This window comes from Rhinatrema bivittatum, chromosome 7, assembly GCF_901001135.1.
Source record: "Rhinatrema bivittatum chromosome 7, aRhiBiv1.1, whole genome shotgun sequence".
Classification (NCBI taxonomy): Eukaryota; Metazoa; Chordata; class Amphibia; order Gymnophiona; family Rhinatrematidae; genus Rhinatrema; species Rhinatrema bivittatum.
In genome coordinates this window covers 65,240,671-65,472,776 of record NC_042621.1, presented here as the reverse complement: position 1 = coordinate 65,472,776, position 232,106 = coordinate 65,240,671, and the positions used below count along the sequence as shown (strand labels likewise).

General features: G+C 42.5%; 2 protein-coding genes across 4 annotated transcripts; one reads left to right on the top strand and one right to left on the bottom strand.

The window, feature by feature from the left end:
- Window positions 1-7,480: 7,480 nt before the first annotated feature.
- Window positions 7,481-30,509, bottom strand: ORC6 (origin recognition complex subunit 6). 3 transcript variants are annotated; one of them, XM_029608459.1, is made up of 7 exons: window positions 30,381-30,509; window positions 24,823-24,952; window positions 21,975-22,138; window positions 20,664-20,753; window positions 20,108-20,220; window positions 17,000-17,065; window positions 7,481-8,086 (listed from the first exon to the last, which is right to left on the bottom strand). In XM_029608459.1, the coding sequence occupies exons 2-7, from the start codon at window positions 24,868-24,870 to the stop codon at window positions 7,965-7,967; spliced, it is 603 nt and encodes a 200-aa protein (XP_029464319.1). In that variant the 5' UTR covers window positions 24,871-24,952; window positions 30,381-30,509; the 3' UTR covers window positions 7,481-7,964. The 3 variants fall into 3 exon arrangements, with proteins under 3 accessions (XP_029464319.1, XP_029464317.1, XP_029464318.1); XM_029608457.1 differs by lacking the exon at window positions 30,381-30,509 and adding an exon at window positions 29,737-29,977; XM_029608458.1 differs by lacking the exon at window positions 30,381-30,509 and adding an exon at window positions 29,737-29,970 and having other exon boundaries at window positions 7,482-8,086; window positions 17,000-17,062.
- Window positions 30,510-30,598: 89 nt separating this feature from the next.
- Window positions 30,599-227,259, top strand: VPS35 (VPS35 retromer complex component). Its single transcript, XM_029608455.1, has 17 exons — window positions 30,599-30,735; window positions 42,436-42,534; window positions 57,366-57,462; window positions 75,678-75,801; window positions 103,885-104,067; window positions 107,733-107,946; window positions 119,054-119,137; window positions 126,128-126,237; window positions 134,153-134,249; window positions 136,232-136,380; window positions 148,367-148,574; window positions 167,945-168,100; window positions 186,450-186,572; window positions 197,245-197,424; window positions 214,531-214,770; window positions 219,574-219,717; window positions 226,423-227,259. Exons 1-17 carry the CDS (start codon window positions 30,733-30,735, stop codon window positions 226,600-226,602), a joined length of 2,391 nt encoding a protein of 796 aa, XP_029464315.1. The 5' UTR covers window positions 30,599-30,732; the 3' UTR covers window positions 226,603-227,259.
- Window positions 227,260-232,106: the final 4,847 nt, after the last annotated feature.

Sequence of the window (232,106 nt, the reverse complement as noted above, 5' to 3'; positions counted from 1 at the left end):
CGGAACGGGCTCCTGCTACTGAATCTTGTTGTCTTCAGCCGGCGCCATTTTCCAAATGGCGCCGAAAATGGCGGCGGCCATAGACGAACACGATTGGACGGCAGGAGGTCCTTCCGGACCCCCGCTGGACTTTTGGCAAGTCTTGTGGGGGTCAGGAGGCCCCCCCCAAGCTGACCAAAAGTTCCTGGAGGTCCAGCGGGGGTCAGGGAGCGATTTCCCGCCGCGAATCGTTTTCGTACGGAAAATGGCGCCGGCAGGAGATCGACTGCAGGAGGTCGTTCAGCGAGGCGCCGGAACCCTCGCTGAACGACCTCCTGCAGTCGATCTGCCGGCGCCATTTTCCGTACGAAAACGATTCGCGGCGGGAAATCGCTCCCTGACCCCCGCTGGACCTCCAGGAACTTTTGGCCAGCTTGGGGGGGGCCTCCTGACCCCCACAAGACTTGCCAAAAGTCCAGCGGGGGTCCGGAAGGACCTCCTGCCGTCCAATCGTGTTAGTCTATGGCCGCCGCCATTTTTCGGCGCCATTTTGGAAAATGGCGCCGGCTGAAGACAACAAGATTCAGTAGCAGGAGCCCGTTCCGGACCGCTGCCGTTCCGGACCGCCACTGGACCCGAAGGTTATTTAAGTCATTTGGGGGGGGGGTCGGGAGGGGGGGGGATTTAATTTAAAGGGTCGGGGGTGGGTTTTAGGGGGTTTTAATGTGCCGGTTTTGCGATTTTACATTTTTTCGATTTTTCACGATTTTTCACGATATTTTACCCCCCCAAACGGCAACAATACGATTCCCTCCCCCTCCCAGCCGAAATCGATCGTTAAGACGATCGAGGACACGATTCACATCTCTAAACTGCACTAACCACATCCTCTGGCAACAAATTCCAGAGTTTAATTGTGCGTTGAGTGAAAAAGAACTTTCTCCGATTAGTTTTAAATGTGCCACATGCTAACTTCATGGAGTGTCCCCTAGTCTTTCTATTATCCTAAAGAGTAAATAACCTATTCACATCTACCCGTTCTAGACCTCTCATGCTTTTAACCACCTCTATCATATCCCCCCTCAGCAGTCTCTTCTCCAAGCTGAAAAGTCCTAACCTCTTTAGTCTTTCCTCATAGGGGAGCTGTTCCTTTCCCTTTATCATTTTGGTCATCCTTCTCTGTACCTTCTCCATCGCAATTATATCTTTTTTGAGATGTGGCGACCAGAATTGTACACAGTATTCAAGGTGCGATCTCACCATGGAGCGATACAGAGGCATTATGACATTTTCCATTTTATTCACCATTCCCTTTCTAATAATTCCTAACATTCTGTTTGCTTTTTTGACTGCCGCAGCACACTGAACCGATGATTTCAATGTGTTATCCACTATGATGCCTAGATCTCTTTCTTGGATGGTAGCTCCTAATATGGAACCTAACATTTTGTAACTATAGCATGGGTTATTTTTCCCTATATATATCATCTTGCACTTGTCCACATTAAATTTCATCTGCTATTTGGCTGCCCAATTTTCTAGTCTCACATGGTCTTCCTGCAATTTATCACAGGCTGCTTGTGATTTAATGACTCTGAACAATTTTGTATCAATTTGGTCACTAGGCATCACCATTATGCAATGACCACATTGCCCAGAAAGTGGAAGATATGAGCTGGGTCTCGAGCCCCAGTCCACTGTCTATTAGTGCACAGCCATGCAACTATGCCAAGGGGCCAGTTCTTTATGCTTCCAAGACAGTGTACCAAGAACAGCACCTGTAAGCTAGACTGGGACCAGGCTAAGAAATAGCTTGTCTCATTTGTAAAGCTCTAAAAAGCAAACCTATCCCAATCTACTTTATAAATGTCTAACCTTCATCACGCCTGTCCTCCCCAACACTAATTTAAAAGACTTATAATTGGATCTTCAGTGTAGACCCAGCTTCCTGCAATCAATGCATGATTTTTTCTGAAAGGATGGGCTTCACCTTAACCAGAGTGGAACCAAGCTGCTGGCACTAACTTTCAAAAAGGAGATAGAGCAGCTTTTAAACTAGAACAAGGGGGAAAGCAGACAGTCAACTCAGCAGTGCATGGTTCAGAGAAATGTATCCTTGAAGGATACTAATGAAACAGGAGACTTAGGGCATCCCAACAGAGAGGTTCCAATAAAAGCAAATATAGTCCATATGCCTATATATATATATATATATATATATATATATATATATATAAAAAAAAAACCACCAAGCTAATGATTGCCAAATTATCCCTAACAACTGAAAAGCAGGTTGTTAATACAAACAAAAAAACAGACTTTGAAATGTCTGTATGCCAATGCCAGAAGTCTAAAAAGTAAGATGGGAGAGTTAGAGTGTATAGCAGCAAATGATGAGATTGACATAATTGGCATCACAGAGACTTGGTGGAAGGAGGATAACCAATGGGACAGTGCTATATCAGGGTACAAATTATATCGCAATGATAGGGAGGATCAACTTGGTGGGGGTGTGGCACTTTATGTCCTGGAAGGTATAGAGTCCAACAGTATAAAGATCATACAAGAGAGTAAATGCTCAATAGAATCTAAATGGGTAGAAATCCCATGTGTGTACGGTAAGAGTATAGTGATAGGAGTATAATACTGTCCACCTGGACAAAATGGTCAGACAGATGATGAAATGCTAAGAGAAATCAGGGAAGCTAGCCAATTTAGCAGTGCAATAATAATGGGAGATTTCAATTACCCCAATATTGACTGGGTAAGTGTAACATCAGGACTTGCTAGAGACAAAGTTCCTGGATGTAATAAATGACTGCTTCATGAAGCAATTGGTTCAGGAACCAACAACAGAGGAAGCTATTTTAGATTTAATTCTTAGTGGAATGCAGGATTTGGTGAGAGAGGTAACGGTGGTGGGGCCACTTGGCAACAGTGATCATAACATGATCAAATTTAAACTAATAACTGGAAGGGGGACAATAAGTAAATCTACAGCTCTAAACTTTCAAAAGGGAAACTTTGATAAAATGAGGAAAATAGAAAAAAACTGAAAGGTATAGCTGCAAAGGTTAAGTATTCAACAGGCTTGGACATTGTTTAAAAATACAATCCTAGAGGCACAGTCCATATGTATTCCACACATTAAGAAAGGTGGAAAGAAGGCAAAACAATTACCGGCATGGTTAAAAGGTGAGGGGAAAGAGCTATTTAGCCAAAAAAACATCCTTAAAAAATTGGGAGGATCCATCTGAAGAAAACAGGATAAAACATAACTTGACAATACTTAAGTGTAAAACATTGATAAGACAGACTAAGAGAGAATTTGAAATGAAGTTGGCCAGAGGCAAAAATTCATCATAAAAACTTTTAAAAATATATCTGAAGTAAGAAACCTATTTGTCAGAGGGGTTAAAGGGGCGCTTAGGAAAGATAAGGCCATTGCAGAAAGACTAAATTAATTCTTTGCTTCTGTGTTTACTAAGGAAGATGTTGGGGAGATACCAGTTCCGGAGATGGTTTTCAGAGGTGATGAGTCAGATGAACTGAACGAAATCACTGTGAACCTGGAAGATATAGTAGGCCAGATTGACAAACTAAAAAGAGTAGGAAATCACCTGGAGCGGATGGTATGCATCCTAGGGTACTGAAGGAACTCAAAAATGAAATTTATGATCTATTAGTTAAAATTTGTAACCTATCAATAAATCAGCCATTGTACCTGAAGACTGGCCAATGTAACCCCAATATTTAAAAAGGGCTCCAGGGGCGATCCAGGTAACTATAGGCCAGTGAGCTTGACTTCAGTGCCGGGAAAAATAGTGGAAACTATTCTAAAGATCAAAATCATAGAGCATATAGAAAGACATGGTTTAATGGAACACAGTCAACATGCATTTACCCAAGGGAAATCTTGCCTAACAAATCTTTATTTTTTTGAAGGGGTTAATAAACGTGGATAAAGGTGAACCAGTAGATGTGGTGTATTTGGACAAAGTCCCTCATGAGAGGCTTCTAGAAAACTAAAAAGTCATGGGATACGAGGTGATGTCTTTTTGTGGATTACAAACTGGTTAAAAGACAGGAAACAGATTAAATGGTCAATTTTCTCAGTGGAAAAGAGTAAACAATGCAATGCCTCAGGGATCTGTACTTGGACCGGTGCTTTTCAATATAGTTATATAAATGATCTGGAAAAGAATACGACAAGTGAGTTTATCAAATTTGCAGATGATACAAAATTATTCAGTGTAGTTAAATCACAAGCAGACTGTGATACATTGCAGGAGGACCTTGCAAAACTGGAAGATTGGGCATCCAAATGGCAGATGAAATTTAATGTGGACAAGTGCAAGGTGTTGCATATAGGGAAAAATAACCCTTGCTGTAGTTACACGATGTTAGGAGCAACCACCCAGGAAAAAGATCTAGGCATCATAGTGGATAATACTTTAAAATATTCGGCTCAGTGTGCTGCAGCAGTCAAAAAAGCAAACAGAATGTTAGGAATTATTAGGAAGGGAATGGTTAATAGAACAGAAAATATCATAATGCCTCTGTATTGCTCCATGGTGAGACCACACCTTGAATACTGTGTACAATTCTGGTCACCGCATCTCACAAAAGATATAATTGCGATGGAGAAGGTACAGAGAAGGGCAACCAAAATGATAAAGGGGATGGTACAACTCCCCGATGAGGAAAGGCTGAAGAGGTTAGGGCTGTTCAGCTTGGAGAAGAGATGGCTGAGGGGGGATATGAGAGGTCTTTAAGATCATGAGAGGTCTAGAACGGGTAGATGTGAATCGATTATTTACACTTTCGAATAATAGAAGAACTAGGGGGCATTCCATGAAGTTAGCAAGTAGCACATTTAAGACTTATCGGAGAAAGTTCTTTTTTACTCAACACACAATTAAACTCTGGAATTTGTTGCCTGAGGATGTGGTTAGTACAGTTAGTGTAGCTGGGTTCAATAAAGGATTGGATAAGTTCTTGGAGGAGAAGTCCATTAACTGCTATTTATTTTATTTATAAAATTTTATATACCATCGTTAGGAGAAATTCCATCATAACAGTTTAGAGTGTCATAAAGTAAACATAAAACTATACCATAAAAGTCAGGAAGGTTTAGTGTCATAAAAATAAACATAAAACAATACCATAAAAATCAAGTTTACTTAGGGAATAGCCACTGCTATTAATTGCATCAGTAGCATGGGATCTTCTTAGTGTTTGGGAACTTGCCAGGTTCTTGTGGCCTGGTTTGGCCTCTGTTGGAAACAGGATGCTGGGCTTGATGGATCCCTTGGTCTGACCCAGCATGGCAATTTCTTATGTTCTTAAATCAGCATCTGTCTGATAATCAGCTCCTGCTGCAGGCAGCCTGAGGAAAGCACCTTTTGTCTGGAAGCCACAGTGCTGTCATTGCTTTGGAAGTCGGGGGGTTATTTTCTAGTCACAGCTGTGGCAGACAAACAGAACCAGCTCCAGGACCACTAAGCCAGCAGTGCAGTCAGACAGCTGGAAAGCAGGAGCAGCGGAGCAAGAATGCCATTTGCACAGTATCCCTGTGACCAGCTTGCGCCTTCTCACAAGGCCTCCGTTTTCTGTGCCCACTGTCTTGGAAGATTCGAGGTTTGTATTTTTAGCATGCATGTGCCTGTCAAATCTCTTTCATGCATCATGATACAGACATTTTTGGCAAGAGGGAAAAAAAAAAAAAGTTAGGCACAGCTTTACTCAAATTCCAGCATTTTCCACAAGCATTCGTACCTTATAATATAAACAGCACTGGGGCAGTATTCAAATAGTCAGCCGGGTTCTAGAAACAACAGGATTTGCACTGGTTGACCTGACCTGCATGGGCTCAAGTGCTCTTGAACATAATATTTCTACAGGCTGTGCCATTAAAAGGAGAGACATCACAATCTGCTAAGATTCCCCATCACTTCCTGGAAAAGCTAGAAAATCTAGCACCAAATCTGAGGTTGTCCGTACAGCTAGTAACACCTGAAGCCCAGACAGGATGGAAGGTGGACGTAAAAAAAGGTTTCTAGGAACAGGCACCAACTGGCAAAACTTATTTTTATGGTGGGAATAATTACCTGTATGGGCACTGTAAGACCCTTCTCCCACTGCCAGGAAGGGGGGGTAGGTCTTACAATTCCACCTGCTACCTACAAGGCTCATTCAGTTCTGAAGTGAAAAAGAATCTCTTGCTGTTTTTGAGCTTGAGCCTTTGTTAGTAATGGGTTGTACTTGAGTAATGACATTGCTGATCCGTTGCGTTAGCTGCACCTCTAGGCCAGCGGGGCACCTCGATGGTACGCTGCCATCTCATTTGGATGACGGAGTTTATGTCAGCACAGGTTAGTAGGCCCTGGTTAAGCAAGAAGCCTGGTGAGAGTTTCTATAGGTGCCACCCATGGCGCAGCAGGATTCTGCAAATAGCCAAGGCTTCTGTGGTAAAGCGCCTCTCAGCATGCAGGGAGCACCCTATTAGATTAGGCTCGTCTCTGCCTTACAGCTGGTTCATGCCCAATTGCACAAAATACATCTAGTTGCCGGTGCAAAGCAGGTCGAGTTTGTGTGCGGGATTTGGAAAGGCCATTTGCCAGGGATTGCCCCATCTAAGTTCTGAAGACACGGTTTTTAACAGCCAGCACAAAGACCATACGTACCACTCTTGTGCCTCCAGCACCTCTTTAAATGCACACAAGTGCCTCATCTCAAAACAAGACCAATCTGAACTGTACACTTCCAGCTAGCACCAAAGCTTGCTTCCTTCAAAAAGTATTCCCACTACCGAGCCTTGGATTCCTCAATAGGCAGCCATTATGCCTGTGGCCCAGGCTGGCAAACAGTTAGGGGCAGCAGAGAACGGCCCTCTGCCACCCTGGAACAGATCCTGACAGGAGCTGTGAGGAGGGGGCGGGCAGCACAATCTAAAACCCACCCCTGCCACCACCACCAACCCAGAAAAGGAAGCTCTCATCAGGGATTCACTCAGATTAGAAGAATAAACTGACGCTAATTTGTGCAATTGTGTGTGGTGGGAAGAGAATTGAGTTTCACGTCATATTTCTTTTCCAGGCGCACTTCAGATTCTCTCTCTCTCTCTTTTTTTTTTTTTTAAATTCTGCACACCTGAAATTCTTTTGGAGGCTATGCCTGCTCGGATCCCAATTAAATGCCACATACACAGTGCAAACTAAGATCCCACAGTGAGAAACAGTGGCCATTTAAAAAAGCTCAGAAACACAATAAAAAAAAAGCTTTAGTTAATTATAAATAGGTCTGAGCCCAGAACAGATAATTTAACAGAGTGATAACGAAAAACAGACCAAATGAATTGAATTAGTTTCAGCCTTGAATTTTTCTAACCAAGAAAAGACATCCACATACCAAACCGAAAATACTTTAAATATCTGTGCAGCACATACCATTATTTAAAAAAATAAATAAAAATAAAATGTTGGCAGAACCCCAAGGTACACAAAAAAAAACCCAACAACTGGTTTTGGCTCTGCAGGGTTTAATAAGTAACTGCATTATTAGTACAAACAGTTTTGCTTTTGCGGCTCTCTTGCCAGTTTTATTTGACTTATGGGGTTCCTGATCAAGATCCCGTCCGGCTCAGTGCTGCCGTGCACAGCTCTCCTTGTCCCCACCCAGCCCATCTCCCCCCTTCCCTAACATTACGGATGAAACCTGCTTGTCAGCATAAAAAGGGACTCCGCACTCTTCTGTATGACAGGCCTAATGTTTTGCTGCTAGATCAGTTAACTTTTTAAATAAAAAAATGACCCAGCGAGGATTTAACTATAGGAATTTAAAAAATATGTATCAAAAATTAAAACTCAGATAAGGGATAAGCACTTGTTATCAATCCTAACACGTGGTGAAACCCTGCCAGGACAGATTGTTTTACAAAAAAAAAAAAGTGTTCATAAAAAGGGTGACGTCAGCACTAATCAGGACTAATCGGCGTTTGGTTTTGCGGCCTTCTCCAGGATCCTCCTTTTCCATTCTTGGTAGTCTTGTCTGACTGGCATTTCGGTCTGGGGTCTCTCCCGCTTGCAGTGCTTCACCCCTTCACCTCCTACAGAGAAGGCAGAAAAAGACACGACGGCCTTGTGAGCACAATGGGAAAACCCCCCCAGCCTTTTCTAGCCTTTCCAACTCTCCCTCAGCAGGGGCAGAGCCTTCCTTCGTACAACAAACATGAGCTATGCACCCCAAAGAGAGAGTTTGCCTGCCCTGTGAGACTGAGGTACCGATGGGCTAGGCCACGGCCATTCCTCCTTCCAGCAGCTTGCTTTCACCGTGGACATGATTTGCATTTTAGTTATACACATACAAAAAAAAACCCCAAAAATGAAAAACTGAGAATGGGGATAGCCACACCACTAACCCAAGTGTGGATCAACCTTCCTGAAAAGCAAAAATGGTGCTCGTTTCTAAGCCCGGCGTTTGTAAACTGAGCTGTTAGGCAAGAAACAGCTGAACAGTGTCAGGAAAAAGCAGCCACTGAAGAGAGCCAAATCCTAAATTTCTGTAGTTGCAGGGAAGCAAGGTCAAAAGTCAAAAAGCATTTAGGGCAGAGACGGCTACATTTTTTTGGCTCAAAGGCACTAATGGCCCCTATCTGACTGAGGGGCTAGGGAGGGTGTAACTCCCCCCTCCCCCCCCAGAGTTTGGGAGGGGAGAGGAGTAACAGCGCCACACGGAGTTCCTAATGCAAGGAATCTGCTGGGTCCATGGCAGGGACATCACTTTTGGCCCCAAGGAGGACACTTCCAGGTGAAAGGGACAGGTTCTCACTGCAGCGGACCAGGAGCCGTATTGCCACTGCAGACCCAGCAGAAGCCTCCTCAGGCTGGATGTGGCACGCAGGCCCTAATGTGCCCACCTCCAATGCAGAGCCTGTGGTACCGCTACTCTGAGATTTTACAGACCAAAACGCACGACTCCATTTTTTCATCTTTAAATTTTAGCTGCTGGACTCGACCATTCCTCAAGCTTCGCTAGATCCCTCCTTGTGTTTTGCAACACCTTCTTGAGCGCCTACTATTTATTTATTCTTTTTAATATCCTGCAATTTTCCCTTGTTCCTCAAAGTGATTGCAATATAATCATCATTTGCATAGTGGATAGGACACCAAACACCAAATGTTATTAAGCAGATACACAGAGCAATCTTTTCCATTAAGGAAAAAAAAATAGTTATGAGCAAAGCCAGATGGGGCCTTGTGGTTATTTTCTACCTATGCAATTTAAAGCTGATTGCCCAGAATCAAAAGAAGGAGAAAGGGCAGGTGCCTGAGGGATGAACACCGAGATTAGGTCTCGCTGCAGGACCTAAAACAAAACTCAAGATGTTTTGACATAGTAAACTTTTTTTATATTATAAATCTCCACACTATTGCTCTCTTACATATTGCCCAGTAAAGAAAAGGGACGATCTTAAATGGAAATTAAGAATATGAATGAGCAGAATTATCATAGCTCAAAATCTGTCACTGGGCATTAACCCTACATTCTGGGCGACAGAGGGTGGTGGTAAATAGAGTTTTCTCCGAAGAGGGAGTTGATACTAGCGGTGCGTGCCTCAGGGATTGGTCCTCGGACCGGTTCTTTTCAACATTTTTGTCAGCAACATATCAAAAGGGTTTGTTGGGGAAAGGTTGGTCTTTTTGCCGATGATACCAAAATCTGGAGCAGGGTGGACGGCCAGGAAGGAGTGGAAAACAGGAGGGATCTAGCGAAGCTCGAGAAATGGTCTAAGGTCTGGCAGCTAAAACTGAATGCTTAAAAAAAAAAAAAAATGCAGAGTAACGCATAGACTGGTAAGTTTTAAAATGAGTGTGCACGTGCGCCCATAAACGCGTGTATTAGGCATGCGCGATATAACATTGAGCTCAAGTATGCACATAACATTTAAAAATAGTGTCGCCGCGCATGTGTGGCCTTTACGGGCGTGCACTTGACCAATGGGGGGGGAGGAGAGCGCGAGAGACTCTTTTGAAGAGACAACCTGACATTCTATATATCTCCCACTATAGGAGGGACACCCATACCCCTTGTGCCCCTAGGCAGACTGATATTTATTTAGCATTTTTATATACCAATTTTCCAGCAACAGAATTACTAATCAAGTCGGTTTACATTTTAACAATAACCTTGACAAAAAGTTGTCGTCTTACAGTAAACAGGATGATAGAACTTGGATACAAATAACTGGGGATAACAATATAAAGTAAAAAGTAATGGGGCCTAATGTAGGAAAGATGTTAGGTTAATGCATGGGTTTTAAGATTGGACTGCATAGAGATAAATAGCAAGAGCGTTCTCTTGGAGGGGTTACCAGTGGAAAGGGATCATTGGTTGGAGTACTAATAGAATGTTAAAGTTAGGAGAAAGCTTGGTTGAACAACCAGGTCTTGAGTCTTTTTTTAAATGTGATAGGGCATCGTACTAGTCTGAGGTCTGATGGAAGAGAGTTCCAAAGTTTGGGTCCGGCTGTGGAGAAAGCTCTTTTACTTAATGCTGACTTATATAATGCCGATATAACATGTTCCCTCCCAAAACCCCCTGTTGAAAATGATCATCTTACAGTGGGAGATACAGAATATCAGATTGTCTCTTTACAAAAAAAGGGGCTCTCCCCCCTCTCCAGATTTGTGCTTTATCAAGACCAGTAGTAAAGGCACTCAGGTAACACGGCACACACCGCCTTGCAAAATTCAGTCTTAGCTCCACCCCTTGAACACCCGTGGCCCACCCCCTTTTCTGCTTCCTTATTCTTAAGGAGTGTACAGGTATGTACACACGTACTTCCTGGCTTCTTAAAAATTCATGCTGCTTGCGCGTAGGGGGCCATTTTTGCGCAAGCAACGCTTTTAAAATCTACCTCTTAGGATGAAAAACCCCAAAGGATAGGTACAATATTGGAGATGAAATTCTTCCAAGCACAAAGGAAGAGCGGGATCTGGGCCGATGATCTTAAGGTGTCCGAAAGGTGGTTAAAGAGACAGTAAAAGCCTGAAAGACTTTTGGCTGCATAGTGAGAGGAATGGTCAGCAGAAAAATGGAGTGGATATTACCCCATGCATAGGTCCCAGATAAGACCTCAATGGGAATACTGCGAACAGTTCTGGAGACTGTGTCTTCAAAAGGATATAAACAGGATGGAGTCGGTCCAGAGGGAGGCTACTAAAACGGTTAGTGGTCTTCGTTCTAAAGCATATGGGGATAGATTTTGTATTTGATATATATTCCACCTTTCAGACACTTAGACAAAGATCTAAACATGGACAGCCTAGAGGAAAGGCAAGATAAGGGAGATATGATACAGACATTCAAATATCTTAAATGTTTCCATGCACAGGAGTTGAGCCTTTTTCAATGGAAAGGAGGCTCTAGAATGAGGGGTCATGAGATGAGGTTGAAAGGGGATAGACACAGGAGTAATTTTAGGAAATATTTCTTTACTGAGAGGGTAGTGGATCTGTGGAACAGCCTCCCAGTGAAAGTGGAGACAAAAACAGTATCTGAATTCAAGAAAACATGGCACAAAACAGGAAAATTGGGTTCTTACCTATTAATTTCATTCCTGTAGTACCATGGATCAGTTGGTTTATTCATCCTTGCCAGCAGATGGAGACAGAGAAAGGAAAACTGACACTGCTTCAAGTACCCTGATGCCATCTGCAATTCCTCAGTATTGAACTGTACCCAAGCTAAAGGCAATAAACCATGCACATAACCCAAAAAACTTCCAACAAGAACTGGCGAACAGTAAACAATTAAACTTGGCAAGACTTCTGCTACTGAAAGTATAACACAGCTGAGCAGACGACTCTCCCCATTCTAGATTGGGCGGGCTCTGGACTGACCTGTGGTACTACAGGAATGGAAATTAGTAGGTAAGAACCCAATTTTCCTTTCCCTGTACGTACCAGGATCAGGCCAGACTCCTTGGATGTACCAAAGCTCTCTAATGAGGGTGGGACCTGGAGAGTCCTGCTCGCAAGACACTCTCGCCAAAGGATTGAGACTCTGCATCCCGCACATCCAGCCGATAGTGCCTAGCGAAGGTATGTAGCGACTTCCAAGTTGCCGCTCCACAGATTTCTTGTGCAGAAACCAACTGAGCCTCCACCCAAGAGGTTGCTTGAAACAGTATCAAATAAGCCTGATACTTCACTTTCAATGCATATACAGCAAAGTTCTCTGCTTCAACGGCAGGGGAGAAGAAAAGAGGGTTCGCACTCACAAAGCGGGGAGTAGCTGGCTTGTTACGGCGGTTACTACCCCAAACCAAATGTGCCTGATACTTCACTTTCGATGCACATCCAGCATGGCTCTCTGCTTCAATGGCATGGGAGAAGACTTATACATCACACACATCCAGCATAGCTCCCTGCTTCAACGGCAGGGGAGAAGAAAAACAACCAATAAGGGCTAATAACATAGTCTGGGTAAAACAAATAAGCATGGGTGCAGCTTGCTTATTGCGGCGGCTACTACCCCTAACAAATCAAGCTAGATATTTCACTTGGATGCAGCTCCATCACTGCTCTCTACATTAAAGGTGGGGGTGGAAGGGAAATAGAACCAAGAGCTAAGAGAAACAGATAAGTATGAGAGAAAATATGTGTGAAGCTTGCTGGGCAGACTAGATGGGCCATTTGGTCTTCTTCTGCCGTCATTTCTATGTTTCTATGTTTCTATGAGTAGAATGGGCCCCTCAAACCTTCCGGAAATGGCTCACCCCTAAAGATGTAAGCCGAGCCAATAGCCTCCTTAAACCACCTTGCAATGGTGGTTTTGGAGGCTTGAGAACTCGTCTTCGAACCACTCCACAACATGAAAAGATGATGAGACTTTCTAAAATCGTTTGTGACTTTAAGAAAACACAGCAATGCCCTATGAACATCCAGCAGCCTAAGATCTTGTGCATCAATCTCAGAATCACTCAAGTCTGAAAAGACTGACAATTCCATTGCCTGATTAACGTGGAAGATGGATACTCCCTTCGGGAGAAAGGAAGGCACCGTCCGCAAAGATACTCCTGCATCCGATATGCGAAGGAATGGATCTTGGCACGACAAAGCCTGCAACTCCGAAATTCTCCTCGCAGAGCAAATGGCTACCAAGAAAACGACCTTCAGAGTCAAATCCTTAAGGGTCGCTCTGCGGATAAGTTCGAATGGAGCTTCACACAAACCTCGAAGAACAAGATTAAGATTCCAAGGAGGGCAAACTCTCCGCACGGGAGGTTGCAAATTCTTGACTCCCTGAATAAATCTGGCCATGTTGGGATGAGCAGACACCTTCCCTCTCAGGCAGGCCAAAGCCACCACCTGAACTCTAAGAGATGAAAGCGAGTCCCTTGACCAACCCCTCTTGAAGGAAGGACAAGATGTGAGACAGTGAAGAATGCACGGCCTGAACTCCCCTAGCCACACACCATGACTCAAAGACTTTCCATACGCGGACATAGGACAAACAGGTGGACTTCCGTCTCACCTGAAAAAGGGTAGTGATCACGGTTTCTGGGTATCCCCTGGACCTAAAACGCCTCCTTAAAAGAGATCTGCCTAATCAGAAAATATGGGGCCCCTCTGGGAATTTGCAACCTGGACAAGCGTCAAATCTGATCTTGTAATTTGTGCGCTCTCCTCCGTCAGGAAGAACTTGCCCTGACTCATGTCACCCCTAAATATTCCAGGTTTTGGGATGGGATCAAGTGGCTCTTGGTTAAATTTACCACCCAGACTAAAGATTGCAGAGTCCGAATAACTGTGTGAATGGCAGAGCAACAACTGTCCTCCAACTTGGCCCGTATGAGCCAATCGTCGCAATAAGGATGGACAAGGATTCCCTGATGCCTCAAAGTTGCCGCCACGACTACCATGTCTTTGTTGAAGGTACAGGGGCCGTGGCCAGTCCAAAGAGAAGTGCCTGAAACTGAAAATGTTGCTCCAAGACCATGAACCTCAGGTATCTATGATCTTTCCGAATCGGAATGTGTAGATACGCTTCCATCAGGTCCAGAGACACCAGGAACTCCTGAGCGCATACAGCTGCTATCACCGATTGCAAAGTTTCCATGCAAAACTGGGGAACCTTCAATGCTGTATTCACTCTCTTCAAGGCCAGAATGGGGCGAACGTTGTCTTGAAGAAAGAGGGAACGTAAGTTAATGGAATAGCGGCTCGTCCAGATTTCGTCTTGAGGCACGGGGACCACGGCCCCCAAGTGCTGCAACCTGTCTAGAGTCTCGCTCATCGTTTTAGCAATGAACTGCAGGGTGGAAACCAGAAACAGGTCGCGCACGGGACGAGCAAATTCTCAACGCATAACCATCTCTTATCACACTAAGGAACAACTGATCCTGGGTGACCATGGTCCACTCCCCATAAAAGTGAGTCAAACGACCCCCTATAAAAGGAACGACGGAGTGGTCAGACCTCGCCTCATTGTGCAGATTTGGTCCCAGAGGATCCTCTGCTGCTGGGGGCTCAATGTACTCTGCGAAAGGACTGCCCCCAGGTGTGACCACGATATGAAAAAGGGTCGCTGCGCCGCTGAAGCCTCCCCCCCCTCCCCCCTCGGTTGAGAGAACTCCTATTGTCCCAAAAACGCACGTGGGAAAGAAAGTTGAGCCTGCCTCTCGGTTGGTCCTCAGGCAATGTATGCACTTTACTATCACCTAAACTGTTTCACAAGTTGTTCCAGATCCTCTCCCAAATAAGAGGCGGCCTTTGAAAGGTAGAGAAGCCAGCTGGGACTTGGATGAAATGTCCGCCGACCAGTTACGGGGCCACAAAAGACGCTGTGCGGCTACTGCAGTCCTCATGATGTGGGAAGACGTCCGCACCAAATCATATAAGGCTTATGCTACATAAGCTATAGAAGCTTCTAACCTCTCAGCCGACCTTGGGTATGTGCAGTCGACATCCAAGTCCCTCTGGCACCCGTTGCAAGCAAACTGCACAAAGCTGGAACAAATGGCAGCCTGGAGGCTCAAAGTGGAAACCTCAAAAATCCGTTTGAGATGGACCTCCAGCTTGCGGTCCTGGACATCTTTCAGCGCCGCTGCTGCCGCAACCGGAATGGTCAGCTTTTTTGTTACAGCCGACACCGCCACGTCCACCTTGGAAAGCACAAAGAGTTCAAAGGTCTGCTCTGACGGGATATAAAGCTTCGCCATTGCCCTGCCCACTCGCAATCCAGCATCCGGAGCCCCCCCCAATCTTCTGTATGGACACAGGATACGAAAAACCTGGAGGAGGACTCCTTATGCCTTCCAGGACCGGATCCGCCCCATCCTTGAGGGAGCAGATGCGAATGCGATTTTTTTTCTGTTTCATTGGAGGAGGGAGTTCGGAGGGTCTCCCCCCCCCCCCAAAAAAAATAGAAGCTGCACAGAGCCTGTGGCGATTCATGCGCACGGGAGCCGCTCCACACGCACGGCAGACCGCCCCTTTAACCATCGGGCTGCAGGAGAAGAAAAACCGCTGGACAGAAAAAAGAAAAACAGACACCCTGGGAGAAGAAACAAAAACCACCATGTTGGGGGGGGGGGGGGGGGGAAGTGGACCTCCCTGCTATGCTGCTTCTGCCTCGGTTTTGTTTTTGTTTTTTTTTTTTTAAAGCAGCCTCACCAAAATTTCCTCCTCCTAAACCTGAAGAGAGCTATCCAGCAAGTTACAAAAAGGAGGCGGAGAGTGAATAAATGGAGCCCAAGAAAAGCAGTCACTTAAGTAACCTTGTGGAAGAGGGGGAAGGATCTGGACCACCAGATGTACACCCCACGCTGCCCTGGGCCGGGCGTACAAAAGGGTCACCGACCCCCAGCCCGTCCGACTCAACCAAGCAGGGTAAGGATCCCTTTCTAGGAACCCCATCCCCCCTGCGAGTAAGGCTCAAAAGCTAGAAAAAGAAAAGTCACCGAGGAAAAAAAAACCAAAAAAAAAACCGAACAGGTTTATGCATCAGCCACCATCTGCTGGAGACACAGAAATACTGAGGAACTGCAGGTGGCATCAGGGTACTTGAAACAGTGTCAGTTTTACTTTATCTCCCTCTGGTGGAATGGATGAATAAACCCAGGGGTCTGGACTGATCCGGATACGTACAGGAAGGAAGTGATGAGAATTATAATGCTAACTTAATTGGACAAATGCACAGACTGGATGTGCTACACAGTCTCTCTCTGCCATCATGTTTGTATATTTCTAGATTCAACTGCAGGAGGAACGGTCTGGGAGTAATAATGCAAAAATGAAAAAACAAAAACAGGAAACCAAGAGTTATCCATGAGTATGCTGACACTCCTGCTCAAGGTCACAAGGAGCGAGCAAGGGACAAGCCACTTTGAGCCCAACATATAGAAGACCTAGGTACCTAGACAAGGGGTGGCTGACCCCAGTCCTCCAGAGTCACAAACAGGGTTTTCAGGATATCCACAATGAATATGCATAAGAAATCTCCATCGTATGCAAATCTCTCTTATGCATATTCACGCTGGATATCCTGAAAATCAGGCCTGTTTGTAGCTCTTCAGGACCAGAGAGTTTGCCACCCCTGACCTGGACTCTTGAATGTAAAATATTGTCCGGGGCTCAGTTGCTAAATGTAGGCACCTCAAATGGGGCCACGGTCCGGGGAACAAAATTTAGGCACCCAACTTTGATTTCTGGTTCTTGATATCTCAACATAGGCAAGTGAATACCTCACCTCAGGTTCAGGCCATTTCTATTCTGCCTCCTCAAATCCGGTGCTGAGCCCTATTTGAATAAGAGACCTTTTCTCCTGTTGCCTCATGTACCTGATTAGATGAAAAGCTCTTTGCGGATGGGACATATAATCACACCTGAATACTTACTGTATGTAGCACAGCATTGCACTATACAAGCGATAAGTCGCAGTATTAAAGAGTAACAGTACAGTGGGACACAGATGCAACAAGCTATATTCAAAAGTAGCCAACAGAAAATCTTACCTTCCTCTTGTTCAAGGCAGTCCAGCAAGGTTTTTGGCCTTCTCTCTGGCTGAGGCAAACTTTCTGCTTTGAGAGAGAGAAAAAAAAAATCATTTTATTTTTCTATAGACTTTACGCCAGGCTGTCAGTATTCCACAATATAGTGCAGTGAAGCTGGCTGGCCTAAGTGAGCTCACCAGAAAGTATTACACAATGGGGGTAGATTTTAAAAGGAGCGTGCCCGCTGTTCCGCCTGGCCTCCGTCCTGCCCAGATCATGCCCCCGGGCCCACCTCTGTTTCCGGGCCCGGCACTGGTGCACATGGCCAGGCCCTTCTAAAAACACTCAGGGCGCGTGCAAGGCCTGGCCATGCGCGTGGGCCTTTTAACATCTGGCCTAATAAGGATAAAACGCAATGCTTATCCAGGTTATCAGCATGCAGAGCTGCAACTCTTTCCTCGATGGAAACTTTCAACCACTTATTCTGAAGGATTACAGACTTCCAAAGACTGCAAATTCAGCTCCTTTGGAGGTGGGGGGAGGGAAGTGGTACTTCTTGATGTGAGAGATTGTTGGAACACTGAAGACGGCACCACTGTGCAGACAGGTAACAGCAGCAGCGGCCCATCTCAGGTCCTCCAGCCACGCACAGGACTGGCTTTCACAATATCCACAATGAGTATGCATGCAAATCTCTCTCATGCATATTCATCATGGATATCCTGAAAGCCAGCCCCCGTTTGTGGCTCGAGAGCCGGAATTGGCCACCTTCGTGCGGTGGGAAGAGGCAGGAGGTACAGATGAAGATCATCCTTTGAGGATAAATGCAACTGCGTTTGTAAAACATAGGAGCTTGAGACTGGAGAGAAAGCCCCAAAGCCTTCTCTGCTGAGAGGGTCAGAAAAGGAGTGAGGAGAGAACGAAGGGGAAGCCGTCTTTCCTCCCTTCTGAGCATAATCTGTGTGCCTAAGCTCATTTTTCTCATAAAATCCTTAATTTTATGGACATTTTCCTTTACGTAGTTTATTCTAACAAATTTCCATGCCTCTTGCACCCAAACTTGGAACTGATTGAGGTCTTTCCGAGATCCCTGCTTCATATGAGAGCCCGAGAGAAAAGTGTGAAGTTCTCCATAGACCCAGAGGAGAACAAGAACATGACACAGGCCTGCACAATTCCTGCCCTAGGGTCCTCAGGATAATTTGGCTGTGCAAATGAACCTATTTCCTCAACCAAGAAAAGGTATCTCATGAATATTCATGGCGGATGGCCTGAAAACCCGGAAGTCTGCACCCCCTGCTTCACACCCTTCCCTTGCTCCTTATCATCTGTGCAGTGATGCAAGTTTCCAGTCCATGAGTAGGGACCATTTGAGCCCAGTTCAGTGTCCGTGAGAACACAGGAGCTTTATATGTGGAATTGTATATTGGACTTAACAATAAATGGATTATTTGCTGGAAGACGGAGCAAACAATGGCTGAAGAAAAAGGAGAGCTGCTAAGGATGAATAAGCCTTGGTAAAGATCTCAGCCATATAAATAACATCCATTGGAAAGTAAAACGTCTGTGTGTTCTTGGTTATGTACACAATTCGGGGCCCAACATCAGAGCAGCTCTTTGGGTAAGGCTTATAAGAAGCGGGGAGTAGCCCTAAGGCACTTCAGAGATCAGAGACCATCTTCTCAAGCCACTGCATCCCAGACTGGCCCAGAGCTCTTCCACTGCTGATCAACACTTCCTACCTGGCTGGCAGACCAAATGGTGGACTGCAAGTCCTATGTGCAACATAGCCTGGCACATCCCTTACTCTCCAAACGATCCTGAGAGTATATAATTGTACATGGTCTACTCTTCCAACAATTGTAGTACAATAGTAAGTCACAAATATAACAGCCTTTTATAACTGTCTGTGGGTACATTTATAAATTGTACCCACAGACAAATTATAAATGGCACCGTCAGTCATTTTTATTGTAATGAAAATCACGAACAGAGAAATCAGAGTTGACACTTCTTTTCATAGCACTGCCAGCCACATTGTACATTTCTCTTGCAAGAAATATGGCTTTTACGATTCATTTCCCCCTTCTCCCCTCCAAGATTGAACAAGTCACCCAAATACCCTGTGTGTTCACACTGAGCTAATAAAATATTTGGAGCAGGGCCCTTCTAAAACATGGAAATTAATGTGTTGCATATGAGGAGCTACCGCCCAGGAAAAAGATCTGAGTGTCATAGTGGTTAATACATTGAAATCGCCAGCTCAGTGTGCCGTGGCAGTCAAAAAGGCAAACAGAATGTTAAGAATTATTAGAAAGGGAATGGTGAATAAAACGGAAAATGTCATAATGCCTCTGTATCGTTCCATGGTGAGACCGCACCTTGAATACTGTGTACAATTCTGGTAACCGCATCTCAAAAAATATATAGTTGCGATGGAGAAGGTACAAAGAAGGGCAACCAAAATGATAAAGGGGATGGAACAGCTCCCCTATGAGGAAAGATTAAAGAGGTTAGGGCTGTTCAGCTTGGAGAAGGGGGGGGGGGGGGGGGAGGAATATAATAGAGGTTTACAAAATCATGAAAGGACTTCAACTTGTAAGTATGAAACAATTATTTATTCTTTCGGATAATAGAAGGACTAGGGGGCACTCCATGAAGTTAACAAGTAGCACATTTAAAACAAATCGGAGAAAATTCTTTCACTCAATGCAAAATTAAGCTCTGGAATTCACTGCCAGAGGATGTGGTTGAGGCAGTTAGTGTAGCTAGGTTTAAAAAAGGTTTGGATAAGTTCCCGGAGAAGAAGAAGTCCATAAACTGCTAATAATCAACAGGGAATAGCCACTGCTTGTTGCCGGCATTAGTAGCATGGGATCTATTTAATGTTTGGGTATTTGCGACTTAGATTGGCCACTGTTGGAAACAGGATGCTGAGCTTGATGGACCCTTGGTCTGACCCAGTATGGCAGATCTTATGTTCACAGCAGTACAAGACTATGAACAGTATTTGCAATAGCTTTACCTGCATGCTGTTTTCACAATCTCAGTTCAGTCTGCCAGGGCGCTGGGATGTGTTGGAATACAGAAATAGGGGGGGGGGGGGGGGGGGGAAAGCCACCCACTTACCGCAGATCTTCTGGCCTAACTTTTCCAGCTGAATACAGAGCCGATCAAAGATGGCTCGCTTCCCACCAGACACGGCCACCAGCTTATTCTTCTCCACTTTCACTTTTAGGCATCTAAAACAAAAAATGTGAAAAAGAGATCTTCCTGACAGACCCAAACCAATAAACAGAAGAGAGTCAGCTGCTGTATTTGATTGGAGTAACCACAAGCATTTCCTGACAAGAGTGCACAAGCTGCTCACTCTTCCTCAGCCCTGTATAGGTTTGGAGCCGGATGCTGCCTGAACAGACAAATTTAATAAGAGGGTGGTTCATACAAAGGATGACATTATAAGAAAACTGGAATACTCTGCCAAGTCTGCTGTTAAATGTGGTTACTGATAATCCAGTACAGTCTAGGGTAACTCTCCCCAAATGTAGCACCGAGTTAAATACCCAGCAGATAAGCTCTTTCCCCCATTTTTTAACCTGGCAGAGGTCTAGAGAACTAGATGGCACCACCCACTAACCCCTTCCTGTTTTAAACAGCGTCCCAAGCAAACAAACCCACTTCTCACCGGCACGCCGTGTACAGAGCTGCTGCGGTGAACAAGGGCTTGGATAAATCGAGGCCCGCTCGCTGTGCTTCGGGGAGGCTGGATTCATAGCTTCAAAGAGAAAGCAGGAGAGAGAGTTTGTACCAAACAAAGGAAACATGGCCTGAAGCCTAAAAGACCAAAATCTGCACTCTCTTTGGTGGACAAGGTCACATCTTTACAAGGGAATGAATGCCTTGATCGGAGAGAGAGGACACGAACAGGAAACCAGAAGATCCAAGTCTTGCCTTGAACAGACAGTCAACTGTGACCTTGGGTAAATCACTTAGGACCAGATTTATTAATCTTATCCGTCCCGTCCCCCCGTCCCCCCCCCCGGCTCCCCCAGGACACAGATAATTTCAAAGCAAACTTGTGTGCACAAGTACCCCAACCAAATCTTATCCTGCACACAACTACCTGCTAAAATGTAGGCAGAACATGTACAAACCACTTTTCCCATGCACAATTATGCGCTTAAAAGTAGAAACCCTTCCTCAGCTCTGCCCCCGGGAATGCTTCTGCTGACTCCAGCAGATCCGCCCGGACGTTCACCTGCGGATCAGGCATGTCCTTTTGCTGGGGGTTTTTTTTTTGCAGATAACACACTGCTTTACCCGAGGAAATGCCTCTGAAAATTACCCTCAGGACTGGGGAAAAGAGCTTTAGTAAAATCAGGCCCTTAAACTCTCATCCCTCAGATATCTAATCCCGCAGGTGTCAAATTTCCAAAGCTTTTCACGCAGACTTCTGAAACATTTCCGCCCCTCACCCCCCCCCAGTACAGGTAAATGTGTATTTTTACCCACTGAGGAGGGGGTTGAGGGGAGGAAGATAATGCACCGCGCTGTCATTTTTACCGCCCGGCAGCACTCCCTGTATCCAGGGTGCATGCACTGCTAAATGTTCAAAATGGGAGACTCTGCAGGGAGCGTCCCTTTTAAAAAGAAAAAAAAAGAGGAACGTGTGGACCTGCTGGCAGCCTGAGGAGTCTGAAAACTGCCCCCTGTCCTCCTCTCTCCCCACCAAAAGGCTCCGATTTAGTAAAAAAAACCCCAAACAAACCATCTGTATAAAACCAAGGTTCTTGAGTACATAATCCCAGACCGAGTATTTATACTAAAAGGAAACAGACAAGGGGCTTACCACCCACACATTTAATACACAAGCTCACCAATCATCAGCCTGGGCGTCTCACTATTAAACCAGGATGTTTACAACCCTTGAACAAAACCTGCATGAATAGTTACAGCCTTAAAAGCTCTGCCACACTGTAGGTGCTGCACTTCCTACCTCTGTAGGATTTTTGAAGCCGTGTTCACTGCCTCCGTGCAGCAGAACTGGACAGCAAGATCGCGGATCCCGAGGTGAGAGTCTATACCCAGCAAGCATTCAAAAGACTTCAGGCAGCTCAGGTAAGTCTTCTTGTTCAGGCCCGACAGCTTGATCAAGTAATCCTTCAGAGAAAAACATTAACAGATCCGTTTTCCTTTTACGAGAAAAAGCAGCCAAGCAAGGGGGAACTAAAAAATGCCAGCAAAGAACTCACTTTCTAGTGCAGCGTTAAAAGGAGAGCTCTGCCTTATTGTGCGTTATAAAAGCAGAAGAGTTCATCTTACTGCTTCAGCAATAGTCCTATCACCATCTTGTCCCCAGTGGGTGGCACAGTGCTGAGCATCTTCTGAGCGGAGGCTCTTGATCACAGCCAAACAATGAAAAAGGGACTACACCCCTCAGCTTTAAAAAACAAACAAAAAAAACCAAAACCACCCACAAAAAAACCCCCAAAACAAAAAACAAATCAAAACAAGCAAACAAAACAAAAACCAAAAAAAAAAAAAACAACTTAGGTGCCAAGGAAAAATTTTTTTTTTTTGCTCGTCTGTTGCTAATTTTGATCTTTCTTATTTTACTTTTCTTTAGGTTTTTTTTTTTTAAACATAACCTTGCTTCTTTTTCTCTTTCCTGATTTTTAGGCAGCCCAGGTGACTGTTCACTGGGACTTTAGCCAAAATGCAGCACCCCACAAACCGCAGCAGCATATAAACCGATGTGAATGCAGACAAAATCTGGACTATGTCTATAGACTATGACATAGGCCAGCACTGTAATAACCTGAAATTTGATTGGGGTAGAGATAGAAGAAGACAGTGGTAAGGACAAGGTTGAGACACTGAGCAAAAGACATGGTGGTAGGGCTAGGGGAGGGGGGAGTGCTGGTGTTGGGAATTTATTTGCTCATTTACCCAAAATGTAAGACAACTGGACAGGCCATTTATTTTTGTATTGCTTTGGATTTTGATTACTTTCCTCCAAATCTAAAGTTCAGGATGGATTACAAATCAGGTACAGTAAATAAGTATTTCCCTGCCCCAGAGAGCTACAGGCTAGATATGCACATGAGGCAACGGATGATGAAGGGATTTGCGCAAGGTCCAAGGAGCATCAGTGGGACAAGCGGGATTTGAATCCTGGCTCTTAACTTGCTACTCTAACCATTTGGCCTCTTCTCCACTCCAAATGGACCTTATCTGCCATCGTCTATGTTACTGTGAGGACTGGCCCGATATACTGCAAGTGCAGGAGAAGCTTGCAAACTGTAGCAATTAAAAGTGCTTTTTTTGAAAGAAAAAATAAATTGACAAGAATCTGAGGAGAAAAAAAAAAAAAAAAAAAGAGTGAGAGACTTGACTCCACACATCCGTGCAGAGCGTGGGGAAAAAAAAAAAAGAGAAAAACTGAGGGGACTCACCCGAGGCGTGCAGGGAGAGTAGCGCAGCCACACGGGGGGGGGGAGGAGAAGAGCTCTGCGAGCTTAGGGAGACAGCTCTGCCCTGTGTCAGCCGTATGATGTCACCCAGACTGCGATAGCTAAATAAGCCCTGCATATCGACGGAAAAATCTAGTGGAGCAAAGATAATCACTAATATTGCTAGTGTAATTGCACTACATAAGGCCTATATGTTCAGAGAATACATATGCCATTTTTCTTTAGTTTGTTCAATCTCATGACTTGTTTCTTGTTAACAGATTTACTCATGAGGCTAAGGGTGCAGATATCATGGAAAACAAGACTTCAGCAACCTAACCACACCTAAATGTTGCAGACAGTGGAGGCCTCAGCAGATGACAACATATGAGTGGTAGCCCAGAGAAGAAACTGGGACATAGGTCAGAAGAATTAAGATAAAAAGACCAACTTTAGGCAGAACTTTTAGCTCAGAAGAAACACTTGTTGGATATTAGAGTGACTGATGAACTGCTCCTGATTTCTCAGCGCCGTTTCCAATTTTCCAAGACATGTAAAACTCACACTAGAAACTTTGAAGGGAAGTATCTTTGTATATATATTCTTAGTACAAAGATCTAATCTTGTGTGCTTTTATTGCTTATTTTCAGACTTAAAAGTAAAACGTCTATGCTTATAAGTGTTGTGTATTCTCTGATGTTATAACCTACCACTTTTACATTCCTAGATCAGCTTCTTTTTTCATCCAAATAAATCATGTTTTTTCCAGGTTGTCAAGAAGTACAGTCATTTTTGATATTACAGCTCTACCTATTTTTTCAGATAGCCCACCCCTCACTCCTTTTGCTATATTCACTGTATCTATGCATCAGCACGATGCCTGTGTGTGACTGTGATAAGCGCCAGGATTTTAACATATTCTCAGTGGTAAATGCAGGAAAATTAGGAGGGGCAACTCAAAAAAACAAAATAACCCCCTCTAAAACTCTTTCCATTTATTTATTCTTTGAATGTAAAGAAAAATAAAGAATGAAAAAGGCAACCCTCAAAGATTTTATTGTTTGAACTGTTAACTGAATCTTATTTATTTGTTGAGTTCCCTGCTATCAAGGTATTTGGCCTTTGCATTTGGATTTTAGATTTGCTTTACATCCGCGCAGGAGATCTGGATGGGCAGACTGGTATCTCTTTGCCATTATGTTCTATGCTTGCTTCGCCTTTCCAAACCCCAGCTCAGCTGCAGTAGGTTGTTTCCCCAACCATATATGTAAAACACAAGTTGGATTTTGAAAATAAAGGATTGAAAAAACAAACAAACACAAAACAAAAACCAACCCCCCCCCCCCACACACACAAAACAGTTTTCTCTGTATAAATCACTACCAATCTTACTTTATCTATCGGACGTTTCAGGGAGGTAGAAGCCAGGTCAAGGCACATCACGGCAGTGCTGGTTGCAGTGATATGTGCCGACAATCCCGTGCACTTCAGCTGGGACAGGCGGAGGTACTCCTCGGCTTTTCTGTAATAAAAAATAATTGAACGCTCTTGGTCACAAGCACTGGTTTTCTTCAAATCAGTTTTAACAGAAAAACTGCATTTTTGTCAGATTAGGGCTCCTGGACATACACACACACACACACACACACATATATCTCCTTGTCAGCCGATGCGAGGATTCTTATTTACAGGGATATACAAAAGCACAGGTTCAGTTCACTTTCCACTTAACTGTAGCGCTAAACCAGTCAAGTGATTTAATATTCACTGCATTTGAGTCCAGATTTAATCATATCGGTTTACTTCACCAGTATGCCAGTCCAGGTTCAGAGGACATCCCAAGCCACTGGAGTTTCCCTTTCGTTAGCCATCAAGATGACATAACACTGGTTGTTTCCCCAGCAACCCCACCCTCCCACTCTAAACTTAAATAAATAAATAAATAAAAGTAACCCCTAATTGGGCAGATCTTGGTTCAAAACCTGTGAAAACACCTTTCTGACCCAACAATTCAGGACTACAGAAGCAATCTATTACATTTCATTATTCAAGGGGAACGTGATACAAGGCTCTAACAAGTGTTTTAATATATTATAAATAATCTGGAAAAGGGGGATATAAATCAAAATTGGGTATCTAAAAAGGCAAATTTGAACAATGTTATTTCTTGGAGATTTCAACCTCCATGTAGATATCAACTCTCCCTCGGTTTTTTTGTGAACACTCTCTTGATATCATGTCTCATTTAGGCTGGCAGCAGATAATTCACAGTCCTACTCAAATTAGTTCATACATTAGATCTGGTTTTGGTCTGATCATAGTTTGATTACATTTGGTTATCCTAGTAAAAATAACTAAAATGTCATCCTGTGAGCCCATCAGCTGGAGGGGCCACTGATTCTGTCCCGTTCTCTGATAATCTAAAAAGGGATTGAAGCTAGCCAATTCAGTTAAGTACTGAATCTGCCATGCTTGGGACCATATCATTTGTAAAGTGGCTGATGTCATGGCCCCTGTGAAAAAAACCGTGTTCCTTATCATCCACACAAGCTAAAATGGATGTCCTCTGTGCTCTGAGACTCTAGGTGGATGTTGTGTAAATTGGAAAGAGCCTGGCATCAACCGCAAACTCATAGCTTTATCTAGTTATAGAGAACACCTGGTTCAATATAAAAAAAATCAAGTAATCGAAGTTAAGAAACTATATTTAGCTAAACATCTACAAGCTGTGGGCCACAATCCCAAAGGCATTTAGAATAGTTCAGCATATGACAAAATTCCCAGGTGCCTAGAGTTCAAATCATTCTGACTCCCTAGACAGCCCTACTTGCAACTCCTTGAAGGGTTTTTTTTGTTTTTTTTTTCACATCTAAAGTCGCTAGACTTTCGGCCATGTTTGTTAGTTAATGTTCTTCCTTGGTACATTCCGATGCTATTTGGACCTCTTTTGAATGTCTCTTCAACTGAAATCAATAGAACCTCAATGAGCATGTCTTAGTATTCCTTGAATCCCTGTAATGTCATGTTCCTTAAAAATCTAATTGCCCTCTCATTAGCTAAAATGGTCAGTCTTTTGCTGTCTGAAGGGCTGGTACCTCTATCTTTAAAAAGTGCAGTAGCTAGACCTCTTAAAGAAACCTCCGCTAGAATCAGCATGATCTCTCTATTTATAGATCAAGTTCCTCTCTTTCATACTCAGCTAAAAACCTCTTAGGCATGGATGCCAGCTGTAATGATTGGGGGTGCTACATTCAATACAAAATTAGCCATTTATAGACAGAGTAAAGGCATTTGCTCAGACACCCACATACTTAAGTTCTTCCATGAGAAGAACTTAAACCTCACTATGTAAACATATTTTTTACTTTAAAGAAGAGTAAAGAATTAGAGATTTCATTTACTTTTCTAGTTTACAAGTCATCATTACCACATATTTATTTTATTTATTTATTTAAGGTTTTTTTATACCGGCATTCATGAACTCGTTCACATCATGTCGGTTTACAGAAAACAGGGGTGCGAAGAATACAACCAAAAAACATAATAAAACGTGATGAAAAGAAGCAGTTACAATTAACAAGGGCTAATGAACTGGGATTGTAAGAAATAAAGAGAGATAGAGGGGGTTAATTATATACAAATGTACAATATAAATATGGAGTCCAATATATACAGCTTCTGAGCAGAGAAATTGTTGATGGTGCATGTTAGGTGGAGTTCGGGAAGGCTTGCCTGAAAAGCCATGTCTTTAGCCTTTTCCTAAAGGTTAGGAGGCATGGTTCATTTCTGAGATCTGGAGGGATGGAGTTCCATAACGGTGGTCCTGCTGTGGAAAGGGCTCGGTCTCTTAAGGTGCTGTGCTTAGTGGTTTTCGTGGATGGAACAATGAGGCATCGTCTGTAGGCTTCCCTGGTCGGTCTTGTGTAAACGGGGCGGAATTTGTAGGTCGATTATGGTATGTTGGTGAATGATTTTGTATATCAAGGTGATGGATTTATAAATGACTCTGAAATGGATTGGTAACCAGTGGAGGTCTTGTAGAACTGGGGAGATGTGGTCTCTTCTCCTAGTGTTAGTCAGTAGACGGGCTGCTGCATTTTGAACCATTTGGAGTGGTTTTGTGTATGAGGAGGGGAGGCCAAGTAGAGTAGAGCTGCAGTAGTCCAGTTTAGAGAAAATGAGGGCTTGGAGGATGGTTCTGAAGTCTTTGGCATGGAATAGTGGTCTTATCCTTTTTAAGACTTGCAGTTTAAAGAAGCAATCTTTGGTGGTTTTATTGATGTGGGCTTTGAAGTTCAGTTTATTGTCGATTAGCACACCTAGATCTCTCACATGAGTGGTTTGTAGGTTGGTTGGGAGACAGGCTGTGAGATTGTTGTCAGGAGTTATGAGTAGAACTTCAGTTTTGGCAGAGTTTAGTACCAGGTTTAGGCTGTTGAGGAGGCTTTTGATTTCTTGGTGACAGGATTCCCAGTATTCGAGGGTTTTTGAGTATGATTCTTTGATGGGTATCAGGATCTGAATGTCGTCTGCATAGAGAAAGTGTATTAAATTGAGGTTGGTAAGGAGTCGGCAGAGTGGTAGGAGGTAGATATTAAAGAGTGTGGGGGATAAAGAGGAACCTTGTGGGACTCCGATGGTCGAGTCTTGGCGTGATGATTCTTTATTATGGATTTTTACCTTGTAGCCTCTGTTGGTTAGAAACGATTTGAACCAGGAGAGCGCTAAACCAGAGATACCTATCGCAGCTAGCTGGTTGATGAGGATAGCGTGATTTACGGTATCGAAAGCTGCTGAAAGGTCCAGAAGGATCAATAGAAAGGATTGTCCTTTGTCTGTACCTAAGATGAGGAGGTCTGTAAGGGAGGTAAGTAGGGATTCAGTGCCCCGATTTTTGCGGAATCCATGTTGTGAGGCGGATAGAATTTTGTTGTCTTCAATGAAGTCCGATAGTTGGGTGTTCACAAGCCTTTCCATAATCTTAGCTATGATAGGAAGATTAGCTATTGGACGGTAGTTGTTGGGGTCTTTTAGGTCCAGGTTGGGTTTTTTTAAAAGTGGTTTGAGTGAGGCTTGTTTGAGGTCTTCTGGGAAGGAACCTTGGGAAAGCGAGCAGTTGATGATGTCCGCTAATGTTTTGGAGATGGTGTCTGGTATTGAGAGGAGAAGTTTTGTGGGTATATGGTCTGCCGGGTGCGAAGATGGTTTCATTCTTCTAAGCATGGTTTGGATTTCGGAGGAAGAAGTAAGTTCAAACATTTCTAGATGAATGACATATGACATATGACAAGCTGCATGGCCTTTACTTCTACTTAAAACATTTGCATCAGATACTTCTTTTTTAATTTTATTTGGAAGAAAGGTAAAATGTAATAAACAATGAACCAATAGTACAAATGAAAAAAAAACCCAACAGATTTAAGATTTTGGCACCCATAGGAGTGCCACAGTGGCTCCCTTGTGAAGCTGTGCAACTACATGGGCCTATACAGCAAGCAGAAGCAAGATCCTCTTTGGCTTGGATATTTGACCTTCAAATTGCACCCTTGGCAGTTTCCTAGGAGATTGGCAAAGCAACACCTAGAATTTTGCCATACTAATGACATTTCCTGAATCCGATTAGTCAGACTAGACTAGCTAATTCCCACACAGTCCCTGGACCTATTTACTGTCACAGTCACAATACACTATCAAAATTTGGTAGAAAAATTCTTACAGTACTCAAACGGAGGAACTAGGGATGCAGCAGGAGCACACCCCAGTTTGATGCAGAGCTAACAAGTTCAGTGCTGATATCTTTCAGCACCCCCAGAGTTAATATTTACCAAAGACCGTCATGAATTGTACATCATTAAGAAAAGCCAAAGCTCGCAGTTTGCTACTGGTACAAGAAGACCTCATCAGTAAATTGAGAAATAATGATTGTAACAGCAGATTAAGACCATAGGGCCCATCGAGATTGCCCAGCCTCATTTCTTTCTCATCCCTTCTCCTCCCTCAGAGATCCTCCAGGCTTTCTCCACCACTTTTTCTATAAAGTAGTATTTCCTTAGAGCAGTACCATGTACCACACCCCAGCCAGAGCACAGGCCTTTATGCAAGAAACATTTCCCCAGCCAGTGACACAGACGGTGGGGAGCGAAACCGAGAGAGAGACAGTTGTTGGGAGACTAACCTAGATTAGGAGTTTAATAAAGACACAAGCGGCTCAGTTTCCCAGAGGAAACAAGTTTCAAGTTATCCCTGCACTATCAGACCTCAATCGCTCGCCGCGGGACGAGTTGGGGGCTCGGTATTCCGTCCTACCTGAGCACCGAAGGAGACGTAATACCCAACCTCGGCGCCAAACGATGCACACTCGCTAGCTCCATTTCACACACGCCCTCTCCTCCGTCTCACAATTCAGATTTAACTCGACCTCGCCTTGCCTCTTCCTTCTCAGTTTCGCGGGGAATACTCTTCCCGAGCAGAGATTGGCTGTCTTTCTCCTTCGCCCCGCCTCCTTGGACAGCGCCAGTTTCACTGGGGAGGTCACGGCGGGCCTGAATGACGTAACCGAAGCGCCAGATCAGGCACTTGCATTTTACTTCTACTCAGTCCAGCTAAAGGTTCTTACTGGAGTTCGGTCAAAGCTATTATTCGTCTACTTTTTCCACCCCCCCCCCCCTGTCTTAAGAGTTGCAGAAGGCGTCCCTGTCCCATCTCGGTCATCGGAATCTCAAGTTGCCAGAGATTCCAGTTCTCGAGTGTTGAGCTTTTCCAGAACGTCTGTAGTTTTTACCCTGAGAGATCAGGTGCTGCAGACCCCTGTGCACAGAAATAGTGTGAGATTGGTAAAGCAACACGTAGAATTTTGCCATGCTAATGACATTTCCTGATTCCGATTAGTCAGACTAGACTAGCTAATTCCCACACAGTCCCTGGAGCCAGTGCAAGGCTCTGCAACGTACCTCTAAGGCGCATCAAAAAGGGTCTGAAATAACCTAAGATAGCAATACGGCATAGTTTCTGTAAAAAAAACAAAAACCTGAACGGTGCAACTGGCAAGAAACAAAAGAAAAGCGTGTTTTAGCTCTCCTAAAAAAAAAAAAAGAGGGGGGGGGGGGGAGAGGGGCAGCAAATGATTGGCGGACAGCAGCATCAATCGCTCCTGATGGTGTCCAATTAGCGCCCGTCTCTGGGGTTCCCGGTGTGGGCCAATGAAGGGAGCCGCTGGCGCGAAGGGGCGGGGCCACCAGGCTGGCAGTCACATGATTGCGGGAGGCTCCTGGGCGGCTGGTGCTGGTGGCGGGCGCGGTGACCATGGTGAGTGCCGTTAACGTCTCCTGTGGAAGCTGCGTGCGACCCGCCCTGCAGTTCTCGCTCGCCCGGAGTCGGGTGGCACCGGCGCTGCCCGCTGAAGCGGGGGTAGCCCGGCGCCGATACTGGGCGGCGTTTGGCTGGCAGGGCGGCGCTAGGCCCCGGCCTGCCGCTGCAGCAGCAGCGCTCCAGGGGGGCGGGCAGGGGCCGCTGTCAACTTTCTCCCTAACCCTAGGGAGGCGTAGGAAGTTTCTGTACTCCCCCCCCCCCCCGGGTGCCCGTTATGCAGAGGCCGGGGGGGGGGGGTCCTTCAGCCTGTAACCTTGTCCGGTGGCTTCTTAGCAGGCTCCTGGGACTTAACCTTGGTTCGCCAAACAAGTTTTGCAAAGAGAGAGAGAGAGAAAAGACCCTGATTGGGAGTGAGAGAAGAGGTAGTCGTGGCATTGGCTTCATTTGTTTCTCTTCTCAGCTATTGGTCATTTACCAAAGTGGCAAGTGGACATTTAGTATTTCAGATGCAGCCTGGGATGAATGTTGGATGCTGAGTAAGTTCCATGTCGCAATTTCTCCAATCTCTCTAGAAATGGGAGTTTCTCGCCGAAAATCTTTAAAGAGGAAGTAACTGTCAACAGTTTCTTTCCCCTTCTCCCTTCTACCCATCACCTTAGTTCTCTTAGCTTCCTATATACGTTTCAGGTATTTTAGGATCTTCCGCATGTGTATCAGTGGTCCTCTCCATAGTCTGCTTTGGCTGAAATTTGGTAGACCAGATTATTAAGGTGATGCAGACATTCTGGGCAAATTTTAACCGCACACTTATGTGCCAGGAGACTGAGACCATCTGTGATTTGTCGAGAGCAGGGATCACTGTCACGTCTGTGATCTTTTGGTGCACTTAAGGTTTCCCTTACAATGTAATTGTTTTGGAAAATAATACTAAAAAAGAATCAAATTCTTTTTAATTCCAGTATAAAAATGCAATAAAATATATTAGAATATAAAAGGCGATTATAAGAATAAGATCCAAGGAAGAAGCAAATATGTTGGGAAAACAGGCTAGTAATCATATGTACTAAGTATTTTCCAATACACATGAAAGTGAAAAAATCCTATAGTACATCAGCCCTTATTGAGCATTGCTTCTTTATTTTTTTCTGTTCCTGTATATTTCTCAGCCTTATCTCCTAAGCAGAGACTAAATGAAAAAGATTTTTTGGTGGCAGCGGTGCACTTGTATCTCTTCTGCTGCTGAAGAAGCCTGTGGGCAGGGAGCTTTTGCTGGAGAGATCCTGTTAGCTCAGTGATGGGGAACTCCAGCCCTCGAGAGCCACAAACAGGCCAGGTTTTCAGGATATCCACAATGAATATGCATAAGAGATTTACATACAATGGAGCAGTGTAAGCAAATCTCTCTCATGTATATTCATTGTGGATATCCTGAAAACCTGGCCTGTTTGTGGCACATGAGGGCTGGAGTTCTTATCACCGAATTACCTATTGTCAGCTGACCAGTGTATACACTGTCACTGAAATCTATACATATATTTAAACTTTACACACTGGGTATATGCCAATGCATGTTGACATGTGGTGAGATGTGTGTTAGCTACATCTGATTATTCCGTAATATATATTTTATCACTTGGGGCCTGGTTTGTTAAGGTTTTTTTTCCCCTCAACACAGTATAAATCCATGTTAATATACAATATCCATGTTTCTCCCCTCATATTTATCCCCACTCCTACATAGCCCAGGCATTACAGCTACAATCATTCAGGCCGATACAGTAAGAAATGCGGGAGAGCGGGGGCTCTATGTTGAGCGCCTGCTCCCCTGACGTACACCCAGACACCTCTCCTGGGTGCACGATTCTATGGTTAAATTAGGTGGTGTGCTAATGAGGCGCTAGGGACAATAGCGCATCCTAGTGCCGCCTTATTAGCGGTGGAGGTGGCTGTCAGCGGGTCTGATAACTGACACACAATTTACCGGCTTCTGTTTTCGAACCTGCTGACAGCCACATGTTAGGAAAACGGACGCTGGTAAAATTGAGCGTCTGTTTTGCTAACCGCTGACCGGCAGGCAGATTTTTTTACTTTTTTTTTCTTTTTTAAGTTTTGGTTCCTCTGACTTAATATCGCTAGGATATTAAGTTGGAAGGTGTATAGAAAAGCAGTATTTTCTGCTTTTCTGTACACTTTTCGGGTTGCTCAGAATTTAACACCTGCCCTTGGGCCAGTGTTAATTTCTGAGAGTAAAATGTGCGGCTTGGCTGCACGTCTTACTTTCAGTATCCCGGGCACCTAACTCATAGGCTCATTGACATGCATTTGCATGTGATGAGTGCTGTTAGTTTTCAGGGGGTTGGTCGTGCATTTTCGACGCAATATTACCCCTTACGGTATAAGGGATAATTTTTTATTTATTTTATTTAAGGATTTATATACCAGGGTTCCTGTATAATATACATATTACCCCGGTTTAAAATGAACAGTAACTATCGCTTCAAGTTAGCGGTTTACAATGAACATGGTTAATCCAAAATAACAGGAAAAAATATATAATAATGTTAACAATTAAGAAGTAATAATAAATAGATAAAATAAATAATAAATAAATGAAAAAAAAAAAAACTAACAGTAATAGATGCGCATCGAAAATGTGCGGCCAAACACGTGCTAAAGGGTGCCCTTGGCCTGCCTGTATCTTTCTCTGAAACCTGTTATCCATGCATCTTAAGCCTTGACTGTAGGTTGCACAATTAATGGGATCTCCTTTGGCAATTGTGAATATTACCTTGACAGCATGCTTAGCCCCATCCAGCTTGAATGACAAAAAACAGACTCTGCAGTCCAATCTGGCTCTTCCTCATGGCAGTGTGCAGCATTGTAGTTTAAGTTCAGTGAATATTATGTATGCTTTTTAAATTGTTGGCATTCTTGTGGCTTGACTACATTTCACTCAGTCTTGAACACATTGATTACTTTAGGTATTTACTTTTAGGTATTTCATGGCTTAAATTGCTAGTCTAGCTATGAAATTGTATGGCTTAAGTTTCCTTTTTCTTAAAATGGAAAAAAAAAAAAGACCAAATGCACTTACGCTTAATGTAAGGAAATGAGGTGCTGCTTTTTATAGCTAGGAAACAGCCTTCTTGTCAGCAGTGTCAGAAATGATTTTCGATACATTTATGTAATGTTATTTGTGAGATGGCAAAAAATAAATCCATTGCTGTTGTAAGCTGTGACTCTTGACAGCTTTGTTGTTTTAAGAGGAATTATAGAGAAATCAAGTGGCTTAAAAGATTGGAAAGGGCCACTCTCCTTCCTTTTAAAGAACACACTTCTTTTTTTTTTTTTTTTAATATTGCTGTTTGTCATGTGAACTTTTTTAAAATTTTGCACTTTAGGTGTCCTTTTTCTCTAAAGGTACTGTGGAAAGAAAAACCTAATGAAGTATTGTGAAGTCCCAAACTTTCACAGTCAGACCATGAATGAAATTCCAAAAGAGAAAAACAGAAAGATGCAAAGTAATGTGACTGCTAAGGATCATAAGACCTAGTCCTTGAGTTGTATGGATGGGCAGATAAGATGGGCTGAATGGTCTTTCTGCTGCCCTGTTTCTGTGGTGCCACACTCCAGTCAGGGTTTCAGGATACCCATACTGAATAGGCATGAGATGCGTTTGCATGCACTGTCTCTACATTCATGCAAATACATTTTATGCATATTCATTGTGGATATCCGGAAAACCCGTGTGATTTCTGGCACTTGACTGGCATTGCTTACCCCTGCCGTAGTTTCTAATGGATCTCTTTCCCCATCAGTTCATTTTAACTAAAGATCATCTGTGCTTGCCCATTACTTTCGGCTATTTACACTTTTGGATAATAGAAGGACTAGGGGGCACTCCATGAAGTTAGCAAGTAGAATATTTAAGACTAATCCGAGAAACTTCTTTTTCACTCAACGCACAATTAAGCTTTGGAATTTGTTGCCAGAGGATGTGGTTAGTGCAGTTAGTGTAGCTGGGTTCAAAAAAGGTTTGGATAAGTTCTTGGAGGAGAAGTTCTTTAACGGCTATTAATCAAATTGACTTAGGGAATAGCCACTGCTATTAATTGCATCAGTAGCATGGGATGATCTTGGTGTTTGGGTACTTGCCAGGTTCTTGTGGCCTGGTTTGGCCTCTGTTGGAAACAGGATCCTGGGCTTGATGGACCCTTGGTCTGACCCAGCATGGCAATTTCTCATGTTCTTTAATTCTGTTACTGTTATTGTATTCACCACCTCCACAGAGAGGCTGATGCATGTATCCTAACCACCCTTTTTGTGAACATCTTTTTCTAATTTGACCCCCTTCCCCATTTTGAGCTTCACATTATGACCTCTTATCCTTCAGCTTCCTTTGTGCTAAAAAGGGTTTTGCTTCTTGAGCATGATTTATACTGTTTGAAGTATATGAATCTCTGTCATATTCTCTGTTGTCTACATATTAGATCCTTAAGTCTCGTTTCATGTTTTGATGGAAACCTTGTATCATTTTGTAGTCCCTCTTTGGGCTCCTACATTTGGCCTTCTGAACTGGGCACAGTATTCAGTGTCTCAACAATGTCTTGTACAGAGCCATTATCTCCCTTTTTCTACTGGTCATACCTCTGCCTATGCATCTTAACATTTATTTTGGCTCTGGCCACTGCCTTTTTGCATTTTGCAACCTTGAGATCATCAGTTGCAATCACCCCAAGATGTTTCTCCTAATTGATGCACATTATTATCTCATTCCCCAATGTATACTGTTCCCTTAAATTTCTACATTCCCAGTGCTTGACTTTGTTATTTTTGCATTGATTCTTAGCTGCTAGGCACATGATAATGGAGGACAGAAACATGGTCTAGTGCAGGGGTGGGTGCAGATGGGCCAAATCCGACCTATCTGTTTAAAATGTACATTATTTATGGCCTGCGCGTAATCGGGCCCTGAGTGGTGTGCTGGTGGGGTTCCCACCCCCACCAGGATCCATCTGCCTCATGGCACATGGAGTTAAGTGCTGGCAGGGTTCTCACCCATGTGAGGGAATGTGTCTGTCTTGCCGCACGTGGACTTATGCGCTGGTGGGGTTCCCATCCTCGCCAGCAGGAAGAGGACCCATCTGTCTCGTGGTGCATGGAATTATGTGCTGGCATGGTTTCCACCCCTGTCAGCAGAAAGAGGACCCATCCTGCATCACAGCACATTTAGTAGTATGCTGGCAGAGTTCCCAACCTCCACCAGCAAGAAGATTGGCATTGCAGCATGGCTAGCTGGGGAGGTTCCCACCCCTCACCAGCAAGAACAGGCCCTGTGGCCCCGTGGTGTGACTTGCTGGCAGGGTTTCCCTCCCTGCCAACAAGAAGAGGCCCTGCAGCATGGTGGGCCTGAAGCTGATCTACTGGTGGGTTTCCTGCATCCAGCCAGCAGGAAGAAAAAGAGAACCCCAGTAGAAAGGTGAGTCACATGGTAGGCTGGGAAGGGGGTGAGGGTGGGGAGTGCCTGAGAGGGGAGAGAAGGGAAGGGACTAATTGGGGGGGAGGGAGAGGATGTGTGACTGAGAAGAAGGGAGCATGACTGAGTGGGAAGGGAAGAGGGTGAGTGGGAAGGTGAGTGATTGAGAGGTGAGAGAAGAGGTGAATGACTGAAAGGTGAGTGAAGGAAGGGAGAGGAAGGAATTGGAAGAGGGGAATGAGAAGAGAGGGTAGAAGTCATACCAGTTATACTGTTCCATATGTTATACGGTTCCATGTAAAGCTCCGCTCTTTGTTGAGCAGTTCTTCGTTGTATGTAAACCGGAGTGATTTGTAGTCCCTACAAGAACTTCGGTATATAAAAATTAAAAATAAATAAATAAATAAGTCTTAATGTATGAGTGTATATGTATGAGAGAGGAGAAAGTGTGTATATTCCCCTCCACTAATCCAATCTCTGGGTAACTGGAAATAAAGGTGAAAGGTATGGAGCGAGGGAAATGTGTGATATGACTGCTGTTTTGAAATATTTAATTGATTTTGGGAAATGTTTAATTTTTTTTTATCCTTATTCTTAATTATATGCTCTCTTCATCTGTTTTGAAATATTCTTTTATTAGTATGGTTTACTCACTGTTACTGATTTATATTTCTTTTTTTTTTTGTTCTCATACATAATGTGATTTCTGTTTTTGCATTATTTCACTGCATATGAGTCTGGTTTTTAGTGGTTTCCATTTCGGTTTTTTTGTCTGCACCTTTCTGTTTATACTTTTATGGCCGTGACTGAGGTGAGGTAATCTGCTAGCCGGGACCTTTTGGGTTTAAGGTCTTGCTGATTTTGGTAGAGGCTAGGATCCATGATTGAAGGGGCTCCTAAGGTGTAAACAATGATTGTGCGTAAGCTTGCGTTGGGGTTGTTTGTGTCGAGGAACTCCAAGGGGGGATCCTGCCCGGACCTCATTGTAATATGGCCTCAACAGAAAAATGTTTGCCCACCCCTGGTCTAGTGGTTAGAGCAATGGGCAGAGAACCATGGAAGCCAGGGTTTTAATCTCACTTCCCTCACTGACACACTCCTTGTGACTCTGGGCAAGTTGCTTTCTCTCCCATTGTCTCAAGTACCCACTTAGATTGTAAGCTCTTTGGGGATGGGATTTATTGTATCTGAAGACTTAATCATCATTGTACAGTGCTGCCTACTTCTAGTAGTTCTATAGAAATAAGTAGTATTAGGTTTAGATCACTCTGTACCCAACAGGCCTATCCACTTTGTTGAATGTTTTAGAATCACCTGCAAAAAAAAACACACCTTTTCTGTAATATCACTTATGAAAGTATTGAGTAAAACTAGCCCAGGTCTGATAACCTGAAACACTCCATCATTAGCCTCGCGTTCCTTGAAGTGAGCTTCATTTACCAATACCTTCTGTTTGGCACTCGGCCAATGTCTAACCTGTCAACCACCTTGGAGCCACTTTTAGGCTGCTCACTTTAAATATGTCTCCTTTCTGGCACAGTAGCTTTACTGAAATCTAAGTATACCAATTCAGTGCTTGCCCCAAACTAGTTTGTATCATCCAATGAAAGAAAATGATCAGAATTGTTTTGGCATATTCTTCCCCTGCTGAAACTATATGAACTTGTATCTTGCTAAACTTTCTTTAGATACAAATTCTCAATGTCTTTGTAAATTTTCAGTCAGATCAGCAGGAACTTGTTTTAAATAAAAGTTTTCAGCAGGTAAAAATGAAAACTTGATGTCCATGTTTATGTTTTTTAATTATTTGTTCTATTGATTTTCATTTATTACACAAAAGCAATAATAACATAAGATAAGCGGTCCTGATATTTCATATTCATTTCTTACAGAAATATGTTCACTCTATCACATTCATTATCATTACTGCATTTATTTTGTATAATCAATAGTAAATAGGTACTTACAATAATAAAGAAATAGAAGAGGCGTGAAGCCTAAGGGTCTCCCCTTAGGCTTCCATGCACCAATGTAATTAAAAAAAACAGAAAAAGCTTAACATAGCACTAACTGCACTGTTTATATTATTTAACTAGAAGCTGGGACGAAGTGACGATTTTTCTTTGTTCAATAAAGCTTTTCAGATGTTCGGCATAAAGAAAACAAAGATATCCTGTTGTTTTTTAATTATGCATTTGCAGGGAAACCGCAACACAAACGAGAAACCCAAAGAAATAACATCCTGTCAAAAAGCTAAAAACCCTTTTCTCCGTAATTACGTAGATAAAGCGAGATCTGGGAAAATCTTAACTAATTTGTCATGAAAAGAGAGAGGATACTTATAAAAATATTTTATCATGACCTTATTTAGGTCCAGACATTTTACAAAAGAAACTAATAAAGTGCCCCAATCTATTACTTCATTATCAGAATTTTCTAAAACATTTGTAAGATTCCCCTGAAAAGGTAACTCGGACGTATTTAGATTTAAACTTCTCTTAGGCAGAAAATAACAGAAACTGATATTAGGCAAATCAATTTCAGAAAAACCCAATATTTCCTTTAGAAAGTTTTGAAGAGTTTCCATTGGTACTTCCCCAGCAACTCTAGGGAAGTTAAGGAAACTAAATTTAAATGTTTAGCGTTATTCCCAAAAGTCTCAATACGCCTTGACAATAATTCTGTCTTACCACGGCTGCATGAAATTCCAGATTTCTTCTTTTCCCCGTTTCTTCAAGGATTTTAATTCTCTTCTCAATTTTTAATGGATTTCTGTATTGCTAGGATATCCTGTTGGTTTCTCCCACTAATACAGTCCAGGCCTTTTATATTTGCAGCCATTACCGCCATTAAGTCCCACACTACCTTAGACATGTTAAAAACATGGACACACACCTAGAACTCCTGTGGGCCGTAATGGCTACAAATATAAAAGGCCTGGAGGAAAAGATGGACTGTATTAGTGGGAGAAACCAACAGGATATTCTAGCAATACAGAAATCCATTAAAAATTCCGAGGAGAGAATTTAAAACCCTTGAAGAAACGGGGGAAAAAAGAAATCTGGAATTTCATGCAGCCGTGGTAAGACAGAGAACTATTGTCAAGGCGTATTGAGACTTCTGAGAATAATGCTAAATGTTTACATTTACGTTTCCTTAACTTCCCTAGAATGCATGGAAATAAAGGTTAACAAATAAAACCATAAATTTATATAAACGAATATCAAAACTTTCAAAAAAAGATCTAAAGACTTTTTTTTTTCTTTTTCATAAAGTCTACGTTAATGATTATTTATTTCAACAATCTAATTTTAACCAAGACTACCAACCATACGCATGCAAAGGAGATAATGAAAAATCGTCTGGCAATGACCATCATAATAGCAATATGAACTTATAATTAACAACACTAGAAGACCATCCCGAAGATGTTTAAATACCAATACTGTTAACATGATCCTTTTCCCTTCTTTTCCTTATGCTCCCTTTTTCACCACCAACCTCTCCCCGATCCCTTCTTCTTTTCCACTATTAATTTATGCATCAATTTTTTAATGGTTTATTCTGTTTGATTTTTGTAAACCGTTATGATGGCTGCACCGAATGACTGTATATAAAACTGAACAAATAAATAAATATAAGATGATGCCCTTCTTAGTTTAGTCCAATAAAAAATTATCACTCTTATTGAACTTTTATTCTCTTTAGCATGTCTGGTAATGCTGAAGTGGGCATGCCTTGATTCTTTCTTGTAAAGAAATGTTTCTGGCATACACAACTGTACCTGGACTAAAATTCTGAAATGGGAGTAGAGGTTAATTCTATTTTTTTATCAGTCCATATTGCTTCATTTCACATTAATTGGTTTGGTCTTTCTGTTAGATTCTTTAGTGATGTTGCAGTCAGTGTCTGTGTAGCATTGTAGTTCCCTGCCATGAAGTGGCTGTTACTTCAGACCAGTGTCTTAAGAAGTTTTGCTGGAGAAACAGGAGGATACGGTTTACTGTAGAGGATAGAGTTTCTGGGCCTACTGGTCAGGCTGTAGCTCAGGCAATATGAGCTTGGTCGGGGCTAGTTCTTATTTCAGGCATAGCCAGAACTAACTTTTTTTGGGTGGATCCAAGGTTAACATGGGTGGCCTGTAGGCATATAGGTTATTTCAAACACTTATCAACATTAAAAAAAATTCCTTATTAATCTGTATTAACATATTTTATATTTATTCCAGTTTATAAATACATGAGTACCATGTAATAGCAAAGAACACATAAACATCGGATACAATCAATCATGTCACAAAACAAATATCAATATATTCTTTCATGACTCCACTTTCCAGAAAAGCAGAGATCATCAAAACTATAATAAAATAGCAATAATCATAAGAATGGGTGCAGAGCAGAACTACTACAGTTCACATTGCAACCCAGCATGAAAAAAAATATTAAAATTCTGGTGCCAGCTCAGCAAAAAGACTCCCTCCACTGCTAGACATTTTGTGAAGTAACACAAACCCCTACCAAAAAAAAAAAAAAAGCCTAGAACCTTACCATAGCATACAGTCACAGCACCGATTATCGGGACTCAAACAGCAGCAGTCTTATGACACAACAGCAATACAAAAACTACACTAGGCCCTAGAGCATTAATACACCACCTACTAGGGTAACCAAACAAGCCGGACTGCTACAAATCCCTACAGAGAAACTACACGCCAGCAGCAATACTGCACCTCAGTCACAACACACCCAGGCAGAACACAGACCGACCCTCACCTAATACAGAAATAAGGGACTGCAAATTAGAAACAGAAGCATGCGAACAAAACCGAGATATAAAGCCTGAGAACCCAAGCTCTGAACAGGGGGTCCGGAAAACGATCTCCTGCCGCAAATCGTTTTCCGTACGGAAAATGGCGCCGGCAGGAGATCGACTGCAGGAGGTCGTTCAGCGGTGGTCCGGAACCCCCGCTGAATGACCTCCTGCAGTTGATCTCCTGCCGGCGCCATTTTCCGTACGGAAAACGATTTGCGGCAGGAGATCGTTTTCCGGACCCCCGCTGGACCCCCAGGGACTTTTGGTCAGCTTGGGGGGGCCTCCTGACCCCCACAAGACTTGCCAAAAGTCCAGCGGGGGTCCGGAATGACCTCCTGCAGTCGAATCGTGTTGGTCTATGGCCGCCGCCATTTTGCGCCGCCATTTTGAAAAATGGCGCCGCTGAAGACAACACTATTCAATTGCAGGAGGCCGTTCCGGACTGCTGCCGTTCCGGACCGCCGCTGGACCCCCAGGTAATTTAAGGCATTTGGGGGGGGGGTTCGGGAGGGTGGGGGATTTAATTTAAAGGGTCGGGGGTGGGTTTTAGGGGGTTTTAGTGTGCCGGCTCACGATTTTCACGATTTTCACGATTCTTTAAACACCCAAACGGCAACAATACGATTCCCTCCCCCTCTCAGCCGAAATCGATCGTTAAGACGATCGAGGACACGATTCACATCTCTAGTATGAATTAGGCACTACTGCTTCTTATGCAGTTTTTTTTTTATAGAGAATTCTATAAAAGACAAACTAAAACCCTTATTTCTAAGAGTGGTAAGCTCAACTGTTAGCAAAGTACAGCAGCCCAATTTCTTCCAACGTCAGCGCGGGGAGAATTCCTTTTCTGCTTCCACAAAGGCTCCGGTTGGCTCCAGTGAAGGGTTGTGCCACTACTGTCTACTGCTAGTAATCTATTTGAAGGACAGAGGGAGGGCCAGCACGGTGCATAACTGAAAGCTGCGGTATATTGGCACATTAAAAGTTAAATAACAAACATAAGCACCACTGGTTGGCTTGACCGTGGAGGTTTTTTGTCCTTTTTCCCTAGCCGGAGTGACATGGAAGTTGTTGATTATAAAAGTGGGGAGAGAAAATGCACTGGCCCTTAGTATGTGGGGAAACCTCAGGCCAAGCTTGCAGGATATAAGGCCCAGATCAAATCACAGAGATCTTCATAATAAAGTTCCTTTTCTATGTTTAGTTGACTTTTATAATTCAACTGAGTCTGTGACATGATGACAATAGAAGATCAAGTTTATTCCTGCCCACAACAATGTTACAACCTATAATAGCCACATTCAATAAGGCTCCTCATTAACTGAGCAGCACTGCTGATGACAATATATCCTCCATGATTCATGGACAACAAGACTAATAGATGCTTTTGTTATTGTCTTTTTCAGCCTACAACACAGCAGTCTCCTCAGGATGAGCAAGAAAAGCTCTTGGATGAAGCCATTCAAGCAGTGAAGGTCCAGTCCTTTCAGATGAAGCGATGCTTGGTAAGAAGCCATAATTTTAATGGAGGAGAAATGGATTTGGAAGCCAATTGAAATGCTGTGTGTTACTTGATCAACAATTTTAGGACCGTGACATGCAAAAACTTACACATGGTTGAGAATTGAGTGCTTTTATCACAGCACCATATAACTGAAAAAATCAGCCACTGATGAAATGTAAAGTTGGGAGTGGGAAATCGCAGGTCCATTTTGTAAAACGTTGAACAGATTTTAGACTTTCTTCTGCCTCCATGTTTCTCTTAATATTTTCTCTTCCTTCTCGTCGCTTTTATATTGTTTATTTATTCAAGAGATTGACAGAAGACATCTCGTGGAAAAAGTAAACTACAAACCAAACTTGTCGAGTTACAAATATCTCTTGATCTTTCAAACATTATACCCCGACCTATAACCTATCGCACCATCCGGTTTAGCATGCACACCAGCCAGAGTTCAGCATCCTCCCATAATTCCCAACAGTTAAGTATTCAGTGCCACAAAGGAGAGAGTAGAAGGTTTAATATCCACAGCGCCACAACTGCAGAATACCCTGCTTGATAGCCAGTTTCCCCCTTTTTAAATACAAAAATTATAGAAAGTTCATCAGTTGTTCCTACAAAGATATAATAGGCAGAAATGTATGCACCCAAATCATCAAAACAGCTTTCTTTACCAATACTTTACTGTTTTCTACCTTTTGGCATCTTATGTGAAAGCTGGCTCTGGTCTGTCTCCAGGAAGGAGGGAGGTGTGTGCAAGCTGTACAGATAACTGGAACCTTCTTGAGTGCCAAGGTCAACTTTGAGGGGAAGCAGAAATCTGATTCTAACACTAAAAGAAGAAATGGAAAAGCGACTGGAAGAAGAATAAGACAGTTAAGCGTTGCAGAAAAAAATAAAGACAAGAACAGCACTATGTAGTGGGATGCTGAACAGAACTGAAAGATAAACCCCTTCTTGCCAAGAAAATTGCAGAAAAGCTGCCAAGTTACCTAAAGAATAGTTGCTGTTGCTTCTCCTCTTTTGCTCCTGCATGGCTGCTTCTGGGCTCAGGTTCTAGTTCTGCTCTGGCACTGTCCCCTGTTCTGTGCGTATCTTGCAGTTAACTGTTATATTTTAGTTGTTTAAAAGAGATAGGGATGTGAATATTGTTTTAAAAAGTATCTGTTTAAACAATTGAAATTAGAACTGTTAGCTGTGTAATATGCACAGAGCAGGGTACAGTGCCAGAGCCAGAATGGGATCCTGAGCAGCAACTATGAAGCAGCATAAGGGGGAAGGGGGAGAAGCAACAGCAACTATTGGTGATTGGCTGACTGGCCTGACAGATCTGAGTTGGCCTTGATGATGTGGTAGCAGTCTTGTCTTTTCCCCTGCATTCTGCTGCTGGGGCCACAACCAGAAAGTTTTGGAGGCATCCCAGGGTCCTTCTTGCCTGTCCCTGCAGTAGATAGCGCCAGAATCCATCACATACTTCCTTCTAGAGATCCATGGCCAGGTTCCTATCGTTGTAAGGGAGCTACTATGTTAAATGGCAAGGCCCAAGACTAAACAGTAAAGTTATACTTAGAGAAAATATTAAATAGTTAATTAATGAGGACAAACAGGATGGTAGTCCTCACACATGGGTGACATCATCAGATGGAGCCCCGATGTGGAAACATGTCAAAAGTTTCTAGAACTTTGATTAGGCACACTGAGCATGCCCTATACCATGCGTCCATGTGGGTATAGGGCATCTAAGTGGGGAGCTCACTTAGATGGGCTTGGTACCCAGGGTCTGTGGTCTGCTCGGGAATTTTCTTGTCAAATCAACTTCCTGGAGCTTCAGGCGATCAGGCACATGTTATGGGCTTTCAGAGTTTGGCTGTCCAACATAGTTGTCCTGATCCAAACCAACAACCTCGTGGTCTGGGTGAGCTCACTTTTATCTGTTTTTGGCCTATTGGAAAACTTTTCTTCTCATCGCGTAGCATCCTAGACAGGATTTTTGCCGTTTCTGGTAAGCTGCTTTTTCATGGTCCGTTACCCCTGCAGAAGCGGTGTCTCTGTGCCCGCCAATCATCGAGGGCCGCCGCCATCATTTCGTGTCTATGGCCCCTTTTCTTTCATTCTGTCATGGCCACGTCTGTTTTTTGTCTATACTAGCAGTGCCCAAGAACCTTACCCATCACGGATCTGCATGAGATGAGTGTCCTCTGCCTCTGGGCATTGCATGATGTCCGGGGTTGTTGCTTGTGTGCCTAAATGATCCTGAAAGGATGTCTGCTTCAACTCTACAGGATGGATCAGCTCTTCGGGTCACGGAAGTCCAAGGCTTTGGTGGCAGCCTGAGCAGCTGCTTCAAGAGCAGCAGGACATCTTTGTCGCTGGTACATAAGGGCCTGGAGTGCAGAAAACATGAGGTCCGTGTGACCTACGATGTTTTCAAAATGGTATTGAGAGTATCTGCAGTGGGAATCGGTGCCTGCAGAATGGTATGGCTGCGGGTTGCGGATATCCAACCAGAGATACAGGAATAACTCTGACGTGCCATGTACTGGAGAGAATCTCTTCGGAGATTGTCCTGATCCAAACCACCAACCAGTTAGCCATGTCATATGTCAACAAGCAGGGAAGAACGGGATAGTACCTCCTGTGTCAGGAAACAGTGTAGAGCTGGTTATGGGCCCTGTCCCACAGGATGGTGCTCAGGCCATGTACCTGGCCAGGATAGAGAAGTGGTAATGGACAGGCTGTGTCGAGCCTTCAGACCCCATGAATGGTCCCTGGATGTTCTGCCTCTGGGGGAGCCCGGATGTAGATCTGTTTGCGTTCCCCAGCAACAGGAAGGTGTCTCAGGTCTGCTCCCTGTACAGGTCAGACAGCAAACCAGCTTCTGATGCCCTTGCCTGTCATTAGGGCCAAGGGTCTTCTGCATGCGTGTCCTCCGATTTCCTTACTGATGAAGTCTCTCTTGAAGTTTCACGAGAACAGAGGGACTTTGATCCTCATAGTTCCTCATTGGCCGAGACAGGTCTGGTTTCAACTCCTACTGGAGTTGTCCATCTGGAGACCAATTCATTCTGGGGATTTTCCCAGATCTCATCATGCAAGACCAAGGCAGGCTACGGCATCCCAATCTCCAGGCCCTGTTGCTCACAGCCTGGATGTTGAGAGGTTAATCCTGCAGCCACTTGATCTTTCAGAGGATGTGTCTTGGGTCCTGGTGGCGTCTAGAAAGCCTTCCATTGGAAAGTCCTATGGACTGAAGTGGCAAAGTTTTTCCGTGTGGCTTGACCAGAAGGCCCTAGATCTGTTCTCCTGCTCCATACAAAAACTGCTTGATTACCTTCTAACCTATCGGAGGCTGGCTTAAAAATCAACTCTGTTAGAGTTCATCTTAGTGCATTTGGCACATATCACCACGGTGTAGATGGTACACCCATCTTTGTACAGCCTATAGTTGTACGTTTCATGCGGGGCCTGCTTTAGTTGAAGCCTCCCCTAATGCCTCTCACTGTGTCTTTGGATTTCAATGTGGTGTTAGCTCAGCTGATGAAAGCTCCTTTTGAGCCGCTGTGCACCGTGATCTGAAGTACCTGACATGATAGGGCATATTTTGGTGGCACGTAGGGTCAGCGAGCTCCAGGCCTTATCTATCTTATACTAAGTTCTATCATAACAGGGTGGTCTTGCATACACACCTGCCTAAGGTGGTGCCTGATTTCCATCTTAACGAGCCAGTCATCCTGTCAATATTCTTTACCAGGCCCCATTCTTACCAAGGCGACCGAGCACTGCACAGTTTGGATTGCAAGTGAGCCTTAAGCTTCTTCTATCTGAGCAGACAGAAGCCCGTAGACAGTCCATCCAACTTGTTTCTTTTGATAAGAGTAGGTTGGTTGTTGCCGTTGCCAAAGACAGCCAATTGGCTAGCAGATTGCATCTCCTTCTGTTATGCCCAGGTTGGACTGCATCTTGGGGGTCATGTCAGGGCCATGGCAGCATCAGTGGCCCACTTGCGAGCAGCTCCCATGGAGGAGATCTGCAAGGCTGCGACGTGAAGTTCTCTTCACATGTTCATATCTCATTACTGTCTGGATAAGGATGGCTGATGCGACAGTAGGTTCGGCCAGTCTGTCCTTTGGAATCTGTTTGTAGAACCCAAATCTCCTGCCTAGGGCTCGTTGTTTTGAGTTCAGGCTGCCTTCCCCCTCTTGTACCAACAGCACTGGTATTGTGCCCATTGGCACCTGTTTTGGGTGTCTGTTGGGCCTGTTTTGTGTTGGAGCAGCCGTAGCTAGGGATTCACCCATGTGTAAGGACTACTTGTTCTTGGAGAAAGCAGAGTTGTTTGCCTGTAACAGGTGTTCTCAGAGGACAGCAGGATGTTAGTTCTTATGAAACCCCACTCGCCACTCCATGGAGTTGGGTTTCTTTTATGTTTTATTTTTAAATGTAATTCTGTGTTACAAATCTGGAGAGGGATCCCGCGTGGACGCTTGGTATGGGGCATGCATGCTTTGACATAGGTTTTCTGCATTGGGGCTCCATCTGATGATGCCACCCATGTGTGAGGACTAACATCCTGCTGTCCTTGGAGAACACCTGTTAGAGGTAAGTAACTGTGCTGTACATCTCTAATTCAAGAAATATGGTTAACTTACCTTGTGTGTAATAATTTTCATGTATCAATTCCATAAAAAATGCATTGGTACATTGAAATGGCTATTGTGCTATATTAATAAGGAACTATTAGGGTTTATCAAAAGCTTTAATGCATAGAATAATATGAAATTAACAAGTGGGTTGACTAGACGAGCCTCCCTCGTAAGCCAGGGTATGTTGAGTATGATCTTGATCTCATATTTAATGCCAGTGCCTTTCTTAATACTCCCAGTGAACCAAAGAGAGCTTCCTTCTGGATTTCATAGGGTGTTATATGCACAGGCATCATGTCTAGATATGCCTGTGTGGGTGATTGGCTCAGATTTTGTAGGTCAGTGTTTGAGTTTTCAGAATGTGAAAATTAACTTGTCTGTCTTGTTTGGGATATCTTATATACAGTGTATAGGACATTAGTAACTGAAAGTAACATGAGGTTCAATTATGGATTTTTACACAAAGGAATCTTTTTTTTTTTTTTTTTTTTTTTCTTTTTCCATTGTGGTTATTAGTTAAACACATTCTGATTGAGGCTTGTTGAAAAATATGTAGTGAAGCTGTCTTTCCTGATACAAGAGATTTTTGTGTGCCGAAGGTCAGTTACTTGCAAGCATTGCTGGTGGGATGTATTCACTCTTACTTCAGTCTTAGAAAATATTGAAAAATATCTGTTAATTTATTATGCAACCATTTGGGGTAGTTTATGTGTTTGTTTAGAACGTATTTGGGATATTTTGTACCAGTCGGGGCTCTGAAATCCCTTGATGGGTTTGTAAATACAAGAAAAGCTTAAATAGTTTTCTATTTTACATAATTATAGGATACCATAGCAATCTTTTGTACAATTTGTGATACAGTCTAGAATGCTGTGCTGGAGTTACCATGAATATATTTCTATGCTTTTTGTGTGTTTGTTCTTGAGCTAAGTTTTGTTTTATATAAAATTTAAATTAGTTAATAAGAGCATTTTCTTTTAATTTTTTTTGGTTGAAATTCTTGTTTCAAATATAAATAAATAAAAATAAAATTCACTACATTTAATATAATGCCCAGGGAGAAAAGGAGAGCCTTCAACTTGCCAGCATATCAACAGATAGCAGGTACCATAACATTCACTAACATAAGGATTGTATGCACATAATTCCTTTGATATGTTGGATGCCATTGAAACAAATACAATTTCCATTTCTGTTCATTTCAGTTGAGAAAAAAATGACTAAGAAAGCATATTGAGATTCGTTTCTGCCTTTCTAAAATCCAATGAGCTTAATTTCCTCATGGAGAACATTAAAAATTGCTTTGCTAATCAAGGTAAATCAAGCCTTGGCGCAGGTGATCCTGCTCTGATACTATCAGAATGTATTTTGAATTCATAGTTTTTTTTTCTCATAGTAACCTGGTAGATATTTCAGAAAAAGATCAGGTGGCACTTCCAGACTGCCCAGGTATTCCTGCCCACATGGCTAAGGTATTTGCGTGGATCTCACTATAACATATGATCTCTCTGTGGGTATCATAAATCTAACAATTAAAGTCCCTCTTTTTTTCCTACTTGTTCTTCTTGTGTAGTTTCAAGGAAACCAGATAGATCCCTTAATGGAGAGACCGTCTGTGGTCTCTCCATTAAGGGAGAGTATTCACTTTCATACTGCCAAGTCTTTGATCGTTAAGGAAATACATTTTCATAATATTCGGTATTTCTCCAATAGGCCAAGACAGTCCATCCTGTTGATACTTTTTAAATTGCTCTTTATGGGGAAATCAACTTGCATTTCGGAAAATTAAGTACTCGTAAATTATTATAGCGTACACTATTTTCCAAATTCTCCATCCGCTTTTCAGTTCTTGAATTAAATTAGCTTGAACAGACTTAATCTGCTGAATTTGCGAATCCATTTCTTGAATCTTGTTTGAGTAGTTTAATACCACCGGGTTTACAGCATTTAACTATGTTTGCGACTCTTTAATCACAGTGGTTAAAGACATAATCGCATTTTCAAGTAAAGCTAAAGCACTCCACACTGTTTCCGGAGTCACTACCGAAGGCTTTACAAGTAATTTTAAAGGCAAACCTTCTTGTTGTTCCGTGGGTTCCTTGGGGTGTTCTGTCTGACTCCCTCCTTGTACAGACCACGCTGGAAAACTTCCACCTGCGCTACTTAATCCTCCGATGTTGGCCTCACACAGGGCGGTTAAAACAGCTCCGCCCTGGGGCTGCCCCATCAGCCAAACGGCTGGGGCCCCCTCTATGGCCACTTCCCCCAACAAACGACATTCGTCCGTGGTTCAAGGCCGGGCCCACCGGGCTGGAATGGGCAGGAGGTGAGGGAGTTGCCGGCGCTCTGGGGCTAAGAGATATTTCGCCGAGCAGTGTTTGAGCCTGCTCCCCCTCTAGCGCTGCAGCCGACAATCCCGGAGCATTTCCCGCAGCGGCGAAGAACTCCTTTATTCTCGTTTTGTTGTAAGGTAGGTGTCTGGGGGGGGGGGGGGGGGGTGTTCAAGGTGCCTTCCCTCACCTTACCTTTTCTTTTTGTATGCGGCACATTTTCAACAAAAAGCAGAAAAGTATTAACGAGTCAGGAGAACCATCCGACCGCGTCTTTTCTCACGGCACCATTTTGTCAATCCTACTTTACTTTTGCATGTAAAATATACACATGTGTATTTTTAAAATAGGAAAACTACGTGCATTGAATGCACCGATATGTGGTTCCAATGCATTGCATTTATTTGTGCGTAAGCCTATATATGTGCCTATGTTGCAAGGCAGCGATACACGTTTTTATGAAACGTATATATCATAGGCACAAGTTATAAAATACTTGAGTATATCTGCTCATGGCCATATAAACATGTATATGCCACTGTGTGCATTTATTTGAAAGATATCCTTGACTTCATAGGGCCCTGTGGAGCTTGCTGTGGATTGCACTGTCCTTTCGGCTGAGGAGAAGGGTCCTGGGAAAGAGGACTGTGTATTTTCAGCGGAACTCAAATATAAAGATTTGTAACCTATCATTAAAATCATCCATTGTATCTGAAGACTGGAGGGTGGCTAATATAACCCCAATATTTAAAAAGGGCTCCAGGGGTGATCCGGGAAACTATAGACCAGTGAGCCTGACTTCAGTGCTGGGAAAAAGTTTGGAAACTATTCTAAAGATCAAAATCACAGAGCATATAGAGAGTCATGATTTAATGGATCACAGTCAGCATGGCTTTACCCAAGGGAAGTCTTACCTCACAAATCTGCTTTTTTTTTTTTAAAGAATTTAATAAAAGTGGATAAAGGTGAACCAGCAGATGTAGTGTATTTGTCAAATACCTTCTGAAAATCCCAAGTCCCTCATGAGAGGCTTCTAAGAAAAATAAAAAGTCATTGGATAGGAGGCGATTTCCTTTCATCGATTGCAAACTGGCTAAAAGACAGGAAACAGAGAGTAGGATTAAATGAACAATTTTCTCAGTGGAAAAGGGTAAACACTAGAGTGCCTCAGGGATCTGTACTTGGACTGGTGCTTTTCATTATATTCATAAATGAATACGATGAGTGAGGTGATCAAATTTGCAGATGACACAAAATTATTCAGAGTAATTAAATCACATGCGGATTGTGATAAATTGCAGGAGGACCTTGCAAGACTGGAAGATTGGATGTCCAAATGGTAGATAAAATTTAATGTGGACAGGTGCAAGGTGATACATATAAGGAAAAATAACCCATGCTGTAGTTACACTTTGTTAAGTTCCCTATTAGGAGCTACCACCCAAGAAAAAGATCTAGGCATCATAGTGGATAATACATTGAAATCGTCAGTTCAGTGTGCTGTGGTAATCAAAAAAGCTAACAATGTTAGGAATTATTAGGAAGGGAATGGTGAATAAAATGGAAAATGTCATAATACCTCTGTATTGCTCCATGGTGACCTCACCTTGAGTACTTTGTACAATTCTGGTTGCCACATCTCAAAGATATAGTTGCATTGGAGAAGGACGACCAAAATGATAAAGGGGATGGAAAAGCTTCTCTATGAGGAAAGGCTGAGGTGGGGGGATATTATAGAGGTCTATAAAATCATGAGAGGTCTAGAATGAGTAAATGTGAATTGGTTATTTACTCTTTTGGATAATAGAAGGACCAGGGGGCACTGCATGAAGTTAGCAAGTAGCACATTTAAAACAAATCTGAGAAGATTATTCAACTTAATGCATAATTAAACTCTGAAATTTGTTGTCAGGGGATGTGTTTAGGGCAGTTAGTGTAGCTGGGTTTCAAAAAGATTTGGATAATTTCCTGAAAAGAAGTCCATTGACTGCTATTGATCAAGCTGACTTAGAGAATAATTACTGCTATTACTGACATTAATAGCATGGGATCTACTTAATGTTTGGGTACTTGTCAAGAACTTGTGACTTGGTTTGGCCACTGTTGGAAACAGGATGCTGAGCTTGATGGACCATCTGTCTGATCCAGTATGGCAACTTCTTATGTTCTGTTTTTATATTGGTTTCAAGATCTAAAGAAATTTATAGCATCTGTAAAAGAAGAAATTCTGGAAATGGTGATTGACTAACAGTATTAATATCTAGTAAGAGAGTAGAAGAAGCTGACATAACATTGAGGAGCAGGCCGATTCAGTGATGCAGCTTAAAAAAAAGTCTGCTTTTGCCATATATAAAAAAGACTCTTGAGATCATGGATAATTTGGAAGATCTTGAGAACCACTCAGGGTGAGGCAGTTTGAGATTTCGTGAGATCCCTGAGTCTCTATCACCAAGAAAATAAGCAAAGTGTTTTTGGTATCCAGAGGTAATCCTAACGGAGATGCTGATGTGTTAATAGATCACACTGATCAGACATTGGGCACTATTAAGAAGAATGTGCCCAGAGATAATGTATACTATCACAATTTTCCAGTTAAATAATTAGTCATGGCCATTGCATGACCTTTGGGTTTGTTAAGCTGGGAGGACTGTATCATTGAAGTGTAGAGTGACCTTTCTCCAACTACATTAGAGATGAAGGGAGCTTGAGGAAATAACTGATTTTCTTTAAAAAAAAAAAAATATATATATATATATATATACATACATACATACATACATAACACACACACTATTGTTGGATGTTCTTGTTTGGTCTAACTTTTAATATGGGTGGTGTTATTTCAAGAGGAGGCGATGTGACAATAGAGATACAGGCCCGCTGCTCCTAAAGCTTTTCCCTAATCCGGCTCAAACACTACCTCAGCGGGACTCTACTAGATGTCACTGAGTGGCTAAAGAAGGGAAAAGACTATGATGAAACTCTGAAGAATCTTTGCTGTCTAAGTAGACTGAATCCTGAGGGGACTGTTAAGTTGTCCCTTGGATTTTGCTGTATTGAGGGGTTAAGAATGGCTTGTTCTTTATTTTTTTGTCTTCTAATTTTGCACTCTTGGGATATTCGGGGGGAAGGGTTGTATAAACTGAAGGAACTCATGGAGGGTATGTTTTACCTTTGCTCATCTGTTGGGGTTTTGATGGGCTTGTCTTTCTGGTGTGATTATGTGGTGAGTTGGTGGGTGGCGTCATTCCTCAGAGGGAATGGGATCAGTCCTGGAGATGCTGGTTTTGTTCGGGGAGGCGAGTTGTTTCTTGGCTTAGGAAGATAATTATGATGACTTGGGATTGCGTCTTTGGTTTTTTTTTTTTTTGTTCGATCTGCATTGAGGAGCTTTTTGCTGGAGCTTTAATATTTTTTCAACCTATGGCTACGAATGGCTTCCTTTATGGTGACTCTTTGAATGTTAAAGGCCTTAATACCCCAGTGAAAAGGCAACTCCTGTTGAAAGAGGTTGAGAAGCTTAGAGCTTTGTTTTTTTAGACCAAGAAACACTGAAAGAGGAAGGATGAAAAATGTAATGACGAATAAAGCTTTTCCTTATCTTTTTACCATGACAGTCTCTGCTCATGTTGATTGATGATTCATCTGGGCTAGGCCTGACTTCACAATCTTATAGAAGGAAACTTAAAAACGTGATTTCTGCTTTAGGATTGGTTTACATTTGGAGGGTGCTTCATGTGTCTTTTCATGATTATACATTTTATTCTAAGCTTCATAAGTCATACTTAAAAATTGACCTTTTTTTAAATTGATAAATCTGTTTTAGGGGGTTTGTTTTATCTGACAGTGGGAATATTACCTGGACAGATCATATTCTTGAATCAGTTGTTATTTACTAAATGGCAGTGGGACATAATTTTGGAGTTCGACAGTCTTTTGAATGATGAGGAAATCTGCCAGAGTTTGGGACAATGACTGACATACAGGATTATTTCCAGTTTAACAATACTGAAGATAAAAGCCCTCAGATGTTATGGGACGGTCTCAAAGCATTTCTCCGGGGTAAACTAATAGCACGGTCTGTGAGGAAAGGAAACGGAGCGGAAACTTGTATTAGTTTACAGAAATCCAGCCACTTGCTGGACAAAAAGAGAGCAGACTTTTCATTCTGGATGGAGGCTGAAAGAAGTAAGCTTTGTACGTTGTAATTAGACGATACTCATTTTAAGCTTAAGCTCACTAGACTACCTTATTTTCAGACTGGTGGTAAAGTTGAGTCAATTTTTTGCTTTGAAGTTGAAAGCTTAACAAACACAGAATTATGTTGTATGTATTGACAAGTCCGGTGCCCCTTTGTTTGGAAACAAAAACCAAAGAGAGTTTGTTTCACCCCGTTTTATCTGGAGCTCTGAGGGACTGGTACTTCTGTTGCTGATGAGAATATGGATAAATATCTGGAAGGAGTTCCTCTCCCAGTTATTTCTCAGGAGGCACAGAATAGATTTGTATAAAAAAAAAATTCTGAATTTTAAGGGCTACAAACAATTTATGGTTAAAGCAGAATAAATCCCTTACTAGATGGGTTGTCAAGTTTTTTTTTTTTTTTTAATTTAACTTATAAGTTAAAAAAAAAATACATCCAGCCATATTCTTGAAATAAGAAAAGTAGGTCATAACATTCTAATAACAAAACAGAAAAAGAAACAAAAGGTTGTGGGGGAATAAAGGGATTCCGTACATTTGTTATAATCACATCTGAAACAAGGTAGGAGAAATCAATGTAGAAATTTTGGAGCTGATATAATTAATATATAGCAAGAAGAAAAAACTGGAAGCAATAAGTGAATTCATCGAGACATTTAAACATTCAGGTAACTGACGGAGGAAATACTAGTGATTAACTTAGCTCCAATTGGGTCTGCTATATCAGTGCTATATCCAGAAATATATTGAACTGACTTGGTTCGTAAAATATGTGTGTGTTACAATCATGTTTGACAATAAACATTTGCAGAGAAAATAAAGCAAAAGTTATCACTCCCTCCCAAGGAGGTAGCTCAATGCTGGAGCATCAAAAACTCTTTGCATCTCTTCTAAATCAAGAAATATTCAGATCTTGCACCCAAGAAAAGCAGCATCTTTATAAAAAAATAACTTCAAAGTCTAGTTGTAGACTTATTTGTTTTAGTGCAAAAGTGGCTATCAGAGTAGCTTGGTCTTCCACATTCTCCGATGAGTTTTCTAATATTCATTCATTTAATTTTTATTCTGCTTTTCAACATTTCAAAGCAGATTACGTTCAGTGGTCCTAAAAAATACAGACTACCAATTGAGAGATGTTTGTCAGCCTATTTGGGGATAAATTTGTGTGGTTCTTAGTGTTCAACTTTCTTATGGGAGAGGGCTTCATATTTCCCTGTATGAATTTGGCAGATATCACTGTTCCTAAAGACATTATTGTATGGATCTTGTAGGCCAATTTCTTTGTTAAATTTTAGATATTTAATTTTGACCACAGTTTTGGCTACCAGGTTAGGGTAATTAGCTGTTGAATTAATTTGTGAAGTCAGTCGGACTTCAGGGAAGATAAGCTGCTGTTAATATTGGAAGACTTTTAAATCTTTTATGGATTTCTTGAACTGAGACTAGGTTTGCTATCCTTCTGACCATTGATGCTGTAAAAGCTTTTGATAGTCCATTGTAGTTTTATGTTTAAAGCTCTTGGTAAGGTGGTTTTGGGACCCAATTTTATCAAATGGGTGCAAAAGATGGACCTTGCACCTGAGGCATGTATTAAAAATATTTGGAAAATTTTCATTCTAGGTAGGGATACTCTCCAGTGTTGTCCTCTGTCTCCCTTTTTGTTTGGGTTGGCAATGGACCCCTTTGCAAAGAGGATTAGGTGTAACCATGATAATAGGGGAATATGCTCTGGTCAGCTGGAATATACAATTTCCTTCTTTGCTGATGACATTTGTTTTCTATTGCGAACCCTAGAATATCTTTGACTATTTTGATAAATGAAAATGGTCAGGTGTCTGGATTTAAAGTGAATTTTGCAATTAATTAAGGAAATTAGCCTATACCAACTCAGCAATGGATCCTTGCCAAATTTGGGGATTACAGTAATGAAATCTTTGGATCCATTGGTAAATCATCCCATAGATACTAAATCTTCGGAATAGGAAACCATTTCAATAAAAATATTTACCAGAAAGTTAATTTTGAGTAAGTCTCAAATTCTAAATATTAATCTTCCAGGGTCTGTAATTTGATAACTTAAAGGAGAAGTTTCCTTTTGAATGGATTAAGTATCACCTCAAATATTTAGGGGTGCGTGATTTAAGTAAATAGCATTATTAGCCTTTATCTTGGTTGGAAAGGATAAAGACGACTGAAGATGTCTATCTTACCAAAATGTGTTATTTTTTGTTTTAGATATTATCAGTAGAAGTGCTGATGATTATGTATCAACTTTATCAGAGGAAGTGTTTCTTTTATATGGAATTGTAGACCACCTGGAGTGGCGCAGTCAGTATTAGCAGTCTAAATTGTTGGGGTATTTAGCTCCTCCTAATATTAAATGCTGCTGTTATGGCTGCTCAACTTGGGTCCATTTTTGAGTGGTTCAGCAGCTTGAGGGTTGAGCAGTGGGTGCAATTGGTGCAGTTTTGCATTTGGGCTGCTGGTTCCTCTGGAATTTTGTTTTGGCTTGCTGAAGCAGCTGTGTCCCTAAAGACTTTGGTTAACCCTCTTATTGCAGGTTTTAGTTTGGGATGCTTGTAGGATGGGGCTGTTGGGGGAACAACCAATAGTTTTTTTTTTTTTTCTTCTCACCTTTCAGGTCTAAGGATTTTCTGCCTGGTATAGTGATGCAGGCTTTTAGAGTGGGAGGACAATGAGCTTTGTTTTCTGGGGAATGTTTTTGAAAATTGGGGAGGGGGGGGGGGTTCTTGATTTGAGACACTGAAAGAGAAATGGCTTCATGAAAAAGATTTTTTTTTTTTTTCAATTAACACACTTCAACGAGAAGAAAGAGATTAGGCAAGATTTAATGAGTATTCTCCATTTGAAAGCCTTTTGTTTTAAGACCTATAAAAGTGGAGTGCTTATTTCCAAAGAGTATCCCTTGCTGATTCCTCAGCTTTCTAAGAAACATAAGAATTTTTAGCATGAGAGAAGGTTCTGGGTGGGGACAAAGGACAATCAGTGGGTGCTTTAGCAAAACAAGGTGGCTAAATTGTGAATATCTGCAAACTTACTGAAGAATGGTTACTTACTGTTGCTTGCTGGGAAACTTATTTTAGTTGGAAAGTTTATTATATAGGTAAACGTCAGCTGTGAAGAAGCGTGCTACTAAATGGTTTTATGCTGTTTGGAAACCCTTTGACCCTTGATGCAATATTGGGGGCTCATAATCCATAGATCATATGTCCGATTGGAGGTTTCCCATTCATATATTGATGCATGAGAGATGGATTGTGGAGGGAAGTGTTGGGTTTGGAAAAAAGAACTGACTTCTGCAATAGTGTATTCTTGTTATTTTGGTCTATGTACTTTGGAGTGTATCTTAAGGTTTTGCTTTATTTATTTGCATTGTTTGTTTAATAAACAAAATTGTTGATAAAGAAAACTATAAGTTTTAAAATAGTAAATCTTGTGTCCAAAATATTAGAGAGAAGTAATCACAGCCAGCCAGACTAATATGAGGTAAATGGAAACAAAAAGAAGAAAAAGTTGCTATTTTAACGTTAATAACATGTACTTTAGACTGGAGTTAGCCTTTACTGGCCATAATTTGAGAATGAGAAAATGCTTATATTTGCATCTACTTATCAATATATTTATTTATTCCCATATAGGACAAAAACAAACTGATGGATGCTCTAAAACATGCTTCCAACATGCTTGGCGAACTCCGGACATCTATGTTGTCTCCAAAGAGCTACTATGAACTTTGTATCCTTTGGAAAACAGAACTATTGCTGCTCTATACAGACTGGATTTATGAATTAATTTCTTACATTCTATGTGTATGAGCAGAATGCTTGATGAATTGGGCTTTCATATAGGTGATTATGATTGGCATGCTGGCATTTTTTTTTTTAATATCTGTCTTCATTCGTCTTTTGCACCATCAAGATCAGGTTTTTTGTAATGCCATTCTTTTCATCTAATCTATATTTGTTCATCTAAAGGTGAGCAAATCCTTTTTCTAACAATAAGCAGGGTTGAATGAGCCATAATGTGAATGATGTCATCCAGCGGACATTTCTCTCATAGCTAGTAGAGCTTTTGCTCTATTGAGCATGTGCGGGAATTCTTGCTCTGGCATTACCTCATGAGATCCTTCGTTTTGTTTTTTTCATCTGATCACTAGCATAGCTATGTAACTGTGTCTTTCACTTTTTTTTTTTTAATTCTTTTAACTTTTATCTTTAAAGTTGCTTCGCTGCCTCAGCAGCCCCCAAATAGCACTTTTTGGTGCTACTTTACTTTAAAAAAAAAAAAAAAAAAGTCTGAGAGAGATCACTGTAAGTGGGTTTAAAGACTGTATTTGTGGCAGGAAAATGTCCATTACAGATGGACATGACCTCTGCTTCCGTTGCTGGGTCCAAAATACAACAAAGTCAATTGTTATAATTGTGGACATATCCCCGTGAACACAGGGTCAGGGACCATAAAATGGAGAAACTGCATAAGACTGAGAAGCCAGAATCAGCCCTCTTCCTGAACTGCAGCCTCATCTGCCTCACTGGGAATAGAACTGAACAGTAGCTCTTCTAAAATATCTGCCCCTTTGATGGAACAGGCTGAATTCTCTGGGTTGAGTAAACATAGCTGCCATGTGTCGGAAGAAAAGGAGGCAGCACTCTGTGGAACTTCCAGAATAACGCATGCCGAAGAAGTACAGAGGCTCAAGTGCACGGTGGTACTCTTTGGTGCTGCCAACATATATGGTGGAGCCCGATCAACACTATTCATGCAAGTTTTTTATGCTTATTAAACCATTGGAAGCATCTATGCATCATACCACAAAATTTCCTATGCAGCTGTATGCTGGTCAAGGAGTAGAAGGGGACACGATCCATCTCCCTCCACCAATTACTAGACTACTCTCGTCAACAAAATTACTTTTAAGAGTTTTCATTTAGAAACACTATATCCTGTTTGATGTCTGGTGCCTCATATTTCCAATTTGCCTCTAGTTCAAGTTCTTCAATGCTAATTAGGCATCCTGTTATCATTCTTCAATCCATAAACCTAATAATCTTCTTTGTAATCTGAATCTTCACACAAAGTCCAGAAGATGTACAAGATTCCATTCTAGTATCAGAAGATATTCATGAGAACATAAGATTTGCCATACTGGATCAGACTAAAGGTCAAATCAAATCCAGTGTACTGTTTTTAATAGTGGCCAATCCAGGTCACAGGTACCTGACAGGATCACAAAAGGTTGATAGATTCTATGTTGCTTATCCGAGGGATAGGCAGTGGATTTCCCCAAATCTACCTTAATGGTTTATGGGCTTTTCTTAACAGGAACTTGTCCAGACCTTTATAAACCCTAACTACACTATAACACCATTCACTAAATTTTCTGGCATTTAATTCCAGTTTAATTATGCACTGAGTAAATAGATATTTTCTCCTATTTGTCTTAAATGTACCACCAAAGATTGTTGAGTTCCCAAGATTGTGGAGTTTAAATACCTGTTTTATTTCTTCCAGTTTCCCATGCTTTCTCACCACTTAGCCTTCAAATAGGATCCATCTCACTTGTCGCCAGCTCATCGAACAGTGGGTAATAGTACTATTTCAACCCTATCTCCATGGCCAGGGTTTCTGCTTCTGCTATTTCCTCATCCCCAAGAAATCTGGTGGACTGAAACAACTGATTCATGTTTATCCATTCCACTCCACTCATTATTTTACAGACTTCTATCATATATCTCCCCTTAGCAGTCTCTTCTTCAAACTGAAGAGCCCTAACCTTTGCTTTTTCTCATAGGGGAATCGCTCCATCCCCTTTATCATTTTGGTTACCTGTATCTTTTCTAATTCTGCTACAGTATATCTCTTTTGAGATGCAGTGACCAGAACTGCACATAATACTCAAGGTGTGGTCTCACCATGGAGCGATTCAAAAGCATTATGACACCCTTTGTTTTATTGTCCATTCCTCCCCTAATTCCTAGCATTCTATTTACTTTCTTGGTCACCACCACACACTGAGCAGAGGATTTCAATATATCCACGAAGACACCATTAACCTCTCCAATGAAAAGATTGAGCACTCCAGAGGGTATATCAGCCACTTAACCAAGTAGCAGAGTTGGTGAGAGCTTTCATTACCTCATTAGTTAAGGATAAGGAGGGTACTATGCAACCTTCCAGGATGTCATTTTTACTTCCACAAGTGGGAGTTCCATTATACAAGGTGTTTCTAGCCCATGACATTCACATGCAGTGGGGACTAGCCACTCAGAGGATGTCCAAAAGTCTGCTCCAAGGTGACAGAGCACCCCTCTTCGGTTACCAGCTTCATCATTGGGAGTCCTGGTTCAGTGTGCCCTTACTCCTAAGCTCCAAAGGAGGGATCAAAGGGAATTCCCTCTAATTCCCCAGCCCCCAGAACCTTTTGAACACTCGTATTCCCCGGAAGACAAGTCGTTCACTCAATAGTCTACTATCCATGGTGGGGACTGGGTTGCTCTGGACTTTCCACATGTTATAGCTAATTCATCCCTGCTTATCAATGGAAAAAGCGTTAGTTTGCAATGAATGTGTTTTCCATAGGTAGCAGGATGATTTAGCCATACTAAATACCTGCGCACTTCCCTGGAGAGTCGACTGTTTAGCTAGACTTGGCTCTAAAATCAACTGGAGGAGCTCACAAGGCAATGCCTGAGTGGGAATTCTTGGAAAGCAAAAAGTGCAGTGTTTTCTGGTTATCCAAGTTCTTGTATGTATTGGAGACTTAAAATTTCCTTTTGAAGTCAGAGACAGACAAACTCACTTCTGACTCTCTTCCCCCCCCCCCCCCAATAAAAACTGGATTTTGCACTTTTTCATTTCCCCTGATTGTATGTTAGATTGTACAACTGAGACCATCATTCATAAACATAACTTAAGAAATGCCATGCTGGATCAGACCAAGATCCATTGAGCCCATCATCCTGTCTTCTGGCAGTGGCCTGTCCAGGTCACAAGTACCCAGCAGGTCCCCAATAATTGATCTTTCTCATATCTCACGCCCAGGGTTAAGCGCTGGCTTTCCTAAGTCTAACTGGCTAATAAATGTTTATAGACTTTTCCTTCAGGAACTTGGCCAATTCTGTTTTCTGAATCCCACTGTTAGATGCCTTGAACATGTGGTCTGGGAACAGATTCAATAGCTTGATTGTGTGTTGAGTGAAAAACTATTTGCTATGATTTGTGTTAAATCTGCTGGCTGCTAGTTTCATGGAATGTCTCCTAATGGTAGTGTTATTTGAAAGGGTAATGAACTGTTCTCTATTTACCATTTCCACCCCTTTCATGGTTTTATAAATCTAAATCATATCCCCTCTCATCTCTTTTACAAGCTAAAGAGCCTTAATCTGTTTAGCTTAGGGAGCATTTCTATCCCCTTTATAATTTTTGTTGTCGTTCTCTGTACCTTTTCTATCTCCGCCATGTCTTAATGCACCATGGATGAGCATTTTGGTAGCAAGCTGAGAAAGGGACAGACTACAGATATTACAGAGGAAGAAACCATGTGCTTTAGCAGTGTTTTGGATGTATGTAAAGGAGGAGAGAGGCATCAAAGATGACCCCAAGGTTGCTGGCCAAAGAAACCAGGAGGATGAGAGTACCAGACACGGGGAGAGAGAGAGAAGGTTTGGGGAGGAACATAAGTCATTCCGTCTTGGCTATGTTAAGTTGGTTAAAGTGGTGATGATGGGACATGCAGGCAGTGGCGTTTGACAAGCAGGCTGAAATTGGAACTGGATTCGTGGTGAAATTTCGGGTGCAGAGAAGTAAATCTGAGGGGAGTCATGATGTTGAACGTTCTTGACAGTCAAAAGCCCTAAACTACATGCATCTATATCATCAGGCCAAAGTTTGATATTTGTCTTTTTAGAAGAAAATTTTACCAAAACGCTATGCTTTCTGCCCATATAACATTTACCAGGTCTACCTCGCTATTATACCATTTGGATTGAAACAGAAATAGTTGCTCAGCTTGTCCTGCAGGATTGAAAAAAGAGAGAGAGATTTTTGCTTCCTTATGGCTGAAAGAGAGAAGTATGACATGCATGTGCTGCATTTGTGATGACACAGAGACTCTTATCATGGCCACAGAATTCCTCTGAATGTCTGATATCGGTGAGGTGCAGATCAGGCTTTGTGACACATTGTGTACAGGAGAAAGGGAAGGAGACCTCGGACGTGATTAACCATCGTCGTGCTGCTTGGCAGAGAGACTGCCTCCTCTGATCTGCTTTGTTCATCCGCAAACTTTCACGAGAATTTTCACTGAAAACACTTTCTGTACCTGCCAGGGGATGTTATCTAGGACAGTGCAGAGGGATGGCTACCTGGTGGCTCAGAGAGAACCAGAGCTTCTAGGTGAAAGTGGAAGGGGGAGTTGTCTGAAAGGGGAAGGTAACTGCCTGGAAGAGGAAATATAATGTGGGCCTGCAGTGCTGCTGCTCTTTGTTGGTGATCCGTTTGTGTGAATCCAATGAATTGCTCTCCTCGGAGAGTGAACATTTTACATGGAAATAGTTTCACTTACAGATGAATGTTCAAAGGAGTTACTGCATATAAATGTAATATACAATTGTAGTAATTTTAAAAGGCCTTTTACCCACATTAAGCGTGCTTGGTGCTGGTAAAACCTATGGACAATTTAATGACACTATTGTAGCAATTTTCCAAAGCCCACTCACATGGGGAAAGTGTAATTTATTTATTTATTTATTTATTTATTTATTTATTTAGAGCTTTTTTTATACCGGCATTCATGATACATATCATGTCGGTTTACAAAAAACAAGGGTCGTAACCTAACTAACTATTAACATGGGATAGAGAAGACAAAAGTTACAATGAACAGGGGTGCCGGAACTGGGAAGAGGAAGATATAGCAGATAGTAACTAGGTAACTGGATCAATTATTTACAAATTGTTGAGTGATCGTTCGAAACAGCTGGGGGGGCTCTGAGGTTTATGGAAAGGCCTGTTTAAATAATCAAGTCTTGAGCCTTTTTCTGAAAGTCAACAGGCAAGGTTCTTGTCTGAGCTCTGGCGGGATGGTGTTCCACATATTTAAACCCAGTTTTAAGTGCGTACATGCTTTTTGAAAATCAGGCCCTTGCTGTATTGCAAATTATGGTCAGCTAGATACAACCGCATATCTAACTCCAAAAGTTAGATAGTTGGAGCCATTTTCCATGTTCCAGTTAGAAAATGCTGAATTAGAGAAATTCTTGGCACAGGTAGAAGAAATGTAGGCATTGCCTGTTATTGAAAATAAGCCCAGTCTTGAGTATTATATGTCCAAAAAATGCAAGTATAGTATGCCCATAAAATTGATAGCTCTCATATATTTATATATGTTATGGAAGGTTTTACACTATAGTCCAAAATAAGAAGACATTTTTTCCTGCATGGTTATAAGATGGCTCCAGCTGATCAAGAATACATCTAACAAGCCGTCATGAGATGCTCTTATCTGCTGGTGTGGAAAAACATTAGGTTTCGTACCATCACACACGCAATCTGGCTTGCTGCTAGGCTCAGCTAGAGGGTGTGCAGAGCCTTGATCTTTTTAGTTCTTGATGCACTCTGGCCCCAGAAACACAAAGTAAAAGATATCTATTTAACCATCCGATTCTGCACCTTGCTAATATGATACAGCTGCAGGGAGCATTTCAAAATGATTTGTTGAAGAGTTGCTTTTAACTTTTGGTTTGGTGAATGGTACTGACAGGTACATCAAAAGGTGGTTAATGGTACAAAATAAAACTCATTGCATACGTTAGCAAAGGGAGAGAACTTCAGGGCATAATTGCTGAAAACTGAACTTGATGTTGCCCTTAAACGAGACTTGATTTTTGCCTTGTTTTTTTGCTTTAAATTGAAAAACAAAACTCTAAGTGAGGGGGGAATGTGTCACCTTGACACATGTAGACTCGAAATCTCATAGATATTCACTCAGCTGCCTTATGTTAATTATGAGTGCATAGAACATCTCCATCCTCTGTCACTGCCATTTTAATGCAATTGTGTCGAAGGCATAATGGTCAAATAATTTCCTAATAACGCAGAATATTCTATTTGTGTACAGTAGGCTTTGAAAATGTAAATTTATGCCATTAAAAGCTGCCTTCAATTTTCAGCTTTATTTATATTCCTGCTATAAAAATTAGTAGGTGCTGCTGCTCTGTCATTCTTACTGTTTTGATGTCCGTCCATCTGTAGCCACATCTGCAGCACTGTTGATTTAATTCTCAGATTCTGGCTATTCTAATGAGTTCAAGCTCGAGTTGAAAGCTTTTGTTAGAGTACAGATATATAAATGCACTTGTAAAATTTAATTGCAAGTGATTATTTTTTTTCCTCAAAGATTTTTTTTTTTAAACGTTGGAAGGTTGGGAACAGAGCTAACGTTCGTACATCTTTTGAAATCACTTGTAATCATTCAGCATGGTATCCTTGCAAAAGCAGAAAAAATATTACAATTATATGTGCATTTGTAGTAAATTTTACTGAGCGAAAATGATAGACATTTGATTTTGGAAAGCCGCCAGGATATTTATTTTAAGGGAATAGAAACTTGTTTTTATTCTTAAAGAATGAAACGACAGGAAGAGGGTGGGGGGTTTTCTCTGAAATCTCCTTTTTCTGAGAACGGTTGAACCAGGGCTAGGATTTATTTTGGGAGTAAGTGAAGTTTGTCACATTATCCAAATGGAATTGATCAAAAGTGGAGACTGCGCAGCACGAAAAGCAGAATTGGTAAGCATTGGCAAATTTGTTGCGTTTAATCCGGGAAACTGCTCCTTTGGGTTTCCTGCTCAGTACTAACCAGGGCTGGGGACTTGCAGAATGAGTTTTCATTTGCAGCTACCTGGGGATTTTCCCCCCTGTTATATATCTCCCACCCTCCCTCCCCCTCTCCCCCCACAACATACTTATTCTAGTCATTGCAGCGATGGGTTTGGGGGCTGTGCATCAGGACTCCTGGAACCCTGCAATTTTGGGTCACTGTGTGTCCAACCCTTCTCACCCCAGTGATTGTGAACGCTGCCTCTAGAGCAGAGGTTCTCAAACTGTGGCTCATGTGTCACAATCAGTGGATGGGGGTCACAAGAGAAGGGTTGTCCCTCCCCACATGGACCGTTTGAAATTACTTGTGATCATTCATCATGGTATCCTTGCAAAGGCAAACAAAATATTACAATTATATGTGCATTTGTCATAAGTAAATTTACTGAGAGAAAATGATAGACTTTTGATTTGGGAAATTAAATTTCATCTGACCTGCAACCAGTAGCAATGGTCAGTGCCTTGCCTGCAAGGAAGCAATGGTTCACAGGCCCTGCATTCACTGCTGTTGCTGCCATCACCCCTGTTTCCACTGCTAAAGTCTCATTTTCGGCAGTGGAGGGCAAGACCTACTATTTTGTTTTGGTTTATGTGGGGCTTGTGTGAATTCTCAAGTGTTAAAATGGGGATTAAACTAGATAAGTTTAGGAAATATTGCTGTAGAGCATCCCTAGCTGACCCAAGGCATGGAAGACTTGACTCTGGGATTGATCTGCAGACCTACTGAGCCACTAGGCTGGTCAGGAAAGATCAAGTTCTAACTGGTTTTGCCTTCAGATTGAGTCCCTAAACCAATTAATTCCAGCCTTGCATATTTAAAAGGCCTGCTTGCTGTTCTCTTCAGTAGAATGCGGTAATACTCATATTTCTACCTTCACACTTTTTGTAAGTGCATTAGTATTTTAGTATTTATTATAAAGCAAGTAGCACTGAGCTAATTGGATCAATTAAGTAATGCAGGTTTTGAGAACATAAGAACATAAGAAATTGCCATGCTGGGACAGACCAAGGGTCCATCAAGCCCAGCATCCTGTTTCCAACAGAGGCCAAAAACCAGGCCACAAGAACCTGGCAATTACCCAAACACTATGAAGAACCCATGCTACTGATGCAATTAATAGAAGTGGCTATTCCCTAAGTATAATTGATTAATAGCCATTAATGGACTTCTCCTCCAAGAACTTATCCAAACCTTTTTTGAACCCAGCTACACTAACTGCACTAACTACCTTCTCTGGCAACAAATTCCAGAGCTTTATTGTGCGTTGAGTGAAAAAGAATTTTCTCCGATTTAGTCTTAAATGTGTTACTTGCTAACTTCATGGAATGCCCCCTAGTCCTTCTATTATTCGAAAGTGTAAATAACCGAGTCACATCTACTCGTTCAAGACCTCTCTTGATCTTAAAGACCTCTATCATATCCCCCCTCAGCCGTCTCTTCTCCAAGCTGAACAGCCCTAACTTCTTCAGCCTTTCCTCATAGGGGAGCTGTTCCATCCCCTTTATCATTTTGGTTGCTCTTCTCTGTACCTTCTCCATCACAACTATATCTTTTTAGAGATGTGGCGAGCAGAATTGTACACAGTATTCAAGGTGCGGTCTCACCATGGAGCGATACAGAGGCATTATGACATTTTCCGTTCTATTAACCATTCCCTTCCTAATAATTCCTAACATTCTATTTGCTTTTTTGACTGCTGCAGCACACTGAGCCGACGATTTTAAAGTATTATCCACTATGATGCCTAGATCTTTTTCCTGGGTGGTAGCTCCTAATATGGAACCTAACATTGTGTAACTACAGCAAGGGTTATTTTTCCCTATGTGCAACACCTTGCACTTGTCCACATTAAATTTCATCTGCCATTTGGATGCCCAATCTTCCAGTCTTGCAAGATCCTCCTGTAATGTATCACAGTCTGCCTGTGATTTAACTACTCTGAATAATTTTGTACCATCCGCAAATTTGATAACCTCACTCGTCATATTCCTTTCCAGATCATTTATATATATATTGAAAAGCACCGGTCCCAATACAGATCCCTGAGGTACTCCACTGTTTACCCTTTTCCACTGAGAATATTGACCATTTAATTCTACTCTGTTTCCTGTCTTTTAACCAGTTTGTAATCCATGAAAGGACATCGCCTCCTATCCCATGACTTTTTAGTTTTCGTAGAAGCCTCTCATGAGGGACTTTGTCAAACGCCTTCTGAAAATCCAAATACACTACATCTACCGGTTCACCTTTATCCACATGTTTATTAACCCCTTCAAAAAAATGAAGCAGATTTGTTAGGCAAGACTTCCCTTGGGTAAATCCATGTTGACTATGTCCCATTAAATCATGTCTTTCTATATGCTCTACAATTTTGATCTTGAGAATAGTTTCCACTATTTTTCCCGGCACTGAAGTCAGGCTCACTGGTCTATAATTACCCGGATCGCCCCTGGAGCCTTTTTTATATATTGGGGTTACATTGGCCACCCTCCAGTCTTCAGGTACAATGGATGATTTTAATGATAGGTTACAAATTTTAACTAATAGATCAGAAATTTCATTTTTGAGTTCCTTCAGAACCCTAGGATGCATACCATCCAGTTCACTGTACACAAATTAAGGGTGTTGAAGTGTACCAGACTAACGAGGGCACAGAGGCTGTTATATTTTTGTAAATTGGGTTGTGAACCAAAGGGCTTCTGTGTACTAACCAGTGTTAAAACCTATCCCACAGACACCCCCAACCTCCCTGATCTCCAAATGGGCTTTCAGGCCCTCTCGCCCCCCTAAATCCTACGTGGGTCTTCTGGACCCATACTCTCTTCCCCCTTCTCCTCCTTGGTGCACTCTCATCTTTCCCAGCAGGAGGGGGATTGACTTCTTTCCTACTGGTTCTGGTGCTAAATTGAAGATGATGCCCTGAACCCCACCCACCTATCACAGGCCCAAAAGACTGGAAACCAAGACCTCAGCTTCTACACTGGTTGTGATTTGTCTGCTGGCTGTCTCTGACGTTGAATGATTGCTCAGGACCTTGGAAAATGCAAGCAATACCATGAGATTTCTCGTGTTTTCTAAAGTACAGTCCAGTTTAAAAAATAAAAAATTGCCAGTGCAGTGTTTACTCCGTCCTCTGTTCATCTACATATTGTTCTTCCATCTGCCCGCATTCTTAATTTCTTTTGATTTCCAGGATAAATACAGAAGAGTAATTGGCTTAGTAGATAACTTGATTGCAAACAAGTGCAGGCATTTTCTCTGTACTCTTTTTAATTGCAAACTGGATTTTTGGTCACACTGTGTATCATCTTGTACTGCTGTTTGCTGCCCTTTTCATTCTCACCAGGGGTCTCAGTTTCCATCTAGGCTAGTTCAACAAATTTTGCATCATTCATGTTAATTGTCTACAGGCTGGAAATATCTTTTGGTCTAATATATATTTCGAAGTATGTCTTTGAGGGGGAAATTATATAAAATATATATGTTAATAGGCACCAGGAAGTGAAGGGAATTTACATGTGTGTAGTTCCTATAGTAGCATCTGAGTAAATTAAATTTTATTTTCAGTCTGATATTTGTTTATTTCTTGACTGAGTGCAACTTATTACATTTGTAAAATAGAGCGATGTACGTATCAAATTAAAATAACTAACAAAATAAAACTAGCTAAAATATAACAAAAACAACTTATACAAATAGAAAAATTGACATAAAACGCAAAAGTTAACATTAAAAAAAACAAAAGGCAGAATGGTCAATAAGACATGACTTTAAAATAAGATAATCATGTTAAATGCAGTTAGTGTAAAACTAGAAAGAAGCAGAATTCAAATGAGGAAGAGCTTGCAAAAACGATTGGGCTTTAAGGACCTTTCTAAATTTCAAGTAATCTTTCTCGAGACGAAAGCTAAGTGATAATTCCAAAAACAAGGGGATAAATAAGAAAAACAATTTCTCTATTTTGATTTTGGTCTCTTTGATTTGCAATATTGTTATAGAAGTCTTGTTTAAAAAAACAAAACAAACCAAAACCCAAAACAAACTGGCTTGAGACCTACATTTAGTTGCTGTAGCTGGATTTCTGTACATGTATATTTATAAAAGCTGAGAAAAGAAAGTCATGAATATCTTTTACAGATTATATGCAGGAATGTTTAAGTAATTTTGTAAGGAAAAAATGCCTTATGAAAAATCCCACTTTGATCCCCGAGTCAGGTCTTCTGCACCCTGGGTTGGCTGGGGCAGGGGATGCTCTGGAAGTAGCATTCAATCCTTGGAAGGGGGGAGTGGGGGAAGGAGACTTTGTCATTGAGGGCAATTATTGATGGCTAGAATTTGAACCCATAATACAGGGTTCTGGAAGGAGCCCTGGTGCATGGCTCTCTGCTCAGGTCCAGACTAGGAACCGTGAGAAGAGGGCCTATTAAAATAGGGTGAAATCCCCAGGTGGTTGCAAATTACGGTTTCTCACAGGACAAGCAGGATGGTAGTCCTCACATATGGGTGATATCATCAGGATGGAGCCCAATTATGGAACACTTTTTTGTCAAAGTTTCTAGAACTTTGACTGGCACCTACTGGGCATGCCCAGCAGAGCACCAACCCTGCAGCCAGAGGACTTGTCCTTTATCAACTTTTTAAAAGAAATGTCTGAAACAGTTCCATTCCAGCTTCAGACCGAAGAGGACTCTAGGCATCAGATGTTAGAACTTCTCCAATTTCTCGATGCTCCTAAGGAAATCATGTCTATCCCTATTCATGACATCCTCTTGGACCTTTTAAAGAGAAATTTGGGAGTACCCTGGCTCTGTGGCACCTGTCAACTGTAAGGCAGATGCCACCTATCTAGTTCAGCCAGCCCCTGGCTTCCAGAGAGCTCAACTAGATCATCATTCAGTAGTTGTGGAGTCAGCCCAGAAAAAGGCACGACGCTCCAAACCCCGCTCTTCCATTCCCCCAGGAAAGGAACAGAAATTTCTGGATGCGTTTGGAAGACGAGTATCTCATGGGTCAATGCTCATCTCTCACATTGCTTCCTATCAATTATACATGGCCCAGTACAATAGGGCCCTGTTTACGAAGATTCGGGAATTTGCTGAAGCCTTACCTCTGCAATTCCAGGACCAACTTCATGCCCTAGCACAAAAGGGTCTAGATGCTACCAAACATGAAGTACGTTCGGCATATGATATCTTCGACACCGCCTCCAGAGTTTCGGCGGCAGGAATTAGTGCGAGAAGATGGGCCTGGCTTAAGTCTTCAGACCTCAGACCAGAAGTACAGGACAGGTTAGCTGACTTGCCCTGTGCTGGGGATAATCTTTTCGGAGAAAAGATTCAAGAAGCAGTGGCGCAGCTCAAGGACCACCAAGAGACTCTGCATCAGCTCTCCTTACTGCCTTCTGATCTCTCTTCCTCTTCTTTTAGAAGAGATTCCAAGAGACCATTCTACTGGCAAAGGAGATTCTATCCCCCGGCGTCCAGGGCTCGAGCTTTTAAGCCTTACCAAAAAGGCCAATCCAAGCAACCTCTATTACAAAAGTCACAGCCAGCCCCCCAGCCAGGTCCAGCGTCTAGCTTTTGACTCCTTCCTAGAGAGCAGTACCCAGCCTCCTCTTCCGGCTATTCCTGTCAGAGGCCGGTTGTGCCACTTCTCCAAACCATGGCACACAGGTCACCACAGATCAGTGGGTAATTGCTGTAATAACCCAAGGTTCCCACCTCAACTTTCTCTCTGTTCCACCGGATTCCCCACCTGGGCTGGCGTGGGGAACATCCAACCACTCACCGCTCCTGGAGCAGGAGGTCTCCCTCCTCCTCCAGTCCTGAGCAATAGAACCAGTGCCCCTCTCCCAACAGGGGCAGGATTTCTATTCCCAGTATTTCCTGATACCAAAAAAGTCAGGTGGTGTTCGCCCAATACTGGACCTTCGCACCTTAAACAAATACCTACAAAGAGAAAAGTTCAAGATGGTTCTCTTCTTCCCCTTCTCCAAAGGGAAGACTGGCTCTGCTCTCTAGACCTCCAGGATGCCTACACACACATTTCCATTACTCTGTCACATCGCAGATTCCTGCGATTCCGAGTAGGCCTGCAACACTTCCAATATCGAGTGTTACCATTTGACCTAGCATCTGCCTCACGAGTCTTCACCAAGTGCCTCGTAGTGGTAGCTGCCTTTCTCAGGAGTCAGTGTCCACATCTACCCCTATCTCAACTATTGGTTGATCAGGGCTCCCCCTCAGCAAACTGTGTTGACATCCCTACGTCTCACTTTGCATACCCTGATCTCCCTAGGGTTTCTCATAAACTATCCAAAATCCAGGCTAGTTCCCTCTCAAACCCTATCGTTCATAGGGGCCAACTTGGAAACTCTAAAGGCGAAAGCCTTCCTACCTCAGGATCGAGCTTTCACTCTCGCTTCGCTGATCCATCGACTGCAGTCTCGACAACACTCAACTGCACATCACTTTCTGATCTTATTGGGTCATATGGCCTCCTCAATGCATGTCACTCCCATGGCCCGCCTGGCCATGAGAGTGATGCAGTGGAATCTAAAATTGCAGTGGATTCAGTCTTCTCAGCCAATGTCCACCATTGTGCACATCACCAACCAGCTCCACTTATTGCTGGCCTGGTGGATAAACCAATCCAATCTGCTTCAAGGCCTTCCATTTCAGGCTCCAGACCCTCAAATAATCTTGACAACAGATACCTCCAACCTCGGTTGGGGTGCACATGTTGCAATCTTGCAAACTCAGGGCATTTGGTCTCCAGAGGAAGCCAAATTAATTTCCTGGAGCTTCGTGCAATTAGATATGCTTTCAGGGCTTTTCAGGATCACCTTTCCAACCAGGTCATCCTGATTGAAACAGACAACCAGGTGGCCATGTGGTACATCAACAAGCAAGGGGGAACGGGCTCCTACCTCCTGTGTCAGGAAGCTGCACAGATATGGGCGGAAGCCCTTTCCACTCGATGTACCTTAGGGCCACTTACTTGCTGGGAGTGGACAATGTGTTGGCAGACAAGTTTGAGTTGCACTTTTCAACCGCATGACTTGTCCCTCAACCCCACTGTAGCGGACTCAATATTCCAACGTTGGGGTTACCCCCACATAGACCTCTTTGTGTCAGTTCACAACTGCAAAGTAGGGAACTTCTGCTCTCTCACTTGCAACCAGCACCTTCAGCCAAGAGATGCTTTCTCCCTCTCGTGGGCCAGCGGTCTCCCTTATGCATACCCTCCACTTCCACTCATTTCAAAGACTCTCGTGAAGTTGCAAAGGGACAAGGGACTAATGATTCTCATAGCCCCTCATTGGCCACGCCAGGTCTGGTTTCCAATTCTCCATGACCTATCAGTACACCGGCACATTCCTTTGGGGAAGGACCCGCTTCTGATCACTCAGAACAACGGCTGCTTTAGTCACCCCAACCTCCAGGCCCTCTTCCTGACTGCCTGGATGTTGAAAGGTTAATACTTCAACCTCTTAACCTTTCAGAGCCGGTTTCCCGTGTCCTAGTAGCTTCACGAAAGCCTTCCACAAGGCAGTCTTATCGTTACAAATGGAACAGGTTTGCAGTATGGTATACTTCCATGTCCATCGATGCCTTCACTTGTTCCACACCGAAGTTTTTGGACTATCTCTGGCACCTGTCAGTCAGGTCTCCAGACTTCTTCTATCAGGGTACATGTCAGTGTGGTAGCCGCCTTCCATAAAGGTGTCGGATGTACCTATTTCAGTACAACCCCTTGTAACATGCTTTTTGAAGGGCTTGCTCCACCTTAAACCTCCACTGCACCCTCCGGCCCCTTCTTGGCACCTCAACTTGCTTTTGGGGTGGCTCATGAAACCGCCGTTTGAGCCTCTCCAATCCTGTGATTTCCGCCATCTCACTTGGAAAGTGATTTTTCTTTTTGCGATCACATCTGCTTGCAGAGTTAGTAAGTTACAGGCCTTAGTCACCTACCCGCCTTACACTAAATATCTGCATGATAGGGTAGTACTCTGCACTCACCCTAAGTTTTTGCCTAAGGTATTGGAGTTTCATATCAATCAATCCATTATACTACCCACCTTCTTTTCCAGACCCCACTCAAACCCAGAAGAATGGGCTCTGCATACCCTTGACTGTAAATGTGCTCTACCATTTTATCTAGACCGCACAACTGCCCACAGGAAATGCACTCAATTGTTTGTTTCCTTCGATCCCATCAAATTGGGCAAACCTGTGGGCAAGTAGACTCTCTCCTCTTGTTAGCGGACTGTATTTCCTTTTGTTACCAACAGGCAGGTATTCTGCTTCAAGACCGTGTTAAAGCACACTCTGTCAGGGCCATGGCAACATCAGTAGCGCACCTGTGCTCGGTGCCGCTTGCTGACATCTGTAAGGCTGCTACCTGGAGTTCTCTCCACACCTTCGCAGCCCATTATTGTTTAGACAAGGCTGGCAGACAAGATTCCATCTTCGGCCAGTCTGTGCTGTGCAGCTTATTTGCGAACTGAGGTACCAACATCATTCCGCCAACCCGGTAGGGATCAGGATGCCCTCTACCAAATTCCACCCCAGTTCTTGTGCCTGTTGCACGTTTTTGGGTACATTTGGTGTATTGCTCGGGCATCTTCAGCTCAGTACTCACCCATATGTGAGGACTACCATCCTGCTTGTCCTGTGAGAAAGCAGAGTTGCTTACCTTTAGCAGGTGTTCTCACAGGACAGCAGGATGTTAGTCCTCACGAAACCCGCCCGCCATCCTGCCGAGTTGGGTTCTTTTACGTTTTCTTATTTTATTTTTTGCATGTACTTTTTACTATAAGACGAGACTGAAGGGGGACCTCTGCTGGCCGCAGGGTTAGTGCCATGCTGGGCAAGCCCAGTAGGTGCCAGTCAAAGTTCTAGAAACTTTGACAAAAATGTTCTGTGATTGGGCTCCATCCTGATGATGTCACCCATATGTGAGGGATAACATACTGCTGTCCTGTGAGAACACCTGTTACAGGTAAGCAATTATGCTTTATGGTGCCAGAATCCTAGCATTGGTTCTAATTGAGCTGGAAGAAAATTATTAAAGTCTCATTTCTGTCATGAAAGGTGTTCTTTCCTTGTTCTAATTGAGGAGAGGTATCAATGGTGAGCAGATCATGGCTTAGTATGGCAAACAGAATAGGTGTTCTCAACCTTCCCCCCCCCTGCTAAATCCACAAATGATTTCATTCTAAAGCTCAGGAAACTACAAACTCCTTATCATAACTCATTCATGAAAATATTTACTTCACATCTTTACTTATTTCTGGACGTAGCAATAAAACTATTAAAAACACATTTTTTAATAGTTTTATTGCTACACTTTGCATAGAGATACCAATTGTCATACGCTCTGCAGGTGCAATATAGCTAATGAAATACCCCCGGTGGAATTGTGCGCACAGAATTTTAGAATTCTGCATAATTTATCTTGGTCAAAATAACACAGTAGAAATCATAATGTCTGAATAATGTAAAATATAATACAAAAATGTTTCAGAGTTTTTAAAATATTTTGAGCAGATTCCCCCTAGAAGTACAATGTAAGTGTCCCTTCTACCCACTTGGCCTACTCCTCTGGGCAGACTCCTTTTAACTCTACCCAGTCAGACTCCAACTCCTTGGCTCTCCACTGTTACTCCCCTCCCCCTCCAGGCTCAACCCTTTCTACTCTTCCCCAATCCTCCATTCCTAGAGTTTGGTCTCTAGTTTGTATGAGACCCTCATACAGGTTCTCACTCTTTCTCGCACACACTCCCCCTCACATAAGTGCTCAGTTTTGTGCATACACCCTCCCTCTCCCAGGCTATCTCTCTCTTGTACACCTCCCTCCTCAGACAAGATGGGCTCTGCACGTGACTCATGGGGCCTTCAAGATCTTTTGGTTGCAGACGAGATGAGCTCTGCTCACAGCCTGCTGGGTCCCCCTTGATCTTTGGCCATGAGCGGGATGAGCTCCGTCCAAATTCTGCACAGGAGGGGAGTTCTGCCTCTCTCTATCACCCTCCTCATACAGGCGCTCTCTTGTGCATACAGCCTCCCTCTCACAAGCTGTCTGTTTCTCATATATATCCCCTCCTCACACAAGATGGGCTCTACACACTGCTCACCGGGTCTTCAAGATCTTTGGTTGCAGGCAAGATGAGCTCTGCGTGCAGCCCACCAGGCCTACCTTAATCTTTGGCTGCGAGTGGGATGAGCTCCGCTCGCGGCCCACTGGGCCTTTCCAAATTCTGCACCAAATGTAGTAATTCTGCAATGCACAGTTGCACAGAATTCCCCCAGAAGTAAATGAAAGAATGGTTATAAATCAGTGAAGACTAACTCTTCCCATACTGCCCATATGCAAAATCTGTGATCTTTAGATTTTTCTGCCCTTCTATCAGAGTTTCTCTTTATTTCACCCTCATGCAAGTTCTAGAAGTTAGTATTTTTTCTTTTTTATACAGGGCTGCTCTTTTATTTTTGTCTTGATTAGGAGCTATAAAATATTGAATTGCTGATCTTTTGGAGTCCTTGCAAATAAACAATGGAAACCTAGGACTGCAGGATTACATAGTTAGATGAACAAAGCAACCAAAGATGATGATGATTTATTAGGATTTATTTCCTGCCTTTTTGAACAATTGTTCACTCAAGGCAGTCTCCATAATAGACATTTTTTTCTGTGTTCTGATGTGTATGCACTGGTTGTTGCAATGTACTTTGCTGTTGTCTTTCACCCGGATGATAAGAGTAAGGGAAAAAGGTTAATTCTGCTCTTCTGATAATTATCTGATAATTAAAGTTCTCCCACTGACTATTTAGTCCCTTTTCTAGGCACATTAACATGTTGACATGCCATTTTGAACAGAACATAACGTCAAGTCAAAGGCAGCAAGCTAATAGCTCTTTGAGGTGTGCTTAAAATATCTTTTCAGAGAGATATGCTAAGAAATCCATTGTTCCACAAACTTTCAAAATGATATGGAAGAATTCTGGAGTCTTAAAATCAATATTTGAGTTGGCATTCTTTTTTGTGATCCTTAATCTCAGTTAAAAAGACATGGCTATTTCTGATGAGCTGCACTATCTGGAAGTGTACCTGACTGATGAGTTTGCCAAGGGAAGGAAAGTGGCTGATCTTTATGAACTTGTACAATATGCTGGAAATATTATTCCAAGGCTGTAAGTAATGAAGACATGAAAAGTGGAATTGTCACATGCTGCTGAATAGTGTTTGGCTGATGAGATGAGTATGACATGTCCATATCTTATGACTGAAATATATATGCTAATGATTCAAGTGTGCTTATCTCATTAAATCGCAAAACAGCATTTCAGATAACTTTGAAATGTAGTCATAGTAGCATATGAGATTTAAGTTCTAGTGGTGTGTGAGTTTAAAGCAACAGTATTTGTGTGATCATTTAAAAGAAATATATGGTTTCCTTGTTTTGTTTTTTTTCTCTTTTTGTGCCTAAAGAAAAGTGTTTGAAGGTTTTGAAAGCTGTTGTAGCATGACCATTCATGATATTGTAGATATAAGTAAATCAAGATAGTGCTGCTGTTCTGATCATCGTCACAAGTACAGGTGCTGACAGGCATAACTAGATAAAGAGCAACATTTTAAAACAGAGGTTATGGCCTTAATGAAAAACTATGTAAAACTCCCAGGATGCTAAATATAGGAAAATTAGGTTCTTACCTTTGCTAATTTTCGTTCCAGTAGTACCATGGATCAGTCCAGACAGCTGGGTTATGCCTCCCCTCCAGCAGATGGAGTCAGAGAGAAAACTGAAAGCACCCCCTATATACACTGGTGTGCCACCTGCGATCCTTCAGTATATGTGATATCAAAGCAGAAGTAATGAATTAAGCACTTTCAACACTGCCCCCAAGAATCCCTCTTTTTTTTTTTTTTTTTTTTTAAACAAGTGACCAGATCAAGTAGAAACATCCTTGAAAACAGATAAAACCAGACACAACAAATAGAACACCAAGAGTGTACAGCAACACACGATACACTGGTATAACTATCAAGGGAACCTTAAACGTGTGGTAACCGACATAAGACCACTGAAATGGAAAAATTCAGAGAAGACGAGCGGACTCCCAGAACCCTGTGGGCGGGCGTCTGGACTGATCCATGGTACTACTGGAACGAAAATTAGCAAAGGTAAGAACCTAATTTTCCTTTCCCAGTACGTACCAGGATCAGTCCAGACAGCTGGGATGTACCCGAGCCGCCTTAACTGGGGTGGGACCCTGAGAGTCCCGCTCGAATCACACTGCTCCCAAAGGACTCTGTAAGAGGGCCACGGACATCAAGCGATAATGCCTGGAAAAAGTATGCCAGGATTTCCACGTGGCCGCCCTACAAATCTCTTGACAAGAGACCAAGTGATTCTCCGCCCATGAAGTTGCCTGAGAACGCAGAGAATGAGCCTTTAGTCCAGCGGGAACCGGCTTACCGCAGGCAACATACGTAGACGCAATAGCACCCTTTAACCAGCGTGCAATCGTAGCCTTGGAAGCTGGAAGCCCCTTCCTGGGACCGTTCCACAACACGAAAAGGTGATCCGACTTTCGAAAATCATTCGTAACCTCCAAATAGCGCAAGAGAATCCGGCGAACATCGAGACGTCTCAGATCCCTACCTTGAGGAGACTGGAGTTCCTCGTCCGAAAAGGAAGGCAATTCCACCGTCTGGTTGACATGAAACGTGGAGACCACCTTAGTCAAGAAAGAAGGAACAGTTCGTAGAGAAACTCCCGACGCCGAGATGCGCAAAAACGGTTCCCTACAAGAGAGAGCCTGAAGCTCCGAAACCCGGCGAGCCGAGGAAATGGCCACAAGAAAAATCGTCTTGAGAGTCAGATCCTTTAAGGAAGCCGCCTTGATAGGTTCAAACGGAGCCGCACACAAACCACGGAGTACCAAGTTCAAGTTCCACGACGGACAGGGAAGCCTGACGGGAGGACGCAAGTTTCTAACCCCTCGCAAAAAACGTGCCACATCTGGATGACTCGCAAGGGAAGAACCTTCGACCTTACCCCTCAAGCAGCCCAAAGCCGCCACCTGAACTCGAAGCGAATTATACGCCAACCCCTTCTTCAGGCCATCCTGTAAGAACATAAGGATATCCGCCACGGACGAACTTCTGGCCGAGACACCCGCCGTGTCACACCAATCATGGAAAACCTTCCAAACCCTCGCATAGGCGAGCGTAGTGGAAGACCGACGTGCCCGTAGGAGAGTAGAAACCACCGCATCCGAATACCCTCTCTTCGTCAACTGCTTCCTTTCATAAGCCAAGCCGCCAGACAAAAATGATCCGCCAGATCGAAAAATACTGGACCCTGACGAAGAAGATTGGGAAGATGCCCGAGACGCAGTGGTCCGTCGACTGCCAAGTTGACCAGATCCGCGAACCATGGACGCCGCGGCCATTCCGGAGCCACGAGAATCACCGGACCGCGATGGGACTCTATGCGTCTTAGCACTTTCCCTACCAGAGGCCACGGAGGAAACACATAAAGAAGAATGTGACAAGGCCAAGGAAGGACCAGCGCGTCCACCCCTTCTGACGCGTGCTCTCTCCTTCGACTGAAGAAGCGCACCGCCTTTGCATTTCGACGAGTCGCCATGAGGTCCAAGCGCGGAGTCCCCCAACGCCGCGTGATGAGAGCCATCGCCTCCGAGATCTCCCATTCTCCTGGATCTAGGTGCTGCCGGCTGAGGTAATCCGCCTGAACGTTGTCCACGCCGGCAATGTGGGTGGCCGCGAGACGCTCTATGTGCCTTTCCGCCCAGGACATTAACAGCGCCGCCTCTGTCGCTACTGCTTGGCTTTTCGTGCCTCCTTGTCGATTTATGTACGCCACTGTGGTCGCATTGTCCGACAGAACTCTTACTGCTCGCCCGCGTACCAGTGGAAGGAGGCAACGCAAGGCCAGGCGGACCGCTCTGGTCTCCAATCGGTTGATGGACCAAGTCGCTTGGAGTGCTGACCAAGTGCCCTGGACTGCACGGGACTGGCAGACCGCTCCCCAGCCCGACAGGCTGGCATCCGTTGTCACCACCAACCAAGACGGGGGTTCGAGGTCCACCCCCTGTAGGAGATTGCCTGGAGTCAACCACCAAGAGAGACTGGAGCGAGCCGGCTCCAGCAAAGGCAATACTATCCCGTACTCCTCTGAGCGGGGATCCCACCGAGATAGAAGTGCTCTTTGTAACGGACGCATATGCGCAAAAGCCCATTGTACCATTTCCATAGTAGACACCATATGACCAATGACTTGTAAATAATCCCAGACCGTGGGAATCTCGAGCTCCAACAGGCGCCGTACCTGAGTCATGAGATTGAGCATGCGTTGCTGCGGAAGAAAAACCTTGCCCACCAAGGTATCGAACCGAGCTCCCAGGAACTCCAGCTGTTGGGTCGGTTCGAGTCTGCTCTTCGCGAAGTTGACTACCCAGCCCAACTCCTGCAGCTGGTGAACCACTAAGGAGGCCGCATGCGACTTTGCTCGAATGAGCCAATCGTCGAGATAGGGATGCACAAGGACGCCTTGTCGGCGAAGGGAAGCCGCCACCACCACGAGAACTTTGGTGAACACCCTCGGCGCTGTGGCCAACCCGAAGGGGAGGGCGCAAAACTGGTAGTGGTCCCCCATCACCATGAACCTCAAGTACCTTTGATGCCGTTCTCTTATTCCGATGTGTAGATAGGCCTCTGTCAGGTCCAAAGAAGCCAAGAATTCTCCCTTGTGGACAGCCGCAATAACAGACCGGAGGGTCTCCATCCGGAAGCGGGGCACACGTAACGCCTTGTTTACTCCTTTGAGATCCAGAATGGGTCGGAAGGTGCCCTCCTTCTTGGGAACCAGGAAGTAGATGGAATACTGACCTGTCCGGAGCTGGTCCCGCGGAACCGGAACCACCGCCCCCAGAGCCTGTAGATGAGTGACCGTTTGGGCTATAGCTACTTGTTTTTCTACCGGGCCGCACGGCGATATCATAAAGAGATCCCAGGGGGGACGTACAAAATCCAACTCGTAGCCGTACCGAACCACGTCGAGGACCCATTGATCCGAAATAATCTTGACCCACTCCTCCCAGAACCGGGACAGCCGACCTCCGATAACGGGAACGGAGGAGTGGGCCTGCGCACCTTCATTGCGCGGGCTTGATGGCAGCAAAACCTTGGGACGAGCCCCCACGTTGAGGCCTCCTGCCGCGAAAGGAAGGGGACCAAGACTGGGTTCTCGTTGCCTGCTGCCGCTGGGGAAAGGAACCACCTCTTCCCCCACGGAAACGCCTTTGCCCCCGGAGGCGAGCCCTGGCATTTCCAAACGAGCGAGGTTGCCGGGGTTTATCCTCCGGCAATTTGTAAACCTTGTTGTCTCCCAGGTCCTTAATGAGCTGATCTAGTTCCTCGCCAAACAGCAACTTGCCCTTAAAGGGGAAGGAACCCAACCTCGCCTTGGAGGTGGAATCCGCCGACCAACGACGGAGCCACAGCAACCTCCTGGCTGAGACCGCCGAAGACATAATGCGAGCCGAGGTGCGTAGCAAATCATATAAGGCATCCGCCGTATACGCGACCGCAGCTTCCACACAATTGGCCTGCTCAGCTTCGCCCGGAGGGAGCTTCTGCGTGGTCAGCAGCTGTTGGACCCAACGCAGGTTGGCCCTCTGCACGAGGCTGCTGCATACCGCCGCCCGGACACCCAGTGCCGCCACGTCAAAGATGCGCTTCAGTAGGACCTCCAGCTTGCGATCCTGGAGATCTTTCAATGCAATACCCCCCCGTCACGGGGATAGTCGTATGCTTGACCACGGCCGTGACAGCCGAGTCTACCGCGGGTGTCTTCAAAAGCTCCAGGGAATCCTTCGGTAAGGGATATAGCTTTTCCATGGCCCGATTCACTCGCAGGGAAGCCTCTGGTAGCTCCCATTCCTTCGAGACGATCTGCAAGACCTTGTGGTGAAAGGGAAAGGTCTGCGGGGGGGCTCTTATCCCTGCCATTGCGATATCCCCTGTAGACGTGTCCGCCTCCTGAGGCGGAGTCGTTAACTCTAGCTCCTGCAACACGTGGAGAATAAGGGAGCTTAATTCCTCTTTTCCAAACAAGCGTAGTACCTGGGGGTCATCCCCCTCTACGGCCCCCGGATCGTCGGTCGTCAGCAAGTCCGGAGCCCCCGGGGATTCCGGAGCGGCTCCTGTGTCTCCCAGGTCTTCAGCCCCACCCCCCCTCGGGCGGGGACCCTTTACCCCGGAGGCCCCCACGCCCGGTGGGCTCCCCCGGGGTACGGGAGTGGGCTTGGGAACCTTTGGGGGAGCGGGAGCCTCCGCCTCCCAACCGGATTCTGCCTGCAAAAAGGCTTTGTGCATTAAAAGCACCAAGTCCGAAGAAAATGGCACTGACCGTTTTAAAGTTTTCTTCTGGCCATCCGATGAAGGGGGGCCGTGAGGAGACCCCAAATTGGGCTGGGAGCGCGGGCTCTGTGCCTCAGGAGAGGGAGGAGGGGAGATTTCCTCCTCCGATGCTGAACATGCAGCCTGCCGCGTGTTCAAGATGGCCGCCGCACTCCTCCCCGGTGGAGGAGGGGCCGGAGGACGGCTGCCGGAGACGCTGCTGTGCCGCGCCGTAGAGGGGATAGGAGATCGGCTGCGGGCAGCGCTCGGCCCCCCCGAGGGTCCCTCGTCCCCGGGAACACATCGGGGGCAGAGACCCCCGCGGGAGAGTCGCGCCCCCGCCTCTCCACAGGTCAAGCAGACCGAAGATCACGGCATCAGCACCTCGAGCGGAGCAGCTAAGAAGAAATGGCGCCAAAAACCCTCGGGGATGAGAGCCCCACAGCAAACACGCGCCGGGTGAGCTAGCCACCCCCTCCGGGGTCCGAGCAGGCACGGGCAGGCCGGGGTCAGTAGAAATGAGCGCACTGCCTGTCACCAACAGGACTTAAATGGCTCTGGAACTAAAACTTTAAACTTTAAACTTTTTTTTTTTTTTTTTTAAACCCCCTTCAGGACTAAAGCCTGGAATTGGGGGGGGGAGGGTGACCGGCCCACCGGTAAGCTCTCCCCCAGCCTGCGGACACTCTAATCCGGGAATATCAGGAGGGTACTACCCTCCGAGCCTGCCTCACACTAATCTCTAGCTGCGCAGCGCAAGACACTCACACAGACATTCACGCAGGCAGACAGAGGAGAGAAAGGAAGCATCAACTGATCTTGTCCCCTGTCCTACCTCACACTTTTTTTTTTTTTTTTTTTTTTCAATTTGCCCAGTACCGAGAAAACCGACCGGAGCAGGACCGCAGGTTATGCCTCTCAATCTGCTGGAGTCAGAGAATATACTGAAGGATCGCAGGTGGCACACCAGTGTATATAGGGGGTGCTTTCAGTTTTCTCTCTGACTCCATCTGCTGGAGGGGAGGCATAACCCAGCTGTCTGGACTGATCCTGGTACGTACTGGGAACTAAGATTTAACTTTTTTGGGTAAAAAAAATGATAGGTGTGGAGAAGTAGCCTAGTGGTTAGAGCAGTGGGCTATGAACCAGGGAGAAAGGGTTCAAATCCCATTGCCATTACTTGTGAACTTGGACAAGTCACTTCATCCTCTGTTTTTTCTACAAGCTTAGATTGTAAGCCCTCTGTGGTTAGGGAAATACCTACAGTAATCTGCTTTGAAGTGCCAAAATCAGATAAATAGGACTCTGTGCTGCCCTTTGAGGGTCAGAATAATCACTGCATAAGCCTTGACTGCACCAGTCTTTGTAACATTCCACAAACTATTTCCTGGTGGTATCTGGGAAACTATTTCCTGATGGTATCTCGGAATGTTGCAAATCCAGGGGTTACAGTTCCCATAAAATCATTCAGATCACACACTAACCAGTTACAGACACAGAGCTAATAAACTAAAGTTTATTTAAAAGGATGTACAGTGAACAGAAAAAGATTACACTGCATAAAACAGACAAGGGAAAATAAAATGGAAATTTATAGTCCGTACTCACTGGTAAACTTTAACTTATCTGTAGAGTTAACACTGTGCCTTCCTTAGTTACTGTTTTGGTTGTTCTGTTAGGCTGAATTGAGACACAAATACAGATCATCTTATGTTTTCTGTCAGAAAACAGAGCTCTACAACATTCTGGTGTAAGCATTTCTTATTCTGTCAGTTCCAAATAGTCTTGTCAGTTGATAAATGTACACTAAAATGTCTCTGTGTGACCTGTCAGCAGCTTCATTCATCCTTGGGGATTAACCCATCAATTCCAGTTATTAGTGGTTGTAGGATGCTGCACTGTTATGCTTGGGGGGGGGGAAGGAGTTCTTAAAGGGAAAGCAGTTTCACAGGGCAGAGAATGACATTAACAACTCCAACCCTTGTTTTGCTACAATTTATTTTCATTTTGAGTTAATTTTGTAGTTTCTCCTCTGTAGGAAGAAACTCTCTATACAGTTAGTAGAAGTTTTGCTAGAAAATGTAAACCTGCCTTCCTCTTTCTATGATTGCTAGCATTCATAAACTACAAACCTTTTTCCCTTTTCAGCCACTTCTTTAGAGAACCACAGTGGCCTCTCTTCCTTCTTCCTTTATTTTCCTAACAAAAAGATTTGTTGCCTTTATAATATCTTTTTAGTTTTGCCTACTGCTTTTCTACAATAACCTTTCCAGTTAATGAATCCTTGAGGTTCTCACCTATCTTAAAGTTTTGAAAAATCTAAGACCCTTGTTTTTGAATGAATCTCCATTGCCTGTGCTCTAATTCTGAACTACACCAGATTTACTAAGTCAATCTCTTTTCTGATTCCCTCTAGATCTTGGGCTATTTCCCATAGCATGAGCATCAGTGTTCAGAGCCTTCCAGATGTTGCCCTTTTTCTATTTATAAGTGTCGAGATAATTTTCAAAGCCTTTTATGTACAAAAAACATGGGTTTATTCTCTTAAATAGCTGGTTATAAAATTGTACAGGGATTATGCCCATAAGTATGTGAGTAGCTTAATTTTGCACTATGGCGAGGTGAGCTTTCATCACTGGAAACAATCCAAAAAAATACAATCAGTGGCCATCCAGAGCTGTAGATGGTGCTGTGCAGGAAGAGAGGGTATAGTTGAGGTAAAAAGAAGGAAAAACACAGAAGACTTCTGGGTATTGTAGTTCCAGAAGAGTGGGGTAGAAATTCAGCACTGGGGAAGTGTAATGATTATGTACAAGTGGATCTGATTAACTAGCAATTTTGAGAGAGACAAAATCCCTGGGAAAAGATAGCATAAGATAGATCCCAAGCAGTGGCGTAGCTAGACAATTTGGCGCCCGGGGCAAGAGACTTCTTCGGTGCCCCCTCCCTCCATTAAGATTCCAGTCTTAGTCATTTAAAAATATACATTTTCTAAAGACTTAAAAAAAATAGCAAAACCATTTCAGATTGGAACTATTCTAGTCTTCATGCTTAAATTATGCTAAAAAAAAAACAAAACCTGGCATCAGTATCTTAAATTTGTGATTTTACTGAGATGAACATTTTAAATAGTTTAATTTTTTTTGCTTTAGTCTTTGTCTCTACCCACTGTGCTAAATTTTATTTTCTAGAAGAGGGATGCTTAACATTCAGTAATTTAATCTTTCATCCAACTTTTCAAAAGTTGCACTACCAGCACAAATTTTTTTTTTTAAACTGGCAGATTCCTCTCTCACATACATACCGTATATACACATACAGAAGCACCATTCCTTTCTCATACACACAAACCGCTCCTTTCTCACATACACACAGAAGCACCCTTCCGATCCAAGGTTGAACAGCTGGTCTCCAGCGGTGGTTAGCAGACCGGTGTTCACTTGTTCGGCCCCCGCCGGCCTCGATTTTAATGTCTTCAGCCCTCTTGGTCTCCGGCGGGGCCGAAGACATTAAAATCGAGGCCGGCGGGGGCCGAAGAAAAGAAGATGGGCGCCGCCCAGTCGGCCCCCACTTGAGACTGGCTGGGAGGCGCCCATCTTTTTTGCTTCGGCCTCCGCCGCCGGCCTCTATTTTAATTTATTCGGCCCCCGCCGGCCTTTGGGGGCCGGCTGTCTCCGCAGAGGTCGAAGAAATTAAAATCAAAGCCGGCGGAGGCTGAAGAAAAGAAAATGGGCGCCTCCCAGCCAGCCCCCGCTTGAGGCTGGCTGGGAGGCGCCCATCTTCTTTTCTTCGGCTGCCGCCGGCCTCGATTTTAATTTCTCCAGCAGGGGCTGGCTGGGAGGTTCCAATCTTCATTTCTTCGGCCCGCGCGCCGCTGGCTCACCTGGCTGATCTTCTTTTCTTCGGCCCCCGCCGGCCTCGATTTGTATTTCTTCGGCCCCTGCCGGCTTGGCGAAGGCGTTGAGGCTGGGCTGAAGAAGAGCCACGCGGTCGAGACCACATGACCAGGTAGACCAGTCCACCGGGGGATGCCCGATCACCCGATAGATCAATCCGCCCCTGACCATTACTATAAATCTCTCATAACAAAAAAAAAAAAAGACGATCTGCCAGTATTCAACAACACTTACATCTGGGCTTAAAATACTAATTTCTTTTTTTATTTAAATAGCTTTTTGGCGCCCCCTTAGACCCGGCGCCCGGGGCGGCCGCCCACCCCTCGCTACGCCACTGATCCCAAGGAAGCCAGACAGAATGCTATCAGGCAGTACCAAAGAGATTGTACAGCAGGAGAACCTAGGGCTGATTGGACAGGACTGTAGTGGGGACAGTCACTACTATTGGGAGGCCAGGTGGGAACCGTAGCTTGAGTCTGGGCACAGCATGTCAGAGTATAACCTGGGATGTAAAATCCAAGTGTGTTATGGGGAACAAGAGGTCTGATAACAGCAATTTCTTAAGCATATATTTTGCTGCAATCTGTACAAGCTGACCTGAAATTGCCCTGTGCTGTTACAGGCTGGGAAATAAAACCTGCTATTTCAAGGCCTCTGAAAGCAGTTGTGAGTGACAATCCCAGGCAGGGCATAAATGAGTACTTTGCACATATGCATACTTTTAACATTTGTTTATTTACATATATTTGAATATAATGCAAGTATATGCTGCTGAAACAGAAATATGCATCTTCACTGTCATAACTAAAGGTAAAATTAAAACAAACAAATGCAAACAATTAGTCTGTATAATGTTAGTCCTTTATTTGGGGGAAGGGTGTCAGAGCTGGGATTTATGCATGTACTTTTGATTTTGAAAAGGCCGCATGTAATTTAATTCTCATAAATTATGCCCTGCAAAGAGCAAATATAACTTTTTATGCAGGTTAGTTTGTGTGTGTGTTTTAGGGATAATTTTCAAAATATGTGCATAAGTTACAGATTGTTATAAAATTATTCTCCCTATGTTTTACTTACCTTTGGTCTTTGTCCACCTATCCTGGATGATCCTAGTTTAAAGCCCCCTCCTCAGTAGGTTTGCCAGTCTGTTTTGGAAGATGCTGCACCTCTTCAACAGGTGGACTCTGCTCTATTCCTTGGAGTATCATCCCATAGTCCAGGAAACTGAACACTCTTGTCAACACCATCTATTCAGCCATTCATCTGCAAAATGCGATCACCTCAGCCTTGACTTTTATTCCTGACTGGTAGGACAAAGGAGAATACCACCTGTGCATCTAGCTTCATTCACCCTCTCTCCCAGAGCCATGGGGTCATGTTATGTTACATTACCGCTTTCCTCAAGTATGCTCAAAGGAGATACAAAAAAGCAGGTGTCGAAACCAAAATGGGAACAGAGCAGCTCTGATGGAGATAGAAGCCTCATACACAAGGGGTGCTCCTGTCTTCCTCACAGACGTACAGATGGTTTCAGGAAATGTTTCTGTCCCAGCAGTAGACACAAAAGTTTGTTTATCCCTCCCTGTTTCACTCCACTGATTTTTTTATTTTTTTTTCAAATTTGGAAGAGGTAGTTTTCACAAGCTTTAAGCACATTTTGTGTGTAAAAGGGAATCTGAATGAACCAGTTTCTCTTAATTGACAACTGATGTATCTATAAATACCTGTGCTTAGTTCCTGGTGATTATGAGGGTAGACCAACCATAGGTAAGTTGTTTTGTTTTTTTTTTTGTCAAAGTCCCTCATGAGAGGCTTCTAAAAAAACTAAAAAGTCATGGGATAGGAGGCGATGTCTTTTCGTGGATTACAAACTGGTTAAATGACAAGAAACAGAGTAAGAATTAGCTTCAATGAAGGAAAGGCTCATCCTCTTTACAATATTTATGAATTAATTCCTCATTACCATAGAAAAACCAAAAGTCAAGGATAAAGAGATTTACAGTGGGCTCAGGCAGGATAAGACCTGTGACCCATAAGCACCTGTTCTTGACAGCTGTGCAACCCACAAGCCTACCCTTCCATTCACACAGGGTATTAAGGAACTCAATAAACAAGATTACAGAAGGCTCTGGTAGAATTGAACCTCTGATGCAGAGACACACACTGTATCAAGTGCAACAAGTACAAAAAGCCTTCTCTGTATTAAATACTGAAGAAGTTCTTGAGAAAAAGATTAAAGTGTTATCTGAAAAGAAAGAAGAAACCCAATGCATACAGGAATTCCAGATCAGTAACCAAAGGAAAAAGCTCATTGTGCTGGATGAATCTGTCATCAAAGGCACTAATCTTTTCCCTTACACAAAACTCAAGTAAAGTCACAAAAGGAGTCCAGGAACAGCAGTAACATGAACAAGAAAAGCTGGAAAGCTATGTGTACAAATGCTCATAGTTTGGGCAATAAAATCCCAGATCTGCAAGCCCTAATGGTGGAGGCGGACTTGGACATTGTTGCTGTCACGGAGACGTGGTTCACAGAATCTCACGATTGGGATACGGCAATACCAGACTATAACTTGATAAGGAAGGACAGAGGATAGGAAAGGGGGAGGAGTGGCTCTTTATATCAGAAACAATATCCAAGCATCTGAGCTGCAAGGAAGATGGGGCAATGAAGAAGCACTATGGGCCAACACTAAAAAAAGATGGGACATCCATTTTTATTGGAGTGGTTTACAGGCCTCCAAACCAAAAAGAAGAGCTTGACAGAGATCTGGTTGAAGACATCCAAAAGATGGGAAAGAAGGGAGAAGTGATTGTTGGAGGCTTTAATTTGCCGGATGTAGACTGGAGAATCCCATCTGCAGAATCTAACAATAGTAGAGAAATAATGGATGCTCTGCAAGGAGCTTTGTTCAAACAAATGGTAATGGAACCCACAAGAGAGGGAGCTATACTCAATTTAGTGCTCACTAATGGAGATAATGTGTCTGTAGTCCAGGTGGGCACCCACCTCAGCACCAGTGATCATCAAACGGTATGGTTTAATATCACAAAAAGGATACAGAAAAGAAGAACACGGACCCAAGTTTTGCAGTTCAAAAACATGGACTTGATGAAATGGGGAAGTACCTGGAGGAAGAACTAGTAGGCTGGGAGAATGAGAGAGATGTGGAACAACAGTGGACCAAACTAAAAGGAGCAATTACCAAGGCAACTAATCTATATGTTAGAAAAGTAAAGAAAAGCAAAAGAAAAATGAAACCTATCTGGTTCTCCAAGGAGGTGGCTGTCAAAATAAAGGCTAAAAGAACAGCATTCAAGAAATATAAAGGATCCCAAAGGGAGAGCACAAATATCTAGTAGAACTGAGGGAGACAAAGAAAGTAATCAAAGCGGCAAAACGTCAAGCGGAAGAAAGGATTGCCAAAGAGGTGACAAAACATTTTTCAGATACATCAGTGAAAGGAGAAAAGTTCAAAGTAGTATAGTGAAATTGAAAGGTGAAAAGGATCAATGGGGTAGATTTTCAAACCGCGCGAATTGGCGTACTTTTGCTGGCGCATCAGGTGCAAGCAAAAGTACGCGGGATTTTAGTAGATACGCGCGTAGCCGCGCAAATCCTGGATTGGCGTGCGCAAGGCTATCGATTCTGTATAGCCGGCGGGCGCCGAGCCGCGCAGCCTAACCCCGTTCCCTCCCCTCACCTTCCCCTCCCTTCCCCTACCTAACCCACCCGCCCGGCCCTTTTGACAGGGCGGATGGGTGGGTTAGGTAGGGGATTTATGCCTCCTGGAGGGAGACGTAAATCCCCGTGCGCCAGCGGGCCGCTAGCGCGCCGGGACGCGACCTGGGGGCGGGTACGGAGGGCGCGGCCACGCCCCTGGGCCCGCCCCCAAAACGCTGCCGACACGCCCCCCAAAATGCCGCGCTGACCGGGCCCGCCCCCGACACGCCCCCCTCGCCAAACCCCGGGACTTACGCGAGTCCCGGGGTCTGCGCGCGCCGGTAGACCTATTGAACATAGGCGCACCGGCGCGCAGGGCCCTGCTCGCCTAAATCCGGGCGGATTTAGGCGGATTTAGGCGAGCAGGGCTCTGAAAATCTGCCCCAATGTGTGGAGAGAGACGAAGAAATGGCAGAAATATTAAACGAATACTTCAGTTCTGTGTTCACTAAAGAAGACCCTGGAGAAGGCCCGTCGCTAGTTAACAAGAAACTAGAGAGGAATGGAGTAGATGTAACTCCATTTACAGTAGAGAATGTATGGGAAGAGCTGAGGAAACTGAAAGTGGACAAAGCCATGGGGCCTGATGTGGTTCATACCAGGATACTGAGGGAGCTCAGAGATGTGCTGGCGGGTCCACTGTATTCTGTTCAATAGATCCCTAGAAACGGGAGTGGTGCCGAGTGATTGGAGAAGAGCGGTGGTGATCCCGCTTCACAAGAGTGGAAACAGAGAAGAGGCCGGTAACTACAGACCGGTTAGCCTCACCTCGGTGGTGGAAAAAGTAATGGAGTCTGTTAAAAGAAGGAATAGTGAACTATCTACAGTCGGAAGAATTGCTGGACCAGAGGCAGCATGGATTCACCAGGGGAAGATCCTGTCAGACAAATCTGATAGAATTTTTTGACTGGGTAACCAAGGAATTGGATCAAGGAAGAAAACTCGATGTCATCTACTTGGACTTCAGCAAAGCTATTGATATGGTTCCGCACAGGAGACTGGTGAATAAAATAAGAAGCTTAGGAGTGAGTACCAAGGTGGTGGCCTGGATTGCAAACTGGTTGACGGACAGAAGACAATGTGTGATGGTAAATGGAACTTAGTCTGAAGAGAGCGGTGTTGAGCGGAGTGCCGCAAGTGTCTGTGTTGGGACCAGTCCTGTTCAATATTTTTGTGAGCGACATTGCGAAAGGGATAAAAGGTAAGGTTTGAGTTTTTGCGGATGACACTAAGATCTGCAACAGAGTGGACACGCCGGAAGGAGTGGACAGAATGAGACGGGATTTAAGGAACCTGGAAGAGTGGTCGAAGATATGGCAGCTGAGATTCAATGCCAAGAAGTGCAGAGTCATGCATATGGGGTGTGGAAATCGAAAGAACTGTATTCAATGGGGGGAGAAGGGCTGATGTGCACGGGGCAGGAGGGAGACCTTGGGGTGATAGTGTCTAATGATCTGAAGTCGGCGAAACAATGTGACAAGGCAATAGCTAAAGCCAGAAGAATGCTGGGCTGCATAGAGAGAGGAATATCGAGTAAGAAAAGGGAAGTGATTATCCCCTTGTACAGATCCTTGGTGAAGCCTCACCTGGAGTACTGTGTTCAGTTCTGGAGACCGTATCTCGGAAGGGACAGAGACAGGTTGGAGGCAGTCCAGAGAAGGGCGACCAAAAAGGTGGAGGGTCTTCATCAAATGACTTATGAGGAGAGATTGAAGAATCTAAATATGTACACCCTGGAGGAAAGGAGGAGCAGGGGTGATATGAATCAGACTTTCAGATACTTGAAAGGTTTTAATGATCCAAAGACAATGACAAACCTTTTCCGTTGCAAAAAAATCAGCAGAACCAGGGGTCACGATTTGAAGCTCCAGGGAGGAAGACTCAGAACCAATGTCAGGAAGTATTTCTTCACGGAGAGGGTGGTGGATACCTGGAACGCCCTTCTGGAGGAAGTAGTGAAGACCAAAACTCTGAAGGATTTCAAAGGGGCGTGGGATAAATACTATGGATCCATAAAGTCTAGAGGATGTGAATGAAGAGAAGAGGCATGGGGGTGGCTTGCAGGAATGACGGCTACTACCTTGAGATGAATATCCTTATTCAATAAACATACACATGATTAATGTGACTCCAACATTGTTCTGTGCTTAAACGGCAAGAGGAAATGTGGAAAAAAGGATTTGCATCCACTTAAAAGCAGGGGAGTAGCTTGCTTGTTACGTCGGTTACTACCCCCAAACCAAAAATGCCTGATACTTCACTTTCAATGCATATTCAGCATAGCTCTCTGCTTCAACGGCAGGGGGAATGAAGAAAATGTTTTATATTCAGACATCCACCAACAAGGACTGAATTACATTGTCTGGGTAAAACAAATAAATAAGCATGGCTGTAGCTTGCTTGTTACCGCGGTTACTACCCTAAATCAAGCCTGATACTTCACTTAGAATACATATACACATTCGAACCGATACGATGTGCGAAAGGATATCGGTATATAAGAGACCTTAAACAAATAAATAAATAAATATCCAGCACAGCTCACTGCTTCAATGGCAGGGGGAATGAAGAAAAGAGGATTTATATTCAAACAACCAACAAGGACTGAATTGCACAGGCTGGGTAAACAAGTGTGGGAGTAACTTGCTTATTACGGCGGTTACTACCACAAACCAATTAGCTGGATACTTCACTTAGATGCAGCTCCAGCACTGCTATCTACGATGGCAGGGGTGGAAGGGAAATAGAACTAAACAAATTATTTAAAGGGACAAGAGTAACAAAAGTATGAAAAAAAAAAAAAGTGTAAAACCTGGCTGGGCAGACTGGATGGACCGTTTGGTCTTCTTCTGCCGTCATTTCTATATATTTGTTTCTATTTTCTCAGTGGAAAAGGGTAAACAGTGGAGTGCCTCAGGGATCTGTACTTGGACCGGTGCTTTTCAATATATTTATAAATGATCTGGAAAGGAATACGACGAGTGAGGTTATCAAATTTTCAGATACAAAATTATTCAGAGTAGTTAAATCACAAGCGGATTGTGATACATTACAGGAGGACCTTGCAGGACTGGAAGATTGGGCATCCAAATGGCAGATGAAATTTAATGTGGACAAGTGCAAGGTGTTGCATATAGGGAATAATAACCCTTGCTGTAGTTACACGATGTTAGGTTCCATATTAGGAGCTACCATCCAGGAAAAAGATCTAGGCATCATAGTGGATAATACTTTAAAATCATCGGCTCACTATGCTGCAGCAGTCAAAAAAGCAAACAATGTTAGGAATTATTAGGAAGGTAATGGTTAATAAAACGGAAAATGTCATAATGCCTCTATATTGCTCCATAGTGAGACCGCACCTTGAATTCTGTGTACAATTCTGGTCGCCGCATCTCAAAATAGACATAGTTGTGATGGAGAAGGTACAGAGAAGGGCAACCAAAATGATAAATGGGATGGAACAGCTCCCCTTTGAGGAAAGGCTGAAGAGGTTAGGGCTGTTCAGCTTGGAGAAGAGATGGCTGAGGGGGGGGGGGGGGCGGGTATGATAGAGGTCTTTAAGATCATGAGAGGTCTTGAACGAGTAGATGTGAATCGGTTATTTACACTTTCGAATAATAGAAGGACTAGGGGGCATTTAATGAAGTTAGCAACTAGCACATTTAAGACTAATTGGAGAAAATTATTTTTCACTCAGTGCACAATAAAGCTCTGGAATTTATTGCCAGAGGATGTGGTTAGTGCAGTTAGTGTAGCTGGGTTCAAAAAAGGTTTGGATAAGTTCTTGGAGAAGTCCATTAACTGCTATTAATCAAGTTGACTTAGGGAATAGCCACTGCTATTAATTGCATCAGTAGCATGGGATCTTCCTAGTGTTTGGGTAATTGCCAGGTTCTTGTGGCCTGATTTGGCCTCTGTTGGAAACAGGATGCTGGGCTTGATGGACCCTTGGTCTGACCCAGCATGGCAATTTCTTATGTTCTTATGTTATTACTTATTCTTCTGGATTTCCCTTTATCATGCTATTTTTCTGCAAGTAAAATTTAGTTTGATTTCTGTTCTGGCTTTCGTAGCTGTAAATGACTTCATAGAAAAATATATTGGATCAGGCTTTAGTCTACCTGCTTGCTAGGCAGTTTCTTGTTAGTTTTTGGGGTGCAATATTGCTTTTCTTTTAGTGGGCTTATTAACTTCCTTTGACATGGTTATTGCCACTTGTAGCTGTGAACTATAATGGATCCATTTGTATGCTATAGGGGAAAAGCAATACCTCAGAATCTGTGACTGTTGGGTAAGTTGATGGCTCCTGAATTCTAATTTCCTTTATTTTCCATAGATAAGCAGGCTGAATTAGCCATGCTTTAAGGGACATCCTACCGGGCGGACCGAGGCAGAATCCTCTTAAAGAATACAGAGCTGTGTATCTGTGCGCCTGCGTGGAAGTTCCTGCGCGATTCCCTTTCCCCATTCGGTTTCCATTTTTCCATGGTAACTCATGGTTGTGTTCCTCTCACATGTGCCTAAAAATTTCTCCTCTTCTGCCCCCTACACTTCTTAGTGTACCAAAAAAAAAAGGCACTTTTAAGTACTAATATACCTCTAAGAGCGCCAGGTTTTAAATTCTGCCAATGTGGCAAAATTGTGTCTGTTGCTGATGGACATAATTACTGCTACATTTGCCTAGGCCCTGATCACAATCAGACATCCTACCAGGATTGCGGCACGATGTCTCCACAGACCCAAAGGCAAAGGGCGGAAAAAATGAAAAGATTAAGTAGCGACCTATCTGGGTCATATACCCCGACCCATGGATCGATGCAGTTGCTAGCAGCAGAAAAAAAGAAAAAACCTACACCAACGAGAAGATCCTCTTCATTGGAGCCTCAGTCAAAAAGTAAGTGTTCAGAGGAACTTGCAAAAGAGTTGAGAGGCTCGGGTGATAAAAGCCCAAAAGTCCTAGATATCTCCAAAAAACCCTCGAAAACAGAGTTAGAGAAAATAACTCAGGGGAAAGACCGAGAAAAAGTACGTGACTCAGACCGGTGCAAGAAACACTCCTGACGTGTGAAGCATATAATCGGTCAAAGTAGCCGAGAAGTAAGATGCATCTTCCCACTCGACTCAAGAAGCGTTGAATCGACCAATGCAAGAATCATAGACGCGTTTGCATATAGCGCATCAGTCAATTCACAAGATAAGGAAAAGTCACTCGACCCAGGGACATCATCGATCAAAGAAAGATGAGATGCATCAACCGATGCATCACCAAGGAAAAGATACTCTTTGATGCAATTGAATTGCCAGAATCCTACAGACTTTCCAACAGGAGGTAAGCAGACACAGTGGAGACTAGAACCGCAAACAGTATTCACTCAAGAAGGGTTAGAAGGCGGTTCTGACATAGATATAGTCAGATTTACCGACAATTCTTCTTCCTCATCGAGGGGTATGGTATACTCAGGCCTGTCAAAGGTATCAAAATGTAAAAAAGAACTGCAGCTGCAAGAACCTCTTGCAAAAAGGCCAAATCACATCAAGTGCCCAATGTCCAAATAGAATCACAAAGAGAACTAGACTCCGCCATCCTGCAGGCGGCCATTCCAAAGAAGGTTCTATCCAATACTGGCCAAACATCCTGTTCCAAAAGAATGTCTACAGTTTCACAGGCAATGACTCAAATATCTGGTATCTTAATTTCTTCGCATCACTGCCAGAATCCTCTAACAGACAGGATTCTTCAAGCGAACCTGAGGATAATATATCAATAAGATCTTTTACCATCTTCTCCTCCAGGAGATGAGCAGATGGAAGGATCCGTGGATCTTGACAGCAACCTAGCAGGTTTGGAACATGAAATAAATGTTTCAGCTTCCCCATCAACATCTTCGGGTTCAACTGGAATCACTTCAGATCCACCAGAAGGACTAGCTGAACCGTCTTCACCTCCCGAAGATTTAATATACTCAAAATTTATAGAGAAGGTGGGCTCCTTTCTCAAGATTGATATAAAAAAGATACCAGATCCAAGGTCAGAGGTTCATGGAATATTAAAAATATTCGACGTACCCTCAGAACCCTCTGCACTACCTCCTCACTCAGTGTTTGAGGACATACTAGACAAATACTGGACTTCTCCATTTTTCTACCCCTACCATCTCCAGCAAAACGGACCTAAAATTTTAATTATGTAAATCGGATCCTTATGGATCATTGCAACTACCACATGCTTCAGTCATTGTGGAATTAGTGATGAAGAAAGCAAAGAAAACGAGACTGTACTCAAATACACCCCCAGGTAAAGACACTAAATATTTGGATGACTTTGGCAAAAAAGATATTCCAAGACCAGATTGACAAACTAAAGAGTAGCAAATCACCTGGACTGGATGATATGCATCCTAGGGTACTGAAGGAACTAAAAAATGAATATTCTGATCTATTAGTTAAAATTTGTAACCTATCATTAAAATAATCCATTATACCTGAAGACTGGAGGGTGGCCAATGTAACCCCAATATTGAAAAAGGGCTCCAGAGGCAATCCAGGAAACTATAGACCAGTAAGCCTGACTTCAGTGTCGGGAAAAATAGTGGAAACTATTCTAAAGATCAAAATCATGGAGCATATAAGAAAGACATGGTTTAATGGAACACAGTCAACATGGATTTACCCAAGGGTAGTCTTGCCTAATAAATCTTTATTTTTTTTGAAGGGGTTAATAAAGGATAAAGGTGAACCGGTAGATGTAGTGTATTTGGATTTTCAGAAGGCCTTTGACAAAGTCCCTCATGAGAGGCTTCTATGAAAACTTAAAAAGTAATGGGATAGGCAAAGTACTTTCGTGGATTACAAACTTGTTAAAAGACAGGAAACAGAGAGTAGGATTAAATGGTTAATTTTCTCAGTGGAAAAGGGTAAACAGTGGAGTGCCTCAGGGATCTGTACTTGGACTGGTGCTTTTCAATATATTTATAAATGATCTGGAAAGGAATAAGACGAGTGAGGTTATCAAATATGCGGATGATACAAAATTATTCAGAGTAGTTAAATCACAAGCGGATTGTGATACATTACAGGAGGACCTTGCAAGGCTGGAAGATTGGGCATCCAAATGGCAGATAATTTAATGTGGACAAGTGTGGACTGTGTTGCATATAGGGAAAAATGCTGTATTTACACAATGTTAGGTTCCATATTAGGAGCTACTACCAGGAAAAAGATCTAGGCATCTTAGTGGATAATACTTTGAAATCATTGGCTCAGTGTGCTGCAGCAGTCAAAAAAGCAAACAGAATGTTAGGAATTATTAAGAAGGGAATGGTTAATAAAACGGAAAATGTCATAATGCCTCTGTATCGCTCCATGGTGAGACCGCACCTTGAATACTGTGTACAGTTCTGGTCACCGCATCTCAAAAAAGATATAGTTGCAATGGAAAAGGTATAGAGAAGGGCAACCAAAATGATAAAGGGATGGAACAGCTCCCCTTTGAGGAAAGGCTGAAGATGTTGGGGCTGTTCAGCTTGGAGAAGAGGCGACTGAGGGGGGATATGATAGAGGTCTTTAAGATCATGATAGGTCTTGAAAGAGTAGATGTGAATCTGTTATTTACACTTTTGGATAATAGAAGAACTAGGGGGCACTCCATGAAGTTAGCAAGTAGCACATTTAAGACTAATCGGAGAAAATTCTTTTTCACTCAATGCACAATTAAACTCTGGAATTTGTTGCCAGAGGATGTGGTTAGTGTAGCTGGGTTTAAAAAATGTTTGGATAAGTTCTTGGAGGAGAAGTCCATTCACTGCTATTAATCAAGTTGAGTTAGGGAATGGTCTCTGCTATTACTGGCATCAGTAGCATGGGATGATCTTGGTGTTTGTGGCCTGGTTTGGCCTCTGTTGGAAACAGGATATTGGGTTTGATGGACCCTTGGTCTGACCCAGCATGGTAATTTCTTATGTTCTAAGGCGCTATGCTAAATTCAAGAATACAACAGCACCAATTCTACATTACCCAATACCTATTTGATTGTCTACAGGGATGGAAGCTGGGAAGTCCCACCACGGCTTATACTCAAAAACAAGTCCAATTTAAATCAGATATAGAAGAAGGTTTACGCATCAATTTATGAGGCCTTTGACACCTCTGCAAGAATGTCAGCAGCATCTATAGCTGCACGCAGAATTGCATGGCATAGGGCAAGTGCCATAAGAGATGCCTTACATGAGAAACTAGCTGACCTCCCTTGTAAAGGAGACAACCTGTTTGGCGACAAGATGAGACAGTCTCACTATTAAAAGAACAAAGTGTAGCAGTCTCAGACTCACATTACCAACCGATCATTACCCATTCAAACGTTATTAGTCTCATAAACGATCTGTCTACTAATGTCGCCAATAAAAACAGTTCATGCCTTACTGCACAACGGTTTACCAATCTCAGTGACGACAATCAAGAAATTGCCAAGAACACCACAACAACAAAAACAGGCTCAAGGTCCGAGCCAGAAGCCTCAACAGAAGTTTTGAGCAAAGCAGGGCCACAGCGAACACCAGCAGTAGGTGGACGAATATCCTCATTCTTCCGGGAATGGTCCAATATAACATCGTACCATTGGGTCCTCAGTATTGTGAAGAATGGATATCGCTGAACTTCCATATCCCCCCACACCTACCCCACCTAATTTATCCACAAAAAGATAACAAAAACCTGGATCTACTCCGAAAGGAAGTTCAATTGCTTCTTGCCCAGAACACCATTTACAGCTGCCTCGCTGGCAACACAACCATGGCTTTTACTCCCAATATTTCCTCATCCCCAAAATGGCAGGGGGTCTCAGACCTATATTAGACCTATGGGCTTTGAACAAATTAATCCAGAAAGAAAAGTTCAAGATGACATCTCTCAAGACCAGTCTTTCTTTTCTGCAACCCAATGTGCTCCTTGGACTTCAAAGATGCATATGCTCACATTCCAAGGCACCCAACCTTGCACAAGTACCTTTGCTTTCAGGTAAACAAGTTACATTACCAGTACAAGGTACTTCCATTTGGCCTATCAGCACCCAGGGTATTCACAAAATGTCTAGCAGTGGCTGTGGCCCATCTTGGCAAAAAAAGGCATAAACATTTTTCCCTACTTGGATGACTGGCTCCTAGTCTCCTGACAACCGAAAATACTTTTCACACCTGCAGCAGACCATAATGTGCTTGAACAAACTAGGATTCATAATAAACTACGAAAAATCACAAGTTCCTACCCAAATCCTCCAATTCCTTGGAGCATTAATAAACACCAAGCTTTGCAAAGCCTTCTTACCAAGGGAATGAGCCCAGACCTTTCAAGAACTAGCCTCCACATTTAAGACTTGTGCAAGTACCTCAGCTCGTCAGATCCTGAAAATGTTGGGTCACACACACGTACGTCTTCACATGTGCTAACTGCAATGGGGACTAAAAGCTTAGTGGTCCCAACACAACCAACCGATGTCCCATCAAGTTACCCTGACTCCCTCAATGACCTCAGATTATAGATTAGTGGCTCTCAGCCCGAGTTCTACCAATGGGAGCTCCTTTTCAAGTGAGGTACATGTGCACCCCAGCCGTGTATGGATGCATCCATACACGGCTGGGGTGCACATGTACCTCACTTGAAAACTCAAGGGATTTGGTCACTGCAGGAAAAACATTTGCAGATAAACCTGGTTGAGTTGAGAGCTATAAGGAACGCAATCCACACCTTCTACCATATCCTCACTGGGAAGAGAGTAATGGTCTACATGGACACCAAGTAGCCATGTTTTACATAAAGGAGGAGGGTCAGGTTCGTGGACCTTTTGCAAGGAAGCAGTACTGACTCTAGAATGGGCAGTGAAACATTCCATCCAACTACAAGCATCGTATCTTCCAGGAATAAGAAACACAGAGGCCGACACACTCAGCAGGATTTTTCACCTCCATGAGTGGGAATTGAACCAAATAGTAGCGAACGACCTACATAGACCTTTTCGCAATAGAAGCCAATACGAAATTACTTCGTTTCTGCTCCATCTACCCCAGCATTCGCAGGATAGCGCAGAATGCCTTTCTACTACTGTGGACGGAGAACCTGTTATACGCTTACCCTCCGATAGCTATGTTAGGTAGGATAGTTCAGAAGTGCATAGCAGACAAATCAGATCTCATTCTCATTGCACCAGTGTGGCCCAGGCAACCATGGTATGCCTACCTAGTCTATTTGACAGATCAAACACAGATACAATTAGGAAACAGAGAAGATCTTATATCACAGAAAGGGGACATGCTGCTCCACCCCCTACACTCCTCTCTACATCTGACAGCATGGAAATTGAAAGGAAGGCTCTAAATCATCTCTCTCTTTCAGCAGACATCAAACATGTTCTTATTTCTGCTAGAAAACAATCTACACGAAAAAATTATGCACAAAGATGAAGCAGATACTTCAACTGGTGTAATACTATGCAGGTAGATCCGCTTCATAGCTCCCCTCAACAAGTTATTCATTATCTCCACCTTCTCTTTTCCACTGGACTAGTGGTATCATCCATTTGCATGCACTTAAGTGCTATAGCAGCATACCACCTATCCTTGGAATGAGAAATCCATAGCTACGTATCCATTAGTATCTTGCTTCTTGCATGGAGCAATAAGACTCCGCCCTCCCATCTCAAAACGAGTGGTTAGAAAAACGTATGCACCTACCCTTTGAACCGCTACACTCCGTTTCTATCCTTGAAGGTATTATTTCTAGTAGCTGCCACGTTGGCAAGAAGAGTCAGTGAGTTACAAGCCCTAGTTTACTACCCTCTATATCTACAGTTTTACCATGATGAGGTCAAATTAGGGAGAAATGCTGGGTTGGCTCTTAAAGCAGTCTCAGCTTTCCATTTAAACCCGACAGTCACCTTGCCCATATTTTTTTTTCCCAAAGCCTCATGCTTTGCAGAGAAAAAAACCCTTCACACCTTGGACTGTAAAAGGGCTTTAGCCTATTAAATTCAAAGGACTCAGTCTCCAAAATGTAGTTCATAACTATTTGCTTTTTTTTTAGCCTAAATGCGCCAGGGTTGCCAGTCTCTAAGGGGATGTTAGCATCTTAGTTATTCCAATGTATTACTTCTGTTACTTGAAGAATGCAGATAAACTTCCAGATGGTGTAAAAGCACATCAAATCCGAGCTACAGCAATTTCCATAGCACACTTAAAAAAAAAAAAAGTGCCAATTTTAGATATCTGTAGAGCAGCCACTTGGCCTTCTTTGCATACCTTCACATCACACTACTATCTTAAACAACAAACTCAATCAGAAGCAGTATTACTCTTCGTAACCAAAACTTAAGCTGTCCACAAACATCAATAATTCCTTAGCACATAACTGTTCCAATCGGAAGAAATAGCATGCTCTAGAATTCACAGCTGGGGACTCTCTTAAAGCATGGGTAATTCAGCCTGCTTATCTATGGAAAAAAGCAAATTTGCTTACTGTAAACGGTGTTTTCCATAGATAGCAGGATGAATTAGCCATAAATCCTCCCCCCACCCTCCTCCCTGGACAGCTAATACTCCAACTCTGTCTCTATCCTAGTCTTTCTTCCTTTGATGCACGCTTATGCTATCTTTAACTGAAGGGGGAAGGGAATCACGTGGGAGTTTTTGCACAGGCACACAGAGACACAGCTCTGTATTAGAGAGGATTCCGCGTCGGTCTGCCCAGGAGGACGTCCTATAAAGCTTGGCTAATTCATCCTGCTATCTACGGAAAACTCCTTTTACGGTAAGCAAACTTGCTTTTTTCCACCCAGAGGTTTCTTCTACAGAGGTCTTGCTTGTCCCTGTTCAGGGTGAGGATTCGTGCTTGGGAGGGGGCAACACAAAAATCCACAAACTTTGAGAACCAGTGCAACAGAAACTGATATGGAGCTGGCCAGCACAAGGGGATGACTAATTGGCCATTGCTTTTTCTTGCTTAACAAAGATCAGAGAAACTCAATTGAGGTAATCCTGTATTAAATTGGCTAAGGTGCAAAGCATTTTGTGTGGCCACTGGTTTCCTTGGACTAAGGTTGTGATAGGTTACATAGCTGAAATTTTTTGGCTTCACTTGTGGAAGCTTTTACATCTATGTTCTAAATTCCTATGTTTTATGCGAAACAGAAAAGCCAAAAATTAAAGTTAAATAGATAGTAAAGAGATTCTCGTACACATCTAGGAGAAGCTTACATTGTGATCTGATCTTTGTCTTATTAAAATAACCAGTTTGTATCTGTATATTAATGAATGAAAAATTTAAAATCAGCTTTGTTCTCACACTACCAGTCGAAACAGAAATGATAAAACTTAATGATTTGGAGTGGGGGAGGAAGATTACTAGTGTTTTTTCTGATTTTCCATTGGTAAGCAGGCTGAATTAGCCATGCTCAATGAGCGAAGTCATCAGCATATGTTGCGGAGTTCTCTCTCAAATTAATTAAATCTTTTGTGTACTGAGCATGCACAGGCCTTCCCACGCAACTGACTGTTCCAGAACTCTCTTCACTCTTTTTTTTTCCCATCTGTGTTTCACATGGATGCAGGAGATTGTCTGACTACTTGAACTCTCAATTCCTCCCCCCCCAAGAAAAAGTAATTTTCAGTGCTACCATGGCTTTGCATCCTACTGCAGGCTTCAAATATTGCACATGCAGATACACAATGTCCATCGCGGATGGCCACAACTATTGTTATCTTTGCCTAGACCCAGACCATGACCAAACTGTCTGACGGTGGTCGCATGTCCCCAAGGGCTCAATGCCAGAAGGCCAAGAAAATAGCCTGTTTCGAGCAGACTCTATTCAACCAACAGGTAACTTCTCATCTAGCAGTGCCCAAAGCACAAATGGTGACACAAGACATACTTCACCACCGCACCAGGTGTGCAGCCAGGCTCCCACTCAAAGAAGTGCCTACCACTGGGGCCACCACTGCATCGTGTTTTTCATCATAGTGTCCTTCATCCAGCACCAGAGTGCATAAAAAGAAATGGGGACCGAAGCAAAAGCTGCATGGTGCATCACCAGTGCAGGGCGCACAATCGGCTCATGCTGCATCATTGGCACTGTCAGTTTATGGCACATCAAAACCTCCAACACACAATGCAGACAAGGGTGCAACTGCGACCAGGGTGCATAACACAGTTACAGAGCTAGCACATGGTGCGAAAACAATGCACCGGGCACCATACAAGAAATCAATGTTGCATAAATTGACAGTCATGTGAACCAACAGGTCAAAAATCCTAACAATGAATCCGGGAAGAATCCAAAACTCACCATCCGATCTAGTTCTTCACATTCGGATGGACAACGTCAACTTACATCTCACATGATATATATTAAGGGAAGCTATTCCACTGCCCATATTCACTCTGGCTACTTATTCATCATTATGCCAGGTTATCACTTACCTATCACTGTTCCCTGGCCAGTATTGGCATCTGCCAATACTGGCCAGGGTGGTATCAGAGATTCCACCTGCAACTCCAGATCCAATTAGCTCCCTGCAGCCGAGTGTAAATCTGGACCAACTTTTAGTCCCGGAAGAAGATGCTTCTCCTGTATCACTGGGACAAAGGTCACATCAAGCAGTGGTGCAAACTACAGAAATTGAGAGTGTTCGTCTTGTACCTATTCCCAGAGTTTCCATCTCCATCCTTTCTGCTGGTGTATTCATTGCTTCCACTGACATAAAAGAAAAAATGCCTGGAGTGCTGCCACTTCCTCCTCTGTCATCGACTTCAGGAGGCCCTATTTTGCACTTTTAGGAGGACTTGCCACCTCTTCCAAGCCCAATGCGGGATCATTCATCAGTGGCTCCCTGTTGCCCTTTCTGTCTTTGGATGATTCTCCAAGGGAGTCCTCCAGCAGTTCCACGGGGCTACCATCGGATCTCCCAGAGGAACCAACAGAACACGTGATCCGCACTGAACATTATGGGTATTGCGGAATATAAGATCTAATAATAAACAAACATACTTTATCCCCTGAGGATCTAACATGTTCCAAGTTTGTAGAAAAGTTGGGCTCTGCTGTTAAGTTGGATGTAAGTAAAGAGCCAGATACTTGTGAAGGTCATGGGACTCCTTAATATTCTTGTCACTCCTGCGGAACCTTCAATTCTTCCATCCCATGAGGTGATTGACAGCACTCTTCAAGAAATGGGAAATACCCTTCTCTGGGTTCATGACGGCAGGAAAGATGGGCTTTAAGTTTAACTTGAAAAAGTCTCCAGGATGTGGAATGGTGCAACTACCTCATAGCTTGGTAGTAGTCTGGTCTGCAATGAAGAAGGCAAAAAAGACATGACTGCACTTTAAGCTCTTAAATGATTTTGATAAGATCATCTTCCAAGGAACCAAGAGCAGAGCAAAATCAATTCTATATGGTGCAATACTTATTGCGTGCAAAGCCTGAAACCATATCTCTGCTTGGAGATGGGTGACTAAGTCACATCTCGGCTGCTTCAAGACCTAGTTGAAGGTCTTTGGGATCTCCTTCGCTCAGTTCACGAAGTGTTCAAAACAATAGCAAGAACCTCTGTGGCATCGATCAGTGCAAGAAGATGGCTTGGTTGAGTGACATCAAGGAAGATGTGCATGAGAAACTTGCAGATCTTATTCGTAGACAAATTGAGAGAAATGGTGGCTCAAATCAAAGAGCAAAACATAGCGATTCAATCCCTGTTGACAAAAAGTGAACCAGGAAATACCAAGCACCATTTCTACACTGTTTAACCACTCAAACTACCCCCATAAGCACATTCACTTCTATCAAACTTATTGTAAACCTTATTACCAGCAAAGCAGACGGAAAACTCAACAAAGGTCTGCCATTTGTATTCTTGTGTTGCTATAACTTTTTTATAATGGACATCTTTATGTAGTGCTCAGTTCTGCTAAATTCATGAGCTTCTTAAGTGGTGAACTATCTGAAGATATGCATCTTGAAGCAATTTTTCTTAGGTTACAGAAAAAGAGATTTGAACCAGCCAGGGGATGCTCTCCTCTGTCTCGTGAAAGTTTGTCTTGTATGTGATTTTTGTTTTTCACATGGACTTTCACAGAGTTTGTGGCCATAGCTTTGTTTTGTGTGCCATTTTTCTTGTTAAAAATGTACATATTGAAGCTTCTTGAGACTAACATCTCTGCATGTGTATTTTTTTCCTTTTTAGTTACTTGCTGATAACAGTTGGCGTAGTTTATGTCAAGTCATTTTCCCAGTCCAGGAAAGATATTTTGAAGGATTTGGTAGAAATGTGTCGTGGTGTCCAGCATCCCTTAAGAGGTCTCTTTCTCCGAAACTATCTTCTTCAGTGCACACGAAATATTTTGCCAGATGAAGGAGAGCAGACAGAGTAAGAAAACCATGTTATTTAAGAAATACTGTGTTTTATAATATAAAGAGTGATTGTGATTTCTGTGTTGGGTTTTATAATTGACATTTTAGAACCTAAATAAAGGATAACAAACAAAATATGAAGTGATACCTTTATTAGACGTACTTAATACATTTCTTGACTGGTTTTGAGTAGCTGATGCTCTCTTTTTTTAAGGTCTGAATAGAATTAGTAATGCCATTGCCAGAAAATGTGACTCAAAAGTATTCTAATGATAGTGTAAAGAGGAAGGTGTTTTTTGGGGGAGGGTTGATGGGCAATCCGAATTATTCAAGTGGGATTAATGGGGCAAGCACACTACTTGATCCATTTTAAGGACGTGGTTTCCAAAGGGTTTTTCTGTAGGCTTAGTGGAGATAACAGCTCTGGTCTCCATGCTAATGAATTATAATTGAGGCCTTATATTGCAAAAGCTGAAAGCTTGCTCGATCTGTGATATTCTTTTTCCTTCAGATGAATCTAAAATCACTTCTAGTTGTGTTGCGTAAATTAGTGGGCTCTCCAAGATTTTTCAGACCTGTGGGTTTAAGATGCAGAGCAGTATGACAGTTCAGATGCTGTGCAGCAGAAAGCAACAGAATTCCAAGTCAGCCTTATTTTAAAATCTTTAAAGGAACTTGCAAGCTGGATTTACTGATTCTGATATTTCAAGCCATGGTTAAGGAAATAAAAAATGATTTATGGGAGAAGAGGAAAATGGTGATGGAGATAGAATGATTGACAACACTGCAGCTTCCAGCATATAATGTTCTTGATGCAATCCTGATCTTTTTAACTTAAATCCCAAAACATATTGAGAATTGTTTGTAGCCTGTATTATTTTATGAAAGCAAACCTCTGTAATGTTGGAAGTATTCTGCTTTATTTTTATTTCTTTATCAGGCTGATATAGAAGAAATGGGGCTTGACTAGCTTTTCAGTTTTGCTCCCTAGCTGTACTCCTGTCAGTACGTCATAAATGCTATATGTGTATGTATTTATATCTACATTGTTGCTGTTTTTGGAAATTTTAGTCCAAAGGTCTGAAAGCAATACAAGTGCAGCTTACACTTAACAGCGCTTTCACTGTTGAAAAATGGGACATATTCACGTTGTGGTACTTCTTACCAGAGTTCCTCTTTCTTACCAGGGAGACATTTTAGGACTGGCTCGGTTGGGGGCCCTTAGCACGTGTTAAACACAGGCAAGTTTGGTATGCACAGCTCAGTTAGGTCAGCAGGGCCTTCTACTGACTGCACAATTGAAAGTGACGTAGGGAACTTGTAGAAACATAGCACTAAAAAAAATTGCTTAGGTCTCTTTCAAAACTAAAGAAAACTGGATAAAGTAATCTAAGATGTTGGGAAAATGTGTTGCAGTTCCCAGCATTTTTCAGTCTCAACTCTTTGATACCCTATTTGGGTGTTTGAAGCAATACTCGGGGACTGTAGCTAAGGAACAGTAAGAGGGGCTGCCATGGCCGCCTGTTTGGCATTTTCTTGGATCCTAGATTATTAAGCTTTTTAGTCCTTTTTTAACTTTATATCCAAGGTTTTACAACTCATCTGGTTATACTTTTTTTTTGTAGTGCTGGACTGCAGGCCACTTCATCCTGATTTTAGCTTTTTCATGAGTAGGAGGCATGACTGCTTTCATTTACTTTACCTGAAGCTCCAGTGCTGTTCTAACTTGTGCCCTTTGCTATAAAAGTTCCACAGTCACCCCAAATTGTGTTTCTATCTTGTAAATGAACTCCATTAACAACCTATATCCATATTCACTCATTTCTGTTCCTCCTGATGTCATCACAGGCTGACCTGAAAAAAGCAATCCACGGTGGGGTTTTCATTATTAGTGGGAAAGTCTTTCATCCCTGGCAAAAACCGTTGCAAAATGCTGAAATGTGACAAGTTCACACATAGGGCCTGATTTTAAGATGTACGTGCAACTCGGCGCGCACAAATATACGGTCGACTTTATAACATGTGCGCGCAAGTTATAAAATCCGGGGTTGGCGCGCACAAGGGGGTGCACACTTGTGCACCTTGCCTGCATCGAGCACTAGGGGAGCCCCGATGGCTTTCCCTGTTCTCTCCACCCCCCCCCCCCCCCCCCCGACCTTTGTTAAATAAGTTGCACCTGCCTTTGGGCTTGCGCGCGACCCCCGGCACAGCCGCTGTGCCGGAGGACTCGGCCCCACCCCGCCCACTCCCTGCCCCTTTTTTCAAGCCCCGGGGCATATGTGCGTCCCGGGTCTTGCGCGCGTCGCCGGGCCTATGCAAAATAGGAAGAAGCAGCAATGTGAGTGCTGCGATCATGAGACCCGCCCCACCATGACATCATTACCATCGGACTGTTAAGCCCGCCTCAACACCAGGCGTCACGTGCCGGGCGTCGCGCACCGAAGGGGTGCGACAAAGGGGCATATCCTTTTGTGCACCCCTTAGTGCAGTCCATAATAGGGTTATTTAAAAATGTAATGATCAAATGTCTCTCATTGCTATCATTCATTTTAAAATGTTTGTAACCTTCCTATGTTGTAAACCATTGTGATGGCTTTATGTTGAAGCCGAATAACAGTATATAAAACCTGATAAATAAATAAATAATACTTTAAAAATCCGCCCCATAATTTCTGTACGTCCTTCCTCCTCCTCCTCAGTTTGTGTAACTCAGCAGGTATCAGACAATGGCATTAAATGCACTTGTAGCAGTAATTGCTCCACTCAATGGTGATTTTCCTCTGGGTCGTGCTGACTTGGAACATTTTTGAATTTGCTTCCTTTTCCCCATTGGGAAAAAATGGAAGGTGGAGGCTGCCACTGGCCCCAACCCACTACTGTTTAAAAAAAAATACCTCTGGCTCTACTTAAGTGGCAACAGGATATTTCAGAAGTCCTTGCAATCCCAACAATCCCAAATCTAGAGGTATTTTCAGTAGGTAAAAGCACAATAGCCATTTTGCTCTAGATTGAAGAGATGTGATGCAAACATTCAAATATGTAGCATGTTTCAATAAGTCACCAGAAGGTGGAATTTTTCATAGCACGAAAAGCTCTAAGACTAAGGGTCATTTATGAAGCTGAATGGGAGAGAGGCTCAAAAGATTGTGGGAAAATAATTTTTCCACTGGGAGGGTGGATTCTTACAAACGGGGTTGCCCCTTAGAAAATATTCTGAAAAGGATCAAATAAGAGCTGGATTGTGTTCTGGGGCAGCTTTGAATTGTGTTTTTAAATTTAAGTTTTTTGTTAGGGCACATAATTTTACCATATGATTATACTAGCTTAGTTGCTTGACACCCTAGCGATAGGCATAGCTGAGTGATAAGGTTAAACTCCTTGCTGGTTTTATGTTTTATTTACCATATGTTCTTTTTATTGAATGTTAGTTGAATTGTATTTTATGTATTTGAATTGTTTTTTTGATTTCTATTTATGAATTTTTATTTATTGTAAGCCACTTTGGGTAACAATTTTAGGCTAATAAGGCGGGGAATAAATGCAAAGTTAGCTTGGTGATGAGCTGTGGTGCTAACTTTATGTGCTACTAGATCTGATAATTAGTAAAAAAAAAAAAAAAAAAAAAGTATATACAGAATTGAAGGAACTTGAATGATGACTTTCTTAAAAATCTGATTGCAGTGAAGAAGTAACAGGTGATATCAGTGATTCCATGGACTTTGTGCTGCTAAACTTTGCTGAAATGAACAAACTATGGGTGAGAATGCAACACCAAGGCCACAGCAGAGACAAGGAAAAGAGAGAGCGGGAGAGACAAGAGCTAAGAATCTTAGTTGGAACCAATTTAGTGCGCCTTAGTCAGCTGGAAGGTGTCAACGTGGATAGATATAAACAGGTAATCTGATAATGGAGAAACCTTTCTTTTAGTTAAATGAGATGAGTGGCATGGGATTTTGTACATAAATCCGATTTGCATTTAATGTTATGAAAATTTAAAGCAAGGGTGTCACTTTGTCAGGGTTCATTAAACATGTATTTGAGAATTACTGATAAATATTTTCATCTCTGGTATAACAGCAAATATATGCAAATTACCCCATCTTGCTGAGCAAATTTTGTTGTAGTACTGCTCAATCTTTTACTTTGTTTTATGTAACTCTGCTGCTGCAACACGATCGGAAATAAGTAGCAGCCATTGCAGTGTGGCACAGCATGGCCTTGAGCTGTCGACATTTCCTTTGAGCAATGAAAAAAAATGATCTCCTAAATATCTCCTTTCAGGTTTGACTAAGTAGACTGAAGCAAGGACTTGTCTAAGGATGGTGGAATTGTCAGTGTTTCCAGATCTGACAGTACCCCTTTAAGAATGGACGTTTAATAGATAATCAAAAAACTAATATATCCATCAGATATGACAACTGAATTGTGAATCTATTGTACATGAGAGAGATTTTAACACTTGGGGTCATTTTCAAAAAGATTAACATGTCTAAAAATGGGTTTTGCACGTGTAAGTGCGCTTTATGCATGTAAGTGGGATTTTGACAATTGCTACAGTATATGCCATTAAATTGTCAGTAGGTTTTACACACAAGTGTACTTCAAGCAGGTAAATGGGCTTTTGAAAATTGCTATGTTAGTATGTTGCATTTATGCGTGTAACCCTTTTGAAAACTACCTCCTTATTGGGTAACAGGTTTGTGCCATTCCAGCTGTGTTCTTAATTGGATACTTTTTTATAGCTATGTAATAAAGTGTTAATTTGTTTTTTCTTCGCATCAAGAAATATTTTAACGAGCATTTCAGTTTAAATATTAGTCCATAAAACAGTAGATAACATTATCCCTCAGCAGTTTTACCAAATGGTGTATTCATATATATTGTCCTTGTATGCAATTTGTTTTGACACTTTCCAACAATATAAAATAACTACGAAACATGCAAGTGAGAAAAATAATGCAAAATGATCTATAAATGCAACAAAAGAGATGTGATGCCATCAAATGCATTTTCTCTCTCCTGTTTGGATATTGTATCATCTTTCATAGAAAAATATTAAAAGAATTGCAATCTCTTTAAGTAAACTGAATAGGTAGCTTAATAATTATCGAGGAAAGGTTTTCCAGTTTTTCAAAAAATTGTTTCTTCTTCTTAATATCCCTTTAGAACAGTTTCTGTTGAATTTTTTTTCTGGTGTCTAAATCTTAAGTCTAAGAAAGGTGAAAATGAGGTGTTAAAATCAGCTCCCATAATAATTTATCCCAAACTATATTGTACCAAAATAGAGAGAACCTCAGAACTTTTCCTGATTGTTATTCGAAACATATACATTGGCCAAGGTTAAAGTGTGTAAAAAAAAAAAAAAAGGCCCCTTAGTTATGCAGCAGAGAATCCTGAAGGTTAAATGAAATCTGAAATACTTCCCATCTCAATCACGTCTTTCTATCCTGAACTGAAGCCAGGATTATTTAGGGAAACTGCTTGTGCTTTAAAAGGCTTTTACCCTATTATAAAATGTTTCTTGAGCAAACAGAGAACTCTGAGGGGATTTTAGCCCCTTAACATTGAGTGCTATAAGTCTAACCGTGATCCTTGTATAAAGAGCTCTATCCAACTAAAATGTAATGCCCCTTTGCAGGTAGACCCTTTAAAAGAAAGACGTTCCGCTCTCACCTCATTAGTGACCTATTCTCTGTCCCACATACACCAAATATTAACTAAATATAAAAATTCAGCTGTTAAAACTGCACAGCTTTTTTGTAACTGCAATGTTAAACCCATTTAAAAAAAAAAAAATACTAAAGATTTAGCCCACTTTCCCCCTATGGTAAGAGCATGGATTATACCCTTTTAACAAACATACCACACCTCAACTCCATGTTGTGCCTAACTGCCCCCCCCCCCCCTCTCCCGGGGCATTAAATTCAGTTAGTATTCAAAGTTTCCTCGGAATAAATCATTCTAAGTAACTTGAACCAAAGTAAATAATTAAGAGTGAATCACAAACTCAGTATCCACCCTTCCAGGTATTACTGTGTCCCGTCTTCATTCACTATAGCACAGTCAGAATTGGGTCATTGCTGTTGCTGCAGCCTCTTCCTTCTTGAAGGAGCTCTTTGGCACCTGGATTATTTATTTCATCATTTTTATAAACCGCTTGTGCAGACCCTTCAGACTGTCCAAAGCATTGTATGCACTGGAACTTTCTATGTTTAGTTTCCATGCCTCCTGGGATGGATATTTCACATTTTACCAGACTCATCCAGGCTTTTTGAATATTTTTAGTGCAAACTACTAATTGCTGAAAAATAAATGAAAAAGGGTAACCCTATCTGAAGCAAATATTTTCCTTGGTTAATATAGTGAGCATGTCCTTTCTTTCTCCTCTTTTGCCAAGTATAAGCAAGGGAATGTCAATCAAAATATTTATTTTTGCCTCTTCAAATGAAGAATTTTTGAGCTCTTATTTTTCCTAAGGTATTGGCTCTTTCAGTAAAATTTTGAATGTAAACAATTATATCCCTAGGGTGTTCCAATCTTTTTCTCTGGGACCCTAGTGGCTCTGTGAAACGATCATGCTTTATTACAGTAGTTGAGCTAGACCTCTATGTAAAATCTGCAACATCTTTCTTCAGGACTCTCTGAAGCTGGAAGATTGGGCATCCAAATGGCAGATAAAATTTAATGTGGACAAGTACAAGGTGTTGCATATAGGGAAAATAACCCTTGCTGTAGTTACACGATGTTAGGTTCCACATTAGGAGCCACCACCCAGGAAAAAGAGCTAGGCATCATAGTGGATAATACTTTAAAATCGTCGGCTCAGTGTGCTGCAGCAGTCAAAAAAGCAAATAGAATGTTAAGAATTATTAGGAAGGGAATGGTTAATAGAACGGAAAATGTCATAATTCCTCTGTATCGCTCCATGGTGAGTGCACCTTGAATACTGTGTACAATTCTGGTTGCCGCATCTCAAAAAAGATATAGTTGCGATGGAGAAGGTACAGAGAAGGGCAACCAAAATAAGGGGAATGGAACAGCTCCCCTATGAGGAAAGGCTGACGAGGTTGGGGCTGTTCAGCTTGGAGAAGAGACGGCTGAGGGGGGATATGATAGAGGTCTTTAAGATCATGAGAGGTCTTGAACGAGTAGATGTGACTTGGTTATTTACACTTTCGAATAATAGAAGAACTAGGAGGCATTCCATGAAGTTAGCAAGCAGCACATTTAAGACTAATCGGAGAAAATTCTTTTTCACTCAACGCACAATAAAGGTCTGGAATTTGTTGCCAGAGGATGTGGAATCCTTATAACAAAAAAAAAAAAAAAAGCTTCAGAACCCAGTCCCTATCTGCTTCCAGAACAAATTTTATAAGCAGTGTGAAAAACATAGCTCTTTCTTCCTGCCAAGATATCATACATCCATGATATATATATAAAATATGAAGGTGGTACCTCTTGTTTAATAGTTTTAAGTATGTATGTGAGAATAAAAGATTTGCACTATCTGTGAATATTGCATGGGTAAACTGTCTGTTTATGTAATGCGAGGAATCCTTTTGTTTTTGATGTGGTACAGATTTGTTCTTACTAAAATAAATAATGGAAAGAAGAGAAGCCAAGATGGCCACCGCTTGAGAAAGTTGCGTGAGAACACTGTCATTCCTTGATATTCCTTTTTACCATTTTCCTCAATCTCCATGCCACATACTAAGAGGAAGGCTAAGGTAAGGGAGACTCTTCTTAATTCTCCCTTACTGGGCTTACACCAGCCTCGGATCGAAGGATTCTTCATGCCTACACCGGTCTCCTTGCTGGGTGTGAGCGCCTTTGTGGGTGGAGCTGTGGAGCAGGAGCGGATGCCAATCCTGCTGGCCGAGGAGATCTCTTTGAGCCCCGGAGTGCCGAATACACAATCTCCTCCCCATTGGGGGCTGACGGAACCTCTGGTGACTCTGCCTACTCCAGCGATGTCAGCAATAGAGGGGATAGTCGAGGAGGAAGTCTGAGGCCCTATATTATCCCTCACTAGAGTGTACTCTATTTCTGCTGGAGAGAAGAGCCCCCTTTGTGTGGGACTGTCTTGTTCTGCTGACCCTTCAGCAGGAGCTCGACTCCGGCCCCTCTTGAGATATTAGAGCAGGTTTCTGCACTGAATCTAGAGGATGCTGTTCAGGAAACCTTGGTTGTGAAACCTTTGCTATCAAAGCCTTCAGTTATAACTCTGGAAGCCCTATGGAACGCTCTGGTCTCTTGAGACTTCTATTTCCTCATTGACAAAAATGTCCTTAGACACTATTCATTGGATTTTGGCTATGGAAAAAAAAAGTTCAATTTCAGAGTGGGAAAATGGAAATTTTGGAATCTCGTATTGCTTCAGTAGAAAAAATTCAAAGTGGCTTGGTTCAATCTGATTTGATTTATGCTAAAAAAAATAAATAAAATAAATTTGAAAAAATAGAAAATTCCCTGGTTTGAATCAGTTCTAAATTTTTCCTTTATCAAATTGATATCACCTATAGAATTGTTCAAGAATTATCTATCATCCATTCTTAAGATACCAACAGCTGCAATGCCCTTCATTACAAGGGCTTACTTCTTGCCATGAGTTTGAGGTTACTGATGGGAATCAGTCTCAAGATGTTAGCCTTGATTTTGTCAAATATCCTTGAATCATCGCAAGAGCTAGAGATTACTTTGTTCGTGTCTCTTGTCTTTTTGGTTGATAGGAACACTGTGTTTAGTTACTATCTTCGCAGTAGATTATTAACTTTTTATGGTCAGAAACTGTGGATATATCCTGACATAACCTGATCGACTCAAGATTATAGAAAAGGTTTTTAACCATGAGATCTGAGGTGTTATCTAAGCGTGCCCAGTTTACCTTACAGTATCCTTGTAAATGTTTGATCAGATATTATAATGTTAATTAAATTTTCTTTGAACCTTCACAGCTTTGGGTTTTTCTGGACTTTCATAGTTAGAAGATACTCTTGCATGTATCGGCTTATTGGTATATAGTGTTTGCTTCCTCTTATACTTTTTATTTTCGTTTATAGTTCGCCCCTTTCTCCTTCTTGATTCCCCCGATTTCATTTAATAACCAGAGGTTTATATGGAAGTATCTTTCTTTTTTTTTTCTTTTGTTTACTAGTAATGTATTTAATATACACCTCTGTTTCTGTAACAAGATTCTTGTGTTAAATGTAAATTGCAGAAAAATAAAATAAAAAAAATAATTGAAAGATCTGTGGGGTCAAAACTGGAAAAAATATTTCTTTTTTAACAAGAGAAGGAAGGGAATATGCTCTAGACAACAGTAGGTCAAAAAAGTTCCAAGATCTTTAAAATTTCAGTAAAATACTGCTTGAGCAAGACCAAAGAAGTGGCTACTCTAGGAAAATTAAGAAATTGCAGTGTTCACTTCTAAGTATATTTTCCAAACGTTCAGTTTTATTATGGATCACAAGTTTGTTTTTAAGCAACATAACCATGGCAGATGAACTCGCCTCCTCCCTCCTAGCCTATTTATTGTCCACCCCGACTTCCGCCTCCTGTTTTTCTGCTGGACTTGTGCAAGAAATCAAGGAATTTATATCACACTTTATTTAAGAAAGAAGATCTTTATTGGATATAGTCGCAGCATAGGTCAGTTGCTTACAGCAAATCATTAATATAATTATAAACATATATACCATCTAACTTCTGATACTCATGGGGTGACCATGCCCACACCTGCTGAATTTCAATTTGTAAACATTCAATAAGGTTGGCCATATCAGTCAACCCCTTTTATACATTGTGCTGTCGGGGACACAGGGCTGACAAAGCCTCGCCCTTCAGGTTATCTTGCAATTTGATCCTTGATTATTGAGCAAAACATCCTCAATGACATCCAGGTCTATAAAAGAGCAGATGTTGCTTATGAAGATGCATTATAAATTTCTGGGTGGTGATCAGGCCAGTGTTATCTTGTCAAAGCCAAAGACTTGATAATCAACTCATCTCATTTCGAACCATGTGGCATAAGGGTATGAAACCAGCTTTAAAACACAATACTTGCTGTACACCCTTAAACATGGTCAACCCTGCCATAGACCATGGCAATGAAACCTAGTTTGCCTTGAGCTCCCCCACCAACTGAGATTGGCCATATCCCCTCTCAACATGCTGTGTATAGCTGTAATCGCATCTGGGCCCAAGTTCAGAACTTGGTACAGCACTATATAGTTGTAAAAAATGTACTGCATATTGCTGCATACATATCAAGGCCCATATCTGACACTTGGTAATGTATATTGTACCTAGCTACAAACCTATCAAGACCCTGTTCATTAAGCACCACCACTACCTCTTTGATGTCATGTAAGTTGCTCCTGAATGTGGCATAGCAGGGTGTGGTCAACTGTGACAAATGCTGCTGTTAGATTGATTAGTACCAGGATATATGATTCATTGTTGTCAAACCCCTGTAGTACAGGGTTGGCTAAGGAGAATAGTTTCTGTTGCGATTTTTTTTTTTTCCTCCTTGAATCCGAATTGGTTCAGGTATAGTAAATTGTCTTAGGTGATTCTCTAATTGTGTTAACACTGCTTCTTCTAGGACTTTAGCAATGAAAGGCAGTTGGATATTGGTCGGTAATTGTCCCAATCATCTCTTCTGCTGATTTTATTTTTTAGTATTGGTTTAATTATAGTTTATTTTGCCTTACTGGGTACCAATCCTTCAGTTAGTGAGTGATTTAATATGGTTGTGAATATCGGAGTTATTACGCTGTTTACTGTTTTCAGGGCACTTGCAGGGATAGGGTCTAATGGGAGGGTGGCAGGCTTCAATTTAGTTATTTAGTTTTGATACTGGGTCAAATGAGTTTCATTTCACGCGACCGGATTTTTCTTCAGGCTCTGTTGATGAGCTGATGGAGAATTATGTTTTTAGATTGTTAATTTTGTTTAGCAGTGATTTGGCATATTCATTGCATGAATTCTTTGAAAACTCATAGTTATTAGAGATGGAGGAGGATGGGTCCTTAATTAGGTTTTTAACTGTTTCGAAGAGTAATTAGAAATTAAATATGACACCATGAATTTTTGTGTAGTAGTGGGTTTTTTTTTTTTTTTGATCATGTTATTTTGTTAATAGGGATTTGTATTTTTCTAGTGAAACTGTAGATTGGCATTTCTGCCATTGCTTTTCAGATTTCTCAGTTTGTTTAGTATGTCTTAGCTCTTCATCGTACCAAGGTTTCTTTTGTTTATTTATTTTTATTTATTTATTTAAAAACTTTTTTATACCGGCATTCGTAGGACACATCATGTCGGTTTACAAATAACTGAGAAAGGAAAGGAAATTACAATGAACAGTTTAGTTGTGTTGCCTTCATTTTGGAATGTATTTTTCTGGATTGGGCATAGGGTATCCACTATTTCATTGATTTTATCCCAGGAGTTGAAGGATAAGAAGGCATTATCGAGATTGAATTAATTTATTTTATTTTTAATTTTTTCTTTGAGTATTTTCGGTTCTATCTTTTTTTCTGTATGTGAAGGATTGATTATTATGTGCGTGCATTTGTTGTGTTGTGAGGAGAGTTACTTCTGCTTGTATTAGCTGGTGATCAGACCTAGTTAATATTTGTGAGAAGAATTGATTACACATTTATTGTGATTGGTGAAAATTAAGTCAAGAATGTGTCCTACTTTGGGTTTGGTTATAAATTGAATCCAGCCCATGGCTTCCATACACAAAATACTTAAACATACACAGAAAATAATACAGACAACACATACCTGTATTTACACTGGGTATGCATATTTAACCGGAAAACCAGTTAACCCAGGGATGGAAGGCTATTTTGAACAAGTGAGTTTTAACATCTTTTTAAAATCTTTTGAACATTTATGCACTGCTGGCAAAGCGTTACACATTGGACCTGCTATTGAAAAGGCTTTTTCCCTAGTTATCACAGGGTGGGCATGATGTTTAGCTGGTATGTCAAGTAATGGTTGTGATGATGAGCGTAATGTTCTTGATGGCATGTATAATAGCTTGAGAGTGGAGCAGATTTATGGTGAAATGATATTTAATAGGTTATGGATAATAACAGCAAGTTTATATTGGGTACGTTGTTGAGCCTTGCAGATCAGAAGGCAATATATGGTAATTCCCAAATAATAAGACACTTTCGCCCACTTCAAAAGGAAGTCTATGCCCCATAAATTTTGAACTGTAGGGTGTGTTGCTAGAACTTTCAATTTATCTAGCTTAAGGCCAGAAACACAATGAAAGATATAAAATTGCTGCTATAGCTGTTGCAAGAATTCTAAGGTTTTTTTGTAGGTGAATTAAAACAAAATCCACAAAAGTAGCTGTCTTAAATATTTGAGTGCCCAGAATAGTTCCTCATATGCTCTCATCATGTTATATCCTTTTATTAAAAACACTTCCGGAGAAAGGAGAAATAAGGGAGAAAGTGGACATATTTGCTGCGTACCCCAATACAATTCAAATCCAGAGGAGTAAAACCCATTAGGTATTGCCTTAGGATTTAAATATAGAAGGTGTATCACACTAAGGAAGTGGCTGGACATCCCAGCTCTCTAATACTGAAAATAAAATACTTCCATGCCACTCTGTCAAATGCTTTTTTTGCGTCAAAGCTAACCAAAAGCAGAGAATATTTTAGTGCTTATAGTATTTTCATGTAGAAAGAACTTTCTGCAAATTTATTTATTTATTTATTTTAATTTTTTTCTATACCGGCATTCGTGATAATATCACATCAAGCCGGTTTACAATAAACAATGGGTGATAACCGGAACAGAGAACGAAATAATATGAACTATAAATAATATAGATGCAGTTACAATAAACAAGGAGACGTACAACTAGGAGCAAGAAGATGACAAGATAGAAACTTTAACAAAGTGTATAAACCTGTAGAATGGAGGAATTTCCAAAAATGGATGTTTGAGATTTACAATGAATTGTTCAGTACAAGTATGTAGTTTAACAATAAAGGCGAAATCATAAGTAATGAAATACTGGCTGCCTCCTTCGCACAAAGCTTGCTTGTACATTAAATATCAATTTAGGAATCACTCTCACCAGCCTTTTCGTTGGTTTCACTAGACGTTTTATATCAAAATTAAGTAGAGAGAGTGGTTAATAAGATTCTGGCTTAACCATATCTGATGATGCCTATTATGACGGTCACTAAAAATTAAGTTTGATTAATAGTGGAATAGGAGCAGTGCATTTATTTAACATCCTTTCACTTCGTTTGTCATATAAGGAAGCAATTGATATTGTCTGGTTAACTGTATCTTTACCAGGCTTTGGTATAATCCTAATTAAAGCTGTATTTGTTGAAACCAGAAGGGCTTACTGTTCAATACTATAATTTTAAACCATCATATTATCTTGCTTTTGAACGTTTGTATTTTGACTGTAGGATATGACACTGGCTGGTGTTGGTAAGCTGCTAAGTTATTTGTTTTAACTTTGTGATTATATTTTCATTTTGTAGATTATAGTGTTAATTGTTTTTAATGGTTTTATTCATAATCTGTGAACTTTTGTATTCTATGTTAATTTATTATACGTTGTTTGTGGCTGGGGAAGTGGTTTGGAAGTATGTTTAAATTGCTGTAGGGATAGAAGAGCAAAAGGATGCCATGGCCATGGATCATCATCGTTTTATTACAATGCTGTTCCAGCAAGTGAACTCAAAGCAATTGCAGAACAGGGCTCAGATGCCAATTTATCAACTTTCATAGAGCTGAAGTGGAAAAAGAGTGAAAGAAGAACCAAAAACCAGAAACAAATAACACCGCATGTAACCCAGTTCTATTATGGGGACCAGAGATCTGTGTTCAAGGGCCCAAGTACAACCATGTTTTCGGTTTTTTTCCCAGGAGGTCAGGTGTCAGCCTGATGTCCAGTGGCAAGGAGTTCCAGAGGGAAGGAACAGAGTCGGAGAGCGTTTTCTTCCTCATGTTCATTAGCCTTGTTTCCTTAGTGGCAGTAATGTCAGGTGGGGGTTGAGCAGTGCGAAAACAGAAAGACGGCTGTTTTTTAGGTAGCGGGAGCCAGGCTCTTGATTGCCTTATAGGCCATCTTGGGGGCTGGGTCCTCCCACCCCTCATGTATACCATTCTTAGTAAGTGGAAAACTACCTTTTTAGTTTCGACAAGTTTTCATAACTTTTTAATCCTACAAAAGCAAGACAACCCAACAATTAAACAAAAGGAAAAAAGCCCCTAATGAGAGAGAGAAAATAACAATAAAACAATATTTACAAATGTCCATATTTTGTATTAATGTCTCATCATCAATTATATAGCCAACTGCCCCCCTCTTCAAAATAAAAAACATAGATGAAAAATGTTTACCCCTCAGTCCCACCCCATCTCTAAATACAGGCATAGTTTGCCATGAGCTTGTCCTATATCGAGGCAAATTGGTGAGAAGAATTTAGAAATGAGCTACTTACTTTCTCCTGCCTGAACCACTAGCTAGAAAACACATTAACAATTCAATTAACTCATCAGCCAGAAACGCACGACACCTATCAAGAAATGTGCTGTTATTTTGAAATCCAGGTAAAAAATGTAATTGAAGTGCCTGATTGGCAAATGGACAGTTTAAATATGCAAGAAAATATGTATACTGCCATACAGAGTTAGCAGGATACCTAGCTCCGTTGTATATATTAGGATTCGATGAAATGTTGACATTTAGAACTTATTATCTGAGTGCATTATGTACATTTTACTGCTGACTTGACTGCAAGTCATTGGATTTGTTCTGATTTGACAGTTCTCTTCCTCACTTATTTTTGAGAGATTTTATATAGCAAATAGTAACCATAGTATCTCTGAATGGGGGTGGGGGGAAGCAACCGTCTTCAGGTAGGTATTAAGCATTTACTTCAGCAAATTGTGTGTGCATCATCTGGTTTGTAAAATGAAATGAAACTTTCCTTTCCTCACTGTTTCAGATTGTGTTGCCTGGTATTTTGGAGCAAGTCGTAAACTGCAGGGATGCTTTGGCTCAGGAGTATCTCATGGAGTGTATTATACAGGTAAGACACAGAGGGGCAGAAGAAAAAACAGATTTAATTCTCTTGTGAAAAACATTTCATATCTCTGTTACAAATTGATACAAATGCTTTAAAGTAAGTGTATTTTAGTGTTAATCCTGTAGGATTAACTAAGGTTGTATTAAATTAGAATTGAACTGTGAAAACCCGTAAAGATTTAGACCGTGTAGGAAGAACTTATCAAAGAAAATGCCATACTGGGTCAGACCAAGGGTCCATCAAGCCCAGCATCCTGTTTCCAACAGTGGCCAATCCAGGCCATAAGAACCTGGCAAGTACCCAAAAACTAAGTCTATTCCATGTTACATGGAATGTAACATATATAATAACTAAGATCTTCTGGAGAGCTGCATAATTCAGAAGTAAAAGGAAAATTGTTAGCCGTTTTCATAATAATGGAATCATTCTTTTTTTCCTATTGTTCCTCCCCTATTCCACATTTTGAAAAACATAAAACCACTTTAATGAACAAAAAATTATGCAACGAGGACTTCCGGGATGACGTCATCGGGACTGGGAGCTTGACTCTGCAGCTCTGCGCCCCCTCCCCCCATCTCTCCCGATTAATCGGCATTAATCCTCCCTCTTTTCCAGGCGATATCAGGACACTTTTGCAGCTCCTGAAAGCCCGTGGTGTGGGCGACCGGAACGCCGCGTTTTGGGCCGTTTTCCGGGCTCAGGAGCGGTAATGTGCACCAGAGAAGTGCAAGGCCTATTAAATCGCGCTGCACCCGGGCATCCAAGATGGCGACCGGGTCTGAGAACGCGGGCCAGCTCGCTTCGGTCTCGGTGGAGGTGCTGCAACAAATTTCAAAGAGTGTTTCCTCGGCCCTTGATGACAGGCTTCTTAAACTGCAGACAGCAATGGATGATGTCAAAACATCCATGGAGGGACAGGCAAATAGGCTAGATCATGTGGAGCTCCGCATGTCTGATCAAGAGGACCAGCTAGCTACTACTAGCAGGCAAGTGCTAGAATTAAGGTATCAACAGGTTTTACTAGTAGATAGGCTAGAAGATCAAGAAAATCGTAATCGGAGGAACAACATTAAAATTGTGGGCTTGCCGGAATCCGTGACTGAGAAGGAGCTGTATGATTTTGTGGAGAGCTGGCTGCCTGGCAATTTGGGGTTAACCCTGCCAGCCAAATAAATTTGCTGTGAACGTGCTCACCATGTGGGCCCCCAGCGCGAGGCTAATAGCTGACCCAGACCGGTCATGGTCAGGATCCTGAACTGGTCCCATAAAATGCAGATTATGAGGGCGTACAGGCAGCCGCCGGGTTTGGAGTACCAGGGAGGGAAGATTCTGCTATTTAATGATTTTTCTGCAGTGGTTGCAGCCCAACGCAAGGCCATGTCACCAGCGTGCACAGAGCTTCACAAACGCGGCATCTCATGTGCACTTCTTTTTCCAGCTAAATTGAGAGTACACCATAATAATAAAACATTCTTTTCTACTAAAGAAGAAGCATCTGGCTTTGTCTTCTTTGGAGCCTGCAAAAAGCACATGATGGGTCTCCTTGCTTGTCTGAGTTTTGTAGCAGTCAGCCTTGGGTAGCTGCAGTTCTATGAAGTATTTCAACAACTGGCTGTGTTGAATGGGACTACTCAGGAAATGTTTCGCTGTAGATGTATTACTTTTGATACAGAGATTTGGTTTTATATGATTAAAAGTGTTTTGGCGTGTGTGTTAAGTTATTACCTGTAAACTTGCCTTTGCGTTGCTTCACAGCCACTTAGATCAATTCCAGGTTATTTTTTGATAATGAGCAGGCTGTTATTTGCAATTTAAGGAAGAGTGACACACATGTACTTGTTTGTCTTAACAGAAGGGAGGGGGGGTCAGGGGGGAATATCTGCACTGCAACCTACCTAGGGTGGGGGTTTGGTTCCTCTGTGCCTCCCAAAAGCTGTCCACCAGGAAGTCCTATAGCTTGAAGTGGAAAAGGTTTTCTGTTTGGTGCGAGGGCCATGATTTGGACCCTTTCTCCCCAACAGTTGGTCTACCTGTGGCATCTGTCAGAGTCTGGGCTTCAGACTAGCTCAGAGTGCACCTCTGCGTCATCTGCTCGTACCATAGAGATGTCACTGGCACACTCATTTTGGTCCAACCTTTAGTTGGCCTCTTCATGTGGGGCCTCCTTCAGCTGATGCCCCCTCTTCAGCCTCCGGTTGCACCTTGGGGCCTTAATGTAGTCCTAGTGCGGCTTATTTGTCCTCCATTTGAGCCGCTGCACTCCTGTGACCTGAGGTTCATCACCTGGAAAGTCATATTCCTGGTGGCGATTACTTTGGCTCATAGGGTCAGTGAGCTTCAGGCTCTTGTTACATACACACTATACACTAGGTTCTTTCACGATCGTGTGGTTTTGTGTACGCATCCAAAGTTTCTGCCCAAGGTTGTTACTGATTTTCATATCAATCAGTCCATCGTTTTACCCACTTTCTCTTCGAGGTCTCATTCCCACCCGGAGGAAAGGGGTTTTCATACCTTGGACTGTAAAAGGGCCTTTGTTTTCTACCTCAATTGCACTGCTGGCCACAGGCAGCCCACCCAGTTCTTTGTGTCCTTTGATTCCACCCGACTGGGAGTGGCGGTGGGTAAACAGACCTTGTCGAACTGGCTGGCGGATTGCATTGCCTTCTGCTATGCACGGGCAGGCCTTCCGCTCTCCAGCAGAGTAAAGACCCACTATGTGCGGGCTATGGCAAGGTCTGTGGCACATTTGCATGCAATCCCCATGGTCGAGATCTGCCGGGCCGCACCCTGGAGTTCTCTTCACATGTTTGCGGCTCATTATTGCTTGGATAAAGATGGACGTCAGGATAGTGCATTTGGTCAATCTGCCCTGCGCAACCTGTTCCAGGCTTGAAACCAACTCTTTGTGCCTTTGTGGTAACCAGACAGTCCCCTGCTGTTCCACAGCACCGCAGTTGTGTTGTGCCCGTTGGCACCTTGTTTGGTTGCTATTGGTCTCTCCTATTCGCAGGGACAGTCTGTAGCTTGGTATTCGCCCACATATGAAGACTACCATCCTGCTTTTCCTAGGAGAAAAGGCAGTTGCTTATCTGTAACAGGTGTTCTCCTAGGACAGCAGGATGTTAGTCCTCAGGAATCCCCACGGAGTTGGGTTCTCCTTTTGGTTTGTTATTTTATTTTTCGCTCGTATTTTTCATCTATATTACGAGACTGAAGGGGACCTCTCGTAGATGCGCGGATAGCAGCATGCTGAACATGCTCAGGGTGCTGGTCAAAGCTTCTAGAAATTTTGACCGTGCTGGGCTCCATCCTGCTATCCTAGGAGAACACCTGTTACAGGGAAGCAACTGCGCTTTCTATCGATAAGCAGGCTGAATTAGCCATTTCATGTGGGTGTCATTATCTGGTGGCACTGAATGGACTTGTCTCTCTAAGCTAGTAGAGCCTTAAGCTCTTCTGAGCATGTGTGGGAGTTCCTCTTGAGCCTCTTCAGTAAATTGCTTTGTCTGAGCTGAAGCATGGACTTGATCTTTCATCTCTTCACTATTTGTAGGGATTTTACCCTTTAATTTTTCTTGCTTTGCTGCTTTAGCAGCTCCCATCAGCAATTTTAAGTGCAACTCAAAAAAAAAATCAACCAACTTGACAAGAACCACTGGTAAGGAGGATTCTAGAAGTCATGTCTGGCAAAAAGGCTGGAACTCTCTCTGGCTTCAAGAGCTGTGTCTATAGACATATAACGCCCTTGACAGATGGCCACCAGCTCTGCTACCATTGCCTGGGACTTGACCATAACTAGCCCATACTGCCCCCACGCTGGTTGCATGTCACAGTGCACCCAGTGTTCCAGAACTGCTAAAATTGAAGGCCTCCATTGGTCTGACATGATCTTCTCCCAGCGGTGGGCGAAGCCTAATAGCCTGCTGCCAACCAAGGTATCTGTGTCCAGGGTACAGTCAACTGACCTTCGCTCCCTCGCTGCCAGTCAAAAACCCGTGGCCGGGGCTGGCTGGGACACCGACAGACATCGTGGGAAGGCCTGAGACACAGGACGCAGACATCATGTGGGTCCATAATGGACATAGTCCACAGACATTTGGGGCATGTCCTAAAACCGGTCGCCATTGAAAAAAGTGGACCCGTTTATCGAAGAAAAAAAGTTTTCTTATCGTAACCTGTGTTTTCTGTAGATACAAGATGCCTGCCCCCCCTTCCTGGAGAGTTGATTATCTGGCTAGTTAGCTCTGTAACTGACTGAAGAGATTCTTGAGACAACAACTGTGCTCAAACTCCCGCACAAGCTCAGTAGAGCTCCAAACTGTACTACTTTGGAGAGACAAGTCTGGTGTCTCTCCCCCCCCCCCCCCCCAACATAAGTGCTGGTGCCAGGCCAGCGGCTCTGCCTGCCCAACATCATTGCCGGCATTTCTAAAGAGCGGCTGCAATGTTGCTGGATCAAAGAGCGGGCAGCGGGGGAACATGCCGCGAGCGCTCCCTTCGCCCCATCAGCACAGGAAGCAGCTTTTTTTTTTTTTTTTTAATTTATATTTATTAATGCTTTTAAACAAACTTAAACAGCAATGTCCGCTTGTCATAGATTAGGTATTAGTGAAATATTACAGGTAATAACATAGTTGTATAATTTATATAATACGGCAATAATTCTTGCAAGAAAAAAAGAAAAAAGAAAAAGAAAGAAAAAGAAGAAAATATTATACATTATACATTCCGTATCATATTGTCCTTATACAACCAAATTAAAGAGGCAAAACCCCCGTTATAAAGAAATTGGGGATCCAAGACAGAAATAAAATGAGCAAATTTAGTAGAAAACATAAGCAAGAAAACTCAGTAGGTTACATAGTGCTTTCTAAATCCCTTGATAAGGTTTCCGTGATAGGTAATTTTGCATCAATAAATTTTCGTAATTCAAGCGGTTCTAAAAACACAAACCTATCATTTTGATACTTGATTACACATTTACATGGATAGTATAGCATAATCTGTGCCCCGAGGTTTTTTGCCTCTTGGCTCAGTTGAAGAAATTTCTTCCTACATGATTGTGTAGACTTCGTTATGTCGGGATATGTCCATATTTTTTGACCAAGAAATAGCTTACTCCTATTTCTAAGGGACAGTTTCAAAATCTTGTCCCTGTCTATAGCATTTACAAACTTTACACACAGAGTCCCATGATGTTCGATTTGTTCAGTCATGCTTTGTTCTAAAAAAGCTGTAATATTTAATTCCTGTTGTTGCTGTGCACTACTTTTGTCTTGAACTTCACTTTCTGATTTCCCTTGAACAACAAGGAAAATCTTTGCAATTGCTGGTATCTCCTCAGAGGTTAGCATCAACACTTCCGTCAAATATTTTTTATATAATTCATAAGATGATATTAACTTCACGCTTGGGAAGTTAAAAACTCTCAAATTATTATATCTGGCTTGATTTTTCCAGTACTTCAATTCTTCGTGCGTGGAAGCAGCTCTTATATTTTCAGACTTAGACTACTGCAACTCACTTTTACTAGGCCTCCCATCAAGTGTAATAAAAACACTACAGTTACTTCAAAATCCATCTGCAAGACTCTTACTGGGGACAAGGAAATTTGAGCACAGACTCCTTCGCTGATTGCTCCTCACTGGCTTCCTGTACAATCCAGAGTTCATTATAAAGTGCTGTCCCTAATTTTCAATATCAACAATATTGATCCATGCTTGCTAGGAGTGACACTTTGACCCTACACACTAAAGAGAGACCTAAGATCACAAAACAAAGGACTTCTAATGGTACCCTCCACTCAGAATACACACGTAGCGTAAATAAGAAACCAAATGTTTTCAATAGTAGGCCCCAAGCTGTGGAACTCATTTATGGAGCCATTATGCCAGATCACGCTTAAGAACATAAGAACATGCCATACTGGGTAAGAGCAAGGGTCCATCAAGCCCAGCATCCTATTTCCAACAGAGGCCAAACCAGGCCACAAGAACCTGGCAATTACCCAAACACTAAGAAGACCCCATGCTGCTGATGCAGTTAATAGCAGTGGCTATTCCCTAAGTAAACTTGATTAATAATCAACTTTAGATTTTTTATTTTTTAAAACCGCATCAGCAAGCCTGTCGGCGTACTTTACTGTAAGTTACAGCCGCCCGGACCTTTCAATCATTTGCAGTTGTGAGGGAACATCAAAGTGTTTCAAAAGCCAATTTTGTTCAGCCAAAAAAGGCAAATTGTCTGTATACAAGAACAGTATTAAGATGTAGTGGACCTGACAACGGCCGGTGTTTTGCAAGCACAAGTTGCTTCTTCAGGAGTCACTACGGAAGATCATTTTGGTGTATTTGATATGCAGGATTGATTCTAGCTCCTTGTGCTGTTTGTGTTTGTCAGAATGAAAGAAACCAGGATTCAAATCTCACTTTTCCTGTTAACGCTCCTTATGATCTTGAGCACATAATTTTACCTCCTGTTGACTCAGGTAGCCACTTAGACTGTAAGGTCTTTGGGACAAGGACTTACTGTATCTGAATTACCAATAATGCTGTGAACCGCCTTCAGCATTATTTGGAAAGGCAGGCCAAAAAATATTAAATTGAGTAGTTACAGTAGTGTGTTTACAGTAATATAGCTTGAGCATTTGGAGATTGTGATAACTTTTTAAAGGACCTAAATAAAAGGCACTAGAGTATATTAGCTTCCACGATTTCAAAGGTCCCTTTTTTTTAGCTAGAACAGATCTGAAGAAGGGATCTTTGAAATTGTGGAAGCTCATGTAGTCCACGTTTCATTTAAGTCCTTGATTAGGTTATCACGGCTTTCGAATGTTTGCTAGGTTCCATATAGCTGCTAGAATTGTACCAGTTTAATAATTGCAAAGGCAAACTGTTAAATACTATATCCAGACTCTTATTGTGAAATACAGATTAATGCTATTGAATTCTGCATCCTTGAGTGTAATGCGATCACAATTGTGTTTCTAAGGTATTCCCAGATGAGTTTCACCTTCAGACGCTAAACCCTTTCCTGCGGGCTTGTGCAGAGTTACACCAAAATGTGAATGTGAAAAATATAATCATTGCTTTAATTGATAGGTGAGTGGTGGTGAGATATTTACTTATATCTCTTTTCTAAGCCTTTATGGTATATGAGGAAGAAGGGACTGGCACATACAATTTTTTTTTTTATATGACGTACTTTGTAACTAGTCATTTTTGGATGTGTGGAATAGCTAAAGGGGAGGGCACAGTGCTTCATACAGACATCTGGAAACCATTCATTTTTTACGTCTGTGTGTAATGTTTCTTATTGCAGCAATGATCCTTGATGCTGGCAGTCTTCCTCTCACAATGATCATCTGAGAGGCCCAAATGGGTAATCTGATCCAAAATGGCCAATTTTTGTTTTAGTTCAGATAACCTAAAATAAATGAGCATTCCCTATGAAAACCCCCTGAAATTTTTTGGATCCATCCATTTCAGGAAATAATGCCCACTATGAGCAAAGTGTACGTTATTTTCCATGGAGGAAAAAAACTCAGAGCCCTCACCACTAACTCAGGCTGCGGCCTTCCTAGTTGGGCTGACCCGAGTCTAGCTGGGGCCTCCCCAGGCTTCTCTGACACCCCCTCCACCCCCCCCCCCCAAAACCAGAAATCTGCCCTGCTGGAATTATTTTTAAGGTGGTGCCAGCTGATCCTGAGACCGGCACCAAGTGTGATGTCAAAATGGTGCCAGTCTCAAGGCTGGCCAGCGCCATTTTCTTGTACAGGCATACAAGAAAATGGCACCAACTGGTGCCTTTAAAAAAAAAAAAGAATTCCAGCAGGGCAGGAGTAAGTGGATATCATTTCTGCTCATATAAAGAGTACTGGGTGGCTTGGAAGGTCCCTGGCCCCAGATGATTTCTGGGAAAGGGATTGTGGGGGATCAGATGAGCCCAGAGAGGCCCTGGCTGAGCTTGGCTCTGCTCAGCCCAACCGTGTAGGTCCAGGTTGATTTCTGGGGAGTTGGGAGGGAATATCAAAGAGACTTGGGGAGAACCCAGGAATAGTGATAGATGCCCTGGAGAGGCCCTTTTAGATTAATTTTTGGTTTGGGATTTTTTTTTTTTTTAATTTAGTGTTTTTGTTTTAGCAACTGAACCAAAATAAACATCTTAAATTAAACAAAAGCACCTCAAAGTGAACTGAAATGAAAAGAATGTTGGCTGCACAGACCTTTTGACCAATCTATTAGTTAAATTTGATTCTCTGAGGACAAGAAGGATGGTTGTCCTCACACAGTGAGGATGGAGTCCCGATGTGGAAAATTTATGTCAAAGTTTCTAGAACTTGTCCGGTTTTTGCCGATGCCCTCAGTGCCCGAGGACCATGTCTATCACTGATCCTCCTGAGGTATGTATCCTCATCCTGGGGGCATCGCCTGATGTTCAAAGTTGCTGCTTATGCACCCAGATGACCCCGAAGTGACGCCTGCTTTGACTTGACAAGATGGATCAGCTGTTTGGCTTGAGGAAGTCTGAGCCATGGACCTTGGAGCCGCACCAATGGACACCGTGCCGTTTACATTGGGACCATCGGTTCTGTCAATGCCGTTGGTGGATAGGGGCGCACTGGATACCAACCATTGTTGATCTCCTCCATGCTGAGGATATCGGGTTCTTCATCTTCGGCCTCGGCACTGGGGAAAGACCGGGCTGAGTATCGAGGGAAGCCTAAGAAGTATTGGCACCCGTCTATGCATGGTGTTTGGAATGGGGATGCACTGGCTTTTGCGGTATTGCCCCCGAAGTGACCCTGTGGCGAGGAGAGCCCATTCTCTATCAGTGTCGGGGGTCTGCGATGGTCCCCACTGGTCCTGGTGCCAGTCGCCGATTTGCCTCGCAGGTCCGAAGAAGATCTGGTCATCCCTCTTTCCTCCTTCCTCCCAGTCAATGTTGGCATCGGCAACGTTTGAGGAAGAGCTAGATTGTTGGTCCAGCTGGCGGTAGATCGGGCATTGCAGTGCATCGGGCCTGTGGCACCTACCTCTGCTGGAGAAGCTCAACATTCTGATTGGTGCATTATCGATCCAGCTGGCGTCTGTTCCTGGGACAGCACCAGTATCAAGGTCTCCCCCTACCGATACGTGGTCATTGCCATTCCTCCAAGGAGGAAACTCCACCTAGGCTGGCAGAGATGCAGAGGTCTGTAGCCCCCATCCAGTTCTACTGGTACCTGCACCTCTGGACGAAGGCCGAGATCCTAGGGCCCCATCCCTATGACCCCTGAGGGGAAGATCCAACTGAGTCCTCCTCCGAAAACTCTGATGGTCTCCCATCAGACCCTTCTCCCCCAGATGAGCGAAGGAAGTCCCTGCCTGTGGACTTGACCTTTGCAGGGTTTATGAGGGTGATGGCAGAGACTAGCCCAGTTCAACTTTTGAATGATGAGGATACCGGGCACAAAATGCTTGAGATCCTCCAGTTCATATTGCTTCCTAAGGAGATCATGGCAGTCCCGGTACACAGGATCTTTAAGGAGGTGCTACTGAGGATGTGGGAATACCCCGTTACAGTGCCTTCTGTTAAGGAGTCAGACGGGGGTCCAACTCATCCTGAGACTGACGGATTCGATAAATGTCAGTCGAATCCGCCCTCAAAGGCTAAGCACTCTCTGACTCACTCCTTGGCATCCTTGGGGAAAGGATCCAGAGCGATGGATGCTCTTGGGAGAAAGGTGTTCCAGGGTGCCATGCTTATTGCCTACATTGCTGCCTACAGCTCTACATGAGCCTGTACTGTTGGGACATCTGAAAGCAGGTGCAGGAGGTGGCTGAGCACTGCCTCAACAGCAGCAAGACACCCTCATGACGCTAGTGCATAAGGGTCTGGAGTGCGGGAAGCATGAGGTCTGTGAGACCTACGATGTTTTCGAGATGGCATCAAGAATCTCTGCAGCAGCAGTTGGCGCCCACAGAATGGCATGGCTGCAGGCCTCTGATCTCCGACCAGAGGTACAGAATGACTTGCTAAATGCAGTGGAGAGAATATCTTTGGAGATAGAATGAGGGATGCTGTGGCCCAACTCTGGGATTACCATGAAACCCTCCAACAATTATCCACCAGTACTGTGGACCTGTCTCCTCATCCAGGAGACAGTCAAGACTGGGGCCAAGGAAATCTTTCTTTTGCCAGAGGAAGTACTGTTCTTCATCTCCTCACTTCCGTCAACGCTATCAGGGCCCCTGCGACCATCCCAGGCAACAGAGAAGCCCCAGCAGGCTCCTCAGTCAACTCTGGGGACAGGGTTTTGACTTGGCCGCAGGGAGCGTAAGTTAGTCACCTGCACCGGGGCCATGGTTCCTCTGGTCGGGAATAGGCTGCAGTTCTTTGTGAACCAGTGGCCCTGTGTAACCTTGGACCAGTGGGTTTTGTCAATTGTCCGCCAAGGGTACTAATTAAATCTATTGGGTGTCCCGCCAAATTGCCCTCTATGCCCATATTGGGGGCCAGAAGCACATCAGGAGATACTACAAGCAGAGCTCTCCTCCCTCTTAGCAGCCAGAGCGGTCGAGACCGTACCACCAGGGCAAAGAGGATGGTGTTTCAACTCCTGGTACTTCCTGATTCCAAAGAGAACAGGACGACTCCATCCCATCCTCGACTTGAGGGTCTTGTACAAGATTTTAAAAAAGAGAAAAGGTTACTTATATAATGAAAAAATTTCGGGAGGCCGGTTGCCATGTTTTGTATGTTGTTATTGATGTTTTTTATGCCACCCAATAAACTGCTTTGAAAAAAAAAAAATAAAGAGAAAAGTTCAAGATGGTTTACTTAGACACCTTGATCCCCTTTTGCATAAAAGGGACTGTCTATGCTCCCTCGACCTAAAGGACGCATGCACTCATATTGAGATCTTTCCCAGTCCAAGGAAGTATCTCCGATTTCTCATGGGAACACAGCACTTCCAGTACTGGCTATTGCTGTTTGGACTCGCAAAATGCCTGGCCATGATGATTACAGACCGCTGCAGACTTGGAAGTGCATGTCTTGCTGTGTCTGGATAATTGGCTGGTCAAGAGCATGTCTCGGGCAGGGGCTGTTGGGTCCATGCACTTAACCGTTTGGTTGCTGGTGTCATTAGGGTTCGTTCTCAACTACCCAAAGTCTCATCTCAGCCAGTCACCTCAGTTGGACTTCATAGGAGCCCTACTAGACATGGCTCAGGTCAAAGCCTTTTTGCCTTTCCAGAAGACTGTTGCTGTGGCATCCATTGCTGCAGAGATTCTAGAGAGCCAACAGGTGTCAGCCTGGCACATGTTGACACTGTTGGGCCAAATGGCCACAACCGTACATGTTACTGCCTTGGCATGTTTTACACATGCTCAGAGCCCAGTGGACCCTGAGGTCATAGTGGTGTTATGTCACTTAGAGCCTCCAGGATTGCATCTGAGTCACCCTGTCTTTCTGGGACTCATTGTCCTGCTGGCAGGCACTTTCCAGGCTGGAACAGGGGATCTAGTTTCGGAGTCTCCCCACTCAAATTATCCTAACCACGGATGCATCTATTCTGGGGTTGGGAGCTCATGTAGATGGACTCAGTACCCAGGGTCTTTGGTCTGCTTAGGAACGTTCTTGTCAAATCGACTTTCTGGAGCTTTGGGTGATCAGGTACGTGCTATGGGCTTTCAGAGAGAAGCTGTCCACCAAAATTGTTCTGATTCTGACCGACAACTAGGTTGCCATGAGATATGTCTCAAGCAGGGAGGCACGGGATCGTACCTCCTGTGTTAGGAAGCTTTTCACATCTGGTCATGGGATGGTCCTCAGGGCATGTACCTAGCTGGGATGGAAAACATGGAGCAGATAGGCTGAATCTATTCTTCAGACCCCACAAGTAGTCTCTGGCCCAGAGGATAGCAAATAGAATATTCTGCCTCCAAGGGAGCCTGGATATAGATCTGTTCACGTCCCCCTGCAAGAGAAAGGTGCCTCAGTTCTGCTCCCTACACAAGACAGATGGCAAACCAACCTTGGACGCCCTTTCCCATCATTGGCGCAAGGGTCTTCTGTATGTGTATTCTCCAATTTCCTTAGTGGTGAAGATTTTCTGGAAGATTCACGAGGATAAAGAGACTATGATTCTCATAGTCCCTCATTGGCTGAGACAGGTCTGGTTTCCACTCCTTGGGGAGTTGTCCATCTGGAGATGAATAGTCTGGGGACTTCCCCAGATCTCATCACGCAAGACCAAGGCAGCCTGCAGCATCCCAATCTCCAGGACCTGTCACTCACAGCCTGGATGTTGAAAGATTAATCCTGCAGCCATTTGATCTTTCAGTGGATGTGTCTTGGGTCCTGGTGGCTTCTAGAAAGCCTTCAACTAGAAAGTCCCATGGACTGAAGTGGAGGGGGTTTTCCATGTGGTGTGAGCAGAAGGCCCTAGATCCTTTCTCCTGCCCCACACAAAAACTGCTCAGTTACTCTCTACACCTATCTGAGGCTGGCTTAAAAACCAACTTCGTTAGTTCATCTTAATGCAATTGGTGCATATCACCACGTTGCAGATGGTACGCCTATCTCTGTACAGCCTATAGTACGTTTCATGTGGGACCTGCTTCAATTGAAGCCTCTTCTAAGGCGTCCCGCTGTGCCTTGAGACCTCAATGTGATGTTAGCTCAACTGATGAAAGTTCCTTTTGAGCTGCTGTGCATCTGTGACCTGAAGTGCCTGACCTGGAAGGTCATATTTTTGGTGGCAGTCACTTAGCATGCAGGGTCAGTGAGCTCCAAGCCTTAGAGACTTATCCACCTTATACTATCACGATAGGGTGCATATGCAAGACCACCCTAAGTTCTTGCTAAGGTGGTGATGGATTTCCATATTAACCAGTCAATTATTCTGCCAATATTTTTTCTCGAGCCCCATTTGCACCAAGGTGAACGAGCACTGCACAGTTTGGACTGTAAGTGAGCCTTAGCCTTCTATCTGGAGCGGACAGAAGCCCATAGACAGTCCACCCAAATATTTGTTTTGAGAAGAATAGGTTGTGCGTTAACTGTTGCCAAACAGACACTATCCAATTGGCTAGCAGATTGCATCTCCTTTTGTTATTCGCAGGTGGTCAAACATCTTGGGGGTCATGTCAAGGCTTATTCTGTCAGAGCCATGGCACAGTGTTAGTGGCCCACTTGCAAGCAGTTCCTGTGGAGGAGATCTGCAAGGCTGCAATGTGGAGTTCTCTCCACACATTCACACCACATTACTGTCTGGATAGAGATGGCCGACGTGACAATAGGTTTGGCCAGTTTCCTTTGGAACTTGTTTGACGTGTAGAACCCAACTCCCAACCTAGGGCTCATTGTTTGGGTTCAGGCTGTCTCTCCCCTCTGTTACCAACAGCATCGGTAAGTGTTGTGCTCGTTGGCAGCTGGCTAGGTGTCTGGTCCCCTTTGTGTGTTGGGGAGTAGCCTATAGCTAGGTAAGCAGAGTTGCTTACCTGAAGCAGGTGTTCTCAGAGGTCAGCAGGATGTTAGTCCTCACGAAACTCGCCTTCCATCCCGCGGAGTTGGGTTTCTCTTATTTTTTATTTTAATCATAATTCTGTTACGAGACTGAAGAGGGACCCTGCGTTGACGTGTGCTATAGGGCATGCTGGGCATGCTCGGTGTGCCTAGTCAAAGTTCTAGAACCTTTGACATAAGTTTTCCACATCAGGGCTTCATCTGATGTCACCCATGTGTGAAGACTAAAATCCTGCTGTCCTTGGAGAACACTTGTTGCAGGTAAGCAACGCCGCTTTACTTGCTGTAACATTGCAGCCCAGAGCAAGTTTCAAATACATATAATTACCAAAATGAATTATATGTTGTCAAAACTTTGACAAAAAATAAAAACAAAATCCTCCCCATAGTTAATCCCTCAATAAATCTATCCTTTTGCTCTTCCATGGCTGATTTGTGAAGCAACTTAATATTCTCCCTCTTTTTTGAAATGTAGATTTTGTTGTTGACTATGGATTCATGGTTACAGTATTGACCTCCCCATTGCTCATATAGAATAGTTTGTAAATACAGCATAAATTCTGCTGCTTTTTTTAACTCTTGCATATGGGCAGTCGTATTTTACAGCCGGGTATACCCACTGCAAACTTTTTTTTATTCTAGCTGTGTTTTTGAGCCTTATGCAAAAATGACTTTGTGTATATGCCCGAAGCAGTTAAACGGTTAAAAGAAAATAAATAAATAAAATGTTAAAAATAAACCTGATCAGAGGTGGTTGTCTGACAGTAATTCATAAAAATTAGCACGTACAGTACAGCTGTGAATTTTTTTCCCCCAACAAGATGATACAGATAAAATTATATCACATATTTAAACTCTTTGCTTGATTTATGCTTCCAATCTGTTTGTGCTAAAATAAGAATAGAAGAATAGTGGGGTTTTTTGTGGGGATTTTTTTAACCTGGCAGCTTTTTCTTTCTTTTGGACTTCCAGTTCAAAAAGTATGATTTGTTTAATCTTATACAGTTCTATGGATTTTTTGTGATGCTGAACGCCACCTGGAGCCTTTTATGGGATGGGGGATATAAAAATTTAACTAAAATCAGAACCTGCTCTTACTGTGGTTATGATGCTATTAGCCTTCATGCATAACTGCCTGGGGTTTTCCCCGTTTTTAACTCCTTCCCATCTAGCTCAGCCATCGCAGCAACAAGCATGTAGTTGTATGGCATGGATTCTAGTTCCCTTTGAAATCAGGTGCTGCAAGTGCACTTTTAACCAGCTACTAGATGTTGCCCGATGACTGAGATGATTCCCTCCTGCCCTCACCCTCCATGAATATTGCAAATGCTGCCTCCAAGGAACATAAAGTTGGGATCAGGAATCAAACTTGACTTCCTCATGACAGTGTGCACCACTGGACAGACCATGGATTTCAAAGCTTCTTGAGTGCATCCCCTGCTTTGTTTTATGGCTGCGGTAACATGAAGTAAAAAAAATTCTGACTTTTCTCTTGGTTTACAGGTTAGCTTTATTTGCACATCGTGAGGATGGACCTGGAATCCCAGGGGATATTAAGCTGTTTGACATTTTTTCACAGCAGGTAGCTACAGTAATACAGGTAAGCTGTCTGCTTCAAACATCATCTCTGGGGACACATGTGCACACCCACCAAGTAAATGGAGCTATCTGGCTATAGCATTCATATCTGTGAAATACTACAGGGTGTGTGATACGGTGTTATGAAAAAGTTTGTGGATTCCAAATATAATGGGAATTGCACGTTCTTATATATATTTTTTTCATTTAAACCATTCTTCTCTTAGGCAATAAAAAGGATATGTATTAAACAATTCTGTTTCTTGAGACACAATGTACAAATTATTAATAGTGAGACTAATTCAAAATTGGTGTGTATGAAATCATAAGTGAATGTCTAGTTTCCATACACAATTGGCTAATTTGAATAAAGCGCTTAAATAATTGGGTAACGAGTAAACCCCCTGCAGAATGTTTGGACATCCTGTTCTGCATAAAGGTCCAAAAGGGTTAGAGTTTGGTCTTCACCATAAAAGTCAGTGGGAATTCATCATGCCACAATAAAAAAAAAAGTTTCAAGAGACCTACAAAAAAGAATAGTTGCTGCTTATCTGTCTGGACAGGGTTACAAGATCATTTCTTAACATTTGGGGCTTCATACAAATGGAAAAAGCTGAAGACTACAGTGACTCTACCCATAAGTGCTTGTCCTGTCAGGATCACCCCAAGAGCAAACCAGAATATCTAAAGATTTTTAGAGAACCCCAGACTGACATCTTACAACCCCCTCCCCCCCCCCCCCCCCCCCCCCCCCGCAGGCTTCTCTTGCTGTGGCTGTTGTGAGGTTTTATGTGACAACAGTCAGCAAAAAACTGAATGGGAATGATGTTCATGGGGAAAAAAGCTAGGAGAAACCATAGCTCTCTAAAAAGAATATTACTGGAATATTATTATGACAGATGAGTCAAAAATGTGAACTTTTTGAGCACAATAAGCATTTTGTTTGAAAACCAAACAGTGCCCTCTAAAGTAAGAACCTTATTCAGTCCAGCATGGTGGCGGATGAATCATGGTGTGATGCTGATTCACTGCATCAGGACCTGGTTGGCTTGCCATCATTGGTGGAGCCATGAATTTTGTTTTTATAGCAGAAAATGTTAGAAGAGAACGTCTAACCAAAAGCAGGTCATGCAGCAAGACAATGACTTTAAACATTTAAGTAAATGTTCTATAGAATGACTGAAGAAGAATTTGTTTTGGGTTGGCTAGGCCAAAGTCCAGACCTAAACCCTGTTGAAATGTTGTGGCAAGACCCGAAGTGAGCTGTTCATGCAAGGAAATCCTCGTGTCAAAGAGCTGAAAGAGTTCTGTCTAGAAAATGGGCCCAAATGTCTTAAGGGCAGTGTAAGAGACTGATCAACAGTTACAGGAAATGTTGAGGTGAAATTATTGTTGCTCAAGGAGGTACCACCAGTTAACGAAGGTTCACATACTTTTTCACACAAGGATTCTTACTGAATCTTTCTGTTAATAATCAAAATATCCCCTTTATGTCTGAGGAGTTTGTTCATTAGGGTTATGTTTCTCTTATCAGGGTTTAGATTAGGATTGAATTATGTGGAGTATAAATTATTAGGGACGTGCATTAGTTGGTCATTTGTTTGTTGCGTGCGAATCTCTAGTACGCGCGTAACCTACCATAATACACACACAACAACTTGTGTGCGCACTAGAGATACGGCCGTAACAAATGACCAATGAATGCACATGTATATAAATAATCCAAAAAAAAAAAAAAGACCTTTCTAGGGAATTCTCAAACTTTTTCTGTCTGCACTGTACATGTTTTTATTTTACTCAACTGTGTGAGACTTATAGAAATGTGTCATATAGAAAGTGTGTGTACTATAAGTATATGGTTGACTTCATGGTGTACAAATTCTAAAATGATTGTGTGATCTGGTTAAAAAAAGTTTGTGAAAATATCCTTTTTACTAGGGAGGTTTTTCAAATATTTTGAAACTCTATGTAAGAAAAACATTGATGGTCCTTATGCAATTCCAGTCTAGACAAGATATGCCTTCAGAAGATGTGGTATCGTTACAAGTGTCGCTTATTAACCTGGCCATGAAGTGTTATCCTGATCGTGTGGATTATGTTGATAAAGTGCTTGAGACAACTGTAGAAATCTTCAATAAACTTAATCTTGAACAGTAAGTGAAAATGTGATTTTTTTCCTTTTCAGATGTAATACACTATATTCATCAGAGAGTGAAGCGTTTTCGTAAATCACTAAAATGTGCAATATCTTTGCAAATAGCAGGTGACCTGTATAATATGCATACTGTATATTAAAAACAATTCTACATATAATATAATATATGCAAATATATAGACAGACACCTGATAACAGTATGTTTCTGTGGAGAAATGTTTGTGAACTCTGAATTTCTGTCGCGCCCTCTGTTCACATTGCTTCTTGCCTGCCTGAGGTGCTTGCTGGTGGAGAGGTTTGTTACTTTTGCACATGCTTGATTCCTCCAGCTTTTTTGAATGGAACATGTTGAAGGTACAGAATCTCCTTACTGGTTGTCTTCCTGTGTTACCATCATAAGAACTGGATTTTATCTTACATCTTTTGTGTCCCATGATAATGGTTTTTGATCTTCATTTGGTAAGCAGAAAATACTTGTACGGTTACAAATGCCATAGAACATGCTCAGATTTTAGGCATGTAGTGTCCCCATCACAACTCTGCTCTATTGATTGTGCTGTTTGGTTACAGTTACTTTGTAAGTAAAAGCAACTTCCTTCGCATTCGGGCAGGTCAGTCCCAACAAGTGGGTTCTGCATCGCTACCAGCAGATGAAGATGGAGCAAATGCTGATATCATGACCATATAGTCCCTCCCCCACATTAGCTCACCAGTATTCTCAGTCTCCAGTAGATGGTGGACATGTATTTCCTTTCGGGGGGATTGCCTGTGAGTTAAAAAAAAAAAAAAAAAAAAGGGAATCGAAAGGAGATGAAAGATGAGACATCTATATAGCACTGCTTTTCTTCTGAGGTAATATGTAGTCCCTCCCTCAGTAGAGAGCCCTAAATCCAGTAGCCTTATGTGGACCTAAAATTTTAATAGCTGTTGCAGGCCGAGAGGGGCTTCGTGCTGAAGGCTTTAGCCCTCTTCCCTCTTAGCTGGGACCCGTTCCTGCTCTCAGCCAGGGAGGGCTAAGCTCAGGTAAAAGTTTTTACTTTACCAAAAAAAAAAAAAAAGTGAGAAGAAAGCAGGAGAAAAAGGGTCTGTTATCCCTGCATTCGGCTCTCCTGCTCACGTCTCTGAGGAGTTTGGTGAGTTGAGGTAATGCAGACATGGCGGGTTAAGCAGCCGTTTGACTAGGGCCTGCTCCCAGGCTTTTCTTCTTTTGGCCTGTAGACAGGTGATTTTGTGCATTTTTTTCTGCAGGCTATCAGCTCACACCAGTTGTGCTCACAACTTCGTCTTTTTTTTGGTTTTGGAACTAGGCATCCAGTTTGGGCGCCTAGTTGGCCATGCAGCCTAGACGTGTATACTTACACGCAAATTTTTTGTGTACGTGCATTTTGGGCACGAGTTTTATGTGCGCATAATCTAGGTCCATGCTTTTTCCGTTTTGCACACTTACAACCATGGCACCTGTGGTGAAGAAGCCTAAGCATTTATCAATTTGTGTTGCATGCTACATCAGAGCCATTCAGCCAGAGCTATCTTTAAGCCTGTGTCAGCGCTATCTGGATGCTTGGGGATATTTACCTCCTTCTGATTTTGTCGACGATGGTCCATCTCCTTTATCTGCGGGAAGTGGGACCGAGAGCAGCACAACAGGGGTGTCCCCTCCCTTGGTCAATCCACGGACCAAGTCGTTGGGAGATACTTGCTCTCAGGATTTCAGTTTTGGGCCTATGGGACCTGGAATGGACCCATCATCTTTTTTTTCCTGGGTAGAATTCTTCCAGGGATTGCAGACATTTCTACAGTGGCAGTCATCTGATTTGACCCTGCTTGTTAATGTAGGTCTGTGTGCACAGACTGCTCCTCCGCCTGTTTACATGGTCAAGTGCCATGGCACAGTGTGGTCTGACAAAGCTCGAATGCAAGTGGATCATCAAAATATTGAATATGGTGGTGGCTCTCCCGGTGAGAAAGGAGAGATTCCCCCAGATTTGGAGCCTTATAGAACTCTTCTCCATTTCTTTCATAGAGATGAGTTGCTGAGCGTGATCTCTCAGACCTTGAAAACCCTCAGAGTGGCTGGATCTGACTCCTTGGGGGGTAAAGGAGGAGGATCCTATTTTGGTCATCCTACGCAAGGCTTTTAGTTTCTTTTCTTTCCTGGATGAAATCCAGGAGTTGATCGATCTGGAATGGAATGCACCAGAGGCATCCTTTAAAGGAGGACGTATCTTGGCGGATTTATATCCCTTGGATCCACAGGCCAGAGAGCAGTTGTGCTTCCGTAAAGTGGTTGCCTTGGTGTGTACTGTCACGAAATGTGCTACCATCCCAGTAGTAGGGTGGTGCGGCATTGAAGGATGCTCAGGATAGAGGTTTTGAGGCTATCCTAAAGCAAGCCTTTGAGGTAATGATGAACTTACAAATTGCTTCTTGTTGCACTTTGACAGTTTGGGCTACCTTGCGTCTTTGTCAAGATTCTGCTAGCACTGTGTCCAATCTTGGACCTATGATAGAACCAGGTGCTGCCGCCTTAGCTGATTTGTGCTGTGACTTGGTTAACCCAGTTGCCGGAGGAGCTGCTTTAGTTATTGCGGCCAAGCGGCAGCTGGGGCTGCACAGCTGGTCGGCAGATACTATCTCAAAGGCCAATCTTACCAAACTGCCCTTCAAGAGCTCGCTATTGTTTAGCAGTGAATTAGAAAAACTGGCAAGTAAATGGGGAGAGACCCAGGGCCCTCGTTTTAGCAGAGGACAAGAAACCCATAGCCCGGTCTTTTCAGGCAGGTGACTACTTTCTAGACTACTGGCATTTTCAGATTTATAGGGGAGGTTCTTCCCAGAGGTCCTGGTCCTTCTGCAGGTCTCGGTCCTTTCACTCCTGAGGACCTCGAAAGAATGCTGGCTCCAGAGGTGGAGCCCCTAGGTCTTCCCAATGAAGGTTTGTGGGTTCCCCTGCTAGTGCAGAAGATATGTGATAGTATATGCTGTTTTTATCACAGATGCGTCCAGATTACTTTGACTCAATGGGTTCTCGAAGTTTTTCGGGATGGGTATGCTCTCGAATTTCATCATCTTTCACTCAGCGCATAGTTAAGCTCTGGAATTCATTATCAGAGGATGTGGTTACAGCAGTTAGTGTAACTGGGTTTAGAAAAGGTTTGGATAAGTTCCTAGAGGAAAAATCCATAAACTGCTATAACGGTAATTAATAAGCAGTAGAAGCTTGTGATTTATCTAATGTTTGGGTACTTGCCAGGTACTTGGGACTTGCATTGGCCATTGTTGGATACTGGACCAGATGGACCCTTGGTCTGACCCAGTATGGCATATCTTATGTTCTTATGCATGCTTTGATGGTCTCACTTGCAATTTCTCTCAGAAGAGGATAGAAGTGGAAGTGACATTACAAAGAATGTTGAACCTGAATGCAGTGATTCTCGTTCACAAATCGCAGCGAAATAAGGGCCACTATTCCATTTGTTTTGTCATGCCCAAGAAGGAAGGGTCCTTTCGGCTCATACTGGATCTCAAGGATATCAGCCAACGTGAGTCATTCATTTCAGATTGGAAACTGTGTGCTGTCATAATGGCAGTACAAGTAGGGGAGCAGTTCGCATCTCTAGATCTGATAGAGGCATATCTACATATTCCCTTCCATTGGGAATATCAGTAGTTTCTCCGATTTGCAATTCTGGATCGTTATTACCAGTTTCAGGCCTTGTTTTTCGGGATAGCCAAGGCACCCAGGACCTTTTCAAGGTTCATGGTGGTGATAGTGGCGGCACTTCACAAGGAGGGCATTCTAGTCTGCCCCTATCTGGACAACTGGTTGATTGGAGTCAAGACATGCAAGAGAGTCTTTGCGCTTCCTGCAGGGTGGCTTCCTTAGTACAGGAGCTAGGCTGGGTGGTGAACCTGGCCAACAACAATTTGCATTCATCTCAGATCTGGAGTATCTCGGGGTTCAGTTCAATTATAAGGCAGGGCAGAGTATTCTGCCAGAGTCTAGGATCCGCACGTTGAAGATGCAAGTTTGAACCCTGCAGATCTCGGTTTGCCTGACTGTGTGGTCTTAATCTGCAGGTCCTGGGGTTGATGGCTTCTATATTGGAAGTGATTCCCTGGGTGAGGGCTCATATTCGCCCTCATCAGTGTGCATTGCTCTCCTGCTGGAGTCCGCAGTCGTAGAACTATGCAGTGATGCTGCTCCTGCTGTGAGGTCCCACTTGGACTGGTGGTTACAGGCAGATCATCTCAGGAATGGAGTTTCCCTGAAGAAGCTGGATTGGTTGGTGCTCACAAAGATGCGAGACTACAGGGCTGGGGGCTCACTGTTAGGAGTTAGTGGTAAAAGGGCGCTGGAATGCAGCAGAGCAGCAATGGAACACCAACAGCTTGGAGGCATGAGAGATTTAGTGTGTCTGTGGTTCTCTGAGTGGCTAGAAGCTCGGGTGATCTGAATAATGTCCAATAATGTGACAACTGTGGCTCACATTAATCAGGGTGGAACCAAGAGTCAGCAGGTGTCTGAGGAGATAGATGCGTTCATGGTGTGGGCGGAACAGCATCTCCTAAGCATCTCCATCTCTCATATTTCCAAAAAAGGCAATATCAGAGCCTTTTCCTCAGCAGGAAAAGCTTAGACCCAAGAGAATGGCAGCTGATGGACAAAGCTTTTCAGCTCCTGGTGAACCGCCAGGGCCTACCAGATCTAGACCTGTTGGCGAACTTCGACAACGTGAAGGTCCCACGATTCTTCAGTCGCAGGCGGGACCCAAAAGCTATGAGCATCGACGTTCTTCTTCAGGACTGGCCACGCGGCGTCCTTCTGTATGCATTTCCATCCTGGCCTTTGGTAGGCAGGCTGGTTCAGAAGAATGCAAGTCAAACCAAAACTCTTTTTTTTTTTTTTTTTTAATGGCTTTGGATTTGGCTTGATTGGTACACCAATCTCCAGAGGCTTCTGGTGGGCAGTCCCTTCAGGCTCTCGTCTTGGACGGATCTGTTAGGTCAGAGGCCCACTCTGCACGAGGATCTGGGTCTATTCTATCTTATGGTTTGGCCATTGAAAGGGCTCGGGTGTTGAAGCAGAGTTTTTCGCCTGTGGTAATTTCCACTCTTCAGGCCCATAAATTTTCTACTTCTCTAGCCTATGCTAGAGTTTGGAAGGTCTCTGAGTCCTGGTGTTCTGAGCGAGGTGCTCAAGCACTCAAGGTGGATATTCTTTTCATTCTGGAATTTTTACAAGGTGGTTTGTCTTAAGGGTTTGGCCCGTAACACCTTGAAGGTTCAAGTTGCAGCCCTGGCTTGTTATAGGGGGAGAGTCAATGGAGGGCCTTTGTCTTCCTATCTGGATGTATTACGTTTCTTGCAGGGAGTTAAGTATCTTCGCACCCCCCGTTGCACCTTCTGGTGTCTCTCTGGGACCTTAACTTGGTCCTTGAGTTTTTGGCATGTGTGACTTTTCGACCGCTGCGTACTCTTTCCTTGCGGTTGCTTACCTTGAAGACAGTTTTTCTGGTAGCAATCTGTTTGACACATCTAGTCTCTGAGCTTCAGGCTCTTTCCTGCTGTGAGCCTTTTCTCTGTATGTCTTTAGGTTTGGTTCAACTTTGGACGGTGCCCTCCTTTTTGCCCAAAGTGGTTTCAGAGTTTCATTTGAATCAGTCCATTTCTCCTGCCTTAGACAAGGATAGGGATGAAGCAGAGTACCAGCTTTTGTGTTCCTTGCACGTCAAGTGTCATTTACTGCGGTTCAGAAGTCTGATCGCCTGTTTGTGCTTCATGGTGGAGGTAAGCAGGGAGCACCAGTGACGCAGGCAACTGTTGTCCGTTGGTTAAGGAAGTCATTACGGTAGCCGGTGTGGCTACTGAAGTTTCCTTACTGAAACAGGTTAGACCACATTCCATGAGGGCTCAGGTGGTATCGTGGGTGGAACTTCATTTGTGTTCACCTGCTGAAATTTGCTGAGTGGCAACATGGTCATCTTTGCACACCTTCTCCAAGCATTACCACTTGGATATTAGGGCTGGGGAGGGCGCCGTCTTTGCGTGGACGGCATTGCCTGATCCCGCCCTTTTCGACATTAGCTTTGGTACATCCCACTCGTTGGGATTGACCTGCCCAAACGCTGAGGAAAGAGAAATTACTACATACCTGTTAATTTCCTTTCCTTTAGTAAGAGCAGGTCAATCCCAGACCCAACCTTGGATGCCCAGTATATACCAACGCTGTGGAAAATCTAGAGTTTGTTTATTTTAATTAAATGTATTCCACTAATCTACAGATGTTGGTGGATAACAATGGTACATTCATAATTGATACCGTGCAACCTAATATAAAATACATTTAGACGTTAACTGATAATGCAGTGTTTAACATAACACGCACATAATTTACAACGCAACAAAAGCACATCGCCAGACAGTGTTTATCCTTCCTTACGCAAGATCCAGACTTGCCCTTAAGTTAGGATAAATTAAGTAGTAAAAGTCGGCGAGAAAAAAATAAACTTTTTAATCCCTTAAAGCTCATTTTTTCCTCACTGGCTTTTACTACTTTCCTTTGATATCTCTCATCGAAATGTATGGGACTTTTTTTTTTTTTTCTTTTCAGAAATGTCATCAGAATAGTAGCTTGCTCAGCAAAACTACAAACCTAAAAATACATCATTGCCACTATAATCAACCAGGCTCTATGACATTGAATCAGGAATTTAATTTAGGCTCTCATCTTTCATCCCAGTCCTTATTTTTTTTGTGCTGAATTTGATGTTGATTTATGGCTTAAGTATTTCAGATACAGTAGTATAATCATGAAATATAAAACATTTGAAAGTAGGTGCAGCATGCATTGGAATAAGTGAATGTACTGGAAGTGTCAAATTCTTGAGAATCACCTGCTGTTATCTTTATAGAAACAAAGTTGAGCTCAGCTTCACATTTTAGTTTGATAGTCGAATGCTGGATTAAATTAGAACAAAATCTTTAAAAAAAAAAAAACAAAAAAACAAAAAAACCCCCCTGTTTCTATAGAGTTTATTATGTGGCTATAATTTTGTAATTTTTTTTAAATTGATAGAAACAGCAAGTTTTTAATAAGAAAGTTGTCTAGTGTGATAAATTTACATCTGTTATGGATATATCCTAATTAAGATGGTAATCTAGCTTTGCAGACAGGTAACCCTAATGACCATAATGCACAGGCATTTTGTTCCATTTAATCTAGTAGCAGATTTAATATAATTTTAAAATAACCATTGCCCTTTCTAAGAGAAAATTCTTTGGGTGTTACCATGACACATATAAGACCACAGAGCAGAACCGATATATTCCTTTAAACATCACTACCTAAGATGTCTGTCTAGAAACCAAAGTACAGTGACAGAATATACAATTTATACAGTTACCAGGATCAATTGGCCAGACTAATCCCTCTGCTTACTTCTTTTCTTCTCTCTTCCCTTCCCCCTCCTGCAGTCAGGGGCCAAGCTACTCAGGTCCTCCTTTGATCTCACAGGTCACAGATCAGATTTATGGTGCTTGTTGCAAGATAAGGGTGTGCTTCACTATTTATAGCTTGGTCTTATCATTCAGGCTAGCAAAGAATCTGGCTTAATTCTGATTGTTTTAGCCTGCATTATTTGCCCAGCTGGCAGAGACCAGCTCTGCATTGTTTTTAGAATGAGATCATACCAGCCTGCTTGCTGTTTTATTTTGTCATCATACGCACATAAGCTGCAACAGGAGTCAAAAAGTATGTTTCTTATAAAGCTTTAGAGTCAAACTGATCCTCTTTACCCCCCCCCCCCCAAATTTTCACCTTCAGGAAAAGTTCATTATGGCACTATACTGACTCATAACCTCCAACTGTCCTTGAAATTGGTGGGTGGATCTGCTGTTGGAAAACTCAGATAGTGAACAAAGTAAATTATACATTACAGAGCATGACATAATTAACAAACATTGTTGCTAGTTAATGGCATTAAAATTTTCTGGAAATAATGATTAACAGTTACAGCAATCCTCTGCATGCTTGCTAGTTACGCTTCTCATGACTGTAGAACAGTTTTAAGTTCTGTTGGTAGTAAGTGTGCAATGAGAAATTTAGCTCTGTGCATGCACTAGAGGTGTTTGGTTCATTCTCATACTTTGCCCAGGTCAGTAAAGCAGGTCCCCCTTATCTCAATGTTAATTCTATCAGTAAAGAATTGCTTGGGATTATATACCTAATAGATTGATAAGTACAGGTTGAAGAGTGGAAAGTAACATGCAAAAGTTAAGGAGGTTAATTTAGGGTGAATTTTGAATGTTAAGAATGAAGCATAACTTCCCACTTTAAAGGTCTCATGCATTTTGATATTTTTTTCAGTTCAAATCTGTTTGAGGTTAAACAAAATTACAGAACAAAGCAACAAACAATATAAAATGCAAAGGGGACAAAAAGGAAAATAATAACATCAAGTATAATGGGGACAAAAAATATAACCAGGGGAGTCAGCAAGTATAACAAGCAAACACATAAAGAAATAAAAAAAATCATACAGATACACGGTTGTGCACATTAGCTAATACATGAAAGAGAGTCAAAATAATCATCTAAGGGCTTCCACACTTGTGCCCAGTGAGTTACACTTTGGAATTTAACAGCCATAGCTTTTCATACTTAAAATGTAAACAGACAGAATTCCACCAAAATTGTATGGATAATAAATCACTATGCTTCCTGTTGGACAAAATTAAATGTATTGAACAGCCAAAAGAAAATCCAACAGTTTACGCTGTGGAGAGGAGAGAGAGAAGGGCAAAGCCGCCCCTTGAAAATAACAATGCGGTAAGTGAGTGTGTCGTGTTCTCTGTACGGAGTTAGCAATCTGTCAGAAAGCTCTGATGTTAAAGCTGGTATTTAGCAATCTGTAGTTATTTAGAATAGTTGTGGGTGGATCCTTGGACCAGTGGCAGATGACCACGCCCTTGGGGGAAATCCCGAGAGGGACCACTGGTCAGGCTTAGTGTAGGAGACAGACACACACTAGTTCTTTTATTAGACAATATGGTAAACCACCAGAGGTGGCAGTAGTGAGCTGGAAGCGCCCGGCTGGGCTGTAGTCCCTCAGGCACTGGAACAGCGATCCCAGGGTGGCTGAGCAGTAGAGAAACTAAAACAGTGAGTAGGCAATATATGCAGAGTTCAGGAACAAGTCCTTGTTGGTAACACTCACACCATAGTCTCTTGAGGCAGCCCAGGATGGTTGGTGAATGCTTGAAATAGAATCCCAATGGAGGTGGTGGAGAAAAAATGGTAATGGAATAAAAAAAAAAAAAAAAAAAAAAAAAAAAGAATAGGATAAGCACCGAAGGTCCTTAATGTTAGAAAAGTAAAGGGAAAGACAGAGATAAACTGGGGTCTGTGGCATTGTATCAGGAGGGGAATTGAGAAGACAATATGAGCTTTAGAGGTCCTTATCTGCTGTCCTATTCCATAGGTGGGTACAGTTTGCAAACAGCCTACCCTTCAGTCCCTCAGAGGCAGAAATGGAAGCACAGCCTTGTGATACTGCAGACCGCAAGGTAGTATGGTTGGTACTAGTAAGCTACAGTTCTACAGTAATCAGCAGGTCTGTGTGGCTAGTTATTATCCAGCGAGTCAGTGGGGACCTAGGAGGTGGTTTAGAAGATTACAAAGCCTGGTGATAAGAGTTGGGGATGGGTGTTGGATTACCATAAGTGTGGTATCTGATCATCTACTCAGGATGGTAGAGAACCAATGAGTGAAACAAAAATGGACTTTGCGAAGCAGTGATACCATGCAAGTGATGCAGCTTCTGTGACTGCCAGCTGGGATATAGTATGTCCTTCCAGTGTGGATTGGTCTTTTCTGCTCTCATCTATTGAATTACAGTGTAGAACAACTTTCCACTGAAATTACTTTCATGAAGGGCATAAAGTGCATTTGTGTATACTCCAGTTTACTTCCAAATTTCCTTATAAATCTTTGCATTCTACAGACCGTTTCTGGCCAGTTTATTTTATTGAATTTAATGTGCTGTCTGCAAAAGCAAGTTTAACCAGGTGGTTTACAAATATAATGAAGAGAGCAATCGGCCATTATAAAAGAGGTCATAAACAGAAGGCACACTGGGACAAACAATGCCCAGTACGAGGAGCAAAAAATACTGCAAAAGTCATGCAGTGCCAAGGGATCAAACACTTGGCTAAAAAACCAGGATTGGACTGCTGTATGAAATTTTAAGATTCTGTTCCTCTCAGATGTCAAACGGGAGGGGGAATTATCGTGTGACCGCCTTTTAACAAAGTTTTCTATAATCTAGAATCTAGATTCTAGATATTAACTAAGAAGACTTTCTTTTTGAACTTTGTGATAATCAGAGTGAAACAGAGAACTTTGTTTCTCTGTTTCACTCTGTGGTTCTGACATGAAAAAAAAAAAGCCAATGGAGCTACTTTAACATGTTCCATATACTTCTTACAGAAATGGAAGCATGCGGGCAAGTCACTTTACCCTCCGTTGCCTCAGGTACAAACCTAAACCCTGTGGGGGTAGGGAAATACCTACAGTACCTGAATGTAGTCTGCTTTGAAGTGCCGAGAAGCAGAATATAAAAATCTAAATAATTGACTAATATGGGATTTTCATTCCACAGCATTCATTAGATATTTTAAATTGTATGAGACAATCTTAAGATAGCTGCACTGTTAATATTTTAATGGATGATTAATTTAGCAATTGAAACAATCATTATGATCTCCTCATTTGGATATTTTATTTAATTTCTAAAGAGAAATAAGTGTTAGTTTTTGAAAGCTCCTTCTACTTGACCACTTTCATTATTATGAACTGAGGTAAATCATTGCTGCTATTCTGATCCTTATTGTAACTACTTGGATATTAAGTCATACAATTTAATTCTTCTTTAAATTTCCTCAAATGAGTTTGAAATGCCAAATGTATTTCACTAAATCACGTTTGGAATTCAAATAGAATGTATTTGGACTCATTTCAGTGTCAGCTGATTGAGGACTGCAGTGCAGATTTTCATAACTAAAGAGTGAATTTAGGAAAGAATTTTAAAAAGCACCGTGGTGTGGCCATAAAAAAGTGTCTACATTTTTTATTCCAAAATAGTGTAAAGGTACAAGAAATGGATAAGAATGGTAAACAATGAACGAATAGGGTTGAGGACAAGAGAAACCTATAGACTCACTTAACAGGCAAGCTGATATTATGAAGTAACTAGCTAGGACTACTGCTTTGAGAAAATAAAATAGTCTTAACACACAAGAACCTTTATTTTGCAGAATTAGGGCATGTGCAGAAATTGTGCACAGAAGTAAATCTTCATGGGCCAGAGCTGAATGTTCTCAGAGCTGGCTCAAATGTCTGTTTAAAAAAAGTGAGAAAAGTGCTGCTGCTGGAATATCTCCAAACGTTGTGATATTTCCACAGGTCAGGGGTTTAACCAAATTAAGAGGCGACTGAAAGAAATATCTTAACTCATGTTATAAATTATTGATAAAAGGGCATAATGGTCATTCTAAAGTTATATTATGTAGATGCCACTTAGATTTTTCATGACTGTAGAATTGGCTTTGTGCAATTATTAATTCTTTGAAGAGTTAGTTTCAGGTCTTGATGAGCCTGCATAGTGAATTTATTTCGTGTTCCCTCTGTACTGCTGTACTTATTGATTTTTATCCTTGCATGATTTGAGATGGAAAGAGGTTGGCTGTAAATTTGTATTACGGCAGAAGATGATTGATGGAGCTGTACGCTTAAGTACTTTGAGTAGTGAGAAGAAATAAACTGCAAGGTGTTCTTGTAGGAAAATCAAAAGCAATTCCCACTATTCACTGCAGGTTCCAGAAGAATGTTTAAAAAAAAAAAAAAAAAAAAGTAACAAAAGAATGCATGGTTGATCTTTGTCACCATTGTTCATACCAGTCATATTTGGTTTTTTATCTTTCAGTATCGCCACAAGCAGTGCTGTCTCAAAGGAACTAACAAGACTCTTAAAGATCCCTATTGATACCTACAACAACATCCTGACAGTTCTGAAGCTTAAGCATTTCCATCCCCTCTTTGAGTACTTTGACTATGAGTCCAGGAAGAGCATGAGTTGCTATGTGCTTAGCAGTGCACTGGAACACAACACTGAGATTGTCTCTCAGGAGCAGGTAAAGGTCAACACAGATGTGTTTGAATTTTATATCAGCATGCAAGTTCTGTAAGACGTAAAACATTTTGTTAAGACTTTGAGTGCATACGTAGAAATCATGAAAAAGTGTAAAATTAACACTATCTCTGGGCACCAGGCATTTTCTCTTAGGACAAGCAAAGGTGGTAGTCCTTACGCATGGGTGACATCATCATATGGAGCCCAGCATGGAAAACTTCTGTCAAAGTTTCTAGAACTTTGACTGGCACACTGAGCATGCCCAGCATGCCACGTGGAGTCCCCCTTCAGTCTTTCTTTCTGTGGTGCTGTTGCCTTGCAGTTTGTGGAGCCCTGCTCTGTTTTTCAGATTTCTTTGGCTTTTCAGAAATTTTTTTCCTCGCATCCGTGCCTGGGTTCCTCTTCGCCAGTCCCCCTAGTTAGTAGGGCAGCGCGGTAAGTCTCTTTCTTCTTCCTAGCGGTCGGTTCCGGGGGTTTTTGGAGTCTGTGTCCGCCCTGCACCGACTGCTAACTGGCCCAAAGCATGGCTTCCTCCAGTTTCCGACAGTGGCCCCAGTGCTTGCAGACCATGTCTTTGACTGATCCGCATGAAGTTTGTATTCTTTGCCTGGGGGCATCGCACGATTTCCAGGCTTGCTGGCTCTGTAACCAGATGACCCCCTAAAGATTGTTGGGTGCATTTAGATTAAATGGAGAAACCTTTTGGCTCCAAGAAATTGGGGCCATCCACATCAGCGGAGTTGGGGGGAGCCTTTGGACACAGAGCCATCGATGTCCACCCCCCCCCCCCCCCCCTCAGGAGAAGGGTACTGGGGATCGACTGCTGTCAGTGTTGTCACGTTCCAGGACGCCCGATTCCTCACCTTCCTCGGGGCCAGGAAAAGACTGGGCTGAGCACCGTGGGAGATTGAGTTGCCATCTGTGCATGGCACAGGTTTCCGGGAAGGCACCGGCTTCGGCTGTGTTGCCCCCAAAGTGGCTCCGCAACGACAAGGCTATGCCCTCGATGAAGCCCAGGAGTCCGAGGTGCTCCCCACCGATGCCCATATCAGTGCCAGGCACTGATCCCCCTTGTTTTGAGGGTGATCTGGTGGTGCCTATTGCTCCTCCACCTGCCATGCCTTCGGTGACCTTCAAGGAGGAGCTGGATCACAGAGTTCAGTTGGTGGTGCCCTGAGCCCTCAGAGGCATTGAACCACCAGCCCCATCGGTGCCACCACCACAAATGCCGGAGCCTACTCCCTCGATCCTAGCTCCGCTGCTGGAGCGCCACAATGTCTTGCTGGGTGTCCTCCATACGCAGCCAGTGCCAGGAGGCCCCTCGACACCCCGGCAGCCATTGATGCCTTCCCCCTCCAGGGCTATACCCATTGTGGGTTCTTCTTCTGAAGAAGGCTCGGTGCTTCCAGGGCCATTGGGGCCTCTAGTGTCTCGGCTGCCGCTCTGGTGCCAGGGACCTCTGTGCCCCCTATGCCTCCGGGGTCCAGGCCAAAGGCAGTGAGCACGTGTCCCTCACTAACCTCTCCTGGGGATTTTAGTGAGGAGGAGATTCTGTATGACCCGTGGGGGGATGATACTTCTGAGTCGTCCTTCGATGCTCCGAGGTTGTCCTCTCGGAACAGTCCCCTTCAGAGGACTTAACTTTTGCCGGATTTGTCCGCTCCATGACTGAGTCCAATCCCTTCCAACTCTTAACGGAAGAGGACTCCAGACATCACTTACTGGAGGTGCTCCAGTTTGTGATGCGCCAAAATAGGTGGTAGCTATTCCCATGCACAAGATCTTCAAGGAGTTGCTCCTTTGCATCTGGGAACATCCTGTCTCCATGTCACTGATAAACAGGAAGGCTGATGCTTTCTGGTGCAGAGGTCCCTGGGGTTTGAGAGGCGTCAGTTCCCCCACCAGTTGGTGGTAGTGGAGTCTGCCCTCAAAAAGGCCAAATGTTCCCGGACCCATGCTTCTGCACCTCCGGGTTGGGAGCATAGGAAATGGGATACTCTGGGTAGGAAGGTGTACCAAGGGGCCATGTTAATAGCCCATATCGCCTCCTACCAAGTATATATGGCCCAGCACGCCCGAAACCTATGGAAACAGGTTCAGGAGCTGGTGGAAAACCTACCTAGACAGCAGCAAGAGGCATTCCTGGTACTGGTCCAACAGCTCTTCCAGTACGATTAGCATGAGGTGCGTTCCACATACGTTTTTGAGACATCAGCTCACGTGGCCACGGCGGACATTGGAGCCTGCAGAATAGCCTAGCTCAGAGCTTCGGATCTCTGCCCGGAAGTTCAGGAGAAACTGGTGGACCTCCCTTGCACAGGTGATAACATTTTTGGGGACAAGTTTCGGGATGCCATGGTTCAGCTGAAAAGACCATCATGAGACCCTCCAGCATCTTTTGGCTAGTGCCTTGGATGCTCTCTTTTCGGCCAGAAGGTCGGCAAGGCAAGATGCCTGTAGGTCATTCTACCACCAGAGGAAGTAATACCCTCCAATTTCCCACAGACATCCTCAGCGGGTCTCCTCTAGAGGTCGCTCTAAGCAGCAGCGGGTCTTAGACCTCAGCCAGCGCCTCAGCCAAGCCTAGTTACAGGGTTTTGACTAGGAGCGAGGGAGCAGGAGCCCAGTTATCGCGCCCTCTGCACTGGACCCCTCCAGTAGGAGGTCATCTGCAAGTCTTTTTGGATCGCTGGGTAGCGATCCCTCGAACCGGTGGGTCCTCTCTACCATTTGCTGAGGGTATTGTCTAAATTTTGTGAGTGCGCCCGAGGATGCTCGCCGTGTCCCTCTTGGAGTCAGTCTCCCCATCAGGAAATACTGCTGTCCGAAATCTTCGCCCACATACAGGCCAGGGCAGTCGAGCCCATTCCTCTTCTGCAGCAGGGGATGGGGTTTTACTCCCGCTATTTCCTGATCCCCAAGAGGACCGGAGGACTCCGTCCCATCCTTGATCTGAGAACTTTAAACCATTTCCTTAAATATGAGAAGTTCAAAATGTTCTCTCTCAGCTCTCTGATCCCCCCTGTTACAGAGGGGGGACTGGCTTTTCTCCCTCAATTTCAAGGACGCACATGCTCACACAGATCTCCTGCAGCCATTGATGATATCTCCGCTTCCTGGTGGGCATCAGGCATTTTCAATACAGGGTCCTGCCGTTTGGTCTTGTCTCGATGCCTCACATCTTTATCAAATGCCTGGCACCGGTGGAAGCATGCCTTCGCCGCCTGGGGGCACAAGTATGCCCCTACTTGGATGACTGGTTGATCAAGAGCAATTCTCAAGAGAGAAAGTTTGTCTCTCCACTTGACCATTCAGGTATTGGAAGCTCTCGGGTTTGTCATCAACTACCCAAAGTCCCATCTGACCCCATTGATGTGCCTGAACTTTATCATCACCCGCCTGGATGCAGCGCAGGCCACTGCCCTGCGAGTGGGTGCTCACCCTGGTGGCTTTAGTGGGCTCGGTGCACCGGAGCCAGCGGGTCATTTTCCATCTCATGCTTTGCCTCCTGGGTCATATGGCAGCCATGGTCCATGTCACACCTTTTGCCGGTCTGAACATGTGCAGGGCACAGTAGACTCTGCAATCCCAGTAGCAGCAAGCCTCCCAAGACCTCTATGCACGTATGGTGTCATGCCTCCGCTCCAGACCACCTTGTCCTGGTAGGAGAACCTGACCAATCTGGAGCAAGGGATCATTTTCCAATACCTCTCCTTCCAGGTTGTTCTCACCACCAATGCATCCAGACTGGGGTGGAGTGCCCATGTGGAGGGGCTCTGGCCCCAGGTCCTGTGGTTGGCTCAGGAAGCTCCGTACCAAATCAACTTCCTAGAGCTCCGGGTGATCCGTTACGGTCTATCAGCATTTCAGGATTGAATGGTGACCAAATCTGTCCTAATCCAGACCAACAATCAGGTGATGATGTGGTACATCAACAGGGAAGCACAGGTCGTTCCTCCTGTGCCAGGAGGCAGTTCAGTTTTTGTCTTGGTCCCACTCTCAGGGTGTACCACTCCGAGCAATGTACCTGGCGGGGATGGAGAACGGGATGATGGACTGTCTCAGTCAAGCTTTTCGGCCCCATGCGTGATCCCTGGATCCAGCGGTAGTAGACTTGATCTTCATTTGCTGGAGCCCACCGGTTGCCTTTGCCCACCATTGGAGCAAGGGGCTTCTGTATGCGTATCCTCTGCTCCTGCTGGTGATGAAGACATTCCTGAAGCTCTGGCAGGACAGGAGAACCATGATACTCCTAGCCCGCTATTGGCCGCGCCAGGTTTGGTTCCCGCTTCTGCAGGACCTCTCTGTCCGGAATCCGATCAGTCTGAGGACCTCCCCAAACTTAGTTAAACAAGATTAGGGCAGGCTGCGCCATCCCAACCTCAGGATGTTGTCTCTAACAGCATGGATGTTGAAAGGCTAATATTGCAACCCTTGGCATTGTCTAAGATCATAAGAACATGCCATACTGGCTCAGACCAAGGATCCATCAAGCCCAGCATCCTGTTTCCAACAATGGCCAATCCAGGCTACTAGTACCTGGCAAGTACCCAAAAACTAAGTATATCCATGCTACTGATGCTATTAATAGCAGTGGCTATTTTCTAAGTCAAGTTGATTAATAGCAGGTCTGACGATGTATCTCGGGTTCTGGTTGCCTCCAGGAAACAGTTGACTAGAAAGTCGTACAGCCTGAAGTGGAAGAGGTTTGCTGTCTAGTCTGAGCAACGTGGGATGGACTCATTCACTTGCTCCACCCCAAAGCTCTTGGACTACCTGTTGCATCTGTCGGAAACTAGCTTAAAGACCAACTCAGTCAGAGTGAACCTCAGCGTCATTGGGGCTTATCATGGGGTGAATGCTACGCCCGTCGCTGTACAACCCTTGGTGGGACGTTTCATGTGTGTTCTGCATCGGCTAAAGCCCCCTCTGCGTCCTCCGCCTGTCTCCTGGGACTTTAATGTGGTCTTGGCTCGTCTCATGAAGGAACCCTTTGAGCCTATGCGCTCATGTGACCTGAAATATTTGACCTGTAAGGTCATATTCTTAATTGCGGTCACCTCAGCACATTGGGTCAGCGAACGTCAAGTGTTGGTAACGTACCCACCTTATACGAAGTTCTTCCACGATATGGTGGTTCTCCGTACTCACCCTGAGTTCTTGCCTAAGGTGGTATCGGACTTCCATCTGAACCAGTCCATTGTCCTACCCACCTCCTTCCCCAGACCTCATTTGCATTCAGGTGAACAGGCCTTGCATACTCTGGATTGTAAAATGGTCTTAGCATTCTACCTTGAGAGAATGGCAGGGCATAGGCAGTCCACATGACTCTTCATCTCGTTTGATAAGAACTGAATGGGAGTTGCTGTAACCAAGCACATCCTGTCTGCCTGGCTGGCAGACTGCATCTCTTTCTGCTATGCGCAAGCAGGACTGCATCTTGAGGGCTACATTAAGGCTCACTCTGTAAGGGCCATGGCAACTTCATTTGCCCACTTACGAGCGGTCCACGTAATGGAGATCTGCAGAGCTGCGACGTGGAGTTCTCTTCACATGTTTGCCGCTCACTACTGTCTAGACAGAGATGGCTGACAAGATGATAGTTTTGGCCAGTCTGTCCTCCGTAACCTTTTTCAGGTCTAAACCCAACTTTTCCGCCTAGGGCCCTGATTTTCGGGTTCGGGATGTTTTCCTCCATTACCAACAGCATCTAGGTTGTTGTGCCTGTTGGCACCTGTTTGCTGTCTGTTGGACCTCTCCATTTGGAAACAGCCTACAGCTAGCTATTCACCCATGTATGAGGACTACCATCCTGCTTGTCCTAGGAGAAAGTAGATTGCTTACCTGTAACAAGTGTTCTCCTAGGACAGCAGGATGTTAATCCTCATGAAACCCGTCCACCACCCCGTGGAGTTGGGTTTCATTTTAAGAAGTTTTTATTTTTGTGATTCTCTGTAACGAGATTGATGGGGGACCCTGCGTGGCCGTGCAGATAGTGGCATGCTGAGCATGCTTAGTGTGCCAGGCAAGGTTTTAGAAACTGACAGAAGTTTTCCATGCCGGGTTGTATTTGATGTCACCCACGTGTGAGGACTTAACATCCTGCTGTCCTAGGAGAACACTTGTTACAGGTAAGCTACTCTGCTTTCTTCCAGTCTTTTTTAAAATTTCTGCGTTGTATCCCAGAGTTACTTCCGTGCTCATATGTCAACAGGCTGATGATATTCCAAAGAATTACTCAAAAGAAAAGTACATATACCATACTTTATATGCCATGTTCCACAGATAGCTGGTTTGGCTTACTACACGCTTCCTTGCTGGCTGAGGGCTAGAAGGGAAGTCATCACAGAGACTGAATCTCTTGCTGTCCTCTTTCAACCAGCAGTGATTGGCTCAGTTACAGTCATCACCATTCTTCCTACCCCCTGCTCTATATCCAACTCCCTCTGGCTGTGGGTGGCAAAGAATAGTTCTTAATGCATCTGAAACCTCTTATCATGACTTCTTGCAATTATTCTGGCTGTCTGACTTGTTTGACTATTTGTTTTGAACAGGTAGTCCCTGTGGGGTGTGTGTGTGCTGTCAGAACTGGCCATGTTGCCAATAATGAAATGCCCACCACCACAAACCGATGTAGCTGCACTTAGAGCAAAGGTCTTCAGGCCGAGGGCATGATATAACATGGTCAGTGTTTGGATGCCTGTAGTGCAGAACAGGCAATTTTGTGGTTTCTGAGAAAATTCTCTTTGTTTTCTTGAGGAAGAAGTTACAGGGTTGCCACTGATTTCCTCCTGTTCTGATTTATATAAAAATATGGGGGAGACTAGCTATTTCATTGACGATCATCCAGACATTTGCTGTATCACTGAATCCTGGCTAAATGAATCTGACATTGTCCTATTAAATCAATTACCCAAGACATTATATGACATCTACTCTCTACCCAGAAAAAAAAGAAAGGTGGTGGCCTCTTTCTAGCACTAAAGAAATACAATTTCATATTTCACAATATCATTTCCATCCCTTCACTTGAAATTGCTCTATTTAAATCAAAATATTTACACATTATACTTCTTTATGCTCCACCAGGCCTCCTAGATCATAACCCCTCACTACTCATTGAAGTTATTGCAAATAACATCAATATAAATTACCCAGCAATAGTTCTAGGAGATTTTAATTTACATGTTGCCAAATCTCCACTTTCTAAATCTTGCCAACTCCTTCTAAATACATTATCTGCAATCTGCCTAAAACAAATAGTTAAAACATCAACTCAAAAATCAGGTCATACTTTAGACCTTATATTCATAAATAACAAGATTGAAATAATAAAGCCTTCATCAACAACCAATCTCCCTTGGTCTGGTCATAACCTCATTGAGTCTAAAGTTTGCTTAAACTCTTTACAACTTGAACATCGTAATCAAACTAAATATATTGAGTTTAACAAACTATGCTCCAGTGATGAACTAATTGAAATCATGCCTAAATATTTAAAATCATAAATAAATCAGACATCAACTCTGCTGTTTATTCTTGGCTCTCTATTACTTCAGAAATAACAAAAAACAAATGCCCAATTATCAAAAAAATAATCGAACAAACACCCCAACACAAATCACCATGGTATACTCAAGCACTTCAAAAAATCAAAAAAATACTTAGATTAGCAGAAAAAAAATGGAGAAAAAAACCCAACAAATCCAATTAAAATACAGATACAAAACTATTCTTTACATATATAAATCAGATATTAATAAAGCTAAAAAAGATTTCTATGCTGAAAAAATACACAAATACCAATTCAGTCCTAGAGAACTTTTTACATACATTAAAGAACTCATACAACAAGGCAATCCTCCTTTGCCCAAAACTCAACAACTTATCTCATGTGATGAATTTGCTACCTTTTTTAGAGAAAAAAATACTCAACCTTACCATGAATATACCAAAAATTAAAGAAAATACCATATCCATTACAATCAAACCAAATTCAAATTGGTCTTTTTTTGATACTATAGCTTCCACTGAAGTTCAAACATCATTCAAAAAATGAATCCGGCCTCTCACCCAATTGATGCTATCCCAACTAAACTACTTAAATTAGTCTCTAACATTATTGCTAGGCCAATTGCAGATGATATAAATCTTTCACTGACAAATTAAAATGTGCAGTGATTAAACCTACTCAAAAAATCTGATCTTGACCAATCTAACATTGCCAACTTTAGACCTAGATCCAATCTCCCCTTCATAGCCAAAATATTAGAAAAATTCATTAATCAGCAACTCCAAGAACACCTTGAAAAACATAAAATACTTTTTCCAGCTCAGCATGATTTCAGAAGTACTCTCAGCACTGAAACCCTATTAATATCTCTCTCTAATTGAATCCTAAAAGGATTAGACAATGGACAAAAATTCATCCTTATTCTCCTTGATATTTTTGCTGCCTTTGACACCGTAAACCATCATAATCTTCTGAAAAGACTAGAGGAAATCGGTTTATGTGATACCACTATCAACTGGTTCACATCATACCTATGCAATAGATCGTACATAGTCAAAACTAATTACAAGGAATCCATATATTATAGCGGATCCAGCCAGTTATAAACAGTGCAGAAATTGTGTTGCAAATTACTAATTTGCCACTGCCTTGTAAATGTGTGAATACTCTTTAATATGAAACATTTTTTTTAATTTTTTGATATTAGACTTCACTAATGATGAACTGCCGTTCTTATAACATTCATGTATATATTTGTGTGACAAAAATATGGAGTGGAATGTTTCATATTTTCTTATGTTTCCAATACCAATCCTCTAGTCATGGAAATTCAACTTTTAATCATCAACGCTCCACCACCAACCATTTTATATTTGTATTTTATGCGTGCCAGAAATTATCAAAACCTAAAAAATATATCCACTTGTTCATTTGTTTACTGTTAAAAATAACACCAACTGATGAATAGTCTTCAAAAATTCATTCGCTCATGGTATATTCAAAACTGGCCCTTGTAGATTTGGAATCATTGAAGGAGTGCTGCTTCTTTTAGACAAGAAAAATAATTTCTTAATGGCTGGTATCTCGTCCTGGGGAATCTTTAAAGTCTCCATGGCATATTTCCTGAAAGTTAACAAGGGTATTTCACCCATTACAATGGGGAAATTAAGAAATCTTAGGTTTAAATGCCTCATATAGTTTTCAATCGATTCAAGTCTTCTCGATGAAAAGGCCCTTTCCGATATCATCGTGGCATTTACGCTCTGGAGGCTTTTTATATCCTCGTTTATTTTTCTTAACGAATTATCATGTTCAACAAATTTCTGCTGTGTGTCCCCTTCCAGTACCCAACTTTAGCAGCAATATCATCTAGTTTTAGGGTTTGATTGTCTAGTTTAGAAGACATCCTCGCCATAAGGTCCCAGATCATATCAAGGGTCACAGCCGCAGGTTTAGTAAATTGCTGAGGAGGAGATCTTACCCCAAATCCGGTAGGAACACTACCTTCTCCCGATGGTTTGGGGGCATCTGCTTCCTCCCATTCTCTCCTCAGCAAAACAGTCGCTTGGGGTTTCAGAACTCCTCCAACCGCTCTGTCTGCTTCTGGGCCACCCAGTTGGGCACACCCGATGATGTCATCATTGTGTGCTTCAACTCCTCCATCGACGGATTGTAGCAAAGCTGTTAGCGGTGTACTTGGATCGGGAGGGCTCAACGAAAGTTCCCCAAGAGAGTATGGCTCTCCTTTCGCCGACTCTCCAGCGGGGTAGAAGCCCTCAATTCAGGTGCATTAGAGGTAAACTCAGATATTAATCGTTGTCCGGAAGCAGTATCCAGGTCGGGTGGATAAACCCGAACTTTGCTTTTTCTCTTAGGCATGGTGCTTAAGAAAAAACGCGTTAACTTAAATTCAGAAATCTGAGATTCCGGAGCAAACGGAGTTACAACCTCTCGGGCGCCATCTTGGTTTTTCTCTCCTCTTCTGGGTTATTTCTGACCAGCCAATCAGTGACTATGTCAATGACTGACTACATCAGTGACTACATCAAAGTCTGATAGACAGACTTCAAATGTAAACTATTTTAGCTCACTCCAAAAGTCGTCAGTTTTTCAACATTCCAATGTCCAGTATAGCGTCAATGTCCATTATCTCTGAGCAAATGCAGAGACTTCAAATCTTCAGCCTTTCTGATTCACTAGTATCCATTGTATCAAATACAATATTAAAAAAAATAAAAGAAATCAAATAAATAATCTCCCCATCACCCCACAATGTCCACTGCGGAGCACTGAGCAGCTCAGAGCTGTCCTTTCAGCTGACAATCCAGCATTGGAGGCCTCGCCGTAATGCACACACCATCAGTGTTAATAGACAGTAGCGAGGCTCTCATTAGCCGTAATGCTTGTGAGGCCATTAAGCTTGCAGCATCGACACCTCCGGACGAATAAGTGAACCAAGGGGTAATGCCATAGACACTGGCGTTCATCGGTTCTTTTTGGCATTGGTGACCTGTGAATGGGCTGCAGAGCCTCTCCCTGCAGACCCCCATGGCTTCCTTGGTTGATACCTTCGGGCACAGAGTCCTTGTCGGGGGCCCCTGTGCGGTCGACGTCTGTGGGCACCTATGGCACCGGGGAAGGTGCTATATACTATCAAACTGATTATGGTGGTTTAGCGTAGTCAAAGTCCTAGGTGCAGGGTGCCCAGTGGTGGCTTTGTGTTGGTGAGTGCAAAAGTGACACGAGCCGTCCAGGCACTGTCACCGCTCTGGGCACCAGTGGCTGCAGTCAGAGATTGCAAGACATGTCCACAGTACTCCATAAGCACCTTCGATCACCAGGGACTTTGCTGCTGTTGTTCCCTGTGGGACTCGCAGGTGAGCCAATTCCGATGCTGTTCGCAAGTACTGGAGGGGGCAGCACCATAGAGCGCCACCCTCCACCATGCCTTCCCCAGAGCACCACGGGTTCTGGGGACAACATCGTCACATTGTTCTTCACTCCGCTGGAGTTACTGTGACATAAGTGTGCAACATGTGTGGTCGGGAAAGACTAGGCATCTACTCCAAGTGCCTTGGGCAATGGCAGATATCATTCTCCCTGTCTATGCAGTCCTTAGCCAAACCAGGGTTCTGCCATCATGCTGTCATGGTCTCTGCCTCCTCATCAGTTCTGCACCGCACAGTGCTGAAGAGCACTGGCGGGGGAGATATCTTCTCACACTGTTTGTCAACCACTGACTCTGGCATATGGTGCGCTGTCCTCGTTGTGGTATGGGATTCTGCCCTCAGGGACGGCACATGGGACCATAGGGGTGCCGCCATCCTTAAAATAGGATACCACTGCATGAGTACCACTCAGGGTGCTTTTACGGTAGAGGGCTCCTTCGTCCAGTTGCCCTCTTCTGTCTGGGTGTGTCTGTATGTGTGTGTTCCACAGCCACAGGACTGAACTAAGACTGTGTTCCTGGTCAGATCCTGAGGGGTGTAGACATCGGGAGAATGGTTCGGGAGCCCTCTCCTCCCTCAGCAGAGGAATGTGTCTTTTGACCTCTCCGGTGTCCAGTGATTTGATAGAGATGGAAAAACTGACTTTTTTTTTTTTTTTGCATTACTGAGAGTTGGCTTTTAGATTTTGATTTGGTAGCTTTAATCAAATTTGTCCTGTTGGCTATTTTTCTATTTCACAGCCACGTGTTAAGAGTAGAGGTGGGGGGTGCTCATAATTTTTAAACACTTGGAATCTTAAGTCTGAAAATCTTAGTGGAAACTCTGGTCAAGAATTACTTCTTGTTTATACTTCAAGTTTTTCCATCTGTTTTGTGTATTGTACACCTAAATTGTTCTAATCTATTCTTATTGTTTGAGCAATTGCTGTTAGCTAAGACTAATCTAAACATGTTATTAGGTGACTTTAATTTAGCTTTTAATCATATTTTATATGATAATCGGGTACAATTATTTAATGACGTTTTAGTTTCTTTAGGATGGTCTCAATGTATTCAGTCCCACTCATCGATTAGGAAACACATTGGATTTAGTTTTTATTAACTCATCCAAGTTTCATTCCATGAGCACTTTAAAGATCAAAGATGTTCCTTGGTCTTATCACTCACTGATCAGTTTCTTATTAATTGGTTCTAAAGATATTAGTAAGTCTAATATAGCTTCTACTTATATTAAGAGTTCTTTCATTGATATCTCTAAATTTAAAGATGCGCTTTCTCCAATTCTTGAACCTCTTGATGTTGTTGATCTTGATAGTTATTTAGATGCTTGGACAACTAATGTGACTACTGTACTTGATAGCAATGCTCCTATGAAACAATTGTCTTATGTGAAAAAGAAATCTCAACCTTTCTTCACAACAACTTTTGAGAAAAAGCGAATGAAAGTGGTTAAAAGAACCTCCCTCATTGAATGCAGTTAATTATAGAGTTTTATTAACTAAATACCAGACAGAAGCATGCTAAGAAAAAATATTATTCTTTAAAAATCAAGGAATTAGAAAATAGTCCTAAGGCACTATTTCATCTTGTGCCTAATTTGACTCTGGATCATAATTTGAGTAGATTCTCTGTGGAATCTTTATCAGCTGATATGTTTTTAAAATATTTCTCTTTAAAAATCGAGAATTTGTCTTTAATTTTCAATGATGTTATCCCTTGGTTTTCAAATGATGTTCCCACTAGCTATCCAGTTTGGACAACTTTTGAGACTATTTTAGCTCTAGAAGTTTCAAATATTGTTTCTCAGATGAACAATATAATTTGTCCAAGGACAAACATTCCAGTGTCAGTTTTCAAAGCCATTTTTGATGTCTTGAGTTCATCTCTCGCTTCTATTGTTAATGTGTCTCTTAACTCTGGTGTTATGCCTAACAGGTTAGAAAAAGGATTGGTTAAACCATTATTAAAGAAATCACAGTTGGATGCTAATGATGTAGCAAATTATAGACCAATCTCTTCATTACCATTTGTAGCTAAGATTATTGAATGTGTTGTGCTAAAACAGCTTACAGATTTTCTTGAAAATAATGAAATTCTTGATCCACATCAGTTTGGATTTCGTCGTTGTATGAATACTGAGCTCCTTCTCATTTCTCTCATTGATACCATTAATCGTGGTCTTGATAATGGTCAACAATATCTTTTGGTCTCCTTAGATAAATCTTCAGCCTTTGACACTGTCGACCATGAGATCTTACTTTTTCGTCTCCGTGAATGCGGTATTTCTGGTGGTGTTCTTTCATGGTTCACTAATTACTTGGATGGTTGTTCACAATCTTTTAAGTTTAATCATCAGTTAACTTCTGCTCAAGTGTTAAAATCTGGTGTTCCGCAAGGGTCCGTGTTATCCACAATGCTCTTTAATATATATCTTGCTCCTAGCACCAAATTGTTGGCTAGTGTTACAGACGGGTTTAAAATTTATGCTGACGATATACAGTTTTACATTAAAATTCAAACTCCCTGGCAAAGAACAATTGATCATCTTCAGTTATGCTTATCTACAATAAAACAATGGCTATATCAGAACAAACTTTCTCTTAATACAAATAAAACAAGAGTTCTTATTGATACATCAACCCCATTCTGAGCCTCAAAAAGATACTGTTACACTTGATAATTGTTCCTTTTCACTTAATAAACCTATTAAGAGTCTTGGCGTTTTGCTTGATGCCACGTTATCATTTAAACCTCAAATAAAGGCAATCATTAAAACTGGATTTTATAAACTTAATTTAATATCAGGATTAAGTCATTTGCTTTTTGACTTGGATTTTCATACTGTGGTGCGAGCTATTGTAACAGCTTATTAGGTTTACCTAAATCTACTCTACAACCTTTGCAGTTACTAATTAATTCAGCCGCTAGACTTGTCTCTAACATTAAGCGATTTGAGCATATCACACCAATTCTTTCTAATCTAAAGTGGTTATCTATCTCTGAGCGGATTTGGTATAAGATTGCTATGACAGTTTTCAAATTACTTAGTCCTGATTCTCCTCCTTGGACCAACGCTTTACTAAGAATCTATAAACCTACACGTGGGTTGAGATCTTCACAACTCGGTCTACTTGACATACCCTTTGTTCGTCTTGCGCATCTTTCCTTAACTCATGAAACATCTTTCTCTGTAGCTGCTCCTGCCTCATGGAATTCTCTTCCATATGTGTTAAGTACGCAAGATAATGCAAAAAAATGTAGGCGTCAGTTAAAAATCTTTCTTCTTCAATATGCTTATGGTGTGCTCTAAACTGATGATGGATAATTATTATTGGTGAAAACAATTTGAACTTCCTCTGGTAAATGTGTTCTATTTTGTGCTAGTTATTTATTATTTGTCATTAATGGTATGACTGTTTGTTGTAGTTTGTTTTCAGATTATTTTATGTATGTTTTATTGTAAATCGCCTAGACCTATTTTGTGACAGGCGATTAACACATTTTAATAAATGAAATGAAATTAAATTTCCTGTTTTGTGGGGAAGCCCTTGAGGCTCTGGCAGGGTTTTCTCTGAACCAGGGCCTCAATTCTTGAATCGGTGTGCCTCTTTTGAGGTCGTTGGACCTTTTTCACTGGGGCCCCTCTGTGGATTACGGTGGTGATCTTCCCCTTCTGAGGCTTGCTGCCTGTGGTGGGTTTGTCTCTTCGGCACCTCAGCCATCAGTGATTGTGCTTCAGCTCTCCTCTAGGGAGTTGAAAGGTCTTTCGGGAACGGGAGGCCCCAATCCTATTGCTTCCCTCTCCCCTCTGGATTTCCAGAGCAACTCTTGTATGGTTTCTCCTCTGGACGTCCAACTGTGCATACCTTTGAGGGGTGTCCTTTCTTCCTCTGTTCTCAGAGAAGGAATGGCTCTGCTCTGGCTGACATTCACTCTCTGTTTCTTGCCATCCCTGAGAACTAGTCGCGTGGTAGCACTCTCCCTTCGTCGTTCTAAGATGCAACAGGTCTATTCATGAGGGAGCCTGTCCAGTGTTGCTCTCCGGTGACTCTCCAGGGTTCGCCTGTTCAGGAGTCGCTTTGATAATTGCTGGCCTCTGTGGGTGACGACTTTTTTCCCCTTAGGGACCGCTATCGCCAGTTATTCTTGCCTGCAGGACCCTCCTCTTTGAGGAGAGTTCTAATCCATCAAATGGGCGAGCATACCTTTCACCATGTCCATGGCTGAGGGCCAAGTGACCCCACAACAGAGGTGCTGCTCTTGCTTTCAGTAGTATGCAAGCTATTCTTCCCTTTTTTTGGGATCTCCTTGACTGAAGACAGGGGAGTCCTGGGTCATGTAACAATTGTCCATTGCTGGACTACGTGCTTCCTTCGGGGGGAGTATATGCACTCATGGCTAGAGTAATGTACCTCAGCCGGGTGCTTGGCAGTCTGTCCCAAGATCGCTCTGGGCCTGCCTTGGTGCCCTTCAGGCTTCCGGCCCAGTAATGAAACCCTGTTCTACTGGGATTTGTGCATGCGACTCCCCACCTTCCCATCTCCTACTGGAGTTTTGGGATTTCTCCCCAGGGCATTCACTCTGTTTCCGCTGTTCCAAGCGGGCTGAGGGCTCTATCTCAGTGGGTAACTCCCAGCGGAATTCAGCAGTGAGTTGTTCACTTGGGGTTCATAGACATCCTGGCGACTTGTGCTTGCTCTGGCAGTCCGCCGGTCTGCCTCCTTGTGTTCTTTGTTCCTTTCAATTTCCGCTTGGATTGTCAAGGGGGGGGGGGGCGGGGGTGGGAGGACAAGCTAAGGCACTTGTGGTGTATCTTGTGATTACTTGCAGGGCAGGTACACCATGTTTTTCCATATATTTTCACCATGCTCTGGCCAATACTGCCTTTAGCTTTTCTCATTTCTCTAGGCCTTCCTGCTTCCCTGTGCTATCCTATGCCAGGATAGATTAACTTGTTCTTGACAGGTGTTCTTGGGTGAGCTTCAGGCCTATATCATCTCCCTGCTTGGGAGTTTTTGGGCTACAGGTCTGTTTCAGGAATTGCCCTTCATCCCCTGAAACCCTTGACACTGTCTTGCACGATCAGCTAGGTCTGAAGCTTTGGCACACAGTGCCTGTCCTAGACCCTGCCATGATTCGCTGCTTGCTCTTCCAAGCGTTGCTTGGGTTTCTTCTGCCCATTATGCTTACCAGCCAAACCTGGGCACCCTTGTGCAGAGACCTTCGGTTCTTTGATGTCGCTGGACCACAGTTTCTCTCTGGGGGCTCTCTGGCCCCTGTCTGTTTTTTGTTGTCTTTTAGCCCAGATGGAAACTGCAGTCTTCTAAGAGTCTTTATCTTGTCTACACCTCTGGGTTCTTCCTGTATCCAGGAATTTCTAGACCTACTTATCAGGAACCCTGCTTGTACTGTTGTCCATGATGCAGTTTGCTTCTGTGTGCACTCACATCACTCCTCTGCCTTAGGGTTGGTGTCTGTGAGGCAGCCTGGACTCCTGGTGGGTCGGCTGCCTCACAGACAAAAGCAAGAGAGGTGGTGCTTTTAGCACTTTGCGGTTCCGGCTTTGTCCTGCTCGGACAGCCTATAGCTAGGGATTCACTTGTGTGAAGACTACCATCTGCTTGATCTAGGAGAAAGCAGAATTGCTTACCTGTAACAGGTGTTCTTCTAGGACAGCAGGATGTTAGTCCTCATGAAACCCACCTGCCTGCCCTGGGAATTGGTTTCTCCATGTATTAGCTATTTCTTGGACTGGGGACTCTACATAAGGGGCAGGTTGATGACTACAGCTGCACATGCTCAGTAGGGCATGTTTAAGAGTTCTAAAATCTTGAGTTCTAAAATCTTTGAGATCAAAGTTCTGTGCTAGGCTCCATCTGATGATGTCACCCATGTGTGAGGACTAACATTCTGCTGTCCTAGAAGAACACCTGCTACAAGTAAGCAACTCTGCTTTACACTGGATAAGTCTCTGTTTCAAAGGCAAATATGCGTATCTCAACTGTTTAACCACTCAGCAGGCCAGTGAGCAGGAAAATGACCTACCTGTTTTGTCAAAACTGATGGAAAAAGATGTTTCACTTCAATTCACAGTCTTTTTAGTTAAGACCTTTGTCTTCTATCCGAAGCTGCTGGATTCTGTATAGAAACAGCTCTCATCACTTTATTAAATGATACCGCCCTTAACCTGGATTTCGGAAAATCTGTCCTCATTGTCTTTTCAGACCTGAGTGTTGTGTTCAGCATCATTGACCGTTACCTCCTGGTCAAATGCCATCAGACCTCATGACATGCCTCTCAAGTGGTTTAAATTTTTTCTCACTAAACAGGTTCTACAGCGCAGATTGGAACTTTACCTTGTCTTAGCCCCATCATCTGTTCTGTGGCATCCCCCATGGATCATTCCTCTACTACAGTCTGTCCCTGCTGGCTACCCATATTCAAAGCTTCTGGTTTGGATGATTTTTTTTTTTTACGCTGACAATAGCCAGTATAGAATCTTATTCTCAAATCTGTTTATCAAACTTCAATAACTGTATCTCCGAGATGGCAAATTGGTTACATAGATCCAAATTGAAAGTAAACCCTGATAAATCTGAAGCAATTGGTTTTTTAGGAACCTAACACCCTGATCCTCCCACCCCCTTTAATGGCAGGCACACAGATTCAGCTAAAGGGTACAGTTACCACCCTGGGTTTTACTCTAAACTCTTCACTCAAGTTCACATCCCAGGTTTCCAGTCTTGTCCAGCGATCATTCTTCATATGCTTCATTTGGCATTTAAGACCTTTCCTGGATCAATCTGACTTTTAATCATGGACCTACTCCCTTGTGTTAAATCACCTGGACTACTGTAATACTCTTTATCATGGCCTCTCTTCTCAGCTAGTCAGCCACTTCCAAATCATACAGAATACAGCAGCCAAACTCATTTTCAACAAAAAGAAATGTAATCATGTCACCTCTTTGTTAAAAAAAAAACAAAAAACCAAAAGCTTCGCTTGCTCTCAGTTTCTGGTCATATACAACTTAAAATTGGCCCCCTCATCTTCAGAGCTCTTTGCTGGAGTAACCCCTCCTACCTTGCCAATTTGCTAAATTCATATCTGCCCAATCCCTCACTTTGTTGCTCTCAGCATGAGTTACTAAGGATCCCATAATCAGATTAACGTGCAGTTGGGAAATGGTATTTTCCTGTTTAGGCCTTAACTTTTGCAACTCCCTCCCTCTCACTCTACAAATAGAAAGGGATTTCTACAAATAAGAAAAGCCTTAAAACTGTACAAGCATTTGATAATTGACCTGTACATATTGTCTATTAATTTATTTTCTTCAAATGTTCCTATCAGATTTCTCTTTCCCTATCCTTCCTACTGCTGTCCTCTCTCCTCCTTCATTACTGCTCCCCCCTTCCCGTCCCTGTTTATTGTATTTCTCTCTCTTGTTATTTTGTTACAATGTAAACCGGCATGATGTTCCGACAAATGTCTGTATATAAAAATCAACAAATAAATACATTTATACTTCTTTTTGATGCTCTACTGAGATCTCAACTTCTAGATTTTTGTATTATTACTTTTGCTTACTAGCATTTGAAATAAATTTACATTTTTCTTTTTACTCTACTTATTGCCTTATCTGTTTTCTTAGATGCTTGTATTTGATTTTACAATTTATAGATTCTTGTATTTATTATTTCTTTTACTGTTCATTCGATTATGTTTTGTTTCTTCATTGATAAATGTGATATTTTTATTTCCTTTTATGGTAAATTGATTTTGGTCTTGAACCAACTTAAACTGTTATATGCTTGATTTTTATTGTAAATTGCATTGCTTTCCTTATGGCAGAAATGCAATACATCAAATAAACTGTTAGTGAAATCATATTTACCTCCTGGAGGAATTCAGGAATTCTTTTGGATCCTTGCAGCTGTCAAACTTGGAGACAGGGCTTTGCAGGGGTGATAGGTCAGTTGAAGACGAGGCGCTTTAAATTTGGCATGACGATGTATGACACGGTATCAGCCGAATTTTAAAATGGCCATGTGTGTAAAAAAACGGGGATTACGCACATGGCCAGGCCTTGCGTGAGCCGTGTGCATTTTCAAAGGGGCCCAGCCATGCTCGTAGCCCTTGTTACGCATAGAAGTGCCAGGCCCAGAGATAGGGGCGGCCAGGGGGTGGGGCTGAAGGTGGCCAGTACAGTGGCCATTTGCTGCACATGGTAGAAAATCGGTGCGTCCATGTGACCGCGCCGGGAAGTGTGCACACATGGACGAGCATGCGCAGAGTGGAAAATCTACCCCTATGTGCATTAGTAGTTAAATAACCATCTTATCAACTCAGTAGTTGTGCTGAATTGCAATAACATTTCTCATTTCACAGCTTCATGTTACATTTTGAACAGGTGGATGCTATCATGAATTTAGTGTCAACGTTGATTCAAGACCAGCCAGACCAACCTGCTGAAGACCCTGATCCTGAGGACTTTGCTGATGAGCAAAGCCTTGTGGGAAGATTTATTCACCTTTTGCGATCAGATGATCCCGACCAACAGTACCTGGTATGATTTCATCACCTTTACCTTACTAAGCAAACTTTGATCTGCCTGAAATCCAAACAAGTCTTTGGAAAGGGTATGAAAGAAGAATCATAAGAATAAAGAATAAGATTGGTTTTAGTTAGCTTCATTACTATTAGGAATGCTAGTTGCTCAGTGTCTAAATGCTACTGAAGAGACCTTTTGTCTCTTTCAGAGTGAATGTTGAGATCTGAGAAACATTTTCTGGTTTGGGCCTGAGACACGGGTTTGTACTGCTGTGCACTAGAACACACAGGATCTGGGTTTGCATCCCTTATCCATTGAGACCAGTTATACCTGGATGTGCCAGAGAGGTGGTACATACAGGCCTGGGGATGGAGAGAAGTTGGCTGCCTTGTTTGTAGTGGCCACTTCAGATGGTGTCACTTTCTATCTTGGGCTGGCAAAAGTTTCCTGAGCATATTGTCTGGCATTGGGGAAGCAGCATTGCTGAGGGATAAAAAAGAAAAAAAAAAAAGACAGGAAATCATTTTCTGTTCAGTTTCAAGTTACTATACATATAACATTAATGTCGTGCAATGTTGGTATCGGATAAGCGGACGGTATTGGACATGGTGACGGTATTAGAAAAGCAGTGATCAACCTTTTGCATTTATTTTTGTTAATCCCACACGTTAATCCCACACGTATACTATCTAATTGCGCTACTACGATTTTTTATTGTCTTCTGATATTAATATGTTATGTTTATTTATATATATATATATATATATATATATATATATATATATATAGTCTTCTGATATTGGTCTACAATATTCTAGATCTTAACTACTATGACCAAAGCTTTACCTCTGATATATACTATAGCTGTTATCATTCCTTTACTATATTATTATTGTACTTTCCCATAGTATTATTGTACTTTCCTTGCTAAATGTCTGTAAACCACCATGAAGGCTACCTCTGATTAGAAAAGCAATGACCAACCATTTGCACCTGCTTTGTTTATCTCACAGGTATGCTACTTAACTGCGCTCCCACGATTTGTAATTGTCTTCTGATATTTATATATTTATATATATATATATATATATATATATATATATAAGCCTATAATATCTTAAATCTTAACTGCTATTACCAATGCCCTTACTCTACTATATACTATCGCTGTTATCATTCCTTCACCATATCATTATTACTATCATTCCTTTACTATATCATCATTGTACTCTCCTATAGCATTATTGTACTTTCCTGGCTAAATGTTCACTATATCTCCTATATCATTGCTAAATGTTTACTATGTCTCCTATAACATTATTGTACTTTCCTTGCTAAATGTTTGTAAACCGTTACGAAGGTCCCAACTAATATGACTGTATAGAAAACCAAATAAACCTTAAATTTATAAAGAACTTCCTGGCAGGAATCCTGCCTATGTGGCTCAGTGCGACTCAGACATGCAGTGCAGAGTGGCACTGCAGAGCCCGGGGACCTAAGCATGCTGTTGAAAACAGACAGAGGAGGAGCCATCATAGCCAGTGAGGATGAATGCTGTTTGGGAGAGAGAGGATTCTTGTGGGGGAAGGGGAGTCGTTGAGAGAGGGAGAGAGATGAGCAATGTTTTTGAAGGGAGCAGAGGGATTTTTTAGGGGGGGAGAGGAGATTTTGAGGGAAGGGGGATTTTTGTGGAGGGAGAAGGTTTTTTTGGGGGGGGGGGAACTTTTGGAGGAGAGGAGTGTTTTGGGGTGGAATTTTTTTTTTTTTTTTAGGATGGATTTTTGGAGGGAAAAGGGAAGAAGATTTTTGGAAGGGAGAAAAATAGAACAAGCTGGGGAGAGGGGTAAGGTGATCAGCATCTCCTGAAGAATCATTTGAAGGGAGGTTATATAGGCGAGTTGGGAATGAATGGGATAGTTGGAGGCTTCTGTCCACCAAAATAAATTCCGATATTCTCCTGGAAAAAGGATGAATAATAATTGCCCCCTTTTTCTCCTGCATTTGTTCTTGTCAAAATAAACTATGATAAAATCCTGGGGGGGGGGAGGGGAAATAAAAACTGAAAATGAAGGTCCGTAGCAGTGCTGAATTTTTATCCTAGGACAGCCGGATGTTAGTACTCGCACATGGATAACATCATCGGATGGAGCCTGGCACGGAAAACGTATGTCAAAGTTTCGAGAACTTTGTACCTAGTGTACACTGTGTACCTAGTCAAAGTTCTAGAAACTTTGACATAAGTTTTCCGTGCCGGGCTCCATCCGATGATGTTACCATACGTGAGGGCTAACCTCCTGCTGTCCTAGGAGAACACCTATTATAGGTAAGCAGCTCTGCTTTCTGCAAAGGTAAAAACAGCATCGTGCCCTTTTGCATTAACTGTTAGCGTGAAATATAAACTTAACCTTTTTTTTTTTAAATTTCCCTTAAGAATGTGATATACTATATTTTCTGCCAATTGTATTTTCATATACAACCAGAACGCATTCAATATGTTTTTGGTGACATATAGGAAGAGTCATTTCAGTTTTTGTTAAACTGTGAAAAGTGAGCATTATTACATGCCACTTTCTATTTTGGTTGATCCATTAAAAAGAATGGGAACAAAGGATAGCAGATATCTACTGTGCAAGTTACTTTAACTTGTTTATAGCCATTTTGTCAGTAAAGTGACATTTTAGATCATGTGTTTCAGATTATGCAGGTCTATTTAAAAAAAAAAAACAAAAAAAAACCCGTCACCAGCAAGCATGCTGTCGGGTTGTGTCAAAAAGAGTAGACCAGAATAACCCATACAAAAGGCTGTGCTTTTGAGATCCAATCTTTGATAGTGTTATAATGAGATCTTTTTATATTGAGGGACATTATGGGCTTTTGAAAACCTTAGAAAAATGTTTGCCATTATAGTGCTGTATAGCAGGTTAAAAAGGGGAGAACAAAGATGTGTGCAACATTTCAGTCTTGTAAAGGGATATGTAAACCGGAATGAAGGCAACTCTGCTATACCTCGGTATATAAAAAAAAATAAATGCTAAATAAAAATATTAATCAGGGTATTACAAACTTATTTCTGGCTCGGACTTACGTTGATCATCTACTGAGCACTGACTCAGTAGACATCCTGTCTCTGTCAGCAACCAACCAGGTCACAGGTACCCTGCCAGATCCCAAAAGGTAGGTCCGTTCCTTGTTGCTCAGTCTTAAGATTAAGTGGTGATTTCCCAAGTCTAATTTGCTGGATGCAAAAACAATTTCATAAGCAGTGATTGAATGCTAGGCCAATAAATCGATACACTAATTGCTTCAAGTTATATCAAGTGATGGAGACTTAAAAGATGAGCAGGAAATATCTAAAGTAGCATTTACATAATTGACTTTTCTCATTTGTTTTTGATGCATGCTATTACCTAATTTTGCATCATGTACATTACCATTCCTTATCTAACTTCATGGAGTATCTCAAGCAGATAAAACCCTCTCAAACTCAATACCTTATGTGTGTGGCGCAAGCAATAATGAGAAGAATTCTGGCTTTTAAAACCAGAAAAACTATGTCTTTACAAAGAAAAAGTAATCTGTGGTTAGAGCAGTGGTCTACGAACCAGGAGACCAGGGTTCGAGTCCCGCTGTTGCTCCTTGTGACCTTGGGCAAGTCACTTTACCCTCCATTGCCTCAGGTACAAATCTAGATTATAAACCCTCTGGGGATAGGGAAATACCTACAGTACCTGAATGTAAACCGATGTGATATCTCAGATCGAATGTCGGTATATAAAAATAAATAAAATAAAAATAAAAAAAATCTAAAGATGCCATTGTGATCTGGATTGAGCATAAATAAGACTTAAAGGTGGCATGTTTGAATTTTTTCTGATCTAGATCAGGCTTTGTCTTTTTCACTCAACACACAATTAAACTCTGGAATTTGTTGCCAGAGGATGTGGTTAGTGCAGTTAGTGTAGCTGGGTTTAAAAAAAGATTTGGTTAAGTTTTTGGAGGAGAAGTCCATTACCTGCTGTTAATCAAGTTGACTTAGAAAATAGCCACTGCTGTTACTAGTAACAGTAGCAAGGGATATACTTAGTTTTTGGGTACTTGCAGCCTGGATTAGCCACTGTTGGAAACAGGTTGCTGGGCGTGATGGACTCTTGGTCTGACCCAGTATGGCATGTTCTTAGGTTCTTAAGTTACAATTGTCAGAAAAAGGATTGCTCCTTATTGAAACTATATTTTTCTAACATTTCATGCTCATATCTGGATATTTCTTTACAGATTTATGCTTTCTTTCAGGCAAATACTAAGCATAATTGGAGGGAAGATTTCTTAGCAATCTAGAGATCTTTCACTAATTATTTCTTAAACTTACCTATGGACTAGATGTTTTATCCTTCAGAAAATTAATAAGTCTCAAATTTCTTAGAGACATTCTCTTGGTTTCCCACCTTCCTTTATAAAGCAATTTTATTTCTTATCAGCACCCCAGAAATAGCTTGTGGTCATCATTCTTCCCTCCAATACAGTAACCTCCATAAAATCCCTGTAGTCAAATATTCTTGCATTATAAATTGTGTTTCTAAATACACAGACTTCTTTATTTCTTCCATTGTATTTGGGACAGCAGCCATCAACTATATCATATATATCAACTTTCCCATAATAGTTCCAAAGTTATAGGCCATGACGGGATACAGCTTTGTTCTGGAGGCTCACCTCTCTCCTGCTGAGCTCAGTCACTACTATAATTAACTGTGGATGAACCTGTTTCTCATCGTAAGCCACTGGGTCTTGTGAAGTTCCAGCCAACTCAAGCAGTGAAGTCTCCTTCAGTGTTTGTTTAAATAACATGTTCCTCTTCATCCAGGCAAGCCCAGTCCACACCAGTGGGGTTGTGCACGTCAACCAGCAGGTGGAGACCGAAAACAAAGACTCACTGACGTCACCCTCATATTGCTCTGCTCAGGCACCAGCCAGCCTGTTTTTCTCCGTCTCCAGCAGGTGGTGGACATGAATCTGTGCTTGTAGATCTTGGCTTGCCTGGATTAAACAGGCCGGTTTAACCTCCTATGGTGAAAGCAGTAGCTTCCTCCCTCAGTTGAGTGACTGAGAATCAATCTCAGGAGTCGAGCAAAAATGATAAAGGACAGGAAAGAGGTGAAGGCTGCGGTCCTAGCCCTCCAGGCAGCAGAAGAGTAAGGAGGCCTTGGGCTTAGCCCTGCTGCATAGTCCTCTTCTCTGTCTGGACCTACTTTCTTCCCTCTACTCTCTCCCTGCCTTTCTTTTTTATTTTGCCAGTTTTGTCTGTGGAAATTTTATTTGGGGGGGAGAAGCACAAACAGTGCTGTGAGTGGGTGCCGGTGAAATCTTTTGTAGGCCAGGCAGTAGACAGCTGCGATTGTAGCCGCACGATTCAGGAGGGCTGCGGGGCTAATTTTAGAACCAGCAAGGTTTCAGCAGTAAAACCACACGTGGCAGGCACCATTTTGATTGGCAGGAACTGCTGAGGGACACGGTGGGGCGTATTTGCTCAGCTTTTATGGGAAGAGAGAGAAAGTATGACATGACATTGGGGGAGCTGCATGGGAAGAAGCTTCTCATCTGCTCAGCATGCCATATGAGGGTCCTTAGTCCTAGGAGGTCCCTCAGTGTGTGTCAAAATTGTGTGGAGGCCCAGGGGGATGTCTCTTCAGGGGAGTTTATTCCTGTAGGGACTTCAGAGGCCCCCGCTTTACAGGCAGAGGTTGTGGCAGCGACTCTTACCAGAGCAGCTGAGGAGTCTTCCCCGTCCCCTCTCCTGCCAATTCCCTTGGGAGTGGGCTCCGAGAGGGTTTTGCCTACTCTTGGGCTGGATCTTTCTGCCATTTAGTGGGTGGAATTTTTTAAGGGTCTCCAGGCCTTCTGTCAGGGCAAGGAGCTCCTTGGGAAGAGGCTAGGGATTGTCTGCTTCAGAAGTCTCTCTCCTTAGGACCTAGAAAGTGTTCCAAGGAGGTCGTCTTCTAGGAGGAAGAAGGCAGATGGAAGGAGAAGACAAGGACAGGGATCCTTCAGGAAACTCAGATGGGGAGTCAGAATTCTTGGGGGGGGGGGGGGGAGGGAATCCCAACAGCCCATTATTGGAAGAGGGGGATATTCCCCCAGATGCTGAGCCTCGTAGAACTGTGCTGTGGCTTTTTCACAGGGACCAGATAGCTGGTTTAATTTTACGGACCTTGAAAGCACTTGGATGTGAGGAGATCATGTCAGCAATGGCCAAAGATCCAAACTGTAACCCTGTAATGATCAGCTTGCCAAAGGCATCCTGGTTTCGTCCTCTGTACGAGGCTGTCCAGGAGCTGATAGATTTGAAATGGAGCACACATGAGGCTAATTTCAAAGCAGGATTGTATCCTATGGACCCTAAAGCGAGGGAACAACTCCAGTTTCCTAAGGTAGACGCGTTAGTCTGTGCTGTGATGAAGCAGACCACCATTCTGGTGGAAGGAGGTATGGCTTTAAAAGATGCTCAAGATTGAGGCTATTTTGAAGCAGGCCTTTGAAGTGATGGCCATGAATCTCCAAGTCTCTGCTTGTTATTGTATGGTGACCAGGGCCGGGTTACAGTTATCCCAAGAGACCCAGGAAGCTTTGGGAGAGAATGGCCCATTACTTGGAGCTGGGAACTGCCTTCCTGGAGATGCTGGCTATGGTTTGGCATGCTCAGTGGCTCTAGGGATTACTTCGTGATTGCAGCCCGAAGACTCCTGTGGTTACAGAACTGGTCTGATACTATTTAAAAATCAAACCTTTCAACGTTACCTTTTAAGGGGCGCTTGGTGGATTGATGGGGGAGAATCGAAATTTCCTCTGTTACTAGAGGATAAGAAGTAGACTCCCCAGTTTTCTCAAGCCAAGGGGCAATTTCAGAGCTCTCAGCCTTTTCCCTCTTCTAGGTTCAAGTAGTCAGAGAACTTGGACATTTGGGAGATCTCAGTCATTTCGGCCAAGGAAGCCAGGCAAAAATGCCATCTCCGGCTCCGGAACTCTGCATTCCTCCCAATGAAGTTTGAGGGGGGGGGGGGGGCATCCTCCGGTGCCGGAGACAACGAGGATCGATTTGAATTTGAAGACTCCCGACTGGTGGTCACCATGGATGCGAGTCCCCAAAGCTGGAAAGCACACTATCAGGAGTTGGTTGTGCAAGGCAAGTGGACTCCCAAAGAGGTGATTTTGTCCATCAATTGACTTGGAGGTACAGGCAATTCGACTAGCCATCCTTGAGTTTGCGGACCAGTTAGAAGGAAAGGTGGTGAGATTTCAGACAACACGACTGTGGTGGCATACATAAATCACCAAGGAGGGACTCGAAGTCGGCAAGTCTCTCTGGAAATGGATGTCATCCTGCCATGGGCAGAACTTCATGTACAGGAACTGTCAGCCTCCCATATAGCAGGCATAGACAACGTGCAGGCAGATTCTCAGTTGTCAAGAGTTGAATCTGGGAGAATAGGAACTGGCTTCCAAAGTGTTTCGTCTTATCATGGATTGCTAGGTGTTTCCCTTCCTGGATCTAATGGGCACTCAGTGGAGAGAGTTTACAGTCAGACAAGGGATATTCAAGCTCTTGGAGTGAATGTCCTAGTCTGGCGTGGCCACAAGAGAAGTTACTCTATGCGTTTCTGCCATGGCCCATGATCAGCCGTTTTGTTGAAGACATCCAGGCCCCAGATTGACCGCACAAGCCATGATATGCGGATCTGCACAGTCTTCTGAAGGGGGACCCTTGGCAACTCCTTCTTCTCGGGGGGTTGTTATGGCAGAGATCAGTTTTTCACGGCAATCCAAGTCAGTTTTGTCTTACGGTTTTGCCCTTGAGAGGTCTAGGCTCTTAAAGCAAGGTTACTCAGGGGCAATGGTGGAAATGTTTTTGAGAGCGTGCAAGTTTTCCATCTCCTTGGCATATATTTGCATTTGACGGGTGTTTGAGCATTGGTGTCAGAATCAAGCTTTTTTACCCGCTTCGGCGCCTGTTCCCTTAATCTTCAAATTTTTACAAGAAGGTCTGAGTAACAAGATTAGCTTTGAACACACTGAAGGTGCAGGTGGCTGCTATTGCATGTTATCAGGGCCACCTGCAGGGGAGACCTCTCTATTCTCACCCAGACATATCTAGGCTCTTGAGGAGAGTAAAACACCTTAGGCGTCCCTTGCATTTTCTGGAACTCTTATGGGATTTAAATCTGGTTCTCTCATTTCTGGCGAGTCTGACCTTTCGTCCTCTCCAGGGTATTTCTTTGCAGTTACTGTCTCCGAAGACTGTGTTGTTGGTTGCTATTTGTTCTGCAAGTCGGATTTCGGAATTGCAAGCCTTGTTGTGCAGAGATCCTATTTTGATTATCACTCTGGATAAGGCGCAGCTTCGGATGTTACTTGACTTTCTTCCAAAGATGGTTTCAGAATTTCACTTAAACCATCAGTTGTGTTACCATCCTTGGATAAGGAAATGGTTGATCAGGAATACAGGAAATTGCACCCATTGGATGTGCGGCGGCACTTATTGCGTTATCTGAAGGTTACAAACGAGTTTCAAAAATTGGATAGGCGTTTTGTTCTTCACCAGGGGGTGGGGGGGTGAAGAAGAGGGAGGCAGCTTCTCAGGTCACAGTGGCTCGTTGGATTAAGGGAAGTAGTGTCAGCAACCTATGTGGATTCCGTGAAGCGTCTTCCGAGACAAGTCAGAGCGCATTCGACCCAGACTCAGGAGGTTTCCTGGGCAGAATTGTTTTGCTTTCTCTGACAAAGATTTGTAAAGCGGCAAACATTATTGAACTCATGTCAAAACATTATTGAACTAATGAAGGGTCTTTGCATATGTTTGCCAGATATTACCGACTAGATGTGGCAGTACAGGAGGATTCTGCCTTTGCTAGGGCAGTGCTGCTTGAACCTCAGGCTGCCTGCCACACTATAGGGAAGTAGCTATGGTATATCCTACTGGTGTGGACTGGCTTGCCTGGATGAAGAGGAAGGTGAAATTCTTACCTGATAATCTCCTTTCCTCGAAGTAAGTCAAGCCAGTCCATCTTCTCGCCCGGGGCTGCCTTGAGGTGGCTGACTTTCCTCTGTGCTGCTAGATCCTTGTCCAGAAAGGAATGAGGTTTCAGGATCTTTCATGCAGCTGGACTCTCACAAATTGGGTTAGTGAGTTCCGTTCTCCTTCTGAGATAATCTGATTGTTTTAAGGGACTATTGTTAGTGGAGTTGAGTCCAGTGTTTCTGGTGTTTAAAAAAAAATACAAAAACAAAAAAACATAAGGTTAAGCTGAATAGTGTTTGTAGGATGCGGTATTATTAGAACATAAGAACATAAATTGCCATGCTGGGTCAGACCAAGGGTCCATCAAGCCCAGCATCCTGTTTCCAACAGAGGCCAAACCAGGCCACAAGAACCTGGCAATTACCCAAACACTAAGAAGATCCCGTGCTACTGATGCAATTAATAGCAGTGGCTATTCCCTAAGTAAACTTGATTAATAACCGTTAATAGACTTTTCCTCCATTGTTTGTTTATTTATTTAACACTTTTCTATACCGACCTTCATAGTAAAAAACCATATCAGATCGGTTTACATCGAACAGGGTAGAAAACTGGAGTGACAACTAGAATAAAATAAAATAAGCAAGTGAAGTGGAAGAGGCAAAGTTACATTCAAACAAGGGGTATGAACTTGGAAGCTTAATCAGCTGGAAGAGAGGCTAAAAACTGGCGATAATTATAAATATAATACAATAGAGAAAACCAGGTTAAATCTTCATGTGCTTAGAAGTACCAGAGTCCATCGTTCAGGTAGAGGAAAGGTCCATCGTTCGGGCTTTTTAGTGGTTAGTGTCCACAGTTTAGTGGTTAGTGTCGACAGTGGTTAGTCCACAGTGGTTAGTGTTTAGTGTGGTTAGTGTTTAGTGGTCCACAGTGGTTAGTGGTTAGTGTCCACAGTTTGCTTTTTGAGAAATACTGACCGGCTGGTGCCTGAGTTCAGCTATGTGAGGGTGACATCAGTGAGTCTTTGTTCTCCATCTCCACCTGCTGGTTGAATTTCACAAGCCCACTGGCCTTACTGGCCTTAGAAAGAAAGGAAATTATCAGATAATTTCACCTTCGCCTCTACTGCAAACATTTTAGCAAACTTTTCCTTCTGGTCCTTGCTGGTAGTCTGAAACTCTCTCTCTCCACCTCTGGTAGAGGGTGTTCTCAATATATTACCTGCCGATACAAAACTATCCATCAGGGCCATTTCAGGAGTGTCCTCTGTGGGTGGGTCTTTGCCTTCTACGCTATCTTACCCATTCCAATAACCACCAATGTGTGAAGCATTTACAAGGGACTGAGATTTGAAGCTGAAATTAATTCTGAGCAGAAATGCTCCAGCTGCTCAGGTTAGCGCCATCTTATCTCCCCCTTTCCTCCATTTTACTGACATAATCTATAAGAGGCCTATATGTGTCATGGGCTTTGAGGCCTCAAGATAATACACTAAACGTTTTATAGCATATGTAGAAACTATTGCTTCAATTGTGCATGGCAAATTTGAGCAAAAATAACCATATAAAATATATTCATGATCTAATGTACTTGCAACAAGAAACTGGAGGTTTCATAGGGATCTCAGGGTATGCCTTTTGCAATTAGTACAGCCCTGGTTCATTTTTATGTCAGAGATAATGCAGGACAATGATTGAATTCTGGGACTGAGGGATTGGGCACAGTATTGCTGTTTTAAAAGGAGTGATGACCATGATGTTCGCTCTGACTTGATGCATTCTTTGTGTAACACTGAAAGAGCACTGGAGAGACCACGTCATCTGTCCTTCTAGATACAAAGCAGAACAGTGCATGACTGCTGTTTTTCTTTTCATAAAGAGCACATTTGCAATGTCAGTGTACTTCAAATTGGAGTGCAACCTTCCGGACTCCTTTTTATTCCATTTATTCTTTGTTTTTCAATTTTTGGTATTGGATCTCTGGAAGTGTGGCTCTGGCCTTCTTGGTTGTCATTGCTGACAGAATACCATTTTCTTCACAAAATTTTATAGTTTATATATTCATTAACCTTGACTTATTCACCAGTGCACTCCAAACAAACAACAATAAAAGTACAACACACAAGCAATATAAATAAATTAAAAACAATCAGTTTACATAATGTCTAAGTAAATATTTAATTTACAAATAATTTGTCAAAACATTATTGAACTAATGAAGACTGGATGTCATCTATTATGGTTGTAAAACTTGATTAAAAGGCAAAAATAGAATCTGGCCTGGCAAACTGTTTTTTAGCATGGATACATTTTGTCTCCTTGTATTGTGTGGGCATTTTGCATGCTGTCTTATATTGCTAATACTAATAAATGGAACCTTAAGAGTGGAAAAATTGTAAAGCTATATAAAATAATTTTCCTCTAAGAATAAGCCAATAGCACAAGAGATTATATCAAGTGACCTTCATACAAAAATGCACTGGGACTGCATGAATCTCTCCTATGTCTTTCGTTCTGTGTGCTTTAAAGTATAATAATTGGTCACTAAGCCTATAGAAGTTAATCACTGTATTGTTCCATGCTCTTCTGCTCCTTCTTGGTGCCACACACCTGCATTTGCTTTACTTTTTGAATATCATAGAAGTTGATGCAGTTGGGAGATACTCCTGGAAAGGAGTACATTAAAACTGCCAGGGAATGAGCAGCTGATATCAGGAATAAGTCCTTAACTGTATCTGGGATTTGGCATTTTATTAATTAGAAAACATATTGTACTGAATACTGTTTATGCTTACCAGATGTATCCATTTGGGTGCCTATTTATACTCATTCAAATTCTTCATGCCTAGTGATATCTGGAGCTAATAAGCAAATGATAGCAGTGTGGGCTTTCTGGTTTTGGATTGTATATTCTTGTTTCATGCACTAACTTTTAAAACATACTTTAAATCCATTTTTTATAGAAAGATTATTTTTAAGGTATGGTATGTTGGCATAGCTAAAAGAAAACCCTCAAAATGGAATCCTTATATCTTTGTTTTTTCAATTCAGTTGTACAGTTTTTTCCATTTTTCAATGTATGCTGGTGTGAAACTAATGGTTGATTATTGGTGAGCCTCCCGCTGAACCATCTTTCTCTGTGGTAAGCGGGAACAAACAGCCACACAAGTGGGTTATGTCACCTAACAGTGCTGTTGCAAGAAATGTGTGCACTCCTTGTTCTGAAAGAGCCAGAAGTCTTTAGAGCGTATATGGGAACTCCAGCGCTGCTGCCGCACGCACCCTCCTTGCTCTTTTTTTTTCGTCTGGAGTGTCCAGACATGCAATTTTTGTTTCTCCTTGAAGCAATCTCTCTGACTTACTGCATTTGTTTTTCTTTAATTTGGTTAATTGTCTGCTTTGAGTTCTTTTCTGTTTTGTATAAAGTGCAAGCACAAAATGGGCATCTACAATCTGCATGACCTGTTTTTCATTGTTTGGGACGATTTTGACTCTTCATCCTATGAAGAGTCCTTGCGGTAAGATGCCCCCTCAGGTCATTAAATATAGAACAATGTGAATTCTCTTCCCCTGTGGACAAGGAAAGTTCCTCCTCTAAAAGACCAGACCCCTGGGTAAGGCAGAAGTTCGAAGGAATAGATCATGGAGTTCTTTCCAATAAAAAATGCTGTTTGGCACAATCTTCTAAAAGTCATCATTTCAAATCAAAGCATCACAAGTCTTCTGCGCTGTCTTCAAAAAAAATGTGAAACCAAAGATCTGACGCAGACATTTTTGGCACTATTGTTGGCACAGAAAACTTTGACTCAGAGGTCTCCGGAGTGTACAATGTTGGCACCATCCTCTTCGGCATGGGAGGGGGTCCCAGGTGCAGAAGAATTTGGACCAATCGGAGCCAAGGCTTTCGGCACAGAAGACATCTTAGAGACATTTATTTTTTTTTTAAGAAAAGAATCAAGCGAATAAATTTTCTCCTCCAGTCTTAGTATTGTCTGGGAGAGCTCTTCCAACGTCATCTCTGCCTCCTATTGCAAGGGCTTTTCTTCATAGAATGTAGAGTGACTTTGTTGGAAAGTACATATCAATGCCTTCTACGTCAAAGGATGATGCATCTACAGTTCCTCTTGTTGAGATGGCGGTTAGAATTATCAAGCCAGTTTCCCATTACACTTCTTCAGAAGCCTAAATCTCTCATTAGACAAAGGCATAGATATTCTTTGAGAGCCTCAAAGAAATTCCACCCCATCTAAGGACAAGTTGTATTCAGCCTTGAGGAATTTCAGGATGCGTTAGTTTATTCAGCCACCAAAACCGATCAGAGAAGTCCAGTCCATAAGGTTTTGTAGGACCTTGAAATATTTGTAAACCTCCCATTATCAGGTTTCCATTATCTATTCAAAACTTGGCTGCACAAATGTATCTATCATTAACAACATCTCAGATTAATACGTAAGCTTCTCTTTTACTTGCCTATAAATGTATTCACTTTGCAGCTCCTTATTTCTCTTCTCTCCCTAAACCCTTCCTTATGAATTCTGCTTATTGAGCAAGTCCTGCTTATCTGTGCCCTTTTCCTCCTCCAACAGCTCCTGACTGCGTTTTCCAATTTGCTGCACCGTATGCCTGGAATAGACTTCCTAAGTTGATGCATCATGCTCCTTCTCTGGCTATATTTAAATTAAAAGCTTGCCTTTTTGAAGTCCCTTTTAAATCCCACGTACTTCTCTACAATAGATATGCTTCTCATAGACTTTTGTTTGCTATCTATGCTTGTTTTGACTAGATAGTCAACTCCATGGAGCAGGGACTTTCTCTTAAGTGTGTCTGTACAGCACTGAACATGTCTAGCTTTTAAAAGCCCAATTGCTCAGAAGCTGAACAAAAATATGTAATGTCAGTGTACTGGCTATTAAAAGTTCCAGTTCAAGATTTTGCAGACATACAAATCAACAAACAAGTTGTATGTGATACCTTTTTTATTATATAAATATAATACATTTGTGGCTAGTTTCTGAGAGCTATACTCAGAGCATTGATGTGACATCTTGGATATAAGTAGTAGTTGGAATTTAGTAGCTTATTTCTGTGAAATGTATTCATTTTGGTATGCAGTCCAGTTGTAACTCCTGAGTAATGCAGTAATATAAACATAACATTGTTTGTTTGTTCTGTTCTTTCCTATATTTAAACATGTAAGTAGCTGGCGATATTTACAAATTAGTCTGCATCAATAGATCTATCTAGTGGCTGCCCTTTTACCAGCATAGAGAATTTTGATGTCTCTTGGTTTATTGAAAACTTATTAATAGAGAACTAGCACATTTCAAATGACTGTCTAGCTGTATTCACAATTATTAAACCCTTTTAAGTTTTAATGAATAACTACAGACTCTTTCTGTAAATAGCTTTGACTATGAATACGGTTCTGATAGAGCTGAAGTCCGTCTCTAGTGCTAGATGGAAGGTTCACAGCTCGCATTATTTGTAATGTGAATCTCTGTGGTTTTCATTAATGCACCAAAACAGCAAAAACCTAAAGCATGCTCCAACACACGTGGGTAGCTGAGCAAAAGGGTTTGCATTATGAGCATATGGACTTCTATATTTTCCACAACACTGATGGTTAGAAAGACTTCTTTTGGGCTTCTGTTAAGCTCTTGCTGTGAGTAAGTGTATTTATTTATTTTATTTAAGTTTTTTTTTTTTTTTTTTTTTTTTTTGAGGGACTAATTTGAGGGACTAATTAGTTTTCAGCTGGATTACCACTTTTCACCCCTCTCAGGAGTTGGCCTGTCATTAGCCTCAGAAAAGAGAATGTACCGTTTCCAAATAGCAGTGGAAACTGTCACGTCTTTTGACGATTGCTTTCCCCAGAACATTGTGGGGAAGAAGAAAGTGGCATCTCTTAGGGAAACATTAACCAAGAAAACAGAAGGATTGAAGAGTGAGCATCAGGGGATGTTTAAAATCACAGATTCTTTAAAATAAAGGAAAAGTAGTATTCTTGTTCATTATATTGCAAACTTTGGTTATATTTTATAATTTTGTAAGTGGACAGAGCTCTGGTGGAGTGCTGGACCCCTATATGAATGCGATTAATTCTGTATCACCCTGAGCTAAATTTTGGAAAAATTGAGTTTAGAAAACTTTAATATGTTTTCCCTTATTCTTCTTGGTACTTGATGGTTTTATTTTGTAACAAAATTGATCTCCTTCCAGTGATCTTGTCTCTGTCAGATTCATTCATTGATTCTGTTACTGAAGAAAAAGCCACACTCTCCAGTTAAATTTCTTGTTTTCTTCTCTAGTTGATTTTCTTATTTCTCTCACCGGGGTGCACTGTTGCTTAAATGAGATTGTATGCATGAACATGGAAGAACTCAGCTTTTGTCCTGCTGAAGCTGTACAAATAGACTTGGAGCCGTGCTCTGAGGACTATTGTATTCCCCCCTCCCCGTCATGTCCTACTTTTGTTCTCAGTTTGATTGAATGTAGTCCAAATCTAGATTGGAGTGCCAAGTTTATGGACAACATGAACTGTAAAAATTACTGTGTGTGACATCTCATGTCTATGTTTACCAGGCTGCTGACAGCTAATTTAAAAAGGATGCGTACAAGGTAATATGATCAACCCATGAAAACAAAGATTAAAACAGCAACTACACTAAAGGTTTCATTTGAGGCTCCTGTTTTTTTGGGGTTTTTTTTGCATACTTCGTATGTTAACTTTTTTAAACAATAAGGACCCGATTTTTAAAGCCCTATGTGCACTGGGCCTATTTTACAAAGGCCTGGCGATGCGTGTAAAGCCCCGGGATGCTTCTAAGTCCCGGGGCTTCGAAAAAGGGGTGGGGAGGAGGCAGAGGCCTCCAGCGCCGCGGCCATTTGCCGCCGTGTCTGAGGATTGCGTGCTGGCCGGGTGCTGGCGTGCGCAACCTGCTCAGAGGCAGGCGCAGAAGGTAGGACAAAGGGCCGGGGGGGGAGCTAGAATAGGGATAGGGGTGGGTTGGTTAGGGGAAGGGAGATTAGGGTTGGGAATGGGTGAAGATCACGGGCATCGTCATGCACAATTGTGCACCCCCTTCCGCGTGCCGACTTCCAATTTTATAACATGCGCACACCTGCACGTGCATGTTATAAAATCGGGCATCCATTTGCGCACGCCGGGTAGCGCTCGCACATGGACACCCGCGCGTAGCTTTTTAAAATGTACCCCTATAAGTACTATTGCTGTGAATATATTGCTGGATTAACACTCCTTTCCTCTGATCTTCTAATGGGGCAGCTTTACTTCTATATAACTATATTAGAGGCAACATGATACAGCCATGACCTTTTCAGTTAGGTTAAATGTTGCTTTGGTGGTGATGTACACTTTGAAAGGAGAAAAGTTTTGAAAGTTAAACTAAAAAGTTGTCCTGACTGTCACCAGTTGTCTTGGTGGTAAGATCCAAGAACCTGCTGACAGGGAAAATGGGAAATCTTTGGTCCTAGAAATTTAGTGCAGCTATTGATAAGTTAGCACCAATGAAAGATAGCTCAGCTTGTTGACTGAGCGTTAAAACAATTTATGAGACCATCAGGACCAGTCGTGGCGCACATTGCCTGCAGATATAAATAGGGAAAAATGTAGTACTCATAAATTATGTAAAACTGAAATTAAAAAGGCACCTGTTGTACCAGAGAGCTCTTTAGGGACTGTAAATATGTTGCTTAACCTTAGCTATTCAAGTAGGGATGGGGGGGCTCCCCTTCGAGCCCTTGCGTCACGCTTCCATCAAAGACGTCACCCTAAAGACGATTTTCCTGGTTGCAATAGCTTCGGCAAGGCGTATCTCGGAACTACAGGCGCTGTCGTGCAGGGAGCCCTTCCTGCGGTTCACGGACTCCGGGGTTTCCCTGCGGACGGTTCCTTCGTTCTTGCCTAAGGTGGTCTCATCGTTTCACATGAACCAGGTGGTGGAACTTCCAGCCTTCCCAGGGGACGCCCCGGCGGCGCTTCGGTGCCTGGACGTCAAACGAGCGCTTCTTCGCTATTTGGAGGTGACGAATGACTTTCGACTCTCCGACCATCTCTTTGTACTCTGGTCGGGTGCTAGAAAGGGCCGGCAGGCGTCCAAGACTACCATCGCACGCTGGCTTAAAGAGGCGGTGGCTGCTGCTTACATTGGTTCCGGGAAGGATCCTCCGGTGGGTATCAAGGCGCATTCGTTGCGAGCTCAGGCAACTTCCCATGCAGAGTCTCAGCTCGTCTCCATACAAGAAATCTGCCGGGCGGCGACTTGGAAGTCTCTCCACTCTTTTGCCAGACACTACCGTCTCCACGTACCGATGACGGAGTCTGGTTCATTTGGGGACAGGGTACTTCGAGCAGGGTTCTCAGGGACCCACCCGGTGTAGGGAAGCTTTGGTACATCCCACCGTCTGGACTGATCCTGTACGTACAGGGAAAAGAAAATTACTTCTTACCTGCTAATTTTCGTTCCTGTAGTACTAGGATCAGTCCAGACGCCCACCCGGTATGAACCTGCTCGACTATTCTCTACTGTCCTTCTGTTCGCCGCTCCTTCCCTCTCGGGGGTAGTGGTCTTCTGTGTGTTGTTATGTTTAACAGTTCTTATTGCATGTTGCATAAATTTGTTCACAGTTTCAATCTTTGGTTCAGTTTATGCTTGATCCATCATCCTTGGTCTGTCCAGTTTTCTGGCTTGGCTTTGATATTCTCGATACTGAGGATCTAGGAGGGTGCACCAGTTTATATACCAGCACCCTCGAAGTTTTACTCTGACTCCATCTGCTGGACGGGGGACATAACCCACCGTCTGGACTGATCCTAGTACTACAGGAACGAAAATTAGCAGGTAAGAAGTAATTTTCTTATTTTCAGGATATCCACAATAAATATTTAGCATGTATATTTGTATATACTTAATTCAAGAGCCAAACTAATTTGCATGTTGTGATTACTCTGAAAACCAGACCAGTCTGTGGACCTGGAAGACTGGAGTTGATAACCTTTCCTAATCTAGTAGGACTTTTAGCTTATAGAAATGCTCAGACTGCAGCTCTAGTTTTGACCCCAAGATTCCTCAGAATTCAAGGCACATGATAGTGTATATTTTATGCTGGAATAAGTGATGGAATTGCTTTACAGGAGACTCATGCGCATACCTGATGTGCAAGAAGTGTTCTAAACCAGTCCTATATGTAGTCCCTGAAAAGAAAAATATAAATCCAGGGCAAAAACCAAGCTTCAGTTTTGATGTCCCATGTAAAACAGGAAAACTATCATTCCTTGTGCTGGGCATGCCTCAAATTTTAGTTAACCTCAATTTTCCATAATTCGTTTTAGATTCTAAACACAGCTCGGAAACATTTTGGAGCAGGTGGGAACCAGCGAATTCGTTTCACGTTACCTCCCTTGGTCTTCGCAGCATATCAGCTTGCCTTCCGATACAAGGAGAATTCTAAAGTGGTAGGTTGTAATAAGGACTATGTGTATGATGGAATTGCTGAATTTTAGACATGGTACTGAAATTTCAAATTGAGGACATGAGAGAGAAGTCAAAATGTTACAATAACTTTTTATTCCTATCTCTTTAGGTATTCTAAAGAGCCTTGAGCTTTTATAGTTCCTCTGCTTTCAATGAGATCCTGTAATCAATAAGTTTTACCCAATTTCTTATCAGCTAAATACAACTTTTGAAACTTTGAGTAAACCGCAGGCGATTTTAACTAGGCTGCCTCATTTTTTCTCACGCCCTTTATTCCCTTCTTTCCTCTCCATCACCCAACTCAATTACCGAAGGCCAAAAAATGTGAATCTTGGGCGAATACAGCCTGTCCTTTAGTTTACAAATGTTGAGGTAGAAGACAGTTGTTTGCATAAAATCAATAACATAACATTTGTAATAGATATGTAACCCAAGTTCCTCAGTCGCCTCTGCAGTGGGATCTGAGTCAGTTTTTTCCCAGAACCATTGGAAGACTTGCCGTATCCAGATCAATGTTTTTGTCCTAGAATCTCTGTAGATCAACCTCTATAAATAGAATATAGCTCCCATCAGAGCTACTTCTCTTCAGTTAGGGATTGATAAGATAATATTAATCTTTCATTTAGCCTTTTGCAAGTGGTCAGACTGTTAATAATTTAAAAAATACCTGTAAATTTTTTCCAGCACACTTTTTTTTCATCAGAAAGGTGATGCAAAGAAAACTTAGACTTAAGAGATTTAATAGTGGACTTCAAAGCTTCAAAAGTTGTATTTAGGTGATGATAAACTGTATAAAACTTAGTGATTACAGGATCTCATTGAAAGCAGAAGAACTGTAAAAGCTCAAGACTCTTTGGAATACCTAAATAGGTACAAAGGTAGGAATACAATACTGTAACATTTTAACTTCCTTAAATTTTCACATTATAAGTTTGCTCCAGTCTAGATAATTCTAGGGGCTAAATCTACTAAATATTTTTGCCATAGAATAGTATATCGTCCCTTCTGTTAGAAATAAGTAGTTGAATTCTGCTGTGGGTTCAGTTTATCTGCATCAAATCCTGCGAAGAAAATTGCAGTTGGTATATCATTTAAGTTCATTGGTATCCCTGAGGTAGCAGAAATTTCTTTAAAGTACAATAAAAAGAATAGCTGCCTGTTTTCAAACCCGTAACTATAGGGAAGGCAATTTTTAAAAGCCATTTACCTAGGTTACTGGGTTGTCTGAAACTTGCACATCCTGGATGCAGGTAAAAGTGCACATGGGGATCAAGAACACATCTGCTTTCTACTGCAGGAGAAGTAGGTGGGGTCTGGTTGGGGAGGCAACGGGCAGTTTTGCAGATGCAAAGCGCTGCAGGTGCTTTTTCCTTACAGTATATAAAGGGAAAGGGCCTACATGCTTTTCCTTGGAGAAATGGTAGAAGTACCTGCAGATTTTGCAATTAGTTGCATAGTTTTGAAAATTGCCCCCACTAGCCTCATACTAGATAAAGGCAGAAAAAGACCATTTTGACCCATCCAGTTTGGGATGGGAAATTCATCTTTTTCTGGTTTTGGCAGTTGCTTGGTTTTGATTGATTGTGAATATTAGTACACTTATCATAAGGTTTGAGGGTAACTGCACGGAGCGGTACATACTACTATAAGAAGCTTGCTGGGCCAACTGGATGGGCCATCTGGTCCTTTTCTGTTGTCATTACTATGTTACAATCGGCTTGGTTATTCTCCCCACACTGCTCAAGATACATCCCAGCTGAAAAACACCTCCTGAGGAGGCTGGGATTCAAGCCCATACATAAGAGTACAGTGGATTTAGCAGTTCATCACGTTATCCACTTTGACCACCTTGCCTGCCGAAAACAAAAATGTGGTGGGTTAATACTGCTTCCTTGTCCTTCTGCTCCACCAGTCAAGAACCTGTGGGTTTAGTCCTCTCATCCAGTATTGGAGGCAGAGGTGATTTCTTTTTTTTTTTTAAATGACATCACCTGTATTTATTTTATTTAAAAACTTATATACTGCTTGATACAATGGAGGTAGACCCAAGCGGTTTACAATGTTACACATGTATAATAAAAATATGACATAACAATAAAGACACTACACAAATTAAAAGCAAAATAATCAAGAGTATAAGAAGTAACGTGTAAAACAGAAAATTAAAAGCAAGTTTGTAAAAGTATTTTAAATGTCTTGGCTGGAGGACGTTAGCCTGATATTGTCTGGAAGGAAGTTCCATAGAAAAGAGCCTGCAACTGAAAAGGCTGGGTGTCGAGTAAGATCTAGTCTGGCAAGACGAATGGTGGGAACATCAAGTAAGCATTTGTCAGAACGTAATTATCTTGATGGTTGGTAAATCCTGAGTACTGTGCATTGCCGTAGAGTCAGGGCCGCCATCAGGGCAGTATTCTTGGGCCTGCAGTATGGGGCCCCAGGATCTACTGCCACATATGGGGGCCCGCAGCCGCCAGGCGGCAGGTGCGCTTGGGGGATGTATTAGTTCATGGCAAAGAGGCCCACTGAGGCTCTCTCCGACAGTCTGTCGCCCAGGGGCCTACTGAAACCTGGAGCCGGCCCTGGGTGCGGGCCCCAGAGAAGGGAGAGAATCAATGCTATGCGTGTCTTTTAGACACACATAGCATTGATTTACAGAGCACCGCAGACATTTTGGCTGTATGGGGCCTCAAAATTCCTGATGGCGGCCCTGCGTAGAGTAAATAGATTGTGACTCAGGTTGTGAATGATACATACAATTTTGTATTGAATGCGAAATTAAACAGGGAGCCAATGAAAGGCCAATAATACTGGTGTAATAGGATCTCTAATGCTTGAGTTAGATAAGAGTCGTGCGGCAGCGTTTTCAACAAGCTGTAAAGGGCGTAAAGTATACTCGGGAGGCCTAAGAATAGGCCATTACAGTAATGAAGACTAGAGAATATAGTGGTTTGAAGAACCAAATGGAACTCATTGTGAATTAGTAAAGGTTTTAAGTTTTTTAAAATGCAAAGTTTGTCAAGAGTTTTTGACAACAGTGGATTTATGATTGGACATTTATGCATGGAACCAGATAAAACCAGTGTTCTCTACCTCCAACTATTGCATGGACGGTTATGGACAAGCCTCAACCTGGTTTAACTGAAGAGAATTTTTATTTTATGGTTGTTAGATAGCCCTTAAACTATATAGTTTTGAGTCAAATTTATCCTAATGGACCAAGCTCTTGTGGATTGTTCTCTGGTGATGCGAGCCAAGACAGCAAAGCAGCTCACTTCCCATCTAATGGGGTCTGTTTTCTTGGGAGAGCACGACGTGTAGTTTGAGCAGGCCCTTTTCTAAAAAGGGATCGTCTGCTTACTCTCTGAGCTGAAATGCTTGTGGAGGCCAAGCTCCTGCAATTGGTAAGCCTTGCAACAAAGCATGTCGTTTGAGCATTTGAAAACTCACCACCTCGTCAGGACTCAGAGCAAGCCCACTCACTCACGGGCTTCCATCCTGGCTCCCATCCCTTGATTGTGGTAATAGGTTGAGCAATAAAAGACAGATGACAATAGAAGGTAAGACTTTTATTATTCAAACTGCCTTTTACCTTTTTCAAGGCAAAAAAAAAAAAGAACCAGAGCTTTCAGCTGGCTAAGGTAAGTCATCCAGGCTATGATTTAAAAAATAAATACATAAAAAGGAAAGAGAAGATACTTCGTTTGTATTGGGAATGGTTTTCTAAGGCTGGGAGATTTTCTGAAGATTGCCATGAGCTAGTTCATAAGACTGAGTGCTGCGCTGTCTGTGACTAATAAAAGGCGGCAGTGTTTGACAGCATATAGTATTCAGCTTGCAAACGTGATATAAAACAAAGCAAATCAAAAAGAGTCACAAAGAAGACTGTTTAATGCTGGCGACCTGATGTTCAAAAGCATTTACATGTTTAATACTGAGCTTGACGCATGTAAAAGCACTTTATCCATGGAAGTGGGCTTTTAAAAATTGCTATAACATATGCCTTTGATTTATCAGTAGGTTTTTGTCTGCATTAGAAATCCATAAACTGCTATTGATCAATAGGGAATAGCCACTGCTTGTTGCTGGCATTAGTGGCATGGGATCTATTTAATATTGGGTACTTGCCAGGTACTTGTGACTTGGATTGGCCTCTGTTGTAAACAGGATACTGGGTTTGATGAACCCTTGGTCTGACCCAGTATGGAATATCTTATGTTCTTATGTAAATTACTATGATAATATGCTATATTTGCATACATAATTAAAAAAAAATCATCTGAAAATACTGGTAAGGTTTTTGTGGTGTACAAACTCCCTGAATGTTGCAGGGGGGAATATCGCTGATGCCCATTTTAAAAGATTGGGGTGCCTTTTGCCAGAACCATTTTGCTTAAGGTTGAGCAAAGTGAGTACGGGGTACATAAATCAGTTAGTCAAGGGTCATAAAGCTATCATTACTCCATTTTCAGTCAATGATTAGTTGAGGAACAATAAGTATACAATGCAACAGCAGTAACATACATAAACAAGAGGGTATCCAGAGCCAGTTTGAGGAAACAGAGTTACTACTTGCCTGGTAGGAGAAAAATCTACTACAGCTTTCAGCAATGCATATTGCAGATCAGGAGAATGGACAAGTGGATTTTTTGAGCCGAAATACGAAGATCCGGGTGCTAGGCCATTGAGCATGCAAGCAGAAAATACAAAACTGGGGTGAACCATAGATGGTTCTGTCAGCAGCCCACCAGAATGCAAAGGCAAGAAAAGACTGTGAATGTGCTGCTATAGGAGTGGCCAAGGGAAACGTTGCTTTATGCTTGCTTCCTACCTGGCCATTAATAGGCCAGGTATTAAAGAATCTCAGGAAGGATTAGGTACATGAGGTTCTAGTAGCACCACACTGACCGAGAAGACCATGGTATGCTGATCTAAGCAGGTTGATGATAGATCGACCATTGCATTTTCAAGGCATAGGGGGGACTCCTTCACTAGGAATCAGAGGTAAAGGGAAACTCATCTTCATTCTCGTTTGACATAACTAGTGAGCGGACGAGATTAGCCAAGAAGGGATACAAACCATCAGTTATTAGAACAAGTTTAAATTTTAAAGAGAATTCAGCAAAGAAAGTTTATGTGAGGATATGGCAAGTTTTTGCAATATATTGTAGACAGATTAACTGTTTGCCATGGTGTTACAAATAAGAGAGATTCTGACGTTCTTACAGAAGAGTATCAACAAGGTCTTGGCCTTGAATTCTTGAAAGGTACAGGTTGCAGTGATTTTTTATTTTTTTTTTTTTTGCAGTAAGGGGAAAGCTCAATGGGACATCTATATCAGTGGTTCTCAACCTTTTTTCGGCCAGGACACACTTGACGGTTCTCAAATGCGTGACACACTGAACATGTGACCATCATGGGGCAAAATGTAAATATACATCCTGCATCCCTAGGAACCCCGATGACCCCCAAAAATGGATGCAGAGCAGAACTAAGGCATTACCCGTAAAGCTCACCATACAAAAAAGATATTCTGGGTCTGATGACATCTCAGCAAAAGCAAAACAAACTCTCTTTACTGGCAGGCACAATACCCCTCCTTATGAAGACAGTGATTTACCACTACAAATATTTAACCAGGTCCTAAACACTAATACACCTCCTATTAGGAAAACAGAGCAAGCCAAGCTGCTGTAGATAGATACCCACTTAGAAATAATTGTAAAACTATACTAATAAATATTATAAAACAGTTGATGAACAGAATAACATCCTACAATTAAAAACTCATAAAAAAAATATAAAAAATTGTCCAAATATCAAAATATTTCAAAACAGCAGACACATCACATAATACCCAATAACTAAAATGGCAGTCAATCAAGAAAAATAAACTTAAAAAGCTGCCTTTACTTAAACTCTCCAGCAACTCTCCTACTCCTTTCCCTTGCAGGCCAATAGCACTCACCAGAAGCAGTAGTGGCTGCTGAAGCTCTGTCCTCACAGTCCTCTTCCTTAAGGCCCACAACCAGTCTCTGTCTCACACAGACCAGTAACTTCCGTAACTAGTATCTCTTCCTCATACACACACCAGTCACCTCTCTGACCAGTCTCTGTCTCTCACACACACACATCAGTCACCTCTCTGACCAGTCTCTGTCTCTCACACACACACATCAGTCACCTCTCTGACCAGTCTCTGTCTCTCTCACACACACACACACACACACACACACACATTCCAGTCACCTCTCTGACCAGTCTGTCTCTCTCTCACACACACACACCAGTCACCTCTCTGACCAGTCTGTCTCTCTCTCACACACACACACCAGTCACCTCCCTGACCAGTCTGTCTCTCTCTCTCACACACACCAGTCACCTCCCTGACCAGTCTGTCTCTCTCACACACACAAACCAGTCACCTCCCTGACAAGTCTGTCTCTCTCACACACACCAGTCACCTCCCTGACCAGTCTGTCTCTCTCACACACACACACCAGTCACCTCCCTGACCAGTCTCTCTCACAACCAAACCAGTCACCTCCCTGACCAGTCTCTCTCTCTCACACACACCAGTCACCTCCCTGACCAGTCTCTCTCTCTCTCACACACACACACACGTCACCTCCCTGACCAGTCTCTCTCTCTCTCTCACACACACACACACGTCACCTCCCTGACCAGTCTCTCTCTCTCACACACACACACGTCACCTCCCTGACCAGTCTCTCTCTCTCTCACACACACACACACACACGTCACCTCCCTGACCAGTCTCTCTCTCTCTCACACTCACACACACACACACGTCACCTCCCTGACCAGTCTGTCTCTCATACACACACCTGTCACCTCCATGACCAGTCTCTGTCTCAATCACATACATGCTTTGTCACTTACAACCACACACATGCTCTCACTCATTCACCCAGGCACCCATTCTACCACACACAAGCTCACATGGAGCCTCTTCTCATTGTTTGGCCCAATAAGCCTGGCCTCCGCTTATCAGCCGCTGCTGGCCTGACCTCCACTCTTCAGCCTCCGGCGGCAGCACACAGCATCTCGCCATTCTCCGGCCCTGCCGGTAGAGGCACACAGGTCTCTCTACTCTTCGGCCCTGCCGGCTTGGTCTCCAGCAGTGGCGCGCAGCGACTCTCCATTCTTCAGCCCCACCCCTAGGGAGAAGGGAAGCACAAGCGGGGCAGTGGAACACCGGGAGCCGCAACACGCTTGGCGGCACACTGGTGTGTCGCGACACACCGGTTGAGAACCGCTGATCTATATTGTCTCACAATGAGGTGTCGTACTTTTCGTCACGGAGTTAAACACTTTAATCCTACATTGTGGTCTATGATACTGTCATGGAATTTGAATTTGGTAGTAAGTGCATTAGCAAGCCCTTATGAGCCATTAGAATAAGCAACTGAAGGACTTGACATTAAACTATGTTTTTATTGTCAATTACCTCAATAAGATGCATTTTTGAGTTTCAGTCTTTGTCTAGCAAGGCTCCCTTTTTAAGGTTTAGTAAGAATTCTGTAATGCTGAGACCTATTACATAAGGAAGTTTCAGCGTTCCATGTAAATCAGCACATAATAATTTATTTAGCATGTTTTAAATACTGCAGTCTCCATAACAAGATAGATGCTGAGTACAGTGTTACAGGCATAAAACAATAATAAAAACATTAAAGCAATGCATCTTATGATGAGAGGGATTGCAGGGGCCTACAATCTTTAAAGGTCTTAGATGTCAGGAAATGTGTAAGAGAATATTTAAAGATGACAAGTGAATTTCTTAATTCTAATGATTGTGTTAAGTGGCGCACACAAGGGGAAGACAGCCTTAAAGGGGACCCTTTCAAGATGGATTAAGACAGCCATAGTGTCTGCATATTTACTACAGGGGCTGCAATTACAGAAGATATCAGGACCCATTCGACAAGAGCGGAAATACCCACAATAAATCTGGTTGATATAGGTAAAGCGGCAACTTGGACAACTCTAGGTCCATTTGTCAAGCATTATAGGTTGGATGTTCTTGTGAGATAAGATGCTAATTTTGGGACAGCTGTCTTAATAGTGAGTTAACAGGGCTTTGATACATCCCACACGTTCTTGACTGGTGGAACAGAAGGACAAGGGAAAGAGAAATTAAGATTTACTTGATAATTTCCTTTTCTTTACTTCTGCTACACCAGTCATGAAGCCCACCCTGGGATATGCAAATTGGGCTCCCTCTGAGAATGAGATCTGATTGACTAAATGTTATAAATTGTAAAAGAAAATAAAAAGATCAATAAAAGGGGGAAATAGTTTGAGGAGAATTTTCATTCCTACAAGGATTTTCAAGACTAGATTTCCTAGTTAAAACTGCTTCTCATAGTGTAAGTTGATGATTTATCTCAAAAAGTATAGATTTTACATTTTTGTTTGTTTTTCTTGAGATTAGGTCAAAATTTTAGATTTCAGTTATTACATTTTTGTTTGCTAGTTGCTATAATTTTAAATTTAGTTTTGACAGTCACGGCTGTATGTGGTTCCATGCATGACATGCATACAGGTGATGTCATTCAAAAAAACCCCCAAAAAACTCTATCTCCAGTTACTGGATGAGGAGACTAAACCCACAGGTTCTTGACTGGTGTAGAAGAAGCAAAGGAAAGAAAATTTATCTGGTAAGTCTTAATTTCTCCTTCTGCACCCTCTCTGACCAACCCAGGAAGTGGGATTCAAATCCAGGTCTCTGCATGGCAGCACAAAAGAATGCTAGTGAGCTATCAACCAAGCCCCTAATTTATCTAAGTATTTACTCTGGATAATCGCTCTTGGAAAATAGAATAAATAAGTGAAATATCTTAGTATTAGAAAAGGAAAACTAAAAACTGGCTGAAATTATAACCCAATGAGGCATTTATTTCCTGTAACACTAATAAATCTAAGCGTTTAGTGTTGATCTGCCTAGGTCAGGAGAAATGTGTTTGCATATCATGGTTCATATTCTTCCCTGGTAAGATGATGGTAGCGCTACTTTGAACTACATGTTATTGGATACAAAATCTCTGGGGCCTGTTGCTACCATGACATGATGTCAACATTAAGGCACTTCTGGTTCTCTCAGACAGCCTCCAGTCTTCTAGACTCCCCTCCCTCTCACCTTTTGGATCCCTGCCTTGTGTTTTCTGAGCAGGTGACTGAAGATGTTGAAAGTGTGTGTTTTTCCTGTCCCTACGCTAGCCACTCCTCCTCCTCCTGTGGCAGCCCTGACTTTGGTTAATAATTTACTTTTAGAATGGATGCTAACTCTGCATTATAAAATGCATCTTGTATTAAGCTTTGGCTTTGGAGATGAGAATGCCTCCTGGAGGTTTCTTTGAAGTCCTTAAATAGATTTAATTGTTGCTTATTTCTTTTTCCATGTTCACCATTTGTTTATCTGAAACTGCCATTGGGAAGAGTAAATTTAACAAAGAAAGGATTTGAAATAAAGCAAAGAAAATTGACATATTGGGCTCTGAAACATGTAATTGTCTGTCTTTGTGGCTCTAGTCTTTTGAAGCCAGCATAAAATAATGGAAAGTTAAATTTATAGCTTGAGTAGAATACTCTTTCCTTTCTCAATTTCATTGTAAAAAATTACATGTGTTGTATCAATATTTGAGTCCATATTTGAAAACTGCCTGCAGTAGCAGTTAATAGAGTGAAATATAAAACAAATTATTTTGCCACTTAATTCTGGTGAGTGCAGTTTGAGTTAGTAAAGTACACATGGAGTGAAAGAGGAATTTTTTGCCAAGTGTTCTTCTGTATCTGATTTTGGAGCTAGTCCTTCAGGGATGTATTATGTTCTGCAGCCCACTGAAGTACTTGCTGTGTGTAATTGCATGTTTAAATTGCCCAAATGAACCCCAGGAATCAAAAGATTTGTCAAAATAGGGGTTTGGGTCCATTAGAAACAAATTTTTTGGCTTTCTTTGATGACCCTCAAAATACTTTTTAAGCTACATATGTTTATTTCTTCTCTATAGATCCATACCTATACGTAATCTGAAGAATCACCTGTGTGGTCTCAAAAGATCATGCACTGCTTTATCATTTTATGTTGATTCAAGCAATGGTATCATAACCTACTAAGATTCCTTTACGCAAGTGTAAACTCTGTCTGTTGATGTATACCTGTGTGTGTATGGTAAGAGTATGTGTGTTTATCGGCATAAATACACACAATTATATAGTTATTTATGGTTAGAAGAAAAGATTTCGAGGTTTATTGAAAGGAATTTGAGAGATGGGGAGCTGGTGACCCACTATGGCAGTGCGGACAGGCAAACTCGATGGTTGTCTAGAGTGCCCAGATTTTTTGGGCAGCAATCCTGCCTGGATGAAGTTGAGTGTTGCTGTATCAGAGCCAATACCACCAAAGAAAGGCGAACTGTGCTGTTGGAAGATTGATGCTCATGGAGCTACCTGTGGTGCATAGTCATTGTTGCAATTGTTTTCCTGGAGATTGTTGATTATATTGAAGCCTATAATCAGTCTCTGTACTTGTTACGATAGCTCAATGCAAATTTGCTTTGGTTGGTGACTGTATTACCTTCTTGCTTTAATCATGGTTGCTTATTCTGAGCTATGACTTCTCCCTCCCCTTAGGACGACAAGTGGGAAAAGAAGTGCCAGAAGATCTTTTCCTTTGCACATCAGACTATCAGTGCTTTGATCAAAGCAGAATTGGCAGAGTTGCCCTTACGGCTCTTCCTCCAAGGAGCCCTGGCAGCTGGAGAAATTGGATTCGAGAACCATGAGACTGTAGCGTACGAGTTTATGTCTCAGGTAACAACTTGGTTGCTGATTGTTTATCTTCATGTCATTCTAGAATGTTTCAAGGTTATGTAATGTCCAGAATCATTACAAGTATAACTTAACACTCAAACACACAAACATTGGTTAAAGGAGACTCTTGTTTAAAGGTGTTCTGTCATCTTATTTTTAAATTGCCTTTTTGTCCTTACAGCTGTTAACTGCTGCTTATTTGTTCATGTCACATAGTGCCAGATATTGAATGCTAAATTTCAGCATAAAGGTGGCTAATTTTGTTTTTAATTGTAATCAGATAAATTAAATATTGTATTTTTTTTGGTATTAGATCAACATTTTGGATGTTAGGATGTTTCCATATGCAGTTATTTTGCATAGATTCACACTTATGGGTAATGTAATCTGGTCACTTGGAGTCAATTTTCAAAGAGCCACTGAATATAGAAAATAAGTGATTAACTTTAACTAATTCTTCTTCGCCCAATTGTCAACCAAACCCAATTGACTAGGTTTTCAGTTGAAAAATCTCCTAATTCTTACAGTGCAAAATTTGCCAGGTTAGATTTAAAAGAGCTATTTGAATAGCTGGCTAAGATCCTGTGTGAAACCTCCCTTTTTTTGCCTGACTGAATTTGCCTACCTTTTCAATCTAGGAGAATTGATTTTGCTGGTTAGAAGAGTAATATTTTTATGAACAGAGATTTAGCCAGTTGAACCTTTTGAAAATTGATTCCATGCTGCCTTGAAAGAGCTTCCTAGGTTGAGAGTTCTAAAGCTTCAAATTCAGTTTCTAGGCATCCACCAGCTGTCAGCAGTTCTCTGTGCCTGTTCATTTCTTCTGAGAAGCGGTGAGGAATTGTCTCTGTTGTAAAATAGAATTTATTATATACTTTCTATCTTTTTCTCCAAGGACAAGCAGGATGGTACTGCTCACAACTGGGTGACATCAGATGGAGCCCGGCACGGAAAACTTTTGTCAAACTTTCTAGAAACTTTGACTGGCATACTGAGCAAACCCAGCATGCTGCTAACCACGCGTCCATGTGGGGTCCCTCTTCAGTCTCTTCTTTTCCGCGACGCTGTCGCCATGCGGTTCAGGAGCTTGCGCTGTTTTTTTTTCTAAACTATTATTTTTTTCTTCGCTGCTAAGCATCTCGTAGGGTCCCTTGCCCTCTTTCTGGAGATTGGTAAGTTTCCTCTGGTCTTCGCAGTCGATCGCAGATGGCATTGCCTCCGAATACCCACCAGCCATCAACTGCACGTCGTATTTTTTTTCCAATGACATCTTCAGATTTCCACCGGTCCCCCCAGTACCCACGGACTATGTCCCTCACTGACTCCCATGAGGTCTGTGCCCTTTGCCTGGGGGCCTCCCATGATGTCCGCGTTTGTGATTTTTGCGACCAAATGATCCCAAAGGGTCGCACGGCTTGCCTCAACAAAATGGAGAAATTGTTCGGGGCCAAATGTTCGGAACAATCCCCAGTGTTTGTGACCTCCGCACTGCTTGATAAGGAAGACCAGGCTCCCAGTTCTCTTGCACCTGTCAGGCCTGCTCCCAAGGTGGGTGCAGGAGACCATCCGTTGTCTGTCTCTTCCCGCTCCCGATCAGGTTCCTCGACGGCCTCCTTGGCTTTGGCAAAGAATTGTGGGGACCACCAGGAGAGGTCCAGAAAATATCAACAACGATCTTCTTCTTCTAAAAGGGACCGTGCGAGGGCATCGACCTCAGTGTCTCCCATGAAGTGGTCGAGGGCGGAGGACGTCATCCCCTCCGACCCCACCGATGCCCCCAGGCGGCCTCCACCGTTTCCGGTGGAGAGATCAGTCACCCTCCAACCAAAGGGGCTCTCAATTCCGCATGCTCTTCCTCGAGCCGTGCTTTCTTCTCAAGTATTCGAGGAAGAGCTCAGAAGGCGTGTGCAGATGTCAGTTGGCCAGGTCATACAGGGCCTAGAGTCTCCAGTTTCCCAGGTACTGCCTCCACCGCAAGAACCTGCTCCACCGGTGCTCACACTGTTGCTGGAAAGGCTTGATACGCTGCTCAGCATGCTTCCTACACAGCTGGCACCAGTGCCTCAAGCCCCTCAGAGGCCCCTGAGCACACTGCTGCCATTGACACTTGCTCCCATACCGGTGAGTGACTCCTCGGAAGAGGACAGGTATTCCCCTACTAGCTCATCAAAGGCAGCTCGATCCAGGGGGCTCGGCCGGCCATATGCCTTACGATAGACACACTGGAAACCTTGGGATTCTTGATCAACTACCCCACCTTCAGCCAGTCAGACAACTGGACTTCATTGTGGCTCTCCTGGACACTGTCCCGAACAAGGCCTACCTACCTCAGGACAGGGCAGAGATCTTGGCTCTTGCACATCATATTTCCGGCTGCATTCATGTATGTGCTCGCCACTTGCTCCAGCTGCTTGGCCATATGGCGGCAACAGTGCATGTCACCCCGTTTGCTCAGCTATACATGCATATTGCGCAATGGGCACTGTGTTCCCAGTGTGTCAGGTGTCCTAGGACCTACATGCCCCCATTGTGGTCACAGACTAGCTGCAACGTTCTCTTCACTAGTGGAAATCCCCGAGAATATGATAACTCCACCCCAGGTTTCGCTCGCTACAGACACTTCTCAGACAGGGTGGGGAGCACACGTCCTGGGGTATCGCACGCAGGGTTTCTGATCGCTTCAGGAAATGAGGCTCTAAATCAACCTTCTGGAGCGGAGGGTGGTCCGATATACCCTATGGGTGTTCCAGGAGCTTCTGGTGTCCTGGTACCCACAGACAGTCGGGTGGCCATGTGGTACCTGAACAAGCAGGGTGGAACCGGTTCGTTCTCTCTCTGCCAAGAGGTAGTCCTAGTTTGGACATGGGCCATCACCAATGGTATAATTCTCTGGGCGGTGTACCTTCTAGGGGTGAACAACACCCTGGCTGATGCTCTGAGTCGGACATTCAGACCACACGAGTGGTCCCTCAAGCATGTGGTGGCGAACTGCCTCTTCAGCTACTGGGGGACCCCGGACATGGACCTGTTTGCCTCTCGAGACAACAGGAAAGTATGCCACTTTTGCTCCCTCGGCAGGAGGGGCAAAGGGGCGTTGGCCGACCATTCTCTATTCACTGAGGGACAGGCTTGTGGTATGCCTACCTGCCTCTTCCCCTTATCTCCAAGAATCTTCAGAAGTTGCAGCAGGATCAGGGCACAGTTCACTCCCTCATGGCCCCGTCAGGTCTGGTACTCAACCCTTCGGGAGCTTACTGTGCTTCCCCCAATCAGGCTGAGAATGGCACCAGACCTCATCACACAGGACTGGGGCAGACTCCACATCCCAACCTTCGGTCCCTGGCCCTCGCAGCGAGGATGTTGACCAGCTGACGATTGAGGCCCTCTGCCTACTGGCGGCGGTGTCCTGTGTTCTTCTGGAGTCTAGGAAACCTTCCACCAGGAAATCCTACAATCTGAAGTGGAAGCGGTTCTCCTCCTGGTGTGAAGGTCGCGGTTTAGACCCCTTCACTTGCTTCCCCCCTCGGCTCTTTTGTTCCTCTCTGAATCTGGCCTACAGACCACCTCAGTGAGTGTACACCTCAGTGCCGTAGGAGCATATCATCTGAGAGGCCTGAAGCTACTTATTCACCCAGTTGTGAGAACTAACTTCCTGCTGTCCTTGAACACCTGTTACAGGTAAGCAACTCTGCTTTTAGAAGAAAATTCAGTTTTGTGGAGGAAATTACATTCTTTTAGAGACCTTGCCTTTTTCCTGTTGCCTATATCTCATGAATATCTTCAGATCAGACTACCCTCATGCAATAAAAGTATTGCCTAGAGGAAAGATGCTCTTATGTTGAGAATTTTGCCCTTTTCCCTAATAGACTGCAGCTGATTTGCCCTACAAACAGTTCTTTGTCTCACATTGCCCTTCCCCCAGTGTATCAGGGAACACTTCTAGTTATGGGTCATGTTCAGCCTGGCAAATACGAACCCCTTGAGAGGACAGGCTTTCATCCCCGCAGTTAGTTGACGAACTGTCTGGAAGCAAAGGTTTCTTCTCTTTGCTCTGAGTCATTGAATCTGTCAAATATGTCTTTTGGTTAGACTTTGATCTCTAACTTGTTCTACTATCATTACTATGTTATTATGTAACTTAGTTCTTTGCTAACTTGGGATCGGCATAGATTCACATATCCTTATGGGTTGATGCAGGCTGTGCGTCTATGTAGTTGAAGATTGTCTTGTGCCCATCCATGGACACTGCAATTTGTGCTTCTCTTTTAAAATCACTGATGAACTAAATCCCATAGAGAATCACTAGATGCTGTATTCTTGTAGAGAGGTTTGTAGATAGCATGAGTTATGAAGTCCTTGCTCAAACCCATGGCTGGTAAAGTCTTTAATTCCATTTTGCTTTTCCTCTAGAGCATGCATTCCTGCTCTTTAGAGCCATCCTAAGCTTATCATTAATATGTAACTGTGACTAGAAACTGTAAGGCCCATCTAAACTGCCAGTAAAAACCAGGTTAACTGTAGGCCCTGCTTGGAAGTTTCTCTTAGCTCTGTATGCTCTCAGGCTTGTTTATTCTCTCTTGTGCTGAGCTTATATAGCCTTATGACTGGACTGTGCTTGGATTGTACTCCTGGATGTAATAATTGGAACCTCTATTGGCAACCTCATTTGGAAATCATGCATTTTTGGCCCTCCTGCTAGATCCTCAGTCTTCCTTTGCCTCTTACACTTAGTAATCAGGATTCCTTGTCCTATTTCTGCCTGAGATTCCCCCTTCTAAACTTGTCTTTGTCTCATCTTTATTTCTGGGTTCAGCTTCATTACTAAAGGCCTATTGTAAGGATAGGCAGCTCTGATCCTGGAGTGCCACAATCAAGACTTGTTTTCAGAATATCCACAATGAATATGCATGATGTGTATTTGCATGCACTCCATCTTTACTTGAGTTACCTAAGGGTTCAATTCCTAAAATTCATCAATGTTAAGCCCATCTGTGCCTCTGGATCCAGGAACATTTTTAGTCCTGTGTTTCAGAGCATTGTTGCTGCAAAACCTTAAGAGTTTTAAAGTGTTTACATTTAAACATTTCTACATTTAAGAAACAGTTTTCTTTTACTGCTTGGTGTCTTGGAAGAAGCACATAATTTTCTTGAATCTTATTTTATCTAAGCATTCTGGTTGTCTAATAAACTAATCCTTAACTAGTGGAAGTTTTAATTCTGTTTCATATTTTGATTTTTTGCTGGGGTGTGGGCTTTTCATATTAGATTATTTTCCTACATCAGATATTTTCTGGTTTACCTTGTATCCTTTAGCTTACTGGAATTCATCTAAAGTAGGGACAAGATTTCTAGGTCTTAGTTCGTAGGAAATGATGGCAGATAAGGACCAGTTGGCCCATCCAGTCTATCCAGTTGTCTTCCTTTCTCATTCTCCACCATTTTGGATAGATGCGCATATGAATCCCCATGGTTTTTTTTAACCCTGTCTCTAAAACCTGTTCCTATTACTTCCATTTCTGTTCATTTTACCCATAAAACAAACCACACAACTCAAAATTTGACTTAGCATTTTTGGTCTGGTGCTCAACCTACATTCTGCTTATGTCCTTGTGGTGGTCTCCTACATCCTTCTTGCTAGGATAGTTGTAATGTGATTCCTCATTTGGCTTTACCTTTTGAGATTTCTTTGTGTTCCTTCTGGCTATAACATGTCCGTTTCAAAACTTTTGTTGAAAATCAATATAGTAAAAATATGTCTTATTATCCTCTGGCCTTCCTGGAATTTTCTCTTGACTGTTAGTTTTCTCTTGAATTTTCTCGACATCTTCAGAAAGATGCCTGAATCTTTGCCTATGTGAAGCCCAGTTAAACTCACCAGGGTTTTAACTTAGTTTGGTTACATATTCAGTCTTTTTTTTTTTTTTTAATTGAACTTTCATCTCCTTTCTCTAATTTTTTCCTATATTTTTAACTTTAATTATCTTTGGTTCTTGATGGTATGGCAGACCTCTTAATTTGCCAGTCCACCTAATTGTGAATACATGCAAAAGAGAGGAAGAAATTACTTAACCTGTAATTGTTTTTCCAAAGTTATGTTCATGGACTTCCACAACCCTCCCACCTACCCTTCTGGAATTGCATATTCTAGTCTCTAGGATTTAGCAGTTGGAATAAATTGCTAGCTGTTGGTAGTTGCCTATAACTAAGTGAAAGTTTTAGACCTCCTACCTCAGAAGGTTCCTGCAAGTCGAGACCTGACCAGATCACCCATGGATCTTTGGAGAATAGTCTGCAAATAACTAATTTTTGTATTTCTGATGTTAACTACTCTTTATGCATATATACTGAATTTAAAGTATCTATTGTAACATGGAGTTTTCAGTTGTAGCCTAAATTGCTTAAAAAAAAAAAAAAGACCAAAAAATATTGCTTTCCTTATTGCAGATATCAGGAAAGGAAATGTGAAGAGTAAGGTAGTGAACCTAGCTTGGTCAGATGTCTTTTCAGGTGTTGAGGTATATGGAGATGATATACTTAGAAATTTGAGCAGAATATGACTACCAGTCTCCATGATCTATGGTGGGTGTAAATTAAGCATAGACCAGTTATGGAGAATTACAAGAGATAATCTGGGAGGAATATCTAACCCTGTGGCCAGTAGGCCTTTATAAGAGAGTAAATAATGTCCTTCAAAACATTTTTTTAAGCCCCAACAGTGTCCTCTACCTTTGTGCTTCCAGCTCACTCGGAGTCAGGGCTGGGATCCAATACTATGAGTTTGTTTGCAATTACATGGGACTTCCCCCCCTAATTTATTTCCGCTTTCAACTCAACTAGCTTAATCATTGCAGCAGCAGTCTTCTACCAGGTCAATGTACCAGATCTCCTTACAGAATCCTGCAATCTTAGGCCCTAAATCCGGTCACTAGGTACTGCTGGTGAACAATGCCTAGGATTTCCTCCCCCCAGGGCTGTGAATGTTGCCTCTACGTCATCCCCAAGGAAAGTGGAAGACCTGACTTGGAAATCAAAGCCTCCGCATAGCAGCGCACAGTACTGCCACAGTCCTGGCCCCTATCTAAATACTTGAGCATATGTTTGCTACAATATGGCCACAAGTACTTCCTACTACTACTGCTTTCCATATAGTGTGGGTATTACTAAGATCCTGCCAGGTGGTATCCATGGTCGGATCAGCATGAAATGCTTAAAGACCCTGCCCAGCCCTTTTCTCTCTTCTTCCCCTTTCTGATACCCAAGGAACAGGATATGAGTAAATGCAAAAAAAAAAAAAAGTCCTGAGTGAATTTGAAAATTTCTGTCCAGATTATGCATTTAGGGAGTCGTTTTGTAATAGCCTGCATAATTTTTAAATTTATTTAAAAAACATTTCTAGACCAACCTAGCCAAAAGGTTCAAAGTTTTTTCCAGTAAAAACATACATAGCATAGCATAACACAAGTTTAAAACAATTGAAGAAAACATAAAAGATTTAAAATGTAGGCTCGCGCCCGGTCGCATCCATTTTATAACATACGCGTGTATATGAGCGCAATTTATAGCCTGGATGCATGTACATATTCGCACAATTTTAAATAGACGCACACATTACGTGCCTATCAATAAGTCAGGGATATTTTACAAGGGATATGCACCAACACCATAGGTAGTGTTCCCAGTTCGCCCAGTTTAGGGATAGGACTTACAAACCCCTTAATTTTATAGCCATCTTCCCCCATTAGCCCTGACTCTCAAACCCTGCTGCCTGGCCTAAATTTTTTTATTTTACTACTTGCACGTCCTCCATAGCAGAAGTAAATTTACACGGCAGGGGACCCTGGCGCGGGCCTGGACATCTTTGTGCGCACATCTCTTGGCCTCCCCACAACATGTCCCATCCCGATTACACCCATTCACCGCCCCCTTTTGTAAACCCTTTCCTTGTGCGCACAGCGGGAGGTACGTGCGTCCAATGGCGGCTTATAAAATCCACTCTGCATGCGTCGGCCCAACTTGTGCAAGTATCTCTCACTTTTGGCATCTACCTGTGAATAAAACTATTCTAAAAATAAAGTTAGAATGAGGTTAGGATGGACAGGAACCTGGGTTAATCAGAGGAAGGTAGTCAGTCAACAGGGACCTGGTTTACTTTCCAAGGTTAAACGCTAACTGAAAAAGATACGTTTTTTAACAACATCTTGAATGTTTTTTGACAAGTGATGTTTCTAAATGTTCGTAAGAGTTCTATAGAGTGGCACTGGTGACTGAAAAAGCACATTCCCTTGTCTACGAAAGATAAGTTTTAAAGATGGTATAGTGAGAAGTCTTGCATGTGGTAATCTCAGTGACCTGGATGGGATGTACATTGTTTTTTAATTTACACTTTATTAAATTTTAATTTTCATGACACAAAAATGACAGTAAACAATACGGCTATCTAATTTACATCAGTTTTTAAGGAAACATTTACTAAAGAAAAAATAGATTAAAGATGTAATCATAATTATACATTCTGCTGTAAATATATCTCTAATCAATTCTAACAGTTATATAAGAACATAAGAACATCTTATCTATCTTTTATTATAGATATCCTTGTACCATGAAATTTGTGGAGACCAAGATCTTAATTGAGCATATATTAAGCAAATTCTTTAAGAAACAGAAAACTTAAGGATTCCAACTTATTTTGCTAAGCGTTAACACTAACTATCAATTATTGCCCATGAATGCTTTAGCCTCTAAGAACAATTTAAGATCAGATGGTTCAAAATAAGTATATTTCACATCATTCAGCTTTACTATACATTTACTTGGATAGCATACTATCATCTGAGCTCCAATTTGTTCAGCAAGCTGTCTTAATGCCAAGAAATCGTTTCTTCTTTGCTGGGTCATTCTGGGAATGTCAGAAAATATCCATACTTGCTGGTTATAATAGTTGACAGTTCGATTTCTCATGAATAGCTTAAGGACCATATCTCTATCTGATGGGAATATAAATTTCACTAGCACTGTTATACGTTTTTCTACCACATTTTCACCCGAAGACTCAAGTAGATCCGTCACATTTAAAGGTGGTATTTGTTCTTGATTCACTTTCTCAGAAGATACATAATATATTTTAGCTAGAGGTAGAGTAGCTTCCAAGGTATTTTTAATACCTCATGCATGTATCGTTTGAATTGATCTTGTATTGATAAACATCTAGTTTGGGGAAAATGTATTACTCTGAGGTTCAAATATCTCATTTCATTTTCCAACCTTTCCATCTTCCATTTCCCCTTGTATTAAACCTCCCTGTACTTTTTTGGACCTGGATCACTTTCTGTTCTAATTCCTCCATTTTTACTTTTTGTGCTTCAGTCAGCTGTTCTGATTTTACCACTTGTTTATTCACATCTGTTATCACATTTCTTAATGTTGATATTGATTTCTCCAAGGTCATAATAGCAGTCCATACACTGTCCAGAGTAATAACCAACAGCTTCTCAAGATTTTTCCCAGGAATATTAATAGCTGTTTCTAAACTTCCAATGTCTGACACTTCTCTGTGTGCATTAGAGGTTCCTCCCTCCTCCCTTGGCATAGATGCTACTCTGAGATCCCCTTGAGTAGTCTTCCCCCCTGGATTCAATAAAGTAAAAGAAGTGGATTCAATTACTTCAAGTAATTTGCCTTCAAGAGCAAATCTTTTCTCAGGGTCCTATATCTTTTTGTCATCATTACTTTTCTCTGCAAAGGGTGGGGGAGGGTGTTGACTACGCTCCCGGGTTAAGAGAGATGACCGAAGCAGGTGAAGCCGCATTTAGCTCCATAGCAGCATTCACAGCGTTTCCTTCCACAAGAGCTTTGTCAGGATCTGCGCCAAAAAAACCTCTATTTTTAATTGAGTTGGGTTAACTGGGGAGGATGTAGCAAGTGCCTCCCTCAGTTTCTTTCCTCTTAGTGTGTAGCATATCTGGTTCCACCGCCAAACAAAAAAACTTCCAAGTAAAAAAGAAAAAAGCGTTCGACACCTGTTTCCACAAATCCAAAATCTTTGGTTTCACAGGGGAGGTTTCCACAAATCCAAAATCTTTGGTTTCACAGGGGAGGTTTCCACAAATCCAAAATCTTTGGTTTCACAGCGGAGGCTTAGAGAAAGAAGGGTTTAAGCAATCTAACTAAAAAGGAGCAAGATACGGAGGAGTTTTTGCAGATTTAGAGTGGCAAAAAAGTTAAAGTTGAACAAAGCCGTGTGCCCCTTTGGCGCACACGGCTTCGGCACCGTGCCACAGAAGGGGCGGTTTTGAAGGGACCTTATTGGCCCCTCCCCGATGACGTCAGGAACAGGAAGCACCAGCATTAGCCCCGTCGGGGCCGGGAATTTCTTCTCACCCTCGGTATGGCCGCTGCTGCAGGTAATTTTGAGCTCCTTCTCTCCTCCACCTCCAGGGATGTACATTTTTAAGAGGGCATTGCTCCATAGTTCTGTTTTTGCTAGAAGGCTGTGTATTATACTGATTGCTTTGTATTGTACAGGTGATAGTTTGGGCAGCCAATGAAAATTGCACAGTACCAGAGTAATATGCTCTCTTTTCTCTGTAGCTGTGAATAAAAAGACATTTTGGGCAATCTGTAAAGGTCTGAGCATGGTTACAGGGATTCCACAATAATGTGTTATAGTAATAGAAGCCTGTAAAGAGGAGGGTCTGAAGAATGGTTTTGAAATTGAGATCGAGCAAAGGTTTAAGATTAAGGGTTTTCATTTTGAAAGTTGCCTTTGTTACTGCTTTGATAAGCAATCTCATCGAAAGCATGGAATCAATGATACTTCCCATATTCTTAACCTGGGAGGCAACAGGGATTCGAAAACCATCGAAGGTTAAAAAAAAAAAAAAGAGGATCTGTTAAGAATCATGATCTCAGTTCTATCTAAATTCAGAGTGAGTTTATTATGTGATAAAGCATAGGGAGACCATTTCATCCCTTTCAGACTAGAGACTGGAAAGAAAATTTGAATGTCATAGACATACACACGACAGGGCACACTGAGACAAGCAAGCAATTTATATATGAGAGTGAGATTTATAGTGAAGAGGGTGGTGGACAGATCCGAACCCTGGGGGATGCCAGTATCAATATTATGCCAGGATGAAATTGAAGAACCAATCCTGATTTATTGTTTAGAGAAGTAGGACTAAACCATTTTAAGATGGAAAAAGTAAGATATGGTGGTTAAACGTATCAAATGCTGCGGAAATATCTAAAAGTATAAGCACAAATCGTTTTCCTGAATTGAAACCTTTGTGTATAACATCGAGAGTGGAGATTTATAGCATTTCAGTGCCAACTGCTTTCCTAAATCCAAATTGGTGTAAATCAAGGATGCAGTGATCTTCGAGATAATCAACTGTTTATGTACAATTGCCTCAGTAACCTGTGTTAAGAAAGGGAGGGAAGAAATTGGATGATAATTCGAGAAACATTGATGGGTCTAATAAGGATTTTTTCAGTATTGGGCACAGAGAGGCTTGTGTGAGCAATGACGACAACACTCCCTCAGAGAAGTTAATGCTGACAATATATGAGGTAATTAAGTCTTTGGTTACTTTTAGGAGAGCAGTGGAGCATGGGTTTAATGAAGAAGACTGATTAAAGTTGGTGGTGATTTGAATTATTTCATCATGTATTGACAGAGAAAAGCTTTCCCACGACGAATCAATTTACATATTGCGGAAGGTCAGACAGTTTGAATTTTGCATAAATGCTTGTAAGCTTTTGTTCAAAAATAGATGGCAAATTCTTCACATTTCAAAAGTTAGTAGGGATTTTAAAATATCAGGAGATCTTGTGGATGAATCGGTCAGATATTGTACTGTACGAAAGTTCTCTAGTAGTGTTACCTGCTTGAAGAATTTGTTGTGTATAGAAAGACATTTTTGCTGCATTGTCTGTACTTTATTGGTTAGGTAGGCGTCTATGCTTATAGATTAGACCAGGGGTCAGGAACCTTTTTGGCTGAGAGAGCCATAAACGCCACATATTTTAAAATGTAATTCCATGAGAGCCATACAATATGTTTAAAACTAAATACAAGTAAATGTGTGCATTTTATGTAAGATCACACTTTTAAAGTACAATAAGTCTCTGAAAATATTACACCAGGCCTTAAGACACCAATACATCTCCTATTAGGAAAACGGACCAAGTCAGGCTGCTATAGAGTCCTACACAGAAACTACACGTCAGCAGAAAACCTCACCTGAATCACGTGCTGTCCCTCACCTAACATAGAATAAAGAGACCAAAATGCATAACAAGAAGCATGCAGAAAAAAATGAATTGGAAACTACAACAAGCCAGAGTCTCTGTATGCAGTGTAACAAAGGAAAAAAGAAACATCACCCATCCTTATAAAACAAATCAAGAAATATAAAATCATCAGCAATAAACTGTACTAACAAAAAGAACATATTTCGAAACAGCTGATGAGTGGAATATCCAATAATTAAAAACTCATATAAAACATTTCCAGATACCAACAAAATATTTCAAAATAGCAGACACAAAGACCCAGTAATGAAAAACAATAAGGATACAAAATTTTTTTTGCTCTGCATACCTGGGAACGTTTGATATCCAGGTGTCCTGAGATTGTTCTGAATTAACAGGAGGTGGGGTGGTTTGCTTGGAACTTTCTCCTCTCTGTCACATACCAGCGCTGTCTCTCACACTGGCTCTCAATGACACACCTATACACACATGCTCTCAGTACTCACATATACACATGTTTTTTCTCTCTCACTTATATAGGCTCTTAATTACACATTTACACACATGCTATCTTTTCACGCTTACACACACAGGCTTTCAATCACACACATACATGCTGTCTTTCTCTCACACACAGACTCTCATTCACATGCTTACAAACATGTCCTCTCTTTCTCTCATTTACACACAGGCTCTCAATCACATACTCACATGCTCCATCACCTAAACCAGCTCTCAATCACACACAGACACACATGGTCTCTCTCTCTCATTTAAACACAGGCTCTCAATCACATACTCACATGCTCCATCACCTAAACCAGCTCTCAATCACACACAGACACACATGATCTCTCTCTTACTTATACACACAGGCTCTTAATCATACATACACATGATTTCTCTCACACACAAAGGATCTCAATCATACACACATACTCTTTCACACAAACAGGTTTTCAATCACAAACTTACACATACAGGTTCCCAATGGTAAACTTACATTCATGCTCTCTCTTTCACATGTACAGGCTCTCAATCATTCACATACATGCAATCTCTCACTCACAAACACACACAGGCCCCCCCAGCTCTCAATCATTCACATACATGCAATCTCTCACACACACGCCCCCGCGGCCCGGAAGAGGAAAAGGAGAGTATCGGGTGCGTGCGGCAAGAAGAGGCCACGCTAGTGCGCTCGGCATCGGCCCGAAGAAAAGAAGACTGCAGCGCGGCTCGGAGGAAAATGAAGAGGTTCAGCCGCGGCCGATGGGACTCCGCCTCCGCGAGGGCTGAAAATGAAGAGGTTAGCGTTGGGAGGAAGCTGCTGCTGCCGCCGTGAGTTCCCGGGGTGGGGGAGAGAGAGAGTGAATGAGCGAGCAAGCATGTGTGTTTGCTCGCTCATTCACTCTCTCTCTCCCCCACCCCGGGAACTCGCATCAGCAGCCTCCTCCCAACGCTAACCTCTTCATTTTCAGCCCTCGCGGAGGCGGAGTCCCATCGGCCGCGGCTGAAGCTCTTCATTTTCCTCCAAGCCGCGCTGCAGTCTTCTTTTCTTCGGGCCGATGCCGAGCGCACTAGCGTGGCCTCTTCTTGCCGCGCACGCACCCGATACTCTCCACTTCCTCTTCCGGGCCGCGGGGGGGGGGGGGGGGGGAAAGAAGAGAGCACGCCGGTGCCGCTGACTCCAGCTGTCCTGCTGCGTTCCGCCTGGGCAGAGGAGGACCGGGGAGCAGCTGGGTCAGCGGGAAAGTGTGGCGTTACTTGTCTGCGAGCCAGATACAGCCCTCAAAAGAGCCATATCTGGCTCGCGAGCCATGGGTTCCCGACCCCTGGATTAGACGGAGATTGAGATTTATGCTAAGTACTTTCTGTTCTCGATAGTTGTTGTTTTTGCAACTGTAAGGCAGGTGTGTACCATGAGATAGCATTGGTTTGTCAGCGTACTGCTTTTAAGGGGGTGTCTTCATCAGCGATGTGAAGTAACATAAAGTTCCAAAATTTAACCGCAGAACAATGTTAATAGATTGGTTAGAGATGGTCCTAACTTTTCTCTTAAAAGAATCTAAAAAGCTGCTTTTGAGGACAAATTATTTCGTTGTTGCTTTAGTGTATCTACAGCAACTAAAGCTAATAATATTAAATAGTGATTGGACCATGGAACTTTGGTAATTAAAGGATTTGATACTTTGCTGGTTAATTCAATACATATTTTGTCCGATTTCTGAATATCAGGTCTAGTGTGTTAACAGTTTTATGAGTTGTTGCAGTAATAATCTGTTCAAAATCTAAGGCTGACATATCTAGGAATTATGTACATGTGAAATCTGAATGTTTAGTGTCCAAATATAGGTTAAAATCACCTAGTATGATAGCCAATTTTAGGTCAACATTAGATTTCAAACATGCTTCAGTAACAGGAGAGATTAAAATGCATTAGACCTGGTACAAGGTAGAGAAGACAGACACTAATAAATGTGAAATTTATAAACAGTGCTTCATACGGAGCTGGAACACTAATATTAACCATAGAAGCCTGATATTGCTTTTTAAACATAATCAATAGATCTCTTCTTTCCAGCATGATGTTTATATAATAGTCTAAATCTGGGGGGACAAAGCTGATTTATTAGCACACAATCACTTTCCATCAACCATGTTTCAGTTACACATAAAAAGTCTGTATCTTGATTTTTTAGCATATCGAAGACAATTGGACATTCTTCCTTATAGCTAGTTTGTAAATCATGATGATCAGGTCAAGGCAAGACCATACATGGGATATAGAAGGGTTGCAATAGACAGATATTAAATTTATAATGGTTCCTATCTTGAGAAAGGCGTTTGAAGTACCATGACGACCTTAACCAGTAACAATAGAAATCATCTGGAAGTCTATGGTCTTTCATATGAAACTTAATATTATAGCAACAAAGTCAAGAAGAAAGTACTAAGGTAGAAGATTGCTGGTCACGGGTTGCCATGAAGGAGCATTAATATGGGTAACCAGGACTCACTCTTCTCCCTTCACCCGACCTCTTACATCAACAATAAAACACAGACTCCAGTTTGGGATCCAACAGGCCGCAGCTTTATTAGCAATAACTCCAGGTGCCCGAACTCAAGTAAACCCTTATATACATAGGCCCCATAATGCACCAGCCACGCCCCAGCAAGGCACACCTGTCCAGGCCTGCCGGTCTTGTACCAATAGCATAATTCATATGCTTCAACCCCCGCCATGTCCCAGCAAGGGATCGTTAAACCAGCTCCAGCCACCGGCCAGCAAGGAGCCTCCCGCAGGTCAACTGCACCCAATTGTCCTGCTCGCCTTTCGGACCTGACACCTGTCAGGTCGTCGTACCATACAAGACCACTCTGGCACCTTATTGGCTCGGGCAACCCGCCCCCCTCCAAGCTGCGACAACACAGCCCCCTTTAACATAAACCTGTACCTCAAATACAACAATATATGTGAGGATGGGTAGGAGGGTAGCGGCTTCCAGGAGCAATGGCAGACGAGTGATTCTGACAGTTACTCCCCCCTCATAAATTCCCCGCCAAGCTCCACCCATCCGGGCAACCACGGCAGGGGAACCAATAGGTTCCCGTGTTTTTCCCCAGAGGTTTGAAATCAATCCTCGTCATTTCGGCAGCCAATGGGCTTCCCTGCTGAGCGCTGACGTCCCCTTCAGCACTCAGCAGCTCACTCCTCCCCCTTGGGTGCCAGCACGAATCGTGCCTGGTGCCCATTTTACTCCCAAATTGTTCGTGCTCCTTTGTGCATGTGAATAAAGTGTGCATGTACTGTGGCATATAGTGCCTTTAAACCCAGCAATAATATCACCAGGAGGAGGCGGGGCCTAGTGCCAGATCACGGGAGAACTCTGTTCAGCAGGCAGGCAAACAAATGGAAATAGCATTATGGTGGTAAGCGGAGTCAGCAGGCGATGACATTTCAGTGCTGCTCACAGCATTGCCATGGGGCCTTTAAACCCAGCAATGATGATAGAATTTCTGCTAAGGCAAGGATTACCAATTAGCTCAGAAATCCAGGTTAATTTGTGAATAATTGTGCAGCTGATACCCGATAATTTGCACTCATTTTCATAGGGTGCAACTTTGCTTCTGAAAATTATCCCACCAAAACCACCTGCACACAGTTATACCTGTTAACTTTTTTGTGAAAATGTACATTCATACTTTTGAAAATGCAACAGTTATCACCTAAGTGAAAACCCCACCCCTGGGAGCATCTACTCACTGGGTAAGCCTACATGCATATAGGCTATGCGCATGTAAGTTTACCCACGTATCAGGCAGGCAATTTTGTGATGGATCTTTTTCACAGGTAAAGCACATTAACCTGCAGAATGCCTTTGGAAATTATCCCCTTAATGTCTTAATACCACATGATTATAAATGTTTGGGATTCTTTCAATAATCAATTTGGATTTTGGATTTTAATTGCTTGATTCCCAAATATGAACTCAAGGTGAGTTACAGATTTAGGCAGAGAGGGCTTACAATTTGTAATTTTTCTTTCATTATGTCCAAGTCAGTGATGAGATGTGGAGCAGAATTTGCAAGAATCTTATAGGAGCTGTGATCTGAATGCTTCTGCTGTGACTCCTGGACCTGGCCACCTGAGCTAGGATTTGAACCAGTGGGCCTAGAACCTTAGCTTTTTAGTGCTGTGACGATTCTCCTGATCTATGCAGTTCGTGTAAACTCTCTATTGGAAATGTAATAGACAATCTCTAGAATTCGGTTTTATTGAGACTAGGCAGGGAAAGCTCTTGAAGTTTCTTTTAATTTTTTGCCTCTTAATTTTGTTTACATTAGGCATTCTCTTTGTACGAAGATGAAATTGGTGATTCAAAAGCACAGCTGGCCGCAATCACATTGATAATTGGAACATTTGAAAGGATGAAGTGTTTTAGTGAGGAGAACCATGAGCCTTTGAGGACTCAGTGTGCGCTGGCTGCTTCAAAGCTTCTCAAAAAACCAGATCAGTGCCGGGCTGTGAGCACCTGTGCCCATCTGTTTTGGTCCGGGCGAAATACTGACAAGAATGGAGAGGAGGTATGGAAAAATGTTTGGAAAAGTTTTTTGGGGGTTTGTTTTTTTTTTTTTTTACTTCTCCCTATGTTGATTTATCTTCATTGGTTGTGTTTTTTCTTTTTTTTTTTTAATTGGTATTTTATTAACTTTATATCATAGATTACATAGCATGACCAAGACTCAATATCATATTGTATACATAACACAATACATCAAACATAAGCAAAAGTCCATGTTAATAGTATGATATCCACTGATCAACATATCAGCGTAAGGCATGTATATAGCATACAACGGAAATGCAAAAGTGTGTGTTAAATCATTATGTATAATGCAGTACATTGAGGCATTGTGAACATTCAGTGGTACAGACATCTCTTATTAAACTGGTAATTATCAATCAAGCGTCTGTGTTTTTACCATCAGTTGGGTACAAGCCTGTTTTTTTCTTTTGACAAGTCATCTGCCCTAGAACCCTAATTTCTCCAATCCCACAACCATCGTCCAGTGGGAATCTCAGTGGAATTTCGGCACTATTTCACCTTCTTTCATCCTCACTGTGCCATAAGCTGCTTGTAGAATAATTGCAGTTTCCCATTTTCCCTGTCTCACTAGATTCTCTCCTTAGGCTTTTATAACCCATCTGTGCAACTTGACTTTTTTAAAAGTCATTTGTTCTTTAACAAAAAAGTTGGATCTGAAATCACCTGAAATCGAGGTAATTTAATGAGACAGTACCAACTGTTATAGATTGCTGAAGTCTATAGCCCCTCTTAAGTCATTTAATTACCATCCTACATGCTTGGATTTCCATCACAAACATGCCTATTTACCAGAACATAAGAGATGCCATGCTTGATCAGACCAAGGTCCATTGAGCCCAGCATTTTGTTTGATAGTGGCCAGTCTGGGTCACAAGTATCCAGTAGATCTCACTCCCAGGGATATAACAATAGCTTTTCTGAGTCTGCCTGGCAAATGTTTTATGGATTTGTTCCCCCCAGGAACTTGTCCAAACCTCTTTTAAACCGCACTATGCTAGTTGCCTTGACCATATCCTCTAGCAACTGATTTCATAGCTTGATTGTACACTGAGTGAACAAATACTTGCTGCGTTTTGTGTTAAATCTGTGGATTGTTAGCTCATGCAGTGTCCCCATGTTTTAGTATTTGAAAGAATGGATGATTAACTGTCCTTTATTTACCCATTTTACCTCACTCATGAGTTTATACATTTCTATCATGTCTCCTTTCAGTCATCTCCTTTCCAAGCTGGAGTCCTAATCTGTGTACCCTCTCCATCATAGGGAAGCTGTTCTGTTCCTTTTGTCTTTTTTTTTGTCCTCCTCTGCATCTCTTCTGACTCTTTTTTGAGATGGTGTGACCAGAAATACACACCTTACTCAAGGTGTGGTTGCACCATGGATCGATACAGAAGCAATATATTTTCCATTTTATTCTCCATTCCTTTACGGCTTATTCTTAACATTCTATTTGCTTCTTTTGACTACTACCGCACATTGAGCCGAAGATTTCAATGTATTGTGCTCAAGTTCTCCCAGGGCCTTTTTCTGTGTGGTGACTCCCAATGTGTAGCCTATCATTGTGTAACTGTGGTTGGGATTAATTTTTTCCTGTGTGCATCATTTTGCACTTTTCCACATTAAATTTAATTTGCCAATCCAGATACCCAGTCTCCTAATCTCATGAGAGGCTTCTAGGAAAAGTAAAAAGTCATGGGATAGGTGGCGATGTCCTTTCGTGGATTGCAAACTGGCTAAAAGCCAGGAAACAGAGAGTAGGATTAAATGGGCAATTTTCTCAGTGAAAGGGAGTGGACAGTGCAGTGCCTCAGGGATCTGTATTGGGACCCTTACTTTTCAGTATATTTATAAATGATCTGGAAAGAAATACGACAAGTGAGATAATCAAATTTGCAGATGACACAAAATTGTTCAGAGTAGTGAAATCACAAGCAGATTGTGATAAATTGCAGGAAGACCTTGTGAGACTGGAAAATTGGGCATCCAAATGGCAGATGAAATTTAATGTGGATAAGTGCAAGGTGATGCATATAGGGAAAAATAACCCATGCTATAATTACACAATGTTGGGTTCCATATTAGGTGCTACAACCCAAGAAAGAGATCTGTTGTCATAGTGGATAACACATTGAAATCGTCGGTTCAGTGTGCTGCGGCAGTCAAAAAAGCAAACAGAATGTTGGGAATTATTAGAAAGGGAATGGTGAATAAAACGGAAAATGTCATAATGCCTCTGTATCGCTCCATGATGAGACCGCACCTTGAATACTGTGTACAATTCTGGTCGCCGCATCTCAAAAAAGATATAATTGCGATGGAGAAGGTACAGAGAAGGGCTACCAAAATGATAAGGGGAATGGAACAGCTCCCCTATGAGGAAAGACTAAAGAGGTGAGGACTTTTCAGCTTGGAGAAGAGACGACTGAGGGGGGATATGATAGAGATGTTTAAAATCATGAGAGGTCTAGAATGGGTAGATGTGAATCGGTTATTTACTCTTTCGGATAGTAGAAAGACTAGGGAGCACTCCATGAAATTAGCATGGGGCACATTTAAAACTAATCGGAGAAAGTTCTTTTTTACTCAACGCACAATTAAACTCTGGAATTTGTTGCCAGAGGATGTGGTTAGTGAAGTTAGTATAGCTGTGTTTAAAAAAGGATTGGATAAGTTCTTGGAGGAGAAGTCCATTACCTGCTATTAAATTCACTTAGAGAATAGCCACTGCCATTAGCAATGGTAACATGGAATAGACTTAGTTTTTGGGTACTTGCCAGGTTCTTATGGCCTGGATTGGCCACTGTTGGAAACAGGATGCTGGGCTTGATGGACCCTTGGTCTGACCCACTATGGCATTTTCTTATGTTCTTATGTTCATAAGACCCTTCGGCAGTTCCTTGTCTGCTGTTGTTTTAACAACTTTGAATAATTTTGTCTCATCTGCACATTTGTTCACCTCACTGGTTGTTCCCTTTTCCAGATCATTATGAATGTTAAACAGCACAGGTCACAATACAGATACCTGTGGTTATTCCATTATGACCTTTCTCCTTTTGGAAAATTGACCATTTAGTGATTTTTTTTTTTTTTATTTCCTGCCTTTTAACTAAAGACAATTACCAATCCACAATAGGAAGCTGCATTCTTTTCCATGACTTAATTTCATGGATTTTCAGACGGCATTTGACAAAGTCTCTCTGAGGGACTTTGTCAGATGCCTTCTGAAAATCTAAATAAACTATATCAACCGGCCCACCTTTATCTAGCTGTTAATGTACACCTTCAGAATAGTTTGAAAAATTGGGAAAGGCAACACTTCCCTATGTTAAAACCATGTTGCCTTTTTCCCATTAAGCAATGTCTATCTGTATGGCCAGTGATTGTATTTTAAAGAGTAGCTTCTACCATTTTTCATGGTACAGACGTCAGGCTCACTGGTCTATAGTTTCTTGGATTGCCGCTAGAGCCCTTTTTAAAAATTCACGTTATGTTGGCCACCCTTGAGTCTTGCAGGGGTGGTGGCTGTTTTAAATGCTGGGTACAGATTGCTAGTAACAAGTCTGCAGTTTCATGTTTGTCTGCCTTCCCCCATTCTCCTCAGTAACGAGGGGCATGGCAGACTTCCTTCTTTTTGAAGAACTCAAATTTTCAATCAGACCATAAAATATCTTGTAACTCATTATATAGACCCTTTTAACAGTTCTTTGGAGAAATTAGACTTTCAGCTTATTTCTGTTGCAGTATATTGTGCATCATTTTACATAAATTAAACTTTCTGTACTGAATTAAAATTAACTGTAGCAAACACAGACAGTGATGGTTTATTATATGTTTGACTGAACTTTATAGCAGGGCTTCTCCAATAGTCCTGGGGGGACCCCACAGTCAGTTAGGTTTTTGGGTTACCCACAAAGAATATGCATAAGATAAATTAGCATACAGTGGGTCTCCTGTGTATGCAAACGTCTGATGCATATTCATTGTGTATCCTGAAAACCAAACTGGCTGTGAGCCCCCCCCAGGACTGTTTGGGAAGCTTCAAGTTACATTATACAGAATCTTATTAGTCACCTTTTCAAATGGGGAGCAGATCTAATTTGCATTGTTAATTCCTCTTTATGTACAGCCAGATCTTGTATCCAAATTCGAGTGCTCTGCAGACACCATATTTTCTTATAGAAATTCTGTCTCTTATTTTAGAATTTGCTTTCTGTGTTCATTGTTTGTCAATTCCTTTTCACCTTGCACACTTGATGTCTCATTTTTTAATGGTCTTTAAGGCTACTGTTACTTAGAAACTAAGTGTTATTTAGAAACCTTTCCTGACTCCTGTTTGTTCTATTATCTGTCATGTGAAGTATGCAAAAGCCGTAATTCCAAACTGATTTTCTCTACATTTTCTGTCCATTTTCAGTATTTTTAAATTTTTCTTACATTTCTTAATCATCTCGCACAAGACTCCCCACTACCTCGCCCCCCCCCCCGGATCATCTTCTGGAGTCGTGTGAATTTTCAGGTGCTAAAATGGAGTCACATTAACAAAAATGTGGGTGTTTGTCTTTGTTCATACATTGATCATATTTTGTGCCAGACATTTAAAAATACAATATTGTAACCCATTATTTCTTCTCTTATACTGCTTCATTTTGGAAGATACCATTTTATACATAGGTGGAGAATATGATTGTCATATGCAATCATGTTAAATCTTCGCCTGGGCACCATCTATCATGACTTTTGAGAATGAAGTTCTTTTCTTAGTGTTCTAATTTTGTTTTAGATTCACAGTAGCAAGAGAGTCATGGAATGCTTGAAGAAGGCGCTAAAGATAGCTAATCAGTGCATGGATCCGTCATTGCAAGTTCAGCTTTTCATAGAGATCCTCAACAGATATGTGTATTTTTATGAAAAGGAAAATGATGCGGTGAGTCAAACATACATATCTTCAGCATGCTGCTGCTTTTACTTCATGCTTGCTTTAATTTGTTCTTTTGAAATGTATAGCTTTCCCTTTGTGCTGATTTGTCGAGAGTGAAGTCCTGTGTTTTGGTGGTTGAATTATACATCTAATTAGTTTATAAAGTATTGCAACTGATGATACAGTAATATGTAGGGATAGCATGCATGATCAAGTACATTACTGCTCGTGATTCCCTATGAAATATCACCGTAATTACAATAGGTGGCATTTCCACAGGCTCATGATATTACTGCAGTGTGTTCATTGAGCAGAACATCTGAAAAATTGGTACAAATGATAAAAGTGGTCATTGTATTTCTGTCATCATGCATGGCTTCTGTAGTGAAGTGGTTTGCAAGGACAGGACACATTTTGAAGAAACACTGAGGATTAGAGTATGAATTGTAGCAGCTGTTCTTTATCTTCAAGAAGAATCTTTCCTTTCTAAGCAGCTGTTATAGCTGTGTATCAAAATATGCAATAACTAATCAGCCACTTTATACAGAGCTCATCAGTGTTAACGTTTGTAATTGGGTCCTCTCAGCAGGGTTTTATCTAGATCATTAACCTTCTCGGGGTACAGACTGCAGGTGAAAGCATTACTTTCAGCTCGTATCAGTTCTCTAAAGGCAAGCAGTTTACTTTTGTCATACACACACACACACACACACACACACACACACACACACACATCATGTGAATGTACTTGATGTTCAATGGACAGATTCTTCCAAAGCTTTGGTTATGGTTAACTTTATTTATAAGCTGCCCCTATCCGGGGTGGCTCACAACAGTACATACATAATAACTCATTAAAAATACAACATACTGAAAACATATGAATAAATTTAGCATGCTAAAGCCAGATAAGTCATAAGCCTCACAATAATAAAAACAATATGATAAAATCAAATCTTTCTGGAAAGACCTAAAAACTTTTACTGCCCATGCTACTACAGTCCCATGGCTCCTCTCAGTTGCTTTTTATCTGCCAGAACCATTGGATTCATATCTGTTGTGCAGCCCCTGCAAAGTTAATGAGGAGATCTTCTGTTTTCTTGTTTTCTGACTTGGGCCAAAAAATTGTAGTTCTTTCCATATTTGGGGTTTTTGGTACTGCTCTATTTACATTTTCTTCTTTGATGACCCTGCCAAGCTGGCTCATATTTCCTTATGACCCAACCAATGCCAGTTGGCAAATTTATTCTTCTCTTCTCCTCATCTAATTTCAGAGGAACACTTTGATTTTACTTAGATTGTCTTCACTTTGTTTGAGAAGAAGGCCAGCAGTTTCAGGTTTTGTTCCAAGTGGAAGCAGAAGATTTGCTGCAGGTATCTAGGGAAAGTCCTCAGTGATGAGCTGTGGTATCAGTGCAAGAATGTCACGGAGTGGTTTGGGCCTAGAAGATCAGGCAATTCTTGCTGCCTTTGCCAATGAGTAAAAGTTCAGCTTATCAGAGCTGCCATTGAAGTCTAGTTAAAGGGCCACAGAGTTATACCGATAACCGGCAGCCAGGCTGTGCCAACATGGCCCTCAATCTCTTTGGCTCCTTATCAGTGGATAGGCCCGGAATTTGAGAGATATCGCTCTCTTTGAGCAGAAACAAGGGCTCTGAGTATTCCAGCATAGAGCTGGATAGTGTCTGCCATGAGTGAAGGCTCTGAAGCATTAGTATATCTCTTCAGCATAGCTCGATGAGCACATAGGTGCATGAGATTTTTCACCATCGAAAGCCAACTGCATGTAACTCCCAGGCATAGATAACACTGCTCTGATTTCCAGAAGGTCCAGTCCAGAGCCATCGAAATTGACCTCTGAGATCCATGAAGGATGTCCATTACCCTAGAAAACTGACCTCTATGTCATTGGTGCTATTTGAGGTGGAACTGGAAGGGGGAAACACAGATGTGTTTACTCAACATATCCAAGCATGTTGAGACTGATGGCGAGCACCTCAGCTTTTCTTAATTGTGGAATGATTCTTCTCTTACTACCTCTACTTTGATGCTGAACATGTTGGCACAAGCATAGGTCCGATGCCCCAAGCTTGTTTTAGTGCGACTCACATTGTCATAGTCAAAAATGTTCAGAGTTGAAAGATTTTCCATCTCCTCAACATTGCTTGGTCCTGATGCCCAAATAAGCATGTTTTAGGCCATATAGAAGTCATTTTCTATTTGGAGCAGACTCAAGCCCAAAGAAAGTTCTCTCTAGCTTTTTATTTCTTTTGACCCTAATAGACCTGGGGGTGTGGTGACAAAGCACACCATTTCTCTTGGGTAGCGGATTCAGTCTCTTCCTCTTTATGCCCAGGCAGGTCTGACCTTAGACAATAACGTTAAAGCTTATAAAGTTAGTTTTATGGCAGAGCTGGTTGCTCATAGAAACATAGAAATGACGGCAGAAGAAGACCGAATGGCCCATCCAGTCTGCCCAGCAAGCCTCACACATTTTTTCTCTCATTCTTATCTGTTACTCTTAGCTCCTCCTCTTAGATCTACCTCCATTAAGTAGATTTATAAGATGCCACTTGATTTGTTCACATCCTGTTACTGTCTAGGCTCAACAACCAGGATCTTGATAGGTTTGGACTGTGTGTTCTCCATGACTACTTTGAGAGGTAGAGCCCAACTCTATAGGACACATTTTATAGTTGTGGGTTCTCTTGCCTGTTTAAAAAAAAGGATTGTAAAATAGGTTTACCCAATTAAAAAAAAATGTCTTGCCTATTTGTAATATGTGGTAGTGGTCCCCTTTTTTTGGTTGAAGACAACCCTTATCTAGGTATTGCCATGTATGTGACTTTTGAACCGACTATCTTTAGAGAATGCAAAGTTGCTCATCTGAACCGGAAAGTAGTAGTTCACAAGTCACACAATGTCTTACTTTTCCCTTTTGGAGTTCACCTCCCACAGTCAGAGCTATTAGGTATGTGGGGGCAATAAGTCATTTAGGACAGAAAACTCTGGAAGAATCAATCCATTTGGCAGTGTGGTCACATGACCCATGTGCATGCCTGAACTGCTGTCTTCGGAGAACACCTTTTACAGATAAATCACTTTGCTTTTCCAAGTGTTTTTTTTTTTGTTTTTTTTTTAAATAGCAATTTAGTAAATGACAGCAGAAAAAGACCCAAGTGGTCCATCCAGTCTGCCCAGAAAGTGTATGGTTTTTTTTGTTTTCCTTTTAGGGTAGTAAATACCACTCCATGAATGTTACCTGCATGTCTTCTGTGAAGGGGTAGTAACTGCCACTCTGTGCAGGTTACATCTCCTTCATTTCTATCCTTGAGGCAATCCACGTATCATACTTCTCTCCTCTGAGTAGATGCCATTTACCACTACTTGCTGCCGGCAGTCAATCAACCAATTTGTAATCCATCCAGCACCTTGGGACCCACTTCCAAGCTTTTAATTTGTTTGAGTGTCCTATTCAGGATCCTTATCAAAAGCTTTGTTGAAATCCAGATAAATCGCATCAAGTGCTCATCTTTGATCTAATCAAAAAAATGAATCTGATTCGTTTGACACAGCCTTCCTTGCATAAAAACAAATTGCCTTAGATCCGGCAACTTTCTGGATTGTAGCTAGTTCATTATCCTATCTTTTAGCAGTCTCTCCATTAATGTTTCTGCTACCACTTTTATTGTGAAGCAGGACCACAGCCGCCCTGCTCAAATCTTGTGGCACTACTCCTGTTTCCAAAGACCTATTGGACAAATCTTTCAGCAGACCCTGCCAGCACCTCTCTGAGCAACCTTAGTGTCCACCTCATCAGACCCCATGGCATTGTCCACTTTCAGTTCTGCTAGTTCCACCCAATCTTTCCTAAAAATGGGATTCTATCTACCCCACTCCCATCCCTTCTCTTACCGACCAACAGTAGCTTTCCTCCAAGGTCTTCTGTAGTGAACACCAAACTGAATATTTCTGCATTTTCTTCATCTTACTTCATGCAATAACTGTTGGCTCCTTTCAGTCTTACAATATTACCTCTGGCCTTCCTTCTTTCTCTGATAAATCTGAAAAATATTTTGTCACCTCGCTTTACCTTTTGACTATCCTTTCTTCCACTTTCTTTTGTTATCCTAATTTCTTTTTCCCTTTTTTTTTTTTCAGCTTCATCAGATATTCTTCCCTGTGGTCTTCCTTTTGAGTTCCTTTGTACTTTGAGTGCTGTTTGTTACCTTTATTTTTTTAAGCAACAGCCTTAGAGAACCATATCAGTTTCCTTTTCCTCTTACCTTTATTTACTTTTCTTACATAAAAATGTGTTGCTTTTAATTTTGCTCATCATTGTTCCAGTTCACTCATTTTCTCGCTCCTCCTCAAGTTAGTATTTTTGAAATCCAGGACTTTGATCTTTGTGTGACTACTCTCCAGCTTGGCTGCTCTCTCAGACCATACTGTCTGATGATCATCATCTCCATTTGGGAGCACCATTTCCAGTATTACTCTCTCCCCGTGGGTTCCATCACCAATGTCTGAGCAGAGCCCCTTGAAAGAGGGCACCTACAATCCCTTATTCGAACAGATCCTGCTGCAGAGATACTCAAATCTATAGCCAGCAGCTTAAAATCTCCAGTGAGCGACACTTCTCCCTTCCTTCCTACCTTTTGGATTTCTTCAGCCAAATCTGTCCTTTTCTTTTGTCAGATTCAGAGGCCTGTAGGTGCCATACAGTGTGTCGTCTTTTCCCCACAACCCTTGCATTTCAATTACCCGCATATTGTTTTTGACATAAGTTGCTACTCCTTCCCCTTTTCTGTCCTCTGTCTTTCCTCACCCTGGGATGGCCATATCTCATTTATGATACACTGAACCACGTCACTGCAGTGATAATCAATCCGCCTCCACCATTAGAGCCTTTACATCTGGAACCTTATTGCTCAGACTGAGAGTTTGTATACAAAGTTTTCCAGGTTCTGTCCTTGGGCACCTTTTATTCCCTTTTTCTAAGGGTGTACTAATTTTGTTCTTTTTTCCCCACTCACTCCCTGTATTTATATGTGCTGGGAGTGACTATTCAATCCCACTATCTTTCCTCTGCCACCCCTTTCCTTATTTTCCAAGATCATAATATTAATTTCGTAAATATTATTCACTGTACTTAAATCTAATTTTTAGGTATAGAAAAGGCCATTTTGATGCAGTTAAATGCTTTTTAAAGCAGAAAAATAAGAAACATTGAATCAAGTCAGTTAAGTTCAGGTGCCCAGCTCAGATCCTTGTGGTCTGCCATCTTTAGCCCCGAAGCCTTCACTGGTCATAATAACAAATAAAATAATGGCCTTGCTATGTTTGCTCCCATTTAGTCTAGTCTTATCCAAACTCCTTCTGACTGGTTCCTTACACAGTGGTTCTGTCCAGTCTTCGGAATACACCCAGTTGCTCAGCTTTCCAGGGTATTCAAAATGAACATGTGAGAGAGATGCATCTCATGTATGTTCCTTGAAATCCCGAATGGCTAGGATTGAGAACCACAGCCTAAAAGACATGGAGTGGCTGGAGAGACACTGTAGATAAACGCATTAGTGCAATTTTTCTTTCACTGTGCCTTGTATTTTTAAATTATTATTGGTGAGCTGCCTATTGAAGTGACAGCTTTTTATATACATGGGTTGATGGATGTTTGTTCTAAACAGTTCATATCTAAATTTTTGTTGTTGTTGTTTAAGAAAAGAAAGTGAAGACCTGAAATTGAATCAATGAAATCTATATTGCTGAACGGGTTGCCAAATGAAAGCTGTCTCACCAGATCAATATTTTGTTTTAAGATAGGAGTTTAGTTTCTTATTTTATCCCCGCTACATGCATACAAAATTGTCAGAGAAAGAGAAGCTTTTCTTTTGTTCTGTTGATTGAAACCTGCTTCTTTGTTTAATTGGTTTTATTTCATTTGTGATTAATGGATACATGATTTTGATTCGTATGAGCTGATTTATATTAGAACATCTAAAAGACTTTCTCAAAGAATAAAGGCTGCAACCCGGAACGCTTTTATGGAAAATGATGCTATGCAATTATTTTGCACTTTTTTGTAGTAGAAAAAAACCCAAAAACTTCACAGGAATACTACAAGGAAAAGGAAAAACTACAGTGATATACTGGCTACTTATGTCAAGTGCCATTATAATCAACTGCCCAGATTGGCTGCAGTGTATTTAAGCCCTAGGTTTTTACAAGGTGCATAACATCTGTACCTTTTCCAGTTTCCCAGGTAACAGAGATGTTCTGTAATTGTATTTTGGGTATTTTGACATGTCTGTCAACACCAACTAAGATAATGGACTATGGCGCCATGCCATTTTTCCTGTATTTAGGATCGAAACAGTCGTCTTTGACAATATTGAAAACTCCGTAATGATTTTTGATCTAAAATACTAACACTGTGCTTTGATAAGTCTCTGAGAACAGAGGGAGCATTTTTGATGTCTCGCTCCTTTTCTGTATGTATTGAGTCTATTTACAGTAACTATAGCATTCAGACAAAACAAAGTGAATGATATATTTTTGTATGAGTAATATTGAAACACAACTTGGCAATATCCATTTCTTGGTATTGTCTAAATGAAGGTGAGGTGATTCATGCTATACCTGAGGTGATTCATCCTGTATATATTTGATTTACTGATGTGGTACAAGTCCAGTGCTTTTGTTTTATTATAGGTGACAATTCAGGTTTTGAATCAGCTCATACAAAAGATCCGAGAAGACCTTCCCAACCTAGAATCCAGTGAAGAAACTGAACAAATTAACAAACATTTCCATAACACGCTGGAGCATTTGCGTTTAAGGAGGGAATCGACTGAATCAGATGGGCCAATTTATGAGGGACTTGTCCTTTGAAGTGGATGCTCCTCCCTCCCCACGCTCTGTACTTATTCTTTCACTCTCCGTTTACATTTTTATTATGATAGCTTTTTTTTTTTCATAGATTGTGCCTTTCAGAAACGCCGAGTAGGTTACCCATACATTTACTTGTGATGTGTTCAACGCAGCGCTTCCGAGCGGTTTGTGCAGTACCATAAGAATTAACCCCATTAAAAAAGTTGCTGAAGTTGGGCCGGTAACTCTGAATTTGGTTGTAAAATTAGCATGATTGAGTCTCTTTCGTTCACATCCTTCTGAAATGCAGGGCTCTGTCCCAGATGTTCTCTTCTGCTTCTCTTTGCTGCTGTTGCTTCTGTACTTTTCATGTGCACTGGGGAGTTCTTAACTCTGCAGTAATTATTTCTCTCCTCAGTGTTATATATCCAGTCCTGGGATTTTACAGATTTATTTCTCTTTGGGATATCATACGCTGGAGTTTGCTTGAGTTTTCCTTCTAATACCGGTAAAGGCTATGTGTAATATTTTCCCTGAAAGCTAGAATATATTAATGCATGTTTGGAGAGTTTTAAACCACCATGTTAAAAAAAACAAACAAAAAAAAAAAACCAAAAAAACAAACCAGAAGCTATATTTTGAATAATAGAGTTCTGTGACATTCAGTGATGGCCAGTACTGTGCACAGGGCTTATTTATCAGTGTAATTTTGTTCCAAATAGTATACAAATGTAACAGAATTTGTGAACTATATAGTGTATGTATAACCAGCAGTGTAAATTTAGGGTAAAAATATATTACACAAATTTATTCAGTCTCTTAATTTGCACCAGTGAAATAATAAAATTGCTATTAACAATTTAGGGGCTTTTTGTGTTTAATATTAAATGTGCTTGTTTTATGACTTGAAACAGCTAATGCTTTTTTTTGGTATATAGTAAAAGCTTCTTGCATAAGGAGGTGTGGAGGAGCGGCCTTAGTGGTTAGAACAGCGGCTGCAAACCAGGGAAGCCAGGGTTCAAATCTCACTGCCACTCCCTTTGATCTTGGGCAAGTCACTTCACTCTCCATTGCCTCAGGGATAAAGTTACTGACTGATTCACTAAGGCTTTTCTCCTGTTCTGTGTCTATGGGAAAATACCTTGATGAATCAGGCCCTTAGATTGTAAATCCTTTGGGGATAAGGAAATACCTAAAGTACCTGAATTGAATCTACTTTGAAGTGTCTGTAAAAAAAAATCAGATAATAAATTTGATTTATCAAAGGCAAAAAATTGTTGCACACACAAAAGGGGTTGAAATAGCATAAGTTTGTTTTCAGAGTAGAAGCAGGATGGTGGTCCTTACACAAGGGTGACATCATCAAGTGGCGCCTGGCACAGAACTGATCTCAAAGATTCTAGAACTTTCAAACATGCCCTATTGAGCATGTGCAGCTGTATTCATCACTCTGCCCCCTAGACAGAGTCCCCCAGGCTTTTTTTTTCCCGCGGACCCATGTGGTCACAGGAGCCCTGTGTTTCACAGTATTCAGCCTTGCTCTCTCCCTACAATTTTTGTAAGTGAATTTTTGTAGAGCTACAGCTGTTTTTCTTTCCTTTACCTTACAGTAGTTTTATTTCTTTTCTTTTCCTTCTTTCTTCTGTCTGCCAGCCGCGTGGCAGCCCTTAGTTGCTGTGCAGTCTGGCAGAGTCTGTTTCTATCTAGGGTGACCAACTGTGCGGTTTTGGACCAGACAAGCCCGGTTTTCCAGCCTGTTGTACAAGGGTAACCGGTCACTGTAAACACTGGTCAGGCAAGGCCAAGGGCCAGGCAGTGGTGGCAGTTTGGCAGTGCTCCAATCAACTACCTGTTTTTGGAGCTCGGTTTGACTCCCCAAAGATGGTCAGGCAGAATCTGCCTAGGAATCTGCCTAGGAAAAACATCAAAAAAAAGGGTGGCTGCGGCTGGCAAAAGTGTCCGGTCCTGCTCCTCAGAAAAGTTGGCAACCCTATTTCTGTCCCTTAAAAATAATAATACTGCACCGGCAGTATCTTCTTCTTACTCTGTTTTTGTACCTTTGTCAGGTGCTGGTAGGACTGACTGAATAGTGTCTGTGGGTGGGTGATCCATGTAGACTGCTGAGCCTGGGGACTCGCCTGAATTCTACCCAGGCAGGAGTTCCATGTTGTTTCACCAATCGATGGGCATCGATGGAGGTTCAGACAGTGCAGAGATTGAAGACCACACTGTTCTGTTGGGGGGGGGGGGGGAGGAGAGCTCATCCTCCCCATATTCAAAGGAACTAGTCTCCATGGGCAGGAGCCCTGGATGACATAGCCTCTTCTCCAACTTGCTGGTATGGCAGTGCAGTCATCTTGTGAGAGGGTGAGCAGGATCCTGGGCAAGCAGCTTGCTACCGCACTTTCGGTTCCTTGCCCAGTATAGGTTGCCCATGCTCTTCTGTGACCAGTGCACCATTGCTCTGATGCATTGATGTCAGGACCGCATCGGGGACCAGGAGTGCCATGGTCACTCTTGATGACATCAAGGTGCCAGGGCACCCTCGATGCCATGGGGGTTTGTGACCGCTCTCTAGGCCATAAAGGCCTTCTGTGCCATAGGTATTTGTGGCCTCAAGGCACCGGAGTCATTGTGTGCCTTGGGCTTCAAGGTGGCGGACAGATCCATGCCTCAGGCCCATCATACCCTTGATGTCATCGAGGTGCATGAGTGGCCATCTCTAGGGCCGTCTGTCTGTGGCCTTGATGCCATCATGGTGCAGAGCTGCCCTGATACCATAGATGCCTTCGATGCCATTGAAATGTGGGGTCGTTATGGAGGTCATTGGGCTCTGGTTGTCCCTGAGGCTGTTGGCTGCCGAGGCTCTTGGGAGCCCTCGAGTGCCACTGAAGTGTCAGGGCTAGCCCTTTAATCAAGGTGCTTCGAGGGCACAGTGATCTGGTGCCCTTGATGCACCTTGGTGTCCCAATGGAGCACTGAGGGGCATTGTGCTGTCCCATCACTGGCCTAGGGCTAACGGGCACTATGGCTGCAAATCATCTTGGGGGCCCTGAGCTGCTAGAATCGGGAGGCATCGACGGCCCTGCCTGGACTTGTGCAGATGTTAATGAGCGCTAGCGAAGCTATCATCAGCTATAGCCATTGAGTTCCCAACATCGATGTCCTCAGATGGATAGGTGAGCCAAGGGGAACAGTCACTGGCGCTAGCAATCATCTGTTCATCTGGGCACCAATGAGGCACGTCAGGGCTGTGTTGGGGCTGTGTAGCCTTTGCTTGCAGGCACCCCTAGAAACCTTGGTACTGCTGGTCCATCAATGCTGCTGATACCATTGAAGCCCTGCTTGCAGCATCTGGTGCCCTGGATGTGATCCATCGTTGGAGAGCGAGAAAGTGATACGGGCCCTATGGCACTGTCACCACTGTGGGCACCAATGGACTGGATCAATTGCTGCATGAACAACCGTAGAGCGCCATGGGTACTGTTGGTTGTCATGGGCTTCGCTGCTGCTGTTCCATGAGAGAAACAGCGTTGAGCCATTCCCGACTCAGTTTCAAGGGCTGTGTCCAGCCTCTTGAAATGTTATCAGGTATTGGAAGGGGCGACACCATAGAACGCCACATAAGAACATAGGAAATTGCCATACTGGGTCAGACCAAAGGTCCATCAAACCCAGCATCCTGTTTCCAACAGCGGCCAAACCAGGCCACCTGGCAATTACCCAAACACTAAGAAGATCCCATTCTACTGATGTAATTAATAGCAGTGGCTATTCCCTAAGTAAACTTGATTAATAGCCGTTAATGGACTTCTCCTCCAAGAACTTATCCAAACCTTTTTTGAACCCAGCTACACTAACTGCACTAACCACATCCTCTGGCAACAAATTCCAGAGCTTTTTTGTGCATTGAGTGAAAAAGAATTTTCTCCAATTAGTCTTAAATGTGCTACTTGCTAACTTTATGGAATGCCCCCTAGTCCTTTTATTATTCGAATGTGTAAATAACCGAGTCACATCTACTCATTCAAGACCTCTCATGATCTTAAAGACCTCTATCATATCCCCTCTCAGCCGTCTCTTCTCCAAGCTGAACAGCCCCAACCTCTTCAGCCTTTCCTCATAGGGGAGCTGTTCAATCCTCTTTAACATTTTGGTTGCCCTTCTCTGTACCTTCTCCATCGCAACTATATCTTTTTTGAGATGCAGCGACCAGAATTGTACACAGTATTCAAGGTGCGGTTTCACCATGGAGCGATTATAGAAGCATTATGACATTTTCCGTTTTATTAACCATTCCCTTCCTAATAATTCCTAACATTCTGTTTGCTTGCTGCAGCACACTGAGCCGATGATTTTAAAGTATTATCCACTATGATGCCTAGATCTTTTTCCTGGGTGGTAGTTCCTAATATGGAACCTAACATCGTGTAACTACAGCAAGGGTTATTTTTCCCTATATGCAACACCTTGCACTTGTCCACATTAAGTTTCATCTGCCATTTGGATGCCCAAGCTTCCAGTCTTGCAAGGTCCTCCTGTAATGTATCATAGTCCGCTTGTGATTTAACTATTCTGAATAATTTTGTATCATCTGCAAATTTGATAACCTCACTCGTATTCCTTTCCAGATCATTTATATATATATATTGAAAAGCACCGGTCCAAGTACAGATCCCTGAGACTCTTCACTGTTTATTCTTTTCCACTGAGAAAATTGACCATTTAATCCTACTCTCTGTTTCCTGTCTTTTAACCAGTTTGTAATCCACGAAAGGACATCGCCTCCTATCCTATGACTTTAGTTTTTGTAGAAGCCTCTCATGAGGGACTTTGACAAACGCCTTCTGAAAATCCAAATACACTACATCTACCGGTTCATCTTTATCCACACGTTTATTAACCCCTTCAAAAAAAGAAGTAGATTTGTTAGGCAAGACTTCCCTTGGGTAAATTCATGTTGACTGTGTTCCATTAAACCATGTCTTTCTATATGCTCTATGATTTTGATCTTGAGAATAGTTTCCACTATTTTTCCCGGCACTGAAATCAGGCTCACTGGTCTATAGTTACCTGGATTGCCCCTGGAGCCTTTTTTAAATATTGGGGTTACATTGACCACCCTCCAGTCTTCAGGTAAAATGGATGATTTTAATGATAGGTTACAAATTTTAACTAATAGATCAGAAATTTCATTTTTGAGTTCCTTCAGTACCCTAGGATGCATACCATCCGGTCCAGGTGCTTTCCCTACTCTTTAGTTTGTCAATCTGGCCTACTACATCTTCCAGGTTCACAGTGATTTTGTTCAGTTTGTCTGACTCATCACCCCTGAAACCATCTCCGGAACTGGTATCTCCCCAACATTCTCATTAGTAAACACTGAAGCAAAGAATTCATGTAGTCTTTCTGCAATGGCCTTATCTTCCATAAGAGCTCCTTTAACCCCTCGGTCATGTAATGGTCCAACCGACTCCCTCTCAGGTTTCTTGCTTCGGATATATTTTAAAAAGTTTTTATGATGA

Excerpts from the sequence above, each read along its gene's own strand:
- ORC6 (XM_029608457.1), bottom strand. The coding sequence starts at position 29,801 with ATGGAGCTAGCGAGTGTGCATCGTTTGGCGCCGAGGTTGGGTATTACG. Across the intron at positions 22,139-24,822 it reads TGAAACGTCCGATAGATAAA|GATTACTTGATCAAGCTGTC; the intron begins GTAAGATTGGTA and ends TTTTCTCTGAAG. Across the intron at positions 8,087-16,999 it reads CTGCCTTGAACAAGAGGAAG|GAGGTGAAGGGGTGAAGCAC; the intron begins GTAAGATTTTCT and ends CCTTCTCTGTAG.
- VPS35 (XM_029608455.1), top strand. Across the intron at positions 134,250-136,231 it reads AGGTAGCTACAGTAATACAG|TCTAGACAAGATATGCCTTC; the intron begins GTAAGCTGTCTG and ends ATGCAATTCCAG. Across the intron at positions 148,575-167,944 it reads AGATTGTCTCTCAGGAGCAG|GTGGATGCTATCATGAATTT; the intron begins GTAAAGGTCAAC and ends CATTTTGAACAG.